Here is a 218,981-nt window from a genome sequence, read left to right as displayed (position 1 = left end):
AAGAGTGTCCATAAGTGCACGCGGCATCAGGACACTCTAGGCCACAGGTCGATGATCGATTTTGTAATCGTGTCACTAGACCTGCGACCATATGTTCTGGACACTCGAGTAAAGAGAGGGGTTGAGGTGTCAACTGATCACCAATTGGTGGTGAGTTAGATCAGGTGGCGGGGGAGGACGCTGGACAGACCTGGTGCACCTAAACGTGTAGTTAGGGTGTGCTGGGGAACGTCTAGCAGAGGCCCCAGTCCGCGAGATCTTCAACGCACACCTCCGGCAGAGCTTCAACAGCATTCCGAGGGAGACTGGGGACATTGAGTCCAAATGGACCATGTTCAGCATCTCCATTGCCGAAGCTGCTTCATTGAGCTGCAGTTGCAAGGTGGTTGGTGCCTGCTGGGCACCCCCCCCCCCCCTACTTTATCAAAGTAGATGTCTTTCTGAAAGTGCTGTAACTAAGTTTAAGAATATAATCCACCCACTGTTATCATCTTCAATGCCCTGTACCAACACAGAGCAGAGCAGCAATCTGAACGCTACCCCAACAGAGGTCGATTATCTTATTAATAATTTCACCTCCTCCTACGTACGACTCTGGATACTGTAGCTCCTGTGAAAACTAAGGTCTCTAATCAGAAGTACCTGACTCCGTGGTATAATTCTCAAACACGTAGCCTAAAGCAGATGACTCGTAATCTGGAGAGGAAATGGCGTGTCACAAATTTAGAAGATCATAATTTTGCCTGGAGAAATAGTTTGCTGCTTTATAAGAAAGCCCTCCGCAAAGCCAGAGCATCTTACTATTCATCACTGATTGAAGAAAATAAGAACAACCCCAGGTTCCTCTTCAGCACTGTAAGCCAGGCTGACAAAAGTCAGAGCTCTTTGAGCCCAACCATCCCTTTAACATTAATTATTAATGACTTCATGAACTTCTTCACAAATAGATTTTTTATCATTAGAGAAAAAATTACCAGTAATCATCCCACAGATGTGAATATTATCTACAGCTACTCTTAGTACCATTGATGTTAAGTTAGACTCTTTTTCTCTAATTGATCTTTCTGAGTTAACTTCAATAATTACTTCCTCCAAACCATCAACGTGTCTTTTAGACCCCATTCCTACAAAACTGCTCAAAGAAGTCCTGCCATTAATTAATTCTTCGATCTTAAATATGATCAACCTATCTCTAATGATCGGCTATGTACCACAGGGCCTTCAAGCTAGCTGTAGTTAAACCTTTACTCAAAAAGCCATCTCTAGATCTAGCAGTCTTAGCTAATTATAGGCCAATCTCCAACCTTCCTTTCATATCAAAATCCTTGAAAGAGTAGTTGTCAAACAGCTAACAGATCATCTGCAGAGGAATGGTTTATTTGAAGAGTTTCCAGTCAGGTTTCAGAGCTCAGCACAGCACAGAAACAGCTTTAGTGAAGGTTACAAATGATCTTCTTATGGCCTCTGACAGTGGACTCATCTCTGTGCTTGTCCTGCTAGACCTCAGTGCAGCATTCGATACTGTTGACCATAATATCCTATTAGAGCGATTAGAACATGCTGTAGGTATTACAGGTACTGTGCTGCAGTGGTTTGTATCATATCTATCTAATAGACTCCAATTTGTGCATGTAAATGGAGAGTCCTCTTCACACACTGAGGTTAATTATGGAGTTCCACAGGGTTCAGTGCTAGGACCAATTCTGTTTACATTATACATGCTTCCCTTAGGCAGTATCATTAGAAGACATAGCATACATTTACACTGCTATGCCGATGACACCCAGCTCTATCTGTCCATGAAGCCAGATAACACACACCAATTAATTAAACTGCAGGAATGTCTTAAAGATATAAAGACCTGGATGGCCGCTAACTTTCTGCTTCTTAATTCAGATAAAACTGAGGTTATTGTACTCGGCCCTGAAAATCTTAGAAATATGGTATCTAACCAGATTCTTACTCTGGATGGCATTACCTTGGCCTCCAGTAACGCGGTGAGGAACCTTGGAGTCATTTTTGACCAGGACATGTCCTTCAACGCACATATTAAACAAACATGTAAGACTGCGTTCTTCCATTTGCGCAACATCTCTAAAATTAGAAATATCCTGTCTCAGAGTGACGCTGAAAAACTAGTTCATGCTTTTATTACTTCCAGGCTGGACGACTGTAATTCATTATTATCAGGAAGTCCTAAAAACTCACTGAAAAGCCTTCAGCTAATCCAAAATGCTGCAGCAAGAGTCCTGACAGGGACTAGAAAGAGAGAGCAGATTTCTTCTGTATTGGCTTCCCTTCATTGGCTTCCTGTTAAATCCAGAATTGAATTCAAAATCCTGCTCCTCACTTACAAGGTCTTAAATAATCAGGCCCCATCTTATCTTAATGACCTTGTAGTACCATATCACCCTATTAGAGCACTTCGCTCTCACTCTGCAGGCCTACTTGTTGTTCCTAGAGTATTTAAAAGTAGAATGAGAGGCAGAGCCTTCAGTTTTCAGGCCCCTCTTCTGTGGAACCAGCTTCCAGTTTGGATTCGGGGGACAGACACTATCTCTACTTTTAAGATTAGGCTTCAAACTTTCCTTTTTGCTAAAGCATATAGTTAGGGCTGGACCAGGTGACCCTGAATCCTCCCTTAGTTATGCTGCAATAGATGTAGGCTGCCGGGGATTCCCATGATGCATTGAGTTTTTCCTTTCCAGTCACCTTTCTCACTCACTATGTGTTAACAGACCTCTCTGCATGGAATCATATCTGTTATTAACCTCTGTCTGTCTTCCACAGCATGTCTTTATCCTGTCTTCATTCTCTCACCCCAACCGGTCGCAGCAGATGGCCCCGCCCCTCCCTGAGCCTTGTTCTGCCGGAGGTTTCTTCCTGTTAAAAGGGAGTTTTTCCTTCCCACTGTCGCCAAAGTGCTTGCTCATAGGGGGTCATATGATTGTTGGGCGATCGTGGCTCAAGAGTTGGGAGTTCGCCTTGTAATCGGAAGGTTGCCGGTTCGAGCCCCGGCTTGGACAGTCTCGGTCGTTGTGTCCTTGGGCAAGACACTTCACCCGTTGCCTACTGGTGGTGGTCAGAGGGCCCGGTGGCGCCAGTGTCCGGCAGCCTCGCCTCTGTCAGTGCGCCCCAGGGTGGCTGTGGCTACAATGTAGCTTGCCATCACCAGTGTGTGAATGTGTGTTTGAATGGGTGGATGACTGGATATGTAAAGCGCTTTGGGGTCCTTAGGGACTAGTAAAGCGCTATATAAATACAGGCCATTTACCATTCTCTGTATCTATGAAGCGCCTTGAGGCGACTTTTGTTGTGATTTGGCGCTATATAAATAAAATTGAATTGAAATTATATTGGTTTCACTGGTAAAAATAAATAATTGAAATGGGTATATATTTGTTTTTTGTTAAGTTGCCTAATAATTATGCACAGTAATAGTCACCTGCACACACAGATATCCCCCTAAAATAGCTAAAACTAAAAACTACTTCCAAAAACATTCAGCTTTGATATTAATGAGTTTTTTGGGTTCATTGAGAACATGGTTGTTGTTCAATAATAAAATTATTCCTCAAAAATACAACTTGCCTAATAATTCTGCACTCCCTGTATTAATGATTAACAGCCCATTGTTCATTAGTATGCAAACATACTCTTTATAAGATTGGAGAAACCTGCAGTCAGCTGAGACTGAAGAAGTCTCTGGGATGAGTTACGAAACGTTTGTCCCACTGAAAACGCTACGTCCAGATGAACAGAATCAACTTCTGGGATTTCCTTACCTGGATGATTGAGCATGCATCAAGATATTACCCACAATTACTTAGGTACACGGGAACAAAGGGACAGCAAGTCAGTTTCTTACAGAGGAAGAAAAAAAATTTATACTGCAATTAATTTTAAGCAGTGTGTAATTATTCAGAAAAAACCCCGGAAAGATACATCACATCTTTCTACATTTTATTTTTCATAGGATTCAGTTAATCTTTTACATACTGTCTAGATAAAATGACTACAATTTATGACTTACAATAAAAATATTTTTACTGCAACATAAAAAAAATGTAGGTTTGTCTCTTCATGGAGCAAAACACACTCACATCCTGTAAGAAAACACAGACCACTGAAAACTTTACACATGGGTAAGAAAATATTTAATTTTCCACATACTGCCTGTTTAAAAATGACACAAATTTATCAATTTACCTTTTTTTTACTGTAACATTATAAATTGCAGGAGGGGTTGTGTCTTTGTGGAGCAAAACAGACTCACACAATATTGTACGGCAATAGAGCCCATTTAAAACACATTTCATGTGAGTTACAACAGAAGTGGCGCAGCACTGACACTGATAATTACCTCACGATGAACAGCCAAATAAACAGTAACAGGTCTGACAGTTTGATCCAGAAGGTGAACTCTTCTGACATTTTGCTTTTCTTGTGATCAGATGATGGGAGTAATGTTTGCTCTGCATGCTGTTTGTGGACACAGCCAGTGAAGTTTAACTTGCTAAACTTGGAACAAGTTGAATTGTGAAGCCTGATCTCAAGCTTTTTAAGTTTGACGCAGCATCCAGAAGAACTTTTGTTCAAACCCCCGTTTCTCCCACTGTGTTCAAATGAACCCTGTCAGGGTAATGTCTAGGGCTGCCACGATTAGTCGACTAGTCACGATTACGCCGACAACTAATTTAATAGTCGACGCGTCGTTTGAAGCTTTGCAAGATCCCAAAAGACGCAGGAATAAGTAGTAGGATTTAAGAGTGTAATAACGGACTGAAACAGAAGATGGCAGCACTGCATGTACAAGGATGACAGCTGCCATTAAACCCCGAAGAAGAAGAAGCTGTGTCCCAGAATTCATAGCACAGCTCAGTTTCCAACAATGGCGGCAGCTAGTCAGTTTTATTCTTATCATTCTTTCTGGGTCACAAAATAAACGTTTAACATATTTTCAGGCGAGAATGTAGCTGTGTAAACTTCAAATATCTGCTCAGTTTATCAAGACACCACATTTTTTCAAAAGCTCGATAGCGAACCGGTGAGAACACCGGACTCCCGGCAAATCGTTTTTCAAACCCACCGGCGTCTCTCACTACTCAGGTTAAACATGATATATAAGTCACTTAGATAACTTAAAAATGTTACTGTTCGGGGTTTTTTTGTATTTTATTTGTTCCTGAGTAAATCGGTTTGGCTGAGATTAAAGTTATAGTTTTTACACAGCTGAATAAACGTCAAGCAGACAGCTGATTATCAGAAGTGTGAGATGCTCGAGAATTTACTCCGGTGTCCTGTTATATTTTAGATAGCAAGGAGTTTATTAAACTTCACCGAAACAATCTGCACATTTCATTAAAATTTAATAAACTATCACCTTGTCAGAGGAGGACACTTTGTGGGTTTTCTGATGCCTCAATAGATTTGTTTTATGGATGAAAGACTTTCCACACTGACCACATACAAATGATTTAACTCCAGAGTGGGTGAGCTGATGTGATTTTAAGCCAGTCATGTAAGTAAAAGCCTTTCCACACTGACCACATACAAATTGTTTAGTACCAGAGTGGGTGAGCTGATGTGATTTCAAGGCAGCAATGTGTGTAAAAGACTCTCCACACTGCTCACAGCTGAAAGGTTTATCTCCACTGTGGATGAGCTGATGTGATTTTAAGCCAGTCATGTAAGTAAAAGCCTTTCCACACTGACCACATACAAATTGTTTAGCACCAGAGTGGATGAGCTGATGTGATTTTAAGCCATTCATGTGAGTAAAAGCCTTTCCACAGTCACCACATACAAATTGTTTAGTACCAGAGTGGGTGAGCTGATGTGATTTCAAGGCAGCAATGTGAGTAAAAGACTGTTCACACTGCTCACAGTTGAAAGGTTTATCTCCACTGTGGATGAGCTGATGTCTTTTTAAGTTACCAACGTAAGCAAAAGCCTTTCCACACTGATCACAGGTGAGAGGTTTATCTCCACTGTGGATAAGCTGATGTGTTTTTAAATTGCCCATCTGAGTAAAAGACTTTCCACACAGATCACAACTGAATGGTTTCTCTCCACTGTGGATGAGCTGATGTGTTTTTAATCTACCAATCTCAGTAAAAGCCTTTCCACACTGATCACAGGTGAAAGGTTTAACTTCACTGTGGACGCCCTGATGTCTCTCTAAGTGATCTCTATAATGAAAAGACTTTCCACACTGATCACAGACAAATGATTTACCTCCAACATGGATCTTATAATGTCTCTTTAAGTGACCTTTGTGAGTAAAAGACTTCCCACACTGATCACAGCATAAAGCTTTAAATGCAGTGTGGAGGCGCTGATGTACTTTTAAGCTGCATCTCTGAGTAAAGGTGTTTCCACACTGATCACAGCTGAATGGTTTAACTTCACTGTGGACGAGCTGATGTGCTTTTAAGCGGTTACTCTGAATAAAAGACTTTCCGCACTCACCACAGCTGAATGGTTTCACACTGCTGTGGATCAGCTTATGTATCTTTAAATGATATTTCTGAATAAAAGACTTTCCACACTGATCACAGCTGAATGGTTTCACATCGGTGTGGATCAGCTGATGTCTTTTTAAGTTGTTACTGTGAGTAAAAGACATCCCACACAGATCACAGTTGAAAGCTTTAAATTTCGTGTGGACGAGCTGATGTGATTTTAAGTTGCATCTCTGAGTAAAGGTCTTTCCACACTGATCACAGCTCAAGCTTCTCTCCTCCCTGTTGGCGCGCTTGCGTCTTCTGAGCTGCTTCATAGCAGGAAAAGTCTTTTCCACAGGGATCGCCGCTGGCTCATCTTTACTTGCTGGTGCTGGATGTTTTTGGTTGATGTCATCCATGTGCTGAGGTTTGGGCCTGCTTTCACTTCTTTCTCCTGTAATGACAAAGAACCCAAACAGTGACATCAGGTCTATACCTTCAGCTCATCCACAAGTGCCCCCTCTTACCTCACAAAGATAAACAGTTTCACCATCTGCCAAACGTCTCAGGTGCCTGGGGACGCTATGCTGTGGTAAACATTTGAAGTGAGTGTAGAATGTTTAGCTGATTTAGAGTTTAGAAATGTGTTATCATAGAATGTAGAACTATTGTAGAGACACTGCCCTTAAAGTAATAAAGGCCTCACTGTGTTGTGAACTTAGGAGTAGATTGTAGAAGGCTTCTCCCCCACTGAGTGGAAATTCCCCAGAGGATGTTTTAGGGTGGGGGTTTCAACATTGTAACTGGATAACTGTGGTCTGGAAGTGAGAGGGGTTTTATGACCTCTAGGGAGTTACCTACACCCACAGTGTTTTAACTGTCACGCACACACATCCACACTCACTTGAAGGAAATTTCCGTCCCCGGTTTCCTCCAAGGCGTGAGCGATAAGCAGAGTTTTGTCCTTTCCTTATAAGACTCCTAATTATTCAAAGTAACACTCTGGTATGCCGTTCAGCTGGGTTAGTTACGATATCGGGAGCAGTTAGGAGAACAAAGTGATACAGAGACTGTTCAGATTGCTTTCCCAGAATCAACTCAAAGGTTTATTTGATACACAGCAGTTTATATAGAGAAAAAAAGGTTCGTGTGTCAGCTTTCCCAGTTCAAACCGGTACAGACTAAATAAGGAAACGTCTTCCTGCCTTCTGAGCAAAGTATCCCTTGTGTAGTTTATCAGTTCAGCTACAATTTATGATCATCCCAGCAAAATACACTCCTAGACATAGAATACAGAGTTCTTTCATTAGTGAATTCTGAAACAAACCACCTGGCCTTTAACGAGCCTTTTCCAGGAGATAAAGAAAAAGGGAGGATGGGAGTAAGGAAGTGGTCTCGTCTCTGTGGTGTTTTCGACCTTGGGGTACCAGCCTGTGAGTCTTACACATTAATTCTTGGGTCACAGAGAAAGAGAAAAACAACTAGTAAATGGGCCTTATTGAGTAACAGTTTCTCTGCACAACATCACCACAAAACATTATCCTGTAAATGCTACCATGGTATCAAAATATCACAACATCACTCATGTGCACACAGTCACACACGAGCACTCATATAGGCACGCGGGAACGCGCACATGTAGGCATTCATGTGCTCGTGCACATAGACACAGACACAGAGTTTGCAGCACACCGTAGGGGGTTTTATGACAGCCTCTATAAAGCTGGCTGTAACTAACAAAGGGGTGAAGATTTTTGCAGAGGGACATCGGCCTCGTCTTCCCTTCTAGAAGTGCATGCTTAAATGAAGATGAATAAAGATTTTGTGAAAATGACTACTGAGTCCGGAGCCATCTCTGGATGCTCGAGGAATAAAAAGAACCGGGGTAAAACTGATTTCACAACATGAGCTCATTTTGGGGATAAAAGTAGTAAAAGTTCAACTTGTGAATAAAATTTTGGCTTGTGTGAGTTTTTTAGTTTTTACTTTGTTCAAATTTGAAGAACATCACACTTACAATGTGCAGTTCAGGTTGTATGTGTGAGAGCTGTACAACCAAATCCACACTGGCTCAGATTTGCCTCTGATTAACCACGAGGGTGACACAGTTATCAAAGTCTGCAGACACTGTCAGCTGCAATCAACACCTTTTATTCTAATGCACAGGTGAGTTATAATGCATCTCCACTAGAAGATGGTCCCCTGTTATCTACTTTTTCACAGGCAAGCGTGGGTGAGAGTCTACAGCTTTCCACCCCCCAAGGACACGTAGTCTAATGCCTTTATTTTTCATGGCCATGTCCACTTAATACTACACTATATGGTTATATGGCATTTTAGTTCATATACAGCATAGAATTGAGGCACTTCAAATATTTTCATCTCAACACCTCCTCCCTGGAGATAAGGAGGAGTCTCACTATCTGCCTAATGTCTCATGGTGCCTGGGAGTGTCAGTCCAACTCACTCACAATACCCATCTGTGTGTGGAATAACATATTTGATGTTTTCCTATATGTAGAACAAAGTCGCACAAAATGTACTATAGATATTACTAAAGTGATATTGTCAAAACATATGATCAACACATAAAATAAAGAAATGTCCATCACAAGAGTTAGCAGCTTACACAAGAAAAGACGTCAGAAAGAATATGAAAGAAGAGAAGTGGAAAAGGAAAACAGAGGATTATTAATGAAGTCATGATCACTCCACAGACATCACCTTCATATGAAGGGAAACAGAGAGTGTAACTCAAATGATAAAACATTAATGTACTGAGGCAGACAAACAGAGAGGCTAAACAGAAGGCAGAAATCAAACCAAAGTGAGCTAAGAGAGAGAGACCCTGTAGAAAATGATGAAGTTAAGCAACCAGTGTAGTTATAACTGACTTACTCTGGATCTCCTCTCAGACTCAGGAGGGGGCGAGCGGGCCGGCTTTGTAGTTGGAGTCGGACCAGCAGAGACAATGGGCTCACTGACCTCCACTCCCCAAGTCAGTCACCACGAGGACAAGTTCTTTGTTTAGAGATGATTTAATCCAAGCTCACCAACAACATCACTCAGCTGTCCTCGTCAGAACTAATAAAATAAAAGCAGTTACATTTAGAAACGTGAGTTTACTAAACATAAAAATATTGCTCTTTTAGCCTCGCTCACATGTTCTGTAAAGATTAAATTACTTAAATCATCACGTGGTTTACAAAAACACATTGTTAATCTCAGCAAATAAGTGCGCATCCAGAAATAACTGTTTTATCTCGTTTGACATGGAAACTTAAAATTACAAAGACACACTGAACGCACCTTCCTACCAGCTGTAACCTAACAGGAGAACGTACGTTCGTCTTCGCAGCTGCAATACATACCTCACAAAAAGCCGTTCATCAATTAGATTTAACACGACGCTTCTCCACAATACTTTGATGCGGGTTCTTCAAAAAGTGCCCATTTTTAAAACGGCGGAAAGACACAGCAAAGAGCACAGTACGCACACCCCTCCTTCCTCTTCGTCTGCTGCCCTGCTTCTTCTTCTTCTTCAGTTTTATTGGCGGTTTGCAAACAATAAAATGGTGCGTTACCGCCACCAACTGTTATGGAGTGTCGACCCTCAAGCCCTACCCAAATGTTTACTCTTTTAAGCTACTGATGTGAGCAAAAGACTGTCCACACTGATCACAGCTGAATGGTTTCACACTGGTGTGGATCAGCTGATGTGATTTCAAGCTACCAATCTGTGGCTGCGCTGATGTCTTTTTAACCTATCAATCCGAGTAAAAGACTTTCCACACTGATCACAGTTGAAAGCTTTAAATCCAGTGTGGGCGAGCTGATGTCTCTTTAAATGACCTTTCAGAGTAAAGGTCTTCCCACACAGATCACAGCTCAAGCTTCTGTCCTCCCCGTTGGCGCGCTTGCGTCTTCTGGGCTGCTTCATAGCAGGAAAAGTCTTTTCCACAGGGATCGCCGCTGGCTCATCTTTACTTGCTGGTGCTGGATGTTTTTGGTTGATGTCATCCATGTGCTCAGGTTTGGGCCTGCTTTCACTTCTTTCTCCTGTAATGACAAAGAACCCAAACAGTGACATCAGGTCTATATCTTCAGCTCATCCACAAGTGCCCCCTCTTACCTCACAAAGCTGGTCCATGAAAATATTGTCAGGCATAAACCGGTCCGTGGTGCAAAAAAGGTTGGGGACCGCTGGTCTACAGCTTTCTACCCCCCAAGGACACGTAGTCTAATGTCTTTATTTTTCAGGGCCATGTCCACTTAATACTACACTATTCGGTTATATGGCATTTTAGTTCATATACAGCATAGAATTGAGGCACTTCAAATATTTTCATCTCAACACCTCCTCCCTGGAGATAAGGAGGAGTCTCACTATCTGCCTAATGTCTCATGGTGCCTGGGAGTGTCAGTCCAACTCACTCACAATACCCATCTGTGTGTGGAATAACCTGTGAAATACATATTTGATGTTTTCCTATGTGTAAAACAAAACCACACAAAATGTACTATAGATATTACTAAAGTCATATTGTCAAAACATATGATCAACACATAAAATAAAGAAATCTCCATCACAAGAGTTAGCAGCTTACACAAGAAAAGACGTTAGAAAGAATATGAAAGAAGAGAAGTGGAAAAAGAAAACGGAGCATTTTTAATGAGGTCATGCTGAGCCTCTTGTCGCGATTGTTTTATGTTGGGCTGAGAACAAACAACCAATACTCAGATCAGGTCCAGTACACAACAATTATGTATTAAGCACATATGTGGGAGACGTGCACGATACCACCCTCAGTGTAATCCGGGAGATCTTAAAGAGGAAGCACAAGCACTTCTTTATTTAAAGGGTTGTACACGCCCCCTTGAACTTTCCCACATTTTGTCACATTACAGCCACAAACATGAATCCATTTTATTTTTATTCCACGTGAAAGACGAACATAAGGTGGTGTACACGTAAGAAGTGTAATGAAAATCAAACATGATTTCACACATTTTTTTACAAATAAATAACTGAAAAGTGGGGAGTGCGTAATTATTCAGCCCCCTGAGTCAATACATTGTAATGATAATAATGGATTGCATTTATATAGCGCTTTTCAAGGCACCCGAAGTGCTTTACAATTCCACTATTCATTCACTTTCACATTCACACACTGGTGGAGGCAAGCAGGTTGCAGCCACAGCTGCCCTGGGGCAGACTGACAGAAGCGAGGCTGCTATACCGCGCCATCGGCCCCTCTGGCCGGTAGGGTAAAGTGTCTTGCCCAAGGACACGACGACCAGGACAGAGAGATCGAACCGGTGACCTTCTGGTTACAGATGCGCTTCCCAACCGCTGAGCCATGGTCACCCCACCTTTGTAGAACCACCTTTTTCTGCAATTACAGCTGCCAGTCTTTTAGGGTATGTCTCTACCAGCTTTGCACATCTAGAGACTGAAATTTTTCCCCATTCTTCTTTGCAAAACAGCTCCAGCTCAGTCAGATTACATAGACAGGGTTTGTGAACAGCAGTTTTCAGATCTTGCCACAGATTCTCGATTCAATTTAGACACCAGACAGGTCAGAGATAAAATTATTGAAAATTTAAAGCAGGCTTAGGCTACAAAAAGATTTCCCAGGCCTTGAACATCCCACGGAGCACTGTTGAAGCGAACAGTGGGGCTGAATAAATACGGACGTCCCACTTTTCAGTTATTTATTTACAAGCAAAACACTGAGTATAAGCCATCTAATTTATCTTGTAATTTAGCAAGGTTCAATTTATCCTCTTCAATTAGTGTCAATTTGAGAGATTGATTTTTCTTCCTCTAATCTTTTCGATTTCACATTAAGGCTGCCAACCTTCCTTAAATATTTGTCAATTTCAAATTTTAATAATTCCCAGTTATTTGCAAACTTTAATTTTTCTCGAGCTATAGATCAATAGTTTGAGATCAGTTCTTTAAGATCCTTTTTCACATCATCTTTCTCTAAAAAAGAGCGGTTGAATTTCCAATATGTAGATTTAACAACAGAAGATTTAGGGGAAGTTAAATTTATTTTAATACGGCTTTATGATCTGTTGCTGGCGAAGGCCACCTACATCTATGCTATCGCTATCAAAACTTTCCAAAACTAACCAAAAGGTTGCACTAAGTAAACGTTTTGGAATGAGGATATTTGAATCTCCAAATGTCTATGAGTTTAAGGCGTACTATAACAGCTTTCAATGTAGTAGTAATTCTTTTTTTTTAACACTTGTAGTTTTCCAATTATCATACATAGCATTCCTATTATTTTACAGAAAACCACAAAACAACAATCCCACAGATCATAAAGACAGATAATACCAAGACGGGAAAAGGGAAACAAAAAACAAAACAAACAAACAAACAAACAAAAAAACAAACAAAAAGCACAGCAACAACAGCAAAAAAAAGAAAAAGAAAGGGGGGAGGGGGGTGCACCTCTCTATTGTTTTTACAGGACTGTTCTAGGGCAAACAAAAACACTGAAGATTCCAGTTCCAGACCGGATAAATTGTTGACGTATGTTAACAGAGGGTTCCACGTTGTGTGGAATTTGCCGATGGATCCGTTCAGAGTACATCTGATTTTTTCCAGTTTGACATTTTGCATAACATCCGTTATCCAGCGGTGGTGTGATGGAGCAGTAGTAGACTTCCATTTAAATAAAATCAGGCGTCTCGCTAATAATGACAAAAACGCAATGACCCTCTGTAAATGGGCAGGGGGAACAGAAGTCACAATACCAGAGAAACAACCAAAAATTGTCACCAAGGGGGAGGCGAGATGTTATAGGCATAGGCTTTAGAGATGACTTCAAAAAATGATGACCAGAAAGGAGCAATTTTCGGACAGGACCAAAACATATGAAGGGAAGTAGCTGGAGTCTGTTTGCATATATCACACGATGGGTCTATGGCTATGTTCGGAAATATTTTTGCTAGTTTAACTTTTGAAAAATGTAACCTGTGTAACACTTTGAATTGTATTAGGGAGTGTCTTGAACATATAGAAGACGAATGGACCCTGGTAAGAGCCATATCTCACTCTTTGTCAGACAGCTGGGCACTGTCGTGGAAAATTTAACAATAACCTGCAACACACCCAGCAAGCTTGATTTGAAGTGGGTTTAATAAACACATTGCGATGTGGAGAGAGCATCCCAGTGAAACACCAGGACCATCTCCGGATTGTGGCCACCGCCCTTACATCTTATATACAGACACACAGACAAAGAGCATTCCACAACCTCACATGTTGGCCCCTCTCATGGGGGGGCTATAACTCCTCCCTCACAGAGAGAATTATGACCTTGTTTTCTGCTTAGCCGTCACCTAAGGATTTACATCCCTGATAAGCAGAAGGAGTCTCACTATCTGTTTAATGTCTCCCATTACATTGGCCTCACTGTGTTAACTTTCCACATGCATGTAAACTAGTGACAGGAGTGCTCTTACTATGGTAAAGTGAGAAAGTGATATTACATAACTAATGTGATATGATTAAATGTGTGATTAATACATGAGAAAAGAAATCTGCCACCACAGCACCCAAATCATTCTCCCACTGTTCTCGAATGTATGAAATAGACAGGTTATATGTCTTAGTTACATCAAGCGGCTCTCTCATAAGAACCCGTTGTTAAGATAAGGAAGTTTTTAGGTGTGTGATATATTTCCTATTTTATCATTAAATCTCCCAATTTATTAACTGTTTCTGTAAAAGACCCTCTTCCCCAGTGTTATTAGGGATTGAGGCACACATGCCTCACCAAACATCACACACTCCTTTGTGCCATTTGCTTTGCCCTGTCCAGATGTTTGCCATCAGGGACAGTGAATGTCCGAACCTGTAGGCAAATGAATAGCACAAACATATACTAACACTGATGTTAGTGCTTCTCGAGTTTTAAAGTAAAACCCAAAAGTAGCCATGAGTTTCCACACAGCCAACACTTCTGAGCTACATTTTGCAACAGAATTATAGATCTTTCCTCTCTGTCTATGCAGCGTACTGTACTCTTTACTATTGTAGGGCCATCAGCCCGTTTAAAAGGTGTGAACCCTCTCCAAGGCATTTACAATTATCTTTACTGTGCCCACATCAGTGATTGGGGAAACCAAAACAACCACAACTCTGGAAGAACGACTTCCTTCTTTAGGTGCTTCCAGCATGTTTGAGGCCGATCAAAACCCCTCAATGAAATGGGATAAACCAAAAATCCAATCTTTACGGTGTCAAATGTGTAAAAATTGAGTACACATGTCAAAAGAACTCACGACTGTTACTATTGTTAAAATCTCCCAATTCTTTCGATCTTTGGGCTGAAGGACAGACAATACTCGGTGTACAAATGCTCAATAAACAATCTTTTATTACATACAATTGAACACTTTACGAGCATAAACCATCCGGATGGGGAGACATGCATGAAGAGGGTCACAGCAAATCTCAAACTGGTGGAGGGTTACTCAAACTCTTATAGCCTCTAGTGGCCCCCACCTAGTCGTAAAAACCTAAACATTCACATTCTTTCTAACTCCTAGCGAGCCTGACTTATGGCCTTGGCTCCCTATTTTGTCTGCCTTCAACAACGGTGGGGGTGTAGTCTCCCGTGGAATGTGCTCTCTGTCTCCTCCACTATCAGAAAAAGCAAGGACCTGACTCTCTGAAAACCGTGTTTCTTATAACTCAGCAGTATAATGCATCATAAACAATATCATTCATTCACACTGAATCAGCAGTCTAACGTAATACAAATCAGTTTAATAACTGTAATAGTTTTCACCTAATTCAGGAGAATACTACAAACTAAAACTACATAATGATTTCACAATCTTTAATCAGGGGTATAACATGGCATAAGATCATATTATAATCCCACACTATGTTTACTCAGACAATGAGGGCCTAATGCACTTACGCATCAGGAACTGACATGCTAGATAATCAGTCTACCTACCCTACAAAATCTACACAAGTTGCTGTAAAACATGCATGCTATAATTACTCCAATCACTTTTACTCATGCTCAGGACTCTAACAGAGTTTGTGATGTTCGGAGAATCATGTAAATGCATATAATTTATAAAATGATTATTAACGTCACAACAACAACCTCCGTAACTTGAAAACTCACTAAGCTTTCCAGGGAAAGTGATTGGCTGTTTTAAGCAGATGTGATCTGCATTCATTCGCTGATCCCTCTTGGGTGCCACAGAGTCTCACTCTGCAGTTGCTGAGTTGGAGCTCAGCACGCTCTTGTTGGAGGAGGGGGCTCTTTTCAGCCCTCACCCTCTCGTTCCAACGCAGCTTTATGGTTATTGCTGTGGTTCTGGAATCTTCTCATGATGACTAGTAGGGCCCCAAACCCCATGACCTTTGACCTTAACCACTGCCTGGGCTGTCAGCTCTGTTATGAATGGTCCCTGTTCTTGCTGGGTCTCTGAAGACTTCTGATCAGCACGCAGACTCAGTCAGGAGATTCCACCCTTGGGATGATTTCTTCCAGCAATACTCTGGCTGCTGCACCTGTATCTCTTCACTAGGAGGAAAAACTTCTAACCATTTAGAAAACACGTCAACCATCATAATAATAATAATAATAATGAATTGCATTTATATAGCACTTTTCGAGACCCTCAAAGCGCTTTACAATGCCACTATTCATTCACTCTCACATTCACACACTGGTGGAGGCAGCTACAGTCATGGGCAGACTGACAGAAGCGAGGCTTCAAACCACATTTTCCTTTCAGTTCAGTGAAGTTTACTTATAGATCATCAAAACCTTATCTGAACATGGACTTAACCCCCCTGTAGAGGTTTAATACCTGTACATGAACGGTTAATCCCACAAATCACAGTAAAAAGCCATGGACAAAAACACCATGAAAAAACTCATGGAAAACATAGAAAACATTGTTTAAACCTAGAATCCCTCCGTTTGACACGTGGTCTCTCCCATGAGTCAACTCATCAGAACTAGGAGAATAACAAAAAGGAAAAGGTTAGTTACACAAATTCTCAGACAACATCAGGGCTCCTCCTCCGGAGTAATTTTGCTTCAGCCCTGTTAAAGACTAAAATCAGCATTAATGTCATGTCAAGTGGGTCTAACTCTTGGCTCTGCCTGGAGCCTGCATCCACACCACAATTACCTAGAAACCAAAATTGGTGAGTAAATATAAACTTCACACTTACGAACAACTGTAGGTTATGAGAGTAATAAGGCATCCAACACAGACAAAAGTGTGTCATATGCAGTTTATTTCCCCAAATCATTAAAACACTACTGTTACCATAATTTGCTCAAACCATGGATCATCCCATGTGTTTAATTAAGTTACTGGTTACAGTAGTTTTATCTTAAGTAATGTCACTCACTTGTTTTCACACTTTGAGCTCAACACCTTAAAATGAATAACGATATGATAATGAGTAATCACTGCACAATCTGCTTCATTTCACTCATGTCTGCCTGCGTGACGCCAGAACCCTTAGAGAGGGAAAAAAAAACATTAGCCAGTGGTGTTTCCTCGCAGGTCGGGCCTGGATCAACAGATTCCAGAGGTGTTGCTGTAAATCATGTAGTCAACCCTCCTTGTCTGTGAAAGGAGTGATACCGATTTTAACACAGTATGTGTTTCACATTGAATACACATTTTTCTCCTGTAGCATTTAACATTTTCCAACAATACAGTGTGTTACTGTAACCAACAAGCAGCCAGGAAAACACAGTTTTCTCCACACAAAACCAGTAACACAGAAAAGTAGCAGCTTAAGGGTTAAGTCTGTAAGGCCCACACACACTCATGTGAACCTACAGTCTCCCCTCCTCTGGTCTCTGTCATCCTCCTGCTCCTGCAAAAACAAGCAAACAAAAGCACATACATCCACCCCTTTTCACTGTTTGGGTGGGTTAGGCATTAGCAGTGACTAATGCTAAAATAGTTAACGTCTTCACAATTTCAAGTCAGTCACACTTAGTCCACATCATCAGTCCAGCCACAGTCCAATCACATGCATTCATCCAGTCACATGCAATCGTACCAATCATTGCTGATAGTAGAAAACCGCGCATGAATTTAAATATCCACTGACAGCAATATTTCATCATTCCAAAAATAAAAACTATTCTTATTGCTTTTGAAATGGATTGAATCGCTACAATCCTTTTAAAACAGAGGACTTACTATCTAATATGGTCAGCGTCCTATGTAGGTGAATTTTCTCAGAAGCCCATTGTAATCTAGAGAAGCTCACCTTATATTTGCTCTCAATTAAAGTATTTTATAACACTTTTACTCCTGATCTTGCAGGCCTGCTTTTACATCATCAACACACAAAATATCACCCCCAGAGGGATGATACCTGGCAGGTTTTTTCCCCCTAAGTGCACCGTTACAAACAAAACATATTAGGCCTTGTTCAGGACATGTCTAAATATATATAAAAAATAAACCTGTGTTTCTCTTACAAAAAGAAAACAACCCTAACCTATCTGGCAAAATCAGCCTGGTACTAAAACCAACAAACAAACAAAAAAACCAAATCTACCAGAAATCACAGGAAAGGTTTTGCTTTCTGGTGACATAACATGCTGTAGGGATTAAAATCTGCCATGCAGTGCTGCAGTCACTGCTTCTGTTCATGTTCCCTGTTGTGATATTTTGATACCACAGTAGCATTTACAGGATATTGCTTTGTAGTGAAAACTGTTACTCAATAAGGCCCATTTACTAGTTGTTTTTCTCTTTCTCTCTGACCCAAGAATTGATGTGTAAGAATCACAGGCTGGTACCCCAAGGTCGAAAATACCACAGAGACGAGACCACTTCCTTACTCCCATCCTCCCCTTCCTTATCTTTTAGAAAAGAGCTTGTTAAAAGCCAGGTGGTTTGTTTCAGAATTCACTAATGAAAGAACTCTGTATTCTATGTTTAGGAGTGTATTTTGCTGGGATGATCATAATTTGTAGCTGAACTGATAAACTATACAAAGGATACTTCTCTGCTCACAAGGCAGGAAGACGTTTCCTTATTTGGTCTGTACCGGTTTGAACTGGGAAAGCTGACACACGAACCTTTTTTTCTCTATATAAGCTGTTGTATACTTAATAAACCTTTGAGTCGATTGGGAAGGCAACCTAAAGCAGTCTCTGTTCTCTTGTTCTCCCAAGCTGCTCCCGAGCTCGTACTAACACGCTGAATGGCATACCTGAGTGTTACTTTAAATAATTAGGAATCATCCCCACATCATATTTACGCCTTTAGACGAAGAAGAACACCCACTAGAATACCCAAACTGAGTTTCTAGGAACCTGCACCCAATAATTGCAGCAGTAAGGAAGCGAGGCTTTCCCTGTTGGTCCGCTTGAAAATCCTCCCAAATCAAAACAGCTCACCGTTGCAGATCCTTTTCAGTGCCTCTCTTGGTTCTTTTAAAAATTCCTGCATGTGTGAGTCGCTGAAGCACAGTTCGCAGTTCCCCCATGTACTTGAGGAACACGAGACTTTTTCAGATAAATAAAGGCAAATATTGCAAACTACACAAAAGGCAGCCGCTAAAGCGTTTAAGTTTCAAAATAGGACAAACAAAACAGACTAAATTGTCAATTCCACTTAGAAACAAAATATTAATTCTATAAATAAATCTTAGTTTGTTTTACAGAAGAACAGACAAAATTGACTAACTTTTTTCAATATCAAATAAACTGAGAACTAAAAGGAAATTCTCAATCTCTCCTTGTTGTATAGATTAGCTTTTCAAACAGTTTTAACAGTTACTTTAGTCTGACAAAAGCCGAATGACGAATTAGTGATTCTCTGTGCAACTTAATTTGGATTGGCTGTTCTTTTTTTTTTAAGAGTCCAAGAGAGATGAGGCCTATCGCAATAGTTTAATTTTTCTATTGAGAAAAAGTTATTTCGCAATACATTTAGTTATTGTTCTATCGCCCAGCTCTAATGCTTATCCTACAAAATCAATCTCTTGCTCTCCCTCTGTCTGTCTTTCACTCACTCACACAGACACACACCACCACTGTCAACTTTGCTAAATTACTAATGAAAAACACTGACCAGGCAGCTGTGATTGAGCAGCAATGTCCATCCAACTCTTTTCATGGTTGTTGTAGTCGTGATAATTTTGTGAGGCCACATTGAAAAGCCTCGGCTATGGAAGCGTAGAGCTGCCACCCAGGCAAAACAAAAGTGAAAAGTATATTGTTCTAACAATATACCTTTCACGTTTTTTAACAATATAATATCACATTATTACAATATACAGAATTATCACATTCGTACAATATAAATATTATATAGACTACATCGCAACTCCAGTCACGCTTCCATCACAGTCTTTCTCGTCTTTTCCCAGAGTAACAGCCAAACAGGAGGATCTATTGGCTAGCACTGCTTCGCCTTGCACGCGTTCTTATTTTAAACTTAATCTGGAATTCATTGCAAACTGTTTGTGCGGGATATGAATGACAAGATTTTGTTTTTCTACAAGAGTTAGTAAAAAACATCTCCAGTGTGATCAAATCTTCTTGCCAAACATCCGCAGCTTTGCAGTGTATACAGCACTATAATGAAGAGACCTGATTCTTTTGAAAACCATACATCTTTCCACAGGTCTCAACTTCATCAAACATCACCTAGACACAAAGCTGGATGATGCCAGCGCAAACAGCAGCCTAACCGACTAAGATGATAGATCCATGGGGTCAGGAAAGCCAGATGCAGGGCTGGAGCGGTACCTTTCATGTCCATTCACTGGAGGTGTGGATCTATTGTATGGCGTTCCTCACATCAAGAAGCTGTCAATCAAAGGCAATACAGCTCTTCCTGCATCTGGAGCTTGTGAAGGACTTCTCAGTCATGCAGGACTCCTGTTCACTGCTAAACAGTCACAGCTTCACAGAAAGAACCTTGAGAGCAAACTGCTGCTGAAGCTTAACCATCACCTCACTGAGTGAAGAAATGGCACATTTTTGCTAAATATGCAGAAATAGATGCACACCCATACAATTTATGGTAAACTGAGCTGGCTTGTATGTACATGAGGAAGATGTCTCGTTCTGTTTTCTCTGAGGTTGCTGTGGCATTTGGAGCAAAAATGAATATAAAGTTTACAGCATATCTTGTCACTGGAAATTGTTTGCACTGTTTATATATTTATATTATTTACTGCAGGTATTGGTGAAAAAAGTTTGTTTGAAAAATGTTGTGAAAATCTGGAAATTAGAATTGTTGTGCTTTATTTTGTTGATCTTTTTACATATATTCCTTTTGGAAATACTAAAATTTGTATATTTATTAATTTTTGTTTGTCTGATAGCATTTATAAAATAAATCGGACATTTCAAACAGTTACTCGCTACTTGAGTAGTCTTTTCACCAAGTACTTTACTCTTACTCGAGTAACTTTTTTTAATGACTACTTTTCACTTTTACTTGAGTAATAATATTTCAAAGTCATGCTACTCTTACTTGAGTACAATTTTTGGATACTCGACCCACCTCTGTAACCGGGGCATGATCAGAAATGACAATTGGATCATATTTACAGTCTGTAATAGCACTCAGTAAGTAGGGGCCAACCAGAAAAAAAATCTATCCTAGAAAATGACTTATGCACATTAGAGTAAAATGAATACTCCCTTCTAGTGGGATACTTAAATCTCCAAGGGTCTACAAGTTTATGTGGCTCTACGAACGACTGAATTGTTTGCACAGATTTAGATGGTCTTGTTAGGATGCCTGGGTCGTTGACCCAGGGTTTTTGAGTTTATTATTTATTATTTCTAGTCTTTGGTTTCTTTGAGTTCTGTCTTATGGTTTATGTCTCTGTCTTCTCTAGTTGCTCTGTCTCCCCTGTCTGCTATATCCCCGTGTCCAGTCAGTGTCTGTGTCTGCCCTGGTCCCACGTCTCTGTTCCCTCTGTTGTAGTGCTTGCATGTGAGTCTGTGTCTTTTGTTCAGTCTGTGTTATGGGTTTCCTGTTTTACTTTGAAAGTCCATGTCTGATGTTACTGTGTCTGGTTTTGCTTCCCCTTGTCTCGTTAGGCCTGATTTGCCCCAGCTGTGCTTCCCTCCTGTTACCCATTCCCTGATTGCTCCCTCTGTGTATTTGAGCCCTGTGTTTGTGTCTGTGTTGCGATCTACTGTTTACCTAGCTGTGTGTTCTGTCAGTCCTCTGGTGTAAGTTTATTTTGATTTTTTCCAGTTATGTTATATTTGAGTTTAACATTAAAGCTGTTTTGAGTTCACATCTGTCTTCGGAGTCTGCACCTTGGGTCCTTTTCCTGCCTGCACACAGCCGTCACATAACAGGTCTTAGTAAAGATTGGGAAGAGCGATCCCAAACAGAATCCATTACCAGGTTGTAATCCCCAGACATAACCAGATGATAACTATCCAGATTGGGAATGGAGCTTAGCATTAGCGCTCAGCCTGAGCTGGAGGTTTAAGGGTCGAGGGTCTGCGAGCCAGAGGGGTCTGCTCAGCCAGAGCTGGAGGTTTGAGCTCCGGGGGTCTGCGTGCCGGATGGGCTGCTTAGCCCAGGCTAGAGGTTTAAGGGCCGAGGGTCTGTGCGCCAGAGAGCGCCATTCAGCCCAATCTGGGGGTTTGAGCTACATGGGTCTGCACACTAGAGGTGCCCGCTCAACCTGAGGTGGAAGTTTGAGCGCAGAGGATCTGCGCACCGGATGGTCCCGCTCTGCCTGAGTCGGAGGTTTGAGCACCGGGGGTCTGCAAGCTGTCCATACCTACCACACCTGCACACCCGCTTCCTCATCCAGCACCGACTGCACCGCTGCTTCCGAGTCCAGCAGCGAAACACCAGCCATCAGCCAAGACCAATAATCATTGGCCACTTTCCAGGCCAACAGCTAAGGAGCTGTTGAGAGCCACCGGAGCCGTTATGTTATCAGTGCCACAGGACCCAGGGCAGGCCGGTTGATCTGTAACACCACTGTCACTGGACCCGGGGCAGGCTGCCTGAGCCGCAATGCTGCTGCCACTGGTCTCATCGCAGGCCGCCTAGACTGTTTTGGTGCCACTGAACCCGTGGGAGGCTGCCTAAACGGTCTTGCCGGATTTGCCACCAACCAAGTTGGCCACAAGAACTTGGCTTGTTGGACTGTGTGCCGCTGCTGCTGGAGGTGCAACCGGGTTTTTTAATTGTTTGGACTAAGGCTCTGATATTGTTTTGAGTCCTTCGTCATGGAAAACCACCCCCCCCCCAAGCAGGCACCTTCAGGCCTGCTGGGGGGGGGTTCATTCATTATGCAAATGTACTCTTTATAAGATTGGAGAAACCTGCAGTCAGCTGAGACTGAAGAAGTCTCTGGGATGAGTGACGAAACGTTTGTCCCACTGAAAACGCTACGTCCAGATGAACAGAATCAACTTCTGGGATTTCCTTACCTGGATGATTGAGCATGCATCAAGATATTACCCACAATTACTTAGGTACACGAGAACAAAGGGACAGCAAGTCAGTTTTATCATAAATGACACATTTATGACTTACAATAAAAATATTTTTATTGCAACATAAAAAAAAATGTAGGTTTGTCTCTTCATGGAGCAAAACACACTCACATCCTGTAAGAAAACACAGACCACTGAAAACTTTACACATGGGTAAGAAAATATTTAGTTTTCCACATACTGCCCGTTTAAAAATGACACAAATTTATCAATTTACCTTTTTTTTTACTGTAACATTAAAAATTGCAGGAGGGGTTGTGTCTTTGTGGAGCAAAACAGACTCACACAATATTGTAAGACAATAGAGCCCATTTAAAACACATTTCATGTGAGTTACAATAGAAGTGGCGCAGCACTGACACTGATAATTACCTCACGATGAATAGCCAAATAAACCAGGGGTCCCCAATCCCAGTCCACGAGGGCCGGTGTCCCTGCAGGGTTTAGAGGTGTCCTTGATCCGTCATAGATGATTTAAAAAATGTTAAATTATCCCCTTCAACATGTCTTGACGTTGTCCAGAGGCCTGGTAATGAAGTAATCATGTGATTCAGGTGTGTTGACCCAGAGTGAGATCTAAAACCTGCAGGGACACCGGCCCTCGTGGACTGGGATTGGGGACTCCTGAAATAAACCGTAACAGGTCTGACAGTTTGACCCAGAAGGTGAACTCTTCTGACAATTTGTTTTTCTTGTGATCAGATGATGGGAGTAATTTTTTCTCTGTATGCTGTTTGTGGACACAGCCAGTGAAGTTTAACTTGCTAAACTTGGAACAAGTTGAATTGTGAAGCCTGATCTCAAGCTTTTTAAGTTTGACGCAGCATCCAGAAGAACTTTTGTTCAAACCCCTGTTTCTCCCACTGTGTTCAAATGAACCCTGTCAGGGTAATGTCTAGGGCTGCCACGATTAGTCGACTAGTCACGATTACGTCGACTATCAAAATCGCCAACGACTAATTTAATAGTCAAGGCGTCGTTTGAAGCTTTGTAAGATCCCAAAAGACGCAGGAATAAGTAGTAGGATTTAAGAGTGTAATAACGGACTGAAACAGAAGATGGCAGCACTGCATGAAGAAGGATGACAGCTGCCATTAAACACCGAAGAAGAAGAAGCTGTGTCCCAGAATTCATTGCACAGCTCAGTTTCCAACAATGGCGGCAGCTAGTCAGTTTTATTCTTATCATTCTTTCTGGGTCACAAAGTAAACGCTTAACATATTTTCAGGCGAGAATGTAGCTGTGTAAACTTCAAATATCTGCTCAGTTTATCAAGACACCACATTTTTTCAAAAGTGCTCCGACGTTTTCGGAGACTTCGATAGCTAGCCGGGGTTACAGGCTCCCTGGAGCCGGTGAGAACACCGGACTCCCGGCAAATGGTTTCCAAACCCACCGCCATCTTTCGCTACTCAGGTTAAACATGATATATAAGTCACTTAGATAACTTAAAAATGTTACTGTTCTGCTTTTTTTTCAGTATTTTATTTGTTCCTGAGTAAATCGGTTTGGCTGAGATTAAAGTTATAGTTTTTACACAGCTGAAAAAACGTCAAGCAGACAGCTGATTATCAGAAATGTGAGATGCTCGAGAATATACTCCGGTGTCCTGTTATATTTTAGATAGCAAGGAGTAGGGATTTGGTATCGTTTAGGTTTTATCCGATACCGGTGCCAAACTGGTACTTTTGAAACGGTGCCGGTGCCTAAACGGTGTTCAAACCGGTGCTTAAAGAATGGAGAACACAAAATTGGTCCAAAAACCTCTCATGTTCAGCTGTTTTTTTGTAAAAAGATAACAATGTTAGTCTTTTCTGCAGCTATGGGGCATATATGGCAACACTCTTGGCTGGAAGCAGTGCTTAATCAATGGAAAAAACACAAACTTTCTCCAAAAACCTCTCATGTTTAACTGTTTTCCAATCTTTCTTTGGTCATTTTAGCCTTTTTGGCCAGGGTGAAGGGAGTATCTGCCATCAAACAAGAAGACAGCCGCAAATAGATATGATGCTGTTTGCTAGTTGGATCGAATTTCCCAGAGGAACCCACCCGAGGGATTAATAAAGTTCTATCTAATCTAATCTAATCTAGTTCACCTTACATGCATTAATGTAATAACGTGTTTAGCCTACTCAATGTAAATTACACACGAACAACATTAAGCTACTCACGCAGAGAAGAACGGCTGCTGCTGCATCATCATTTCTGCTACACTGGCAGGGCTAGGGGCCAGGACTCCCCTCTTCGGGTTTTTGGGGGATGTTGCTAACTCCGGGTCCGATAACAGGCACCACACCCGCAGTAGATGTGCTCGGTGTGAGGTCTCGCAGCAAGCTATCAAATACGGCGCATTTTTCGGCTTTAAAAAACACCGTTATGCGTCGCCAGGTGTTTCATTGGATTCGAGGTGTTACCTCCTTTGACAGTATCACAGTATCACCTTAAAGCACTTGTTGCAGGCTGCTGAGTTTGCATATTTTGCTGTGAAGTACAGCCAGACTTTTCACCGCTTTGCCTTGGGCATTTTTAATCTGTAGCTCTGCTCCAAAAGAACGTACGTACCTGGACCCGCCTACTATCCTCGGAAACGTAAAATGATTGGCTAGAATCTAAAGTGTATGACATCTCAGGAAAATAAAAGCACCGAAATAAAGCACCGAAATGTGCGCTTCTTTTCGGTCTGGTTACTACCGTTTATGTCAGAACTGGTGCCGTCATGGCACCGGATACAGGTACCCATCCCTAGCAAGGAGTTTATTAAACTTCACCGAAACAATCTGCACATTTCATTAAAATTTAATAAACTATCACCATGTCTCTATTCTTAGTTAGCACAGACCTTAAACACTTAAAGCTGTAAGCTCATGATAGTTATATAAGAGCAGATGCATGCTGTACATTTTACGTCCAATGGATGCATGATCTGATTATTCGACTAATTGGGAAAATAATCGGTGACTAGTCGACTATCAAAATAATCATTTGTGGAAGCCCTAGTAATGTCCCATTGGTCTGCCACTTTTCTCACAGGAGGACACTTTGTGGGTTTTCTGATGCCTCAATAGATTTGTTTTATGGATGAAAGACTTTCCACAGTGACCACATTTAAATGATGTAACTCCAGAGTGGGTGAGCTGATGTGATTTTAAGCCAGTCATGTGAGTAAAAGCCTTTCCACATTGACCACATTTAAATGATTTAACTCCAGAGTGGGTGAGCTGATGTGATTTTAAGCCAGTCATGTGAGTAAAAGCCTTTCCACATTGACCACATACAAATTGTTTAGCACCAGAGTGGATAAGCTGATGTGTTTTTAAGTGAGCTTTCTGAGTAAAAGACTTTCCACACTGCTCACAGCTGAAGGGTTTATCTCCACTGTGGATGAGCTGATGTGCTTTTAACCTTTCGATCTCAATATAAGCCTTTCCACAGTCACCACATACAAATTGTTTAGTACCAGAGTGGATAAGCTGATGTGATTTCAAGGCAGCAATGTGAGTAAAAGACTTTCCACACTGCTCACAGCTGAAGGGTTTATCTCCACTGTGGATGAGCTGATGTCTTTTTAAGTTACCAACGTAAGCAAAAGCCTTTCCACACTGATCACAGGTGAGAGGTTTATCTCCACTGTGGATGAGCTGATGTACTTTTAAATTGCCTATCTGAGTAAAAGACTTTCCACACAGATCACAACTGAATGGTTTATCTCCACTGTGGATAAGCTGATGTGTTTTTAATCTACCAATCTCAGTAAAAGCCTTTCCACACTGATCACAGGTGAAAGGTTTAACTTCACTGTGGACGCCCTGATGTCTCTCTAAGTGATCTCTATCCTGAAAAGACTTTCCACACTGATCACATCTGAATGGTTTCACACCGGTGTGGATCAGCTGATGTGTTTTTAAGTTGCTACTCTGAGTAAAGGTCTTTCCACACTGATCACATCTGAATGGTTTCACACCGGTGTGGATCAGCTGATGTGTTTTTAAGCCACCAATCCGAGTAAAGGTCTTTCCACACTGATCACAGCTGAATGGTTTCACACCGGTGTGGATCAGCTGATGTGATTTGAAGTGAAAAATCTGAGTAAAGGTCTTTCCACACTGATCACAGCTGAATGGTTTCACACCGGTGTGGATCAGCTGATGTCTTTTTAAGTTGCTACTGTGAGTAAAAGACATCCCACACAGATCACAGTTGAAAGCTTTAAATTTCGTGTGGACGAGCTGATGTGATTTTAAGTTGCATCTCTGAGTAAAGGTCTTTCCACACAGGTCACAGCTCAAGCTTCTCTCCTCCCCGTTGGCGCGCTTGCGTCTTCTGGGCTGCTTCATAGCAGGAAAAGTCTTTTCCACAGGGATCGCCGCTGGCTCATCTTTACTTGCTGGTGCTGGATGTTTTTGGTTGATGTCATCCATGTGCTGAGGTTTGGGCCTGCTTTCACTTCTTTCTCCTGTAATGACAAAGAACCCAAACAGTGACATCAGGTCTATATCTTCAGCTCATCCACAAGTGCCCCCTCTTACCTCACAAAGATAAACAGTTTCACCATCTGCCAAACGTCTCAGGTGCCTGGGGACGCTATGCTGTGGTAAACATTTGAAGTGAGCTCATTTTGGGGATAAAAGTAGTAAAAGTTCAACATTGTGAATAAAATTTTGGCTTGTGTGACTTCAAAGTTTTTTAGTTTACTTTGTTCAAATTTGAAGAACATCACACTTACAATGTGCAGTTCAGGTTGTATGTGTGAGAGCTGTACAACCAAATCCACACTGACTCAGATTTCCCTCTGATTAACCACGAGGGTGTCACAGTTATCAAAGTCTGCAGACACTGTCAGCTGCAATCAACACCTTTTATTCTAATGCACAGGTGAGTTATAATGCATCTCCACTAGAAGATGGTCCCCTGTTATCTACTTTTTCACAGGCAAGCGTGGGTGAGAGTCTACAGCTTTCCACCCCCCAAGGACACGTAGTCTAATGTCTTTATTTTTCATGGCCATGTCCACTTAATACTGCACTATATGGTTATATGGCATTTTAGTTAATATACAGCATAGAATTGAGGCACATCAAATAATTTCATCTCAACACCTCCTCCCTGGAGATAAGGAGTCTCACTATCTGCCTAATGTCTCATGGTGCCTGGGAGTGTCAGTCCAACTCACTCACAATACCCATCTGTGTGTGGAATAACCTGTGAAATACTTATTTGATGTTTTCCTATGTGTAGAACAAAGTCGCACAAAATGTACTATAGATATTACTAAAGTGATATTGTCAAAACATATGATCAACACATAAAATAAAGAAATGTCCATCACAAGAGTTAGCAGCTTACACAAGAACAGAAAGAATATGAAAGAGAAGTGGAAAAGGAAAACAGCATTTTTAACGAAGTCATGATCACTCCACAGACATCACCTTCATATGAAGGGAAACAAAGAGTGTAACTCAAATGATAAAACATTAATGTACTGAGGCAGACAAACAGAGGCTAAACAGAAGGCAGAAATCAAACCAAAATGAGCTAAGAGAGAGAGACCCTGTAGAAAATGATGAAGTTAAGCAACCAGTGTAGTTATAACTGACTTACTCTGGATCTCCTCTCAGACTCAGGAGGGGGCGAGCGGGCCGGCTTTGTAGTTGGAGTCGGACCAGCAGAGACAATGGGCTCACTGACCTCCACTCCCCAAGTCAGTCACCACGAGGACAAGTTCTTTGTTTAGAGATGATTTAATCCAAGCTCACCAACAACATCACTCAGCTGTCCTCGTCAGAACTGATAAAATAAAAGCAGTTACATTTAGAAACGTCAGTTTACTAAACATAAAAATATTGCTCTTTTAGCCTCGCTCACATGTTCTGTAAAGATTAAATGACTTAAATCATCACGTGGTTTACAAAAACACATTGTTAATCTCAGCAAATAAGTGCGCATCCAGAAATAACTGTTTTATCTCGTTTGACATGGAAACTTAAAATTACAAAGACACACTGAACGCACCTTCCTACCAGCTGTAACCTAACAGGAGAACGTACGTTCGTCTTCGCAGCTGCAATACATACTGTAACGTCGGGTTGTGTTGCGTGGTTGAGAGGAGGCGGCAAAACACCTAGCAGGCTAGTCGGAAGAACACACACCCACGCTGGTATCGGTAATCCACGGTGGTTCTTTAATACGCCTTCTTCAACAACCATATAAAAGCCCGGTTGAACGGCTGCGGCTCAACAACATAACGCCCAGCGTTCATACAACCCAAGCGTTGCAAATAAAACAACCAAAAAAAAAGGTCTGGAGAAGAAAACATAAATCCGTCCTTCGTTAAGCACAAGCGTGAAGGCACGTGTCCTCATAATCCCGAAGCGAGAGAGCAGTGGCACAAACTGATGACACCATCAACCCTCGACTTGGGCGTCTTAAAGACTGCGGTCAAGTGAGCCCTCACTTAGGAAGTCACAGTCAAGCTAGCCGCTCCGCCAGCCGCACCGAAAATGTGGTTGCACTACTCTTACGTATATTACGGTATGGGTGAAGACTGGCTTAGAAACGCAGTGTTTTGTGTCCTGATACTATTTTACTTCACAATCCACTCCCAGTTTTGGTTTATCTCCACTTTCCCCCCTGTGATCCACAGCCCAAATTACTGTATGATTCAGAGAAAATTAACAATAAAATTTACCCAATTTACTCAACTGTATTTTTAATGTCCTCATCTTTGACCTCAGATTACAGGAAAACTATAAGAGGTGACGCAGATATTTCACTGGATTATGACTCTGGGTGACCCCCACTCTGCACCCTGTGATCCACAGCCAAAATTACTGTACGGATTTTGAGAAAATTCATAGTAAAATCTTCCCATTTTGCTTTACTGTACTCTACATATTGACATCTTTGAGCTCAGATTACAGGAAAACTGTAAGAGGTGACGCAGATATTTCACTGGATTCTGAATCTAGGCCATCTCCACTCTGCACCCTGTCATCCACAGCCAAAATTACTGTACGGATTTTGAGAAAATTGATAGTAAACTTTGCACAATTTACTGTACTATACTCTATATATTCTCATCTTTGAGCTCAGATTACAGGAAAACTATAAGAGGTGACGCAGATATTTCACTGGATTATGACTCTGGGTGACCCCCACTCTGCATGCTGTGATCCACAGCCAAAATTACTGTACGGTTTTTGAGAAAATTGATAGTAAACTTTGCACAATTTACTGTACTATACTCTATATATTGACATCTTTGAGCTCAGATTACAGGAAAACTGTAAGAGGTGACACAGATATTTCACTGGATTATGACTCTAGGCCATCTCCACTCTGCACCCTGTGATCCACAGCCAAAATTACTGTACGGATTTTGAGAAAATTGATAGTAAACTTTGCACAATTTACTGTACTATACTCTATATATTCTCATCTTTGAGCTCCGATTACAGGAAAACTATAAGAGGTGACGCAGATATTTCACTGGATTCTGACTCTGGGTGACCCCCACTCTGCACCCTGTGATCCACAGCCAAAATTACTGTACGGATTTCTGATAAAATTAAATCCTATTCCATTACCAAACAAAATGAGTTCATTGAAGTATTTGCTTAACTACAAGAAATGTCTTTCCACACACAATTTAAATTTTTCAAAATGTCATTCACACACCACCTCAAGTATCAACTTCAGTTTTAGACATTATTTATTCAGTGCTTAATCACAACAATAGTCAACTTAAGGCACTTACATAATAAGTTAAACCTTACAATAATACATACAGAGAAAAACTCAACAATCATATGACCCCCTATGAGCAACAGTGGGAAGGAAAAACTCCCTTTTAACAGGAAGAAACCTCCGGCAGAACCAGGCTCAGGGAGGGGCGGCCATCTGCCTCAACCGGTCAGGGTGAGAAATTACATTTCTCAGATTACTGATTTCTCATATTACTACTACACAGTTTAGATATATTGTTATTCATTATCTGTCATCACACAAATCAACCCAAAAAATCAAAAAGGAAATACTTGAAGTACGTGCACAAAGCAAGAATGTTATACACATTGTGTTTTACACATGTGTTCCTCAAAACACCAATAACAACTATAAGCAGATTATTCAAGTAGCTTTCACCGCATGTGGAATTAGGTTACACAAAGCACACACTTCCACTCTGTCTTCTGAGCACTGCTGAGCTGTTCATTTGTCATGTCCAGGCATTCAGAATGGAACCAGCGGTTGCAATTATCACACTGGATCTGTAAACAAAAACATATGAACTTTCATAAACACATTACGTAAATAATTCTATGTTTTAATCAATTACAATCATTAAAGACACAGAGTCTTTTTTGGAAGATAACATAAAACAATTTTTAAAAATACTATACCCAGTCAATGATGGAGGGTCCTGGATTAGGTGGTTTCACCGTTGCACACATGGCACAGTTGTTGTCACTGTCAAATACTAAAACATAATATATATATATATGTTAGTGTTCATCAGTTTGACACAAATAAATATGTCCATTTGAAGAAGATATTACACACCGGAGGCCTCAAGTATTGTCTGTGCAAATGTCCTTCGTGCCTGGGCCATCTCTTTTTTTGTCGTCAAAAATCTCTGTGTGTTAGCCCTGCGACAGACTGGCGACCTGTCCGGGGTGTACCCCGCCTCTCGCCCCATGACAGCTGGGATAGGCTCCAGTGCCCCCCGCGACCCTGAAAAAGGATAAGCGGAAGCGGATGGATGGATGGATGGATGGCTTCCATTACTTCTTTGGCCATCTGAAATAAAAAAAAAAAAACAACAAAAACAATTAATTGAAAACATCTGCAAATGTTACACTTCCTGTTTACACAATTTAACCTTTTAAGATTGTTTTAACTTCCCCCACCCCATCTTCTTATCTAATTTCACAGAAAAATATTATTGCGTTAATGTTGTACCATACCATGATGACCATTACTCCGCAGCTAGAACCATCCCGTTGAAATGGATGTGTCAGTACTCCTCCTCGAAGTCTCACATTCACCCAGTCTGTTTTGTTGTAGCATGTCCTCCTCATTTTGAAGTATTCACTTTGTGAACATAACATACATCACATTTATATAATAATGAAAGATAAAAGTCACACAGAAAAAGACACATATAGTACAAAGACCGTTGCTCTGAACGGACTTTACAATCATTATCACAATCACCATGACTTGAAAGAGTCATTGTGTCAAGCCAATGAAAGATTAAATTCTGGTAATACCCAGTGCAAATCTTTGCTTAAAAGAGAATTTATGACCTTACGTGACAAAAACATTTTTGTAAGATGAGTTATTTATCATGGTGAACAGTGTTACTTATTATGTTTGTGTTTTTTTTTACAAGTAATGCAACCAAACATTGATTTTGTTTTAACGTATTTCTTCGTACTACAAAATGTTACGTATTTTTCAATTATCTGAATGTGTTATCACTTCTTTTTCTCAATGAATATATATATTTTGGAAAAGATACAACATCAAAAGTCAAAGGACTGAGCAGTTTTCACTAAGCTTAACTGGAGGGTGTTACTTTTAAATGTACGCCTAAGAGTACAAAATCTAATCTTCGGTATATGCTATATCTCTATATATGCTCTCTATTGGTTAGTATATCAATATTATTGAGGTTTTCAAATTCTAAAAATTATGATTTTAGACACATTTCTGGACGAAGACTATACACAAAGCGCAAACAATCTAAAACAATTTTCTGTAATTAGACTGAGGAAAATAACTGGCATTAAGTGGCTAGAATGTGCTCGTTTCTTGTTAATAGTCCCATTTGTAGTGTTAATTACTCACCTTTCCATTTTATTGTTGGTGGGTAAACCAAAAATTTTAGTCCACGTAGGCCTCGATGAAAAGTTCAGTGTACTAATAATAATTATATGTAATGACAGCGTAACCACATATAAACGTTTCCTGTCGCAATGAAAGCTACGTTATCTGTCCGTGCGACGCAACACCTCAATAAATACCGAAAGATCAAAAGTGGGTTGGCTCTATGTCATGTGGCTCTTGTCCCACACATCAGTTTGCATTGAATTAACAAATAATACTAATTTAATTCTAATAATGAAGCAAAAACTAAAAAATGTTAAGGCAGGCAATGTACGACCTTGTTATTTCATGTATAAAATATAATCAAAATAGTATTGGCAGAAATATTTCTACGAGTTACAGTATGAAAAAAAAATTATGAAACCTGTAATCAAAAGGCAAGATATTGTATAGGTAATTCATAATATTAATGTTAAAGACAATGAGTGTCAGAGAAAAAGGCAAAAGCATATTGCTTAAAATATATTGTAAAAGATGTGATTAAAGACTTTCATATAAATTATGAGAATTGGAAGTTGTTTTTATACTTCTAAGACTACAATTACTTAGAGTGACGTGAAAATTAACGAACAAGAAGGAAAATATTATTTTCTATTAAACAAGTGAGTTGAATTAGATTTTCAATGTTTTTGCAGTTAACATATTTACTGAGACAATCAAAAATGAGCATGGAACAACATCTGTTACATGCCATGGTACCCAGCTCTTTGTTTTCTCTTACTCTTGTCTTTCAGGTGTCAAGCCTCATTCAATACTCAATACACTCAATACAAAGGTAATTGGCACGTCTCTATTGGCTGATCTGGGGAACAGTAGACCAATCGCTTGCCTGGGATAATTTCAAAAAACCAGCTCCCAGGCCAGCAGGTTGGCTTCAGACTGTCTTTGAACTTTTGTTAGTAGGTGTCTATGTGTGTGAACAGAGTGTTTGGGTGTGAGGCTGGACAGATAAGATCGGGGTACCCCAAACACATTCAACTGAGCTTTAAGTGTTAAAAACACTGGGTTAGGCAGGTGATGACACTTTTGTGTCCTGTGACTGATCTTATGTGTCAAGCAGGTACACAGGCCTTTTGTTTTGCATATTATTTTATTTCCACTTTAGGGAAGCTGTTGGCGTCTTTTTGTTTTAGTAATGTCTTTGATCTGGCTCAGCCGCCTGGTTCTCGTCCCCAACATTTTTCTTTTGTTAAGCTTACTGATATCAGGGCATGGTAAATGAACAGTAAACCTTGCCTGATGACTAATCTTCCCGTTTCCCTATCATTGATTTATTTGGGTTGTCATGGAAGAAGTATTAAACAATGCCTTTTATTAGAACATAAGCATTGATATGCAGTAATTGTATTTGAATTAGTTAAATATGAGTGGGCAACTCTGACCATGACAAGACTGCATTTACTTTAAGGAATTAATAAAAAAAATGTAGACATATTGTTGTCATTATTTTTACTCTTCAATTTGATGTGTTTTTTCTTTAAGATAGTATCAGAAGTTGCTCCTCCACCATGAAAAAAAAACAACTGCATGTATTCTTTTACTACATCCATGATTCTCCTCTGTGGTCTTCCTCACTCATCCTGTTTGGAGCTTAATGTTCAACATCCTTTATCTATTAAAATTACAGAAGTAGAAGAACGTAATCATCAGAGCAGGAATCATGATAAATGATAAATAGATTACCAGTACATAAAAACATAACATTTGCATAATTTCTCTGATAACCCTGCATTGGATGGGTTTATTAACGGTGGGCTGAAATTGTACTATAGTCTGCAGATGAGGAACTTTTTAGAGTGTTGAATTAAATGTCCTCCACAATCTGTATATGAATTGTCATTAAAACCATAGAGATTCTTACTTATAAAGGAAAGAAAAGTGTGACAATGCCCATCAACATATAGTGTATATTTTTTGAAACATTACAAAGATACATGTAATTCTGGGTTCACCTGAATTACAGATTAGACTGGTGGACAAACAGAGATGTTGTGTACAACTGGTGACAGCATCAGTGACAGGGATGCCAAAAGGAAGACCAAATTAATCAGCAAGGCTGGAAGCAGAATTAGGAGGCGTCATAGTCAGCGAGGGTCAGAGATCAATGAACAAATTGCCCACCTTCTTGGATAATGCATCACCCTCAAAAGGATTCAAAATTTGGGCCATGAAGAACAGTTCAGGAAACCTATTTTATTGTTTTGTCTGTGAAACTGTATAAATGAAATGTAAATTATGTTAAAGGCAAACACATTTGTAAGCCATAAGAAACAAACATGCTTTGCATTATGTCTCTAAACATCTGTATAGACTTGATGCAATATTCAGAGCTGTGCCACTGTACTTTGCAGAGCAGTCAAACACAACCCTGATTTTTTCCGGTTTTCTCGGGTGATAGACGCCTTGATGTGGAATATACCATATATTTCCTTCTCTGGGATCATCTTCAGCTCTTTCAGCATCACCTTCCTTGAAGACATTGTCCATGAACCTTACATAATCGTCCTTAAATTTGGGATTTTTCTCAAACTTCCCTTTCAGGTGCTTAAGTCGCACCAGAGCCAGACGCTTATTTTCTGGCAGCTGAGGGCGTGCCTTAAAGGGAAGTGGCATCTCTAGGTGCCCATCAGCATTCTGGTGTATTTTCTCATTTAGCAGTTGCATGAACTGTATGTCATCTTGTGATATGCTCTTTTCTCCAGGAGCTGTGTCTTTGAAGTCTGACTCAAGCACTCTGATGATGGTGGCTGGTGTCAAGGGTGGAAGTTCCTTAACAGATAAGCGATGGCACAGGCCTGTCACTTCTGCTGATGTTGCCATTTTTTGTGAACTGCCAACAATGCTCCAGCCCAGGTCTGTCTTGATTGCATATGGCTCTTCGTCACCTCCCGCGATTACTTGCAGTGGTGCCAGTGCTCTAGGACAGTCGTAGCCTATTAACAGCCTGACCTTGCAATCCATTAACTCAGGCATCTCCTGTGCTATTCTGATTAGATGTTCCCATCTTTTGGCAGTTTCAGAGGTGGGAATGTGTGAACGTTCAAGTGGGATGAAGTCTCTGGTATAAGCAAGTGGCAAGTTGATAAAGCTTTTGGAGGAAAACCCTCTAACTCTGAGCCCACTAACTCTTTCGCTCTGAACAATGGAATCTCTTCCCATCATAGTGGTTAGCTTTAACTTCACTGGCTCTAAACTCATCCCCATCTCCTCACATACCCCTTGATCTACAAAAGTGTTGCTACTCTGTGTATCTAATAGAGCATACACTAAGGTCTCTCTCTCTGGAGTGGTGGTTGAAGAAACCCACACAGGCACGATCATGGATGTGCTCCCACCATCTCCTCTGTCCATGCAACAAGAAAGTGCAGATATGTTTTCTTCTGCCTGCATTCTATGTGATGATGTGTTCACTGGAGTCTTTGGACGGTCTTCGTGAAGAGCTGTTGGATGATGTTTTTTACAAACCCCGCAAGTCGCCTTACGCTTACAGTCTTTTGAATTGTGTCCTCTTCTGAGACAACCAAAGCACAGGTTATTGTCAAGTATGAACTTTCTTTTGTTCTCCACGGACATTTTAGCAAAGGTCTGGCATTTGTGAATAGAATGGCTTTCTCCACAGCAAATACATGTGACTGAGTTTGATGGCAAAGCCTTTGCTTTTCTTTCTATATCAGGCTCATTTGAATTGTTCTCCACTCCACTGTATCCTGTGGTTGTTCTCTCTGATGCTTTCACATTTGTGATGTATGCATTAGCCTTTGGACGCTTTATGTCTCTAGCTGACCTTTCTTCAGTGTGTTTCAAGGCATGAAATGATGTTACAGGATTGCATGCAACTTCCGTTTCTTGTGCAACAAAATCAGCAAATTGTTTGAAGCTTGGATATTCTTCTTTTTGCTGTAACTGCACTGTGACGCGACGATTCCAACGAGAAGTCACCCAGTCAGGAGGTTTTTGGAGCAATTTTTGATTCTCTTCACAGTCATTTAACGCCTGCAGTTCTTTGATGTATGGCATAGCATTGCTGCAGGCTGTCAGAAAATCACTGAATTGTCTCAGTTTAAGCGACTCTCTTGAACCAATCTTTGGCCAGTTGTTCAGTTTTTCCCTAAATGCACACTGAATTATAAAGGGGTGGCCATACCGAGCATTCAAAGCTTCCCAAGCTTGGTCATATGCTTCGTCATCCTTTCTGTAAAAGCTTCCCTCCAATACAGACCGTGCTTCTCCACTGATGTATTTGCGTAGGTAGAACAACCTGTCAGCTGGATTTGTGCATCGCCGCTCTATCAAAGCTTTGAAACTAGTGCTCCACTCTAAGAACTTAAGTGGGTCCCCTGAGAAGACTGGGGGCTCAGGTGCAGGAAGTCTGGTGAGGACCATTGTGTCATGCAAGGCTTGCATTAACAATGACTCATTGTTGTTTGGTTGTTTATTGTTATTATTCTTGTAGGTTTGCTCTGGTATGATTTCTTCAGGAGCTAATGGAGGACAACTGACTACCGCACTGTGTGCGCTTTTGTCTTCTCCACAGGCTTCACTTGAATCTGCTTGAGAATAAGCCTTTAGCTTTGCAGTTATTACCTGAAGATCTCGCTGATTTTCTAGTCTTTTAAGCTCTTGCCTTTGTGTAGCAATAGCCTCCTCCATCTCTATCTCAGCCTGCTTCGCGGCAAGCTGTGCAGCGCACTCTGCCTTTTTTACATTGATGCTTTGCTGCTCCGATAGACAGCTTGAGCGGCAGCTACGTACAGAAGGTCGGGAGATTGTAGTCCCAAATATTGACTGAGCATATTCTCTGTCTAGCACCATGTGAAGTCTCGCATTTTCTGCCTTAGCATCAAACTCTTCTTGCCCCACTTCACTCATACGTACTTTAAGTATTCTCATCAAGTCCGCTGTTACTGCTGTGCAGGAATCAATTTTTCTTCTAGTCTCAGTAGAAGGGGCTGACTGCGATCTCATATCTTCGTATGTATTTTTCACTTGTGACTCTAGCCCTTCGACAGTATCCATCATGTCAGCTAATTCCTGGTCAGAGCACTCATCTTTAAGTTTGGAACGTGTAGCTTTAACTTGTTCTTTCCAGCTTTCATATAGTTTGATAAATTTACTCTCCTGAGAGAACTCTTGTTGCTTGAGTTCTAGCATTTTGGGCGTTAACTTTCGCTCCCTTGAGGATTTCCTGGGCTCTAGTCTTGAAGTATTAGAGGCAGGCTTCTTCAACATTATCAGCTGGATTTCTATTTTATCATGAATAGCACCTATCAGTAACTCCAATTTCTCCCTTTCAACATCATCAGTCTGTAATTTCAATTGTTCATTCAATCTACTTAGCTCTTCCTTAAGGGAATCAATTTGTTCTCTGCATTCTTCAATTTGTGATTTTTCTGTGTTTACTGACATTGTGCATGTTTCAGCAAACCTGCTGCATAAACAAGTTGTTGCTATATGTACATGCGATCCTGGCAAATATACAATTCTCAGTACAATCTGATTCTTGCAACAATTTGCTTAACTACACCCCTTGTTATTCTTCTTTTAAGTTGAACTCTTAAACATTTTTAGAACACTTTAAACAACACCACTTGTAAAATAAAAGGGAACACTTTGGCTATAATGACAGGTTGGTTACCTTTAACTCAGTACCTTTCTTAAACAAAATAAATTATTATTTTAATAGACCTCTCCAAACTCCAAACCTCTCCATGAAGTTGTGGATATATCACAGCCCAACCTGGCGCTGACTGAAGAGCTGTTATCTTTTCCTTGAAGACCGCCAGGGATTTTACAGTGTGCAGCGGCAGAGATTTGCAGAGCTGTAGTTTATGATGGTCAATGTCGCCCTCTATTGGTGAAGTCATGGTCGTTGCCGTCCAAAGCGCCAATAATGGTGTTTCCTCTTTTTAAGTTTGCAAGCCTCTTTTCCGTTGTGTTCTCGAACCACACACACTGCGCTGTCAAGAACATTTCTTCTTTTCTTATTCTGGAACATGCATTGCTTCTAACGTCGAACTTCCAGCCACGTTGGCGGTACGTTTTCACTGTAACTACAGGGGTCCAACAAAGAATGGCCACGCATCATACTGATGTCTTCGGAAATTTATTTCTCTCTCTCTCTCACTCTTATTGTCTTCAGACACCGTGAAAACTGAAGAAACACAAAGTTTACAACATAAATGTCCATAAACAGTCTTGTGCAAGCAGAACAGAAAAAATGCACAATAATGGATATCACAAAAATGTCCTCTCATTACCAGTGTAGAACACGTATGCAACATTATACAAACAATATACATGAAACCATACCGTGTGCGCCTCTTGGACCACATGCAGAATAACATTAACGCTGAGGCTGTAGATGCATCTGTAGCCACGTATCCATGCTCCACAATGCCGTGGTTGTGCTCTCAACCAAACTCTGGTCATGTGACAATTACAAACTTTACCTCATACAAACTTTACAGCACTTTACATATTTAACAAACCCATATTTTGTAATCACATATTTTAGACATGTTTTTTAATTGATGTTACACTTTTATCATCTTATCTTATAAATAAATGAACTAAATTAAGCATGAATCTATCACAGAAACACAAAATAACCAACTTTATTTTAACTGTCTCAGGGACAGTTACAGTTGCCCTATCATATATGTATGTGTTCTTAATCTGAAAGGTATAAATACGGAAGTGTGTGTGCAATAAATGATGGCACAGAGGAAGGCGTGTGCCTCTGATGTAAAACTCTAACAACGTGTATGTGGTTTATTCCTCCGTGAGATATGCGAGTTACCACGGTATTTCTGCCCTAAAAAATGGAACCTCCAACACGGAGGAATCCTCCCGAGGGATTAATAAAGTTTTATTTAATCTAATTTAATCTAATAACTTTAGTCTCAGACAAAACGATTTACTCACCAACAAATAAAACACAACTAAAGCACTGAAAAAGGCCAAACAATAACATGTTTAAGTTATTTGACGTTTACACAGCTACATTCTCGCCTGAAAATGTGTTAAAAGTTTATTTTGCGACCCAGAAAGAGTAATAAGAGTAATATTAAAACTAAGTAGCTGCAGTAATAGTAGCCATTGTTGGAAACTGGAATTGGCTGGGCCGGTCTGCGATATGGTTTTCAGTTTTGTTGTCCGGGTGGAAAATCAGGAGAAATTGGGGGGAGAATGGTCGCCCCGGGAGATTATCGGGAGGGGCACTGAAATTCGGGATTTCTCGGAAAAATCGTGAGTGTTGGCATGTATGGCCTAGCATAGCCTGTAATGTTATTGTGACGGACACATTATATGAGTGAACTTGACTTTACGTGACTTACAGGTTTCTTTGAAAAACAATTTCTTATATCCAGGTTCTTCCTTTGCGCTGCCATCCTCCTCTCCTCCTGGCAGCGCAGGTTTGCCGCTGCTGAAACTAAACAGAGCTCCCTGAAAGGCTCATCCAATCACATTGGCCATATTTGTCACATGACGTAGGACTCCAGTAGAGAACATAATTTAACTCTTTCTGCACCGAGACGCTGACAGATCATTTTTTTCTTACTATCGGGCTTGTTTTTCTTTACTCGAAGAGATCAAATTATTGGTGGGGACATGTCCCTTCCGTCCATGCCAAATCTACGCCCTTGAGTGATGGCCAAATGAAGCTTTCTGAAGCACTGAGGCTTGTATTGAAAAACGGTTCATTACTCGAAGCTTTTCAACATAGTCCTCTCTGGTGACATCTGGTGGCCAAAAATATGAAGAGCAGCTTGAATCCACAAAATAAAACCAACTGCTTCATTATGATTGCCCACTCACTCTACAGAGTGGAATTCTGTCTGCTATTGGGCCACCGTTGTGTTGCTTTGAACGTTTATTTTTTGGGGTTAAAAATGTGATTTATTTGTTTAATAAATAATTTCGACCAGCAAATTTTCCTTGTTTAAACATGCACCAGTTTGTGGTCTTTCTTTGCTTTTCACTTCTTGATGTTGGTAAATAGAATAATTGGAAAACACCACGTTACATACAATATACATATAATAATGTACAACACATTATGGAGTATGCTTCTGCTGTGAGGTCCTGCCTCCATCCACTTGTGAAATTAATCGCAAGATGGGTGTATTTATCAATAATATTATATTAGGGAAATTTTCCTATAAATATTTCTGACCTGGGGGTAGAATTGATTGTGAAAGGGAAAGTGCTTATGAACTTGCAAACTAAAAACATGATGCATTTAAGGTAACCCTTTTTCATTTTTATTTAAGAAGAGAATTTGTTCCACTGTGCGATGGCCGAAACTGTTCCTTTTCGTGGAGATAATTTCTCCTGCATTAAGGAAAATCCCTTCACGTGGAACAGAAGAGGCTGGAGTGCAGAGAAACTGGTAGAGATGCAGTTATACAGTCTACCTGGGCCCCACAAACTCAGCTAAAGAGAATAAATACATTAAATTGCTGCACATTTGGCAGACTAACATTTTAAGATTAATTGAAAAATAAAATATATATATTTTAACATTAAATGTAACGAGTCAAATGGAAGTTTTTCTAAAGATATTTGATGATATTTATATTATGAAAAACAGATTTTTGGCATTTTGAGTTTTTCCCGTTTTCAGATAAAATAAACACGCACAAAACAAAAGCAAACAGCCAGAACACAAAGCTGGAAAACCCACCCGAATGACCAAAATCTACTCAAAATACTCCCACACAACAGAACCTCCTCTCCTCCTCGCTGGCTCCATGTCTCTCAGTAGAAATATCAGTGGTTTGCTACCTGTCACCATCAAAACACCACAAATCCTGCGAATTATTCACTTCCTTATAAACCATTGAATGAGACCCCGAAGTAGTCACGTTCTAAACAAAGCTTCGGACGTCACTGATCACGTGACTTTGGCCAAACGAATCAAGCTTCGACACGGAGCTTCTGAAGCAGTGTGTTGATTTTTTGACACACGCACCGGAGCATCAGCTTCAAGCGGACCATCACTACAAACGTTTCCCTCATCTGTTTCCTGGGTATTTTTGAAAACGCAGGTTTTTCTATGCGTTTGCACCTTTCGTCCACACGTAAACGGCGTTTTCGGTCACTGAAAAACGCCTGCCAGGGTGGATACTTTCGAAAAGTCCGTTTTGACTATTTTGAAATCTCCGTTTTCAAAATACCCGTGTACGTGTGGACGTAGCCAAAGCTTCATCACGGAGTTTCTCTCGGTTTGTGGGCTCATCTAAAGGTAAGCACCGAGCTAACTTTACTGTGAGCAGGGCTCTAGACTAGTGATGGGCAGATGAAGCCCCATGAAGCACTGAAGCTTTTCATCCAATTGGTTCACCCCAACGCGAAGCTTCATGAAGCTTCATTTGCTCTAGCAGGACACCTACTGGACGTAAAAATAATAGCTGGCATGAATTTGAAGAGTGTGGCATTTTGCACACAGCCTGTAAATGTCAACAACAAAAGGAGTGTGTAAAACATGTATATTGTAGTGATGCAGTATACTGTGTATATTTATAGTGGCAGTATGGGAAATGATTATTTGGAAATGCTTGAAATGGAAACGATCATTTACTGTGAGGTGAGGTGTGGTTGGGGTGTGGACAGTGGTTGTGCTTTTGTAACGTTGAGGTATGGACAGCTACACACTGCCTGTTCACATTTTATTCTGTAAAAACTAAATTTTCACTGCTTTTATGACCTTTTTAGTGGGGAGAACATAGCTGGGATTTAATGATTTAACAAATCTTTTGAATCCTTTGTCCTCCACAATGCTAAATAGCTGGGAGTCCTCAATCACCATGCTGACCAGGTCTTCATCTATTTGAGATTGTTCTCCTGAGGAAAGACAATAAAGATAAAGCACAAATATAAATATCACACACGTAACTTATAACAGTTGTATAATATTGTTATATCATTTAGTAACATTACTGCATCCTATATTATCATTGCATTTGATGGCTCACCTGGTCTTGCTCCACAATCGGTGTTCCTCTTATTCTCATGCAAAGCTCTGTAGTGCCTAAGCATGGATAAGGTGTTGTTGTTGTTATATCCCAGCTCCCTGGCACATAGAAAACACTTCACCTTGTACAAAAGTCAAGACAGCTCAACATAAATTGTATTGCACCATCAGTATCATGAAAATACATCTTCTGTAGAAATTTACATACCTTGTTGGGAGGAATAAGATCAAAATGTTCCCACACAGGGGAGGACATCCTCCTCTTCTTAGCTGGCTCCATTCTCTCCTGACTTTCTCTCCTCACTCTCATAAACCTCCAAACGGTCTCCAAACTCTCACTAACCGCAACTCTCCATCAAACACCCACATTTTTGAATGAAGTCTGAGGGCTTTATATCGCTGTCATATCTCGCGGCAAAGTTCGAACCACTTCATGAACCAGTCACGTGGTACAGCCGGGCAGCGAGGCTTCGGACGTCATCATTTTCAGCTCCTCCCATAAATGAAGCAAGCCTCGATACGCGCTTCGCGGAAACGCCCCCTCCATTACTCGACACACGCTCCGAAGCCTCGATACAGAACGTCCCATCACTACTCTAGACTAACTTTTTGACATGGGCGCACCGGTACGCCTAACTTGAAAAATTTAGGCGTACTGGCACAAAAGTTAGGCGAGGGGACACTTGGGCACTGCATTTATTGCAGCATATAGTGTGTTTCCTGGATACACTGTGCTTTTTCCGAGCACTGGCTATGAATTTCAGAAGGATCAGGCCTTAACTTAACAAAAAAGTTATCTCCAACGGGAGATCGAGAGACCAGTGTCAGTGTCACTGTTTACTTAGCCTGATAGAGCAAAGGACACTGTCTCAGCTGAACTCTGGACACACTTACACTGATAAGCACGCACTCATCCCCCTCCCTTTCCAAACGCCTTCGATGCTTGTTTCCTGCGGGGGAAGACTGCGGGTCTGCGTGCCGCGCTGAAATGGTAGCGCTGTGTAGGACGACTGCTGTGTTCCTTCGGATTACCCCCCACCCCCCTATCCAACCCCTGTGGCTTGTCACGTGCTCTAATGTTGTGATGTGGACATTAATGTGCTCTCTGTGTAGAGGAGTTTTTTTGTTTCCTGTTCTCATGCTGTCCTCCCATAGGTGCTGTTACCAGTTCAAAATTGGGGATGGAGACAAGAGAAAAAACCAAAATAACAACACTGGTCCGGCCGGGTTAAGTCAAACGATGATTTTAATGATCACACGCGTGGGAGATGGACACTGTATGCAGACAGCCTCAGATCTCAAAATGGTGGAGCATTGCTCAAACTCTTATAGCCTCTGGTTCTCCCACCTTATCATAAAAGCCTAAACATTCACATTCTTTCTCTCACATGGCGCCTAAGCTACGACCTTGGCTTCCCGTTTATCTGCTCCTGCTGAGATGGGGCAGAAAACTCCAGCATGTTCCGTTCTCTTCTAATCAGACAAATAAGGCGATGACTTTCTGCAAACAGTATTTTCTTGTAACATCATAAAACAATATCATTCATCCACAATAAATCAGCAGTCTAATTTAATGCAAATCAGTTTAACTAATGCAATAGTTATCAGCTTCTTCTAATTCAGGAGAATAATGCAAACTAAAACTACATAATAATTCACAATCTTTAATTAGGGGTATAACATGGCATAAAATAATATTATAATCTAACAGTGCCCAGCGTGAGAAGAGGTCTCTTTTTTTCCTCTTGTACTTTTCCCATTGTTGTGTAATTTTTCTGTGTTATTCTCTGCAACGCTGCCGATCTCCGACTGTATTCCCATGTGATGTCTTTGTTGTGTGTGTAAGTCGGGGGGGGGGGTCCTATTCCTCTGCGGGGCAACCTGCATATGGCCAATAAAGCATTAACTTAACATCAATGATACTAAGAGTAGCTGTAGATAATATTACATCTGTGGGATGATTATTGGTAATTTTTTCTCTAACGATAAAAATTTTATTTGTGAAGAAGTTCATGAAGTCATTACTAGTTAACGTTAAAGGGATGGTTGGCTCAACAGAGCTCTGACTTTTTGTCAGCCTGGCTACAGAGCTGAAGAGAAACCTGGGGTTGTTCTTATTTTCTTCAATCAGTGATGAATAGTAAGATGTTCTGGCTTTGCGGAGGGCTTTCTTATAAAGCAGCAAACTATTTCTCCAGGCTAAATGATGATCCTCTAGATTTGTGACACGCCATTTCCTCTCCAGATTACGAGTCATCTGCTTTAGGGTACGTGTTTGAGAATTATACCACGGAGTCAGGTACTTCTGATTTGAGGCCTTAGTTTTCAAAGGAGCTACAGTATCCAGAGTCGTACGTAGTGAGGAGGTGAAATTATTAACAAGATAATCGACCTCTGTTGGGGTAGCGTTCAGATAGCTGCTCTGCTCTGTGTTGGTACAGGGCATTGAAGATGATAACAGTGGGTGGATTATATTCTTAAACTTAGTTACAGCGCTTTCAAAAAGACATCTACTGTAATAAAGTCTACTCTCCACCGCTGTGTAATCACTTATTGTAAATGTAAATGTAATCAGGAAATGATCAGACAGGAGAGGGTTTTCAGGAAACACTGTTAAATGTTCAGTTTCTATGCCATATGTTAAAACAAGATCTAGAGTGTGATTAAAGTGGTGGGTGGGTTCTTTTACATTTTGAGAGAAACCAATTGAGTCTAATAACAGATTAAATGCCATGTTGAGGCTGTCATTTTTAGCATCTACATGGATGTTAAAATCACCCACAATAATTATTTTATCTGAGCTCAGAACTAAATTAGATATAAATCTGAGAAATTAAAACGTACAGCTCTGTTATCACTTCCAGCATAAATGAAGACCGAAAACTAAAAAGCAGTGACGTTTGTAGGGTTACTGAAGTTGGGCTAGCTTGTATATAATGATGTGCTACGTGACCGCTAGCGACACAGCTATGTTAGCATAATATAAACAAGCTAACTTTTTTTCCAATCGATAAAAGTTAACGTGAGTGTTCTCGGTGGTCAGGAACAAATGTAATCGCATGGCAGGATGCTGTAAAAGGACCAAACTTCAGCCAGGAGAACAACTGAGATAATCCATCCACAATACGAGGTCAGTCATTCATATGCATGGGCTGGGCTGTAGTTACATCCTAAGGTTTTAAAAACTGAGCTTAAATAAATGATTAGCGGTAATAAAAGCCGAGGGAGGTCAACAGGGATCACTGACTGTTTTAGGAGCTTTTTGAGATCAAATAGAAGAAAATACATAACATTAAACATGTTAACAACACAAAAGCCATATTAAACGCAGACTACTTTAGACCCGGAAGTAGGATTCGTCGTGTCATCACTGAGCATCACTGCTCATATTTATAATTATACGCTTCTTGGAATGAGTGCATACACTCGTGAAGTTTAGTAACTTCAGGTCACTGCAACAAGCCCAGCTACAGTTTACCGACAGATGGGTACAGGACCTTGAAATGCACCGTGTAGAAAGTAAAGACCATCGTACATATCATAAGTTTACCAGTCTCACAAATCGTCTTCATAAATACACATTCATTAACCGTTTATAAATAGGACCTTTGAGCTCAACGGTAATTAATTAGTAGTGGAAATAATTTCTGGTAGCATCACAGAAATGTAGCAGTGACAATAATATTGTATGCTGTAATCGTACCGGGCAATTAGTGATACAAAACAACTGTTTTATCCTGTGAATAAAAGTACATGTTTCTGTCAATGTACCATGGTAATAACAGAAGCGAAACACAATATTGTGTCAGGACAATTCACTATTTATGCACAATAAACAAAGGAGCATTGCGCGACAATTTCTGTTCAGCGCCAGACTTGCTTGTAACCTATATCACCAATTATGTTATGAAAATGACGCATTAACTACAACAGCAGACTGACCTTTGTGTAAATGCTTGGAGCAGACTAACCTGTGAGCTGGAGTGTTCTGGGACGTTATATTTGGTCTTTGAATGGCTGCAATCCAGTCGCCTCTTTGTTACTTCGGAAACATGGCTCGAACAATTTCTCTTCAACGACGTAATCCGAGAACAATCGATCTCTTTACCCGTCGGCTTTCCGTGGCTGTCATGGGACCGGCTATTGCATTTAATAATACAACAGCTTCTTGCCATTTTTTGTGTTTCTTTTTATCGCTGTATAACTGATTTCAATTGAAAGCCTGCGTGCGCTTGTACCTCTTGCCATGAGTTCCCAGAATTCTTTGCGGTTTTACCCCTGAATGACGTCACATTTTCAATCTCTATTGGGCTGCGGGCCAAATTTGGCGCGCGGGCCAGAGTTTGACATTCTACAGCCTCATTTCTATTTGAAGTGATAACAGGAAATCAGAGCGATCTGCTGCAGTATCGGGGTCACAATAAACTTTAATGTCCAGCTGCTGTGGATGAACACTAGGGCTGGGTATCGTCACTGATGTCTAGAATCGATTCAATTCCGATTCACAAGGTCCCGAATCGATTCGATCCACGATTCGATTTAATTCGATTCGATTTAAATCTGGGAAATTTTGACAGTCAGAAATATTATAATTCAGATCAGTACATTTACATATTTTTGTATCAATAAAAAGGAAGCTGACACACGCAAGACTTTTTCAAAGGTGTGAGCGTCACAGCAGATGCCTTTGTGTCAAAGTAGCTGAAGATAAAACACAGAAAAACATGAAGGTGATTTTCCTGGCCTGGGATTTTATAAAAATATTCTGCAGTACATCAAAAACGAAAGAAAGCCATTAATCAACATATGAACATTACCTCTGACGTTACAGCGGTTTTATTAGAGACACGGCTAAGCGTTTTGCATTTTGAATAATTTTAAAAAGTTTAAATTTGTTCAGTATTGAACAGCAGAAATGAGGTTTTCTTTTTGGAAGAATGTAAAAGGGGAAAAAAACAGCGGCCGACAGCGCTGTAAACAACAGTAGACTTGTGCGTAACAAGCAAGCGAATAATGAAGAAAGGGAAACTGTTCTTGAAGTACAGAGAGAGAGAGAGAGCTGCGCATCGCGATGGAAGCAAAACAGTAAAAGTCAGAGTGAATTCATGACGATGTTTATGTGAAGCGTTTGGATCTTCTTTTGCTGCTGGTTCGGTCAATATTGTTTGGAGAGACATCAAACTAACAGCTTTAGAATCTGCTCATAAAGGGCGTGAACACAAAGCGCGGACCTGCCGACAGATCAGAATCAGCGAGCTGTCGGCTTTCAGCCCCGACCGTGAGAAAGGCGACATCTAACTGATTCTGATCCGCGGGTCGCGCTGTGTGTTTAAGTCTATGTGCAGAATCTGTGTTCCTGCTCTCATTTACTGTCTTAGCTGTTTGGTGGTTCTTGAAATTTTGTGAGATGTCACCTGAGATTCTGGCATTTCGGGCAAAATAAATTTATATTTAAAAAATCGATTCAGGATTTTAATGAATCGATTTTACGTTATCCAAGCCAGAATCAATTTTAATCGATGAATCGATTATAAAAACCCACCCCTAATGAACACATGAGAGGAAGTGAACTCCTACAAAGTCTCATTTTAACGAGTCTGGCTGCTGTAAAGTGATGCACAGGAAGATGTTAACAAAAACTATTCTATGAAATGAATGTTTAGCATCAAGTGAATTCAGATGTTCTGTTCAGTTTTCTTTCTATAGGCAAGGCAAGTTTATTTAGAGTGTTAGGGCAGCCTGAAAATTCTCCTGGGCATCTCGCTGCAGGGCAACCTGCAAAATAAAGGCTGTTTCATTCATTCATTATATAGCACAATTCAACAGCAAGTTGATTCAAAGTGCTTTTCAGAGACATTAAAAAACAAAAAAATAAAAAGCATGATTTAAAAAGGGGGGGGGGGGGCAGTACATAAAATCAGTAGTTAAAATGTAGATTTTGAAATTTAAGCTTAAAAGTAAAACCGTGCAGATTTGGTGCTTTATTCAAATGCAGCTGAGAACAGGTGAGTCTGCAACCTGGATTTAAATAAACTGAGTGTTTCAGCTGCTCTGAGGCTTTCTGGGAGTTTGTTCCAGATATATGGAGCATAAAAGCTGAATGCAGCTTCTCCATGTCCAGTCTCGCAAGATTTCTACAACCAATCAGAGTGAAATTTGTACTTTGTGTTGTCAGATGAACATCAGAATCAGAATCGTGTTTCTTGGCCAAGTATATGTGCAGACACATACAAGGAATTTGGTTCCGGTAGATGGAGGCTCTCAAGCACAGCAATGTAAAACAAACAAACAAACACACACACACACACACACACACACACACACACACACACACACACACACACACACACACACACACACACACGTGTCTATATATACATTACACATACATACACAAAGCTGTGTAAACCAACTGTATGGTTTATGATGGAGACACTGAGTCTGGTTCAGCTGCTTTGTTGGGGTCTGTATGTTAAAGAGTCTGTTTACATGGTGGAGGTGGTGGGACTGGGGGCCTGAAGGAGTTGAAAGTGTGGGGTGGGGGAGTAACATGTCTGTCCCTGTTTGTGGAAACCACAGGAGGAGCTGTTCAGGCTGTTGCTGGGTGTGAATTGTTGATGGAGTCTTTAAACTTGTAGTTGCTGTTTTCCAGACTGAAGCAGAGTCGTTAGCTGAAAACTGGTTTTAGAGGTTCATTCAATCAATCAATCAATCAATCTTTATTTATAAAGCACTTTTCATACAGAGAAAATGTAGCACAAAGTGCTTTACATAGTTAAAAGCAGCCCACCCCACCCTCCAACTCACTCCCCACACTCTCAATACACATATATCCCCCCACCCACACACACATACACACACGCGCACACTTAAAGAGTAAAAATTGGGCTGGGCTCGCATGAGCCAAGTGAGGAAACACTATAACAGGGAGCCGTCTGCACCGGGAGCCGGTCACAGACCGCAGCCTCCAGGCTGGGCACACAGCAGGAGGGAGGCAAAGGAGCCCCCCAGCCAGGCTGAGAGGACCCCAGAGACCCAGCAGCCACGGTCAATAACAACCCCGGTGCAGAGAGCGCCCTCCGAGGAAACACTGGAGATATGACGCAATACAATATATATAGGGTAAAATGATAAAATAAATAAGAACAGGATACAATATAAATATAAATAGAATAAGAAGATTAAAAAATGAATAAGAATAAAATCAAACAAATATTAGGTAAATCCTAAATTAATAATAGAATAACAGGATAGAATAAATAAGCATAAAATAAATAAACGCTAAGTAAAAGCTAAATTAAAAAGGTGGGTCTTGAGCCTGTTCTTGAAAACATGTACGTTCTCTGCGGCCCTGAGCTCCTCCGGCAGGCTGTTCCACAGACGAGGACCATACCACTGAAACGCTGCCTCTCCGTGAGTATGTGTCCTGACTTTAGGGACAATCAAAAGGCCAGTACCAGAGGACCTCAGGGTCCGCGAGGGTTCGTATGGTAAAAGCAGATCTGAGAGATAGGAAGGCCCAAGACCATTAAGACATTTAAAAACCAATAAAAGAACTTTAAAATCGATCCTGAAACACACGGGGAGCCAGTGCAGCGATTCTAAAACCGGTGTAATGTGGGCCCGCCCTCTGGTCTTCGTCAGCACACGAGCTGCCGAGTTTTGCAAGAGTTGTAAAGTTGAAATATTCTTCTTAGGAAGACCAGAGAGCAGGGCATTACAGTAATCAATGCGACTGGTAATAAAAGCATGCATCAGCATCTCCGTGTTGGCCCGAGAGAGAATAGGGCGGACTCTGGCTATATTTTTTAGATGATAAAATCCAATTTTAGTTACATGTTTAATATGTGGGATAAAACCAAGCTCAGAGTCAAAAATAACACCCAGGTTTTTCACTTGTAGCGAAGGACATAGTGAAAATGCCTCTAATTTAGACAAGAGTTTCTCTCTCTGAGCCTCAGGACCGACAATTAAAACTTCAGTTTTGTCCTGGTTAAGTTGTAAAAAGTTTTCTGCCATCCAAGATCTTATATCCAAGATACAGTTAAAGAGGGCATCCATTTGTCTGGTGTCATCAGGAGACACGGAGATGTACAGCTGCGTGTCATCAGCGTAACTGTGGAAGTTCACTCCATGCCTCCTGATGACACCGCCGAGAGGGAGCATATACAAATTAAAAAGTACAGGGCCTAGAACCGACCCTTGAGGCACACCACATGTCATTTTATGGATCTTAGAGGAGCATGTATCCATACTCACCATAAAAGATCTGTCAGAGAGATAGGAAGTGAACCAGCTGTGTACAGCACCAGAGAGGCCCACCATGTGTTTCAGTCTGTTTAAAAGAATAGCGTGGTCTACTGTATCAAAGGCTGCGCTTAGATCCAGTAGCACCAGGACTGAGAGCTTTTGGGAGTCCCAGTTACATCTAAGATCATTTAAAACCTTTAGGAGAGCCATCTCTGTGCTGTGGTTCACCCTAAATCCAGACTGGAATATCTCCAGGATCTGTCTATCATTGAGAAAATCAGTAATCTGAGTAAAAACAAGTTTTTCTAAGACTTTACTTAAAAATGGTAAGTTGGATACAGGTCTGTAGTTATTAAAATCATTACAATCCAAATTGCTCTTCTTCAGAAGGGGCCTCACCACCGCCGTTTTAAAGGCAGCAGGGAAGACACCCAACTGAAGAGAGCAATTCAGGACAATTCAGGACACCTTCTCAGGCTCTTACAGCCTTACCTGTATCATAACAAAGTGTATAAACTGTATAAACCCCAATCCACCTTTAACACGGTCCTTCTCCCAAACCTTCAAATAGGACTTTCTGGCCCTGTCATAGTAAAGGGCTGCTTAGAATATTAGAGCCAATGTCACAAAGTTCCTCCTGAAGTATAAGTGAGTGAGAGAGTTTCCTCACTTTGCAGCACAACACGTCTCACAAGATTTCTACAAGCAATCAGAGTGAAATTTGTACTTTGTGTTGTCAGATGAACATATGAGACACTTTGACTCTTCAGTGCAGTGTGGAGCCTAACAAAGATCTGTTTTGTGTCCCAGCTGATCAGCAGGAGGAGAAGAGTCTGACGGAGCAGCAGAGGAACATTTTCAGCCATCTGGACTCAGCTGAGTCACTACAGAGGAAACAATGAGCTCAACACAGGAGGTGAGGAAAATATCACAGTTTCACCAAATAATCAGTCACGTCTAAAACTCTCATCCTCCCAACCTGTTATATGACTGTGTTGTATTTTATTATGTACTATGTTTTTATTTTATATCTATTATGTTTACAAACATCAAGAAGTCACAAGCAAAGAGAAACCACACCACAGCACATGTTTAAATAAGGATATTCATCAAAATTATTTATTAATGAAATTTCAAAACCTTTTCAATCACACAGAAAATACATGTGCAAAGCAACACAACAGTAGCCTGATATCAGACAGAACTGTCACATGATACTAAACATAATGAAGCGCTTCATTATACAGTGGGGCAAAAAAGTATTTAGTCAGCCACCGATTGTGCAAGTTCCCCCACTGAAAATGATGACAGAGGTCAGTAATTTGCACCAGAGGTACACTTCAACTGTGAGAGACAGAATGTGAAAAAAAAATCCATGAATCCACATGGTAGGATTTGTAAAGAATTTATTCGTAAATCAGGGTGGAAAATAAGTATTTGGTCAATAACAAAAATACAACTCAATACTTTGTAACATAACCTTTGTTGGCAATAACAGAGGTCAAACGTTTACTATAGGTCTTTACCAGGTTTGCACACACAGTAGCTGGTATTTTGGCCCATTCCTCCATGCAGATCTTCTCGAGAGCAGTGATGTTTTGGGGCTGTCGCCGAGCAACACGGACTTTCAACTCCCGCCACAGATTTTCTATGGGGTTGAGGTCTGGAGACTGGCTAGGCCACTCCAGGACTTTCAAATGCTTCTTACGGAGCCACTCCTTTGTTGCCCGGGCGGTGTGTTTTGGATCATTGTCATGTTGGAAGACCCAGCCTCGTTTCATCTTCAAAGTTCTCACTGATGGAAGGAGGTTTTGGCTCAAAATCTCACGATACATGGCCCCATTCATTCTGTCCTTAACACGGATCAGTCGTCCTGTCCCCTTGGCAGAAAAACAGCCCCATAGCATGATGTTTCCACCCCCATGCTTCACAGTAGGTATGGTGTTCTTGGGATGCAACTCAGTATTCTTCTTCCTCCAAACACGACGAGTTGAGTTTATACCAAAAAGTTCTACTTTGGTTTCATCTGACCACATGACATTCTCCCAATCCTCTGCTGTATCATCCATGTGCTCTCTGGCAAACTTCAGACGGGCCTGGACATGCACTGGCTTCAGCAGCGGAACACGTCTGGCACTGCGGGATTTGATTCCCTGCCGTTGTAGTGTGTTACTGATGGTGACCTTTGTTACTTTGGTCCCAGCTCTCTGCAGGTCATTCACCAGGTCCCCCCGTGTGGTTCTGGGATCTTTGCTCACCGTTCTCATGATCATTTTGACCCCACGGGATGAGATCTTGCGTGGAGCCCTAGATCGAGGGAGATTATCAGTGGTCTTGTATGTCTTCCATTTTCTGATGATTACTCCCACAGTTGATTTTTTCACACCAAGCTGCTTGTCTATTGTAGATTCACTCTTCCCAGTCTGGTGCAGGTCTACAATACTTTTCCTGGTGTCCTTCGAAAGCTCTTTGGTCTTGGCCATGGCGGAGTTTGGAGTCTGACTGTTTGAGGCTGTGGACAGGTGTCTTTTATACAGATGATGAGTTCAAACAGGTGCCATTCATACAGGTAACAAGTGGGGGACAGAAAAGCCTCTTACAGAAGACGTTACAGGTCTGTGAGAGTCAGAGATTTTCCTTGTTTGAGGTGACCAAATACTTATTTTCCACCCTAATTTACGAATAAATTGTTTACAAATCCTACCATGTGAATTCATGGATTTTTTTTTTCACATTCTGTCTCTCACAGTTGAAGTGTACCTCTGGTGCAAATTACTGACCTCTGTCATCATTTTAAGTGGGGGAACTTGCACAATCGGTGGTTGACTAAATACTTTTTTGCCCCACTGTAATTTGTAGATTCAAGCTGCTCTTCATATTTTGACCAGCAGATGTCACCAAAGAGGACTGTTGAAAAGCTTCAAGTAATGACAGTTTGTTCCACGACTGCATTTCACTGGGTTTTGATTATCGATTAAAATTGATTGTAGCTTGGATAACATGATATCAATTCATTAAAATCCTGAATGGATTTTTAAATATAAATTAATTTTGCCCAAAACGCCAGAATCTCAAGTTAAACCTCAGAAAATTTCACAAAACAGCTAAAACAGCAAATGAGAGCAGGTACATGATATGGACTCGACGTCGGGTGAGAAAGCCGGCAGCTCGCTGATTCTGATGCGTTTGCCGGTCCGCTCTTTGTGTTTACGTCTTTTTCGGCGCTAGATTCTGAAGCTGCAGGTTGTGTCTCTCTCCAAAATAAAATTAATTAAACCAGCAGAATTCTCTCTCTCCATTGTTTACAGCTCTGTCGGGTGCTGTTTTTTGTTTTTTCACTCCCAGCAACAAAGCCTAATTTCTGCTGTTCAATACAGAACAAATGTAAACTTTTTAAAATTATGCAAAACGTTTAGATGTGTCTGTCATAAAACGTCTGTAATTTTGCTCTGCTTCACTTCAGCAGCATCAGGTAATGTGCATATGTTGATTAATGGTTTTCTTTCGTGTTTGATCCACTGCAGAATATTTTTAAACCCAGGCCAGAAAATTCTCCTTCATGTTTTTCTGTTTTATCCTCAGTTACTTTGACACAAAGGAATCTGCTGTGATGCTTACACCTCTGATGAAGTCTCACACATGTCAGCTTTCATTTTAGAAATATAAAATATGGATAAGTACATAGTGATCAGAATTCTAATATTTCTGATTGTCTGAGGCAAGATTTCCCCGAATCGAAATCAGTGATGATGCCCAGCCCTAAATTTCACTCACTGCCTGTGTTTGTATCTCTGTCACTGCAGGACCAACATGGAGCGAGAAGTCAGCGCTCTCAGGAGGCCGACAAACCTCACAGAACAAAGGGGGAGAAGAAATACAGCTGTGATGAGTGTGGAAAGTCTTTTACCCAGTCTGGAAGCTTAAAAGCACACCAGCTCATCCATAGTGGAGTTAAAGCGTACAGCTGTGACGAGTGTGGAAAGAGTTTTTCCTGGAAGGGTAGTCTAAAAAAACACCAACTCGTCCACAGTGGAGTTAAAGCGTACAGCTGTGACGAGTGTGGGAAGGATTTTCTTAGGAAGGCTTCACTACAAAACCATCAGGTCATCCACACTGGAGAGAGACCGTTCAGCTGTGACGAGTGTGGACACACTTTTTCTCGGAAGAATGGTCTAAAAAAACACCAAGTCATCCACAGTGGAGTTAAAGTGTACAGCTGTGATCAGTGTGGCAGAGCTTTTACTCAAAGTGGCCACTTACAGAGTCATCTAGTTACCCACTCTGGAATTAAAACATACAGCTGTGACATTTGTGGAAAATCTTTCAGCCTGAAACAGAGCCTAAATACACACCTACGCATTCACACCAGACATGATGTGTACAGCTGTGAACAGTGTGGCAAAGAGTTTGCTAAACACACACTATTAAAACGCCACATGTTTACCCACTCTGAGGAACTACCTTATAAATGTGACCTGTGTGAGAATACTTTTAAATCTCCACATTACCTGAGACAACACCAACAGATCCACACCAGAAAGAGACTCTATAAGTGCAGTTACTGTGAGGTATGTGTTTATATTTTTATCGTGTCATTTTAGCCTGACTGTTTGGAACAACTCTGCTCATTAAACCGTGTTAGCATGTTGCTAACACAATTTAATAAGCAGAGTTCTACAGAATGGAGAGACGGTGTTGTGTGATTATTCAGATTTTCAATTCAGTTATCATTTTTGTGTAAATGATCCTAAAAAACTAAACTGAAAGTGCTGAAAAGTGATATGATGGTGTTATTTAAAATTCATGTAGTTTCGTGGTATTCAATTCAGTTTTATTTATATAGCGCCAAATCACAGCAGTAGTTCCCTGAAGGTTCTTTATATTGTAAGGTAGACCCTGCACAGTTACCAGCTGTCAGCTACATAGAAAAGGATCTTGGTGTTATTTGTCTCTCAGAAACAGTTCATAACTTCAACTCATTCATGTCACCTAAAAGATAAACCTGTTTCTCCATCACCTGTTCAGCTCTGATGATTCAGTAAGGACATCTCCTGGTTTCATCTTCATGTTTCCCTCTCACCACATATCCAAACCGACATCATGACCAGCAGCTTTTACAGCTGTGGCTCCAGCAAACCTCAGCTGATATTAGAAAGGAATATTAAATAAATTCTAACAACAGCTGATCAAGCTTAAACGCGCTGCTGTTGTTTAGCGCGACATCCGCTGGTTTCCCCTCTCTGGCGCAAAGTGGGCGATAAACAAACAAGAGAGGAAAGCCGATCAGCTGATCATTGATCAGTTTCATGATTGAAGTAGCAACAGGAGAGGCAGGGGGGAGAATGAGAGAAGAAGAGGCAGCTGTGCAGCGTAAAGACAGAATAAATCAATCTTTGTCTTTTTTTCATTCTAGCTGAAGTTCGGGACAAACTCTGTTCCTTTTCACCTTAATACGAAATGCGTAATAATTTCTCTGAATGAGGGACGATTCCGTCTTTTTACAGGCAACTCTACTAACTAACCTTATGAATAAAATACAGTTCACTATGGTATCACTAACATCAAAGCACCCACCCAGCTGTATAGGAACTCTGTCATGCTAGCTAGCACGCAGTACAAGTTATTGTAACTGACTGTAAAAAGTCAGCACAACGAAAATAAACTCCACCTAAACTTGGTTTATATCTGACCAAGATAGACTGCAGGTCATAACTTCTTACCTGAAGTTCAGTTCACCTGACACTCGGACCGGCGGCCGCCTCGGGTCTCTCCTCCTCCTGCCTCCCCTTTCCCTCATCCACCCGCTGGCCTCCACCACTTGCTAATTTTACTGAATCTGAGGAAGCTCCGCCACAGCCACCACCAAACAACTGAGTTATTTTTACAGCATCTGGCCAATCCACCACCTTTCATTGTTTATACCGTTACAAAGGGAAAAAAGTCACCGGGCCACCGAGCAAATGCCCGATGGCCAGTCCAGCATTGGTCGTGCCATCAGTTAACCCTTCCCGTGCCAACTGTGGCACACGTGCCTAGGGTTGCCGACCCCTGCCCTACAATAATACATACAGAGAAAAGCCCAACAATCATATGACCCTCTATGTGCAAGCACTTTGACGACTGTGGGAAGGAAAAACTCCCTTTTAATCAGTGATGGGAATAACGGCGTTACAAGTAACGGAAGGAGCTGACTACGTAAGTAATCTGGAAGCTACAGCTTTAAGCAGCTGCGTGCGCTCCCGCGGACGGTAATCACGATCACTTTCTAGCACAACACCTGGAGCTAAGGGGGAAAAACAATCGCATGAGTGCTGCTGTTTGACTGAGGAAGAATAAAGTAGCCGTGGTAAGCAAATCACATGACCACTTAAAGACAAAGCAAGCAGAGTCACGATAAACAATATGTATCCGGCGTTTTTAGAGAGAGAGAGAGAGAGAGAGAGATGGATGGATGGATGTTTAGCGTGTTTGGAGTGTGTAGTTAATGTGTAGTGTTGTGGATAGTTTTGTGTTGTGTGTCAGAACAATGAGGCGACTGCTGTCTCCAGGTAGAAACAGGAGTGATACAGCTGCTGCTGTCAGACCTGCAGGTATCAGGCTGTGATGTTTCCTTTATCGTGGACAGAAATTTTTGGAGTGGCACAAATAATTTGTGTGGCATCTTATTGAAGAACAGCTGATTGTTCTTAAATAGTTTGAAGTGGTTATTTAAAAAATCAGGATAAAAGGTAAATGGATGCAAATAACTTTGTTGTTTGCAAAACTTGTGCATAGGATTTTAAAATTGACAATTTATATTTGCATTTAAAGTTATGAAATATGATTCATTAAACATGTTTGTGGTTGTTACAGTAAAAAATATAACTTTTTCTACTCTGATCTTATGTTTTTTGTCTGACCTTTAGATCAGTTGTGTTAATACAGTATGTAAAAATGAAAACATGACTGTAAATTCAGGGTCACCTGGTCCAGCCCTAACTATATGCTTTAGCAAAAAGGAAAGTTTGAAGCCTAATCTTGAAAGTAGACACTGTGTCTGTCTCCTGAATCCAAACTGGAAGCTGGTTCCACAGAAGAGGGGCCTGAAACCGAACGATCTGCCTCCCATTCTACTTTTAAATACTGTAGGAACAACAAGTAAGGCTGCAGTGCGAGAGCAAAGTGCTCTAACAGGGTGATATGGTACTACAAGGTCATTAAAATAAGATTGGGCCTGATTATTCAAGACCGGATTTTGAATTCAATTCTGGATTAAACAGGAAGCCAATGAAGGAGAAATCTGCTCTCTCTTTCTAGTCCCTGTCAGGACTCTTGCTGCAGCATTTCGGATTAACTGAAGGCTTTTCAGCGAGTTTTTAGGACTTCTTGATAATAATGAATTGCTTAATGTGCATTGAAGGACATATCCTGGTCAAAATGACTCCAAGGTTCCTCACAGCGTTACTGGAAGTTACTGAAGTGTTTCCTTATAATTGCCCACTCTAAGAAACTCAGTCGACGGGACTGAGCTCTGCAGTGTGGGTAATTACAAGGAAACGCTTCATAATTTGTAGATTCAAGCTGCTCTACATATTTTGAACAGCAGATGTCACCAAAGAGGCGACAGAATTTGTCCTGGTCCAAAATGAGTCCAAAGTTCCCCACAGTGTTACTGGAGGCCAAGGTAATGCCACCGAGAGTAAGAATCTGGTTAGGTACAATACTGTTCAACTGATGCTCACAAGGGTGTGGTACCACAGTGTGTGTTTGTATAGCCCAGTAAACTGTTAACTGAAGGAGTAAAATGTAATTGGCCGTCTGCAGAGATGCTCTTTATTTCAGGCGACGTTCAGGATGAAAATGTTGAAGGACTGACTTACACTGTCTTTGTGTCTTTGTTTAGAAGCAGAGCGACACAGATGGATCCAATTCTCAACCCTGTCGTCACTGTGGTGGTGGGAAAGACTTTCGTTGTGACCTTTGTGGAAAAACTTTCAGTCATTCAAACACCCTAAAACTACATCAACGTAGACACACTGGAGACAAAATGAACTACTGCAAAGAATGTGGGAAAGGCTTCACCACAAAACGTGACTTAAAACGACACGAACTCTTTCACAGTGGGGTCAAAAAGCATCTCTGTGATCAGTGTGGGTCATCCTTCACCACTAGAGGTGAGCTTAAAACACACAAACGCGTCCACACAGGAGAGAAACCATACAAGTGCAGACACTGTGACAAAAGCTTTCCACAATCAGGTGATTGTAACAGGCATGAACGGACACACATGGAAGGAAACTACAGCTGTGACCAGTGTGACAAGAGCTTCAAGAATTTCAGTTCATACTCCACACACAAACGATCCCACGTTACTAATAAACTCTTTCACTGTTACCAATGTGCCAAATATTCACCACATTGTCTGCTCTGTGCAAACATCAGCGTGATCATGCAGGACTGAAATCACTCTCATTACGGTGAATCTGCAGAGACAGAAAGATCCTCGTTTGGTTTCAGGGTCAGACTCAAAGCCCTTGAGATCAGGCTCCACAGAGTTCAGATGGAATCTCCTGTAAAGATCTGATGAGGCAGCTATGAATGAAAATGTGCCTCTCGTTACATTTTAAGCTTTCTAAACTGTTCTACTGTAGTGTTGGTGTTGAGTGGTTAGCATTGTTCCAGCAGTTGAATCAAAAAATCTGTTTCCTCTTATGTTTTTATTGAATGTATTTTGATCCATGTGTTTTTGTTTTTGTTTTTTTTTGTGTTCAGGTTTTTTGTGTTTATGAAATCCTTCAACAGTTAAACCAAAATTTTACATGTTAAATAAAGAAATAATTTACTGACAAAGAGTTTGATCCATGATGTCATTTCCTGTATGTCAAACCAAAAACTGATGTGACAAATGTTCTCAGTGACCTGAAATTCATGAAAAAATAAGATCTTTAAAATCTTTTGTATTTTAACAAAGTTGCTGTAGGTATCAAAAATTCTGATTTGTGTTTGAGATTGTTAGAAGATTTTCTACATTATACATTATAACCAAATCTCTATAATACAATATAATCAAGTAGGCCTTATATTCTAACCAAGTGAGCCTTATATTCTAACCAAGTATGCCTTATATTTTGTGTGTTCATATATTTTCACATAACCAAGCCTATTGTTGAAGAATCACCTAACCAAGTTTATTGTTAAAGGAAAACTGATGCATTCCTTACCTAAGTGTTTGAGATGTTTGACAGCATGATATAATGATGCATTCTTTCCTATAGTGTCTGTGATGTCAGATAAAGCATGATATACTTCTGTATTTTTATCCCAGTGTGTGAAAGATCAGATAAGCTGATTTAATGTTTAACCTCTCGTCAACATCTGTTAAAAGAGGAAGTACTATGTAACCCATTTTTGCCTTATAAATAAAGCAAGCGAGCCTGTGCTCGGAGTGTGTGTCTTCTCAGAGAGACATTCACCCGTGCGCACGTTTTCTAATTACACTCTGAGTCGGTCTGCAGTTGTCTCATTTCTCTTACTTGTGTTTTGAACAAATGTCTACCCCTGACAGAGATATAAAAAGATTAATTTTGGAAAATGATCTTTTAAAGTTGTGGTTTGATTTGCACAGCTTATCAGAGTTTCCTTTGTTGGCACTGCCTCTCTGAAGTTGTTGGTCTATATTGACATGACAGCTGATTTTTCAGCTGGACGTCCATGATGTGAATCTTATTTCACCACATCCCAAAGGTGCTCTATTGGACTGAGACTCAGGTAGGCTGTGGTCTGTAAATGATGTCAGTTGGTACTAAGGGACCCAAATTGTGCCAACCAAACATCTCCACGCTATTACACCAGCAGCAGGATGGATCCATGCTTTATTTTGTTTAAGACAAATTCTGCCCCTAAAATCTGAAAGTTGCAGAGATTGAAAAAAGTTGCCTGGACTGATGGGTCTCAATCTTTTCTTGTCCACTTTTGTTGATCTCGAATGTAAAGTAACCCACCCATCACGTTAATCACACTCTAGAACTTGTTTTAACATATGACATAGAAACTGAACATTTAACACTGTTTTCTGTAAACCCTCTCTTGTCTGATCGTTTGATAATAACATTTAAATTTACAATAATGGAATGAAGCCAGATAACACGCATATAAAGACCTGGGTGACCTCTAACTTCCTGCTGCTGATTATACTTGGCCTACAATACCTAGAAATATGGTATCGAACCAGATACTGTCCTATATCCTGTCAGAGTGACACTCAAAAACTACTCCATGCATTTATTATTTCTAGACTGGACTACTGTAATTTGCTATTATCAGGATGTCCTAAAAACTCCCAGAGAAGCCTGCAGGTAATCCAAAATGCTGCAGCAAGAGTACTGACAGGGATTAGTTGTTGTTCCTAGAATATTTAAAGTAGAGTGAGAGGCAGAGCTTTGAGTTTTCAGGCCCCTCTTCTGTGGAACCAGCTTCCAGTTGGGATTGGTGAGGCAGACACGATCTCTACTTTTAAGATTAGGCTTCAAACTTTCCCTTTTACTAAAATATATAGTTAGGGCAACATCAGGTGACCCTGAATTCTCCCTTTTTAATGCTGTAATGGGTGTAGGCTGCTGGGGGATTCCCATGATGTATTCAGTATTTCTTCCTCAGTCAGCTTTCTCACTCACTATATAGAGCTCTCTGCATTGAATCATACTTGTTATTAATCTCTGTCTTCCACAGCATGTCTTTTCTCCTGTCTTCCTTCTCTCACCCCAACCGCCTGTGGCAGATGGCTGCCCCTCCCTGAGCCTGGTTCTGCCGGAGGTTTCTTCCTATTAAAAGGGAGATTTTCCTTCCCACTGTCACCAAAGGGATTGTTGGGTTTTGTATGTGTTATTGCAGGGCAGGGGGTCCACTACCTCCATGATCCAATCTGGAGCCACTAACCCTGAGGGTACATCTTTCACCATCTTACAAAGCTGGGATTGCAGCCATTCCCCAACTCTCTGTGAATGGTACTCATGGAATTTGATCTGTGGCTGTTGATCAATGGTCATGATTTGCATATTAATGATGAAGAAACTTATCTTACAGCTCATTGTTCATTCAGTGGGCTGTTTTCGTCATTATGCAAATGTAGTGTTTACTAGGTTTGGGAAACCTGCAGTCAGCTGAGTTTGAAGAAGTCACTTGCAACACTGAAAACGCCATGTCCAGATGAACAGAATCAATTATTTTGGTACAAACAATTCACCACAAAAAAGACTCAATATTCAGAAATGCTTTAAACTGGGCAGTAAATATGTATGACAAACTCAAAACATTGTAATCTAAAACATACTGCAAAACAGTGCTGGCTCTTATTTCAGTGGGAGAAATTTTCATGGGCATGTGTAGCTAGAATTTTACTTTGGAGGAAATGGGGTCAATGCAATTCTTAAGCATGTGTGCAAATGTCCGATGGATGGATGGAACTTTATTAATGCCTCGGGTCGGTTCCTCCGGGAAATTCAGTTTCCAGTAGCACAGCACCGACAGAAGTTGCATGTTACAGATACGCTAAGGGAAATGAGAGTAAGGATATAAGCACACAGCCCCACTCCATTGACGACTTACTGTTGGCCAAAGCCCTCAACGACTTTTACTGCCGGTTTGATGAGACATCAAGCAGCCTTGACATCTCCATCTTCCCCAACAATAGAGACATCATCCCCCCACCTCCCCACTCCCACCAGCACAGAGCCATCACCACCATCAAAGACTTCACCCACAGGAGCCCCCTCCTCACTCCACAGCTATGAGGATTTCACACCACCATCTCCCACTACAACCCTTCATATTCATGAAGCAGATGTGAGGAAGCAGTTTAACCTTATAGACCTACCACAGAACCAAGTCTGCCTGAGCTTATCTTTATATTTTTACATGTTGTACTTCCATTTCTGGGAGCATTTCAAGTTGCTATACATCAATACAACCCTTATATCCCACATTTTAATCATATGTATGCATTAAGTCAACAGTAACTACATAAATTGCAAAAGTGGTATTTTTACACACATTTCTAGTTAAAGAAATTTCAGAGGTTCCTCCCTCAAAATTGTAAATGTAAAAAAGTTGCATAAAACAGTTTGTGTGCTTCCAACCAGACGAAATTAATTTTGAGTGTCTTCATAGTTTTATTTTTGAGATACACCAATTTGTTTATACTGCAGCCACCAACTTTGTAATTCTCATTTACATGACTTATTTAAACATTCTCCTCTTGAATGCAAAATTCTTAAAAACATCTTTTATTCTTTAAGAGTAAACAAATCTGAAAGCTGTTCCATCCTAAAAGAGTACAACAATGTGTAGTTTATGATGTTCTAAAGGTTTCAGCATCTTTTGAATTTGTCACATGAGGAAAGGTATGAGTGAGCTTTCGTAACGTACCGTGAATGATGCTTGTCAGCACACAAACCCAGAGTTTCTCTACAGCAGGGGTGTCAAACTCAACTGCACAGGGGGCCAAAACTCAAGGCACACTTTAGGTCGCAGGCCAAACAAGATAACCATTTTTTGAACACACTTAAACAATTTTTTAAACATAAATATGAATAAAAACAGACGGGAATATTATTCCAGAAAAAAAAACCCTTAAAAAAACTTTAACTTTATATATTTTGCTCTTCATAAAAATAGATCCTGTCAAAATTATGCAAGTTAGAAATATGAACATGCTGCCAAAAACCCCAGATTAAATAAATGAAAGCATACACAAGGTTGGAGCCGCATGTAAAGAGCTGGGGCATTACTTCAGGAATGGAACTAATAAACTGTGCGGGCCATTCAGTGTCATACTTTGCCTTGAGGGTCCCATTACAGTGGAACTCCATCTGAATCTGCACAGGTGCAGTTTTCACGTAAATGGGTTGCGAAGCAGCTCGAAATTCTCTTTGTGTGCTTCAAAGTCACCAAAGCGCCGTGCGTACTCAGTGCGCAGTGCGCTCAGTTTATCAGCAAAGTGCGCCGACATGGTTCAACATTACTTGGCAACAGTGAAAGTGAGACAAGTTGCACTGGTGCATTTGTGACAGCTTCACTTGAAATGCCTTCACCGCATCATACATGCCATGTCCATGAACTGACAGATTTCCTTGCTGAGCACAAAAACACTATTAAGAACTTTTCCCCAACTCAGCCAACGGACCTCTGTATGATAGGGAATGTCGGCAAACTCTGAATCTATTTCTCACATAAAAGACTGAAATTGACGGTGATTTAAACCTTCAGCTCAGATAAAATTTACGGTCGGCGTTACGGTGATCATTACATGCTCCATCTGTCAGTGCGCCCCAGGGCAGCTGTGGCTACAGTGTAGCTTGCTATCGCCAGTGTGTGAATGTGTGTGTGAATGGGTGAATGACTGAATGTAGTGTAAAGCGCTTTGGGGTCCTATGGACTAGAAAAGCGCTATACAAATGCAGGCCATTTACCATTTTAGGACTTTACCACACAGCCTTTCCTGGTGTGTGATCTGCTGTTAACTCACCGGTACATTTCTCCTCCTGCATCTTTACTCTCATTCTGCCGACTTGTCCACTGCACAACACCGGCGCTCCATCTGTTGTAAGTCCAACAAGTTTGTCCCAGGGCAGTTTCATGTCGGTTACACTTTGACATACGTTTTTAAAAATGTCTTTTCCTGTCGTTGTCCCGTGCATCGATTTAATGTTCAATATTTCCTCTCCACTGATGAAGATGGCCAGCTGTGCAATGCCCATCATGTCTGTACGTTCATCACAGCAAGAGAGTATGCAATAACGTGTTTGCTTCTTTCACAAAACTGTGTTTCTAAATCAGTGGCCATCTCACAAACCCGATCAGCAATCGTATTTCTCCTCAGGCTCACATTTGCCAAAATCTGCCTTTTTTCTGGATAGCATCGCACAGCTTCATCAGAGTGGTACCGGGCTGATTTGACTGTCTCCTCTGCTACAATAAAATTTGCTTTCACAACAGCTTCACTTTGTGATTTACCAGTTTACTACCAATGTAAACTGTTGGTTTACCAGCAATGTCTGTAAACATACATTCAGTCTCCCACCGGTGCTCTCTCTTTGCCATTGTGAGGGGCTAGCTTCGCAATAACAGAAGTTTGACTTGATTGACGCGGGAATGTTGCCAGGTAGCCTAACGTCTGGGAAAGAGGCCGCAGCGCTGCGTTACAGGATCTGTTGTTTGTGGGTTAATAGCACCTCATATCGTCGGGCCATGCATAACAGTAATTAAAAATAATCTATATAAAATGATCTCACTGTCCTGATATGAATGTACGCTGGGCCAGTTTGAGTGTGTGCAGTGAGAATTCAGTCAAAGTATTTAAGTGGAGTGTGAAAAAATAAGCTGAACTCTACAGCTTGTGTGGTCTCCTGTGGCTTTAGGTGCTGACAAGCCTTCCAGCTGTTCTCCAGCATTTTCATTTACAGCCGTAAAATATCTCCACATGTTGCTCCTGTTTCTCTCTCTCTGCAGTCCAAATGGGTTTTCTGTGTGTAGCCGAGTCACGTGACGGCACAGTATCAAATCCGAGCAGGGCAGAAGAAGGGGGCGGAGCAAAGTTAGTCTGCCGCATAAGAAGAGGTGTTCGGACAGACAGCTGCTTCTTCATCCGCAGCGAGTAAAATAGTGAACTCGGAGGAGCATCGATCGTAAACCACTACCAACGTTTGGATCGATATCTGCATCGATCTGCCCACCCTTGTCTCCTGGATCGTAGCTGCGATCAGCGTGAACCACGTGGGTCTCTGCTCCCTGATCTGTTTCCTGTGTTTGGAAAGAGTTGCAGCTTCATCGCGGAGTTTCTCTCGGTTTGTGGGCTCATCTAAAGGTAAGCACCGAGCTAACTTTACTGTGAGTTCAGTTCATGTTGAGTTTAGCTCCTGAATGAGGTCTTCTGCTGCTCTCCTCGGTGTCTGTTCACAGTTTATTGTGAACACGTTGAGAGAAGAGTGAGAGAGTGTTTGGAGAAAAACACCAACTAATCATTAGCTCAGCATGCTGGGAGAAGTTGGAGCAGAAAAGTCTTTTCATTGTCCCTGCAGCTGTTTTTCTGCCTGCACCAAACCTCTACAGCCTCGTTTCTATTTGAAGTGATAACAGGAAATGGATGAGAGCGATCTGCTGCAGTATCAGGGTCACTATAAACTTTATTGTCCAGCTGCTGTGGATGAACACATGAGAGGAAGTGAACTCCTACAAAGTCTCATTTTAATGAGTGTGGCTGCTGTAAAGTGATGCACAGGAAGATGTTAACAAAAACTAATGAAACAGAGATGAAAGTAAACAGTGTTCATATTTGAAAGCACAGAGAATAAAAATATATTGTGGTGGTTAATGTACAGCTCTTGGTGATTTGGGAGAATCATGTTTCTAATCATGTTGTGGATTGAATTTTTATTTCATTTTGTCTACAGAAGTTTTTCCCACCTGTGATTGTTCGGATTGATTTGTTGGGTTGACCTGAATCATCTGAAGGTTTAAAGCTGCACTTCCCCCAAAAAGAATAAAGTATAATTGTGAAGAATGTAATAATGTCTTCCTGTGTCAAACACAGCTGCAGTCAAAGCAGGAAGGAAAGCACTGAAACCACTGATCAAAGCTCATTAATCAAAGTCTGCTGATCAATAGCAATGAGTACCATTCCCGCTGCAAGTGATCAGTGGTTGTTGATCAATGATCATGAGAATTTGCAAATTAATGCTCAATAACTGACCTCCCAGCCCATTGTTCCTTCAGTGGAGCTCGTTTCAGTCATTATGCAAGTGCACTGTTGAAGATTGGGGAAACCTGCAGTCGGTTGAGACTGAAGAAGTCACTTGGATGAGTGACGAAACGTTTCTCCCACAAAAAGCTACGTCCAGATGAACAGAATCAAAGTTTGGGGAATGGTGGAGTTTGGAGAGCGGCACCATGGGGGCTGGAGAGACTTGTGAAGTGGTGATCAGGTGTGGGCCTCTGTTATTATGAATGGTGGGGGTGGGGGGTGGAACTGGGGGCCTGAAGGAGTTGAAAGTGTGGGGTGGGGGAGTAACAGGTCTGTCCCTGTTTGTGGAAACCACAGGAGGAGCTGTTCAGGCTGTTGCTGGGTGTGAATTGTTGATGGAGTCTTTAAACTTGTAGTTGCTGTTTTCCAGACTGAAGCAGAGTCGTTAGCTGAAAACTGGTTTTAGAGCTTCATTCAGGACACCTTCTCAGGCTCTTACAGCCTTACCTGTATCATAACAAAGTGTATAAACCCCAATCCACCTTTAACATGGTCCTTCTCCCAAACCTTCAAATAGGACTTTCTGGCCCTGTCATAGTAAAGGGCTGCTTAGAATATTAGAGCCAATGTCACAAAGTTCCTCCTGAAGTATAAGTGAGTGAGAGAGTTTCCTCACTTTGCAGCACAACACGTCTCACAAGATTTCTACAAGCAATCAGAGTGAAATTTGTACTTTGTGTTGTCAGATGAACATATGAGACACTTTGACTCTTCAGTGCAGTGTGGAGCCTAACAAAGATCTGTTTTGTGTCCCAGCTGATCAGCAGGAGGAGAAGAGTCTGACGGAGCAGCAGAGGAACATTTTCAGCCATCTGGACTCAGCTGAGTCACTACAGAGGAAACAATGAGCTCAACACAGGAGGTGAGGAAAATATCACAGTTTCACCAAATACTCAGTCACGTCTAAAACTCTCATCCTCCCAACCTGTTATATGACTGTGTTGTATTTTATTATGTACTATGTTTTTATTTTATATCTATTATGTTTACAAACATCAAGAAGTCACAAGCAAAGAGAAACCACACCACAGCACATGTTTAAATAAGGATATTCATCAAAATTATTTATTAATGAAATTTCAAAACCTTTTCAATCACACAGAAAATACATGTGCAAAGCAACACAACAGTAGCCTGATATCAGACAGAACTGTCACATGATACTAAACATAATGAAGCGCTTCATTATAATTTGTAGATTCAAGCTGCTCTTCATATTTTGACCAACAGATGTCACCAAAGAGGACTGTTGAAAAGCTTCAAGTAATGACAGTTTGTTCCACGACTGCATTTCACTGGGTTTTGATTATCGATTAAAATTGATTCTAGCTTGGATAACATGATATCAATTCATTAAAATCCTGACTTGATTTTTAAATATAAATTAATTTTGCCCAAAACGCCAGAATCTCAGGTTAAACCTCAGAAAATTTCAACAACCACCAAACGGCTAAAACAGTAATGAGAGCAGGTGCACGGATTCTGCACAAAGACGTCCGTGCCGTCGGGGCTGAAAGCCGGCTGCTCACTGATTCTGATGCGTTCTCAGTTCCTTTATGTTTACATCTTTCTTGGCGCTAGGTTCTGAAGCTGCAGGTTTTGTCACTCTCCAAACAAAACTGACTGAACCAGCAGCAAAAGAAGACTGTTGTTTACAGCGCGGTCGGGTGATGTTTCTTTTTTGTTATCGTTTTGCTTTTTGTTTCTCTTTTTTTTTTTCACTCCCAGCAACAAAGCCTAATTTCTGCTGTTCAATACAGAACAAATGTAAACTTTTTGAAATTATGCAAAATTTCAAAATGCTTAGCTGAGCTGTGTCTGTAATAAAACCTCTGTAACTTTGCTTTACCTGATGCTGCTGAAGTGAAGCAATGTTCATATGTTGATTAATGGTTTTCTTTCGTGTTTGATCCACTGCAGAATATTTTTAAACCCAGGCCAGAAAATTCTCCTTCATGTTTTTCTGTTTTATCCTCAGTTACTTTGACACAAAGGCATCTGCTGTGATGCTTACACCTCTGATGAAGTCTCACACATGTCAGCTTTCATTTTAGAAATATAAAATATGGATAAGTACATAGTGATCAGAATTCTAATATTTCTGATTGTCTGAGGCAAGATTTCCCCGAATCGAAATCAGTGATGATGCCCAGCCCTAAATTTCACTCACTGCCTGTGTTTGTATCTCTGTCACTGCAGGACCAACATGGAGCGAGAAGTCAGCGCTCTCAGGAGGCCGACAAACCTCACAGAAGAAAGGGAGAGAAGAAATACAGCTGTGACGAGTGTGGGAAAGATTTTACTAAGAAGAATTCACTAAAAATCCACCAACTCATCCACACTGGAGAGAGACAGTTCAGCTGTGACAAGTGTGGAAAGTCTTTTACCCACTCTGGAAGCTTAAAAGCACACCAATTCCTCCACAGTGGCGTTAAACCATACAGCTGTGATGAGTGTGGAAAGGATTTTAGCCAACATGCACACCTAAAAACACACCAGCTCATCCATAGTGGAGTTTCAATGGTTTTTGAAAAACATTTATTCTGAACTGTGCACCACAATTTCAAAACATTTTCTGAAAGATGTAACAGTGTACAGGTTCTCACTTTCATTAGAATTGTGTTTATCAAAAGGTCTGACATGGTAAATGCAAATAACAGCATTCTCAACACTTATTTCTTCAATACAATATGCATGTCCTTCATTCATCCCTTTGTGGAACTTCAACGCACTTCTGCTCTCCCCCATATTCCATCTTCACAAGCATATCCTGTGTGGAGATTGAATAAAAATTAGTTGACACTAATTAATGGCACAAATAATCCGGTAATCAATTCCAGCACAGTAAAAAAAGGAATCCTCTTTGAGCCATTACTTGTGTAAAGTATTTTCCCAAAAGACAAGGACACAGGCAACAGGTAATACTGAACTAAATGTAAAACCTCAACCTTTTTCATTTTTACCTAAACCGTGTGCACAAAACTCTGGAGGGATCTATGCTAACGTAGAATCCAGTCAGGACGTCTGCTACTGCTGTTTGCTCGTTTTTTTTTTATTTTTTATGGGCGATCGTTTTCAGGCTTCCAGTAGCACCATTATACCAACATTTCACATTCTAGACATTGTTTTAGGTGTATTTGACCAAAAGTTTGACTGAAAATTCACATGCAAGCTTTTTTTCAAGGCTGTGGTATTTGCCCGCAAACAATACCTTTCAGCTAGCTAAAACAGAATATTATGCTATCAGCGAGCAACATGGCTAATGCCTTTCACACAGCTTTGTCTCAACTCCAAAGAGTCACAGAAGTAAAAGCTCATAATAATAATTGAAACAATCTTTGAAAACATGACTTACCAAGCATGGCAAACAACTCAAATATGTAGAGCAAAATGTTCTGAAACGGCTTCACTTCAGCTTCGATTGGAGCCTATGGTGCTGGGGGCGGAGTCTGTGAATTTACTCTATTGGTGTCATAGCCCCTGTAGGAGTTCAGAGTTAAGAGGTCAAGAGTTAATGTTTCCATTGTAACACCTCCAGATTTGACATAGAAACACTCATTTTTAACACTCGATTTTAACCCTTTAAGACCTACCATAGAACCAAGTCCGCCAGAGCTTATATTATATTTTTACATGCTGTGGAGCCATTTTTGGGAGCATTTCAAGTTGCTATACATCAATACAACCATTATAGCCCAAACTTTAATAATATGTCTGCATTAGGTGCATAGTAATTACATAAATTGCAAAAAAGTGCAATAAACTACAAAGAAATTGAAAATCGTTTTTGTTTTTTTAACATATATTTCTAGTTAGAGAAATTTAAGAGGCTCATCCCTGAAAACTGTAAATACAAAAAAGTTGCACAAAATAGTTTCCCACCACAGGAAATTTATTTTGAGTGTCTTCATAGTTTTATTTTTGAAATACACCAATTTTTATACACTGCAGGAAAAACGAAAATAAATATTATAGTGCAAATTTGCAAAATAACAGCATATGCATCAAAATAAACTATTTCCAGCAGTGCAATATGAGTCCTAAGCATCCCAGAAACGACACAGAAAGTCATAAACTCAAACATAACTTTTTAAAACACAAGTATAGGCTCATAAGGCCCCGATCGTAAAAAAACTACATTTCCGCAAAATGACGTCACTTCCGGTTTCGGGCAGGTCATGCGGTCATGTGATAGTTCGCGCTGATGGACGTAGGAAGTGTTACAAACAGCTGATCGGATCGGCAAAGCGTGTTTCTGGAATATCATGTTTTTGTTGCTGCAAGTGATTTTTATGCAGTTTTTGCAAAGCTATATGTGGAAGGAAACTGTGACCTAGGACAAGCTGATGGCATAAGATGTAAGTACAACTCCTCCGGTTTCATATGCAAAAAAAATTATTGCGCTAGCTTACGTGGTTGCAGAGCTACCGGGATTTAAAAATAGTTACGCAAAATGGAGCGTGCCCGCTCCGATCGGCTGTAAAGGGTTAACTACTATCATTTTACACCTCAGAGTTACATTAAAAGAATGTGACTCTACTTAGAGTAAAATTAACTCTACTTTTGCAAGAAGACTACTAACACCAAAACATTTAACACTTTTGAATTTGCTGTGTATTATTGTGTTTTTGTTCCATGTATTTTGGCACAGATTTATGGTTGTATTTTCACATCTGTTGTTTCAAAGTTTCAAAGAAAAGGTTTGGGTCTCCAAAACCTGGAAATTCTACTTTTCATTTTGTAAAAAAAGAAAAACAATTCTACAAAGTTTTGTTAGGCGTGTGACAGATCATTTTTCTCTCTCTCTGATGTAACAAATGGAAAGTTCTCTTAACGTCAGCATACCTGTTTTCATTGGCACAGACTGAGGCCTATCAGAGGAGGAGACTTGGCTGATTTCCACATTGAAATTCTACCTTCTGTACAAGCACTGTAGGAGTGGCGTTGAGGCAAAGATAATCTGGCAAATGATCAAGAATCTCAAGTGTCAACAAACCAGATTTTTCTTAGTTGAGCAGAGCTGATGGCAGTGAAACACTGAAGACATTTCTGATTTCGCTTTGTGATGTCGGAGGAGAAGCTGAAGTCCAGACAACACCAGAGGGTAAGCTGACTTGCTGCAATCCAGATCACAATCAGGCAGAAAGAAGCAGGTTTTGTTGTTATTTTTATTGCGTGTTTTACCGAGGCTGGATTATCAGCAAAACACACCTGGGGCCGAGAAGCTCTGACCTCACGAGTAAGTGTCAGGTATTTTTGGATAATCTGTCAGTACAAATCTACAATGTTGTAGTATGTGAATATCATGTGTGTCAAGGAAAAGCAATAGAGAGAAAAACACGTATAAAACTGGCACACTGCATTGTGTGAGAAATGACCTGATGCAGAGCACCGTACAACAAAGCACTTTTAACAACCCAGGGTTTGTTTTCCTTATCACGCCTCACTGACTGTAACTTATCCTCATGTGTTACATGACTGTGGATTCCAGCTCAATACACCAGCTGAGGGCTATGAGTCCATTCACAATACAGAGACAGTGTTGGCAGCAGGTTCTCTGTTTCTGTATATTAAGTGGACAACAAACAGGAAAAAATGTGAAAAATAAAGCTCATCTTAAAAATCTGTTTTTCTTGTTAGTTTTTATCAGTTAAAGATAAAAACTTCAGGCTTGCTTTCAAAAATTCAGGTCTTATTATCTTTGCACTAAGATCTTTAAGAACAGTGATGCTATTTTCCAAACATTGATTAGTTGGGACCTGTGTAGGTGTAGCTTGGACTTGCTCAGGCTGCACGAGAGACAACTCAAAAATCAAAAGCAGGGGCTGACCTCTCCAGACAGAATCCCACTATATCTCTGCATGACAAATCTCCAGACTCGAGCTTTAATTTGGTTATTCTTCCTTATGAAACAAGCAGGAAATAGTAAAGAAGATCAGTCAAAGTTGTGAACAGCTGTCAGGCTTGGATTGGATTTCAAAGATATTTGGGATTTGTGTGTGTGTGTGTGTGTGTGTGTGTGTGTGTGTGTGTGTGTGTGTGTGTGTGTGTGCGCGTGTGTGTGCGTGTGTGCGTGCGTGCGTGCGTTCCTATACTGTCTTGCCCAAGGACACTTAGTAGGCATAAGAATGGAGACAGCAGCAGCCAAGGATTAGCAGATGACCTGCTCTCCAAAGCACCCCAAGCAGAAAAACCTCACAGCTGAATTACTGTTGCATTTTCTTTTTTCAGTTTTCTTTTGCTTGAAAAACATTCATGTGAAAATAGTCACCCCGTATGCTTTTCCGAAATCACAGTGAGCAAGAGCCACATGTTCAAAATACCCTCATAAAAAATGCTTGTTAACCAGAGGTCATCCATAACCAATATCTAGTTGGTAATATAATACGTTATAAAATACACCTTTTAAAAAGTAGACAGAAGATGTTTAATTGTTCATCATTTTTTATGCGTGTCATGTGTTTCGGAATGAGATCTCAGATTACTAGTAAAACAAAGTGCTCCCAATATTCAGATCTGTGCACTACATGGGGACAGTATCTTCTTATCTTTCTAATCCCCACATCCAGCTTCACAGCACAGACTTCTGCTTGATCAGCTCTGTTTTTTTATTTAACTCAGCCTGGAGTGGACTAAATGCAACATTACAGCAGTTTAGAAAATATTCCCCACCAAGTTGACCCATCGTGCATGTTTTATGTTACTATTGTTTATTTCTTCAAAACTAAAGTCGTCAGGGCTGACATTTTCTTTCCCACACAGAACGATGGACACTGGAACACCTGCAAATGTTTCCTTAAGCCTTTTGTGTGCATTGTGGAATATATGTAAAAAGTGCTTTAGAGTGTAAAATTTCAAACAGTAGAGGATACGATTACTAAAGCTGGACAAACACAGAGAATTTCCATAAAGTCTGAATGACAAAGGAAAAGAAGCTAGGCGTGTTTCTTTGTTTAGCGCTTTTTATGTGTTACGTGAGCCGTGGTGGAGAAAGAGCTCCGTTTGCTTGAGTAACCAAACACAGTACAACAAAGTGCAGGCATGCAAAGTACTGGCCTGTAGATAAGAATCAATAAAATGTGCTTCAAGTGTTACAGTGTAAGCATCTTTGTTTATAATGTAAAGTGATTAATATTATTACCATAATAAAAATAATATAAGGGCAATAAATAAGTGGCATTGCAAGTCTACAAAACGTTTGGGGTTTTTGTGTTTAGAAGCGATTTAAAGGATGTTGTTGATGACTTAAGCTTTTATATTTAACCCTTAAACAACCAGAAGGACCGACCTGATGATCTAAGACCATTTGAGCGATAGTGGTGTAACAGAAATGCTAGCATGTATAGAGGGATTCAGTCTGAGAGCTGGGTTTTGTTAATAACTTAATCAAAGTGTTTTTATTGAGTTTTCAGAAAGCATATCATTCATACAGAAAAGCTCGAACTCAAGTCCTACAACACAGTGTAAGACAAAACTATACCCAGACTTTTGTTAATAACTTAATCAGTGATTTGTGTTTTTGACGCATTTTAGTTCATGATAATTCATCTCATTATTAAATTGAACCAATGTTAGAAGACTTCTCAAACACAAGAGGAAACTGTTGGCATAACTTCAAACAGTCTTTACACAAAAAATGTGTACATATATATCTGATTTAACAATCAGTGGGTCATATGATAGTTGGGTTTTTCTTTGACATTGTAGGGTCTACCTTACAATATAAAGCACCTTGAGGTGACTGATGTTGAGATTGGTACGCTGACAAAATCTTCTGAGTAAACGAGAAGCTGTTCTTAGAAGTTTCTGCATGAATGCATCACTTAAAAAATTGGCGCTCAGGTTCACTGTACAAATGTTAGAAAAGGAAACCGGCCTCTTAAATGTTAAATCCTCTGCACCGGGTTAATGTGTTCTTGTGTGGCATGTTTGCATGACATCATCCAGGAAAGTAAAAAAACAACCCCTCCTGAGTCTGTTATTGTAAGATTGAGAGTAGTGAAGTCTTTGTGTTACTATTTATAGAGATGTGACTCAATACCAGTCTTCAAATACCAGTTCAGTTTAAGCACACAGACTTACAAACTGTGTAAGCAAGTGATAAAAAATTTAAAAAAATTATTATGTTGTTATTGAAATGTTATTATCATTAAAATATAAAATATTATTATATTATTAGTAATAAATATTCAAATGTTATTATAAAATATTAATCGCTACAGGAAATAGATAAACAAAAGACAACATTTTTTTAATTGAAATTGTTTATATCAGGGGTGCCCAATCCCGGTCCTCGAGAGCTACTATCCTGCAGCTTTTAGATGCATCCCTACTCCAACACAGCTGAATCAAATGGTTTGATCTCTTCAGCATGCCATCATGTTTGGCAAAGGCCTGATAACAAGCCATTCATTTGATTCAGGTGTGTGGGAACAAGGATGCATCTAAAAGCTGCAGGACGGTAGCTCTCGAGGACCGGGATTGGGCACCCCTGGTTTATATGAACAGGTAATGGGACATTTTGCACGTATCCACATACTGAGGAGGCAGTGACCCAATGATATTATGTGATTAACATCATCAGTGCAGATCATATGCTTGTAATGACGTGTTTCCACGCTGTGGTATTGTTACTGATTTAAATCATCCGCCTGGCCCTCTGCCAGCGAGCCACAGTTTTACTGAACGCACCTTTGTTCGCTTCGCTGATCTCGTTCAGGTTTTCTGGCCGTGCCAAAATGAGGCCCTGTGATGGATGCCATCTTGGAAGCATCACAGATCAGCACATACCAGAGACTGGAGCGACCAGCTGCTCTAGTTTCACAGAGCGCCTCATCAGTGCAGACTTCAGCCATTACCACAAACCTACAAAGTGAGACCCATGTAACAACTTAATGTTACTGTAACAAGCTTATTGTTCCATGTGTTCTTCCTTAAGGGTGTTTTTATTCAGAGATGGTATCAGGGTAGCTTTGCATGATTCACAGCTCATTATAATCCTTATTTATCTTATAATGGATTTTTGTGTAAATACCAACCAGTCATGTGAATAAATACAGTAACTGTTGAAGTATGTTTAGCATATGAATTCAGATTTACATTTTCTAGCACTTTTGCACTCACTATGTTCATCTTTCAAATCTCCAACTGTTTACACATTGACGCATGGCTGCCGTAAAAGAAATTATGATTTTAAAGAAATGAGGCACACTTCTTCTTTACTTGGCCCGCAGCTACACTACATTTGTCTCTTTAAACCGAACTGACAGACTGACCCTGTCTTTCAGTGATGACCTGCAGATGGATGCGGTGGAGTTTTCCACGATTCTTTATCTGCTGATGAATCACAACCTAGACCTGATAAACTTTAACTTGGAGAATAAAATCGTCAAGTAAGCTTGATTACCCATAAATACGCAGTGAACAGCAGCTCCTATGCTTAAAGCCCTGTCTCTGAGAGTTTCCTGATTATCTTCGATCTGACTGTACTCCTCTTTGATTGTCTCCCTGGTCTTGATGCTTTCACGTGGCTTCAATGTGCCCAGTTTGTGTATAAAATCTCGTCTTCCCTCACCTATTGTTAGATCATCTGTTTGTTCTCTCTCTGCGTCTACCTCACATCACCTTATTTGGCCTGCATCTGCATCCTCCCTTTAAGTCCTCTCACTTACTGTAATATTAAAAACTAGAAGCAGGGAAAAACAGCTGGCCCAACATGTGCACTACTCTTGTACAACCTGACATCCAAAATGTATGAAATGAAAAAAGTAAAATGTTTTTTTTGGCCTAAAATCATATGCGTTGTTTACACACAAACATTTAGCAGAGATAATCACATTTGAATTAAAGAAACTGCTTCCGGTGCCTCAGCAAGTAGCTCAGCATGTTTGATTCAGCAGTTACCCCAAGGCTGGAACTGACCCACAGACTGTTTGCTTGCAAGTGAATTTGTTAACCACTACACCCGACGGACATTTACAAACTAATTTTTTAAACTTTGTCTCCACTATAAATCACAAATGATCTGCCACTACATAACTACGCTGCATACATATTAATACATCTGAACTTTTATTACTTCACATGCCTTCATTCTGTGTTTTACTCAGGATAAGATGTTATGTTAGTCATCTGCCTCCATTTCACCCTTTCTTTACCATCCTCGTTTGTCACACCAGCCCACTGTCCTCCTTTACGACCTTCATCCATGAGGTGTTACTTCTTTCCTGGCAGCTCCATCTTCAGCATGCTTTGGCCAGTATATTCACTTTCCATCTTCTGCACATGTGCAAACCATCTCAGCCCTGCCTCTCTAATTTTTTCTGTGTTTCGCACTCATTTTTAATCCTGTCCATCCTCTTGCCTTTTTGTTAGTATCACCATCTGTAAAATACGCATCATAGCAGACCGTACTAACATCTTGTAAACCTTCCCTTGCACTGTTGCTGCTTCCTTATTTTACAAATGACCCCTAACACTCATCTCCACTTGCTTCACCCTCCCCACGCTCTCTTCTGCACCTCTCTTGTTCATTGTTTGATGCTTTGAATGTTTGACCCCAGGTATTTACTCATCCACTTTCAATATCCTTGCTCCATGCATCATCAACTTTCTACTTTGCTCCCCTCTGTCACTTGACTTTTATTATTTTTAATATTTCACAATAGCAATCGCATATCTTTACTTTTATTTGTACTTCTGCAAGTGAGATGAGCTGATGGTTTGTGTTTTTGTAGCCTTGCACTGTTGAGAGTTCATAAACACTTGGCTTCTTTTTTTTTTAAAATTTCTTTTTAGAAATGCTTGCGTGAGAACCAACAGTAAAGGGCTGGACGTAAAATTCTAGACTCCACCCTCAGCATTAAAGTAAGATACCTTTTCTTTGATCAGTTTTTACCCTATTCCTTATACTATCAAGTTATACTCATCCTTTTCTCTGGTGACACATGGATAATGGAAGTATATTCCACAGGTCATGACATTATCAGCTGGAGAATAGTCACGAATCCTAGAAAGGTGTTCCCTCGATGGAAAACCTTGGATCCAAAATGAAGTTATTGGACCACAATTCTTCCAACTAACCTGCCTTGAAGTCATGTTAATGATTCAAAGCTCTTCAAACTTTGAAGATCATTATTTAAATCACGTCAGAAAGTGAGGACTGCTGTTGAACCTTATTTTCCAAGGTGCCTTCAGAGCAGATGGATTGATTTAGCACAGGTTTTATGCTGGACCACAACCCAAACTCAGCTGAAACAGTTCAAATTTAACTGTGGGATTCTCTCTTCTGCATATGTCTTTAGGTGTAAGTCATTGCTACACCTTACAGTACGAATGGCATCCCGGTGTGTTATGTAGCATTGTATAGTCTCAACATTAAAGCTTTTTAAGGGTCTGTACAGATACAACTGGAATCAAGTGTAGGTAACTTCTAGTTTGCTAAAGCCCCCATGTTAACAATTTGTATTGTAGTTATGACTTCTGTCACATATGTAAAGAGCAACAGAGACAGAGTGTGCCGGTGAAAATCTGGGACATCTCTTCCCCGAAAAGCACCAGCTGTGCTTGTAGTCGACTGGTTTTGTCTTCACTTTACACTTTTGCTCATGTTAACAGATTCCACAAACATTTAAACAAACCTGGGGGGCGGGGGTGGGTTATTTCCATTAACAGCCGGCTGCTGTTGGTTTTCTCAAAAACAAGGGACTTTTTTGGGGATGACTTTCAGTGGTCGAATAATCCGCATTTTTTGCCAGAGAAAAACCTGTTTTTGTTTATACTTCATTTGGAATTAATTTCCAATAAGAAAATGTTTCCTTCCATATTTTTACCTTTTTGTTTCACTGATGTGATTATTTTTCTTAAGTTTTTCCAGTGAAAAATATCCATTAACTTATACACACACACACGATACCGGTGTTTGCTTACCACAGGAGTGCACAAAGCAAGTTTGGCATAGCCAGTGTGATAGGTGGCTCAAAATAAGCTAAAACCGTTTAGTTCTAAAATGTAAAAAGTTGAACTAATAGACGCTTTCAGCTGCTCCTCTATTTCCACAGAAGTCCCAAAACAGATGGATCCACATCACTTGGCACAGAATTTATGATGCAACCTCCCATTTGTCTGAGCTTAAAGTCCACAAACCTGGCCTAATGTTTCGTTCACTATGACCTGAAATTAGCAAATCAGCCCATGAACTCACCAGGAAACAATTTAAAGAGGTCCAGGCAGACAGATATTTACACAGGAGCTTAAATCTTTTTTGCAACCATAACTATCGCCCCCTGGTGGCCAGCGAGAAAAAAATATAGGTTTAGGGCACTTTGTATTGGCTTCACCTTTCAGACCTGGAGTTTGAAAAGAGACTAAAGAGGACATTTGAAACACCAGCTGAGTCTCCATCAGCACATAAAGAAACTATTGATTGTCCCCACTTCAGTCAGAGACGTCACAGAGAAGCATGCAGTGAAAGGAAACACTGCAAATACCTGAACTCTGTTACTCACATCAATTCAGGTGTTAATCTATTTGTTTTGTGAAATTACATACAATTCCTTATGATCTTGGGGGATAAAAATCCTACAAGTAATATTTTTTTCTCATTTGTGCTCTGTTAGCTGAAATTCCAGCAATAAACACATTTAGCAGCTAATCAGCAGTAATGAAAAGATGAAAGTGTTGCACTCGACATTAATGTGGCCTTGTGGCACACCCGTCTGCTGCCACCATCTTTACATCATCAAACACTTCAAAACTAATGCTGGGCACAAAATTTCAACTGTGGAAATCTAACGTGCAGATTTTGTATCTGGAAAAGTATCGACTGAACTGAAGAAATCATCGACGGTGGGACTGAGTATGTGTGCTGTACATCACAATGTTTTGTTCAATTTTGTTAACACCAGTGAGGTTTTTCTTGTGGTAGTGTTTTTTTAAAAACTTTTTTTAACTCTTTCTCTCATTAAGTTGAAATTTGTAATTTTTTTAAACCTGAGTAAGCTATGAGAGCAGTTGTATGAGCTGTAGTTTATGTTTTCTGTTATTCAACTGAATGAAACAGCATAAAGAGTTTTTGAATAAAGTGAGACATGTTTTCAACAGTAGATGAGTCAATGTGGGCTTTTAACTGGACTGCTAGGATGAGTCAGGATGTTGGGTTAAATTTGATTTGGAAAATAACTAAAGCTGTCAAACAAATGTAAAGGAGTAAAAAATACTGAATTTTCTGCAATAAATCTTTTAAAATAACAGCTGTAAAAATGCTGTAAAAAGACTATAATCTTAAAATGTGAGTTTAAGGTTCACCATAATCCAGTTTGCATTTGTTCCAGGTTTGCTGTACTGCAACCTTAGAGATCATCATGACTACATTTGACTTGATTCACAGAAAGTCTTAATGAAGGAGGATTTACACCTTTCTTCAACAGGAAGAGGAAATATATGCAGGCACCAACTACTGACAATGTGACACATTTAATCTCACTTTATAGGATTTCTGTTCCTTTTTCTGTCAAAGACAGAATTATCGATGAACATAATTTAGATAGACGTGTTTGGCAGTTAGCCTCTGATGGTATGTCTTGGCAGAACGGACCCCAGCTGTGAAAGGGATTAGAGTAGGACCCCTAAGAGCCTAGATCCTGATGGTGGAGACGAAGGTGGTTTATATGGAGCCTGAGTGAAGAGGGGCAAAGAAGAGGAGGGGGTGGGTTGCACAAAGGCGTCTGTAAAGGCCAATGGCAGATGCAAGGTTAGATTTAAAGTATGGGGCATGACTGCTGATTGGTCTGGTGAAGGCGGAACTAGACCAGTGATAACACAAAGAGTTTGACAGTGTGGGAAAGTCAGAGTGATAAAGCTTAGATTTAGCTGGCAGCACACTCCAGGCCTCAAGGGTCAATGACCTGCAGGTTTTAGATCTCACCCTGGGTCAACACACCTGATTCAAATGATTGTTTCATTACCAGGCCTCTGGAGAACTTCAAGAAATATCGAGAAGGTCATTTAGCCATTTAAATCAGCTGTGCTGGATCAAAGATACATCTAAAACCTGCAGGACACCGGCCCTTGAGGCCAGGTTTTGGACACCCCTGGCATAGATCTTGGTTATGGAACTTCATTTATTTATTTATTTATCTTCACACCACATTATGGCTTTATAAGTTCTACTCTGAGTTCTAGTTAATTTTATTTTACCATCAGTTATTTCATAATTTATGGACTTGAATCTTGCTTTAACTTTGGATTGAACTCTTTTATCTAAGACACAAAAAATGTTTACTGTATGTCAATAGACACCAATAAAACATGCATGAGACAGAGTTGATTTTCAAACCTTTTTCCATCACTTGTCTATCAGGCTCCCGTTTACAGATCAAAAAGACGAGAAAAAGGCCAAACCTCCTCAACCTGGTGAAACCAAACTACAGATGCTGGACCCAGGGCGGATTAGGACTACATGTTTGATATGGATACATCATAGATTCATAAGGTTTTCACTGTTAACCGTGCTAATTTCAGTTACTGCCCCAATGCACTAATCAATGGAGAATTTTGGATTGACCTCGAGGCGAACCAGACTGCATGAGACACGTTTATAGAGCAAAAGACATTGAAATAGTTTTTCGTTTTAAAGCGAAAGTAAACTTTATTGTCCATCTCTGCTATATACAGTACAGTATATAGAGATGAGACGACGAGGCTCCAGTTCCATTCAGTGCAAAAAGAACAACAATTAATATAGGAAGAGTAGGAATAAATATACACTATAAGACTAAGGTAAGGGGAGTAAATATACACTTTGAGGTAAAAAAAAAGGTTAATTTCAGTCTAACTTTACAATTTAGAATTGTGATTTAAAGTGACCTTGAAGTGGTTTAAAATGACCAACGTAGCAGCTTTACAGTTTACAGTATGAGTGATTTAAAGTGACCTTGAGTGAAATAAAGTCACCAACATAAGCAGGATTGAGTGTAGGATTGTAGGATGGGTCCAATGGCTGTAACGATAATATACGATTATTTCTTTATTTTTCACACCGAAACATTTAATAAGACAAACTTTAAAGTTAATTAAATATAGCTACAAACTAACATGTGGGCAAGGTTACATGAAACGAACTGAGCCTAAATTAGAAACCAAAACTAAAAGATTAAATCATTTGAATTAACTGAAAAAAACGAGTCAGGAAATGAGTCTCAGTGCTGCCATATTTATCAAAATAAAATATCGAATGGCTTCAGGTTCAGGTTAGATTCGATTATTTGTAGGTACATTTGGTTTCCACTGAGCAACTCATCCATGTTAAAATGAAAAACTTTCATTAATCTTTGGTTCTCTTCCACAGCATGTTTATGTCTCTTCTTCATCCCAGCTCCCTTCATAAAAGGGACTTTTTCCTTCCCACTGTGGCCAAAGCACTTGCTCGAAGGGAGTAAACTGATTGCTGGGACAAAGGCTTTTACTTCTGCGGGCCACCACTGTAAATAAGTATTACACAGAAGTACAGCCCAGGTCTAGTTCAAATTTAAAATTATACTGGTCCCATGGTTAGTCATGTATGCCACAGCTCAGAACGCCAGGGCCTCTGACTACCACCTGGTCCAAATAGCACTAAACCCATATGGCACCTCCTGTTGGTGGTGAATGTCCGTAGTTTTCAATGGTTGCCACTTATTAAATACAAAGAGTATCACTGCCAGTCCAAAAGTCATAGCTATGTCATAAGAACCAGGTGTGACATTAGCTGACTCTTTACAGGGGTAAACAGTCAGAACTATGTGGAGCCTGATCAGGAAGAGGTTCTTTCTGTCTGTTCAGATTTGTTGTGATCCAATGGCAGCAAAGATTTTAGTCCTGCATGATCATGCAGATGTTTGGTCAGAGCAGATAATGAAGTGAACGGTTTTACACATTGGTCACACTGAAATAGCTTATTTGCAGAGTGCGATCGTTTGTGTTTGGAGTATGAACTGAGATTCTTGAAGCTCTTGTCACACTGGTCACAGCTGAAGTTTCCTTCAATGTGTGTACGTTCATGATCATTACGAGTATTTGCACGAGAGAAGCTTCTGTCACAGTGTCTGCACTTGTATGGTTTCTCTCCTGTGTGGACTCGTTTATGAGCTTTAAGCTCACCTGCAGTGGTGAAGGATGACCCACACTGGTCACAGAGGTTCATTTTAATGCTACTGTGAATGAGTTCATGGCGCTTTAATTCGCCTGCTGTGGGGAAGCCTTTCCCACATTCTTTGCAGTACTTGAGTTTGTGTCCAGTGTGTCTACGTTGATGTATTTTTGGGCTCCTTTGCCAATTGAAAGTTTTTCCACAAATGTCACAATGAAACGCTTTCCCACCACCACAGTGATGACAGGGTTGAGAACTGGATCCATCTGTGTCGCTCTGCTTCTAAACAAAGACACAAACACAGTCAGAGTCAGGGAATTTCTTCAAAATCTTTTTCCTGAAGGTTGCCTGAAATTAAGAGAATCTCTGCCAATGTCCAGTTACATTTTACTATGTCAGTGATAACTAAAAAGTAAAATATAGTTATTGTAGGTATACCAAAAAGAATACAACAATAACACTCATGTACTTTCAACTAATGCGTTCACACCGAACGCATTAGAAGCGACCAGAGCTTCAGGTTAACATGTAAAGTCAATGGAGGAGCGTGATGAAGCGCGACAGATTTGCATCGCAAAAAACACTTTTCTGCCTGATTCGCGCAAAAAGAAGCCTGGCTGATGCGTTTGAAGCGCGAAGTAAAATACGCACTGCAGTTTGTGTGGTGCATTTTGTGCATTCCCGCTTATTGCGTCTACCGCTTGAGTTGGAAAAATCTGAACTCCAGCGTCAAGTCGCGCCGCGAAAACCAATCAGGAGCCTCCAGGGCAGAAACAATGTTCTTATTTTTCTCCTCCTTCTCCCTGAGGCTCTTCCACTTTAAGCTGGGTCCTTTTTATTCCTGTCTCTCTGTAAATAGTTATATTTTATATATTCATGTTTAATGTTTTTCAGTTTGAGCATCTTAATATTGTTTCAAATAAATTTTTGTAATGACTAATGTGTAAAGCGTCCTTTACGCCGCTGCTCTGCTCTCCACGGTGAATAGAGAAGGGAGACCCTCTCTTCAAACGCTAGATCGACAGCTGCCATCTGGCACTACTTCCTCCCACATTTCCGCTTCACGGGCATGAAAATTGCATATTTTAAAGCCTGACCAGTTCGCTTTGGACGTGCTTCGAGGTGCGAATGCGCACACGACCAGTGAATGCACCATTACTCTAAAATTGTCACTTGAAATAACAAACTTAATGTTTCTTTGCAATATTAATCTAATATTTTTACAATTATGTAGAAATTTAGTGTTACACTTTTATTTTCTTTATATTTCACCACTTTATCATCATTGGACAATGTCTTCGATTAGATTAGGTGGCACTCATGGGGATCTTTTTATGGTTGACATTTTTATATGACCTCGTACAGAAGCTGAAGCGGAAAACTTGATCTCTGACAGTGGTTGAAATTCACTCATAGTAAATCCATCAGGTGCGTCAAAGATAACTAAAATGTGTTTTGAACGGAGACAGAAGAATTTGTGCCTCAAAAGTTTAGGTGTGGACAGTTTCTAAGGCCCACTTACCAGCTGTAATGGAAGTGTTATGAAAACATTAATGTTAACAACCAGCAGTGGCATCACAGGCAAACAGCCTACTTGAGAGTAGACTATTTAGTTGTGGTTGTTTTTTAAGTCTTATATCTTTATAATGACACTACAATTCTTTTTATTCTATGTAGACCAGACAGAAAATGAGTAACTGTAAACTCACATACAGCCACATTTTTACAGAAATAATCTTTTAACACCATGAAAGTGCCATTAAATAATATAGTTACATAAAGGTTTGTTTTGTTGACCTAATCATGAAAGAAACAAAACAAAAAATGATATTGAAATGTGATGAATCTCCTGTACATACAGCATAGTTGCTAATATTGTAACAAAATTTAATAAGCAGAGTTGTTCAAACACTAAAATTACAAGATAAAAATGTAAACACATACCTCGCAGTAACTGCACTTGTAGAGTTTCTTCCTGGTGTGGATCTGTTGGTGCGCTTTGAGGGAACTTGGATCTTTAAAAGCCTTATCGCACACGTCACATTTATAAGGTCTCTCTCCAGTGTGAGTGAATTTGTGGATTTTTAAGTCTCTGTTTGTCATAAACACTTTTCCACACTGTTCACAGTAGTACACATCCTCTTTGGTGTGAATGCGTAGGTGTGCATTTCGGTGCCCTACTTGGCTGAAGGTTTTTCCACAAACCTCACAGCTGTATGCCTTAATTCCAGAGTGGGCAACTTGATGAGTCCATAAGCCGCTACGGTGAGCAAAGACTTTACCACACTGATCACAGCTGTACTGTTTAACGCCACTGTGGATACGTCTGTGCTCTTCCAACCCTTCTTTCCGAGAGAAACACTTCCCACACTGATTGCAAGTATGTTCTTTAACTCCACTATGAATGAGCTGGTGTCTTTTTAAACTTCCAGGCTGTCTAAAAGACTTTCCACACAAGTCACAGCTAAACGGTCTCTCTCCAGTGTGAATGACTTGATGTTTTTTTAATGAGACCTTCCAGGTAAAACCTTTCCCACAATCGTCACAGGTGTATGTTTTGTCTCTCTTTCTTCTGTGAGGTTTGTCGGCCTCCTGAGAGCGCTGACTTCTCGCTCCATGTTGGTCCTGCAGTGACAGAGATACAAACAGAGGCAGTGAGTGAAATGCAGTCGTGGAACAAACTCAACCTTCAAACTTCCTCCATTAACACGAGCTTTAAACCTGATGTTGAATCATGGCAGTTGCCAAATACCTTGTGGATTACCCCAACCTTCTGGTGACAGGAGCATACTTTACTATCAATTATTCATTTTTCCATAACTTAACCATTAGAATATCTGTAAATGGCTATACCTAGTGTTTAGATTGAGATATTAATTAAAACTATACCAGACCCCTTATGACAAAGAAGCAACTAAAAGTGGTAAATATCATCTCTCTTATGTTTCTCATCCCCACCCAGAACAAGCAGTAATTAGTAGAGTGAAGCTGATTAAAGCAGGATTATCACGATGCTACAAACTCAATCTCAATACCCAGAAAATTACCTGACTGCCAGAGGGAGGGGAAAAAGAAAATCAGAACAATACTGGACCATGAAAACGTATCCAGCTACTATCCTGTTTATTTTCTCTACTTCTAGTCATATTTCACTGATGATCAGCTGAGAGTTGTTGGGTGGCACTCCACTGTTTTAATCCTATGATATTGTCGAAATGGGAGCTTTAAAGACTTCACAATATTTCTCATAAAGACCAGGGCTGTCACTCAGATGTTTGTAGATCAGATTATGTTTAAATGGGAAATTATTACATTTAAAATTTGGGGGTTTAATATGAATTTCAATTTCTTAATCTGCTATTTTAGTGTCCTGTTAATGTGTGATCTTCTTATTTCATCTATTAACTTGATTCTTGTTTGTATAGGTATGAATGTGTAGCCTGGGGCTAACACACAGCAGCCGATGTGCAACCAGCTCCCAGTTTAGATTTGAGAGCCGATGAAGTGCACCCAGATTCACCAACAGAGAAACTGATATTTTTCTCACCTTTTCTGCAAAACTCATTGTTTCCTTTGTAGTGAGTCAGCTGAGACCAAATAGCTGAAAATCTTTCTCTGCTGCTCCGTCAGACTCTTCTCCTCCTGCTGATCAGCTGGACAAAGAACAGATTTTTATTAGACAACGAGACTACTGAGAGGGACTACAAAGAGAGAGAATACTACACTGGCGTCCCTTCATTGACTCTCTGTTAAATCGAGAAGTGAATTTTAAATCTTCCTCCTCACATACAAGGTCTTGAATAATCCGGCCCCATCTTAATGACCTCAAAATACCATGTTTTCACTGCAGACCACTTTGCTGCAGGTTTACTTGCCGTTCTTATGATATTTGAAAGTAGAATGGGAGGCAGAGACTTCAGCTTTCAACCTCCTGTTGCCCCTCTCTGCTGCAGAACTAGCTCCCAGTTTGGATTTGGTAGGCAGATTCTACTTTTGAGATAAGCTTCACAACACTCATCTTTGATCAAGATGGATGTCAGTGTAAACTTTTTACATCACATTTAGCCCGAGATTGAATTTTGTGTCATTTCTATACAAAACCTAACACAAGTATAAAAAAGTGCTTTTCATAGGTTTTTTTGAACCACAGAACTTTTTAGCCTGAAACACAGTTTTTTGCAAAGTCAAACTTTAGTGTACCCATTGTACGACAAGGCCCAGACATTTTTCTTTCCTTCTCGGTTTTGTTACTTTAAAATGATGAAATGATGAGCCAAAAGTGCATTCATGCCTGTATTTCCCGAATAAAAACTCGAATAACAAAAAACTTACTTAAAATTCTCCTGTTTAATAAAACTTATAGTTAATGTTGGATCAAGTGACCCTGAATGCTTCATTAGTTATGCTGCAACAGGCTCATGCTGCTAAGGCCTTCCCATGATGCAATGAGCACGTCTTCACACACCTCTTTTTTTAATCCACATGTGTTAATGTGTCACTGCTGCGTTCTTTGTTATTATTAAACTCGGTGTGTCTTCTGTCCCATCTCACCCCTCCCATAGCACATTGGTGCATCTCCCTGAGTCTGGCGGACATGCACAAACACATGCACATGCTCAGTGGAGTTGCAGCTTCTATGTGAGGCTTTATTAATTGCTCCTTGGGGATAAATAAAGTCTTTCTGATTCTGATATAGCCTAAAAGACAGCATGTTTGCAAACATTAACCAGATTTGTGTAGCTAGCTACATAGAAACAGTGAATATCAGCTTCCTCTTAAGCTGGGCTTTTACTCCTAGCTCTGTACATGCTCACAAAAAACAGGCATATCGGGCATCAAAATGACCCCTATGAGTGCACAATACTCTAATAAGCGACCTTATCAGACGGTGATACAATGCAGATGACAAGTCTGTAAAGAGAATCAAAGTGTAACAGTAAAATTGCTACATTGTTGCACATAACACGCTCTTCATTTGTAACCTCACAGCTGTCCAGTAGAGCTCTCAAACTTTAAAATGGACACATTTAAACATTTAATGTTATTTAGGCATCCTGCCACAAAATATGACCAATAATTTTAACACCTGCTGCTATCAAGTAAAAATGTGATATTTCCAAGTTGGGTTTTAAAAATTTAGTAACTCCCCTGCAAACAACCTCCCTGGCTTTTGGAGTATAGATAGCCGAGTTCCCCAATTTCAGCTTAAGCCTAATTTTCTCCTGGCCTCAACACACAGACCGCAGTCACCGGTGCATGTCTTTCTTTTTGTCTCCTGCAGTTTGTGTTTTGTCTTATGTGTTGTTACTGGTATCTCTATTCTCTCCTCATCACTCTCACTGCTGTCTGCAGATCATTTTAGGAGTTCACTTCCTCTCATGTGTTCATCCACAGCAGCTGGACAATAAAGTTTATAGTGACCCTGATACTGCAGCAGATCGCTCTCATCCATTTCCTTTTATCACTTCAAATAGAAATGAGGCTGTAGAGGTTTGGTGCAGGCAGAAAAACAGCTGCAGGGACAATGAAAAGACTTTTCTGCTCCAACTTCTCCCAGCATGCTGAGCTAATGATTAGTTGGTGTTTTTCTCCAAACACTCTCTCACTCTTCTCTCAACGTGTTCACAATAAACTGTGAACAGACACCGAGGAGAGCAGCAGAAGACCTCATTCAGGAGCTAAACTCAACATGAACTGAACTCACAGTAAAGTTAGCTCGGTGCTTACCTTTAGATGAGCCCACAAACCGAGAGAAACTCCGCGATGAAGCTGCAACTCTTTCCAAACACAGGAAACAGATCAGGGAGCAGAGACCCACGTGGTTCACGCGGTTGTCAGGTGCGATCGTAGCTACAGGTGACACCACGCGCTGTTTTCTGAAGCCGTTTGAAAGCATCGGGACGAGCGTTTCCGCGGTCGCCATCTTGGTGATAGAAAACCCACGTAACTTTGGAAGCACGGATCTGGCTGTGAAACGGCTTGCTCATTGGCTAATAATTTGTGATTGACAGGCTCCTGTCCAATGAGCATGCGGAGAATATCAAATCCGATTCTTCTTATTAAAATACGGTATGACCAAGAGGATCCCTCAGGGATGGAGAAGTGAACTTGATTGAACTGTGATTAGCAGAGTCGTAACAGCTTTGGTATCTGTAAGAGCCAAAGTCAATGTTTATGTTTTGCTTATTTGTTACGGTGGCACAGGTGTATAGCTTTACCTGCGTCTTAGGTGATGGCATGTGGGTGTGGTCACAGTCTATTTACCTGATGCAGGTGTGTTGGGTGAGTGGATGTGGGCAAACTTTTCTGTTGAGCGTCATTTTTTGGCACACCAGTTAATCCATGCGCTATTTGTAAATTGATTGAAAGCGCAAACGTTTGTTTTTGTTTTGTTCTTAAAATAAATGCGCAAAGTACAAGTCCGACTCATATGGATTATTGGAGGCGCGTCACAGGGACACAACCAACTCAGCCGGCCGCGGCTTTATTTATGGATGAAAGTCGCAACAGTATCGATCTGATACTGAGTTACTACAGGACGGGTATTCCTGATGCTAGTAAATGCAGCTTATGCGGGCTCCATATTGTGTCATGATTTCTGAGATTAATTATCTTCAGTTTACAAATTATGAACACATACACCAGTTTAGCCTCTGTACAAAACCACAGCGGATTTCCAATCAAGTGCAGATGTTTAATTTACTTCAAACACAGTCCCTATTTCCAGAGGCTTAAACGTATTAATTAAGGACTATCCCATTTCATTCCCCACAGTTTTTTGAATGAGACATTCACTGACCCTGTCTGAAGTGACCCGAAGTCACCTGCACATCTGTTTGGTCTGCTTTTATATGAAGTGCATGAACCATCACTGTAACCAGTAGCGGTTTTTGATACGGGCGGTTGCCCTAGTGGGCATCGGCAAAAATAAATAAATAATTGCTCATACTCATGCTGCCTCCAACATCAGCCAGCGCATATTGGGAATGGCATGGGCACCAATCGTTTTTCTATCGCCCATTTGCTGGGAGTAAGGGCGCCCTCCGTTTGCGAGGTGCGCCTGCTGCTTGCGGCACAGAAAGGAGAGGGCGGGGCGGCGGGGGAGTCTCTGACCGGCTGGAGCAGCATCTAATAACCGACTCGCAAAATAAAAACAAAATAAAAACAAATCAACAAACACGAAAACACCAGACATCATGATACAGACTTATAATTTGCACCCATGTTTTTCCTCGGTGCTCCTGCTCGCTGCTGAAGTCAAAGTAAACTTTATTGTCATCTCCGCTACAGACAGTCCAGAGAGACGAGACGACGAGGCTCCAGTTACAGCAGTGCAAGTAAACAAACAATAAATATAAGAAGAGTAAGAAAATAAATGTACACTTTAGGACCAGGGGTAAAGGATCAATAACAATTTAAAATGTATAATTTACAGTTTGATGATTTAAAGTCTCACACACAACCTGTCGAAAGGGGCGGGGCCGGCTGCTTCCAGATAGAGCACATTTCATTCATAATGATGTAAATCCAAGCCCATTATGTATTCATGATTTGAATCCTGGGTTGTGTGAAATCCCAGAAATAAAACCTACACAAAGGGAATCTGTGAACTACGGTGTAGGTCTGTTAGGTTATGTTGTGGTGATCCTCGAGTTGAGGGATGGGTGTTCATACTGGAGTGCAAAATTAAAACCAATGGAAGATGTACAAGAAAAGTTCAAAGCCATCAGGTGCTCAGTTTAGAAAAAATAGAAAAGGGTGATAACAGGGTTCTTGCCATGATAACAGGGTTCTTGCTGATCGGAGCTGGCTTGGCCCTGACTTATCGGAGAAATAAGAGAGCGGAACCAGCTGTTCAAACTCCCCCTAAGCTGACCGCTGGATTTGAAGCGATGGGACGAGGCGCGGCCTCCCACACCGAACGCAGCATGGTTAACACCTTGGAGACGCTTACAGCTGCCGTGAAGACTCAAACTAACACCATTGAGCGTATGATGGGATACATCAGAGAGGGGCCTGCTCACAATAACACCCTTGAGCGAAAGTTGGATAACATCGCGGAACGGCTCACTGCAGCTGTGGGGTCTCAGAACCAAAAGAATGACAACACCACGGAACAGAAGCTTGATACCATCATGGGGAGGCTCGCAGCGCTCCAACGGGAAATCGAGGCCCCAGTGTCAGAGTGCTAAATTCGCTGCTCGCATAAAGGAGAAATCAACAATATTCAACATTTGGACACCACGGCGCCAGCTGCTAGGCCCAAGGCTGGAGCCCACCAAAACAACTCCCTGATAACGACTGTGTGATGACTATTCTTCCCATCCCATGAAGGACACCAGGATCGGCTGGAGGACTGTTTACTTAGCCTGATACAGCGAAGGACACTGTCTCAGCTGAACTATGGACACGCACACACACATACACTTACACTGATAAGCACGCACTCATCCCCCTCCCTTCCAAACGCCTTCGATGCTTGTTCCTGCGGGGGAAGGCAGCGGGTCTGCGTGCCGCGCTGAAATGATAGCATGGTGCAGGACGACTGCTGTGTTCCTTCGAATCACCCCCCACCCCCCTATCCATCCCCTGTGGCTTGTCATGTGCTCTGATGTTGTGATGTGGACATTAATGTGCTCTCTGTGCAGAGGAGTTTTTTTGTTTCCTGTTCTCATGCTGTCCTCCCATAGGTTGCCCAGCGTGTGAAGAGGTCTCTTTTTTTCCTCTTGTACTTTTCCCAATGTTGTGTAATTTTTTCAGTGTTATTCTCTCAACGCTGCCGGTCTCCGACTGTATTCCCTTGTGTTGTCTTGTTGTTGTGTGTGTAAGTCGGGGGGGGTCCTATTCCTCTGTGGGGCAACCTGCATATGGCCAATAAAGCATTCATTCATTCATTCATTCATTCATTCAAAAGAAGAGGAGGAGAAACGAGCAAAAGATACAGGTAAGCAGACGTGTGATTGGATAATGGCAGCTCATCCTGAAACAATCAGAGTCAGAATACTTTATTAATCCCTAAGGAAATAATGTGGGTTACAGTTGCTCCAAGAAGAAATGGTAAAAATAGTAACAGTAACGGACTAAACTCAAAACAATATGTTATGTTACAGATTTTAATATTAATTAGTCAGTGTCAGTTGTTGATTTGTCCTGTTCTCATTGTATGACGAATTATGATGGCTGTTTGGTAGCCGTTTGCATACTATGTATACTCTCTCTCTCTTCATATGTGTGTGTGTGTGTTTTTGGGGAAATTCAGTATGGTTCCGACAACACTTTTATGTTAATATGTTTTATGTGTGTGTGGCGGGGGAAGGGGATTCCAATCAAATTGATTCATGTTTGTGGCTGTAATGTGACAAGATGTGGAAAAGTTCAAGGGGGCCGAATACTTTTGCAAGCCACTGTATAAAATATCCTTGCTCTTATACACAGCGACTTTACCATTTCTGGTTCGGGACCACTGTCTTCTAAAGGCTGGTGAATCTTCTGGTACAAAATGTGGAGAAGTAAATGTGATGCATTCAGCTATGAATGGAGCGGACAATGTACACTCCAATAGTGGATTTAGTGATCAGTGGTCATGACACTTTGCATGCTAATGATTAACAGCCTTCATTATTCATTATGCACAGATGAACAGAATCAACTTCTGGGATTTCCTTACCTGGATGATTGAGCATGCATCAAGATATTACCCACAATTACTTAGGTACATGGGAACAAAGGGACAGCAAGTCAGTTTTATCATAAATGACACACATTTATGACTTGCAATAAAAATATTTTTATTGCAACATAAAAAAAAGAATGTAGGTTTGTCTCTTCATGGAGCAAAACACACTCACATCCTGTAAGAAAACACAGACCACTGAAAACTTTACACATTACCTCGTCCCCCGCGGCATGAGCCTTACTTTTTCAAAGTCAAAGTCAACTTTATTTGTCAATTCTGCCACATGTACAGGACATACAGAGAATAGAAATTTCGTTACTCTCAAACCCTAGATGAAATAGCAAATGAACATTTAAATATAATTTTGGTTCCCTTAGCTGTGTTAGAAGATTCCTCAGTTATATAAAACTTGTACATAGTTCTGAGCTTGGGTGTACTGAGTATGCTTTTGGGGTTCTGTTACCTGTACACTCCGTGTTTTGTGACAATAGAGCCCATTTAAAACACATTTCCTGTGAGTTACAACAGAAGTGGCGCAGCACTGACACTGATAATTACCTCACAATGAACAGCCAAATAAACAGTAACAGGTCTGACAGTTTGACCCAGAAGGTGAACTCTTCTGACATTTTGCTTTTCTTGTGATCAGATGATGGGAGTAATGTTTGCTCTGCATGCTGTTTGTGGACACAGCCAGTGAAGTGTAACTTGCTAAACTTGTGTTGGGATAACTAACTCCATAAGCTAAGATTTTGTAATCGCGGCTCGATCACTTCACAACATTCATGATCTTCTCTTAAACTCTTTTTCTTTCCATCCTGTCTTGCAGCTCTATTGTCATCATCCTTTCCTGAGTATTGCCCTCTCTTTGAAAAAGGAAGAAGGGGCTCAGAATTGATGTAATCCTGCCCCCACCTTCAACCCAAGTTTGTGTGGTAGTCACTGCTACCACACAAACATGTCCTGAACCACGCTCACATACTTCTCTGTCACTTCTGACTTCATCATGCAGTACCACAGTGCCTCTTTTTGCACCCTTTCATGTTTTCACTAGATCTACAAAGACAGTGAAGCTCTGACTTTCTCAGGAAATTAAAGCTGAATTCTGTGAAGCCTGATCTCAAGCTTTTTAAGTTTGACGCAGCATCCAGAAGAACTTTTGTTCAGAACCCCCGTTTCTCCCACTGTGTTCAAATGAACCCTGTCAGGGTAATGTCCCATTGGTCTGCCACTTTTCTCACAGGAGGACACTTTGTGGGTCTTTTGATGGCTCAATAGACTTTTGTAATGGATGAAAGACTTTCCACACTGATCACATACAAATGATTTAACTCGAGAGTGGGTGCGCTGATGTGATTTTAAGCTAGTCATACGAGTAAAAGCCTTTCCACAGTCACCACATACAAATGATTTAACTCGAGAGTGGATGAGCTGATGTGAGTTTAAGCCAGTCATAGACGTAAAAGCCTTTCCACACTGATCACAGCTGAACTGTTTATATCCACTGTGGATGAGCTGATGTGCTTTTAAGTTGCTCTTCTGAGTAAAAGAATTTCCACACTGATCACAGGTGAAAGGTTTAACTTCACTGTGGATGCCCTGATGTCTCTCTAAGTGATCTCTATCCATAAAAGCCTTTCCACACAGATCACAGATAAATGATTTACCTCCAACATGGATCATATAATGTCTCTTTAAGTGACCTTTTCGAGTAAAAGACATCCCACACTGATCACAGCTGAATGGTTTCACACCGGTGTGGAGTAGCTGATGTTTTTTTAAGTTGCATCTTAGACTAAAGGTCTTTCCACATTGATCACAGCTGAATGGCTTCACACCGGTGTGGATCAGCTGATGTCTTTTTAAGGTGCATCTCAGAGTAAAAGACTTTTCACACTGATCACAGTTGAAAGCTTTAAATCCAGTGTGGATGACCTGATGTAATTTTAAGCTCCATCTAAGAGTAAAGGTCTTCCCACATTGATCACAGCTGAATGGTTTCACACCGGTGTGGATCAGCTGATGTGATTTCAAGTGACCTTTCTGAGTAAAAGACTTTCCACACTGATCACAGCTCAAGCTTCTGTCCTCCCCGTTGGCGCGCTTGCGTCTTCTGATCTGCTTCATAGCAGGAAAAGTCTTTTCCACAGGGATCGCCGCTGGCTCATCTTTACTTGCTGGTGCTGGATGTTTTTGGTTGATGTCATCCATGTGCTCAGGTTTGGGCCTGCTTTCACTTCTTTCTCCTGTAATGACAAAGAACCCAAACAGTGACATCAGGTCTATATCTTCAGCTCATCCACAAGTGCCCCCTCTTACCTCACAAAGCCGTCCGTCAAAATATTGTCAGACATAAACCGGTCCGTGGTGCAAAAAAGGTTGGGGACCGCTGGTCTACAGCTTTCTACCCCCCAAGGACACGTAGTCTAATGTCTTTATTTTTCAGGGCCATGTCCACTTAATACTACACTATACGGTTATATGGCATTTTAGTTCATATACAGCATAGAATTGAGGCACTTCAAATATTTTCATCTCAACACCTCCTCCCTGGAGATAAGGAGGAGTCTCACTATCTGCCTAATAGGGGTGGGGGAAAAAATCGATACTGTGTAGCATCGTGATATTTTGTTTGCTAATAATGTATCGATACAGGGACAGCAGGAATCGATATTTTGTTACAAACAATTTTTTCGTGGACTGGAACATGATCTGACTTCATGTTGATCCTTTTTCTGAGCAAGAATCCTGACATTCCTTCACTGTCCAAATGTGTTTAACTTTTTTTTTTGGCAGCAATAAACATGACAGTTTGCTTATTTTAATTTAAGCCATGTTTTATTTTAATTAAGTTTAAAACTTTTTTATTTAATGTAAAATTAGATTTTGTTTTAATTTACTTTCAAATTCTTCAGTTGCTGAAGGGGCTGCATAGTTTTCATAAATTGCTATAATTGTACCAGATGGTTGCATTCAGTTAAGTTGGACTAGACTGTAATACAAACCGTTCAGTTTGTCAACAATAAAACTGAAATGAGAGAAAGACTGAGTGCGAGACTTTGTTATTAGATAAAATGAATATTGATAAAGTTGACCTTTATGTACAGAATCTGAATATCGCAAAATATTTTTAAAAAATTGCAATAATATCGTATCGTGAGTTGTATGGTGATTCCCACCTCTACTGCCTCATGTCTCATGGTGCCTGGGAGTGTCAGTCCAACTCACTCACAATACCCATCTGTGTGTGGAATAACATATTTGATGTTTTCCTATGTGTAGAACAAAGTCGCACAAAATGTACTATAGATATTACTAAAGTGATATTGTCAAAACATATGATCAACACATAAAATAAAGAAATGTCCATCACAAGAGTTAGCAGCTTACACAAGAACAGAAAGAATATGAAAGAGAAGTGGAAAAGGAAAACAGAGGATTTTTAATGAAGTCATGATCACTCCACAGACATCACCTTCATATGAAGGGAAACAAAGAGTGTAACTCAAATGATAAAACATTAAGGTACTGAGGCAGACAAACAGAGAGGCTAAACAGAAGGCAGAAATCAAACCAAAGTGAGCTAAGAGAGAGAGACCCTGTAGAAAATGATGAAGTTAAGCAACCAGTGTAGTTATAACTGACTTACTCTGGATCTCCTCTCAGACTCAGGAGGGGGCGAGCGGGCCGGCTTTGTAGTTGGAGTCGGACCAGCAGAGACAATGGGCTCACTGACCTCCACTCCCCAAGTCAGTCACCACGAGGACAAGTTCTTTGTTTAGAGATTATTTAATCCAAGCTCACCAACAACATCATTCAGCTGTCCTCGTCAGAACTAATGAAATAAAAGCAGTTAACATTTAGAAACGTCAGTTTACTAAACATAAAAATATTGCTCTATTAGCCTCGCTGACATATTCTGTAAAGATTAAATGACTTAAATCATCACGCTGTTTACAAAAACACATTGTTACCAAACTCAGCGAACAATTGCGCATCCAGAAATAACTGTTTCATGTCGTTTGACATGGAAACTTAAATTTACAAAGACACACTGAACGCACCTTCCTACCAGCTGTAACCTAAAGCTGGGCAGACGCTGTGCGATTTTTTCAGTCGCATTATTCAGCTTCTGCTCGAACTGCACGATTGACTCGCAGGGGTTAGAAGTTCGTAGGTCACGATGCAGAGTCTCACACTATACGGCCCGATGCTCTGATGCGACCCGAGTGCTCACACTGTGCGTCCATAAAATGAAGGTTATAACAGAAATTCTGTCGCTCGCTCTCCCTCTCTGCCTTTCACTCACACAGACACACCACCACCATCAACTTTGCTAAATTGCTAATGAAAAACATGATCAGCTGTGTTTGAGCAGCAATGTAAATCCAACTATTTTCACGGTTGTTGTGTTTGCGCGTGCGCAGTGCGAGAAGCTGCGGTGACACCCTCCCGACCAAGCGATTTATGTTCGGGAGCTGCTCGGAGGTGTTAATCGCTTCTCGTTACCCCCACGTATACTACACGACGCACGATGAAGGCCAAAACCGGGCCGATCGACAAAACGGTCGCACGACTCAAAAACTGGCTCAAAATGGGCCAAAAATCGCACAGTGTGAGCCCAGCATAACAGGAGAACGAACGTTCGTCTTCGCAGCTGCAATACACACCTCACAACACGCCGTTCATCAATTACATTAAACACGAGGCGTCGCCACAATACTTTGATACGGGTTCTTCAACAAGTGCCCTACTTTTAAAACTGTGGCAAGACACAGCAAAGAGCACAGTACGCACACCTCTTCTTCTTCGTCTCCTCCCCTGCTTCTTCTTCTTCTTAAGTTTTATTGGCGGTTTGCAAACAATAAAATGGTGCGTTACTGCCACCAACTGGTATGGAGTGTCGACCCTCAAGCCCTCCTCAAATGTTTACTCTCTTTTAAAAAGTGGAATAGGGCCTGATAACACTCACGTCTTGAGTCCTTTTGCAGTAAATCAATAAGATCCAGTTTAATTTTTATGTTACTGAGGTTTTGGATCAGTTACCTTCTCTCCACCTGATATTTCTGACAGTGTAATCTAACACGTTCTATAGTTCACCCTTCTCTGCAGTGATCACGTTTCCCTGCATCATGTTTCCCTGTCATGAATAGTTTTGTGTTCAAACCAGTATGTCCAAACCTTATTCTAGAAATGACCACCTCCTCGCGCCTACTCCAAACTGTGCTCCTCATTTCTCCTGCTCTCCTTTGAATTTGATTACAAGCATCGTCCCCTCCTTTCTTTATCCATTGTATTTCTCCCTCTTCTGAAACCACTTTGATGTTTAGATATGTATCCTTTATTTTCTATATAACACATTGATTTGTCATTTATTATTCGCTCCGTAATTTTAAAGATAAATGGTAAATGGCCTGTGTTTATATAGCGCTTTACTAGTCCCTAAGGACCCCAAAGCGTTTTACATATCCAGTCATCCACCCATTCACACACTGGTGATGGCAGCTACATTGTAGCCACAGCCACCCTGAGGAGCACTGACAGAGGCGAGGCTGCCGGACACTGGCGCCACCGGGCCCTCTGACCACCACCAGTAGGCAACGGGTGAAGTGTCTTGCCCAAGGACACAACGACCGAGACTGTCCAAGCCGGGGCTCGAACCGGCAACCTTCCGATTACAAGGCGAACTCCCAACTCAGATGTTAAAGCTATGAGACTGTAATTTCCTGGATTTGTATCATCCTTTCCTGGTTCATGTATGGGCACAACCACAACCTCTTTTTTAAAGTGATTTAATAAATCATCCGTATCTTCTATCTGTTTCAGTAAAGCCCTATTCTCTATGATGGCATTACTCTTCCTCTTCACCCTTCTTCACTAATATTGCCTGAACTGTGGATTTTAACAAACGTTTTTGCCAACACATTTGCCTTCTCCTCATTTTTTACTGCTCTTGCCTCTCCATTCCTCAAGATTGGACATCCATACTCCTCGTTTATTCCATCCATCTGACCGTACCAGCTTTATTTATATGGTTTTATGTTAACGTTTATATAGCGCTTTAAAAAGTACTGTATATATACAGGTAGATTTAAACAAATAAACAAATAAACAAAATAAAATAATTTCATTAAAAATGTTTTTAAAGAAAGTTGAGTCAACCCCTTAAAATAGTGCCAAAGGCTTCAGCAAATCAGTATGTTTTCAGATAAGTTTTAAACTCAGAAAGAAAAAAGACCTGCCTAACGTGCAAGGACAGATTATTCCACAACAACGGATGCATCACTAACCCCACAATAAAGTGTGTTACAATATTCCAGCCTAGATGTAACAAAGGCATGTATTGCTGTCTCATAACACTCCTTTGATAAGATGGGCTTTATTTTGGCTAATTGCCTCAAATATAAAAGCTTGATCTTAAGACCTTATCGCCCGATTTGCCACCTCTGAGACTGCATTACAAGTAGAAGAATTTAATCAGCAACCTCAACATTTATATCAATCTTTTGTATTTCCTGGTCACTGACTAATCTAAATGTTTACCAATCAGCAGTACTGCAACACCACTTCTAAACACCCCCTTTGTCATGTTTCTCTACATTCAGCTCTATCTCAGTCATAGGATAGCGGTCTTTACCTACGGTCAGTACCTGCCATGAACAAATACCTGCCAATGAGTCTGACACTATTGTGAGGTCAGTTGCTGATTCTGAACTTGTTCTAACATTCACTCTTGGACAGAGGTGGGTAATGTCGAGATGAAATATTATTTTATATTCATAATCAATATTACTGTTGTATCATTTATGATTTATCATTGTAATCTTTCATTGACACATTTATTGAAACTGGTGAGGTTATATTAAAGTCTGTATTTCACGGGTTGGCATAAGCACATAATCTTTCATTGCAGGTGCAACTGTAATCATGTTATACACATATTGCATAATTAAAGGGTTGAAGCTCGGTCAAGTTAATTAATGGTTTGAAGCTACGGGCAGCGCGATGTCTGGCCGATCAATGGAGCAAAGTTCAGCTATTGAAAGGTTGCCTACATGTTTATCGTATAATTTACTGCATATTACCTGTGTGCATTCAGCAGCCTCCTGCATTGAAGTTTGCCTGGTAACAGAGGACGTAGAGGGGGGTCAGGCGCTAAGGTCACAACACAGACACATAGTCTGCCTGAGGGAACTGATTGCAAAGGCTGTGTACCTGTATACGTGACAGTTTAGTTCTGATTAGTCCAGTGTAAGAGTGTAATGACAGGATGCATCTGTTAGGTGGAGGAACATCGGAAGGAACTGTTCTTTTTGGAATATCTCCTGAGATAGAATTACTGGAACATGCATGTTGTTTTTCATCTGTAGTGACGCATGTCACCATGGTCATCATGTCTATAAGTATCACACCCCAACTATTGTTCGGGGAAGATCGATGCTGTTTGAGTGATCGTGCTCGACTTCCCCCCATATACGTTTCAATAAAATCCTTGTTTTGGCGCACCGTACTGGGACTCTGCAGTCGTTGTCTTTCCTCAAAATACGAATCAGGTAACAGCAGTAACGAGTTACATTTACTCCATTACATTTACTTGAGTAAGTTTTTGAAAAAAATGCACTTTTAAAGTATCTTTTTTGCACGATACTTTTTACTTTTACTTGAGTACATTTGTGAAGAAGAAACGGTACTTTTACTCCGCTACATTTGCAAAATTCGACTCGTTACTTTTTTAAAAAATAATTAGTTTAACACATTAGATAACATGACGTCAGTGGAGTTTCTGGTAACTTTTTTTACCAATGAGATGTGGCCATGCAGTCACATGACCAGTTTGAAGCTGTGGTGGGCAGAGCGGCCCAAGCGTTTCAAAGTAGCGACACATGGAAAGAAGAAACATGAAAACATTGCAGAGTCTACGCTAGAGCTGAAGAGGATGAACAGCATTTTCCTCACATGCAAAGAATGTTTCGTTTAAAAGCAGCACAAAGGAACAGCTATGTCTGCAGTGTCGGTGTCTTCGGTGAGAGCCAAAACAAACCAACTTTTCAGCGTGAAAAAACTCAACTCGTGTAACCTGAGGAAATGGTACGTTTTCTCTAAATATCTTTTTAGCTGTGGCTAGCTGGATGTCAGCAGCTGTGTCGTGCTGGAGCTGCGAGTCATATTTTCGGCACCACGTTGTAGTGAGATAAGTTTGTAGGTGTTTTGTGCAGCTTCGGCTGTCCTTTTAAAAGGGAGATTTTCCTGCCGTTTTCATCAGATTCCACTTCACTGCATTTTCGCAGGAAATGCAACCTTTTCTAGCTTTTATTTAACATTTAATTAACAATATATATTTTTGAATTTAAGCTAGAACAAGACTTGGCATTATTTAAAGGATATGCTTATGTCTGTGACGTTACCCCAAATAAATTGGACTCACGTCTTGAAAGTTGGTCTGCTAAAGGATTACCTACATTTGATAGTCTGATTAAAGATGGGAATTTAATTAGTGTTGATACATTGAAACAAAAATACAATCTGGAAAGACAGGATTCATGCCGATACTTGCAAATAAGGAACTAAAGACGACGATGAGAGTGGCGTCGGACACTAATGTAGATTTGATAGCAACGCTCAAAAAGGCATGTAGTGGCGAAGTCAACAAAAAACACATTTCCTCTTTGTATACATTTTTACAAATAAGATATTATGGGAGAAGGAGGGAGGAGTGTGCATAACACAGGATGAATGGACTCAAATATGGAAACAACAATGGAAATGCACTACCTCACAAAGATGGAGGGAATTTGGATGGAAAATTTTGATTAGGTTCTTTATCACCTCTTACCAAAAGACTCATTATGATGGGAATCCCCCGTATGCTGGAGAAAATATGGACACAGACGAGTACACCTCTGACATTTGCAGGCAGAATTTTAAACCTTGGGTGAAATGGGGTCAATGCAGTTCTTAAGCATGCATGCAAAGGTTCATTAGTCAGCTGTGAGCGAGTTTTCCCATTCATCTTTAAATGCCATATTTTCACTTCAGGAAGTACACAGCCCCACCCCACTAATGACTTGCTGTTGGCCAACACCCTCAACGACTTTTACTGTCGGTTTGATGATCCATCAAGCAGCTTTCACACCTCAATAGAGACACTTTGGTCCATCATCCCCCCACCTTCCCCGCTCCCCCCACAACAGAGCCATCGATGCTATCAAAGACTTCACCCACAGGAGCCCCCTCCTCACTTCACAACCTTGAGGATTTCAAACCACCTTCTCCCACTACAGCCCTTCATATTCATGAAGCAGATGTGAGGACGCAGTTTAACCCCTCTAGACCTACTAAAGAACCGATTCAAGTCAATTCAATTTTTATCTATATAGCGCCAAATCACAACAAAAGTAAAGCTTTCCCTTTTACTAAGTCATATAGTTAGAGCTGGTTCAGGTGACTCTGAACCCTCCCTTATTTATGCTGCAATAGGTGTAGGCTGCCAGGGTTTCCCATGATGTATTGAGTATTTCTTCCTCAGTCATCTTTCTCACTCACTATGTGTTAATAGACCTCTCTGCATTGAATCATACTTGTTATTAATCTCTTGTTCTTTTCCACAGCATGTCTGTTATCCTGTCTTCCTTCTCTCATTCTACCCGGTTGTGGCACATGGCCTCCCCTTCCTGAGCCTGGTTCTGCAAGAGTTCTGCTTTCTTGTCAAAAGGGAGATTTACCCCAAATAAATTGGACTCAAGTCTTAAAAGCTGGTCTGCTGAAGGATTACCTACATTTGATAGGCGGATTAAAGATGGGAATTTAATTAGTGTTGATACATTGAAAAAAAAAAACGATCTGGAAAAGATCGCAGGATTTCTATTGATACTTACAAATAAGACACTATATAAAGATGACAATTACAGTGGTGTCGGACACTAATGTAGATTTGATAGTGTTAAGAGTCAATTATACATAATGTGATCAGTTTTATGAAATGTGCCCTTGTAAGGATAGTTAAGCAAACCTCATGTCTACGTGACTTTTCATATAACAACTTTTAATAATAATAATAATAATAATAATAATAATAATAATAATAATGGATTGGATTTATATAGCGCTTTTCAAGGCACCCAAAGCGCTTTACAATGCCACTATTCATTCACTCTCACATTCACACACTGGTGGAGGCAGCTACAGTGGTGATAAACTTATTTAGCAACTAACAGCTTCCTCTGTTCTGAGAACATACAGATGCAGAAAAGGGGAACCTCAGCTCTGAGTTCTTGGAATAACTTTGTTATCTTTGTACACACGTGTAACCAGCTTGTATAAATAAAGAACGCAGACAGTGACAGAGCACGAATCCGTGAGCGTCTCTCTGCGAGTACGAGCGCTCTGGCTGCCCTCGGGAGTAAAGACAACTGCAGTGTTTGTGTTTTCTAACTCAGGTGTCTCAGCTGAAGAACTGTTGGGAGATTCTTAGAAATTCCCTGACAGATAGCAATGCTCAAAAAGGCATATAGTTCAATTCAATTCAATTTTATTTATATAGCGCCAAATCACAACAAAAGTCGCCTCAAGGTGCTTCAACAATCATATGACCCCGGGGCCTGGCGCCTGTTGCTCGGTCAGGCTTCCTCCGGGGTGCGGGGGGGCCCTCGGGCCTCCGGCCTCTGGGCCTGTGGCTCGGTTCACTCTGGCACAGCTGGCTGCCGGCAGAGCCGGCGGGCACGCCGGTGCAGCCCCCTCTAGCTTCTGCTCGATGGCTACTGGGTGACCCCTCGTCTGGGGATCCTCAGCCCTTCCCATGAGGGTGGCACGGATGCCCTCCAGTGGTCCTCCTTGGGCTCTCGCACTCTGGGGCCTCTGGATGTCTGGGGCCTGGATCTCCTCCATGCCTACTTCATGCCCTGGGGGACAGGGCTATGGCTCTCTACATCCTCTTGCAGACCATTACATGGGGAAACCATTTGAATATAAGCGCGCTGATCCACACAGGTGTGCACATTGGTGTTCACTGTTCATAGACTTAAATCACACCTTTCTTGGCTGCTACGTCAAAGCACATTGTGCGCTGTCTGTCCTGCGTGCTGCACAACAACATTCAATATTTAGTGTTTACTGCTGTTTACACTTAGCTAGATTAATGCGATGCTAGAATAATGTGTTGTGTTTAGTATGTTGCTTTGGTTTTTTTTGCTTGTTTTCTATTCTTTTTCTCTCAACAGGTGATCCAGGAGATTTTTTTTCCCTTTCTCACTGTCCCTCTCCCCTTCTGTTTTTCTTTTCCTTCCTCTTTCTTTCTCCCTTTCCTATCCCTCACTCATGTCTGTCCCGTGTGTAAAATAAAATAAAATAAATAATAAAAACAAAAGTCGATCAAATGGACCAATACGGCAATGCCATGATGACCCATTTGGCAAAGTAAATCCATTGGGTATCCTTGTAGGTCTTCAGACAACAATTCTGACGACTAAAGAACCAAATGGGACAGGAAAAAAAAAAAAAGAAATTCCCTGACAGATAGCAATGCTCAAAAAGGCATATAGTTCAGTTCAATTCAATTTTATTTATATAGCGCCAAATCACAACAAAGGTCGCCTCAAGGTGCTTCAACAATCATATGACCCCCTATGAGCAGCACTTTGGCAACAGCGGGAAGGAAAAACTCCCTTTTAACAGGAAGAAACTTCCGGCAGAACCAGGCTCAGGGAGGGGCGGGGCCATCTGCTGTGACCGGTTGGGGTGAGAGAAGGAAGACAGGATAAAGACATGCTGTGGAAGAGAGACAGAGGTTAATAACAGATATGATTCAATGCAAAGAGGTCTGTTAATACATAGTGAGTGAGAAAGATGACTGAGGAAGAAATACTCAATGCATCATGGGAAACCCCCGGCAGCCTACGTCTATTGCAGCATAACTAAGGGAGGATTCAGGGTCACCTGGTCCAGCCCTAACCATATGCTTTAGCAAAAAGGAAAGTTTTAAGCCTAATCTTAAAAGTAGAGATAGTGTCTGTCTCCCGAATCCAAACTGGAAGCTGGTTCCACAGAAGAGGGGCCTGAAAACTGAAGGCTCTGCCTCCCATTCTACTTTTAAATACTCTAGGAACAACAAGTAGGCCTGCAGAACGAGAGCGAAGTGCTCTAATAGGGTGATATGGTACTACAAGGTCATTAAGATAAGATGGGGCCTGATTATTTGAGACCTTGTATGTGAGGAGCAGGATTTTGAATTCAATTCTGGATTTAACAGGAAGCTAATGAAGGGAAGCCAAAACAGGAGAAATATGCTCTCTCTTTCTAGTCCCTGTCAGGACTCTTGCTGCAGCGTTTTGGATCAGCTGAAGGCTTTTCAGCGAGTTTTTTGGACATCCTGATAATAATGAATTACAGTCGTCCAGCCTGGAAGTAATAAATGCATGAACTAGTTTTTCAGCGTCACTCTGAGACAGGATATTTCTAACTTTAGAGATGTTGCGCAAATGGAAGAAAGCAGTCTTACATATTTGTTTAATAAGTGTGTTGAAGGACATATCCTGGTCAAAAATGACTCCAAGGTTCCTCACAGCGTTACTGGAGGCCAAGGTAATGCCATCCAGAGTAAGAATCTGGTTAGATACCATATTTCTAAGATTTTCAGGGCCGAGTACAATAACCTCAGTTTTATCTGAATTAAGAAGCAGAAAGTTAGCGGCCATCCAGGTCTTTATGTCTTTAAGACATTCCTGCAGTTTAACTAATTGGTGTGTGTTATCTGGCTTCATGGACAGATAGAGCTGGGTGTCATCTGCATAGCAGTGAAAATGTATGCTATGTCTTCTAATGATACTGCCTAAGGGAAGCATGTATAATGTAAACAGAATTAGTCCTAGCACTGAACCCTGTGGAACTCCATAATTGACCTCAGTGTGTGAAGAGGACTCTCCATTTACATGCACAAACTGGAGTCTATTAGATAGATATGATACAAACCACTGCAGCACAGTACCTGTAATACCTACAGCATGTTCTAATCGCTCTAATAGGATATTATGGTCAATAGTATCGAATGCTGCACTGAGGTCTAGCAGGACAAGCACAGAGATGAGTCCACTGTCAGAGGCCATAAGAAGATCATTTGTAGCCTTCACTAAAGCTGTTGAAACCTGACTGAAACTCTTAAAATAAGCCATTCCTCTGCAGATGATCTGTTAGCTGTTTGACAACTACTCTTTCAAAGATTTTTGATATGAAAGGAAGGTTGGAGATTGGCCTATAATTAGCTAAGACTGCTGGATCTACAGATGGCTTTTTGAGTAAAGGTTTAACTACAGCCACCTTGAAGGCCTGTGGTACATAGAGGATTATTAGAGATAGTTTGATCATGTTGAGGCTGTCATTTTTAGCATCTACATCAGGGGTCAGCAACCCTAGGCACGCGTGCCACAGTTTGCACGTGAAGGGTTAAGTGTTGGCACAACCAATGCTGGACTGGCCATCGGGCATTTCCTCGGTGGCCCGGTAACTTTTTTTTCCCCTCTGTACACAAATATTAAAATAAACAATAAAAACAATAGACATTATATACAATGTAAAAGATCAAATGTAAATAATGTAAAAAAAATTAAATAAAATATGTAGATCAACAAAAGGCTTGTTTGAACAGAAAAGATTTTAACTGTTTTTTAAAAGAATCCACAGAGTCAAGCAAACGTAATTGATGTGGTAAACTGTTCTACAGGCTTGGTGCAACTGACTGAAAGGCTGTCCCCTTTTGTCTTCAGTCGTGTACGGGGAACAACTAACAGACTCTGAGTCTGTGAGCGGAGATGACAAGCAGCAGTGTATTTTATAAGAAGCTTGGATAAATAATCTGGGGCCTGGCCATTTAGTGCTCTGTATGTTAAAACAAGAATTTTAAAGCAAATTCTAAACTGTATTGGGAGCCAATGTAAAGAATATAAGATGGGAGTGATGTGAACACGCTTGGTAGAGCGAGTTAGTTGTCTGGCTGCTTCGTTTTGTATTGCCTGGAGGCGACAGAGAGATGATTTATCCAAGCTAGTAAACAGGGAATTACAGTAATCTAAGTGTGATGACACAAATGCAGAGGTGGGACCAAGTCATTGTTTTGCAAGTCTCAAGTAAGTCTCAAGTCTTTATCCTCAAGTCTCAAGTCAAGTCTCAAGTAATGTCAGGCAAGTCAGAGTCGAGTCTCAAGTCACTGGTGTAAAAGTCCGAGTCAAGTCACAAGTCTGAAACTTTGAATTTCAAGTCCTTTCGAGTCTTTAAAAAAAAAAAAAAAAAAAGCATGTTGCAGTTATGCTAAATGTAAACATTAGACCATGTAATTTTAAAATCTGTGTTTTTCTCAACACATGACAAAATAGTGAACTTAGAAAATATACACAAATTGTGAAATTGCACCTCTTTAAAATGCAGCTCAATTAAACCTAGCTCCAAGAATAATTTTCACCGACAGTTCTGAGATAAGCTGCATGTTATTCTTGGATGCGGTTGTAGGACCAGCTTTAAAATCGCATGACAAAAATATCATACATATTAAAAAAAACTGTATCACCAACGTAGCCTGGACAACATTTGCTAGTTAGATGAAGTCAGCTATCTCATCGTAGCATATTTATATGCATATTTATAATCATACGGTTCTTGGAGTGAGTGCATACACTCATGAAGTTTAGTAACTTCCGGTCACTGCAACAAGCCCAGGTACAGTTTACCGCCGGATGGGTGCAGGACCTTGAAATGCACCGTGTAGAAAGTAAAGACCATCGTACACATCATAAGTTTACCAGTCTCACAAATCGTCGTCATAAATACACAATCCTTAACCGTTTATTAATAGGACCTTTGAGCTCAACGGTAATTAATTAGTAGTGGAAATAATTTCTGGTAGCATCACAGAAATGTAGCAGTGACAACAATACTGTATGCTGTAATCGTACTGGGCAATTAGTGATACAAAAAACCTGTTTTATCCTGTGAATAAAAGTATATGTTTTTGTCAATGTACCATAATAACAGAAGCGAAACGCAATATTGTGTCAGGACAATTCACTATTTATGCACAATAAACAAAGGAGCATAGCGCGACAATTTCTGTTCAGCGCCAGACTTGCTTGTAACCTATATCACCAATTATGTTAAGAAAAATGACGCATTAACTACAACAGCAGACTGACCTTCGTGTAAATGCTTGGAGCAGACTAACCTGTGAGCTGGAGTGTTCTGGGACGTTATATTTGCTCTTTGAATGGCTGCGATCCAGGCCACCCGTCGCGTCTTTGTTACTTCGGAAACATGGCTCGAACAATTTCTCTTCAACGACGTAATCCGATAACAACCGATCTCTTTACCCGTCGGCTTCCCGTGGCTGTCATGCGACCGGCTATTGCAGTTAATAATACAACAGCTTCTTGCCATTTTTTTGTGTTTCTTTTTATCGCTGTATAACTGATTTTAATTGAAAGCCTAGTACCGCTTGCCACGAGTTCCCAGAATCCTTTGCGGTTCTACCCGTGAATGACGTCACATTTTCAATCTCTATATAATATGCATGTTAAATTTTATATTTGGGGTAAAATATCAAGTCTTTTCAAGTAAACCGGTTCAAGTCCAATTCAAGTCCCAAGTCATTGGTGTAAAAGTCCAAGTCAAGTCACAAGTCTTAGAACATTTTTTCAAGTCAAGTCTAAAGTCATAAAATTAATGACTCGAGTCTGACTCGAGTCCAAGTCATGTGACTCGAGTCCACACCTCTGCACAAATGCATGAATGAGTTTTTCCAGTTCAGCTGAGGAAACCACATGTCGCAGTTTAGAGATGTTTCTTAAATGATAGAAACAGGAACGACAAAAATATTTTACATGAGAGTCAAGGCCCAAAGAAGAGTCGAATATTACTCCAAGACTGTGAATATTTTACTTGACAGACTGTGTATAAAAGGCCCCAAGAAGAAGAAGAAAGTGTGTACATTATTGAGCCCCGTGGGGAAATTGCTCTCTGCATTTAACCCATTCACTCAGTGAAGCAGTGGGCAGCCATTGGGCGCCCGGGGAGCAGTGTGTAGGGACGGTACCTTGCTCAGGGGTACCTCAGGGTAGCTGTTAAGGGGAATCGAACCCCCGACCTTCCGATCATGGGGCAACCACTCTACCTACTGAGCTATCCCTGCCCAAAGTTCATATAATAGTTTTACTGGTGTTTATAAGTTTATATAAGTTCATGTAATGTTCCATCTTCTGTCAGTTTGGGCCAGCCCACCTTCTAGTGACATCATCCGGTTAGTAAGGTGGGCAGTTTAATGGCGGCTGAGCAGTGTTGGTCCGGAGGGGGTGCACTGATTCCTGGGGCATGTTAGGTGTGCGTAAATGACAAGTAAGTAGTGACCTGTGTCGTATTTGCCTTTGTTGTGTCAGTACTGTAGTATGTTACCATTTAGGAGCTAATGTAGTCCATAGTTGGAGCGGTAGGCCACGCATGCAACGCGTGAGTTCACCCTCATTTCATATGCTAACTTATGTTGTTAGCTTGGCCCCGGTTTAGCTTGTTGACGCATGTACGGTCGCTCGTATGTCCATAATGTCATTCCTGTGTTATCAGACCTTCTCTATATGTTGTATGTGATGCTTGTGATTGTTTACTTTGAAGTAGCGGAGTTTGTAGCGAACAATTAGGTACGTGGATTAATAAAATAGCAAACGTAGTATAACCGGAAGTATGGCGTCCCACTTGCCCTTCACAATAAGAGCATTATAGCGGAATATAATGGGGGACGCTTTTATTTTGTATAACTACCGGAAGTAGTTCACATGTACTGACGGTTGCTTAACCTCGCACTAATGCTATTTAGTTGCATAGTGTGAGCAGTTTGAAGTGTATTATATTTTTCTGATCTTTATATTTGATTATGTTAACTATGTTGTATTATGTTTATATTTGAGTATTTGACTTTTCCATTCTCTTTATTTATTGTTATTTCCCTTGTTTATTTCCTTTGTAGGAAACCACACACACACACACACACCCAGACATACACTTATGTACACCCGCTGTGTTACAGCCCCAGAAATTAAGCGGTGACAATAAAGTGCCTCAAACGGAACCTCAAGCTCTCTCCTTCTTTCGTGCTCTGGGCAATTTGGCCTTAAGTGGTGTTCTGGCCGACACACCGGGGTGACCGTAGTGCTCAAAGACTGAATCAGTGCCACAGCCGTGCCTATCTTTGATATCTCCACTACAGACTGTGCAGTGAGAATTCAGTCAAAGCATTTAACTGAGATGTGAAAAAACTAAGCTGAACTCTACATCTTGTTGTGGTCTCCTGTGGCTTTAGGTGCTGACATGCCTTCCATCTGTTCTCCTGCATTTTCATTTACAACCGTAAAATATCTCCACATGGTGCTCCTCTCTCTCTCTCTCTCTCTCTCTGCAGCCCAAATGCGTCTTCCGAGCGCATCTGAGTCACGTGACCGCACAGTAACAAATCCCAGCAGGGCAAAAAGAAGGGGGCGGAGCAAAGTGAGTCTGCCGCATAAGAAGCGGTGTTTTCACAGACAGAGCTGCTTTTTCATCCAAAGGGAGTAAAGTTCTAAATTTAGAGGAGAGGGACGAACTAAAGCATCGATCATAAACCACTACCAACGTTTGGATCGATATCTGCATCGATCTGCCCACCCTTGTCTCCTGGATCGTAGCTGAGATCAGCGTGAACCACGTGGGTCTCTGCTCCCTGATCTGTTTCCTGTGTTTGGAAAGAGTTGCAGCTTCATCACGGAGTTTCTCTCGGTTTGTGGGCTCATCTAAAGGTAAGCACCGAGCTAACTTTACTGTGAGTTCAGTTCATGTTGAGTTTAGCTCCTGAATGAGGTCTTCTGCTGCTCTCCTCGGTGTCTGTTCACAGTTTATTGTGAACACGTTGAGAGAAGAGTGAGAGAGTGTTTGGAGAAAAACACCAGCTAACCATTAGCTCAGCATGCTGGGAGAAGTTGGAGCAGAAAAGTCTTTTCATTGTCCCTGCAGCTGTTTTTCTGCCTGCACCAAACCTCTACAGCCTGATTTCTATTTGAAGTGATAACAGGAAATGGCGGCGCGGCAGTAGCACGCAGCGGCCACTCCGGAGCCAAAACTGGTGCTGCATTGTTTATTGTTTACGTTTTTGTGTGTAGCGTGCTTATTTTGCACTATGTATGGATAACGTCGCAACTGGTGTCGGTGTTCGTGCATACAACAGCCAGACACTTTTCAACCTAAATAACCTAGTTGACGACATCCAGGAGGGGCTGCGGGAAACGCTGCGTGAACTCGGCTTGCTCCGCGAACCAGGCCTCGAAGCCTCGGCGTTGCCTGATGCCGGCGGACGGAGGCGGAGACATCGGAAGCGTTGCGCGAGGAAGCGGAAGCGCGGCAAGCGGGCGGGAGTCTGTGCTAGGCTAAAAACAAACCCTTGCCGGCCGGCTCTACCGTCCATCATCTTATCCAACGTCTGCTCCCTGGATAACAAACTGGATTACATCCGACTCCAGCAGGCCACACAGCGTGAGATTAGAGACTGCTGTGTCTTTGTTTTCACGGAAACATGGCTCAGCGAAAGAGTACCGGACGCCGCTATTCAGCTAAACGGGCTGGCCTCGTTTCGCGCCGACAGAAATGCAGCTCTGTGCGGTAAGACTCGCGGTGGCGGCTTGTGTGTTTACATCAACGAGAAATGGTGCAAGAACTCTGTGCTAGTCTCTAGTTATTGCTCATCCCTGGTGGAGTTTGTGACTGTTAGATGCAGACCTTTTTACTTACCACGGGAATTCACCACTGTTTTCATTATCGGAGTGTACATTCCACCTAGCGCTAATGCTAAGGAAGCGCTATGGGAATTGTATACAAAGATCAGTGAACTGCAAAATACACACCCGGATGGACTGTTTATTGTTGCTGGGGACTTCAACCATGCAAATCTCAAGTCAGTGCTTCCTAGATTCCATCAGTATGTGGACTTTGCAACGAGGGGAGAAAACACGCTGGATCTTGTTTACACAAACATCCCCGGCGCATATCGGGCAGAGCCCCGCCCCCACCTCGGCTACTCAGACCACATCTCTGTTATGCTAATTCCAGCATACAGACCACTCGTCAGGCGATCAAAACCGGTTCTGAAGCAGGTGAAAACCTGGCCAGCAGGAACCATCTCTGCTCTTCAGGACTGTTTTGAGAGCACTGACTGGAACATGTTTAGAGAGGCTGCAACTTACGGCGACTTCACTGACTTGGAGGAGTACACATCATCAGTGTCCAGCTATATCAACAAGTGCACCGATGACGTCACTGTCTCCAAGATCATCATCTCACGACCCAACCAGAAACCGTGGATTACTGCGGAAGTGCGTGCACTTCTAAGGACCCGAGACTCTGCCTTCAAAGAGGGAGATAAGGTGGCGCTTAGAAGAGCGAGGGCTGAACTTTCTCGGGCCATCAGAGAGGCGAAGCGCGCACACGCCCAGAGAATCCACAACCACTTTAAGGACAGCGGCGACACACGACGCATGTGGCAGGGCTTACAAGCCATCGCTAACTACAGGACGACACCACCTGCCTGTGACAGTGACGGCTCCCTCCCAGATGTGCTTAACAACTTCTATGCTCGGTTCGACAGGCAGAACGACGTGGCGGCGAGGAAGACCACCCCTCCTCCGAACGACCAGGTCCTGTGTCTCACTACAGCTGAGGTGAGGAAAACTCTACGCAGAGTCAATCCACGTAAAGCTGCTGGACCAGACAACATCCCAGGCAGAGTGCTCAGAATGTGCTGATCAGCTGGCAAATGTTCTCACCGACATCTTCAACATCTCTCTGAGCAGTGCCGTTGTCCCCACGTGCTTCAAGGCCACCACCATCGTCCCCGTGCCCAAGAAGTCTTCTGTGTCCTGTCTCAATGACTACCGCCCTATCGCACTTACACCCACCATCATGAAGTGCTTCAAACGGCTCGTCATGAGACACATCAAGACCCTGCTGCCCCCCTCACTGGACCCAATGCAATTTGCATACCGCCATAACCGCTCAACGGACGACGCCATCTCCACTGCACTCCATCTTGCCCTGACACACTTGGACAAGAAGGACTCACACGTCCGAATGCTGTACATAGATTTCAGCTCAGCATTTAACACAATCATCCCCCAACAACTGATCGGAAAGCTGAGCCTGTTAGGCCTGAACACCTCCCTCTGCAACTGGATCCTGGACTTTCTGACCGGAAGGCCTCAGTCAGTACGGATCGGGAACTGCACCTCCAGCACCACCACACTGAGCACTGGGGCCCCACAAGGCTGTGTACTCAGTCCTCTGCTGTTCACACTGCTGACTCATGACTGTGTAACAACACACAGTTCAAATCACATCATTAAGTTCGCTGATGACACGACCGTGGTGGGTCTCATTAGCAAGAACGACGAGTCAGCGTACAGAGAGGAAGTGCAGAGACTAACGGACTGGTGTAAGGACAACAACCTGTCTCTGAATGTTGACAAGACAAAAGAGATGGTTGTTGACTTTAGGAGGACACGAGGCGACCACTCACTGCTGAGCATCAACGGCTCCTCTGTGGAGATCGTTGACAGCACCAAATTCCTGGGTGTACACCTGGAGAAGGACCTCGGCTGGTCCCTCAACACCAGCTCCCTGCACAAGAAAGCCCAACAGCGTCTCTTCTTTCTGAGAAGACTGAGAAAGGCCCGGCTTCCACCACCGATCCTGACCACCTTCTATAGAGGAACTATTGAGAGCATCCTGAGCGGCTGCATCACTGTCTGGTTTGGGAGCTGTGCCATATCAGACCGCAAGACCCTACAGCGGATAGTGGGAACAGCAGAGAAGATCATCGGGGTCTCTCTACCCTCTATTGAGGACATCTACACCACACGCTGCATTCGCAAAGCCACCAGCATTGTGGCTGATCGGACACACCCCTCTCACACACTCTTTACACTCCTGCCATCTGGAAAAAGGTACCGAAGCATTCGGGCACACACATCCAGACTGTGCAACAGCTTTTTTCCACAAGCCATCCGTCTCCTCAGCAAAAAGGGACTGACTGATAAACAATAAAGTTGAACTTGGAACTTGGAGAGCGATCTGCTGCAGTATCAGGATCACAATAAACTTTATTGTCCAGCTGCTCTGGATGAACACATGACAGGAAGTGGTTTTCTTTTTTTTTAATTAGCAAAAGAAAAACACCAACTAATCATTGGCTCAGCACGCTGGGAGAAGTTGAGCATTTGCTGGCAGAAAGTTGGAGTAGAAAAGTCTTTTCACTGATAGAAGCTCATTGATCAATGGTCATGAGTACCTTTCACGAAGAGTTTGGGGAATGGCTGCAATCACATGGTCATGAGAATTTGCATATTAATGGTCAAGGAACTGACCTCCCAGCCCATTGTTCCTTCAGTGGTGCTAGTTTCAGTCATTATGTAGGTGGAGCTGGGGGCCTGAAGGAGTTGAAAGTGTGGGGTGGGGGAGTAACAGGTCTGTCCCTGTTTGTGGAAACCACAGGAGGAGCTGTTCAGGCTGTTGCTGGGTGTGAATTGTTGATGGAGTCTTTAAACTTGTAGTTGCTGTTTTCCAGACTGAAGCAGAGTCGTTAGCTGAAAACTGGTTTTAGAGCTTCATTCAGGACACCTTCTCAGGCTCTTACAGCCTTACCTGTATCATAACAAAGTGTATAAACCCCAATCCACCTTTAACATGGTCCTTCTCCCAAACCTTCAAATAGGACTTTCTGGCCCTGTCATAGTAAAGGGCTGCTTAGAATATTAGAGCCACTGTCACAAAGTTCTTCCTGAAGTATAAGTGAGTGAGAGAGTTTCCTCACTTTGCAGCACAACACGTCTCACAAGATTTCTACAAGCAATCAGAGTGAAATTTGTACTTTGTGTTGTCAGATGAACATATGAGACACTTTGACTCTTCAGTGCAGTGTGGAGCCTAACAAAGATCTGTTTTGTGTCCCAGCTGATCAGCAGGAGGAGAAGAGTCTGACGGAGCAGCAGAGGAACATTTTCAGCCATCTGGACTCAGCTGAGTCACTACAGAGGAAACAATGAGCTCAACACAGGTGTGTGTGTGTGTGTGTGTGTGTCCGTGTGTGCGTGTGTGTGTCCAAATGTGCTATAGATAATCTCTATAGCACACTTGGACCACCCATAAAGGGTTAATGGAGGGAGTTCAGTTTGTTCCACGACTGCATTTCACTCACTGCCTCTGTTTGTTTCTCTGTCACTGCAGGACCAACGTGGACCAAGAAGTAAGCGCTCTCAGGAGGCCGACAAACCTCACAGAAGAAAGGGAGAGAGAAAATACAGTTGTGACGAGTGTGGGAAGGATTTTACCGTTAAAGCTTCCCTAAAAATGCATCAGGTCATCCACACTGGAGAGAGACCGTTCAGCTGTGGAGACTGTGGAAAGTCGTTTACTGGGTCTCGAAGCTTAAAAAGACACCAACTCATCCACACTGGAGAGAGACCGTTCAGCTGTGATGAGTGCGGAAAGTCTTTTACCCAGTCTGGAACCTTAAAAAACCACCAACTCATCCACACTGGAGAGAGACCGTTCAGCTGTGGAGACTGTGGAAAGTCTTTTACCGAGTCTGGAACCTTTAAAAAACACCAACTCATCCACACTGGAGAGAGACCGTTCAGCTGTGATGAGTGCGGGAAGTCTTTTACCCAGTCTGGAAGCTTAAAAAACCACCAACTCATCCACACTGGAGAGAGACCGTTCAGCTGTGGAGACTGTGGAAAGTCTTTTACCGAGTCTGGAAACTTAAAAAGACACCAACTCATCCACACTGGAGAGAGACCGTTCAGCTGTGGAGACTGTGGAAAGTCTTTTACCGAGTCTGGAACCTTTAAAAAACACCAACTCATCCACACTGGAGAGAGACCGTTCAGCTGTGATGAGTGCGGAAAGTCTTTTACCCAGTCTGGAAGCTTAAAAAACCACCAACTCATCCACACTGGAGAGAGACCGTTCAGCTGTGGAGACTGTGGAAAGTCTTTTACCGAGTCTGGAACCTTTAAAAAACACCAACTCATCCACACTGGAGAGAGACCGTTCAGCTGTGATGAGTGCGGGAAGTCTTTTACCCAGTCTGGAAGCTTAAAAAACCACCAACTCATCCACACTGGAGAGAGACCGTTCAGCTGTGGAGACTGTGGAAAGTCGTTTACTCAGTCTGGAAGCTTAAAATCACATCAACTCATCCACAGTGGAGTTAAAGCGTACAGCTGTGATCAGTGTGGCAGAGCTTTTACTCAGAGTAGCAGCTTACAGAGTCATCTAGTTACCCACTCTGGGATTAAAGCATACAGCTGTGACGTTTGTGGAAAAACCTTCAGCCTGAAACAGAACCGAAATACACACCTACGCATTCACACCAGACATGATGTGTACAGCTGTGATCAGTGTGGTAAACTATGTTTAACAGGCACACACTTACAACAACACATGTTTACCCACTCTGAGGAGAGACCTTATAAATGTGACTTGTGTGACAAGACTTTTAAATCTCCATATCACCTGAAAGCACACCAAAAGATCCACACCAGAAAGACTCTACAAGTGCAGTTACTGTGAGGTATGTATCTATATTTTTATCTTGTCAACCCAACTGTTTGAAACAACTTGTATTAGCATGTTAGCAATTTTACTGCATGGAAAAACACCTCTGAGTGATTATTCAGACTCTAATCACAGGTTTTTAGTGATAGTGTTTGAGAATTGTATTATTGTTATTGTAGCATTAAACTAGTATTAATTTAATGGTTTTACTCTTATCGTTTTTATAGCAATTTAAATTGAGCTGAGTGTGATAATGTAAACAGTAAAATGTAATTGGACTTTGGCAGAGATGCTCTTTATTTCAGGCAACGTTCAGGGTGAAAATGTTGAAGGACTGACTTACACTGTGTTTGTGTCTTTGTTTAGAAGCAGAGCGACACAGATGGATCCAGTTCTCAACCCTGTCATCGCTGTGGGAAAGACTTTTTTGCGACCTTTGCGGAAAAACTTTCAGTCATCAAAAGACCCTAAAATACATCAACGTAGACACACTGGAGACAAACTGAACTACTGTAAAGAATGTGGGAGAGGCTTCACCACTTCAAAGGACTTCAAACAACATGAATGAAAATGTGCCTCGTTACATTTTAAGCTTTCTAAACTGTTCTACTGTAGTGTTCATGTTGAGTGGTTAGCTTTGTTCCAGCAGTTGAATCAAAAAATCTGTTTCCTGTTATCATGTTTTTAATGAATGCATCGATCCATGTTTTCTGCAGTTTTTTTTTTTTCAGCTTGTTTGTTATGAGATCCTGCAACAGTTAAACCAAAATTTTATATGTTAAATAAAGAAATGGTTTACTGACAAAGAGTTTGAGCCGTGATGTCATTTCCTGTATATCAGAGCAACACCTGAAGTTACCAATGTTTAAAGTCATAGTCAAATTATGTGTCAGCATGACCTTGTGAAAACTGCTTGGCGCTGCTTCACTATGTTATCTGCTAACTGTTAGGGCGTAGAAGGACGAAACTCCCAGGATGACCAGTGCCAGGACCTTCCTGATGCAGAGAGTTGTGTGTGGGGGGGATAAAGGAGAAGCTGAGGCATCCCAAAGTTAAAGCTGGCATAACTGAACCTTAATGTTTGATGTGTGTTGTGGTTCTCTTGCGCGCAGTAATTAATAGCTTGAACACAGCAGAGCTTGATATAAAGACCTGGGTGACAACTAGCTTTCTGCCGCTGATTATACGTGGCCCTAAAATACCTAGAAATGTGGTGTCTAACCAGATACTTGCTCTGGATGGCATTACCTTGGCCTCCAGTAACACCTTGGAGTAATATTTGACCAGGACATTAAACAAATATTTAGGGCTGTGTGATCGGCAGAGTTGGAAAAAGCAGGAGTCACAGGAATTATTAGAAAAACAGGGTTTTCATTCATTTAACCCAAAAATTATGTTTACAAAAGTAATTAATGTTGAGCTCATAAAAAAGGTCAAAGAAACAAAACTGAACTCAGGCAAAGAACTGCAAACTTAACAAACCAAATGACTGCACAAAGAAATATAACTGACCTAAACATGAAATGGCACAGAAGGTCCATCTGCTGTATATCACTGGGAAAGAAAAGAAGGGGAGCTAATTTCACGCAGAGATGGAGAAAGATAATAAAGACAGGAGAGGAAGAAGAGAGGTGAGATTTAAGGGTAAGGACTGCTTATATTAAGAGTCGGTGAAGGTTCTCAGCCATCCAGTTCATCGTAGTCTAAGGAGCTTGGAAAGAAAAGCGTCTGGACTTCCTTAAGTTGCTTGAAGACGCTTCACCTCTCATCCGAGAAGCTTCTTCAGTTCTCAAGAAGCTCATCACAAAGACGGCAGCTGCAGAGAGTGACGGTACAGTAGAGCGACACAAGAGGGCGCCATTACACAAGCTTACTGCTCACAAGCAGCCAAGCACAGCAGCAACTACGGTATACAACTGGAGTAAGGTGGAAATTAACAAAGGACAGTGTTAAAAGTAGAATGAGAGTGGTGTAAGGCAAGTTGAAAGATCCACAATAAGTTTCTATAACATGTTCATCAAAGGTAACTTAATTTCTACTGTACTTCAAAGTGATGCTTTGTAGTTTAGGGAAGAGTTCTGTGTGCTTGTTTAAGGTCGAACTATGAGTGAAGTTCGCAGGGTTCTTTCAGTACAAACGCATCTGCATTAAGAGTGAATGTCATTACAGCTAAAGTATATGCAACAGTAACCCCAGAGTAATACTTAAGGATTTTGAAATCTAAACACAGACCATTAAATGACATTTAACTATACTCACAAGACGGTTGACAAAGATCTCCAAGAGCACTATGCTGTACCACTTACTGCAGTGGAAGAAGATGATGCTGAGCAAATTACAGAACTACAGACTGCTCATAAAAGCGAAAGAGTATGAACACTAACCGAAAAGGCTAAAGAGCTTTAAGAGAAGGACTTCAACATTTTGTGGCGTCAGTGGCGGTCCTAGCCTGTTTGGCGCCCTGGGCGAACACTCCCTCTGCTGGGGCATGTGACCTGGACTCACACTCACTGCAGCCCTGAACTTTTCTAAAAGATACATCTGAAAGGCTTTCTTTGCAATTAAGCAGATCTTTAATCTTTTATCTCCCTGTAATGAAGTCTGCGTGATGTCTGAGTGTAGTCATGTGACAGCTGTGCAGAAAATGGTGATTGAATTAAAAGCCAGCAGGCCTCATCTAAACGCATCTTAAGTGCAGAAGGCAAAACCTATATACCAAAAGCACATTTTGGTCATTGCATTATCAGCGACAGCAGCTGGTGTGGTTCTGCACTGGACGAAGAAAAGAGGTAAAATGATATTATGCCGTCTTTTGAATTTACATGCTGCTTGCATCGATGATGCTTTACAGGTCAGGGGACTATGACTGAATACGGTCATGTTCGGTTTCGTGTAGCGATGGGTAGATGAGGCCTCGTGAAGCGTTTCAGCACAAACTGTATCCATGCTGTGTCGACACAGTGTTGCTGTTTTGCTCCATGCTGACACCTGCTGGACCTTAAATACCATTGCAGGCAACTTGAGACTCACAACAGACACTGATTCAATGGCCAAGTCACACTTGTACACTGTAAGGTATTGTACTTTCCATGGAATCATTTTATATCTTTTACATTGCAAATATTTTACACATCTTTATTTTATACTCTACAAATATATTGTGAATGACATTAAGTGAAAATTAAAATGAAAGTATTGTGAATGTAATATTACCCATTTGACTCAGAGTTTATTATAAAATTCTATTCAGAAAAAAAAGTTTATCCAATGTTTTTGAATTCAGTCTATTGCATTTTTTTTTTTTTGCACCATTTCCACAGCTTTGGAAAACTCACAGGCACAGATGAAGCTGGGCTACACAAAAACTGTAAAGCCAGGTGGATAAGGTTCTGATAATATGTCTTCCTTTCCCCCCAGTACGTTAAAGGATCCTCTGATCTTGGAATTTTTCTCTCCGACACTCTCCACAATACTAAGGGGTTGGCAGTCCTTTATAATAAAATCCAGTACTGCCTGGTCCAGAACAGTCTTCCTAGATGAAAATAATAAAACACATATTAATTAAAACAAATGATGATAAAGATGTTCAGTGTCTATATAGGCCCACCAGTGTTCATCCTCGGTGTGTTTGTCTCCTCATTTTCATGTTTGGCTCTGTAATGCCTAAACACTGAGGAGGTGCTTTTGTTTGTGTAAGAAAGCTCCGCAGAACAGATGCGACATTTAACCTGCATAAAATGAAATAAATAATTTACACTTCAAGTCACATTGCTGTTTTTCCTATTATGATAGGTTACACTGAAACAAAGACAGACAAACTATTACCTTATTTGCAGTTAAAAGATCAAAATGATCCCACACAGCAGAAACATTTCTTTTTCTTTCGGGCTCCATTTTGTTATGGAGAGAGATGTGTATTTTTTTATCTTTGCGAGAGTAATTTTGTGTTTTTTGGTGGCGACTCATTCCGTTGACAGATGCGGAACCTTTTAAACACAGATTGGGTCGTTGGCAATGAGTGATACTGCAGCTGTGTCAATCACGTGACTTTTTCTTAAAGCGACGCACGCAGGCTTTGCTATGTGAGCTTGATACATGCGTCGGTGCGTCAGTGTTGCAGGACCCATCACATTAAATCATTTTTCTTGTTTCTGTTGCAGATTTGTCCCACAGCTTTGAAAACCAGTTACATGTTTAATCCGATGATCCTGCAACATTTTCTGGTTTGTTTGGGAGAGTTTTTGGTGACGAAATATGCAAATGGGTGTTCAACAGAAAATAACACGACAAGTTACAAAAACCCCCGCAGATTTAATAAGTTTGTTTTTGAGTTGAATATCGCATATTATTCATTTTGACCTGTAACACAGTCTGAAGTGTATTTCATGCCCGTAACTTCACTTGCATGTGTAAACAGGCCCCTTTTTAACCTTTGCAGCAGGAATTATGGTTCTGAATTTAAAGAAACATAAAAACAGTCACTGCACCATAACTTTCATGATTTTAATGAAAACGTTAATGAAAAAAAACTTTGACTACAGGGAGCTTTGTGTTTGACTTCATCCACCTCATGTAAACTATACTATACTCACTCTACACCTACGACTGCACAGCCACTAACAGCTCCAACATCATTGTGAAGTTTGCGGACGACACTACAGTGGTGGGTCTTATCACCAACGGCGATGAGACGGCCTACAGGGAGGAGGTCAGCGCCCTGACCCACTGGTGTCAAGACAACCATCTCACCCTCAACGTCGCAAAGACAAAGGAGTTGATAGTGGACTTCCGGAGGTGCAGAGAAGTACACACCCCATCACCATCAACGGCGCTGCTGTGGAGAGAGTGAGCAGCTTCCGGTTCCTTGGTGTACATCTGGCTGAGGATCTTACGTGGTCAGTACACACAAACAAAACAGTGAAGAAGGCGCAGCAGCGCCTCTTCTTTCTCAGGAGACTGAAAAGATTCGGCATGAGCCCCCGCATCCTCAGGACCTTCTATCACTGTGCCATTGAGAGCATCCTCACTGGATGCATCACCACCTGGTATGGCAACAGCACCGCCTACAACTGCAAAGCTCTCCAGCGAGTAGTGCGGTGCTCTGAACGGATAATCGGAGGTGAGCTTCCCTCCCTCCAAGACATCTACAGGAAGCGCTGCCTGAGGAAAGCGGGGAGGATCATCAAGGACTCCAGTCACCCCAGCCATAAACTGTTCAGACTGCTTCCATCAGGAAGGAGGTTCTGCAGCATCCGGTCCCGTACCAGCAGACTGAGAGACAGCTTCTTCCACCAGGCCATCAGACTGCTGAACACGTCATAGACACCTCAGCTTCACTACTGGAACTTTAACATTATGCACTCCATACTTTACAGTAATGCCACTGTTTTGCACATATTCAACTCTGTATATTTTATATATTTTATTTATTGTTTACTCTATTTAATTTGTAAAATATGTGTACACACACACACACACACACACACACACACACACACACGTGTAGAAAAATATTTAGTATACACATCCAGAAATGCATATACTATTATTTCAGATGTAGCCATTCTTGTATTTTGCTTGTTTACATTATTGTATTTTGCACAACTCTGTTGCTTGTGAAGCTCGCACACAAGAATTTCACTCACATGTGCTGTACCAATGTACCTGCACATGTGATGTGACAATAAAAGTGATTTGATTTGATTTAAAAGAAAACTGTGGACAGTAGGTCCCTGGTGAGGAGGCGGGACACAGCGGAGAATGTAACTGTAACTGCTCCTGAAGGTTTTTCATGTTCGAAGTAGAATAAAGGGCCATGCTCCAACTGATGTTCAGCCAGTATTTTAATCTTCTTTTCACCAGCAAACACCGTGAAAAACTATGGTGAAACGATCAATGAAAAACACGGATATTACATCAGCAGAACAAAAATTACAACTCAAATAAAACATACACACAAAGTAAATGCACCAACATACCGTGTGCGCCTTTCTACTGAACATTCATGAGCAATTGTAGTCCATATCTTCTATATTTCCACCCTTTACACAGGCCAGCATTCTCTTTCTGGCTCGAGCCTTCAGTCTCTGGTGACACGTGCACTTAATTGAGCATCACCCCAAAGCATGCGCACCACAAAGCGCCACACTCAGGCCAACCAGTAGGTGGCGACAACACAACATGAATCCAGATTAAACACCAAAGTTTGAACATTGCAATCACAAAATAATTACATTTCAATGCGACGGCTACAGTAACAGTAATGGTGCGTCAACGGAGCTCGTATTTGTTGCTCTGGATCTTTCTGACGATTGTAGATGGAGGTGAGTGAGATGTTTGCTGTCAGTTGATCAGAGCGTTTGTAAAAAAAAAACATTTTGGGGAACTTGGTCGAAACTTTTCACTGTATTCAGTTTTCACGCTTTGGCTCTGCGACTGGACTTCTTTGGACTTCTTTTGATGTTTCGTGAAGGCATTTACTGCTCCCTCGTGACAAGGCGGGGTTTGTTCATTTATCTATTTATTTATTATCCCTGGCTGGAACTGAACCAACGAACTTTTGCTTAGAAGTAACGAAAATAAAGATCTACAATAAGCATCTTAACAGAGTACAGGCTGTAATAAGAAGCTTGGCGTCTGTGTTCTTCAAAAGACGCATAAACTTTTTAGTTAAAAACATTAAAAATCAGGAAACAAACTCAGCCCGACTACACGGGATTTCCTGCGACGGAGGGAAAGCCCTGAAAATCTCAGCAGGCTGAACAAAAATCTAAACGTAGACATGATGTCGCAGTCAGGATTTGAGTAATGCGTCGTATTTATCAGTGGGTCTGGAAATGCTTTTAAAGCGGAGAAGTTAACGGTCGGGCTGGGTGGGAGACGTCCTCTTCCTGAGCGACTACAATGGGACAGCAGCAAAAGCACATCTCGGCTTTTATTCGTAGCCAAAGCCAGTTACACGAGTCTGGACGGCACGTCAGTGAATGGGCTCCATAGTTAACTTTGATTATTAGAGGAAACTGTAGTTTGGTTATTGGGGCTTAGAGCAGAGGAGACATGCATCACTGTGCTTGTTAATCATGTAAATATAATCAGTAACTGAAATCTCTGAACACTGAAGTCCTTATGTCTGAATATTTGCGAAGATCAAGTATCAATGTTACTTCCTTTTTCCCTTCCTCTTCTGAAAACCTCATTCTAAGTACTTTAAACATTTCAGTTTGCTTTCCAATCAGTCCGCCCGCTTTCACTTACAAAATATTAAACAGAAGTCTAAGTTCTGTAATTTAGGTTGTAAAAATACAGCATATCAAAACACAACATAGCTAAAGATCTACAATAATTAAAAGAGTACAGGCTGTAATAACAAGCTCACACTCAGGGTTAGACACAATGTTAATAATCAGGGCCGTGCAGAGAGGTTTAAAGGGGCACATTGAACCAGGCTGAATAACAACAACAACACATTCATCAAGAATCTAATATGGGCAACAAGGCAAAGCAAACGTAGCCGATGCTTTACCTGATGGGTACAATGTTGCTGTTGAGGGGTTGCTGTGGATAGTGCTGGTGGGCAGGGCTGTGTTGATCTGAGACTGTAGGCATTAAAAAGTCCATAGGAGAGATGGTAGCTGATTAAACAAGTGTCATGAGATAATAACAAAATGCAAAGATTGGTGACAGCGCTTGGAACCATAAGGCAACAAAAAACTGTGAGAAATAATTTAGGCTCTGCCTGTGAATCACTCTTTGCTTCTCTTCTTCCTTCCATCCCATCTTTTCATATATCACTCTCCACTTGCTATGTGAGAACAAGGCACAACTTTCTATTGCAATAAACTATAAGCTAATTATCCACACCTAACAACTCTTGCACTTAATCTAAAATAAAATGATGACAGAAAAATGTTATAGCCCTGCCTTTAGTAGCCTCACACAGCTCCTGCTGTTTCCTCCTCATGTCCTTACCAGGCATGTCTGGACAATGTTATATCATGAGTAATATTTTTTTTAAAAATCCATCAAAATAAAACACACACAGTGACATTTTAGACCTTCTTCAGAATACTGTATATACTATGGGCATCATGGTGCTGATCCAGAATCCTTACATTATTATTTATTACTAGAGCTACAATAATAAAGCAATGAGGAGGGGGAAGTAATAAATATGAAATAATGTCATTATGATGATTCCATTTGTTTCACTATCCACTCTGTGCAGGGCAAAGCTTATTACATGTTTAAACTGTAGAGATACAATAATGTTACTGCTGTAAAATCCTAATTTTGTCTTATTTAAAATATAAATCTAATATAATCTGCTTCTTAATGTATGTTCTTTAAAATACAGCGTGTGTTTTTTAAAATATTATAATAATGCATAATTATGTGGACATGCATATTAGATCGTTTTTAGTGAAATATAATCCCTCCAGAAAGGCAGGAAAAGCCCGGAAACTTACTTTAAAACTAAATATGTTCCCTAAAACGGTGACAGAGCTACAGACCCATGACAGCCTTACACAGGTAGCCAGCAGCTGTGACCAGCACTACCTGTGCAGTTAATAAAAGGACAGGTAATGTTTGTCGCGCTGTTGCACACACAGCACGCTCGTTTGTTTCAGTTCGTCAGTTGCCACAAGACAGCTTACCAACGTGTACGTAATAAGCTGATACTCCTGTGTGCTACACACTACAGTGTACGCTGTACACCTACTTACTGGGTTTGTCGCATCAGTCTGTGTCTCTGAGTTAACTTGTGTTTCTCCTACAGCTCTGGACCGCTAAAAATGCGCGTGCTCTTTGTGAGCTCGTTCCCGGCTCGTAACCAGCGCGTTCTGCCGTCTGATGCAAGCCAGATCCTTTTATTTAGCAAAACTGTGATTAATAGTTAAATATAACATTGTTGAGGGGCACAGACAGGACTCCGCACGCGCACACACACACACAAAAAAAATCTTTTAAAAGTTGCCTCAACAAAAGGGCACTTTGGGCACTCATCAGGAAAGGGGCGGGTGCTCAAGCCCCTCTAGCCCCTTTCAAACACTTCTGGAAACCCTCCTCTGAGATTCTGTTCCACGTTGACTTGATAGCTTCTCACAGCTGCTGGAGATTTGTCAGATCCGTGATGTGAATCTGCCGTTCCACCACATCTCATAGTTGCTTTATTGGCTGTCGTTTTATAGCAGTGAACTCACAGCCATTTTCAAGAAGAGCGCGTGCTCTCCTCCTGCCTGGGTGTTTGGAGCTAGATGTGCAGGGGCCACGACTGAGAACAGGCTGCTCAGAGGGTAATTAACACTGCCCAAAAATCACTGGCTGCCCTCTGCGACCCCTGGAGGCCATGGCCAGATCCTCCTGTGTCAGAAAAAGCAGGACTATCTCAGGTGACCTCTCGCACCCCGTCCACCACCTGTTTGACTGCTGCCCTCTGGTCAGTGCCTCGGGTAAATCTCCCACTATTTAAACCCTAGTGGGAGTTGCCCATTAAGACAGAAATAATGGCTGTCCAACACAATTTTTAAGCTCTCCTCTAGTAACAGTACGAAGTTACAACATGTAACCCTTGCAGGAAGAAGTGCTGCGGCTGTTACGTATACAGTGCTGTGTAAAAGTTTTGAGCCACCACTCGTGTTTTTATAATTCACTAGAAAAATTGAGGAATTTGCAAACATTCATGGAAATACAGCATATAGGGCAAAATCGGCATTTACACAACTGTAACATGCTTGAAAGTCAACGTTTGGTTTGACCATATTTATTCTTCAACACAGCCTGAACTCTTAGGCAAGCTTATTTCTAATATTTTAAAGTTAGATGTTCTTATGTTTCAGGTACATGGGCCAGACGTGGCTGTCAAAAAGGCCAGGTGGGTCAGATACTAATAGTTGTGCTATGGACAGATTCCCCCACCTGAGCTGTAGATCTCTGCAGCTCGTCCAGAGTCACCATGGGCCTCTTGGCTGCATTTCTGATCAGCGCTCTCCTCGTTCGGCCTGTGAGTTTAGGTGGACGGCCTTGTCTTGGTAGGTTTACAGTTGTGCCGGACTCCTTCCATTTCTGAATGATGGCTTGAACAGTGCTCCGTGGGATGTTCAAGGCTTGGGAAATCTTTTTGTAGCCTAAGCCTGCTTTAAATTTCTCAATAACTTTATCCCTGACCTGTCTGGTGTGTTCTTTGGACTTCATGGTGTTGTTGCTCACAATATTCTCTTAGACAACCTCTGAGGCCGTCACAGAGCAGCTGTATTTGTACTGACATTAGATCACACACAGGTGCACTCTGTTTAGTCATTAGCACTCATCAGGCAGCGTCTATGGGCAACTGACTGCACTCAGACCAAAGGGGGCTGAATAATTACGCACACCCCACTTTGCAGTTATTTATTTGTAAAAAATGTTTGGAGTCATGTATGATTTTCGTTCCACTTCTCACGTGTTCACCACTTTGTGTGGGTCTTTCACGTGGAATTCCAATCAAATTGATTCATGTTTGTGGAAAAGTTCAAGGGGACGAATACTTTTGCAAGCCGCTGTATGTGTTTAATTTTAGTGTTTGTCTGTTCTGATGTTTCAGATACTGAGGTGTCCTGTGTTTTCATGGAGAGATGCGTCTTACCGTGCAGTTTCAAGATTGGGAATGAAATCGTCATCCACTGGTTTAAGACACCAAGAGACCTTCATGTCCACTCATTCTACTACAGCAGAGACCAGCTTGGAAACCAGGACCAGTACTACAGAAACAGGACTTCACTGTTCAAGGACCAGATCTCCAGTGGAAATGCCTCACTCCAGCTGACAAGTGTGGAGGTTCAGGATGAGGGCAGATATAAGTGCCACACCAGCACCATCACGGGAAACCAGGAGTCATTTGTCAACCTAAAAGTGGACGGTAGGAGAAACTTGCAGTGAACATCAGCTCAGTTCTCCGTGCACTGTCAGATGAATGAAGATTTTGTGTTCATTTTTGTCATCAGATTAATGATGAGTTTTTGATCCGTGATTTTTTGTTGCAGCTCCAGTTAATAAGGTCAAAATGAATCAGGTTGAAAACAGGATCAGTTGCAGGTCAGAGGGGATCTACCCTGAACCTCAGCTCACCTGGTCCACAAGCCCTCCATCCAACATCACCTTCACTAACACCACCACAGTCGAGCGGACTGAGCAGCTGCTTTACAACATCAGCAGCTCTCAGATGCTTTCAGCCGGTGTTTATCACCTGCTCTTTATCTGCACCATTAGCACTCGCAGGAACAGGAGGAGAGCCACTCTGCAGAGACTATGTGAGTATTTCAACCAAACTAGGAGAACTGCAGATGGGACGTAGATAACTAGGAAAAATATGAAGGAAAACTGCATTAAATATGTTGTCTGTAAAATTAAAACAAACAAACAAAAAACACAAAACCTGTTTATCTATCCTGATGAAACAATGCAAGGAAATCTCTATCCGTGATGTATCTTCGTCACCGTGCACTTTCAGATAAAATGCAGCATCCACACAAAGACTGTGGACCTTTAAAAAGTGTCAAGATGAACAAGGCGCACCAGAATGATCAAAAAGCAGAAAAGTTAAAGGCGGACTTTGGATGTGGTTTATGCAAAAAAGAAGAAAAAACTGTTGAGCTCTCTCTCATCAAAACACTGTTAGAAAATACAGGAATTTCTTTAAATATCAGTAATAACATACATATATCAGTATGTGGAGGGCTCAGCTGCAGGGGTCTATATGAGCTCAGTGAAAACAAGGAAGATTGGTCTGCCAGCGGGGCAGAGGTCACTGAGGTATTTATTAAGCTGTTTGGTGGTTGGTGCACTGAGGTGGATGAAATTCAACTCAAGTTCTTTTAGGCTTTGGGTCTTGAAGGCTTCTCCTGGGTGACATCAGTGGGGGTTTGGGGACAGCTCCTCCGGATTGGTGCTCTGGATCCACAGAGGAACCAGAGGGTTCACATTTCTCAGCCATCCTGGGAAGGTCCGTGCTACGATACTTTTAGGAAGACTTCAAGCTTCAGGAGGAACAGTGCAGCATGGATCAGTCTGATACCCTGTTACAAATATCTGAGGATATTGACTTGGATGTTTTGTTCTAGAAGTGAAGCACAACAGTGGGTGTGTGATGACATTCGTAGACGACATCACGAGTTCCTGTTGATATCCCAAATTCATGGCTGTCTGAGAGTCCCTCAGAGTCAGGACTCCTCTTCTTTACCATTTTTCCTGCTTTTTGTTACAGAATTAAAATCACCAAACACAAACTTTGTATCCTTAACTTTTGCCGGTGAGTTTAAGTTTCGCTTCTCGTCCAATTGCATTCTGTCTTCTCTGCATTGTAAGATGCTGTGGCAACAGAACCTGAAAACTCAAGCAAATATCACATCACTGATGAGTGTTGGACAACGCTCTTTGCTGGGGTCTTTTGGCTGGTGAGGGTTCACTATGTGGTTACCATGGATATGTCTGTGAAGGTTCTCAGTCATCCAGGTCATCGTAGTCAAAGGAGCTTGCAAAGAAAAGCGTCTGGACTTCTTTAAGTTGCTTGAAGACGTTTCACCTCTCATCCGAGAAGCTTCTTCAGTTCTAAGGTCAAATGGTGGAGAGTCCCAGATATAAACCTAGTGGGAGTTTCCCCCCACAGAGGGACAAAAGGACCCCCTGATGATCCTCTAATTGCCTGAGCCAAGGTGTGAAACTGGGTGTGGGTCTCAATCAGCCAGAGTTTCGGGTGAGTTCATTGTGAAACCTGGCCCCACCTTATCATGCAAATTCCTGAGATCAGATGGCCCAGGATGTGAGTGGGCGTTAAGGCAAAACGTCTTCAAGTATCTTAAAGAAGTCCAGATGCTTTTCTTTGCAAGCTCCTTTGATTACCATGGATACATGACGCTCTGTGTGGGAGTGCTCGCCTCGGCTCGGTGTTGCTTGGGGCTGCATGGACCTCTTAGTAATTTCCCAAGACTGTAGTTTTTAATATTGTTGTTAATCATTTACGTTGTATGCCTTCAGCTGATATCAGTGGTCCCAGCACTGGTGTGACAATCCCCTGCACCCCCTCAAACACTTCACTCACCAACTTCACCCTCCTCTGGAGATTCAACCACACTCAGACCGTCCTGAGCCAGTCCTGGACCGACGTCACCTACTCGGTGTCAGACGGGTGGAGGCAGAAGGTGGAGAATGTGTCCAAGTCAGGCAGCCTCATGCTAAAGCACTTATCCACAAAGCAGGAGGGGATGTACACCTGTAAGCTCAGTAATGCTGAGGAGACGCACATTACCCACATCCACCTGAGAATAACTGAAGGTAAGATCGAGCTGATATAAAACACTGCAGGGAGAAACTTGCCCAGCTGATGACCAGATAAAGCCAGATTTCTAAAGAAATTAATTAATCATTGGGCGATCGTGGCTCAAGAGTTGGGAGTTCGCCTTGTAATTGGAAGGTTGCCGGTTCGAGCCCCGGCTTGGGCAGTCTCGGTTGTTGTGTCCTTGGGCAAGACACTTCACCCATTGCCTACTGGTGGTGGTCAGAGGGCGCCAGTGTCTGTGCGCCCCAGGGTGGCTATGCAAATAAATTTGGATAATTGGACAAAAGCATAAAATAAACTACTAAATGTTTATTTTGGACATTTTCTTTGCATTGGTTTAAAAAGTGAAACAACATGACCCAAAATCTCAACTTCTCATAACAAATAACTTCTTACCTGTAGAGTCCTGACTAAATGTGTAACCATGCACCTGCCAGAGCTTTTATTATTGCATTTGTAAAGTGGGGACATTCAGCCAGACAAAGACTTATTCTACTCAGAAATAATAATAATGGATTGGATTTATATAGCGCTTTTCAAGGCACCCAAAGCGCTTTACAATACCACTATTCATTCACTCTCACATTCACACACTGGTGGAGGCAGCTACAGTTGTAGCCACAGCTGCCCTGGGGCAGACTGACAGAAGCGAGGCTGCCATATCGCGCCATCGGCCCCTCTGGCCAACACCAGTAGGCAAGTAGGGTAAAGTGTCTTGCCCAGGGACACAACGACCAGGACAGAGAGCCCAGGGATTGAACCGGCGACCTTCCGGTTACAGATGCAATTCCCAACCCCCTGAGCCACGGTCGCCCACACCCAGAAATGTTTGCTGTTGAAACATAACTACACAGACCAATAACGTAAAAGTAAAGATTCAGTGTAACTGTATCAAAAGTGAACCTATCAGTGTTTCTGCAGCTATGACCTCGTGTTATTACTGCACGTGAGCTTTACTCATAATTTCCTAAAATAAGACATGTGAGCGACTGTGAGGGGAACAATTGGAGGGGAAATGGACTTTTTTACAGGTTTCTCTCTTCATGGTTCAGTTAACAAGTTAAAGCTTATTGAGGAAGTGAATCTGTCTGTTGAACCAAAACAGAAAACATAACTAATCCTGATGCAGCAGCAAGTTTTACTGTCACTTAGTCATCATACACTTCAGTTTTTGAATAATTCAGCAGTAAAACAAGCCTGTCGGGATTACAGTAATATTCTGGTGCGCAAACTAGTATGAAGTATTAAGTCAGCTGTGTTTATACTTATAAAGATCATGTACATTCTTTGATAATCACCAACATTATGATTAGTAACTGTACTTTCATTACACATTTTTCCACAGGGGCTCGCTCTAACACTGCAGTCATTACTACAGCTGTTATGTGTGGACTGGTATTGATCGGCCTGTCGATCGCTGCCCTAATCTCCATCAGGAGGTCTGTGCTACACTTTAATCACTTTGTTTGACTTTGAGTTGTTTATAGTCCAGGGTTGAATCACTGCAGTGTCTACACACCATAGAGTGTGATGGCGTTTGTTTGTGCTGGTCTGTCTGCATCGTTCTGCCATCATGAGGGAAACTAATCTGTTCATGTCACACTTTGAGCTGATAAATATTGAACAGCTGGTACTTTTGTTCAAGTAAAAAAAAAGAAAGTTGATTCTGTTCATCTGCACGTAGCGTTTTGTGGGAGAAACGTTTCGTCACTCATCCAAGTGACTTCTTCAGTCTCAGCTGACTGCAGGTTTCAATCTTATAAACAGTACATTTGCATAATGACTGAAATCAGCCCACTGAAGGAACAAAGGGCTGGGAGGTCAGTTCCTTAATCTTAAGCAGAGAGTTTAGATGAAGGAACTCGGGAACTATGTTACTGATGACACCCAGTTTGTGCTCCAGTGGATGACGAGAGTCAAACCTTAAATACTGATCCGTATGTGTAGGTTTATGGTGCACGTCTGCTCCCACAAAACGCTACGTGCAGAATCAACTTTTGGAGATTTACTTACCTGGATGATTGAGCATGCACCAAGACAATGAAACTCTCAGGGTTTTTTACAATAAGGTGAAAAGAAAGCACCAAAAACATCAGTGAAGTACAAAAACAATAAAAATATATAACAAATATAACAAGAAACAAACAACTTAATGAAACAGGAAATAAACTAATTCATTGTGGATACAGAAAAATGAATACTAAACTAACGGATCCTATAAATAGATTTTAAAAAATCTAAATTTTTCTACTTGATATGATGTAACAGCTACTGTAGATTAGACATGAATGACTTTCTGACCTTCTTATTCTGAGGACGAATATGTGTCTTACTGTCTTTTTATTTTGCGGGTGACTGTGTAATGAAGCCGAGCCTCATCCATAACCTTTGTTCATGGCATCAGCTGAGTTTACCTCATCATTGCCAACGTCTCTAATACATAGTTAATATTACATTGATTCATTAATTGTACTAAATTTAATAATCAGGAAGTTAAGAAAGGATTCATCAATCATCCGCAGGACAGTTGGATAGAACAGCAATAATCACATGAGCCTTCTTTTTCTGTGTATTACAATATACAGCTACCCACTGCTGCTAACGCGCTACAGACACGCGGCCTTTGTATCGTCGTCACAAACCAGGATGGACTCTGTTTTGTTCAGAGTCACAACAAAGAGAAACCTTATTTTACTACCTGATGAAGAACAAAGTAAAAACATAGTGACGTAGAGTTAACCATTAGGCTGTTTTCACCAACAGTCTCTGTATGCAGTCAGCTCAGATCAGACGCTGCTGTGATTTGAAAAATGCTGACCCCTGGTGGACAAAGTCTTAATTACAAGAACTAGTTCAACTTGACTCACTTGTACTTGTTTAGTCTACGAAACAATTGATAGACTAAACATGCTGTATCAGTATTATTAGAGGTGGGGAAATGAACCATAAGCATATTTGTCTGTTCAAAGATGTTTGATGAAGGACCATCACTGAGAACTCTTGAAAACAACGTTTGTAAATCAGCAGTCTTGCCTTTGACAATCTGTTGTGTTTAAAGGATGTGCTGAATGTGTTTATGCTTCAATTGATTCCTTTTCTTTCAAGAATTGTCTCCAGTTTTATTCTTACCTGAAGTGAAAACATCCCAGTGAAAATGTGGCCAACTGTCAGTTTAGACAAAGGTTTCAAAACAGCCACAGCTGTTAGTTTGTGTGTGTAAGCTAACAGCTAAAATAATGTTAATTATTAGTTTTTAGCGCTTAGTTTTTTATGTTGTTTAGTCTAGAAAACATTTTTGGCCAATACTCTGACAGTATTATGATCACTATGATCACAACACAGCTAAACACAGATCAGGTTCAGCATCTAAACTGCTGATGCAGACCTCTATAGAGGGGGGACGTCACGCTCTGACGTTTTTCTGGCCTAATGTTTAACACTGAAATGTTTCCCATTTAAAAAATTTCAAAAACGCCTTTTTCGATTGATATATGTTTGTAATTTGCTGATATTTGCACAATTTGAATGAAAATGTGAATTTCTGTAAATGTCTTAATTAAAAAACAGTGGTCGCATGCCAATAAAGATTTCTGTCATAATGTATATGTAAGTGAAGAACTGAGACTTTATTTTTTCAACCCTGTGATACTTAGTGTATCACATTTGATACATCACATTACATCATCAATAGTGATGCGCGAATCGTTCAATACTGGAGAATCACTTTACTGACTCATGAATCATGATTCACAAGTCCAACTGACTCACTGACTCATCCCTGTTGCTGTTAGCAGCAATGTATCTAGCTTATAATTAAAATTGTGGAGAAAAACACAACATCCAGTATCTTAACAAAAACATTTCTGCTCTGAACTGGAAGAAAAGACCTTGAGTAGAAGCTCAACCAATGTTGAGCTTCTACTCAATGCGCTTTAACCAATGTTAAAGCGCATTACCGCCCCCAGGCTCACATTTCAGTGGACATTTAGATGAGAAAATATATATTTAACACATTTAAGGAAAATACTAATAAAATAAAAATAAACAAAATAAATGTTTATTAAGCAATTTTGATAGGAAATTGCTTAATTTTAGAAATTTTTTTACTCTTTTTTTGCTCTATAAAATAGTTGTTTTTAGAATCATTCATCTTAGCAGTGGGATTTACATGAAAAGAGAAAAAAATTAAGTTTGAGTGAAAATGTACATTTTTTTGCACTCTCTGGTCAACTGACTCAGTGAATCAAATGACTCAAAAAAGCCGATTCACTTTGGTGAGTGACTCATTAAAACTCGATTCAGTAAAAAGTATCAAATTTACCATCACTACCTGTGTCGGGTAATCTCGGCGAGTTTTTGTGAAGCGTGTATCGAGGCTCGCTTTGATTACGTATGCAGTGACTGATTCAGTAACTGGCTCGCCGGTTCGCGCCAGATTCGAAATAAAATGGGCAGCAAAACACAGCTGATTGGAAGAAGGAAGAGATTTTTTTAAAATCTCATCTCTTCTAATAAAGTATGCACACAGTAATAAATATCACGAATGATAAGAACCATAATATAAATAAACAACACTACAGATCCTATAATCTGATTTCTGTCTTTTAGTTTTTTAAAAAGTGAAGCGCCACACACTAGTTTGTGTCATTATCCAGATGTACATAAGCATTACACAGTTACTAGGGGTGGGTTTTGATGATCGATTAAAATCGATTCTTGGATAACGTCATATCGATTCATTAAAATCCTGAATCAATTTTTTTTATATAAATGTATTTTGCCCGAAATGCCAGAATCTCAGGTTAAACCTCACAAAATTTCAACAACCACCAAACAGCTAAAGCAGTAAATGAGAGCAGGAACACAGATTCTGCACAAAGACATAAACACAAAGCACAGAGCCTCCGACGGATCAGAAGCAGTGAGATGTCGCCTTTCTCACCCGACGGCTCGTACGTGGACATGGACACGGTCGGGACTGAAAGCCGACAGCTCGCTGATTCTGATGTTTCGGCGGGTCCGCGCTTTGTGTTTACGCCCTTTTTGCACCGATTCTAAAGCTGTTTGATCTCTCTCCAAACAATATTGACCGAACCAGCAGCAAACAAAGATTCAAACTACGCTTCACATAAACGTCGTCATGAATTCCAAATGAATCATCACAATGCTTCGAACCATGAGTCGACCAGTTGGATGGAAAGCTTCAGTTCATCACAAGGCTTCATCTCACCATCACTACCAAGACGGACCACTATCTGAAACAACTTGTCAAGTGAGCACAGAGCAGAAGTACACAAGGGTGAAGGCTTATGAGAAGTGTTGGCACTGGGATCTGCAAAGTGTCATCTTAAGACTACTTGCAAGCAATTTATAAAGACCCACCCGGATGCCCTCCATGCTGTAAATATAAAGCATGTTCCAGACGACAGGCCTGCTCCCAGAGAAAATTATGTATTCAATCTGAATCAATGGTCAGGCTGCTACTTAGTACTGCTGTTAATATTTAATCAAGTACCATTTATATTGTCAGATAGACCCTATATAATATTCTTGCTCTTATACACAGCGACTTTACCATTTCTGGTTCGGGACCACTGTCTTCTAAAGGCTGGTAAATCTTCTGGTACAAAATGTGAAGAAGTAAATGTGATGCATTCAGCTATGAATGGAGCGGACAATGTACACTCCAATAGTGGATTTAGTGATCAGTGTTCATGACACTTTGCATACTAATGATCAAGGAACTGACCTCACAGCCCATTGTTCATTCATTATGCAAAAATTATGCAAGTGTTTATAAGATTGGAGAAACCTGCAGTCAGCTGAGACTGAAGAAGTCTCTGGGATGAGTTACGAAACGTTTGTCCCACTGAAAACGCTACGTCCAGATGAACAGAATCAACTTCTGGGATTTCCTTACCTGGATGATTGAGCGTGCATCTAGATATTACCCACAATTACTTAGGTACACGGGAACAAAGGGACAGCAAGTCAGTTTCTTACAGAGGAAGAAATAAACAAATAATTATACTGCAATTAATTTTAAGCAGTGTGTAATTATTCAGAAAAAAAAACCTGAAAGATACGTCACATCTTTCTACATTTTATTTTTCATATGATTCAGTTAATCTTTTACATCCTGCCTGGATAAAATGACGAAAATATATGACTTACAATAAAAATATTTTTACTGCAACATAACAAAAAATGAAGGTTTGTGTCTTCATGGAGCAAAACACACTCACATCCTGTAAGAAAACAGACCACTGAAAACATTAAATATATTCTTACCCACGTGTAATTTTCCACATACTGCCTGTTTAAAATGACACAAATTTATGAATTTACTTTTTTTTACTGTAACATTAAAAATTGCAGGAACGGTTGTGAGCTGCTGGAGCAAAACAGACTCACACAATATTGTAAGACAATAGAGCCCATTTAAAACACATTTCCTGTGAGTTACAACAGAAGTGGCGCAGCACTGACACTGATAATTACCTCACAATGAACAGCCAAATAAACAGTAACAGGTCTGACAGTTTGACCCAGAAGGTGAACTCTTCTGACATTTTGCTTTTCTTGTGATCAGATGATGGGAGTAATGTTTGCTCTGCATGCTGTTTGTGGACACAGCCAGTGAAGTTAAACTCGCTAAACTTGTGTTGGGATAACTAACTCCATAAGCTAAGATTTTGTAATCGCGGCTCGATCGCTTCACAACATTCATGATCTTCTCTTAAACTCTTTTTCTTTCCATCCTGTCTTGCAGCTCTATTGTCATCATCCTTTCCTGAGTATTGCCCTCTCTTTGAAAAAGGAAGAAGGGGCTCAGAATTGATGTAATCCTGCCCCCACCTTCAACCCAAGTATGTGTGGTAGTCACTGCTACCACACAAACATGTCCTGAACCACGCTCACATACTTCTCTGTCACTTCTGACTTCATCATGCAGTACCACAGTGCCTCTTTTTGCACCCTTTCATGTTTTCACTAGATCTACAAAGACAGTGAAGCTCTGACTTTCTCAGGAAATTAAAGCTGAATTCTGTGAAGCCTGATCTCAAGCTTTTTAAGTTTGACGCAGCATCCAGAAGAACTTTTGTTCAGAACCCCCGTTTCTCCCACTGTGTTCAAATGAACCCTGTCAGGGTAATGTCCCATTGGTCTGCCACTTTTCTCACAGGAGGACACTTTGTGGGTCTTTTGATGGCTCAATAGACTTTTGTAATGGATGAAAGCCTTTCCACAGTCACCACATACAAATGATTTAACTCCAGAGTGGGTGCGCTGATGTGATTTTAAGCAAGTCATACGAGTAAAAGCTTTTCCACAGTCACCACATACAAATGATTTAACTCCAGAGTGGGTGCGCTGATGTGATTTTAAGCCAGTCATGTGAGTAAAAGCCTTTCCACAGTCACCACATACAAATGATTTAACTCCAGAGTGGATGAGCTGATGCATTTTTAACCTACTAATCCCAGTAAAAGAATTTCCACACAGATCACAGACAAATGATTTACCTCCAACATGGATCATATAATGTCTGTTAAAGTGAGTTTTTAGAGTAAAAGACTTTCCACACTGATCACAGCTGAATGGTTTCACACCGGTGTGGATCAGCTGATGTCTTTTTAAGCTGGCTCTATGAGTAAAGGTCTTCCCACATTGATCACAGCTGAATGGTTTCACCCCTGTGTGGATCAGCTGATGTGATTTTAAGTGACCAATCTGAGTAAAAGACTTTCCACACAGATCACAGCTGAAAGCTTTAACTTCAGTGTGGATGACCTGATGTAATTTTAAGCTCCATCTATGAGTAAAGGTCTTCCCACATTGATCACAGCTGAATGGTTTCACCCCTGTGTGGATCAGCTGATGTGCTTTTAAGTGACCAATCTGAGTAAAAGACTTTCCACACTGATCACAGCTGAATGGTTTCACACCGGTGTGGATCAGCTGATGTGATTTTAAGTTGCATCTTAGAGTAAAGGTCTTTCCACACTGATCACAGCTGAATGGTTTCACACCGGTGTGGATCAGCTGATGTGATTTTAAGCTACCAATCAGAGTAAAGGTCTTTCCACACTGGTCACAGCTCAAGCTTCTCTCCTCCCCGTTGGCGCGCTTGCGTCTTCTGGGCTGCTTCATAGCAGGAAAAGTCTTTTCCACAGGGATCGCCGCTGGCTCATCTTTACTTTCTGGTGCTGGATGTTTTTGGTTGATGTCATCCATGTGCTGAGGTTTCGGCCTGCTTTCACTTCTTTCTCCTGTAATGACAAAGAACCCAAACAGTGACATCAGGTCTATACCTTCAGCTCATCCACAAGTGCCCCCTCTTACCTCACAAAGATAAACAGTTTCACCATCTGCCAAACGTCTCAGGTGCCTGGGGACGCTATGCTGTGGTAAACATTCGAAGTGAGCTCATTTTGGGGATAAAAGTAGTAAAAGTTCAAGATTGTGAATAAAATTTTGGCTTGTGTGACTTCAAAGTTTTTTAGTTTTTACTTTGTTCAAATTTGAAGAACATCACACTTACAATGTGCAGTTCAGGTTGTATGTGTGAGAGCTGTACAACCAAATCCACACTGACTCAGATTTCCCTCTGATTAACCACGAGGGTGACACACAGTTATCAAAGTCTGCAGACACTGTCAGCTGCAATCAACACCTTTGTGGCGGAGGTGTGGTCCGGGGCGCGGCTGCAGGGGAGGAGTGGTGCAGTGAGCTCGACGGGGCGGTGCTGGTAAGAACAGCTGATGGCGTTTTTGGACTGATGGTGGTTTTCCTTCCCTTTATATAGTGAGGCGGAGAGGAGTGGAGGAGCGCTAAGGGAAAAGAGACACACATCAGCTGGGATCGAGAGCTGTCAGTCTGTGCGTCATATTGTCTGCTGTGTAAATATCAATAAATGTGGTTCTTGGCAATACGGATCTGCGTGTGTGTGTGCTTGGGCCTGGTATACTCCACAAGTGGTGCCGAAACCCAGGAGCCTGCCGGTGTGGGGATGTCCGACCCGCAGGCTGCGCCGCCCGCCCAGCCTTTGCAGTATTTGGCGCAGATGCTGGCGGAGATGGCAAAGATGAGCCACGACCAGCCACGACCCGCCGAAGCCCCCACCGCTGTCGGTGGCGGTGCCCCGGATGGGGGACGGGGACGACCCCCAGGTTTTTCTGGAGACTTTTCATGCCACGGCGGAGGCCTGCCAGTGGCCGCAGGCGGAGTGGGCTCCGCGTTTGCTGCCTCTGTTGTCAGGGGAGGCTCGGACGGCGGCCCTGGGTCTGCCACCGGCTTCGAGGGGCAGCTTCCAGGACGTGAGCCGGGCGGTGGTGGACAGGTTGGGGCTCACCGCTGAAGATCATCGCCGGCGATTCCGGGCCTGTCGGCTGGCCGTGGCGGATCGGCCGTTTGCTTGGGCCCGGAAGCTGCATGACGCGGCCGTAGGCTGGCTGCAGCCGGGATCGTCAGAAGGCGAGACGCTGCTGGTGGGCAAAGTGGTGCTGGAGCAGTTTGTGGAGGGGCTGCCTGCAGAGACGGCGAGATGGGTCAGGTGCCACCGTCCCGCGAGTCTGGAGGTGGCGGTGACGTTGGCGGAGGACCACCTTGCCGCTAGAGCGGGGGAGCCCCGGGACAGCGGCCGGAGGCCGAACAGACAAGCCCCGGTGCCGGCACCGAGGCGCCGGATGCCTGTGCCAGGGCAGGCAGAGCGGACGCTGCCGTTGAGCCCTACTAATCCTTTTGCTGCGTTTGTGCCTTCCCAGGGACCGGACCTAAGCAGCGCTGCCCCTGAGCCACGGAGAGCAGCACAGACGCCGGGGCAGGAGTGCTGGAAGTGCGGACAGCCGGGACACCTGAGGAGGGACTGTCCTCTGATGGAGGTGGGGCAGGTGTTCCGCGTTGCCGGTGCTCCAGCGCCCTCTCCCGGTCCGGGAGGGACATACAGCATTCCGGTAAGGACTCGAGGGGGTATACGCCATGCTTTGGTGGACACAGGCTGCACGCAGACCCTCGTGCACCAAAGTTTGGTTCGCCCCGGGGCATTGCTGGAGGCAGAATGGGTGGAGGTGAGGTGTGTGCATGGTGATGTTCACAGGTATCCCATAGTGCCGCTGTTATTGAAGTATAAGGGTAAAACGCATAGAATAACGGCTGCGGTTAGCCCGCGCCTGTCGCATCCCCTAATTCTGGGCACAAATTGGCCGGGGTTTTGTCATCTGTTGGGACAGCACGCGGGGGTGCGGTCACGACCGCTAGTAGCATGTAGTGTCTGCGCGGCGCTCAGTGATGACGCGGGGTTGTCCGACACTGACTCTGGGGAGGGGGAGACGGCGAGTCCTTCACAGGTAGTCCCGCCGGCTCCGGAAGTTCCCCCCACGGGTGATTTCCCACTGGAGCAGTCTCGTGACGATACCCTACGCTCAGCCTTTGACCAAGTGATTGAGATTGATGGTCACGTGGTGCGCCCTGAAGCCGTGCGGACCTACCCACGCTTCATTTTGTCGAAAGATAGGTTATACCGAGTGAGTCGTGACGCTCGCACGGAGGTGATGCACACCCAGCTGTTGGTGCCGCAGGGCCGCCGGGAAACGATTTTCCAGGCGGCTCATTATAACCCCATGGCAGGGCATATGGGATACGAAAAAACTCTGGAGCGAATAACGGCCCGATTTTATTGGCCGGGCATCCGAGCGGATGTGCGCCGCTGGTGCGCGTCCTGCCCGGACTGCCAACTTGTTAATCTGCCGGCCATACCAAAAGCGCCTTTGCGTTCGCTTCCACTCATAGAGGTCCCGTTCGAGCGCATTGGCATGGACCTCATCGGGCCGTTTCACCGGAGTGCACGCGGCTACCGCTTTGTGTTAGTCCTGGTGGATTATGCAACGCGGTACCCGGAAGCAGTCCCGCTGCGCACCATCTCTGCAAAGAGTGTGGCGCAGGCACTGTTTCAGGTCATCTCCCGAGTCGGAATCCCGAAAGAGATACTGACTGACCAGGGCATGTCGTTTATGTCTCGTACACTGCGGGAACTATACGAATTACTGGGCATTAAATCTATTCGGACCAGCGTCTACCACCCTCAGACGGACGGGCTGGTGGAGCGGCTGAATAAGACCTTAAAGTCCATGATTCGTAAGTTCATTAACGAGGATGAACGCAATTGGGATCACTGGCTAGACCCTCTGTTATTCGCAGTGCGGGAGGTGCCCCAGGCCTCTACGGGATTTTCTCCCTTTGAACTGCTGTTCGGCAGGAGGCCACGTGGGGTGCTCGACCTGATTAAAGAAAGCTGGGAGGACGGTCCGAGCCCCGCCAAGAATGAGATTCAGTACGTGTTAGACCTGAGAGCAAAACTCCACACTTTGGGGAGGTTGTCATGGGAGAATTTGCTCCAGGCTCAGCAGCGTCAGCAACGCCTGTATGACAGAGGGGCTAGACTTAGGCAATTTTCACCGGGAGACAAAGTGCTTGTATTACTCCCTTCTTCCAGCTCGAAGTTGCTCGCCAAGTGGCAAGGACCCTTTGTGGTCACACGGCGAGTCGGGGACGTTGACTTAGAGCTGGGCGATAGAACGATAACGATATGTATCGCGATATAACTTTTACTCGATAGAGAAATTAAGCTATCGCGATAGACCTCGCCGCTCTTGTCCTCTTAAAAAAAAAAAAAAAAAAAAAAAAAAAAAAAAGGTCAGCCAATCCAAATTAAGTAGCACAGAGCCGAACCAATCACAGCCGCAGCGTCACGTCGCGTGACTTGTTACTTACAGCACACGTGCCAAGCCGCACGTGTGTTTGTTTGGGAAGCAGCCAGCGGGTAATGGAGCCAGCGCGTAATGGAGGAAATGAGTGTGCCAACTAGAAAAGTCAACCGAGCGTGACCGAAGAGAAAACAGATGATGGTTCCAATGCCGGAGAGATTGTCAAACGGAAGAGCCATAGAAGTTCCGTAGTGTGAAGGTATTTCGGCTATTTCAAGTCTGACAAAAAACAGAGTAGCGTGCACTGTAAATTGTGCCGAAAGCAAGTCTGGAAATACAATAAACTGGTGCATGCGTCACACTATTGTCTGCTGTGTAAATATCAATAAATGTGGTCCTTGGCAATACGGATCTGCGTGTGTGTGTGTGCGCTTGGGCCTGGTATACTCCACAACCTTTTATTATAATGCACAGGTGATGTTGTGGATAGGTGTAGCTTTGGGTCACGTGGTGCCGGTAATAGTAATAGTGATTGCTAGATCACCTGTTCACATCCCGAGGGAATTTTTGTGAATGAGTGGGTGATGGAGGAAGTCGACCATTGCTGACCGCTCAAGCTTAGAATGTTTTTTTGATCACTGTTTTTCTACAGATTTTAAGGATTTGATAACAAACAAAGAAGTTTTTAATCTGGAACTTTGACATACGTTTTGAACTGCGGGCGCGTCAACATTATTCCCCTATTCAGCTGCTCGGCAACTCAAAGGCTTGACAGTCGCCAATATTTGTCAGCAAAAACGTGCGACGGCAATGGAGCCTCCTGCAATCAGCGCTGAATAAACGCCGACGCGAGCCCACACGCCATCGCCACTACACCCATAAAATCGGCTAGTCTGACAGATAAGGAGAAGACGACGGTGGTATGTAAACTGTGTTATTGTGCTGCGTGTTGTTTGTTTGAACGCAGTTTGGATTCTGACCATACGAAGATGTTTTCGTGACACGCCCACCGCTACGTTTGCTGTTGGATTTGGTGTGTGTGTGTGTGCTGTGGCTCTGCAGGCATTCAACTGAGTTTGAAGGAATCGCTGTTGCCTTTGTTTTGGATTTTGGCATGCTGCTTATGTTGAATGCTTAAAATGACTGGATCGCAGGCTGCATCTGTTGTTGGAAAAACTGAAAAGGATAAAAGATTAATTTCCCTCACTGAGAAAGCTCTTGCAAACAAAATTGAAACCATCCAAACAGATCGGAAAAGGCATGTAAACAAAATAAAAAGTGTTATTATGGCACTTAAAGAGCTAATGAAAGGTGATAAAAATCATTCACAAGTCAAAAAACAGTTTGATGAGTTAACACACCTGTTTAAGGATGCCAGTGCATTGCATGAATCTTTACTTTCTCTAATCTCATTTGATGAGAAAGATAAACAAAATACATGGTTCTCAAGCATCGCTAAATACAATAAAGGGTTTATGGAGGATGTTAAGATATGGCTTTCTGAAACGTTCGGGGAGGCCATCATCTGACAAAGCACAGTCACAGGAAACTTCCCTGGGAGGAGAAGTGGAGGTGCGAGAACACATTGGAAAATCAAGATGGCGGCGCACGGGTGCAGCTCTCCAGTTTGGTGCTCATTTTTACTTTTAATGTGGATATTTTTTAATGTTTGCAACGCCGCCATCTCTTACAGTCGCCAGAACCTAATTGACCTAGGTTTTAAATATAGTTTGTCTGTTTCTGGCGACTATCAGCGAACACAAAACATCCTGGAGGAGATAGCGAGACCGCCGGGGTCACCGTGGATGGTCTGCCCGCCCAGCAAGCGTAGAAGGCGACGGAGGGAAAGAAAGAAGAGGGGATGCCGGTCGGGCTCAGACGCTAGGCTACGCAAACATCCACACCGGCCAGCACTTCCGAGCCTTTTCCTATCGAACGCCAGATCCATCACCCACAAATTGGAGCTACAGATAGCCACCACGAGCTTTGCACGTAACTGCAGCATTATTCTTTATTACGGAGACGTGGCTTCACCCGCTGATTCCCGACGCTGCAGTCGAGTTAGCAGGCCGCACGTTACACCGGCATGACAGAAACAGCAACTCAGGTAAAAGCAGAGGAGGGGGGCTATGTGTTTACGTGCATAACGAGTGGTGTTGTAACAGCAGGATCATTCACACACACTGCTCTCCTGATTTGGAGGTTCTGGCAGTCTCGTACAGACCTTTTTACATCCCGAGGGAGTTTAGAGTAGTCATTGTGATAGCTGTTTATATACCGCCGGATGCTAACATTAGCACGGCTCTTTGCCTCTTGCTCTACACCATAAACAAACAACAGCTTGCCCACCCCGATGGGGTTTTTATTGTCGCCGGCGACTTTAACAAAGCGTGCCTAAAGACTGTGCTTCCTAAATTTGCCCAGTTTGTGGACTTTGCTACGAGAGGAGAACCCACTTTGGACCATGTCTATAGAGATTGACAGACCACGTGACTTTCGCGCATTGCATGCCGGGAACTCGTGGCAAAACAATCCAAGTACCGCATCAAATGCAAGCATTTGCAGCACCGCAAAACGTTCATTCTTCGGTTCCAATAAATTCTTGCTTTTTCTTTGCCCCCCAAAAAGGTATGTACAAAACGAAGGAGAACAATCCCGGTCCGTACAAAGACAGACTTGATGAAAAGTCAAAGAAAAGATACGAGGAAAAAAATCAAACCAGTGAAAGGGTTAGACCCTTACGAGCACACAGAGGGACAAAATACGTTAGCATGCTGCCCAACTTTCACCATGCTCATATTTATAATTATACGGTTCTTGGAGTGAGTGCATACACTCGTGAAGTTTAGTACCGTATTTTCACGACCATAAGGCGCACTGTGCTAAAAGGCGCAGTCTCAGTTATGTGTGCCCTTACTGTATTTAACACACACATAAGGCGCACTGGACCATAGGGCGCATACAAGTACCGTATGCGTATTTAAAAATAAAGCGGGAGCAAACCTGAATTCGGTACCTTACTCACATTTCTATTGCCGGTAATCGTCATCATCAACAACACACAAGCATACAAGTGTGCATATTTAAAAATAAAGCAGGAGCAAAACTGAGTTTGGTACTCACACTTTTATTACCAATAATCGTCATCATCAACAACACACAAGCATACAAGTGTGCATATTTAAAAATAAAGCAGGAGCAAAACTGAGTTTGGTACTCACACTTTTATTACCAATAATCGTCATCATCAACAACACACAAGCATACAAGTGTGCGTATTTAAAAATAAAGCAGGAGCAAAACAAAGTTTGGTACTCACATTTTTATCATCAATCAAACCCATCGAAGTCCTCATCCTCTGTGTCTGAATTGAACTGCTGCGCTAAATCTCCATCAAACATGCCAGGTTCACTGTCTTCACTGTCAGAGTCACTTTCCGTGCCGTGCGGCTCCTCGGAAACGATGCCGGCTTTTGCGAAAGCTCGAACAACAGTGCCAGCAGACATGTTAGCCCAAGCATCTACAATCCATTGGCAAATTGTGGCGTAACTCGCCCGGCGCTGCCTTCCACTCTTAGTGAAACTGCGTGGAAAAAACCACCTGGTCTCCTTACATACACCTCCCTCAGCCAGTCTTTCATCATTTCCTCATCCATCCAGCCCTTTTCATTTGCCTTAATGATGATTCCTGCTGGAAACTTCTCTTTAGGCAAAGTCTTTCGCTTAAAAATCACCATAGGCGGCAGTTTCTGTCCATTAGCATGGCAGCCAAGCACAACAGTAAAAGAAGACTTTTCATACCCGTTGTGCGTATCGCTACCGTGCTGGTCCCCTTCTTCTCCACAGTGTGACTCACCGGGATGTCAAAAGTGAGCGGGACCTCGTCCATGTTTGTGATGTGGCTGGGCTGGATGTTTTTGTTGCCGATGTGTTTGCTGCAGTAGGAGCGGAAGATGGCCAGCTTTTCCTTATAATCCGCTGGAAGTTGCTGCGCTACCGTAGTCCTGGTCCGGATGGAAAAATGGCACCGTTTCATAAAACGAAAGCACCAAGACGGACCTCCTTGGAAATGTTCAATGTTCATCTCTTCAGCTAGTGAAACTGCTTTTAGCCGAATGGTGACCGTCGAAACGCTTCTCCCGCTCGCTCTTTGCTCGATGATCCACCGCTCGAGTCTTTCCTCCAACTCGGGCCACCTCGCCTTATGTCCGCGGAAACTCAGCTGCGTTTTCTTGACCTGCCGGAGTTTGTTTTCCAGCTTCCTCCATTTGCGAACCATCGATTCGTTAATCTTAAATTCTCTCGCCGCTGCTCGATTTCCATGTTCCTCCGCGTAGCTGATTGCCTTCAGTTTAAACTGTGCTTCGTAAGCGTGTCTCTTTGCCATTTTCAGGGTTGTTAAAACAACGATGTCCTGCATAATGCACATACCTGTTCTTTTATACAGGTATGTGCGATTGTCCCGGTATATACGATCAACGCCCACACTTCACCCTTTAACGTTCTCATGGTGTTCTCTACTACGTCCTCCTTACAACACATAGGGCGCACCGCGCTATAGGGCGCGCCGCACTTTTTGAAGAAAATCTAAGACTTTTAAGTGCGCCTTATGGTCGTGAAAATACGGTAACTTCAGGTCACTGCAACAAGCCCAGGTACAGTTTACCGACGGATGGGTGCAGGACCTTGAAATGCACCGTGTAGAACGAAAGACCATCGTACGTATCATAAGTTTACCAGTCTTACAAATCGTCTTCATAAATACACATTCGTTAACAGTTTATTAATAGGACCTTTGAGCTCAACAATAATTAATTAGTAGTGGAAATAATTTCTGGTACGCATCACAGAAATGTAGCAGTGACAAATATTGTATGCTGTAATTGTACTGGGCAATTAGTGATACAAAACAACTGTTTTATCCTGTGAATAAAAGTATATGTTTTTGTCAATGTACCATGGTAATAACAGAAGCGAAACGCAATATTGTGTCAGGACAATTCACTATTTATGCACAATAAACAAAGGAGCATAGCGCGATAATTTCTGTTCAGCGCCAGACTTGCTTGTAACCTATATCACTAATTATGTTAAGAAAAATGACGCATTAACTACAACAGCAGACTGACCTTTGTGGAAATGCTTGGAGCAGACTAACCTGTGAGCTGGAGTGTTCTGGGACGTTATATTTGGTCTTTGAATGGCTGCAATCCAGTCGCCTCTTTGTTACTTCGGAAACATGGCTCGAACAATTTCTCTTCAACGACGTAATCCGATAACAACCGATCTCTTTACCCGTCGGCTTTCCGTGGCTGTCATGCGACCGGCTATTGCAGTTAATAATACAACAGCTTCTTGCCATTTTTTGTGTTTCTTTTTATCGCTGTATAACCGATTTCAATTGAAAGCCTGCGTGCGCTAGTACCTCTTGCCACGAGTTCCCAGAATTCTTTACGGTTTTACCCCTGAATGACGTCACATTTTCAATCTCTATTCAAACATCAGGCATGCTTTCAGAGCGACACCCCTCCCCCACCTGGCTGGATCTGACCACCTCTGCATGTCCCTCACCCCCACCTACACCCCCCTGCTGAGAAAAATAAAGCCCCAGACAAAGACAATAAAAACCTGGCCTGAAGGAGCCCTTTCTCAACTGCAGGACTGCTTCTCAACAACTGTATGGGATTTATTCTGCAGCCACAACCTCCAGGAGTACACGGACACTGTACTCTCGTACATCAGGAACTGTGTTGACAATGTCACCGTCAACAAAAGGGTCAGGGTGTTTCCAAATCAAAAACCCTGGATGAATAGCGAAGTGCAATCCCTCCTAAAAAGCCGCAACACTGCCTTCAAGTCAGGGGACAGGGCTGCATATAGGGCGGCCAGGGCAGACAGGAGTAGAGGAATCAGAAAAGCTAAGGCTGCCTATAGGAGGAGGATTGAAGATCACTTTGCTGACAACGACCCCAGAAAAATGTGGCAGGGGATCAATCACATTACCAACTACAGAAGCAATAACCAGGCGACATCTAGGACTGATGCCTCGCTGGCTGAGGATCTAAACCGTTTCTTCGCCCGCTTTGAGACGACCAGGCCCCCAGCTGCCACACCACTTCCACCCGCCCCCAGCACTGGCACACTAACACTCAGGGAGCATCAAGTGAGGTGTGTTCTAAGGTCAGTGAATCCCAGGAAGGCGGCAGGTCCTGATGGAATACATGGAAAGGTTCTCAGAGCATGTGCTGACGAACTGACCGGAGTCTTCACTAAAATCTTCAACCTTTCCTTGTCATCAAACACCATCCCGCCCTGCCTCAAAACCTCCACCATCATCCCCATCGCCAAGAAGACAGCTGTGGCCAGCCCAAATGACTACAGGCCTGTTACACTTATGCCTGTAGTGATGAAGTGCTTTGAGAGACTGGTCTGTCAGCACATCAGGGCCAGTCTGCCTCCCACTCTGGACCCCCACCAATTTGCCTAGAGGACAAATCGATCCACCGAGGACGCTATCACCATAGCGCTCCACACTGCGCTGAGTCACCTGGAGCACAGAGGAAGCTATGTGAGAATGCTCTTCCTGGACTTCAGCTCAGCATTCAATCATATCATCCCGGAGATCCTGGTCCAGAAACTGTCTCACCTGGGACTCTCCACCCCCATCTGCCTCTGGATCAAGGACTTCCTGACAAATAGACCACAGTCTGTCAGACTCGGCCCCCACCAGCACCATCACACTCAGCACCGGGTCTCCACAAGGATGTGTTTTGAGTCCCCTCTTGTTTATGCTCTACACATCCGACTGCTCCCCTACCCATCTCTCAAACACCATCATAAAGTTCGCGGATGACACCACTGTGCTTGGACTCATCTCAAGGGGGGATGAGTCGGACTACAGAGATGAGGTCAACAGACTGACTGAGTGGTGTTCAGTTAACAACCTCCAACTGAACACCACGAAAACTAAAGAACTTATCTTGGACTTCAGGAAGGACAGAGCAGACCCGGCCCCACTCTACATCCACGGGAACTGTGTGGAGAGGGTACACTCCATGAGGTTTCTGGGCGTGCACATCTCTGATGACCTCTCCTGGACTGCAAATACCACAGCGGTGGTTAAAAAGGCCCAGCAGCGTCTCCACTATCTGAAAGTGCTCAGGAGGAACAACCTGGAGGAGAGGCTGCTGGTGACATTTTACAGAGCCACCATAGAGAGCGTCCTAACGTACGGCATAACATCATGGTATGCAGGATGCTCAGCTGCGGACAGGAAAGTACTGCAGAGGGTCATCAACACAGCCCAGAAGATCACTGGCTGCTCTCTGCCCAGCCTGGAGGTCACTGCAAACTCTCGGTACCTCAGCAGAGCTGGCAATATCATCAAGGATCACTCTCACCCCAGCAACCAACTGTTTGAACTATTACCGTCAGGCCGACGGTACAGGTCACATAAAACCAGGACAAACAGATTCAGGGATAGCTTCTTTCCCAGAGCTATCACCGTAGTAAATAAGCACAAAAACAATTGAACCTTAGCTATTCCATACAGTCACTGTCATTATATTATGCTGCTATTCATGCTGTCATTATATTAATGCTGCTATCCTGTATATATTGTACATACTATTGTTTGAGTACTTACGATTGTTTTTTTTTTTCGTACTTTTTATATTTTACATTTATATTTATTATTGAAACTTGCACCAAGGGAGTGGCACTCCAATTTTGTTGTACTCTGTATAATGACAATAAAGGCTATTCTATTCTATTCTGAAAAGAACCTCAATCATCTCTTAATCCCCAGAATGATGTTAATGATAAAGTGTCGCCATCCGACAGTGTGTCAAATAAAGGCAGTAGGTCAAGCTCAAGAGTATCATCTACTTCATCTGCACGTCTCAGGGCAGAAGCTGAAATGGCCGCCTTGCTCGCACATCAACATGTGCTGAAAGAAAAACACTCTCTTGAAGAACAAGAGGAACTGAGGAGAAAGAACAACTTCAGCTTGAAGCAGATATAGCTGCAACTGTTGCAAAGGTGAACGTGCTAAGAACTGGATCCACTATGCGGAGCGTCACTTCACGGAAATCTAATGGAATGGAATCATATTTTAAAACAAAGGGAAAATGGCCTTGAAATTCTTAATGCGGATGCAGAGACTTTTGTTCCACAGACGCTTACAAAAGGAAATGCAATCACTGGGAATGCAGAGCTTCAAGTAAAAACAGTGCAACAGAATATGAAAAGGGAAAGGCCTGCACCAGCTCTTATGGGCCTTCTGACGCTTTTGGATCAATTCCACCTTTGCCTAAGCCACAAGCTGCTCATCCAGTAGCCAATGAAAATCTTGTCCATTATGGAAAAACAAAATGAATTAACTTGTATGTTGGTCTATCAGCAAAGTCTTTCTTCACTGCCCAAAAGGGAGATTCAAACCTTTGATGGTGACCCTTTACATTTTCAGGCTTTTATGCGCTCGTTTGAACAGGTCATAGAAGCAAAGAATGGCGATGCTGGCGACTGCCTGCATTATCTTGCAAAGTACACCAAGGGGCAGCCCAATGAACTTGTTAAAAGCTGTCAACATATGTCTGGAAGTGCTGGATATGTAAAGGCAAAGACTCTGCTGTATGAGCACTTTGGGAATGGACATGTGATTGCATCTGCTTGTTTGAACAAAGTTCACTCATGGTCACTGATTAGATCGGAAGATGGAAAAGCTCTTCAGGCATATTGTTTGTTCTTACGTGGATGCTGCAATGCAATGGAAGAGATTAATGATCTCTCTGAATTAAATACACCTGCCAATATGCTTGCTGTGATTAGAAGACTGCCATATAAGTTAAAAGACAAATGGCGAACAGTACCATGTGACATTCAGGAGAGGCAACATCGCAGAGCCGCATTCATTGACATTGTTTCCTTCCTTGAGCGTCAAGTTAAAATTCCAACAGATCCTGTCTTTGGAAATCTATGTGACATTCCAGCAACACATCTAACAGCCAAGGGCAGCAATGGAGGGAAACGTTCTCCACATCTAAGAGCTAAAGGAAGTAGCTTTGCCACAACAGTCTCTGATGTTGAGAGACAGAATCAGACAGGGGCTCAAGATCGTCACAGCACTGTGAAGGCTTGTTTTTTTTTCTGCAAAGGCAGACACACACTGGAGTCATGTGCTCTGCTTGATAAGAAACCTCATAATAAGAAGATTTCTTTTCTTAAAAAGAATAGCATCTGTTTTGGCTGTTTGTATACTGGGCACATAAACAAAGAATGCAGAAAACGCCTTTCATGTAAAATCTGTGGTCTCTGACATGCAAGTATACTCCATATCCACCACAAAGAGAAGAATGAAGTCAAACCTAATAATGAGGCAGATAACATTCCTGTTACGATCCAGACTAGTGGTCTTACTGGGGCCGGTGAACAGGACTGTAAGCTTGCCATTGTGCCAGTTAAAGTAAAATCAAAGAGAGGTCAAAGAATAGTGGAAACGTATGCCTTTCTGGACCAAGGGAGTTCAGCATCCTTTTGTACAGTGGGTCTTATGGACAAGCTGAATTTTTCTGGGAGGAGGACAAAGATTCTCCTGCGCACCATGGGACAGGAGAAAGTGGTGGACAGTTTCATTGTACCTGAACTTGAAGTTGCTGGATTGGACAGTGACATGTACTGTGATATGCCTAACCTCTTCACTCAGCATAAAATGCCTGTAGATATTGGTAACATCCCAAATCAACAGGACCTGGATGACTGGCCACATTTGAAGCATGTTCATTTGCCAGAAATTAAGGCCAATGTGGAGCTTTTGATTGGCATGAATATGCCCAGAGCTCTAGAACCTTTGGAGGTCATCCGGAGTGTAGGTGATGGACCTTTTGCCATTAGGACTGTGCTTGGCTGGACAGTGAATGGGCCACTTAATCGAGAATGCTGTGGAAGGCCAGGATGTTTGGCAACAGTTACTGCCAACAGAGTTTCTGCTGTCAACCTGGACAAGCTATGGAAACAGCAGTTCAAGATGGACTTTCCAGAGAGCAGCGATGATGAACAGATGGGGCTGTCAAAGGAAGACTTGAAGTTCCTGGAATTGGCCAGCAAGTCGGTGACTTTGGGGGATTGGCACTACAGCATTGCCCTGCCACTGAAAGACCGAGACATAAGAATGCCTGACAACCGTGCAATCGCTGAGCAACGAGCCTTAGGTTTGAAGAAAAGGTTAATCAGAGATAAAGACTTTCACAAAGACTACACTGCCTTCATGACAGATCTCATATCTAAAGGATATGCAAAGAGAGTGCCAGTCGCAGAATTAGAGCGCAGTGATTGGAAGCTTTGGTATATCCCTCACCATGGGGTTTACCATCCTACCAAGGGGAAGATGTGGGTCGTCTTTGACTGTGCAGCATCATTCCAGGGTGTCTCTCTTAATGCGCAGCTCCTGAGTGGTCCTGACTTAACAAACTGTTTGGTTGGCGTACTGACGAGGTTCAGAAAAGAGCCTATTGTTTTGATGTCTGACATCGAGGCTATGTTTCACCAGGTGCATGTGCCAGAGGAAGATGCTGACCTTTTGAGGTTTCTTTGGTGGCCCGGTGGTGATTACAATCAGAGCATGCAGGAGTACAGGATGGGTGTTCATTTGTTTGGGGCAACGTCCTCTCTGAGCTGTGCTAACTACGCCCTGCGGAAATGCGCAGAGGACAACAAAGCATACTTCAGCCAGCAGGTGACTGACACCATTCTGTATAGTTTTTATGTGGATGACTGCCTTGCTTCAATATGCTCTGAAGAAGAAGCCATCAATCTTTACTCAGACCTCAGAGACATTTGCACCAAGGGTGGTTTCCACTTAACAAAGTGGATCAGCAATAGCCGCAGCGTTTTGGCAGTTATACCTGAGGAGGAAAGAGCAAATGAAGTTAAGGACCTAGACCTGGATTGTGACCTTTTACCTATTGAGCGGGCATTGGGAGTGAAGTGGTGCCTGCAGTCAGATGCATATAAGTTCTGCATATCCATCCCAAACAGACCATTGACTGGGAGAGCAATCCTATCCACAGTAAGCTCCTTCTATGACCCTCTGGGGTTCCTTGCTCCTGTTATCTTCACAGCCAAGAGAATCCTTCAAGATCTGTGCCAGAGGGGGATAGGATGGGATGATGCTATACCATCAGCAGTTGCTCAAGAGTGGAAAAGCTGGGTAGAAGAATTGCATCTGTTGAACAACATCAGCATCGGACGATGTTTAAAACCTTCTGATTTTGGACAGACGACCACTGCTCAGTTGCACCACTTTGCAGATGCGAGTGAGTGAGAAGGGCTATGGGGCCGTTACCTACCTGTTGCTGTACAACAGTCGCTCACAGATGCACAGTTCCTTCATAATGGGAAAATCCAGGGTGGCACCTTTAAAACCAGTCACAATCCCTCGCATGGAATTGACGGCAGCAGTGGTAGCAGTTTGCATGGATAGAATGTGGAGGAGGGAGTTGAGACTACCTCTCCTAAACTGTCTTTTGGACGGACAGCACCGCAGTGTTGAAATATATAAACAATGAGACTTCCAGGTTCCGTGTTTTTGTGGCGAACAGAGTGTCAGAAATCCTCAAGGCTTCTAGTGCCTCCCAATGGAGGTATGTGAACACCACACATAACCCTGCGGACCTTGCCTCCAGAGGTATGAAGGCAGAGACCTTTTTACGTGACACTGAATGGATATCTGGTCCTGCATTTCTTACACAGCCAGAGAACAATTGGCCTGTGAACCCAGAAAACTTGCAAGAACTTCCACATGAAGATCCTGAAGTTAAGGTGTCTGCTGCCATCGAGGTCTTACAAGCACACGATGATGATCATCCTCTGACCCTTTTAATCCATCGTGCCTCATACTGGACTCGTCTCATCAGGGTGATGGGTTGGATTTTGAGGTTCAAGACATTGGACGAGGAAGGGCTCCAAACTGCTCTTTGTGAAGTGGAGTCAGTCCTCAACAGTAGACCCATTACGCTGGAATCCACTGATCCAAATTATTTGGAAGCATTAACACCAAACCATCTCCTTCTCAAGTCCAACCCGTCTTTACCACCTGGCCTGTTCCGCCTGTTCTACGCACGTAAACGATGGAGGCAAGTTCAATATATATCTGACCTGTTTTGGAACAGATGGACTAAAGAGTACTTGCCACAACTTCAGCAGCGCCAGAAATGGGGAAGGATTAAATGCAACTTTGTTCCTGGAGATGTGGTCCTTATAGTGGATGATTCTGCACCTCGTGGTTCATGGATCATTGGGAGAGTCACCGGAGCTGCACCAGATGAAAAGGGGCTTGTGCGTCAGGTCTGGATTAAGACCCCAACCAGCCATGTGTGCAGACCCGTCACAAAGATATGCCTTCTTCAGGAGGCCTCTGACCCATGACGATGACATTTTTGACACAGAGTGACATAACTAACTTTGAATTGACTTTAATGTTATGAGATGTACATCACAGACTGACTATATTTAGGCTAAGTGCTGGTAACCTCTGGCCTATGAATGACTGACCGTGTGCAGACAGAAGAAAAGAAGAGAAGAAATGAGAAAATAACTTTGGTGGACTTTTGAGTATGTTACGTTGTCTCACTGGGTGTCTGTGATGTGATGAAGTGTGTGTTGTGAGTTATGGTGTTGGATGTGTAATTATTACTGTAAGAATGTAATAATTAGGGGCCGGAATGTTATGGATAGGCGTAGCTTTGGGTCACGTGGTGCCGGTAATAGTGATTGCTATATCACCTGTTCACATCCCGAGGGAATTTTTGTGAATGAGTGGGTGATGGGAGAAGTCGACTTTTGCTGACCGCTCAAGCTTAGAATGTTTTTTGATCACTGTTTTTCTACGGATTTTAAGGATTTGATAACAAATAAAGAAGCTTGCAATCTGGAACTTTGACATACGTTTTGAACTGCGGGCGCGTCAACATTATTCCCCTATTCAGCTGCTCGGCAACTCAAAGGCTTGACAGTCGCCAATATTTGTCAGCAAAAACGTGCGCCAATAGGTGAGTTATAATGCATCTCCACTAGAAGATGGTCCCCTGTTATCTACTTTTTCACAGGCAAGCGTGGGTGAGAGTCTACAGCATTCTACCCCCCAAGGACACGTAGTCTAATGCCTTTATTTTTCATGACCATGTCCACTTAATACTGCACTATATGGTTATATGGCATTTTAGTTAATATACAGCATAGAATTGAGGCACTTCAAATATTTTCATCTCAACACCTCCTCCCTGGAGATAAGGAGTCTCACTATCTGCCTCATGTCTCATGGTGCCTGGGAGTTTCAGTCCAACTCACTCACAATACACATCTGTGTGTGGAATAACATATTTGATGTTTTCCTATATGTAGAACAAAGTCGCACAAAATGTACTATAGATATTACTAAAGTGATATTGTCAAAACATATGATCAACACATAAAATAAAGAAATGTCCATCACAAGAGTTAGCAGCTTACACAAGAAAAGACGTCAGAAAGAATATGAAAGAAGAGAAGTGGAAAAGGAAAACAGAGGATTATTAATGAAGTCATGATCACTCCACAGACATCACCTTCATATGAAGAGAAACAAAGAGTGTAACTCAAATGATAAAACATTAAGTTCCTGAGGCAGACAAACAGAGAGGCTAAACAGAAGGCAGAAATCAAACCAAAGTGAGCTAAGAGAGAGAGACCCTGTAGAAAATGATGAAGTTAAGCAACCAGTGTAGTTATAACTGACTTACTCTGGATCTCCTCTCAGACTCAGGAGGGGGCGAGCGGGCCGGCTTTGTAGTTGGAGTCGGACCAGCAGAGACAATGGGCTCACTGACCTCCACTCCCCAAGTCAGTCACCACGAGGACAAGTTCTTTGTTTAGAGATGATTTAATCCAAGCTCACCAACAACATCATTCAGCTGTCCTCGTCAGAACTAATAAAATAAAAGCAGTTACATTTAGAAACGTCAGTTTACTAAACATAAAAATATTGCTCTATTAGCCTCGCTCACATGTTCTGTAAAGATTAAATGACTTAAATCATCACGTGGTTTACAAAAACACATTGTTAATCTCAGCAAATAAGTGCGCATCCAGAAATAACTGTTTCATCTCGTTTGACATGGAAACTTAAAATTACAAAGAGACACTGAACGCACCTTCCTACCAGCTGTAACCTAGCAGGAGAACGTACGTTCGTCTTCGCAGCTGCAATACATACCTCACAAAAAGCCGTTCATCAATTAGATTTAACACGACGCTTCTCCACAATACTTTGATGCGGGTTCTTCAAAAAGTGCCCTTTTTTTTTTTAAACGGCGGAAAAACACAGCAAAGAGCACAGTACGCACAACCCTTCGTCTTCTCCCCTACTTCTTCTTCTTCTTCTTCTGCTTCTTCTTCTTAAATTCTATTGGCGGTTTGCAAACAATAAAATGGTGCGTTACCGCCACCAACTGGTATGGAGTGTCGACCCTCAAACCCTCCCCAAATGTTTACTCTCTTTTAAAAACTGGAATAAAGCCTGATAATTAGTGATGTGTCCTGTGTGTCGAAGCTTCGATACCTGTGTCGGGTAATCTCGGCGAGTTTTCGCGCCAGATTCAGTTCAGTTCAGTTCATTTTTATTTCAAACATTTCAAACATGTGCCTTCACGATCATTACAAAATATCATTCCATTATTTGTTTGAAAAGGAGTAGGCAGAAGTATTTACTTATTTGTCCCTACCCCCTCAAGTTCAATAAATTTATTCGAAATAAAATGGGCAGCAAAACACAGCTGATTTCCCCATCAGTGTTGTTGAACAGATTACGTACGTGTTACATAGTTACTTGAGCATTTATTGTTCGATGGAACCAGCAAGGAAGAGATTTTTTTTATCTCATCTCTTCTAATAAAGTATGCACACAGTACTAAATATCACGAATGATTAGTACCACAATATAAATAAACAACACCACATATCCTATAATCTGATTTCTGTCTTTTAGTTTTTTAAAAAGTGAAGCGCCACACACTAGTTTGTGTCATTATCCAGATGTACATAAGCATGATTACACAGTTACTAGGGGTGGGTTTTGATTATCGATTAAAATCGATTCTTGGATAACGTCATATCGATTCATTAAAATCCTGAATCATTTTTTTATATAAATGTATTTTGCCCGAAATGCCAGAATCTCAGGTTAAACCTCACAAAATTTCAACAACCACCAAACAGCTAAAGCAGTAAATGAGAGCAGGAACACGGATTCTGCACAAAGACATAAACACAAAGCACGGAGCCTCCGACGGGTCAGAAGCAGTGAGATGTCGCCTTTCTCACCCGACGGCTCGTACGGGGATGCGGTCGGGGCTGAAAGCCGACAGCTCGCTGATTCTAATGTTTCGCCAGGTCCGCGCTTTGTGTTTACGCCCTTTTTGCTCAAGTTCTGAAGCTGCAGGTTTTATCTCTCACCAAACAATATTGACCAAACCAGCAGCAAAAGAAGATCCAAACTACACTTCACATGGAAGAAATAAACATGATAATTATCTCGTTTGGCTCTCAGCGAAGGCGGTCGCACTTTTTCTCCTCTCCTCTCCCTTATCTTCCCTGCAATTGACACCCCTTTCTCAACGAGAAGTCTGGGCTTGGGTGAGCCTGAGTGCTGAAGATATCTACCTATTAGGAACCATGGTAACATTGTTCTGGTTGATCGGAGCTGGCTTGGCCCTGACTTATCGAAGAATTAAGAAAGCAGAACTGGCTGTTCAAACCCCCACAAGGCTGCCCACTGGGATTGGAATGATGGGAGAGGTGTGAGTTTCTCAAATGGGCTCATTGAGTCAGCACGGATAAGATCTGGACTTCTTTAAGTTGCTTGAAGACGTTTCACCTCTCATCCGAGAAGCTTCTTCAGTTCTAAGGTCAAATGGTGGAGAGTCCCAGATATAAACCTAGTGGGAGTGACCCCCCACAGAGGGACAAAAGGACCCCCTGATGATCCTCTAATCGCCTGAGCCAAGGTGGGAAACTGGGTGTGGGTCCCAATCAGCCAGAGTTTCGTGTGAGTTCATTGTGAAACCTGGCCCCACCTTATCATGCGAATTCCTGAGATCAGATGGCCCAGGATGTGAGTGGGCGTTAAGGCGTCTGGGAAGGATCTCAAAACTGGATTATAGATGGCGGAGAGTTGGTGTCGTAAACCCCCGCCTCTGTTCAAAGATGGTCGCTCACAGTGGACATAGATGGCTTCTTTCACTCCTCTTTCAAACCATCTGTCCTCTCTGTCCAAAATGTGAACATTGGCATCCTCGAAAGAGTGTCCTTTGTCCTTAAGATGCAGATGGACTGCTGAGTCTTGTCCTGTGGAGGTGGCTCTTCTGTGTTGTGCCATGCGCTTGTGAAGTGGCTGTTTGGTCTCTCCAATGTAGAGGTCTGGGCATTCCTCGCTGCACTGTACAGCATACACCACATTGTTAAGTCTGTGTTTTGGCGTTTTATCTTTCGGGTGAACCAGTTTCTGTCTGAGTGTGTTGCTGGGTCTGAAATACACCGGGATGTCATGCTTGGAGAAAACTCTCCTGAGTTTCTCTGATACACCGGCTACATAGGGGATGACAATGTTGTTGCGTCTGTCCTTCTTATCCTCCCTCGCTGCTGTCTGGTCTTCTTTTCTGTGCCTCTTTGCTGACTTTAAGAACGCCCATTTAGGATAGCCGCACGTTTTGAGTGCTTCCTTTACATGTGTGTTCCTTCTTTTTTCCTTCAGGCTTAGAGGGAACATGTTCTGCCCGGTGGTGTAGGGTCCTGATTACTCCAAGTTTGTGTTCCAGAGGGTGATGGGAGTCAAAGAGGAGGTACTGGTCCGTGTGTGTGGGCTTCCGGTAAACTTCGATGTTGAGTTTGCCGTTCTCTTCAATGTGCACAGCGCAGTCCAGGAAAGGCAGACAGTCGTCCTTTGTGTCTTCCCTGGTGAACTTGATGTTTTTATCCACAGAGTTAATGTGCGCAGTGAAGGATTCCACTTCTTGTGTCTTGATTTTGACCCAGGTGTCGTCCACATATCTGTACCAGTGGCTGGGTACTCTTCCTTTGAAAGAGCCAAGAGCCTTCCTTTCCACTTCCTCCATGTAAAGGTTGGCTACAATAGGTGACACGGGGGAGCCCATGGCACAGCCATGTTTTTGTCTGTAAAAGCCTTTCCGCCATTATGACAGGTAATGTAGGACTGAAGTGTCCTAAAAATCACACTTAAACAGTTTTTTTAAAGGTAAAGTACATTCTCACATCATACGAGTTTATTATCCAAGTCTCAGAATCCAACAAAGTTACATCCACTTTACAGACTGTTGTACTAATGCTGACTAACAGCAGCACTTAACAACAGAAACATGCAGGATATCCTCACCAGCTCACCTTGATATCTGTGTCACTGGACAGCTTTCTCCAGAGTGAATCGACGTGGACACCAGCCGAGGTAAACAGCTGACTGACAGAGGAGTCACATCATAGACTTGTTTGTCCTGCTGCAGCTGGACATGCATTCGAATTGGGAGAGTTGCAAACATAGAATTTAACTGACTGCACTATGCAATCTAATAACATCTAGTGGTGACATTTTACACACCGAACCTTGGAGAGTTTAAAAAAACAGTCTTTAGTTCATGCAAAGAAAAAAAGGTTAAAGAGTGAAAGTGAATATTCTCTGCTGGTTCAATCATTGTGAACAGAAACAAATCATGTCAAAGATTTCTGATTATAAATCTTTATTCAAACCACAAACCCTGGATTAAATCAAATACAGACTTATTCATTCAACACAAGAAAACACACAGCTACAATATTTTGTCATACAGAGTAACAAACCTCAGGATATGAACACAGTAACAGCGCTCTCTGCTGTGTTGGGTGCTTTTGTTCATGTGCTACAGCAGACGTGCATGGTTCTCCATGTAGTCATGCGGGTCTCCTTCAAAGGGCAGACGTGGAGGACTGTTGCAGGCTCCCATCAGGAAGATGATGATGGTGCCAAAGATCATCACAGGAGTGATCAGGAAGAGGCAGAGACGGTCGACGGTGCGAGCGATGCCGCTCCAGTTATCTTTCTCCTGTGACGACACCAGCAAGGGCAGAGTTTTATGTTTCACCTCATTTTTTATTCAATAAAAACAATAAAGCCATAACCAAAGGAACTAATGAGCTTCTAGTCCTCTCATCAGATGTTGTTACAGTCTGGCCCCAGATCCAAGAATAATGAAGTCAACACAGCAGTGTTAAAAACTGCTGGTTTGGGGACTCCAGTGAACCACAGTGGAAGATTTGGAAGAGACGTGAATCTTCCCAGCAGTGGCCAGACTACCGAAATTACTCCAAGAGCACATCAACGACTCATCTAGGATGTCACAAAAGAACATCTAAAGAACTGCAGGCATCACTTAAGGTCAGAGTTCACGATTCAACAATAAGAAAGTGACTGGGCAAAAATGTCATCCATGGGCGAGATCCAAGACGAAAACCACTGCTGACCAACAAAACATCTGGATGATCCCCAGACTGACCAGATGTAACGGGTTTAAGTCCAGTTACATCAGGTTTAAAACGAATACAACTTTTCAATCAAACATGGAGGTAGTGTGATGGGTTGGGGCTGCGTTGCTGCTTCAGGCCCTGGACGACTTGCTGTAAATGAACCGTGAATTCTGATCTGTACCAGAAAATCCTGAAGGAGAATGTCCGACCATCAGTTCATACACTGAAGCTCAAGATCACTTGGGTTATACAGCTGGATGATGAGCCCAAAAGAACAGATGAAAGTTTTGGACTGGCTTTGGAGTCCAGACTAAAGTCCAATGGAGATGCTGTTTATGCTGAAAAACCCTCCAATGTGGCAGAATTCACACAATTCTGTGAAAAGGAGTGGGGCCAAAATTCCTCCCCAGTGATGTGTAACATTTGTTTTTATTTATTATCAATGCATGAACTTCCCCCCCCCCCAGGTTGGCACAACCAGTTCTGAGGCTTAAGGGGCGATGACTTTCACACAGGGCCAGGTCGGTTTGGGCAGCTTTTTCTCTTTATCAATGAAACCATCATTTGAAAACTGTGTTTTGTATTTTCTTGGATTAACTTTGACAAATATTAGAATTTGTTTGTTGATTTGAAACATGTGCGTGTGGGAAATACTGAAAAAAAATGCAAAATGTTGATGAAAACGTGCTAACATTTTTTACACAATTCAAAGCATCTTGAATCAAGCAGAGCATCGTCACGTTCTGGTTGTTCGCTCTCACCTCGTTGTATTCGTTCTTGTTGCGCATGTGTTTGATGATGTAGTTCGCTCCGTCCACAGCTGGCTTCATTTCAGAGTACAGCTGATCCGTCACACCTCCGTCATCCTGGGGTTTCACCACTACACACACACACACACACACACACACACACACACACACACACACACACACCTCAATTTAAACATCCTCTCTGCAGGTTTTACTGCAGAGTCCACTGATCACGTATACGACCAAACAGCTGGCCCCAGCAGCATCAGACTCCAACACAAAACTACGTGTAATACTGATGTGCTGAAGCCTGGCGACGAAGGCCACATCACTACATCTGATTCTGATTTCCTGTCACAATAACGCAGCATCTTATAAACACACTCAGGCGACGGTGCGTACATGCTGCATGGGTGACTCGAGTGGTGAAGCCGTGTCTCTCCGATTGTTTCTCAAACATCAGCTCGCTGCGAGACTTGACGGTGTAGTACTCGTCCGCTTTGGCGATGTAACCCACTGAACTCGATCGTCGCGGCAACGCTCCATCCCACGCTGGCTCTGCCTCCGCAGGGTGGGACATGAGCAAGAGCCGAGGCAACCGTTCGAGGAAAAACTGGACGTGGAGAGAAACGTGTTTATTTACATAAAACTCAGAAAGTTTTATATTTTATACATTACTATTGCTGTGTGGCACTATTACAGTACTACACTGCAGTGTGTCTGAAAGCTGACACTTTAAGTTGGCATATATTGGACAAACAAAAGTAAATCAAATATAAACAAATGAATTTTAATGCCATAAATATTCTTAAAAATGTAGTCATTGAATTAATGCTCAAATACGCCATAAATAGATATTTGTAGTATTTAATTCTGTAGTTATGTACCTTGATATTGATTCTCCTATTTTTGCTTTTGAATTAATTGTACTTTATTATTTTATTTTCAGCTGTGCTGCCTCAGCGCTGTCAGTGTGAATCAGTGAATACACATCAATAAGCAGCAAAGCATTAAAATAAGCTGGGAAAATATTGTGAGAGAAAGATGCAAAGCAAATAAAAAATTCTGCAGCTCGGGTCATAACTCGCACTCCGTTGAGAGCTCATATTACCCCAGTTCTTCAGCAGCTTCACTGGTTGCCCATAGAGGCCAGAATAAATGTTAAAATCTTACTTCTTACATACAGGTGTATCCATAAATATGCTCCTTCATATTTATGTGACCTGCTCCATATCACCACTGTTTCCCGCCTTCTCAGATCATCATCTGCTATTCATCTTACTGCTCCATCCTCACACCTTAGTACTCTGGGGAACGGAGCTTTCAGTCGCTCTGCTCCTCGGCTCTGGAGCTCTCTTCCTCCTCCTTCCTCCTGTTGACTCCCTCTCCGTATTTAAGTCACAGCTCAAAACACATCTGTTTAAACTGGCTTATTCGCTTTAATGCTGATTTTATCTGTTGTCAAGCTCTGTTTTGTAATTTTAACTTATTTTATGTATTTTATGACTATTGTTCCTTTTATTAATTCAGTTTTTTGTAAGGTGACCTTGGGTTTCTGAAAGGCGCCCTTAAATAAAATGTATTATTATTATTAGAAATAAGTTCTAAATAAATAAATCAGTTTTTAATACGTTTTTAAAACGTGCAACAGATATTTAAAATAAATGCACAGAAATATTCTTTGGCTGCTGCTTAAAATGTGTAATATGTTTGTGCATTGAATGGTATATTTTATAAATTCATTTCACCTGGACAGGATGTACATCACATGGTGTGTGTGTGTGTGTGTGTGTGTGTGTGTGTGTGTGTGTGTGTGTGTGTGTGTGTGTGTGTGTGTGTGTGTGTGTGTTTTACCCTCTTGGTCCACTCAGTCATGACGTGCGTGCTCGGCGTCCTGAAGTGCAGGTTGAGGACGACCACACAGTTTAAAACGACCACAGTAACCAGCACCATGATGAACATCAAATACCTGGGAGACAGTTTAACTTTAACTTTGATCTATTATTTCTTTCTTTTTTAAATTAAATATACACATTATTTTCTCACTTTTCATTTCTTGTTATTTGTCAGCGAGTGTTTACAGACTGGGAACTTTAAAAAACAGCAGTCCATATTTGGAAAGTCTTCACCCCAAACAGGAAAACTGTAATTCTGTAATTCAGCTGTGCTACACTTTACTGAACAAATGATGCGCTTCCAGTATGCAGACTCTTTCTCCAAGATCTCATTATTACTTCAGTCTGGTTTGAAGGCTTCTGTCCTGCAGTCCATTCCTCTCATGACTCTCTCCTTTGAGGCTACAATTCCCAACTGTTGGACGTCACATATCTCAGTCGTTTTTCGTTTGCTTCCTGCCTCTGCCAGGCTCGTTCTGTCCTGCGTGTCTCTGAATTTCTTGACGACACTTCTCACTCCAGTTCATGATACACGCTGTGATACTAACTTTGAATATTCATCTCCTGCGTTGTGAGCATCAACGATTCTTTTTCTCAAATCGAAACAAATGTATCTGGTTTTGGCGTGACGCTTTCTCAGGTGACATGTTAAAGCCTTGTTGAAGTTTTTAAACTGCATTGCAAAGTTTAAGTACATCTCTGCACAGCAGTGGTTTGCGCTCTGGCTCAATAAAAAGGGCGTCAGAAGGCTAATAACACTGACCCTGGTAACTCTGACTGTTCTCTGAAATAATCGTGTTGCTGTGTGCAAACAGAAATCATTCATGTTTACTGAAGAAAACCAGCATATTATAATGAAGCACTTGGAAAAGCTTCAATCTGAATCTAAAGCTGATGTTTCCAGCTGTTGTTGGGAGTATGTTTTGCGTTTCTTACTTAACAATGAGCGGCACAGACATGGAAGTTTCCGGCAGCCTTTGAGAGATCAGCAGCAGGAAGACAGACTGAGCGAGCAGCACAGAGATGGACAAGGTCATCTTCTCGCCACCTGCACACAAAACGCACAAACTGTTTCAACAAGTGAAGGAAACCAGTTCAGACTGGGATCATTTTAAACCTCCAACAAAGTATTTCTGGGCAGTTTAAGAGCAAAGTGTTTGCAAAGTGTTTGCAGGTGAGCTCTGTTTACACTAAGACCAGAGGAATCGACAGGAGATTCCCAGTTACGGTGATTTCTGACTTTTTCCCAGATTAATGTTTAAAAATATAAATGATTTAATTATAATTAGTTTACAAATACATTTAATCTGCCTTGCTGCAGTTTCCTGTTGACAGCCTGCAGAAGATTTTAAGCTTTCAGAGTTGGCACATTTCTCTGTCTTATAAAAAAAACAAAACTGAGTGTGTCTCTGTGCATGTCGAGGAATATTTGCACAGCTCGGTAACACCACAGGTTACAGAGAATTGGTTGAAATTGCTCTTTAAACGTGCACTGACTGTCAGCGGGCAGGTAGTAGACGAGGCAGGCCAGGAAGGAGATGAGCACACAGGGAATGATGATGTTGACAATGTAGAACAGAGGTTTGCGTTTGATGATCAGGTAGAAGGTGATGTCCTGGTGCTTGTTGCTGTCCATGGGGATGTGCTTGTAGATGTTTCTCTTGGCCGGCCGGTGGACGATCTCCCACTCGCCGTTTTCTGCCAACATTAGTGGAAAACATGAGATGAGACCCAGACAGAAGAAAGTTTACATAACGGCGCTTCCTCCACGTTTGACTGCCAAACCTGACTGCATCGTTTCAGCCTAAAGTGAAAAGATGTCTGTTCTTTGACATTAGAAGCACTAAAATGTGTTTTTCATGTCCATGTTTGTGAAAAATGTATCTAAATGCAGTGAAGTCCAAACTTTTTTTTTTTTTTTTGCCTGTGCACACTACAGTAATTATACATTTTTTATAAAGATGCAATAAAAGTGTTGGAGTTTCACTGGAACTCTTCATATGAGGTGTTGATGTACTGGTGATGAAATAAAAGAGGCCAGAGTTGGGCTGAAAAAACTGAATAAACCCATCGAAGAAAGAGCAACACTTTCAGTCTGGTTCATTCATAAAAAGACGGAATCCACTGACCAGCTCAGGATCACCAAAAACCCAGAAAGACCACAAAAGACAATTAAAGTGGATGATGACAGAATTTTTTCCATGGTTAAGAAAACTAACTTCACAAGATCTAACCTTAAGAAGAGACTCAAAGAGGTAAGAGTATCACTGTTAGCAATCAAGAGACGCCTTCATGAATACAAATACAGACGGTTTACAACAAGATGCAAAGCTCAAGACAAGAAGACCAGCTACATGATCTTTATGTGCAAGTTAAATCCTGACCAACACTGTGGGAGGAGGTGTGGTTCTTTGTGGACAGGCGGCTGCACGGACACTTTTCCAGATGAGCCAGAAATATATATTTGGACAGGATCGAGTTACAGTACAGTATGGCATGGGCATTTCTGACAGGGAAAAGTAAAGTGTGAACATAACACTGGAGTGCAGAAAAGAGCATCTACCTGTAAAGCTAGCAGGGTCAATAACGACCCACTCTACTGTATAGTTGGCGACTTCTCCGGCGTATTCTTCTTTCAGGAGCATCCGGATCTCTTTGGCGTTGTAGGTCAGAGAGCTGCAAAGCACCGTGACAAACACGGATTAAATTAATCTGAGATCTTTCAGGAGAAAAACACCATAAAAACTTTACAGATTTGCTTCACAGCAGACTGTAAATTCTGATTTTGGATGCATAACTGTCAACAGAGAGCTTTAAATAATTCTTTCTTACGTGAACTTGAGCGTGCAGTTCTGCCAGTCGAAGGGGAAGTATCTGACGTTGATGGAGCAGGAGGAGCGGAAGATGGCCGGTGGCAACCAGTAGCAGAAACCATTTTCATACACCAGTACATTACTGTAGTAGGCCACTTCAAACTGGGCATCATTACTGAGGCATGGAGGAAGGAGGAAAGGACATACAGTTAGGAAAATCTGTTTTTGCCCAATGATTTATTTATTTTATTTGGGCTCTTTACTTCACCACAGTGGGTTTTACATCAGTGCAGACTTTCAGCTGTAATTTAAGGAGATCAACACAAAGTGTAACCTTAAAACTGATTTGGTTTTGCAGTACTGTGAAAAGGTTTTTGCAACACTTGAATGTTTGAGATCTTTAAAGACAACCTGAGTAAATAGAAATGTAGTTTTTAAATTATGATTTTAATTATTAAGGGGAAAAAACATTCAAACCTGCGTGAAAAAACCTAATAACATGTGCCAGCCTTACCGGCAAGAACTGCAGTCAAGTGTTTGAGATAACTGCCAGTGAGTCTTTCACATCACTGTGGAGGAAGTTTGGCCAACTTTACTTTGCAGAGTTGTTTTAATACAGTCACATTGGAGGATTTTTGAGCATGAACAGCAGCTTTAAGGTCACACCAAAGCATTTGACTCACTCATTCTCAGATGGACTTCCTGCTGTGTTTTGGATCATTGTCCTGCTGTATAATACAAGTGCTCCCAAGGTTCAAGACAGCAAATTAATGGCCAAACAGACCAGAATTAATGGTTCCATCAATTACACCAAATCGTCCTGAAGCAGCAAAGTAGCCCCTCCACCATTCTTTTGCTGTTGGCTTGGTCTAACACCAGATGTAACAGGACTCAAACCTCCCAAAAAGTTCAGCTTTTGTCTCATAAATCCACAGAATACCAGCAGTGGTTTTCACTCAGGGTGGCAAAAACAGGGCCAGGCCTTAATGACTGGGATTATCATGACAAAATAGTTTTCATTTACTTATCTCATAGAGACGGACAAATACATTTAAAATTTTTAATTTTCCATTGACATAAAAATGAGGTTTTTTTGTGTGACCTCACTTGTTTTCCAGAACGATCTCCGGCAGCCACACCATGCTGGGCGGCAGCCGGAGTATCTCAATGCCACCAAACTCTGTGGAATTCCACGTCAGCCGGTAGTCAGTCCACGTCTGCCATAACACACACACACACACACACACACACACACACACACAGAAGTAAATAAAGAGCTGCAAGTACTGAATATGAAGATGTAAAAGAATGAATTGTTACCCACAATTTCCAGCCACACGTTCGTCAGCAGCGTCTCGTCTACTTCTTTCTACAGAGGAGAACAAAGACAAACATCGATGTTTCTGTTTGAATGTGTTCGATTTAAACCTAACGGACACATTTAAAGTTTTAATGACAGGATGAACTACATAAACACACAGAAGCTGCGAACCAGAGAGATGAGGTTGGAGAGCGTGAGGGCGAGGTTAACATCGACAACATCCTGCTGCTTCTCGACGGGGCGCAGCTCCTTGTTGTATCCCATCTCTTTGAACACGTATTCAATAACACGCTCCTCTTCGTTCCTGCCATTGCACTCTAACACACACACAGATTAAAACACACACGTTTTACAACTGCTGTTCATATTCTCTAAGCTGCTTCTACTAAAACTGGGAGAGATTATACAAAAGTCCAGCAGGCCAACAAAGGACACGTTTCAGTATTTAAGATGAGCAAACCAAACCTGCTGAGGAGGCAGTGGGCAAAAAACTCTGTTGGAAATCTAGAAAGCAACCAGTACTGTGATGGAGGAATGAGACACTCAACAGTAAATCCATTTCTATAATTAAACATGAGTTAAAAGAAAAAAAGCAACTTTACTTTTTTCTACCTTTTTTCAAGTTATCTTTAAAATTTTGCACAAAGATGTCAGTTTTCATTTTTTTTCTCATCACGTAATAATCTATTATTCAAACAGCTTTCCGATTTTTTGCTGTTGTTAATAATTTCTGGTTGCAGTCCAATGCTTTTCAGGATCTTTATGATTAGATGGGCCACTTTTTTCCTTGACTCGCTGCTCACGCTGACACTTCTGACCCTGCTCAGAGTGATTTTAATCCCAGCTCCTCTCGTCACCTTCCAGCCTTAAAGTCATTTATTGCCGAATATGGAAGGAAGACATGCATGAAAACACACACGCCTTTCATATTATACTGCTAATTCATTTCAGTTCAATTCAATTTTCCTTACACTGAGCTTAATCTCAACCACAGTCACTTCAAGGTGTTTTATATTGTAAGGTGAAGTAAACTCTTTGGACTGACCAGTGCTCAGAACAATGGGAAGGTCTAAAGATCAACTGCAAACATTAGAGGTGGATGCTGGGTGGGTGCAGCAGTGCTGACATCAGAGGGACAGGTGGGGTATGACGTGGATGAGGCGTGTAGAGAGTATGAAGCAGTGCAGCTCAACTCGGCTCCCTGCACTAGCTCAGACCCCCCCAACCAGCTTCTTTCTGTTGACGGTGTTTGAATTTAGACATGTTTACTCTTTAAATTAAAATCTGAGTCTTAAGATCAAAATAAATCAAACGGTATCACCAGTGACAGTTTGGTTTACAGTGTGGAGTCTGATCCCAGTATTAGTCCAAAGCTGAATCAGAGCGACACTTGAAAGCTTCAATGTTGCTTCCTAATGGGCTTCCAGCTCCTGTTTCCAAGGTCAAACATAAACTCATCTCTAAACTCAAAGAATGTGCTGCTCAATTTAGAAATCCACAATCCCACAAAGTCCAGGTGACATCTTTTTGTGTTTGTTTTTAGTTTGGTTTTTGACTAACGGCCAGGCCTAGTGACACAAATACACTGTAAACAAGCATGACATTCAGAGAGGAAAACCGACGGGATCCAAGCGCATGAATGCTTCATGCTGCTCAGATTTCACAGCTGCTCTGCAGATCCATCGACCACGACGGATAACCGGCTTCCCATCCTACAGCTCACCACACTGCAGCGCTTTGATTTTCACCAATCTGATTCAAAGGGAACGCTGCACATCACTGAGTTTACATTTTTCTATTTGAGATGATCATTTTTCACTAACGAGGTTTTAATTTGGATTTAAAAAAAACTCTGTACTGTCTCAATACCCAACTATTTGCTCAATGAGTCCTTCCTTAGAAACCCCCCCAAAAACACTTCCATTTAAAAAAAAAGACTTGAAATAAGTCTGACACAAAAGTTTAGTCGGTCACATAACAGACCAACTGCTTTAGCTGTAGATTACATTTTCCAGTAAGAATAAACTTCCTGCTTTATGATTAAAGATATTTTCAACCTTTAAAATAAAAGATTTGCTTTGAAAACATTTTGTCAGGTTATCAGCTTAACGTTTTCACTAACTTACCCGACGACAGCAGTGTGAGCAGGAACAGAGTGGCCAGTGCTGCACGCTGAAGCTCCATGGCTGAGTGGAAGTGAGAGGTCCAGAGCCCTTTCACCCACCGACCTGCTGCCAGAACCCGAGAGGCAGAGTGACAAACAACAGCTGCAGACACACCGAGCAGAAAATAGAAAGCACAGAGCAGGCCTGAGCCGCCAGCTGCTGTCACCTCCACCCCGTACGGGAAACTGATAATAAACATGGAGTTTTAAATTATGAGATCTGAATAAGTTAAAAAAACAACAACAACACTCAGTTTGAGACACTTTTTTCACTCTTGGGTCTGTATGATGTCACAGACAGGCGATATTCAAACACCAATAAATATGAAAGCAGGTACAAATAAATCGATCATCCCTCTAATTTATATTTGGGCAGAAAAAAAATCCTGATTCCTGTTTCTCCCTGCTGACCTGCTGGATTCAAAGCTCATACCATTACATCGTTAGTTACTATTATTCTAATGTTTTCACAGTAAGCTTTAAGCTGTGTTTGACTCTCATGGTTCAAGGTAACTTTATTTATACCCACAGGCAAGAAAAATGACAGCATTTGGCATCCCTTCAAAAACACACATACCTAATAAAAATATAAACCTCACTGTAGCACATGTATAGTAATTTAAACATTTCGAATCAAAAACAAAAACTGTCCCTGTTGCTGTCACTGAATTAAATAAGCACTAAGCTGTTTTTATAACGCTTTGTCCTGCATCCCGGAAACAGAAACCTCCGTCCTGAGGAAAGAAGCTGAAATTCAGCCCTTAGAGGATGGGAACCATTTTTAAGGACTGATAAAGCCATCCTCTGTACCTGCTTAGAGTACAGGGAGGCTAAACAAGACTGTTAGGGATGCACCGATACCGATACTGGTATCGGGGCCGATACTGTAAATTGTGTGTGTACTCATACTCGTAAAAGTTAACCGATACCATGAACCGATACCAACTTATTTCATTAATCAGAGGGTGGCTTGTCATTTCTGTTGTAGTTTTTTAGATTGGCCACTAGGGGGACATCCCGTGCTAAACAGGCACAGGGTTAGGCGAGTGAGACTGGTGACTCCAGATTAAAAAAAAAGAGAGAAACTGGAGGCTGCTGTAGCTAGGCTAAACAAAATGTCAGCAGTGTGGACCGGAACAGCCAACTTTAACTCAGGTTTTGGAAAAGTGATGAAAAATGTCAAGAGAAAATCCACGGGCAGTTAAAATAACAGAGGCTCTGACTCATTTTATCGCTCTGGATGACCAGCCAATGCCGGTCGTGGAAAACATAGGATTGCATCGTCTTCTAAGCATCCTCGAGCTGCGATATGAAATTCCCAACCGCCCATACATCAGGGAGGTAATGGTGCCAAAACTTTCTGAAGAGGTAAAGACAAGCAGTGTGTGCGCGATGTCAGTCCTCGGTTTAACGGCACAGTGGACTGATGATCCACGCGCAGATGAGGAGTTCGTTCGTCAATGCCAAATACTTTCGTTCTTTTGTTTGTTTGTTTGTTTACAATATGGACACTGCAATAATTTAAAAGTTTATTTTATTCGCAAATCTAATTTGTATTTATTTTATTCCAAACAGAAGTGTTTATTTATTATTCTGAAAGCTCGAGACTGTGCCAATAGTTCAGTGATATTTTGTAAAATTACAATGTGGAGACTCTGCAATAATTTAACAGAAGTGCTTATTTTTCACTTGAAATTTTTTTGTGGTCATTTTTAGATTTAATTTTTTTATCGGCAGAGAATATAATAAAACCTGTCTTCCAATTAATTGTATTATAGTATCGGTATCGTATCGGTTTGAAAAAACTGGTATCGTTGCATCCCTAAAGACTGCGGCTCACCTATCAGACGACTGGACCATCTCGCTATTTGATCTGTTGGGAAGCCAGATAATATTCTGTTCACAAGAATTATGAAAAAATACTGAACAAATCAGAAACATCTGCCTGAAAACATCCGTCAGCTCTATAAATATGTAAATGATAATTAAAAATTTATTTCAAAAAGCAGGCCGAGGCTACAGTTTATTTTAGTTACGTTTTTAAATATTTTTTAAAAGAGGAATTTACAAAAACGATCTAGGATGTACACACATATCTATCATTTATTTACTAAATAAAAACACAGACACAGAAAAACTGACATATTTTAAAATATAAGTTGTGTTTAATACAGTTCATTAAGTGTTTTCTATAAAAAGTTTCCTGAAGGTTTAAAGCTCAAGCTTATAGTCTTGAAAGTTGATGGGGATGTTTTTCAAATCAGATTTTCTCCGGTGCAGCTCGGTCGCTGCTCAGAGCGACAGGTTGACGTCGCTCTTCATCTTGCCGCTGCTGAGGCTGTGGATCATGGCGATCATCGCAGAGTGTTTGTTCAACTCGTCCTCCTTCTGCTTCAGCTTCGTCTCCAGCTGACTCTTCTGCAGCTCCAGAGACGACGCCTGGAAAACAGAAAATGTTCTACATCAAGAAACCAGCCTGGGTTTATCTCCTGTCTGCTGCCTGATCATCGACTTAAACTGTGACAAGCTTGGATTCGTCTGTGGACAGAAGCTTTGGGACAGGCTGCAGGAATCTGTTTTTGACTCCGTCTCACGCCTCGATGGTTACAAGCTCTTCAATTTTGGGATTATTTTTTTTTAAAGATCTGAATCTAAAAGGCTGTTTTATTTTATTTTATTACGTTTATTAAGTTGTCAAAAAGGCGTTTCACTTTATGTGAATTTGGACATTTTGTTTTCCCTTTTTGGAGGATTTTAGTTTCTTTCTTTGTTCATTTTTCAAGCATCGTTTGTTTCTTATCAGCATCTCTTCACACACGTGAGAACAGAGAACGACTTTTCTGTCAATTGTCCATCAAATCACAGGTGCATGCATGAGCTAAAATTAAGGCATCAAATAAAAGAAAAAGAAGCCCAACAAAATACTTTACATGTTAAGGAAACAAAGGTATAGAAGCTGCAGGTGTAGCTTGGAGCAAACGTGTCGCGTTTGATCGACACTCCTGTTGTTACCTTGATGCTGGCGTCCTTCCGGGCCTGCTCTGTTTTGTTGAGTTCTTTCCTTAAAACATCCACCGTCTCCTCCAGGTCTCTCCTCTCCTGCTCCTTTTCCTTCACCTTCTCCTCCTCAGCCCGGAGTTCAGCACGCAGACCTGACAGGAACAAAGCAAAGTGCTCCTGAGGCTCATGGATAGGTTACAAATCCTTTAGGTTGTCTTTAATCTCAGCGCTGATAAAAACATGTCTTATAATCTTGACTTTATCAGTCAGAGGCGGTTTTAGACAAACATTTGCAGGCGACAATAAAAACGTTCCTCTAATAAACAAATAAAAGTTACACAGATTTTCTCACATCTCTGATGAATGAAGAGTCTTGGGATCAGATTTCAGGGGGGAAAGGTCCTTTCCCATATTTAGGATACACACATTTGTCTGTTACGGTGAAATTAACTGAAAACCAACCTGAGATTTCACCGTTTTTCTTCTGTAGATCTGAATTAAGCGATCTGATCTCCTCTTCTCTCTCCTGCAACAATGACGCCGTCCTAACAAAGAGCAACGAGCGTCAGAAACCTCGTCTTCAGGTCAAAGGAAACAAGTGTCGCACGTGTGTGTGTGTGTGTGTGGCACACTTGTTTTGCTGCAGCTGGAGGGCTTCGTGGTTCTTCTTCAGGGTGTCCGTCTGTTTGGTGAGAGAAACGTGAGCCGCCTGCACCTCCTTCAGCAGCCGCTCCGTCTCATTGAACCTGCAGAGCAGAACTGTCACACATCTGCACGTCCCAATAAACCAGCCCAAAGTTTCATTTCCACAGCCTGAAATAAAGTCTTGTTATACACGTGTTATAAGATCATTTCTCTCAGGCGGAAACAAAGCAGGACAGTACTGGTTAAATCTGCAGCAGTGATCACAGATCAGGACTGTGGACTTTAAAAGTGAGAACAAAAAAAGGAACAGAAAAAAGAGACTTTGGTGGTTAAGAAGTCAAAACACGTTTGACCCCAGCGTCTGTAACTTCATCAAAACACAAAAAAGTGTTTTTCCTCTTCTTACTGGCGTTAAAAGGAAATAGTGCAGATTGAACTGTGTTGGCTCAGAGAGCGAAGTGTGAGGAGAAAAACCTTCACTGTTTAACTACAGCTGTTATTAAAAATAGAGCCAAAATAAAGAGCTCAAATAAACAAACAAATAAATAAATCCCACCATGGTTTCACCAAAGTGCCTCTGACCTGTTGAGCAGGGTGTTGTAGGCTCCTTTCAGGGCCTGGTGCTCCTCAGAGTCCCGCTGTAGCCTGGAGTTGTGCTGCAGCAGCTCCTCCATGTCAGCTCTGGAGCGCTCCACCTCCAGCACCTGGCCGCTCAGCTCCACCTTCAGCTCCTCGCGCCGCCGCTCGGCGTCCTTCAGCAGACCGCCCAGCTTACGAGCCTGCGGGCAGAACACGGGGCAAAATTAACATACAGGAAAAGTGGATTTTACTAAAAACAGCGAGGATCAGTGATTGAACTTCTAAGCAAAGATGAACTTTCCCATGGCTTGATTTAATTTAATGATTTTAGGAGGTGCTCACACTGACACTGCTTCACATTTAACATCAGAAAAGCATTTGGCACGGACAGCGTGACGCAGTGCATCTGCAAACTACAACCTGGGACTGCATTAAACATCGTAATTACACGTATTTATTCACTATTAATCTTCTAGCACAAAATGTGAGAAAAAACAGGAAAAACAAAGTTTAAATAGCTCGTTATGATGTTTTGTTTTTTTTTAATGTTTTAACATCACAAAAAAGATAAAGCACATGATCCTCACATTTAAGAAGCTGGCACTGCAAACAGTGTATTATCAAAATCTAAAGGAAAGAATAAAAACATGTTACCTCAGCCTCAGCCTGAGCTCTCTGAAAGCGATACTGAGCGAGGAGACGGTCGGCCTGAGAAAGAGCCAGAGCCTTCGCCTCCAACAAGTCCTGCAGACGGCTCTCCTTAGACTGAGGAGACACACAGAAACCTTCATCAGATACAGAAATGCTAAAATCCAGATAAAGTCTGAATGCTCCTGCAGAGGCTTCAGTGTTACATCAACAAATAACTCTCAAGAAGTAAAAATCAGACTGTTAAAAACAAACTGCAAACATATGACAGATTTTTAAACTGCGTGGTTACTCGTCTGCAACATTACAGCAGTGTTCATTGCTTAGGCCTGATGTACTCACCGCGTACGCGCCCAGCTTCTGTTCATACACGTCGATGATCTCGGACACGTGCGAGTCTTTGACCTGCTCCTGCAGCTGCAAGCATCAGACAGACTTCAGTGGAAACGTCGACGGGAAGATTGAAAACATTTATGACACAGTTTTGTTTGTCTGGAAATGTTGCCGACACCGTTTCCAGGGGTTACACCAAATGTTCCCAAACTTTACGACCTTTAAACACTTTAAATAATAAAATATTTCTTTGTGAAACAGTTTTCGAGGCCCCGACGACTTTAAATTATCCAGGGAACAAAGAAAAGTGGAAAATAATATCAGAATCTAATATTTTAGTGTTTTTACTTCTGTGCATTATCTAATAAAACTGCACTGTGTGTGCACAGCCTGTAGCTACATTATAAAGTTTGATAAATCATGTTTGTTTCTGTAATTTAAGACGTTTCCTTTGTTAGCAGCAGTCCAAACAACGTTTTATTGTTTTGACCTACAAAAATCAAGCAAAAAACATTTTGGTCCTAAAATATTTCAAAGTAAAAGTTAAACATGGATGCAGGACACGCATGTGGTTGGGCGCCACGACATTTTAGAGAACCCATAATCTGCAGTACGCTCAAAAGGTGATTTTATTTAAATTATTTTTATTGTATCAATTGATTTTAATTTTGGACATTTAAACAACTTATGGTTTCCGGTAAAATGTGAATATTAAAATGAAAATAAATAAAATAAAAGCCTAAACAGGTCACTGCTACCCTGGTGGTGTTCTTGGATAATTTACATTACCTAATAGTTAATTTGAGGATGAAATTTAATTTGCATTTGTTAAAGTGCACCAAAAGATGGCGTCTTCCCCCTTTTGGTTGTGTTGATCTGACTGATCCTCATAATGTATGACTAATGAACGCAGGACTTCACGCTGTGAGCCACCGAGAGGCCACGATCCTTGACTAGCATCTGTAATCTAGTTTGTACATGTGTAGTCTGTAAAGCATGCTTCATCTGATGACAACAACAACAAACAAAGAAAGAGACTAACCAACCCAACCATCCCAGTTTCCAGGAGTCGATCTGAAGGCGTTTATTGTAAAACTTTTTCACCTTTTTTGGTCTTAAAACTTTAACAGCTTTAATAAAAATTAACCCGTAGAAGCAAATCACCTGAAGATCAAATCTGTTTGAATGAAAGAAGAAAATGCTTCATCTTGGTCTTATGTTCTGATCACAGCTGTTTGCCTCCACCATGGAAATGTTCACGTTTCAACAGTCACAGAGAAACACTCTTGCACACTCTACCTCCAGCCCAGTCTGAATCTTCTCCACCAGACTGTGGACACTTTTGCTGTGGACACTGGAAGAGTCCAGCGTGCTGGTGTTTGTCCTGAGAGGCGGGACTTCCTGCACTGCCACGCGCTTCACAGACAGCTCGGCCTCTCGCTGGCGATAAGCGTTGTTGGCGGCGATGCTTTCTCCCAGACTTGAGAAAAAACAAAGAAATGTTGTCCACGATTCACAGAACTATTAAATATTTCTGGATAAAAATGTGTAGTTTGGATCATGAGACTCACACGAACGAGGGGAAGTCTGGGAGGGGAGTGGCTTCAAACAGCAGAGAGAGCCCGGTCTGCACACTGTCTCTGTGGTGGGACGTGAGGGCCAGAGAGAGCGGCGTCACAATCCTCTGGTCCTGAGGGATAAAACAGAGAGAATAACAACTCGTTTCAACTGAACACAAAACCCTGCGTGCACTAAAAACATGCAGTCAGTGAGAATGTACGGAAGGTAAATAACGTCAGCCTGTATGTAATACCTGCAGCATCCTGTAGAAGCTGGTCTCCATGTCCTTCACATGCTGTCTCAGTTTGCTCATCAACTCCAGGGTCTTCAGCAGAGCTTCTGCACACACCTGACTGAAACCACACACACACACTTTAATATCTTAAAATACCTCAAAAGTAGTTAGAAAACTTTCATCAGCTAAATTAACTCAACATAATAACATAACATTATGTCTATGAGTTCTTTAATTCATCATGAAAAGCTGATTTAAGCTGTTTCAGGATCAGGGTGGCAGCTGACTTTTCAAACTTACATTTGTGCCTGAATGTTATTTGCAGCTCTGTGGGAAGGAAGCATTTTAAGGCCTTTCTAAGTATGTAAGTGGGCAAACGCCTTCGCTTAAATCCTGTTATCAATAGTAACAATACTAAGTATAGAGTGATCCATTTCACATGTGTCTGTTAAGTCACAGACACATCTATACTGGTGGTGTAAAGTGGCCCGTGTCAGTTGTTCTTTTGATGCACAGACTGCAGCTCTCTGAACGTCGTCTGTGCAGTCTGCACGCCAGCTGCAGAGGTCTGCAAGTGTGGTGTCCTTTTAAAAGGGCCTCATTACATTAGTTTCAGCGTTAAGTTTAATATGTTATTGTATGAAGGACAGTCTTGGGTCTGTAGACAGCCAATGACTCAATAAACACGCCCACCAAAGCCTCATCAGCTAAGTTATGATACCAAACTGTACCAGATTAACAAGCAGTAACACTGAGGATATTTCCTGTTTTTATATTTTCATTTGTTTTTCGAGTTCCTAAAATAGCTTAAACTTTTCTCAAAAGTCTTGTTTGTTATATTTTTACTTGAATGAACTCAAATGTTTTTTCATATGTAGTTTCAGTTTTTAGTCTAGTTTTAGTTAATTACATAGTGGATTGCTTAGCGGATGCCTCTGTAGAAGTGAAGTGAATGACTGTAGCAAGTCTGCACAGCTCTTTAAAAATAAAAATAAAAGTTGATACAGCATTTGGTGGATTGCTTTCCTTATCTGTTATGTAGATCAGCGCTGTGTCGCTCATGTTTACTCTTGCTTGTGGCTCTTTGTGTAATTGAGAATGGCCTCTTAAAGAAACAACAACAACAAACAGACGTTCTCCCAAAGCTTGTTGGGCATCATGTTAGCATTAGCCAGCTTATCCCAGCAGAGGATTCACCTGGGCTGCTGACATCTTTGGTTCAGCTCGTGGGCTGTGTTGATGGTTGGTTGGTGTTTTTCTCTACATATCAGAGCCAGTGGGTGAAGTTTCATAACAACCACCAACAGTGACCAATAAATGGAGCATGGCTGACTTGGCTCAGCACGGCTGTTTTAGGGGATTTTCTGAAATCGTTTCCCTCCATAATTACATTTGATTATCTCCACTGCACCTTTACTGACGAGGTTTGACACGTCAGTAAATATCAAAAAGATGCAGTTTGACAACACTAAGAATCATTTTCGGGTAGCTGCATGGGCAGAGACCACCCTCACTAACTTCTGATGCAAACACCTGAAAAATGGCAGAAACCACTCAGTTCAGAAAAGAGCTTCAAGTATTACTCATGGTAGACTTTCAAGGGGTAAAGAGTTAAAGATTTTTAGAGACAATGTAAGTACAAAGTACTGATCACATAAAGCAGTGCAGCTGTATTTTGCATTAATAATGCACGGTCTGGAAATCCCACTGCTTTTCTAGCATCTCTAAAAATCACTTGAACCCAGAAAAATCTGAGCAAAACATCGTCAGAGCTTTCACTCACCTGAGATCATCGTCAGAGCTGGGAGGCAGACAGCTGAGTGGATTGCTGCTATGACAACATGAGAGAAGAGCTTCAACCTGTGAGAGGCACAGCTGAGCGCTTATCTGACAGGACACCAAGGATCTGGTGGCATCCTCTGTGCACAGGAGTGGGAGAGTTAAGGCTTCGAAGGAATCAGACATGTGCAGTAGAGGTGGGAATCACCATACAACCCACGATACGATATTATCACAATATTTAACGCACGATACGATATTATTGCAATTTTTTAAAATATTTTGCGATATTCAGATTCTGTACATAAAGGTAAACTTTATCAATATTCATTTTATCTAATATCAAAGTCTCGCACTCAGTCTTTCTCTCATTTCAGTTTTATTGTTGACAAACTGAACGGTTTGTATTACAGTCTAGTCCAACTTAACTGAATGCAACCATCTGGTACAATTATAGCTATTTATGAAAACTATGCAGCCCATTCAGCAACTGAAGAATTTGAAAGTAAATTAAAACAAAATATAATTTTACATTAAATAAAGTTTTAAACTTAATTAAAATAAAACATGGCTTAAATTAAAATAAGCAAACTGTCATGTTTATTGCTGCAATAAAAAAAGTTAAACACATTTGGACAGTGAAGGAATGTCAGGATTCTTGCTCAGAAAAAGGATCAACATGAAGTCAGATCATGTTCCAGTCCACGAAAACTTTTTTTGTAACAAAATATCGATTTCTGCTGTCCCTGTATCGATACATTATTAGCAAACAAAATATCACGATACTACCCAGTATCGATTTTTTCCCCCACCCCTAATGTGCAGATACAGACAGACTGCAGGGCGGCAGGGTCACGAGAAGGATATTTAGCAGCAGGCTGGTGACGTAGCTGATGCGGAGACAGTGTTTTCTCAGGTGAGCATCTCCCTGTGAGAGATTGAGGCCCTTCAGCAGCCCTAACAGTGTCGGAAGCAACATTTCCACAAAGCTCAGTGTAGAATCAGGCATACTCTCTGCTCCCAGTGTCTCCTGGATGGAGAGGACAGGAAGAGAAGTGGGTGGACAGCTAACAAATTTTATTTTAATCATGACTACAGCTTCCAGGTAATCAGAAGAAAAGGTTCTGCCACTGTCAGACCGCTCCCCTGTATCCCAGTGGGGCTACCTTACCTCCAGTAGCTCGCTCAATAGCTGCAGGACCTGCAGAGAGCAAGATTCGCCACCCTCCACGGGCGAGCTCAGCCACTGCACCAGTGCCAGCCCACACTGCGCCTTGCGTCCACCGTCCCGTCCTGCGGCTCTGAGTTTAGGTCCCGCCGGTTTGAAAACCACCTCGCACAGGAGCGAGCGCAGACCTGAGACACTGCACATGGCAAGGAGAAGCTCCAACACCTGCGAAGCACACACGTAACACACATCAAGATGAAGGTTTGTAGCAGCTGAGCATGGCTTACAAAGGCTTTCCTTCCCCTTTATCCAAAAATAGGCTGCAGAAAAAGGCAAGTGTGCAATCATGCAGTAAAACTCAAGGTGGGCCGATAATGCTTTTCCATTTTCTGTCTTATATGTTAGAATGGATGCTGATTAAGAGTAGGAACAGTCTGATCATATTCACAGTAGACAGCAGAAGCATCTTCATGCATCTGCTTACAATCTTTAGATAAACTTCAGAGAACAAAACACCCAAATTTCAACATAACCTGTGAGTAATACGAGCAGCAGCTTCAAGCTTATAATAATCACAGAATTGACTAAAAATCGAATAAAACTGCAACAAACATCTGATACTTTTCTCAGTTTTGTACCACTGAAACTTGAATATCTATTTATTTATTGATAAATTGTGAACAGACGAATCTATATATAACAAAATTTTTGCAACATTATTATCATTATTAATAATATTATTATGGCACATTTGTATATTTATGTTAGTATGTATATAAAAAGTATCTATTTAAAAAAATCTGTTGCCGTTGCTTTTGTGACACATGTCACGTTACACATTGTCACAGGTTTCACTCCTGATATTTTAACCCAAACCATGATGAGTTCCTAAACCTGCATTATTAGTTCCTGAGCATCATGGAAAAGGTAGCGAAAGCAAAACATGAAAGATGAAAGCAAAACTGAACAAGTTCGGTCTTGTGATATAAAACCATCGACCAAATAATAACCAACAAATGTCCAACAGCTTTTCAGCTGAGATCACAAAAAAAAGGTTTGCAAACCAGCTATGAACCAGTTAAACAACATAATTGTATTGCTTGTTAATATTAAAACTATTAACTACAGTTTTTACAGCGTTTCATTCTTCAATTCAAACATCAAAGGTAAAGTGCAACCAAAATGCCGTGAAGCCCCTGCCCTGCTTCCTCTTGCGCTCGCGGTTTTTGATATTTTACAGCATCACGTTTTCATTTCAAGGAAACACACTGAGTGACTTTAAAATCAACAGTTTCCTAAATTTAAAAATCAATTTCAGTTTCTGTTTAAACTCCTGAACAAATGTAAGAAAACCTCTAGATCTGACAATTAAAATCGAAATTCAAGTTGAATCCTTTCGGGTTTTGGGACGTTTTATTGTTTCTTTTTAGTTCAGTTTAGTTCCAGTTTTTGATAGAAGATTTTTATCATTTCAGTTTAGTTTTTCAGTTTAAGAAAGTATGAGGTCATTTCTGCTTCTGTTCTTCCAGATTAACTAAAAATGAACTCATCATGACATTTAATGTATTGCACAGTCTCTTTATAAGGCAGCAGTTGATAAAAACGCTGACAGCTGCAGAATCGTTCAACTCAAACGTAACCACTTAAACCTGCACGCACAAATAATGAGAGAACAGGCTGTTACAAAAAAGCAACATTAACATTTTTAAAGACTAAATATTCCTTGCATTTATTTCCTGGTTTGTCGGCAGCAGCTCCTGAAAGCGTTGTTTCACTGTCATCAGTTAATAGGAGACACCGGTTTATCAGAAACGCTGCTGTCCAGTTATAAGAGGAAGAAAAAACATGTGAGTCTGTGTGAGAATAGCTTTCTTTAACTGCTGCACAACAAAACAAAACAACAACAGCAAAACCACACAGGAACACATTTGGACCATCTGTACGCACGCTCAGTAATCCAGAGTGAGACTCCTTTCAGCTCTTGTGCTCACCAAGGACATTTCTGTCCGTTTGACTTCAGTTATTCATTTTGAGTTAACACAGATATTTATGTTAGAATTTCAACACCAGGTCCCAAAATAAGCTGTGAAACCAAACACTAAACAGCTCCACTGAAGCACATTACAGCCTCTCTGCAGTGCTGAAACAGCAGCTCTCCCTCTGTGACCCTCAGCGTTCGCTGGATCGATCGTTCTTCTGGTCAAACCTCAAAGGTCTTCAATGTCAGCCAAGTCTAGAACTTTGAAACTGTGATTCGTACAAGTGTGGTGTGTGTTGTCAAATTGATAACAATCGATTAAGTAACAGGATATGAAATACTTCTGTCTTATTAACGAGCAGTAAGAAATATTTAAAATAATTATTTGTCTAAAAACAAAAAAACATTTGTATTTACCTCAGAAATTCATTTTATTGTTTTATATGTTTTTAAATATATTAATTTTATGTGTTAAAGTGCAGAAATGAGTGAGTTTGTGTCTGTAAGCCTTGAAAGGAGAATGTGGTTCAGTGGCTGCACTGAACAGACGTGAGCATATCCTGAAGTTGCTCCGTGATTTGATGCAAAGCTTTTGTGCTGTTTGAAGACGCCGTGATGGTGCAGACGTTAACAATAATTCGCTGATGTTCAGACAGACGTCTCAGAGCCATAAAGACAAAACTAAGACTAAAGTACAGCTTTCTATCCCTCAGCCATGCTGAACGCGCTCCTCTTGTTGTCATTTGCATCAAAGTAGGTGAAACGGATCCACCCAGGCTTCTGCTTCTTACCTGGACATGCTCATATCCCTGAAGTTTAACTGAGTGCTACCTTTTGTTTGAGCAGGACTTGCTTGTTTGCCTTCATGTGCATATGAACTTGAGTGACAGCCCATTCTTCATTCATAGGGTCGGCCTTCTATCAGGTTGAGGTCAGGACTCTGTGCAGGCCAGTCGAATTCCTGCACATCAAACTCACTCATCTATGTCTTTGTGGACCTTGTGTTGTTTCTGGTGCACAGCCATGTTGGAACACGGAGAGATGATCTCCAAAATGTTCCCACAAAGTTGTGACCATGAAATTGTCCAAAATGTTTTGGTATCCTTGAGCTGCTTTCAGTGGAACGACGAGCCTGAGCACAACTCCAGAAAAACAACCCCACACCATAATCCCCCCTCCACCAACGTCTCTCCAGAGAACACATCTGCCCACTCTAGAGTCCAGTGGCGCCGTGCTTTACATCACTGCATTTTAAGCTTTGCGTTGCGCTTGGTGATGTAAGGCTTGGACGCAGCTGCTCAGCCATGGAAGCCCAATCCATGAGGCTCTCTATGCGCTGCCTCTGAGCTAATCTGAAGACCAGGTGAAATTTGGAGGTCTGTAGTGATCTCTGTGCACTGCTCCTCAGCATACGCTGACCCCGCCCTGTGATTTTACATGGCCTACCACTTTGTGGCTGAGTTGCTGTCACTCCCAATCGCTTCCACTTTGTGATAATACCACTAACAGCTGACTGTGGAATATTTAGTAGCGAGGAAGTCACATGGCTGGGCTTGTTGCACAGTTTGCACCTCATCACGGACCGCACTGGAATTTACTGTCTAAGAGCGACCCACTTTGTTGCCACAAGAAGGTCAGTGTTGACGTCAGCGGCATCACGTCTGATGCAAACTGTGTCACACGTGATGGTTTCAGGAAATACTGGGAACTTACAGAGTTAAGCACAGCTGGTGTGGGTTATCATATTTGTCGTCTCTCACCTTGGCTGCAGGGTCCGGGTCTTTCGAATGCAGCAGTCCTAACACTTGAGACACACATGCCGAGAAGTGGGGATACCTGGAAATGGACAAAGGCTTTCAGCGGAGTTTTAAAGCAGCTGTTCAGGAAAAGAGCTGTGAATTATCTGCATACCTTGTTAGGTAATCAGCTATTTTGGGGTTCTTTAACAAATCAACCAAAAGGTCGACTGAGTATTTTCTCGTCAGAGTACCATCACCATTCACGATGATGTTGAACACAAGCTGGAACGTTTGATGGATGTTCTTTGCATCAAAGAGCTACGAGGAAATCCCAGAGATTAGAGACAGGATATTATGTGAATCAGCATGAATGTTGTTTACTGTTCAACAGATAAAAACGAGAATAGAAAATAGGAACAAAGTAAAAAAGGAACAATTGTTTCTGCTGTTAAGAAAAAAAAATCGAGTCATGGCAGAGACCTGCAGAAGTCTTGAGTCTCATTTGATGACATTTTGTCAGATTGTCTTGTAATTTTTTATAAAAAGTGTTTTTTGAGCAAAAGTTCTCCAGGTTTTTTTGGAGTTCTTTCAAAGTTTTCTGATTTTTGGACGTTAGCTGCTTTTTCACTCTTTTTCAGTCCAGTCTGTGAACATTTACAGAAAGATTTCTTTGTTTCGTCTTTAGACACTTTGTTAAGCGCAGATCCCAGCAGAGTTCACCTACCTTCTCTCCAACCTTCTCATTCAGGCTGAGGCTGGCCAGTATAGACAACGTGAAGACCACCACAGTCAGGCTGTTGTGCGCCAGAAAGTTGATCAGTGTGCGATAAAACTGCTTCACGTTGTCCTACAAAACAACATAACCAGTTTCACTCCTACTGGTCACCAACAATAAATGCATGTGGCCCAAAAAACTGAATAGTGCATCTCAAAAACATTCGAGTATCCTATTATTGTATTGTGAAATATTTAAAGGCCTTTTTTGGTTTAATTTTGATGATTGCGGTTTACAGCTCATGAATTTCTCGGGCCTCCAATTCTTAGAACTCTTCCTCTTGTATGTGAATCAGCAGAAACTCACCAGAGACTTGATGTAGATCTGCACGGAGATGTTGTCGCGACAGAGATTGGCCAAGAGGCCGAGACATGACATGACAACGTCTTCATTTTGAGATTGGCTGTGATGAAAGACCGTCGGTAATCTCGTTAATTGAAACATAATGAATCAAAACATAAAGAGCAGTATTTCAGTATAACATAAAGGCAGAGATGAGATGTGTTTCTCACATGTTGGTCATGAGAAAAGTGATGAGCTCGTGGATGCAGCTGGCGGACTGGAAGATGCGAGTGTTGTAGGTCAGCTTCTGCAGCACCTGGAGGCACTGAAATACAGAGCAACACGACACAGACAGTTTTAGAGAAAGACTCAAAGCTAAAAGGTAAAAGTCTGTCGAGTAGATAGTACAGTCATAAATCTGCTTCAGGTAATTACTACATCTATATTAATAAAGATTTGGTTTGACCACTATTGGAATAGTTTTGGGTTTGTCTGCACAGGCAGAAACTACCCTCACGAGCTCCTGGTGCACACACAGTTTGTTCTGCTCAGTACAGGAAAGGGCTTCAGCGCTTAGTCCTTGTATGCCTTCAAGGGGTAAAGAGTTTCTTGTAAAACACAATTCTCAATTTTACATTTTGCTCATGAAATATGCTTTAACTTGTATAAATGTCAAGGACACCAAGAGCAGAAGCACCACGGCACTTTCTTTCTGTCTTTCTTTCTGTCACTGTGAACTGGCAGAGACATTTGTGCTCGCACAAGCTGACGGTAATGTTTAGAAGACTTCAGGGCTTCAGTTTGTGTGAAAACAGCTACGACGTTTCCTGTAATTGCTTGAGTCTCACCCCCAGCTAGCAGCACACCGACTGTATTGATGGGCTTACCTGCAGCACCAGAGCCTCCCCAGGTGTGTTGCTGTGACAGTGTATGACAGCAGCCAGGGTGCTGGTGAGGTTGTAGCTGCTGTGCAAAATCTCCCGGCTCTGATCGTCGCAGGCTGTGAGGAATGAGTGTTTATGAAGTCGTTAGCATTTAGATTTTCTGTCTCAGAAATCATAAACATCCTTTTTTTATTATTATTCTTACTACACTATACATTCTGTTTACTATTCTCTGCTTACTGATGCAGCAGTTTCCTGACCCAATACGATAGGATTCTTTGGGAGACAATAATAAACCTAACTGACCAACTGGCCTCTGATTATTTATGCATTCAAAGGTTAGCTTCCAGCACACTGTGAAAAGTTCGGCACACAAACAAATAGTTTGCTGTTATTATCGGAATTTTGTAAAAACAGTGGAAATCCACATACTGCACATATATTTGAGGCAGACATGATTTTACTCAGAACCGTAGGAGGGCAGCCATACTTAGTGCTGTAAGGAGATGAGCTGAAAGAGGGCCTGACATTGAGAAAAGACGGTGAAACCTCAGAGGACATACCAGGGTCTGAGAAGCCTGTGCAGGAGTATATATATATATGTATAAGCTACACGTAGAACACCAGGCTGTGAACCATCCTTCTATGGTCTTAGCAGATTAAGGGAGACTTGTTGAACTATCTTTAAGAGAGGTCTCACTTTTCAGAGGGATTTATTCTTTCCCCCTTACCACAGACCATTTCTTAATTTGGACTCCCTTATATCGAAGAATCTGTCTGAACTGACTGAACTGGATAAAACCAGGGATGAGAACATCTGGATCCTAGATTACTGATTACCTGACAAGGTTCTTATTTCCCTTCTAGGAATCATAATACTTAAACTTCAAAGCCCCAGATTACACATTGTCCATGCTCAGGCTTCTCAAAACATTCCTGTTCTAATGTCCGGTCTTACAGCACTAGGTCTGACTCCCCTCCCCTCTGCCTGCAGTATGGACATGAGTTAAACATGTGAGGTAGTAAGAACACTGTAGTAAAGGGCAATGAATGAAAGTTTTGGTTTTGAATTGGAAAAAATTACTGTAGATTTCTGAAATCCTGAAATCAAAGTTAAGGCTTGTTTTAATTTTGAAAAAACAAAACAAAAACACACACACACACACACACACACACACACACACACACTTTCAAGCCAGTGGCACCATGTATTTCTATATATTATGCCTGTATAATCAACAATTGTCAAGTATTGTTCGGCTCCATAAAATAACACTGCATCGCAGAAATACTTTGAAAGCGCGGAACGACAATATTTTATATAAAGCCGGAGATTTGATGTGTGAGCTCGAACCTGTAACAGTCTTTGTGGCAGTGAAAAACTCACTTTGTATGATGTCCACACAGCTGTAAACAAAGTTACTGATGCTTTAGATTTTCTCATGACTTCTTCCACATTAGTTCTCTTTGAATTTGATTTCCACTCAGTTTAATTTCAGTTCCAGATTTGCTCGTTTGAGTTTAGTTTTCAGTTTTAGTGTTTGGACTAAGGAGCTTGGAAAGAAAAGCGTCTGGACTTCTTTAAGTTGCTTGAAGACGTTTCACCTCTCATCTGAGAAGCTTGAGATCCCTTCCCAGACGCCTTAATGCCCACTCACACCCTTTGCCATCTGACCTCAGGAAACCACATGATAGGGTGGGACCAGGTTTCACAATGAGCTCACCCAAAACTCTGGCTGATTGTGACCTACATCCGTTTTCACACCTTGGCTCATGTGATTAGGTAAAGCATCATTAGGGGGTCATTTTGTCCCTCTCGGGGGGGGTTACTCCCGCAGTGCTTAAATCTGGGACTCTCCACCATTTGACCCTAGAACTGAAGAAGCTTCTTGGATGAGAGGTGAAACGTCTTCAAGCAACTTAAAGAACGCTTTTATTTCCAAGCTCCTTAGACTACGATGACCTGGATGACTGAGAACCTTCACAGACTTAGTGTTTGGACCAGTTATACTATGAAAGGTTCTTGTCAACAGCTCAGGGAGGCATTGTAATCGCATGTGAAGTGCAGTTTTTTATGCAGAAGAGCATATCGGTCACAGGTGTGCACATTTGACTTGTTTTTAAGGTTATTTCACCACAGCGGTAAATTTAAATTGCTCGGCTATAACACAGGAAAAGTAATAAAACTTCAGACTGAATTAAAGAACAAAGTCATCTGTGTGCCCATCTTCATTAGTTCCTACATGGTGCTTACATTTTCTCCTCTCTTTTTTTATTCTTCCCTGTATGATAGGTCACCCCTCTGACTGCGATGCCATCCCTCTGCCTCATTATCTGGTGAATTTTGAATTGTCCCTCTATTCTAGCATTAACCTCAAGAGTTACACATATATCTGACGACTCAGGTGGAGGTAGGACTCATCCAGAGTAGCGCTGTTTTATTCCAAACTATTCAACCACATAGGAATCTTTGACAGTGTCAATGTGCAAAGAACACAAGATGTTATTTACACTCTGATCCTAACCCGTCCCTGTGCTGAAGTTACACATTACTGTGTCACATGCATAAATCGACACACTGATCTTTTTTCTTTATGTCATGTAATGATTGGTATTTCAAGGTAAAAAAAAAAAAAAATGCACACACACATGCCATATGTCTTCAGAGAAGTTGAGATCTGATGGCAAATGCCCTGTATTTGTATAGCGCTTTACTAGTCCCTAAGGACCCCAAAGTAGGGCTGGGCCCTATCATACCGTTCACGGTGATACCGGTGTAATGTTGGGCAATGATAAGAGAATGAAATATGGCGATAGAATATGGGTAAAACGCGCGTGCGCAGTGCCTTTGTTTACATACGCACATGGTGGCTACGCAGAATGAGAAGAGCGAAAGCAGATCGTTGAATGAAACAGATGAACCAGAACTGGTTTGTAAAAATTCTGCAACTTCAGTGGTGTGGAACTGGTTTAGCTTTCGTCCGTCAGATACACAACAAAGCACTATTTGTGGTAGAGCATGCTAGCGGGCCGCCGTTATTACCGTGTTGTTTGGAATATACGGCACACTTAAAATCAATCCTTTGATTTTTCTGAAAGTTGACAGAGCCCCTTATAATCCCGTGTGCCTTATGTATGAACTCTGGTTGTGTTTACTGACCTCGAAACGATTTTATGTGCACGGCGCTCAAAAATCTGTCACATGTTTTAGTACAACTTTGCTAAGCTACGAAGCCGCACCGCTTGATGGATTGTCGGAGCATCACGGCTATCGTGGGCAGGAGCCTCGCGGAGTGATACGTACTGTGCTTCAACATAGTGTTACGGTACTGCGTGTGTTTAACCTCTTTTTAAGTTTTGTGGATATTCTACATGGTTATGCTGAGGATATGTCGGCCAGTTTCCACTGGAAACGCCTTTTGGCTAAACTGTCAGCAAAGAATTTGCATTTGCACTGTTACATTTTTATATAACTTTAATGCACATAAAAAACAGCTGCTTGTTTAAGTGCAAATACATTGATGGTTTGGTTTTTTCCCCCACTAATAAAGTTGGGGAGTTGTAAAGCATTTTGTCTAGTGTCAATTATATCGTCAGTTATATCGTTATCGCAAATTTTCAAATGTACATCGTGATAATTTTGGTCATATCGCCCTGCTCTACCCCAAAGCGCTTTACACATTCAGTCATCCACCCAGTCACACACACATTCACACACTGGTCATGGCAAGCTACATTGTAGCCACAGCCGCCCTGGGCGCACTGACAGAGGCGATGGCAATTACTTTGTGTTCTTCTGCACATTGTACAGATCAGCTGTTACACACAGATGTATACGGTGGGACAGTTTGTGGTAATACAGCTGTCTTCAAGATAAATCCTCCGCTCCACCCAAGTCTCAGACCTCAGGACCTTATAACAGTCCCTAACGAATTCTATCAGATAAGTTCAACCTTATAGAAAAATATATTGATTGTTCTTCAACCTCCTCTCATTTGTCACACCGTTTTCAGAGAGGGACATGTGTAAAACCTGCGTGTTCACTATATTACTTTTGTTATAGCATCCCTGGCTTCAACAGACTCCCTCATCGGGTGTGCTCATTTCTGAGCCACTAATCTGTGATGCTCTTTGCAGATAATTATTGAAATGAACTGAATGCAAGAAATTAGTACACCATTAGTAGATCACCTAAAGAATTTTCCGCTCCCATGGGATTGTTTTGTAAAACCACTGTCACATTAATCTGCCCGGCAGCTTTCAGTCACAAAACTGACACGGTGCCTCTTTGGTAAACCCCGCCAGCAGCTTTGTGATGCCTAAAGAAGTCTTTACAACACTTTCATAATGACAACCGATACAGATTAAGTTGTCTGTGAATTTTTTAAATACTTTTGCTCTGGCAACTACTCCTCTGCTTACAATATAAACGCAATAGTTTATGCCATTTAGATAAAACTACATCCCTATGACATGATTGCAAAGGCCCCTAATGCTTGTTGGGTTGACAGAAGCAATCACATAAAGACTCAAATCTGGGACTTTTCTGGAATTTCACATTTCTGTGAAAAAACAAAGTTTTAGTTAACTAATAAACTTGAATTCAAAATGCCAGAGCACTCAGGTGATGGTCCATTACTGGTGCTGAAGTGTGTATAAAGTATGAAGAGGTCTTCCGTACCTAGCTGTGACAGCAGGGAGATGATGGAGCTCGTCAGGGTGGGGCTGGTGCTTGGGTTTCCAGCCAGCTCTACCAGCCCACTCACACACTCGCTGGGCAGAACCTGAGCTGAGGACAGCAGCTGCTCGCACTTTAGGCCCGAGAGCTTCTGCAAACACACGGCATGTACGTAAACTACACAGGGATACGATACACATATCCCCAACAGCATTTTGAGTTGTAATCACAGGCCAAATTATTGCACAGCAAACCCCTACTTTGTATATTCTACTCCCAAACCACTGCTTGCCTCACGTGGTGCCTCATAAAGCCACTCAGGTGTTATTCTCCAGTTTGACGGATGTATAAACTGAACAGTTAGCTCACCTCCACCTGTTTTTGTAGCTGCGCTGCGTGCTGCGCTGTCCTGCTGTCTCTGTACTGCTGTATAGCCAGCAGCAGAGACTTCAGACAGGTCGTCACGTCCATCTTGTACAACAAAAACTGCACTGTAAGGAGACTTTGTCAAAGAGAGAGACAAGAGAGAAACAACCAATGTCCGTGTTAACACTAGCTAGCCAGCTTATCTTTCATTGTAATGACAACAGAAAATAAACTAATCATAAAAGCCTGAAACTGTGACTCGTTTATTCAAAACATAAGATTAAATTACGATAAATATGATAAATGTCAATTCGATAAATAATATACCTGCGGTGCCTTTTCTTTTTTCAGAGAAACATCAACAACCGGCAACACATCGACAGCTTCCTCCCGCTTCAACTTCGAACGGGAAGGGATCGTACCATGTACGAGAAAGGGGGAGACAATAAATGAAATCAATATTAACGACATTATAATTGATTATTTGGTGCCATATTTACACAATTTTTAAAAATGAACAAGGGTTTTAAGAGCCAGATTGAAACAATGCTTAGGAATTTAATGGTAATGGCTTAAAATAGATTAAGCTGTTGAAAATGCACACCCTTATTACAGGGACGAGACCATGTGAGAATACACGTAACAAGAGGGGGCGGAGCAACAATTACCCGTAGTAGTTCAACAGTGAAAAGTGAATTAAATTAAATTAAATTATTACATTTATTTAAATGTAATAAATTTACATTGAAACATGACTTTCAGAAAATTTTATTTTATTGAATTACTTATCAACAAATGTAATTGATTTTTACACACAAACCCCTGTAAGGTTTACTCTAAAAGAAATAACAGCAAACTGTTTCTTCCACAGTATACTTTTCACCAAAAAATAGAAACCAAAACAGTGTGTGTGTGTGGGGGGGGGGGGCATCAATTTATTGAATCGTCATACAAGAAAATACAGCATATTTTCCTGTCCTGATGTATACCCTTGTTAGAATAGCAACAAGAGTATACATCAGTTTTTTATATAACCACCTGTTTTCTTCAACGTGGTCTGAACTTTCTTAGGCAACCATTCTCATCATTTCTTTCAGTAGTCTTCAGTAGGATCAGGGTCTGGAGAGGCCAATCCACGACTGATAGTGCTCCAATGTGTTTTCTATCCAGGAATGCTTTAACTGCATTGGCTGCAGTGTGTATGGGTTCATCATTGTGCTGAAAATGCCTCAAAACCAGTCTGTATTTTTCTATTTCCACAATTCCATTAATTTTGAAAAGATCAACATCCCTGGCTGAAATGCATCCCCAAACCACAACAGAGCCTCCACCGTGTTTTACAGAAAGCTGTGGAAATTAATTATTGTAACTCTCTCCTCCTGAATCCTCCTCCTCCTAAATCTGGATTCAGCACTCCACGACACCGTCTGTCACTGATGTTTCAGTCCAGTTCTTGTAGTATTTGTCATATCTCATCATTTGCTTCCTGTTTCCCTTCACCATACTCCTGGGTCTTCCAGTTTGATCATCATACACCAATGTGGCTTAATAAACAAACAAACAAAAAAAAAACATTAATCTGAAAACGATAAAGATAAGTGGTAAAGTAGCCACTGAAATAAAAACAAAAGAAAAGCTGAAAGACCTTCAGAGACCCTACCTACTGCTCAGACCGCTTTAAAAAATTACATTTGCATTTGCCTGGTTTCTTAGAAGCAGGCAAATAAATGATGCATGTTGTGTTATCATAATATGAGTCATTTAGTTAAACATACCAATTACAACACATCACTTTAGTCTGGAAAGGAGCTCAAGAACTGTGACCAAATTCCACAGAAAGAAAGAAAAAATAATAATAAATGACATGAACATAACAAGGTAAACATAAGGAAACATAAATAATGTCTCAAGGGTGATGTGACTAGCCGAAAGAGGATATCGAGCACTGAGGTTTCTTGTTGCCATATATAGGTTGCATGTTGTTTTTAGGACACATGCAGACGAAAAGAAGACTGCAAAATGCAGCACTTTGCATCCATCCACATGATGATGCATGTGCAGCTGACCTCAGCAGCCCATGCAAACACTATGAAGTCTAACAAATTAAAGAACACAAGAGAAGCTGCAGTGACTTTGATCAAATTAATTGAATTCTCTGCAGACTGCAGACAATGGTGGGTGGATGTGTGTGGTGTGCGCATCTTTTTGATTCAGTGTCTGAGTGTGGAAACTGTGGTTAGACCCTGCTGATGGTCTTAGGGGCCCATCACTGCTTTCTGCCGCGCTCTGTTCTTCTTATGTGTCTTTGGCGTTTTCCTGTCTGCAGGTTTTATTTTGAAAAAAGAAAAAAAAAGACTGCATGTATTTAAACGGATGATGATGTTCAATAAAAAAGAAATTGCGCCCAGTGATGAAACCCCAGCTGATCTCAGGCACAGCGGGCATTGTGTTTAACAAAGGTCAGTGAGGAACAGAAGCAGTTCGTGCTGAAAGGGTGTGAAAACAAACACAGGATGTGCAACTGCGTTTTGCCCGTGCCGACAACGAGGGTTAAGCCCTTCACTTTTCAGAGTTCAGAGTTTGAAGAAAGAAGCGCGTTTTGCACAAATGATAGACAATCACCGAATTACAGGCTCCTTTAAGACTGAAATTTAATGGCGTGTAACAGCAATGAGCAAACACAAAGGGTGAGGAAGTAAAATAGACAGATATGCAGATTAGGCGATTGCCTCCTCATTATAATCACATTATTTAAAACTCGTTTAATTTTAAAAAGGTTCCATAGCTTAAAAAAGAACTGCCACGTACAAAGGACAGCAGAGTTTTCCTCTGTGCTAAAAATAACTAAAATCATAGAAGCGATAACTCTGCTTGCGTGAGGGGAAAAAACCTGCGTGTAAATGTAAATCTTGTTTGAGATACGTAGCTGCAGAGATGTGAATCGTCATATTTCAGATTTTCACACATTAGCACCCAAAAATGTAACCAGCAAGTGCTGTGAAGTGAAAGGAGGGTTCACACCAACATTTCTTCTGCTTTGAAGCTCAAAAGGTTTCAGAAACAGAGGAAAGTAAGATCGAGATCAACCCTTTGTGTAGTGTTCCTGTGATTCTCACTCCCAAACAATACACACTGTGTAGATGGTTATGTGATGGCTAGATGTTAGAGCACATTCATGAACAGAAGTGTGATCAATTTAATAAAAGAAAAAATAACCATAACCAAGATATGAGGGGAAATCTTGGACAAATACAAGCAGACTGGAGCAGCCAGCGTTCAAAACACCGACATTCAAGGTAACAGAAGGTTCCCGAGCCACATCCACCCAGCTGGTTTCTGTGTTTCTTGTGTATTTGTGTACACTGTGACTTCATGGCTGTCTTGGGCTCCAGCTCTTGTTTTGGTGTCTCATTAATTTGATTTAATGTCCTGCTTAGTGATAACATCACTCTTGGCCTCCCTGCACTGGCTTCTAATTGAATTTAGGATTCATTTTAAAGTTCTTTTGTTGGTTTTTAAATCTTTAAATGGCGCCTGCGTATCTGTCTGATTTGCTGAAGCCCTATGTCCCCACTCGTTCGCTCCGGTCAGCTGAGCAGCTGTTGCTCTCAGTCCCCAAATCACGGCTGAAACTGAGAGGAGACCGAGCGTTCTCTATCGTGGCTCCTAAGCTTTGGAATAATCTTCCTCTTCACATTAGGCGATCGACATCAGTGCTGGTTTTTAAATCCAGATTGAAAACACATTTTTATTCACTGGCTTTTGACTCAGTGGTTGACTGACTTGTATTTTATTGTTTTTCGCTATGTTTATTATTTTATCGTATTTATTATTCTTATGGTATCTATTATGTTTCTATTGTTCAGCAGTTTGGTCAGCCTTGTGTGTTTTTAAAGTGCTATATAAATAAACAATGATGATGATGATGAACACAGTAACGTGTGTTGGGTTGCTCTGTCTTCAGACTCACTGTCAGACTGATTAGACAGTGAGTCTGAAGGTGAGAGTCCTCACTGCCCACGCCTGTCTTTGGGTCTGACCAACACCGTTTCCTGTGTGTCATTCCCCCCTCGCCTTCCCCCCATCCGTCCTGTCTGCACTGACCTCTCCAATAAAGACAAAAGGTCTCATTTTCTGAAAACTCTTCCTATCCCATCACCTTCCGAAGAATCACTTCACCATGTTGATTAATAAGGACGGTGGGAATGGTTTGAAGTCTCGTCACAGAAAATGTGCCAAAGGCAAAGAATCTGAGCTTGAAATAAAATGAAATGAAAGATCAGCCCCACACAGGGGTTAAATTCAGATGGAAACTCTTATCACACAAAGAGAACAAGCGCATAAATATATCTGAGTGTGGCCCCTCGACTGTCACAGTGTAGCTGACATTTGATCTTATCATGTGTTAAAGCTATTTTAATTACTGAAGAGAACCAGTGTCAAACTCAGCCCAAGTATGGTTGTACGTTAATCCTTAAAGCAACAACGTTTTTAAAGTTGCAGCGTCATTTTTACACCACACCTAAAATCCCACTAATCGTCCGGGCTCTTCACCCTATGACCACACGCTGGGGTATCTAACACCACATGACCCAAATGGAAACTATGTCAGCTGAAAGAAACCCATCGAAATGTGCAACACTTAAAACTTTGCCTGATTGGAGCATGGCTTCAAATACAGCCCTGAAAACAGACAGGCGGTCGTTGGCATTTCGCCCTCGTTCCTGAGAGACTACATCGATGTATCAGTCAACAAATGAACTACTGTGGCGTCACAGCTGGGGCCTTCTCTGTGTCGTTTATAACACAGAGAAGGACCCAGCTGTGACGCTGAAGTGGTATCTTTAAATTAGCTGTAGGTGTGAATGCTTGTCTGTCTCTCTGTTAGCTTTGCAACAGACTGGTGATATTCAGAGTGCACCATATGTCTGGTATTATTTCCCTTCCAAATTAGTGCTTCCTCTTAGTTGCTGGTCTAAATTTGTTTCCTTTCATGTTCAGGCCGTGTTAGTGTTGTCTCTGTGTGTAGCAGGTTTTGTCTCCATGTTTGTTTCACTGTCTGCCTGTCTGTCTCTGTATTCTGTACTTCTGATAGACGTCTAATTTTGCCAGTCCCTCTTTTTGTGCGCCTTGTACCTTGTCACTCTCTGTGACCGCGTCTCACTTTGCCAGTTCCCATGTATTTAGTCAGTTAATGGTGGTCTGAGTAACCCTCACCACTTTGTTCTCCAGTGTCTTTGTTCCTGTTCATCCTACATATTTTCCCCCATTTGTTATTTATTTCTGCTGTTTGCTATTTATATTTTATTCCTGCACAGTTTGCTTGAAGCACTCATATTTTGTCTATTCTATTCATGTGGATCTTATCTTTCTATTTCCTTGCTTCCTTTTCTGTTTACTTTGCTTCTTGCCCGTGTTTCGTCCTTTTGCGGTGTCTGTGTTTTTTTAATCCTATGGTCTCTTTTAAGTTTGTTTGTCTCTTTACTTCTTCAAACTGAATTCAAAGTGGAGCAAATGCTATATAACATTCTCATAGTCTCATTCACACTAACGTTGGTTCTGTATCTTGTAACCAAAGGAAGCTTCAGCATGCAGACTGGAGCCAGCGATCAAAACACGTGCTTCCTATTTTATTTTGTTGGTTATGTTGAGTTTTGCTGTAACTGTCTCATTACTCCTGATTTGTCCCTGCCGTCTCCTCTTCCCTAATGACCGTCCTGTGTGTTTATTGTTTAATCTTCTTTAATCTTCTGGGTCTTCTTTTTTCATAACAAATGATCATACTCCCCGCAGATTGTGATAGTGACACCTCCAGGCCATGCTGCAACTCTCTGAGGTGGCTGTTTGACTGAAGCATCTTGATGGGAATCGCCTAAAATCCTAAAATAAGCAGTCTCAAGGACCAGAGACGAACACAGCTTTAGCACAGTGGTATGTGTATTTTTTCCTTCATGCATGACCTTTTTCCTCATCTCTCACTAAATATTATTAGTGCAACACTTTTCTTCCTGCATACACTCTTATACAAACACAATAAGAACCAAAGGGCCCAGATTATGGAAAAGGTTCAAGAAAAGATCACCTATAGAAATAAATTTTCAGACTTTTAAACCAAACCACAGATTCAGCCGATTTGAAGGTTTAGGAGCTACAACCAGATGGGCTGATCTAATGTATGCAAAAGAACTTCTCTAAACGCATTAACAAGTGTCAGCTAAGAACAGGAAACTGAAGCAGTTCACACGGCTCACCAAAATCAGACAACAGAAAATGAAAACAAACAACTAGTCTCGATTTCTGCTGCGACATTCACACGGTAGGGTCAGAACACGACGGCACGGATCCTCCTGCCTCGTATGTTCGAGCCGCAGGTTTGATGATGCGGGGGATATTTTCTTGGCACACTTTGAGCTTCTTAGTATCAGCTGAGGATCATTTGACAACCACAGCCTACCTGAGTATTGTTACTGCCCGTCTCCATCTCTTTATGAACACAGCACCTTCCAGCAGAATAACAGGACATGTCACAAACCTCAAAGCATCTCAAACTGTTTTTTGAGCATGAAAGTGAGCTCGCTGCACCCTCCTCAGTCACCAGATCTCAATCCAATAGAGCACCTTTGAGATGTGGTGGAGGGAGATCCACCTCATGGATGTGACGCTGTGATGTCAACATGGACCGAAATCTCAGAGGAATGTCTTCAGCAACTTGTTGAATAAAACTATTCTGACAGTAAAAATGTATATTTATATTGACGTCACTAATATAGAAATACTAAACACATTCTGAATTACTAAAGAAAACAAGGAAGAAGGAAGTCACTTTGTGAATGTCCAGGCTTTCCAGCACGCTGCGCTGGAGCCACAGTGACGCATCATATTTTGGAGTGATTTCAGTTTTAGAGATTCAGGACTTCTCTCACAAGTGTGCAGTGTGAGACATTTTATTTCATTTTGCTGCCACGGACAGTTTCTTTTTGTCTTTAATTAGTAGACGTATGCACAAAATAAATCTAAACCACGTCGGCGAGCTCTGTACCTCACGGGAAAAATAAAGAGTAAACCTCACAGAACAACATTAACCTTAAAGCATTTAGATGGAAAATAAACCGCTAGAGTTTGTTCATCGTGCTTTTCATAAGGATGAGTTTCTTCCTGCCCACTTTCTGCTCCTCATTTCATAAACCAGGTGACAGCATCGCACCAAATACATAATTTTGTTGCAATAAAAAATATACATAAATCTATATTTACATATGCGTTTGATAATAAAAACAACAAAACCTAAAAGTTTATCACTTGGGTGGATCCACGAGCGGCCTGGCTCCTTCGGCCCAGGAACCAGTGGAATAACTTAAAACAGCTGTTTCGTCTCAGGTTTGTGACAGTATTGCAGTTAGATCATGACCAGATGACGTCAGTGGAGGAAAAAGGACGGTGGAGTTACTGCAGTTCATCCTGATGGGAGCACTGAGGCTGCATTTCTTCAAATCCAGTGCATCTCCTGGAATCCTGATCCGAGAGCATTGTGAATAGTTCAGCTGCAGTAAAAGCTTTGATACCCTTGTAGCACACAGTGTGTATACGTCCACATGTCATCATCCTGAATAAGATCCAGCCTGTGAGCTTCTTGTCACTGATTTCCCCCAAACATCTCATTTGGTGTTTGATGGCCGACGTTAATCAGGAAGGACTTCGACGTACTCAGACTCAGGAGCATCTGAATAAACAGAGCGAAGGTCAAACACACAAACCAAAGAAGATGCTGCGAGACAGAAATAGGACAGAAAAGAACAGAAACGGAGAAAATGTAAGGCGTACTCTCGTAATCATGTTCTTCCTCGGGTACGGTGTCAGGCTGCCTCCATGGCTCACGTTCAGTCCTGCGCGGCCTTTGTTCAGGTGACTTTGAAGGCTGTGCTTGCAGCTCTCTCTGTGGCTGGATCAGCAAGGCCGTCTTCCTTTTGACTGAGTGGCGCAGATGCATGGCCAGACCCTGGTTCTTCCTCTTGTAGTGACGAATCAGATCGTCAATAGTCTTAAAAAATGTCTCATCCAAACCCCCCGCTGTCTGATGAAACAAGAACAGCATAAAGTAAATATAACAAAGGTCCATCATCCTCCAAAAATCAGCCGAGTAATCACAGTTACAAGATGAGCTGTTTAAAAATAAAGTGTAAAATATCATCGTTTTATTTAAGCAGCTAGTGCTCTCACATGGTGAGATGACCCTCGAACATTTGTCCAAAAAAACCTTGTTTCTTTGGCTTTTATTTTGAATTTCGGGTTGAGGTTGCGACACTTGGAGTGGGTGTGAAGCAGTTTTTAACAAGGCTTATCTGTTTTTCACGCCTGAAGATTTCCTGTGGCTATCTCCTTTATTTATGAGGCACTACTTTGTGTTTCGAAGGCTTGTAACTTTGAAAACATTTAAAACATTTGTACTATTAAAGCAAATTATTGTCTTTTTTTCTTTTCTTTTTTTGTTTGAAAAACATTCAGAACATCAGAAAAAGTGCCAATTTCACCACGTTTTGCTTGAGCACACCAAATATTCAGTTGATAAAGATAAACTGAATATCAGTTTATGGGCCGGGTGGGGTCTACACCAGCTGTGACAGGGCCAGAGGTGGGGTACACTCTGCAGCCAGTGTATTCAACTTATTTCCTTGAAACATCGTTTAAAGAATTTTAAGACTATAAAAACGTTCACTCAACAAATTGTCAGAAGCAGAATGATGGTGCGATAAACGTTGTTGAACTTTATGCGTGTCATGTTCCCAGCACCGCTTCAGTTTAACAGTTTTCTTATTATAATTGTTGTTGTGGCCAAAGCTGACACATACTGAAAGTTATGGTTGGATGATCAGACGATAGACATCACAAGTAGGTTTTGCTGCATCAGGAACTCCTTTAAGGCTTTCAGCACCTAACAGGTAGGAGCTGTTCTGGGAGCACGAGGGAAACCCACACAACTGTGGTTGTTCACTGTTGTGCAACACATGTGAACAAAATAGGGGGAAAAAGTCAGTGTCACTTTTCCACAGCAAACTATGACATCATCAAATGTTTTGCTTTTAAAGAGCGTGAAAAGAGTTCAATGAGAGAACAACACTCAGTCTTTGGCTACAGTCTTCATGTAGGACCCCTCGCTTTTCATATGACTGTCATTTGTGACTTTTAAAGGGGGTTTCCACTGCACTTCTGAATATTTACTACTTCGTTTGGAACCAACTGAATTTGAAGTTGGACTTTCCCAAACCTCAAGTGTTTATTTGTTTGTTTTTTTATGAGGTTTTCGTCAAAACTTGAAAATACAGTCGATGTAAAAATTAAGGAAATCCTCTTTTAGTACTACGGTTTTATAAGAATAACAAATAATGAATCTAGTTCTTATCTGTTCTTAAAGTTATATAACCTCAGAAGAAGTCCTGTATGATGACTTGTGACATATTGTTACGGCGTGGTGTAATATTGGCAAAGACTAAAACAAAATGCAGAAGTTGTGTTTTTTAAAACTCAGTGCATGCCTTCATCCAGTAGCTTGTTGAACCACCTTTACCAGCAATACTTTGCAATAGTTTTCTGTGTGACTGAGTGCATGAGTCTCTCACATGCTGGTGGAGGAATTTTAGCCCGCTCGTCTTTAGAGTTGCTTCAGTTCTGTGAGGTTTGTGGTTATTCGTTTATGCGCAGCTCTCTTAATAAGTTCCTCCCACAGCATCTCAGTCGGGTTGCGGTGTGAACTTTGACTGGTCCTTTGCAGCCTGTTTATTCATTTCTTTTTCAGGTCGCTCTTTTGTACATTTGCTGCTGTGCTTGGGATCATTGTCCTGCTGTATGACCCATTTTCAGACCGATGGCCTCATATTTGACCATAGAATACTTTGGTACACAGAGGTGTTCATGGACACTCAGTGACTGTAAGGTGGCTACAAAACAAGCTGAAACAAGCTGAAACAAGCCATATTCCTTCTGTCTTCTTCTAATTGTACTTTCATGAACTTTAATATTTAAAAGGTTACCTGAGCACACACACCTGCAAACATCTCCTTTCATAGAAAACAAATTAATCAAGTGCATTTGTAGATTTACTGATTTTGAGACCAGACTATCTCAAGTCCTGCTAAGACTGTTGAATGAAAAGTCAGCTGGTAACAATAAATTTTTGTCAGTTCCATTCGCAGACATGGCTGTCTCGTAAATTATGCAAATGCACTGAAGCACAAGATTCATTCTAATGGAGAAGTTACATTATTTCAAAAAGACCATAAAAAGGCCAACAACAACAACAACAACAACAACTGTTTTCCTTTACTTATTAGCAAAGGAAGTATTGTAGAATAGTGAAATAGATCGTAAAATTACAATAAATATATCTTTAAATATTTAAATCACCCCCTAATAATAGATAATCGTAGGGGGAAAAGTGAAACCTCCAGAAGCCACATCCTGAGACTGAGCCCACGGGCTTACTTTTAAAGTAGAACAGCTCACGCACGCCGGCAGCAGTTGAATAAATCTGTGGCTTTTATGCTTTTATACACTTATTTTTTTGCGTGTTGTGGAAAAAACTGACTCTGATAAAATGATGCCCTTCAGTGTGGGGTCTAACGAACGTCAGAGGAGTTTCCTGTGGGGAGACTTCACGACAACTGACTTTCCATGATCGAGGTGAAATGTTCATGTACAGTCAGCTGTTTAGCGTTTGTTTTCCATTTTTAAAGGCATGGGAAAGACTCTGAGATAAACAGAAAACGAGCTGAACTTCAACAACGATTAACAGACAGATGGAAACATTTAAAGGAAACATTGGTGACGTTTAAAGCTCCAAACTGATTTTGTGCAGACGCGGTGATGAGACCAAAGTATTTTCCTCTTTTGAATGGAACTCAAAACACAGTGAAAACATGTACAAAATGTAAACATATATAGCATATTAAACTATTTTAACTGGTTTTGCCATTAACTTTGTGTTTTCCTTTTCTCAGCAAACAACTTTTTTTTTGAAATCCTGTAAAATAAAGTGCACAGTGAAGGACTGATTTGAGTCTCATTCACTCAGTTGCACTTTTTATCTGTGACTGATTCCTTTGTTTGACTTCACTCATGCTGGTCACACACTGGCCCAGAAGCTTTCACCACAATACTTTGACATACAGACTGGAGGTGCCGGGGACTGAACCACTGACCTTCCTGGTGGGAGCCGCCCGCTCTGAGCCCCAGCCGGCTCCTCAGGGATTACTAATAGCTCCTCTGTTTTTTTAACATGACGTATTTTCTTTCTCGCTATAGTTTGTGGTGAGATGTTTGATAAGCAAAACACGATCTGTTTAACACTTTGTTAGCAGCTGGCTAGCAGCATTGCGCTGTTTACCACTATCGTCTCGCCCTGTGTTTGTGGTGGACGCTGCTACAGGTTTCAGCCGCCTGGCAATTTGATGAAATGCTGAGAAATGAATTCATGGACTTTTTAATGATGTTTTTCAGTTTGAGGAGTAAAACTAGAAGATCATTTCACATAGATTTAAACATTTTTAAATGTAATAATTATATATACCTCTTTGATAAGAAATAAGATTCAAATTGTAGGAATGTTTGGCTGATGCAGCTCCACAGTTTTAACCGGTATGCACGAGGTAAGAAACACGTGTTGCCATCGTCGTTTTATCTATGAAGAGTAAAACATACTTTAACTGGATTTAGAACAGATTCTGCTAAAATACAGACAGAATTTTCTCCCTTATTTTTTTGGTGAAATAAATTTTGGAGTCCATCAGCCTCTATTTTTTTTTATCTTTCTTTCTTTCTCGCACTTTTAATATCTGTCTTTTTCATATTATTTTGTTTTTGTGGCGTCGTGAGTTTGTTCCTCTGATATGTCGCGTGTGTTTTTGGGTTTCTGTCCGTGAACCAAATACAAATTATTTGAAGACAACATCTTGATAACATCTTATCACTTTCTCAACATCTTGAGAAAATGATAAGAACATTTTTTTCCGAAATAGAATGACGGCTAACTGAGCAAATAATTATTTGATTATTTGATTATTTTGATATTTCTGATTAATCAGAACGCTTCTGATCATGAAAATAATTTCTGCTGGCTCTGGGAGGAGCTTGGACTTGTCCTGCTCGTAGAATAGAAATATGAAAGCTTAGGTGCAGGATAGCACTTTGAGCTCTTTATAATGGTTGTAAATTTGCTTCTTTGCGTCCTCTGGTGTTGGTGGCAAACTGTCCTGCTGGGGTGAGTTGTTGGGTTGTTTACCAGCTGTGGTTTTATCTGTTTAAAACTGAAGCCTGCTGAAATACTCAAATTTAAAAAAAAATCAGTAAAATATATGAAACTTGTGTGGTTGTGTTTTGTTGGTACTGACGTTGTCTGTAATTTTGTGTAACTGTGCGATTGTTCTTTATGTAAACTTCGTACAGTTCTGCCTCCCTTCACTCGTCTTTTGAGTGCAACTCATTTACCAAGAAACAGACAAAACAAAGGATAAAGATGGCTCACAGCGACAGAATAATGTTAACCTTGACAGTCACATCTTCACAGCTCTACCATTTAAAACATCTACGCTCTCAGAACTACTCGGCTTGCTCGGAGAGGGTCATTTCGTTTAGGGGTTTTCTCTGTTCACCTGACACTACAAAGGACCCTGCTCTGGGATTATTCGAGGAACTGTGGTTAATTTTTCTGAGGACGCTTTAACGTCTGAGTTTCAACAAACGCTTACTGGAGAAAAAATACGAGTTTCTTATTAAAATTGTTCCCCAAAGATGTGCCACCGAACATCAGTTTTATGTTCTGCTTCAGTTTTTAATAATTTGTTTCATGTTAGTTATTTGAAATACAATCTAAATGAATTTATATTATATTACATCCACGCTCCATATTTGGAAGTCAGAGCGTGGAAGAGGAGAGCTTTCTCAGATGTTCTCAGACATAAGATAAGGTCTCAGTAGCTCCGACTAATGACCAGGAGCTTGTGCCTGTAACTGGCTTTACTAGAAACAGCAAAGATCGACAGGAAAGCAGAGGGGAAGACATGCAGCACTTAAACCCGGGTTGGCCACTTGCTCATCCGACTGTGCTAAGCCGGCGCCGAGACCTGTTTTTGAGTTTTGCTAATTTTATGATAGCAAACAGCTTGACTGACATGTCATTATTGTTTATTTTAGTCTAAAATATTACATATTCAAAAAGAAATATTTTCTATGTACTATAGATCACATATGCAAATATGTTTAAATATACATACACTACATGGACTAATCCTCAATTAATTTTTGAATTGAGGTTTGAATTGAGGCTCTCAAAGCCACAGGCATGTAAAAATCGCAATCCTTAAGGAAATCAAGCACCTAGCCAATCAGTCGGTCTTTAGAAACGCCACTGAATTCGAGTGTGGTGCTATAATAGGATGAGACTGTTGCAACAATTCAGTCGGTGACATTTCTTCCTTTCCACAGTTAGCTTTAGCTGGTGTTATTGCGAGGCCGAAGCATTTGGAAACCACAGAAACCCAAACACGAAGTAAAGCATCATGTGGAGTTCCAGCACAGGCTCGCTGAGTGCTGCATCACGCAGAAGAGTCACCAGCGCTTTGCTGTCTCAATAACTACAGAGCTGCAAACCTCATCTGGCATCAACATCGGCACACAAACTGCAGCAGGCAGCTTCGTGGCACAGGTGTCAACTTTGTTGGGGCCTGTGTTCACAGGTGCACACCTTTGAGGACAATGATAACAGGGCATCGCTATTGCTCATTTGGTTGAGCTAGTGACTCATATGACCTACTGCAGGTGCCGCACAAGCAGGTGCCTGGGTTTGAGCCTGCCCCAGACCATTTCCTGCACATCATCACTCTCTCCCTGCCTTCCTGTCGACTCTTTGTGCTTTCCTATCAAAAAAGGCTAAAATGCATAAAACAATAATGAGGATGAGGCGTCCAAATAAACTTTACACCACACAAAGTGATTCCTTAAAGAACGCTTGGCAGGAGGCGGCCCCTCGAAGAACATTTTTGAATAGAAAAGACTCTTCTGCTTCTAAGAGTAAATATTTTACCGCTTGATTTAAAATCCTGCAGCGTGAAAGAGCATTTAGAGTCTCAGTTTACTGCAAACACAGAACAAGGAATAATTCTGAATTCAAGGACCTGGCTGCAGCTGCAAATGTTTCTGCATGTGGTCATTTGTGTGTGTGTTCTTTTACCAGGAGGGTGTAGTATCCATTGTGTGACTGCAGCAGTCTGTAGGTGTACACCACCTTCTGTTTACTGAAAGAAAAGGAGATTTATGCTGCTGTTAGAGGACCACAGAAGAAGTAAGGTTAAGGAAAAAACTGTTTATTTAGACGTGTGTAAAAAACCTTTTATGCAACAAAATTCTGACTTTGTTTGTTCACACAAAATAAAAGAGGAAGAAGAACACATGGTCACATGACTCAATTTTCTCATAGTTTGAATCTTCTTATCAGTAATAAGCAGCTTCCTTAACAACTACACAAACAGAAAACGTTGGCAGTGCACAAAAAAAGTTATGCAAATTTTAATGTACTTTTTACTTGTATGTAAACACTACGTGCAGGTCATGGAAAAAAGATGCAGAAGCAGCAACGAGCTAGAGTGGAACCTTACTTGACCACAGCTGATATTGTGGTATTTGTGTAGGTGTACACTTCCTAGAGTAATAATACCCACGCAAAAACGTTCTTATCGTGATTTTTATTATAGAGTATAATCTGCTTAGATCAACGGAACATCTTTTGCCTCTAATATAATTCATAGAATTGCTAAATGCTCCCTGCTGTCAACACAGCAGAGGTTAGGAAAAACCTGCATGCACACTGCTGCATCAGCAAAAAGATCTGGTTACGTTTTTCCATTATTGCTTTTATTCAACGGCCTTTCTTAACAAAGCTCATTAAAACTAAATTACCTGGTTTATTATATTAAAATACTCTCTTCCCCCTTTGACGCTCGCTACAGAGGATTTTAGGTCACTATATTCACCTCATTCCTCACTGCCCAAACGCTTCACATCCTTATGAGGTTTTCAGAGACTGAAGGAGAGCGAGGTTTGAATTTGATTTGAGGGAGCACTTTTATTTGTTTAGTCCTCCCAAACCAAAGTCACATTAGAGTCCTCTTTTCCTCATCGCGCTCTTCTCAGAATTAAAGCGATTTAACTTAAAAAGTCTCCTATCGATCATGAATCTGCAGACAGAACCACCAGGAGGATGGTTACAAGGTTAGCCTACCTGACAACCTGCTATGAATGATACCATATTCTATATTAGGCTTCATATTCCAATGATACCATAGAGTGTCTTTACCTATGAAGCTGTTAAAAGAAAGAAGTTTTGATAAAGGTAAGTCTGGCGTATGGAGCCTGACTCCGTGGTGCAGAGTACTTACTAGACACAAAGACACATGGCTCCCTGGATGGTCTCGCTGTCTCGGATCAGGTAAGCTCCATCCTTGTTCTTCTTTCCCAGCAAATCCTCACACTCCTTCTTAGTCATGGCGCCATGGTAGCACGCAGGCAGAGCTGCTGCCATGGTGAAGAGAAGCCAGCAGACAACCGACTGACATGAACAAGCCAAAACACCTCTCAGCAACTTCTGCTTTCTCAAAACAGGCTCATTTCCAAGAACTGTCTGAGAACTCACTGTCTGAGTTCCCTCGGAGAGCGAGCAGGGGCCATAAAAGAGCTCAGTCCAGGTTCCCGGTGGGAAACGACGGGATGAAGGAGGTGAGCAGAGAGAGGTCGGTGCGCAGCGCTTGGAGGCACTGAGCAGAATGAGAAGAGAGAAGAAAGCCGCTCACACTAAAGCAGTTTCACAGGAAGTGTGTAACGTGTGTGCGAACACAAGCGAGAGAGGAGAGAGAAAGTAACATCAGTGATATAACCAGCACACATGTGCAGGTATGTGCAGGATAGAACTGACTAATGTTTTTAGTTAAAGCAGAAGAATCAGAGAGAGGTGAGAACAGGAAGTCAAAGAAAGATTTTGCTGACCGGTAAGCAGACAATGTGTAAAGTCTGGTTACAAGCTTAGAAGAATGAATTACAAACTCATTTATATTATACTTTACATTCTAACGGTGTCTTAGAGCGCCATTACTGTAAAACTATTAAAACAAACATTTTTGATAAAGGCAGGTCTGCCTCAGGATTCAGAGCAGAATCTGTCTAAGACATTTTACTGTCAAAACGGATTTGCAGGCTTTCTGGTTTTTATTTATTTTATTTTTTAACCGACTCTCGTCAGTTATCACAAATATTTAATTGCCCTCGTAGCTTAACAGTCACAGATCGGGGGGTCACGGACCAACCTGCAGGCCTGTGTGGCTGAGAGCTCATTGTTACAAAGTCATGTGGTAGATCAGGTCAGCACAGAGCAAGTATCTTTTTGTTTGTTCAATTTATCAGAATCAGAATACTTTATTAATCCCGAAGGAAATTACAGAATTATAGTTTCATCCATCCTGCTGCTTCTCCGTCTTCTGCAGGTGGAGGCCAGAGTAGCGGCGGGGTGGTGGTAGAGGCAGTCGGTAAGGTGCTGACCCTACTGTCGGTCGTCACCTTCCCCATTTCAGCCTGGATGTGTGTAAAGGTAAGAGAAGGGAAACCGCTCAGACTCAGGCTCTCGTTTCTGTAAATGAACTGTACTGAGAGGAAATCATGAGTCATCAGAGAGCAGAGCTAAAATATTAGCTGATAGAACATTTGTTTTATTTATTAAACAAAAATATGAAGTTCATTCATTGTGCAATAAATGTCGTTGTTTTGGGTGGGAGAGTTGGGGTTTGCATATTAAGTTCTAGAAACACTGAGTAAAAAAAGTGAATAAAAAAAGATTTTTATTGCAGCTTTTGGGCGTTTTTTTATACAAACTTTGGGGGGAAACTATTTCTAGTCTTAAAAATTAAATGTTATTGTATTTCTCTAAGATAAAACTTAAAAACAAACAGGTATAAAAGCTTTTAAGTTCAAAGTCATATTTAGTCTGCTTAAAATACTAGATGGTCGCAGTGTCAGAGAGCAGCAAACCAACATGAGCTTCTGTTTGTGTAGATGCTGCTAAACCGTCTCTGAGAGAAACCAGCAGAATAAAGCGCTAACCTTTTAACACACACACTTAACCCAGTCTGTACGAGGAAGCGGTGTGATGGTTTCTACAGGCAGAAGAGCCGCACACTTCTTCTCTGTGAGAGCAGCACAGCAAGAGGCCAGCTTTCCAAAACCTGAGCAAAAAACTGCAGTTTTGTTGTGTGTGTTAAAACGCTTGTCATAAATGCAATACTGTGCAAAAGTCATGAGCCACTTCACTTTCAGTAAAATTCATTGAAACGCGCAAACATGTGACAAACAAAACAAAACTTTGTACAATTCTAATGAGCTTGAAAGTCAATATATGGTATGAGCACACTCATTCTTCAACACAGCCTGAACTCTCTGAGGCAGCTTTCTGGTCATTTCTTTAAGAAGTCTTCAGGAATAGTTCTCCAGATATGCGGATACGCTTTTACTGCATTGGAAGTGTGTTTGGGATCATTGCAATGCTGAAGTGGACTTCCCTGTGTCCATAATTCCATCACTTCTGACTAGATAACAAACTCCGCTGCTTTGAAATGCAGCCTTAGATCATGACAGAGCAGAAGAGCACACAGGAGCTCTGCCAGAGAGGACGTTACAGAGGAGGTTAAAGAAGTCTAAGAGAGCAATATAGTTTGCATAGGCAACAGTATGGGTCTTATTTGTGTAGGAGGATGGAACCGCGATTGGGTCTGTGGGCGGTTGGTGGCAAACCAAGACTTAGTGAGAGCAGCAGGCAGAGAGTAGGCCGCCTGTTGATCAGGTGACAGGATCTTTTGACTAGTTACTGAAATCACGTGATGAAGTGGACAAGCTTGGTTTTGAGTTTCCAAGAGCGCTGCTGCAGGTAACTCGGAGAGATGAGGAGAGATGGCGTTACTACAAACAGGAGATTGCAAACAACAGTCACCACAGGTGGCCCAATGCTCACCATAACGCCAACAATGATCTGGCAAAGAACTGCTGTAACCTCCATCTGTGTTGAAACCAGGGCAGAAGAAAGGAACTGTGGGGAAGTTACTCCAAGAGGAGCAAGCCAGGAGTGTGGAGAATTATTGCTCAAGAGTACTTTAAAAAGTCTGGCTCCTTCTAAGCAAAACATAAAGACATCGGGGGAGATTTAAATGTAATGCTGTTACAGATAAAAACAAGAAAGATAAAAATAATTATCAGAATATAAACTCTCTCCAAAGCATTGACTACATATGGAGGTTATTTTCATGCTGCTCATTCAACCTTGTTCTTTCATAAAATTACACGAGCATTATAAAGAACATCATAAAAGAAGAACACACTATATCCAGCAGCAGGCTCTCTGCAGCCCTGCAGACCACATGAGTAAGCATCAGTTACATTTAATATATTCACCAGAGTTTAAAGTTGGTGTGTTTCCTCCACCCTCTGTGCAGAGTTTATGCACGTCAGCACGGTGAGCGGTGGCAGACTGAAGGCGGGCTGTAGGCCCACCTCATCCAATGTTAGAAACTGTCCTCCTGTTTTCTCTGCTGCTTTTTCCACTAGTGCAACACAAGCAGTAATTCTTCTTTCTTTACTTTTAGTTGGCTTTCTAATCACTAATGATTACTCAGGAGAGAGAGTCTGCTCCGAACTTCTCAAATGTGAGGATTTCTTTTGGTTTTCTGTCGTTGTTAATTCAATAACTTTGAGATGAGAAACCAAAAGTTCTTTAATTCTGGAAACCAACTAAAATCAGATGCAAAGCAAATAAATAAATGAAACTGTTTAGCTAACTGACATTAAAATTAAAATAATCTCGTATAGGCTCCTTCTTTTGCCTCGATGAACATAATTTGTTTTGTCATGTTTCTAGTATGTGTTTAGTGTTTTTAGCTGCTGAATCCCAATCTTCTGGATAAATAGAGTAAATTATCTGTAATTTAGAAGCCAGTCCTGCTTCATCAGGTGACTTTCACAGATGTGAAATGGAAACTTTCAGTCATCACTGCACAAAAACACTGTGAATGCACCCTCAGCTCTGTAGGATTCATCTTTGAATGTGTGAGTGTTTTGTGTTATGTTGATGAGCAGGTTGTAGTTGCTGTCGCCTTCAGACTGGGCCGGGCTGTTGAAGGACGAGCCAAAGGACCCGGTACCAGACGTTACTCTCTCTCTTCTGACCTGTAGCAACAAGACTTCAGCTTCTGTTTCATCGTTATGGGTGTAAATGTGCAGCGTTGGCTATGACGGAGTGGAAGGAAAAGCACGCTTTACTCTGAAATTACAGCTGAGATTCAGAACTATTAGAATAAATACAGGATCGCGCATCAAACAGAGTAACGTTAAAGTGGTTCTGTCATGATTGATGCTGAAGTAAAGATTAAAAATACCTTATTACACACATTATTATGTTAGGTATAAAGTGCAAATACTCGTACTACACCAGACTTTAAATATCACCACTAAGTTAACTTAAACTATTTTTATTTGTACTGCACGCTGCCTCAGTGTTTTTCTTTTGGTCTTTTCAAGTTTTCACATTTGTGTGTTACCATGCAAAGAAGCACAACTAATAAAAATGGGGTCTTCTCGCCTTTCTGACGCTCTGCAGGTCTGGTCTGGTTCATCCCCTGGTTGGACGCCATCCAGACAGTAGACCTGCGCACCATGTTCTTTAATATCTGGCCACAAGAGGTCAGCAGCATCCTGTGATCACTGAAAGCTGGCACGCACTGACCGTTATTCCCATATAAGGATCACATCTGTGTCCACCTGGCCTGCTCAGAATCAGCTGCTTTTCTTTCACAATAACAGTCTGAAGTTATTTGTTTCTGCACACTGATGTTTCCTCACCTCTCCCTGCCTTCTGCTGTCACCAGGTCTTGACTGTGGATGCAGTGCTGTTGTGTTTTTCTCCCTTCATGTGGGTGATGCATGTTGTAAACGGCCCCCAGGCCATGTTCTTGTTGGCCCAGACGGTTCCTGGTGCAGCTTTCACATTTATCCAGACTTGGGACCGGATGGATCTTCTGATACATCGATGCTGGGTTTGTATTTCCTCCTGGTTTGTTGCACTTTGCACCTCATATCATCACAAAGGTGTGCAGCTGAGTTTGGGGTGATTTCAGGAAGAGTTCACCTGCGAGTGCCATCTTTATTTTTCTTAAGTTTTCTGCTGTCAGGTATGAGAAACATATGTTTTGTAAATACAACCTGCTGTGCCTGATTTGTCCTGCAGATGGCGCTGTGCCTCGAATTCAAATCGTGGGGAGTTCAGATGGAGCGGGTGGAGTTCAAAGCCCTGACACCCCCTGTTGATCTGCAGCGCTGCATGGCTTCAGAAGCCGTATCACAAACACATGGAGACATCTATCCTTATATACATATACAGCCTCACTGAGGCTAATTTAACAGAAATACACAAAGTATACAGACATGAAGTTCAGATACACACCTGTGTGACGAATTAAAGGAAAAGCTATTATCACCTTCAGTGTACCCTGAACCTTAAAGTTGAAAAAAAAAAGAAGTTAAAATTTGTTCTTTATATTAACTGGTTTGTTTTAATGTTTTTAAAGTAAAACAAAACCATTTTAATGATTTTTTTTCTTCTGCATTTTCTTTTATGTTCACATTTTTGTGCAGGGTTGTCTTTATCCTTCAAGCTCGGGTCCTCTATCAGAGGCCTGGGAGCTCGAGGGTCCTGTACAGTATCTTAGCTGTTCCCAGGACTGCGCTCTTCTGGACAGAGATCTCAGATGTTGTTCCCGGGATCTGCTGGAGCCACTCGCCGAGCTTGGGGGTCACTGCATCGAGCGCTCCAATTACCTCTGGGTCACCCTCCAATTCTTCTCCAGCTCTTCTCTGAGCCCTTGGTACTTTTCCAGCTTCTCGTGTTCCTTCTTGCTGATGTTGCTGTCATTCAGTATCACTACATCGATCACTACGGCCGTCTTCTTCTGTTTGTCTACCACCACTATGTCCGGTTGGTTAGCCACCACCATTTTGTCCGTCTGTATCTGGAAGTCCCACAGGATCTTAGCTCGGTCATTCTCCACCACCCTTGGGGGCATCTCCCATTTTGACCTCGGGACTTCCAGGTTATACTCGGCACAGATGTTCCTGTACACTATGCCGGCCACTTGGTTATGGCGTTCCATGTATGCCTTGCCTGCCAGCATCTTGCACCCTGCTGTTATGTGCTGGATTGTCTCTGGGGCATCTTTACACAGCCTGCACCTGGGGTCTTGCCTGGTGTGATAGACCCCAGCCTCTATGGATCTTGTACTCAGAGCTTGTTCTTGTGCTGCCATGATTAGTGCCTCTGTGCTGTCTTTCAGTCCAGCTTTGTCCAGCCACTGGTAGGATTTCTGGATATCAGCCACCCCCACTGTTGGTGGTACATACCGTGCAGGGGCCTGTCCTTCCATAATGGCGCCTCCTCTTTCTTGGGTTTCTGTTGCCTGAGGACACTGAGCACGTGGTTAGTTGGGGCCATCCTTCTGATGTACTCGTGGATGTTCGTTGTCTCATCCTGGACTGTGGTGCTGACACTCACCAGTCCCCGGCCCCCTTCCTTCCGCTTAGCATACAGCCTCAGGGTGCTGGACTTGGGGTGAAACCCTCCATGCATGGTCAGGAGCTTTCTTGTCTTTATGTCAGTGGCTTCTATCTCCTCCTTTGGCCAGCCTATTACCCCAGCAGGGTACCTGATCACGGGCAGGGCGTACGTGTTGATGGCCCGGATCTTGTTCTTGCCATTCAGCTGACTCCTCAGGACTTGCCTGACCCTCTGCAGGTACTTGGTGGTTGCAGCTTTGCAAGTAGCTTCTTCCGATGTGCCTGTGGGATTCCCAGGTACTTGTAGCCGTCCTCAATGTCTGTAGAGCTGCATCCACATCATCTAGCAGATCCTCAGAGGATATTTCACTTGTAACCAGCTACAGAGGGTCCAGGTTTCAAGCTTTGCCGTGATCCTATCTTTCAGGTCAGTTCCTCTTGCACTCAATGATCCTTCTTCATTCTTCTTCGTTACAAGCATGTTTTATTTAGTTTTACTTTATTATTTAGATTTTTTATTTATTGGTGTTATAAAATCTTACATATATCAGGTTTAATAGTTTTACTGTTTACTGTTTGGTTTTATTGTGATCTGCAATTTAAACAAGTTGTACTAATAAAGTTACAATAATATGTCCTGTGATCTTAACATGTCTGTACCTGCCCGTTCTTTCTGTTTGAGGTGATTGCAGCCAATGGGGAAGTGTCAGTATCCCACGCTTTGGTGAAGGCGGCGTCGACATGTGAAGGAAACACGGTGGCGTTACAGCTGAGATTCCTGCGGTCACTGCTGTCCATGAAGAGCAGCGCGCGGTCCGTCGCGGTCTTCCCCGTCCCTACAGAACTCCCGGATGTCGCCGTTTCCTCGCTGCCTCAGCTCCTCACAAACATCAAAACTCTGCAGCTACTTTCTGGAAAAATAAAAAAGTTTACGTTTAAACCAGAATGTGAAAGTGTCACAATACGGCTGTGTGCAGGCAAAAGTAGGACCCAAACGCAAACTCACAGAGACAAAAGGTAAACTCAAAAAACACAGCTTTATTGCTGGCGTGGGACACGAAAAACAATACAAAATAAACTAAACTGGGAAAACTAAAGCACAAGGAGCCACAGGGAAAAATCACACAGCTATGATGGAGGACGCAACACTGACAAAGAGAAACATGGGGCTTAAATACACTGAGGGATAACGAGGGGGAATGAGCCACAGGAGGAGAGCACAGCTGAGAGTAATTAAGCAGGATGAGGCAAGGGAAGCAAAACTAGAAACATTAACATAGAACAGACTGAAAGTAAAACAGGAAACACACTGACGGAACTCAAGACATGTGGACTTAACAGACTGGGGGAGACAGAACATAGGGATCTGAAACATGGAACAGAAAGGCACAGTAGATCAACATGAACATAACAACGCCACAGGGGAAGAGTAAAACTGAACACGATGAACACAGAAACACCAGACCTCTTCACAATAAAACAGGAAACATAATGAGACGTAGACATGACAACCCAAACTTCACAATGTAAGACACAGACATGAAACACATGAAGAGCAGGGGAGATTTACCATAGTTGGAAACACGAGGGGGAAATAATAAGAACTAGAAACACTTAAGCATGATAACAAATGAACTTAGGAACCTGAAGGGCTTACATAAACTAAAACATCAAAATGAACTAAAACTCAAAACACTGGGTCATAAGACCCAGGATCGTGACAGAAAGAGAAAGAACCCAAAGGAACAAACCTGTCTGAGCATTCAGCGCTCTCACTGTTGCACTAACTGTAAAGTGTAAATAAGTGATGTCACACCCAGTGTTTGTATTTGTGGAATGTCTGAATTTTGGTTCCCGCCAAGCACCACGTCACTTTGGACAGATGTGTTAATGCAGCGGTCTCCAACCTTTTTTGCGCCACGGACCGGTTTATGCCCGACAGTATTTTCACGGACCGGCCTTTAATGTGTCGCGGATAAATACAACAAAATAAAACTAGTACCGGTACCGAAAAAAAAGACGATTTATTCATAACACACGTGAAAAGACCGAGGAAAACCGAGTTAACGACCAAAGCGATAACAAAATAACGCTGAAAACCGATAAAAACCCTGAAAACCACACATTTCACACCTGAGCCTCAACTCTCGCGGCCCGGTACCAGTCCGAGGCCCGGGGGTTGGGGACGCTGTGTTAATGTACTGCACGAAGCATAAAACTTTTCCTCTGTTTTATTCAGAGCTTCACCTTCAGATTTTGTCGGAACAGGTCATCTATGATAAAGCCATATAAGCATGTTACTGTTTATTACACTCATTTCAATTGATTTGTTGCCACTAAGACATTTGAGTGTTTTTCTTTTTCTGCTTGACCCAAGATGACAATGAAACACCCTGGAGACAGAAAGGAATATCCAGAGGAAGTAAAGCTCTGGTCTCTGGATCACTCACAGTCTCAAACAGTCTGCTTTGATGGCGTGTAGCATAACATCCTGGAGTGGAGGCAGGCTAGCAGTCTGTGTCCTCCACCATTTTTCAGATATTTACCCGTTTCTGCCCAAGTACCCGCTGGATGAAGCAGCCCAATCCGTCAGGATGGATCCCATCCTGACATCAGCCAAAATCTGTGCCTCAGTAAATCACAGCTGATTTGGCAGCACTAAGGCAATTTAACAATATTATGCAAGTTGGTTTTAATGAAGTTGATCATAGTTTTAAAAGCAAACAGGTTCAGGTTCTGCCTCACTTCATTGCTGCAGCTCAAGCCGTCAAGATGTTATGACACCGGCTCAGATTTGGCGAGGGAATCTCCCGCGCTCACGGTGCCAGAGAACGGATCCACAATGAGACATCCCATTACCGTTACATAATACTCTAACAGCGACATGAATATGCCCCGGTTCAGTGGTTACAATGTGATAATCTGAGCAGGAGGCACAGATTAGCTGAAGATTCCAATAATGGAACATCCAGCTCCTTCGAGTCAGCTGACCCTACCTTCAGATTATAAAGCCAGTATTATTATTCTGAACATGCTACCAAAGTACAAACCTGGGGTACTTTGAATTTACTTCACAAATTCCATTATATGTTCTTTTCGTAACACTGCAATTTTATAGATGTTTAATTAGTACTTATAGGGGACATTAAAAACTGAAACTTTAAAGGACTTTAAAATCTAGAAAATAAGATTTAATAAGTAATAACTTTTAATTTAAAAATTAATATTTTTAACTGATTATATTAAGTAATAATTATTAGACCTCACCGTGAATCGCTACCTTATCGTGGTGGAGGGGTTTGTGTGTTCCAGGGATCCCAGGGGATATGTTGTCTGGGGACCTTTGCCCCCTGGTAGGGTCTCCCATGGCAAATTGGTCCTGGGTGAGGGACCAGACAAAGAGCGATTCAGAAGACCCGTATGAAGAAAACATCGAGGGAACATTTACCCTGCCCGGGATAGGGTTACCGGGGCCCTGCCCTGGAGCCAGGCCTGGGGAGGGTGCCCGAGGGCGAGTGTCTGGTGGCCGGGCCTTAGTCCATGGGGCCCGGTCGGGTCACAAGCAGCTTTACAGGAGACCCTGTCTTCCTGATAAACTTGATTTTAATTTCAGTCTTTCTTAGGCTTCCACACTCTGACAAATAGATGAAAGAAAGGAGCTTAAATCAACAGAAAAAATAAAATAAATAATGATAAATTCTAAAAAAGCAGCTTTAGGAAGTAATATAGCTCAAAATCAATAAATTAAAATGAAAAATGAAAAATAATTTACTAAATATAGTATAAAAATGCCAGCTAACATTAGTGGGCAGTGATACTTACCACATATGTTAACAGTCATATGGTTTGAGAAACAGACCAAAGAGCCTCACCAGGTGCTCATGCAAACTTAAAAGAATCTCCAAAGTATCTGAACACAAACAGACATAACATAACATTTGAAGCATAATCAAATAAAACAATAAAAACTCCCTAACACATTATAATAATAATAATAATGGATTGGATTTATATAGCGCTTTTTCAAGGCACCCAAAGCGCTTTACAATGCCATTATTGAATTTAGACTGAATTACATGAATCTGAGACTTCACAGAAATATCTTCTCTGTGTGATAACTGACCGCTGAGGCTGCGTTAAGCCGTTTACTAGTGAAGAAATCCTGAAGCCTGCTCGCTCATCGCTGATTTTATAATCTCTCTGACCAGATCCTCTTCAGCCTCTTTGCCTTGTCAAGTCAGGTGACCGATGAGATAAGCTCTTTAACTCATCAGAACATCGTGACCCCACAGGGACCTTTTTACCTGGGTGCTCACCAGCCAATCAGTGCTCAGTCTGGTCTGCAGAGACCCCCTAAAAGACCCACAGTGAATGGATGGAACACACACACACACACACAGGCTCTGCTAACATTTATATGAAAAACTTGCAGGATTTAATCAGGGAAGACAAACTTGCAGAGAATGAAAGCTCAATAAAACAGAATTATTTTGATTTTTCTATCTGATGCAGCTGCATGAAAGCAAAGTGGTCACACTGCTGACTTACAGCAAGAAGGTTCTGGGTTTGATTCCAGGATCTTTTTGTGTTTGCATGCCCTCTCTAAGTACTCTGGCTTCCTCCCACAGTCCATAGACATGCACGTAAGGTCAACTGGAGATTATAAATTGGCTGTAGGAGGGAATGTGAGCGTGAATGTTGGATGGAAGGTTGTTGAAGCAGTGGTGACTTTTAAAAACTCAAACAAAGACGTTAAACAACTTAATCGAGTAGCACACAAGTTGGTTTTTTTGTTTTTGATGTCACAGTTAAGAAGCTACAGAGTAGTGACATCATCAGGGTTGTGGGCCGGACTGACTTAGACACAAACTAAATAGAAACAACACACACTCTTTATTGTATATATGCAGCTTTTCCCACATAAAATGTACTTTGCAGGCCGCACAGGTACATTTTTAGGGTTTACTATTGGACGATCCCAAATCTCTTATTCTGAAAATTCAGCCACTGCAAACCAGTGTGTCGTTTAAACACCACTGTTTGACAGACTGACTGCAGCTGAGGATGGAAGTCTTTGTTCTGCAGCAGACGTGCTTCAGTCAAACCAGACGCTGCAGCAGGTGGAGAACCATGCAGCTCATCGAGACTGCAGGACAGAGACCAGCAGTGCAGACTGCGGGCACAAACCATGTACAGAATAACAGATTTTTGTAGGTTTTTCAGTTCTACTTTTAGAACATCGGTGGTCTGAGGCTAAATTGTGCCCATCTGCGGTTTCGATTGAACCCCCCTCGCCTTTGTTTCGACCATCAGTAACTTTGCGTAGGTGAGTGAAATGGTTTCAGTGTTCGAACAATAACTGCAAGAGGCAAAGAAAGATTAGAAACTCTCTGAATTTACTTTCAAAATTCGAGTGCAGTGGTTACAAATAGTTTTATTTCCTGGTTTTGTTTTTCTTATTATTTTTACCTGCACTCCCGACTCTGATAAGATGTTTGACATCTGAGCCACTGTGCAGCTAAGGCACCAGATGCATATGCAGTAGGTTAGAACACTCTCAATGGTGTCTCTGTAGAAGGACACCAGCAGTCTCTGTGTGAATTTATTCCTCCCGAGAATTCTCAGGAAGTCTCTGTTGGGCCTTTTTCAGCAGCTCGGAGGTGTTCGCACTCCAGGAAAGGTTCTCCTCTGTGTTGGCTCCCAGGAAGCTTGTCACCTTTTCTACACAGAATTATCCAAACATGGCATCGATCGGTGGGACACTGAGCTGCTGCAACTACGTGCGCAGCCATCTTGCAAAACCTGTTTGCAGTTCTGAAAGGGCAAGTACAGAGCAAATCTGTACGATTTTTCTTTCATGACTGAAATCTCGTGGTGCCAGTAAAATTGTGAATGTAACCCTTGCTTAGATTAGAAACAGTTTAATTAAACTCTCTACGCATACTGCATGCATTTAAACAGTAAAGCAGGCTCCTGTTTCCACCACTAATTGCATGATTTTAGCTCTGACGTTACTGTAGCTCTCTGCTTCTGCCTCTCCCGAGTCCCCTGCTGCTTCTGGGTCTCGGCTCTCTGTAGATGGTAAATTACATGTGTTTATGTCGAGTACAGAGCAGGATGGGCTGGGTGCACTGTGGTCAGAGTCTGTGGAGCTATTATTACCCATCACTGGGTGGGTGTCTCCGACTTCACCCATAATCATCCCTCACTAATCAGTGGGTCACCTCGCTGGCAGGGTAATTTGCAACACAACAGGCTCAACCTTCTGCACGAGCTGCAAAATTTGTCTTTGAAACTTCAAATCTGCAGACACAACATAAAACCCACACTGAGAGGTTAAACTCCGCCTGCTTGGTCTTTTTATTCTTTATTTCTTTTTTACAGTAGATCATCACACAAACACTTCTACCCTTTCTTACAGAGAGGCATGAAAATGAAAGGGAAAGAAAGGATTTGTTTAGGGTCACATAGAAAGAGATCTGAGGGCTGCTTTTGGAGAAACGAAGCTCACATCCTGACTGTGGAGCGCTTCTAGTTTACTCCTTTGATCAGTTCATCTCTTGAAAAACATAAACACTGTGTCCTTGAGACTTTATGATTCCCTCAGGATCACTTTGCTGTTTGTATAGTAAGAGGATGTAATGATGTTTAGGCTGAAGAAGAGGAACATTGCACACAAACAAAGCCTGTCTGAGTGGTCACATGGACAGACGTGACCTGGATAATTATGGCGAACAACTTCCTGTTTCATTGGGGGAGTGTTTGAGATCAGAAGGAATGAAGATCCTATTAACTTTTCTTCTGTAAACTCTTGTCATTGTTTTGTGTTTTTTCTTGTAAAAACGCACGCCAGCGCCGTGGACACCCAGAGGCAAGTCTTAATCATGATGTTGGCAATTTAGGTCCATTCACTCGATTCTGAGAGGAGATGCGCCAACATGGGGGGTCATAAGTCACGTGTGCTGCAAGCACCGGTCACAGACCTGGATAAATGGGAACGCTGCGTGAGGAAGGGCGTCTATGCTAAATGAGACATGCAGATCCACCCACTATGGGTGTGACAGCAGGCTTAAGCACTTTCACCTTTAGCTGCATTCACTCCCATTCATTTGGGACTATCTCACAAGCGCCCCCTGCTGTGCTCTTGTCTGAATGGCAGCCAGTTTCTGTACAACAAAGTTAACAGGAAGTGCATGCTCAATCATCCGGGTAAGTAAATCCCAAAACTTGATTCTGTTCATCTGGACGTAGCGATCAGTGGGAGAAACGTTTCAGTGGGCTGTTTTCAGTCATTGTGCAAAGGTAATGTTTATAAGGTTGGAAGCCGGCAGTCAGCTGAGACTGAAGAAGTCACTCGGATGAGTGACAAAATGTTCCTCCCATAAAAACGCTACATCCAGATGAACAGAATCAACTTTTTGGAATTAACAGGAAGTGGACTTGTTCTCCTGGACGGCATCTGGATCCATTCAGGAGCAAGTTTTTTAAAAACTGAAAAGTTTGTTAAAGTTTTTCTTTGAGAGGAAGAAAAACGTCTTGACTTCTTTTCATCTCCACAATAACTTCTTAACCCCAGAGTTTCAGTCAGGAGCATCAATTGTTTGGTTTAGTGCAGCAGGTATAAATATATGCAAATAATTATTTACATATAATGAAAATGATTTTGGTGAAACAGCTGTTTCACCTCTGGAATCATTGATTTCCATGTTTTTCACCCTTGGGAAGCGAGATTCTCTCTTCTATTCACTCTATTAACTGAAAGAAATATAAAAAAAAGGGACATTTTAGCTCATTGTGCTAAACATTAAAGGAGGTGTCAGGTTTTGTAAAATTTAATTCCTGGATTATGAAGTGATCGTCTGCCCTGAAGCTCTGAAGCTTTCACCGTTTTTAAATCACATTACATGATTTTATTTTCCTTTCACCACAAATCAAATCCTCCTTCCTCT

The 218,981-nt window shown here is 41.8% G+C and overlaps 11 protein-coding genes, 1 long non-coding RNA gene and 1 pseudogene across 20 annotated transcripts in view; 4 read left to right on the top strand and 9 right to left on the bottom strand.

Annotated features, from left to right (window-relative positions):
• LOC113029472 (zinc finger protein OZF-like) overlaps window positions 1-10,260 on the bottom strand; it is a 132,694-nt gene extending 122,434 nt beyond the window's left edge. Inside the window, exons 1-2 of one of the 2 annotated variants that reach the window (XM_026180356.1) lie at window positions 9,818-10,260; window positions 9,345-9,530 (exon numbers count right to left, since the gene is read on the bottom strand). The gene's annotated coding sequence lies outside the window, so the exon portion shown is untranslated. The remainder of the gene's footprint in view (window positions 1-9,344; window positions 9,531-9,817) is intronic. The other variant, XM_026180357.1, reaches the window with a different exon arrangement.
• On the bottom strand, window positions 5,333-9,338 carry LOC113029462 (oocyte zinc finger protein XlCOF6-like). The gene is made up of 3 exons (XM_026180332.1): window positions 8,464-9,338; window positions 6,974-7,033; window positions 5,333-6,900 (listed from the first exon to the last, which is right to left on the bottom strand). The coding sequence occupies exon 3, from the start codon at window positions 6,863-6,865 to the stop codon at window positions 5,369-5,371; it is 1,497 nt and encodes a 498-aa protein (XP_026036117.1). The 5' UTR covers window positions 6,866-6,900; window positions 6,974-7,033; window positions 8,464-9,338; the 3' UTR covers window positions 5,333-5,368.
• A 13,323-nt stretch (window positions 10,261-23,583) lies between the features above and the next one.
• LOC113029466 (gastrula zinc finger protein xLCGF3.1-like) lies at window positions 23,584-97,499 on the bottom strand. Of its 4 annotated transcripts, none has more exons than XM_026180344.1 (7): window positions 97,328-97,499; window positions 28,568-28,753; window positions 27,117-27,422; window positions 26,949-27,032; window positions 26,529-26,864; window positions 25,971-26,360; window positions 23,584-23,862 (listed from the first exon to the last, which is right to left on the bottom strand). In XM_026180344.1, the coding sequence occupies exons 3-7, from the start codon at window positions 27,385-27,387 to the stop codon at window positions 23,813-23,815; spliced, it is 1,131 nt and encodes a 376-aa protein (XP_026036129.1). In that variant the 5' UTR covers window positions 27,388-27,422; window positions 28,568-28,753; window positions 97,328-97,499; the 3' UTR covers window positions 23,584-23,812. The 4 variants fall into 4 exon arrangements, with proteins under 4 accessions (XP_026036129.1, XP_026036127.1, XP_026036126.1 ...); XM_026180342.1 differs by adding an exon at window positions 27,496-27,555 and having other exon boundaries at window positions 25,971-26,864; window positions 97,328-97,487; XM_026180341.1 differs by having other exon boundaries at window positions 25,971-26,864; window positions 97,328-97,487.
• LOC113029506 (zinc finger protein OZF-like) lies at window positions 54,905-59,802 on the top strand (annotated as a pseudogene).
• On the top strand, window positions 71,532-78,658 carry LOC113029514 (uncharacterized). The gene is made up of 5 exons (XR_003273426.1): window positions 71,532-71,959; window positions 75,575-75,727; window positions 76,143-76,247; window positions 77,653-77,721; window positions 77,828-78,658. It is a non-coding gene; the product is annotated as an uncharacterized LOC113029514 (long non-coding RNA).
• On the bottom strand, window positions 81,558-88,721 carry LOC113029507 (zinc finger protein 91-like). The gene is made up of 4 exons (XM_026180396.1): window positions 88,709-88,721; window positions 86,529-86,634; window positions 84,926-85,606; window positions 81,558-83,263 (listed from the first exon to the last, which is right to left on the bottom strand). Exons 2-4 carry the CDS (start codon window positions 86,544-86,546, stop codon window positions 82,646-82,648), a joined length of 1,317 nt encoding a protein of 438 aa, XP_026036181.1. The 5' UTR covers window positions 86,547-86,634; window positions 88,709-88,721; the 3' UTR covers window positions 81,558-82,645.
• Window positions 92,977-155,784, bottom strand: LOC113029487 (gastrula zinc finger protein XlCGF8.2DB-like). Of its 2 annotated transcripts, none has more exons than XM_026180375.1 (3): window positions 155,523-155,784; window positions 96,307-96,492; window positions 92,977-94,903 (listed from the first exon to the last, which is right to left on the bottom strand). In XM_026180375.1, exon 3 carries the CDS (start codon window positions 94,866-94,868, stop codon window positions 93,750-93,752), a length of 1,119 nt encoding a protein of 372 aa, XP_026036160.1. In that variant the 5' UTR covers window positions 94,869-94,903; window positions 96,307-96,492; window positions 155,523-155,784; the 3' UTR covers window positions 92,977-93,749. The 2 variants fall into 2 exon arrangements, with proteins under 2 accessions (XP_026036160.1, XP_026036161.1); XM_026180376.1 differs by lacking the exon at window positions 155,523-155,784 and adding an exon at window positions 97,455-97,484.
• Window positions 114,979-117,333, top strand: LOC113029493 (zinc finger protein 418-like). The gene is made up of 3 exons (XM_026180381.1): window positions 114,979-115,913; window positions 116,166-116,277; window positions 116,628-117,333. The coding sequence occupies exons 1-2, from the start codon at window positions 115,050-115,052 to the stop codon at window positions 116,274-116,276; spliced, it is 975 nt and encodes a 324-aa protein (XP_026036166.1). The 5' UTR covers window positions 114,979-115,049; the 3' UTR covers window position 116,277; window positions 116,628-117,333.
• LOC113029476 (V-set domain containing T-cell activation inhibitor 1-like) lies at window positions 122,442-133,173 on the top strand. 2 transcript variants are annotated; one of them, XM_026180362.1, is made up of 6 exons: window positions 122,442-122,584; window positions 126,841-127,155; window positions 127,280-127,546; window positions 129,270-129,566; window positions 130,916-131,009; window positions 132,156-133,173. In XM_026180362.1, the coding sequence occupies exons 1-6, from the start codon at window positions 122,524-122,526 to the stop codon at window positions 132,301-132,303; spliced, it is 1,182 nt and encodes a 393-aa protein (XP_026036147.1). In that variant the 5' UTR covers window positions 122,442-122,523; the 3' UTR covers window positions 132,304-133,173. The 2 variants fall into 2 exon arrangements, with proteins under 2 accessions (XP_026036147.1, XP_026036148.1); XM_026180363.1 differs by lacking the exon at window positions 122,442-122,584 and adding an exon at window positions 122,647-122,763.
• Window positions 135,890-155,513, bottom strand: LOC113029473 (zinc finger protein OZF-like). The gene is made up of 3 exons (XM_026180358.1): window positions 155,461-155,513; window positions 155,050-155,235; window positions 135,890-137,843 (listed from the first exon to the last, which is right to left on the bottom strand). Exon 3 carries the CDS (start codon window positions 137,806-137,808, stop codon window positions 136,606-136,608), a length of 1,203 nt encoding a protein of 400 aa, XP_026036143.1. The 5' UTR covers window positions 137,809-137,843; window positions 155,050-155,235; window positions 155,461-155,513; the 3' UTR covers window positions 135,890-136,605.
• A 3,253-nt stretch (window positions 155,785-159,037) lies between the features above and the next one.
• On the bottom strand, window positions 159,038-168,812 carry chrnd (cholinergic receptor, nicotinic, delta (muscle)). The gene is made up of 12 exons (XM_026180331.1): window positions 168,722-168,812; window positions 166,767-166,912; window positions 166,599-166,643; window positions 166,382-166,491; window positions 165,294-165,449; window positions 165,025-165,137; window positions 163,959-164,159; window positions 163,398-163,509; window positions 162,421-162,535; window positions 160,969-161,179; window positions 160,579-160,697; window positions 159,038-159,396 (listed from the first exon to the last, which is right to left on the bottom strand). The coding sequence occupies exons 1-12, from the start codon at window positions 168,777-168,779 to the stop codon at window positions 159,214-159,216; spliced, it is 1,569 nt and encodes a 522-aa protein (XP_026036116.1). The 5' UTR covers window positions 168,780-168,812; the 3' UTR covers window positions 159,038-159,213.
• Window positions 168,813-170,837: 2,025 nt separating this feature from the next.
• cip2a (cellular inhibitor of PP2A) lies at window positions 170,838-189,844 on the bottom strand. 2 transcript variants are annotated; one of them, XM_026180312.1, is made up of 22 exons: window positions 189,736-189,844; window positions 189,412-189,544; window positions 189,046-189,193; window positions 184,368-184,480; window positions 183,711-183,805; window positions 183,505-183,601; window positions 183,148-183,270; window positions 182,596-182,741; window positions 182,445-182,520; window positions 178,710-178,931; window positions 178,406-178,568; window positions 177,543-177,690; window positions 175,778-175,877; window positions 175,536-175,654; window positions 175,264-175,444; window positions 173,974-174,048; window positions 173,638-173,748; window positions 172,987-173,183; window positions 172,392-172,505; window positions 172,222-172,304; window positions 171,772-171,911; window positions 170,838-171,198 (listed from the first exon to the last, which is right to left on the bottom strand). In XM_026180312.1, the coding sequence occupies exons 2-22, from the start codon at window positions 189,511-189,513 to the stop codon at window positions 171,052-171,054; spliced, it is 2,700 nt and encodes an 899-aa protein (XP_026036097.1). In that variant the 5' UTR covers window positions 189,514-189,544; window positions 189,736-189,844; the 3' UTR covers window positions 170,838-171,051. The 2 variants fall into 2 exon arrangements, with proteins under 2 accessions (XP_026036097.1, XP_026036098.1); XM_026180313.1 differs by having other exon boundaries at window positions 189,412-189,533.
• A 5,506-nt stretch (window positions 189,845-195,350) lies between these two features.
• LOC113029495 (SH2 domain-containing protein 1B) lies at window positions 195,351-211,850 on the bottom strand. 2 transcript variants are annotated; one of them, XM_026180384.1, is made up of 6 exons: window positions 211,693-211,850; window positions 205,085-205,205; window positions 204,831-205,000; window positions 203,627-203,690; window positions 197,230-197,479; window positions 195,351-197,128 (listed from the first exon to the last, which is right to left on the bottom strand). In XM_026180384.1, the coding sequence occupies exons 1-6, from the start codon at window positions 211,773-211,775 to the stop codon at window positions 197,088-197,090; spliced, it is 729 nt and encodes a 242-aa protein (XP_026036169.1). In that variant the 5' UTR covers window positions 211,776-211,850; the 3' UTR covers window positions 195,351-197,087. The 2 variants fall into 2 exon arrangements, with proteins under 2 accessions (XP_026036169.1, XP_026036168.1); XM_026180383.1 differs by having other exon boundaries at window positions 204,831-205,205.
• Between the last annotated feature and the right edge of the window lie 7,131 nt (window positions 211,851-218,981).

The sequence above is a fragment of the Astatotilapia calliptera genome, chromosome 9, assembly GCF_900246225.1.
Source record: "Astatotilapia calliptera chromosome 9, fAstCal1.2, whole genome shotgun sequence".
NCBI lineage: Eukaryota > Metazoa > Chordata > Actinopteri > Cichliformes > Cichlidae > Astatotilapia > Astatotilapia calliptera.
The sequence above is the reverse complement of the archived record's forward strand: the minus strand, read 5'-3'. Positions and strand labels throughout refer to the sequence as shown.

Excerpts from the sequence above, each read along its gene's own strand:
- LOC113029462 (XM_026180332.1), bottom strand. The coding sequence starts at position 6,865 with ATGGATGACATCAACCAAAAACATCCAGCACCAGCAAGTAAAGATGAG.
- LOC113029466 (XM_026180342.1), bottom strand. The coding sequence starts at position 27,387 with ATGGATGACATCAACCAAAAACATCCAGCACCAGCAAGTAAAGATGAG. Across the intron at positions 27,033-27,116 it reads CAGTAGCAACTTAAAAAGAC|ATCAGCTGATCCACACCGGT; the intron begins ATCAGCTGATCC and ends ACTTCAAATCAC. Across the intron at positions 26,865-26,948 it reads GATTGGTGGCTTAAAAACAC|ATCAGCTGATCCACACCGGT; the intron begins ATCAGCTGATCC and ends ACTTAAAAACAC.
- LOC113029507 (XM_026180396.1), bottom strand. Across the intron at positions 83,264-84,925 it reads ACAAGTGCAGTTACTGCGAG|AAGCAGAGCGACACAGATGG; the intron begins GTATGTGTTTAC and ends GTCTTTGTTTAG.
- LOC113029487 (XM_026180375.1), bottom strand. The coding sequence starts at position 94,868 with ATGGATGACATCAACCAAAAACATCCAGCACCAGCAAGTAAAGATGAG.
- LOC113029493 (XM_026180381.1), top strand. The coding sequence starts at position 115,050 with ATGCATCAGGTCATCCACACTGGAGAGAGACCGTTCAGCTGTGGAGAC. Across the intron at positions 115,914-116,165 it reads ATCAACTCATCCACAGTGGA|GAGAGACCTTATAAATGTGA; the intron begins GTTAAAGCGTAC and ends ACCCACTCTGAG.
- LOC113029476 (XM_026180362.1), top strand. The coding sequence starts at position 122,524 with ATGGTGCGTCAACGGAGCTCGTATTTGTTGCTCTGGATCTTTCTGACG. Across the intron at positions 122,585-126,840 it reads TCTGACGATTGTAGATGGAG|ATACTGAGGTGTCCTGTGTT; the intron begins GTGAGTGAGATG and ends CTGATGTTTCAG. Across the intron at positions 131,010-132,155 it reads GCCCTAATCTCCATCAGGAG|CTACCCACTGCTGCTAACGC; the intron begins GTCTGTGCTACA and ends TACAATATACAG.
- LOC113029473 (XM_026180358.1), bottom strand. The coding sequence starts at position 137,808 with ATGGATGACATCAACCAAAAACATCCAGCACCAGAAAGTAAAGATGAG.
- chrnd (XM_026180331.1), bottom strand. The coding sequence starts at position 168,779 with ATGGAGCTTCAGCGTGCAGCACTGGCCACTCTGTTCCTGCTCACACTG. Across the intron at positions 161,180-162,420 it reads TGACTGAGTGGACCAAGAGG|TTTTTCCTCGAACGGTTGCC; the intron begins GTAAAACACACA and ends CTCCACGTCCAG. Across the intron at positions 159,397-160,578 it reads ACAAGAACGAATACAACGAG|GAGAAAGATAACTGGAGCGG; the intron begins GTGAGAGCGAAC and ends GTGTCGTCACAG.
- cip2a (XM_026180312.1), bottom strand. The coding sequence starts at position 189,513 with ATGGACGTGACGACCTGTCTGAAGTCTCTGCTGCTGGCTATACAGCAG. Across the intron at positions 178,932-182,444 it reads ACCCGGACCCTGCAGCCAAG|GTGTTGGAGCTTCTCCTTGC; the intron begins GTGAGAGACGAC and ends TGTGCTTCGCAG. Across the intron at positions 171,912-172,221 it reads GAAAAACGGTGAAATCTCAG|GTCTGCGTGCTGAACTCCGG; the intron begins GTTGGTTTTCAG and ends TGTTCCTGTCAG.
- LOC113029495 (XM_026180383.1), bottom strand. The coding sequence starts at position 211,775 with ATGTCGACGCCGCCTTCACCAAAGCGTGGGATACTGACACTTCCCCAT. Across the intron at positions 205,206-211,692 it reads CAAACAGAAAGAACGGGCAG|TGCCTCCAAGCGCTGCGCAC; the intron begins GTACAGACATGT and ends CATTCTGCTCAG. Across the intron at positions 197,480-203,626 it reads ATGGATACTACACCCTCCTG|ACAGCGGGGGGTTTGGATGA; the intron begins GTAAAAGAACAC and ends TTGTTTCATCAG.